General features: G+C 46.3%; 2 protein-coding genes across 3 annotated transcripts; both read left to right on the top strand.

Annotated features, from left to right (window-relative positions):
* The first annotated feature begins 25,217 nt into the window (after nucleotides 1-25,217).
* LOC149444990 (uncharacterized) lies at nucleotides 25,218-31,292 on the top strand. Of its 2 annotated transcripts, none has more exons than XR_016306496.1 (2): nucleotides 25,218-31,112; nucleotides 31,205-31,292. XR_016306496.1 is itself a non-coding variant. In XM_089654329.1 (2 exons), exon 2 carries the CDS (start codon nucleotides 25,838-25,840, stop codon nucleotides 30,884-30,886), a length of 5,049 nt encoding a protein of 1,682 aa, XP_089510455.1. In that variant the 5' UTR covers nucleotides 25,218-25,405; nucleotides 25,498-25,837; the 3' UTR covers nucleotides 30,887-31,292. The 2 variants fall into 2 exon arrangements, 1 of the variants encoding a protein (XP_089510455.1); XM_089654329.1 differs by having other exon boundaries at nucleotides 25,218-25,405; nucleotides 25,498-31,292.
* A 24,553-nt stretch (nucleotides 31,293-55,845) lies between these two features.
* On the top strand, nucleotides 55,846-185,813 carry PHF24 (PHD finger protein 24). Its single transcript, XM_089654328.1, has 7 exons — nucleotides 55,846-56,241; nucleotides 82,036-82,221; nucleotides 147,715-147,793; nucleotides 167,036-167,238; nucleotides 170,672-170,838; nucleotides 177,652-177,753; nucleotides 184,316-185,813. The coding sequence occupies exons 1-7, from the start codon at nucleotides 55,846-55,848 to the stop codon at nucleotides 184,410-184,412; spliced, it is 1,230 nt and encodes a 409-aa protein (XP_089510454.1). The 3' UTR covers nucleotides 184,413-185,813.
* Nucleotides 185,814-288,358: the final 102,545 nt, after the last annotated feature.

Below are 288,358 nucleotides of genomic sequence, written 5' to 3'. Positions count from 1 at the left end.
TCTTCTCATCCTTCTCCTTCTTCTCATCCTTCTCCTTCTCCTTCTTCTCATCCTTCTCCTTCTTCTCATCCTTCTCCTTCTCCTTCTTCTCATCCTTCTCCTTCTCCTTCTTCTCATCCTTCTCCTTCTTCTCATCCTTCTCCTTCTTCTCATCCTTCTCCTTCTTCTCATCCTTCTCCTTCTCCTTCTTCTCATCCTTCTCCTTCTTCTCATCCTTCTCCTTCTTCTCATCCTTCTCCTTCTCCTTCTTCTCATCCTTCTCCTTCTCCTTCTTCTCATCCTTCTCCTTCTCCTTCTTCTCATCCTTCTCCTTCTCCTTCCTCATCTCCAAGGGCATTTAAATTAAAGGTACAGTGTTCTGCACTAATTTAAAGGCTCTCTGAAGCCTAGAAAGCCTTTTTATAAGTTGAATTCGTAGCGAATAAATTCACATCGAATCGAATTTCTTCCTCAAATTCGGCGAATCAGCCGAATCGAATTTTTGAATAATTCGCTCATCTCTAGTGAGGATGTTATACAGTTGCAAGAAAAAGTATGTGAACCCCTTGGGATTACGTGGAGTTTTGCATGAATTGGGCATAAAATGTGCTCTGAACGTCATCTAAGTCACAACAATAGAAGAACACAGTCTGCTGAACATAATACTACACAAGCATTAGATGTTGCCATGATTTAATTGCACATAACATGTAAACATTCACAGTGCAGGGAGGAAAAAGTATGTGAGGCCCTAGCTTAATGACGTCTCCCAGAGCTAATTGGAGCCAGGAGTGAGCCAACCTTGACTCCAATCAGTGTGATGATATTGGATGTGTTGCTGACAGCTGTCCTGCCCTTAAAAACACACACCTGTTTTGGGTTTACTGGTTTCAAGAAGCACTGTCTGATGTGAACCATACCTCGCAGAAAAGAGCTTTCAGAAGACCTACGATCAAGAATTGTTGACTTGCATGAAGCTGGAAAGGGTTACAAAATTATCTCCAAAAGCCTTGATGTTCATGTGTCCACGGTAAGACAGACTGTCTACAAATGGAGAAAGTTTAGCACTGTTGCTACTCTCCCTAGGCGTTGTCGTCCTGTAAAAATGACTGCAAGAGCACAGCGCAGAATGCTGCATGAGGTAAAGAAGAATCCCAGAGTGTCAGCTAAAGACCTACAGAAATCTCTGGCACATGCTAACATTTTTGTTGACACATCTACAATAAGGAAAACATTAAACAAGAATGGAGTACATGGGAGGACACCACGGAGGAAGCCATTGCTGGCCAAAAAGAATATTGCAGCACGTTTGAAGTTTGCAAAAGAGCACCTGGATGTTCCACAGCACTACTGGCAAAATATACTGTGGACAGATGAAACCAAGATTGAGTTGTTTGGGAAGAACACACAACACTATGTGTGGAGAAAAAAAGGCACAGCACACCAACATCAAAACCTCATCCCCACTGTGAAACATGGCGGAGGGAGCATCATGGTTTGGGGCTGCTTTGCTGCCTCAGGGCCTGGACGGATTGTTGTCATTGATGGGAAAATGAATTCCAGAGTTTATCAAGACATTTTGCAGGAAAACGTACGACCATCTGTCCGCCAACTGAAGCTCTGCAGAGGACGGGTGATGCAAGAGGACAATGACCCAAAGCATACAAGTAATTCAATAAAACAATGGCTGCAACAGCACAGAATACGCCTTCTGGAGTGGCCCAGTCAGAGTCCTGACCTCAACCCCATTGAAATGCTGTGGCATGACCTTAAGAGAGCCATTCACACCAGACATCCCAAGAATATTGCTACACTGAAACAGTTTTGTGTAGAGGAGTGGTCCAAAATGACTCCAGATCGTTGTGCAGGTCTGATCTGCAACTACAGGAAACGTTTGGTTGAGGTTATTGCTGCCAAAGGAGGGTCAACCAGTTATTAAGTCCAAAGGTTCACATACTTTTTCCTCCCTGAACTGTGAATGTTTACATGTTATGTGCAATTAAACCATGGCAACATCTAATGCTTGTGTAGTATTATGTTCAGCAGACTGTGTTCTTCTATTGTTGTGACCTAGATGACGTTCAGAGCACATATTATGCCCAATTCATGCAAAACTCCACGTAATCCCAAGGGGTTCACATACATTTTCTTGCAACTGTATTTTCATGTACACTATATTGTTAGAAGTATTGGGCCCGCCCTCCAAATCATGTGATTCAGGTGTTCCAATCACTTCCATGGACACAGGTGTATACAATCAAGCCCCTAGGCATGCAGACTGCTTCTACAAACATTGGTGAAAGAATGGGTCGCTCTCAGGAGCTCAGTGACTCCAGGCGTGGTACTCTGATACAGAGCCTTGAAAAAGCATTCTTACCTTTTTTAAATTTTCCACATTTTGTCATGTTACAACCAAAAACGTCAATGTATTTTATTGGAATTTTATGTGATAGACCAACACAAAGTGGCACATAATTGTGAAGTGGAATGATAAATGGTTTTCAACATTTTTTACAGTTAAATCTGTGAAATGTGTGGTGTGCATTCATCCCCCATTACTCTGAAACCCCTAATTAGAATCTAGTAGAACCAATCACCTTCAGAAGTCACCTAATTAGTAAAGAGAGCCCACCCCTGTGTAATTTAATCTCATTGTAAATACAGCTGTTCTGTGAAGCCCTCAGAGGTTTGTTAGAGGACATAAGTGAACAAATAGAATCATGAAGGCCAAGGAACACATCAGACAGGTCAGGGATAAAGTTGTGGAGAAGTTTGAAGCAAGTTTAGGTTATAAAAAAAATATCCCAAGCTTTCACATCTCACAGAGCACTGTTCAACCCATCATCCGAAAATGGAAAGCGTATGGCACAACTGCCAACCTACCAAGACATGCCCGTCCACCTAAATTAGCAGGCCGGGCAAGGAGAGCATTCATCAGAGAAGCAGACAGAGACCCATGGGAACTCTGGAGGAGCTGCAGAGATCCACAGCTCAGGTGGGAGAATCTGTCCACAGGATAACTATTAGTCATGCACTCCACAAATCTGGCCTTTATGGAAGTGTAGCAAGAAGAAAGAGAGCCATAAGAAGTCCAGTTTGCAGTTTGCAAGAAGCCATGAGGGGGAAACTGCAAACATGTGGAAGAAGGGGCTCTGGTCAGAGGAGACTAAAATTGAACTTTTTGGCCTAAAAGCAAAACGCTATGTGTGGCAGAAAACTAACACTGCACATCACCCTGAACACACCATCCCCACCGTGAAACATGGTGGTGGCAGCATCATGTGGTGGGAATGCTTTTCTTCAGCAGGGACAGGGAAGCTGGTCAGAGTTGATGGGAAGATGGATGGAACCAAATACAGGGCAATCTTAGAAGAAAACCTATTAAAGTCTGCAAAAGACTTGAGACCGGGGCGGAGGTTCACCTTCCAGCAGGACAACGACCTGAAACTTCCAGCCAGAGCTACAATGGAAGGGTTCAGATCAAAGCATATTCATGTGTTAGAATGAAAGTCACAACCTAAATCCAATGGAAAATCAGTGGCAAGACTTGAAAATTGCTGTTCCCAGACGCTCTCCATCCAATCTGACAGAGCTTGAGCGATTCTGCAAAGAAGAATGGGCAGAAATGTCCCTCTCTAGATGTGCAAAGAGACATCCCCAAAAAGACTTGCAGTTGGAATTGCAACCTACAAAGTATTGACTCTGGGGGGGATGAATACAAATGCCGCTGCACTTTTCAGATATTTATTGGTTAAAAAATATTGAAAACCATTTCTCATTTTCCTTCCACTTCACTATTATGTGCCACTTTGTGTCGGTCTATCACATCCAATCCCAATAAAATACATTGATGTTTTTGGTTGTAACATGACAACATGGAGAACATTTCAAGGGGAGGAAGACTTTTTCAAGGCACTGTGATAGGTTGTCACCTGTGCAATAAGTCCATCTGTGACATTTCCTGGCTACTAAATATTCCACGCTCAACTGTTAGTGGGATGATAACAAAGTGGAAGCCACTGGGAACAACAGCAACTCAGCCACCAAGTGGTAGGCCACGTCCCATGACAGGGCGGGGTCAGCGCATGCTGAAGCACTCAGTGCACAGAAGTCACCAACTGTCTGCAGAGTCAACTGTCGCTGGGTGTGCACCACTGGACGCATTCTGGGAGGACGTCATATGACACCCTCCCAAAACTGGGTAACCACGGTATAACCACGTCATTCGGCTATAGCATGGTTACCAAGCGGTTACGTTGTTTTTAGGTACATTAATACAGGATTTTCTCTATAGGTTCATTTAATAGAAAGGTTTTGCTTCTTTGAGTTGATTCGGTTTTTTATATCTTTTGTAAACAATTTAAGAAAGTTTCATTGTAATTTTTCTTTCAAGATCAAATCAATACTATTTTTTATCTGTTCTCACGGGGCCTTTAACCCCTCGCCTACAGGGCACTTATACCCCCTTCCTGCCCAGGCCAATTTTCAGCTTTCAGCGCTGTCGCACTTTGAATGACAATTGCACAGTCATGCAACACTGTAACCATGTGACATTTTTATCATTTTTTTGAGACAGATAGAGCTTTCTTTTGGTGGTATTTAACCTCTTCACGCCGGCTGCCAACAAATGTGTGGCCTCCTGGCATCTGGGCCTAGACGCCGAGCGGCCGCACATTTGCATTCAATTATAAAAAAACATATGTGCTGAGAGCGCGCGCCCTGCGCACTCCCCGCACACATGTCCGGTAATCACAGAAAGGTCCCGGTCTTCTCTTTGATCGGAACCTTTCCCGATCATGTGATTGCTGTGATGACGCGTCACGGCAGTCACATGATCCCTAAATCCCGCCCCCCGGCTTCTGAAACACTTAAAGGGCCAGGAGGAGCCGCCATGAAGGGGTTAATCACCTCGGGATTTTTTATTTTTTGCTAAACAAACCAAAAACAAGTGAAAATTTTGAAAAAAAATGTTTTTTTCTTAGTTTCTGTTATAAAATTTTGTAAATAAGTGATTTTTCTCCTTCACTGATGTGCGCTAATGAGGTTGCAGTGATGGGCACAGATGGGCTGCACTGATAGGCAGCACTGATGAGGAGGCACTGGTAGGTGGCACTGATAGGCACGGAAAGGCAGTACTCATATATGGCACTGATAGGCGGCAATGATAAGCAACACTGACTGGCACTGTTAGGTGGCACTGACGGGCACTGATAGGCAGCACTGACTGGCACTGATAGGAGGCACTGACTGGCACTTTTAGGTGGCAATGACGGGCACTGTTAGGCGGCACTGATAGGCAGCACTGACTGGCACTGATAGGAGGCACTGACTGTCAGCACTGATAGGCAGCACTGACTGGCATTGATAGGTGGAATTGGCAGGTGGCATTGATGTGGCACTGATGGACATTGGCAGGTGGCATTGATGTGGCACTGATGGACATTGGCAGGTGGCATTGATGTGGCACTGATGGACATTGGCAGGTGGCATTGATGTGGCACTGATGGGCATTGGTAGGTAGCATTGATGGACACTGACAAGTGGCACTGATGGGGCTACACTGATCATCAGGGCACACTGATCATCAGTGTCCTGATGATCAGTGTAGATGTCCCCTCTGAGGAATGCCGATTACCAGCTCTCCTCTCCTCTGTCAGCGTGACAGCTTATGAGAAGAGAAATGCCGATAACGGCATCTCCTTATTTACAGTGGGGATCGAAAGTTTGGGCACCCCAGCTAAAAAGTTGTATTAATGTGCATAAAGAAGCCAAGGAAAGATGGAAAAATCTCCAAAAGGCATCAAATTACAGATTAGACATTCTTATAATATGTCAACAAAAGTTAGATTTTATTTCCATCATTTTACACTTTCAAAATAACAGAAAACAAAAAAATGGCGTCTGCAAACGTTTGGGCACCCTGCAGAATTTATAGCATGCACTGCCCCCTTTGCCAAGCTGAGACCTGCCAGTGTCATGGATTGTTCTCAATCATCATCTGGGAAGACCAGGTGATGTCAATCTCAAAGGTTTTAAATGCCCAGACTCATCTGACCTTGCCCCAACAATCAGCACCATGGGTTCTTCTAAGCAGTTGTCTAGAAAACTGAAACTGAAAAAAGTTGACGCTCACAAAGCTGGAGAAGGCTATAAGAAGATAGCAAAGCGTTTTCAGATGTCAATATCCTCTGTTCGGAATGTAATTAAGAAATGGCAGTCATCAGGAACAGTGGAAGTTAAAGCAACATCTGGAAGACCAAGAAAAATATCAGACAGAACAGCTCGCAGGATTGTGAGAAAAACCATTCAAAACCCACGTTTGACTGCACGATCCCTATAGAAAGATCTGGCAGACACTGGAGTTGTGGTACACTATTCCACTATAAAGAGATACTTGTACAAATATGGTCTTCATGGAAGAGTCATCAGAAGAAAACCTCTTCTACGTCCTCACCACAAAAATCGTTTGAACTTTGCAAATGAACATATAGACAAGCCTGATGCATTTTGGAAACAAGTTCTGTGGACCGATGAGGTTAAAATTGAACTTTTTGGCCGGAATGAGCAAAGGTACATTTGGAGAAGAAGGGGCACAGAATTTAATGAAAAGAACCTCTGTCCAATTGTTAAGCATGGGGTTGGATCAATCATGCTTTGGGGTTGTGTTGCAGCCAGTGGCACAGGGAACATCTCACAAGTAGAAGGAAAAATGGATTCAATAAAATTTCAGCAAATTTTGGATGGTAACTTGATGCCATCTGTGAAAAAGCTGAAGTTAAAGAGAGGATGGCTTCTACAAATGGATAATGATCCTAAACACACCTCGAAATCCACGGGGGATTACATCAAGAGGCGTAAACTGAAGGTTTTGCCATGGCCTTCACAATCTCCTGACCTCAACATCATTGAAAATCTATGGATAGACCTTAAAAGAGCCGTGCGTGACAGACAGCCCAGAAATCTCAAAGAACTGGAAGACTTTTGTAAGGAAGAATGGGCAAAGATACCTCAAACAAGAATTGAAAGACTCTTGGCTGGCTACAAAAAGCGTTTACAAGCTGTGATACTTGCCAAAGGGGGCAGTACAAGATATTAACTCTGCAGGGTGCCCAAACTTTTGCAGACGCCATTTTTTTGTTTTCTGTTATTTTGAAAGTGTAAATGATAGAAATAAAATCTAACTTTTGTTGACATATTATAAGAATGTCTGATCTGTAATTTGATGCCTTTTGGAGATTTCTCCATTTTTCCATCTTTCCTTGGCTTCTTTATGCACATTAATACAACTTTTTAGCTGGGGTGCCCAAACTTTCGATCCTCACTGTACATGTGATCAGCTGTGATTGGACACAGTTGATCACATGACAGAGCCAACGTCTTTCCGTTGATCGATGATCCGCACCACTGATTGCCGCACTGAGCGCCCCCGCAGTTAGAGTAGGAGGACATCATATGACATCCTCCCAGAACCGCCTTGCGCCCATCATTACCTTGTATGGCCTATGCCTAATCTGCCTATTCAGAAATACTGCACTGTGACTGAGCCACACAGACCTTACATAGTTAGTCTGGCTGAAAAAAAAAACAAATGTCCATCCAGTTCAACCATTTAAAAAAAAGCAAAAGTTATAATCCTACACCCACAGTTGATCCAGAAGAAGGCAAAAAAAAACAGCACAGCATGATCCAATTTGCACCTGCAGGGGAAAAAATTCCTTCCTGATCCCCGATTGATGTGAGGAGTCCATGTTTGTACAGATTTCATTACTCTGTAGTGTTTGTATGTTTTTTTTGCCTTCCTGAACCCGTTTTGCATTATTGATTCTAATGTTGTGCTTGTTTATTAGACTGCAAGTTCCAGTTACTCCCTGTCTGATCATTCGGCCAATCACCCATTCTGGTGCACACTGTTCTTGCATTTCGGTTTTTCTTTTTTTTCTCTTTAAACAATGCAGTGGCTGTGATCAAAAAGCTTTCTAGAGAACAGATGGACAGCAACAAATGAATGCTCCACTTTGAGCGTTTTGAAGTGGTTCTAAAGCTTGAAGGTTTTCTACCTTAATGCATTCAGTGCATTAAGATAACAAAAACCTTCTGTGCCCCCTCACCCCCCCCCCTTATATTTAGCTGAGCCCCATCACGATCCAGCAGTGTGCATGAGGGCTGCGGTTCTCCTGGCTTCCTATGGGGGTGCCAGTAAGAGAGGAGAAGCCAGGAGCGATGGCGGGGGGAGAATCGGGGGTCATTCTGTGCAATTCTATTTCTCCATGCAGGTAAGTATAGACATGTTTGTTAGAGGTTTTTTTTACATTTAAAACCACTTTAAACTTAAAAAAGGACCTATCACCATAAAATAAAAATTAAAGAATTGCACAAAAGGAATGAAATCCCAAAAGAGCTAACAATCAGAATAAAAGCACAATGTTCTGACTGGCCTTAAAGTGTTAGTAAACCCAGGACCCTGCATTCACTATATCCGCTCTCCCTGGACCCTGCATTCACTATATCCGCTCTCCCCGGACCCTGCATTCACTATATTCGCTCTCCCTGGACCCTGCATTCACTATATCCGCTCTCCCCGGACCTTGCATTCACTATATCCGCTCTCCCTGGACCCTGCATTCACTATATCTGGTCTCCCCGGACCCTGAATTCACTATATCCGGTCTCCCCGGACCCTGCATTCACTATATCCGGTCTCCCCGGACCCTGCATTCACTATATCCTCTCTCCCCGGACTCTGCATTCACTATATCCGGTCTCCCCGGACCCTGCATTCACTATATCCGGTCTCCCCGGACCCTGCATTCACTATATCGGGTCTCCCCGGACCCTGCATTCACTATATCTGGTCTCCCCGGACCCTGCATTCACTATATCTGGTCTCCCCGGACCCTGCATTCACTATATCTGGTCTCCCCGGACCCTGCATTCACTATATCCGGTCTCTTTGGATCCTGCATTCACTATATCCACTCTCCCCGGACCCCGCATTCACTATATCTGGTCTCCCCGGACCCTGCATTCACTATATCTGGTCTCCCCGGACCCTGCATTCACTATATCTGGTCTCCCCAGACTCTCCGTTCACTATATCCGGTCTCCCCGGACCCTGCATTCACTATATCCGCTCTCCCTGGACCCTGCATTCACTATATCTGGTCTCCCCGGACCCTGCATTCACTATATCCGGTCTCCCCGGACCCTGCATTCACTATATCCGGTCTCCCCGGACCCTGCATTCACTATATCTGGTCTCCTTGGACCCTGCATTCACTATATCTGGTCTCCCCGGACTCAGCATTCACTATATCTGGTCTCCCCGGACCCTGCATTCACTATATCTGGTCTCCCCGGACTCAGCATTCACTATATCTGGTCTCCTTGGACCCTGCATTCACTATATCTGGTCTCCCCGGACCCTGCATTCACTATATCCGCTCTCCCCGGACCCTGCATTCACTATATCCTCTCTCCCCGGACTCTGCATTCACTATATCCGGTCTCCCCGGACCCTGCATTCACTATATCCGGTCTCCCCCGGACCCTGCATTCACTATATCCGGTCTCCCCGGACCCTGCATTCACTATATCCGGTCTCCCCGGACCCTGCATTCACTATATCTGGTCTCCCCGGACCCTGCATTCACTATATCCGGTCTCCCCGGACCCTGCATTCACTATATCTGGTCTCCCCCGGACTCAGCATTCACTATATCTGGTCTCCCCAGACCCTGCACTCACTCTATCCCGCTCTCCCCGGACCCTGCATTCACTCTATCCGCTCTCCCCAGACCCTGCATTCACTATATCCTCTCTCCCCGGACCCTGTATTCACTATATCCGCTCTTCCCGGACCCCTGCATTCACTATATCTGGTCTCCCCGGACCCTGCATTCACTATATCCGCTCTCCCCAGACCCTGCATTCACTATATCTGGTCTCCCCGGACCCTGCATTTACTATATCTGGTCTCCCCGGACCCTGCATTCACTATATCCGGTCTCCCCAGACCCTGCACTCACTATATCTGGTCTCCCCGGACCCTGCATTCACTCTATCCGCTCTCCCCAGACCCTGCATTCACTATATCCGCTCTCCCCGGACCCTGTATTCACTATATCCGCTCTTCCCGGACTCTGCATTCACTATATCTGGTCTCCCCGGACCCTGCATTCACTATATCCGCTCTCCCCAGACCCTGCACTCACTATATCTGGTCTCCCCGGACCCTGCATTTACTATATCTGGTCTCCCTGGACCCTGCATTCACTATATCTGGTCTCCCCAGACCCCGCATTCACTATATCTGCTCTCCCCGGACCCTGCATTCACTCTACCCGCTCTCCCCGGACCCTGCATTCACTATATCCGCTCTTCCCGGACCCTGCATTCACTATATCCGCTCTTCCCGGACCCTGCATTCACTATATCTGGTCTCCCCGGATCCTGCATTTACTATATCCCGCTCTCCCAGACCCTGCACTCACTATATCTGGTCTCCCCGGACCCCGCATTCACTATATCTGGTCTCCCTGGACCCTGCATTCACTATATCTGGTCTCCCTGGACCCTGCATTCACTATATCTGGTCTCCTCGAACCCTGCATTCACTATATCCGCTCTCCCCTGACCCTGCATTCACTATATCTGCTCTCCCGGACCCTGCATTCACTATATCCGCTCTCCCCGGATCCTGTATTCACTATATCTGCTCTCCCCGGACCCTGCATTCACTATATCCGGTCTCTTTGGATCCTGCATTCACTATATCCACTCTCCCCGGACCCCGCATTCACTATATCTGGTCTCCCCGGACCCTGCATTCACTATATCTGGTCTCCCCAGACTCTCCGTTCACTATATCCGGTCTCCCCGGACCCTGCATTTACTATATCCGCTCTCCCCGGACCCTGCATTCACTATATCTGGTCTCCCCGGACCCTGCATTCACTATATCCGCTCTCCCCGGACCCTGCATTCACTATATATGGTCTTCCCGGATGCTGCATTCACTATATCTGGTCTCCTTGGATCCTGCATTTGCTATATCTGGTCTCTCTGGATCCTGCATTCACTATATTCACTTTCCCCGGACCCTGCATTCACTATATCCGCTCTCCCCGGACCCTGCATTCACTATATCCGCTCTCCCGGACTCTGCATTCACTATATCCGCTCTCCCTGGACCCTGCATTCACTATATCTGGTCTCCCCGGACCCTGCATTCACTATATCTGGTCTCCCCAGACTCTCCGTTCACTATATCCGGTCTCCCGGACCCTGCATTCACTATTTCCGCTCTCCCCGGACCCTGCATTCACTATATCTGGTCTCCCCGGACCCTGCATTCATTATATCCGCTCTCCCCGGACCCTGCATTCACTATATATGGTCTTCCCGGATGCTGCATTCACTATATCTAGTCTCCTTGGACCCTGCATTCACTATATCTGGTCTCTCTGGATCCTGCATTCACTATATTCACTTTCCCTGGACCCTGCATTCACTATATCCGCTCTCCCCGGACCCCGCATTCACTATATCTGGTCTCCCCGGACCCTGCATTCACTATATCTGGTCTCCCCAGACTCTCCGTTCACTATATCTGGTCTCCCCGGACCCTGCATTCACTATATCCGGTCTCCCTGGACCCTGCATTCACTATATCTGGTCTCCCCGGACCCTGCATTCACTATATCCGCTCTCCCCAGACCCTGCATTTACTATATCTGCTCTCCCCGGACCCTGCATTCACTATATCTGGTCTTCATGGATGCTGCATTCACTATATCTGCTCTCCCCGGACCCTGCATTCACTATATCCGCTCTCCCCGGACCCCGCATTCACTATATCCGCTCTCCCCGGACCCCGCATTCACTATATCCGCTCTCCCCGGACCCTGCATTCACTATATCCGCTCTCCCCGGACCCTGCATTCACTATATCCGCTCTCCCCGGACCCTGCATTCACTATATCTGGTCTCCCCGGACCCTGCATTCATTATATCTGCTCTCCCTGGACCCTGTATTCACCATATCCGGTCTCCCACAGTACACACAACATGGAAGTGCAATTATTTTAGCAAATATAAACTGCTAAATCCCTTTTCTCGTCAGAAGTTAGAGCAGACTTGTGACTTCTATCAGTGTCCAGCAGAGCACTGGTTAAAGTTTGTAGGAGGAGTTTTCATTCTCCCCTGGTTGTCATATGAGGCTGCAGGACCCCTGACCCTCTGTCTGGACAGTGCTGATTGGCCTGTGCTGATCACATGCACTCTCCCAAGAAAAAAAAACCTCTAGCAATACACACCAAACTGAGCATGTGCAGCTTGCCCCCAAGGCATTGTTCAATCAGCAGATGGATTGGGGACAGTAGAAGAAGGGGCGGATCAGAGAAGACAGGATCAAACAACCTTTTAAAAAAAAATGCAGGGGATTAACCACTTAGGTTCCACAGTGAGTATAGCAAGCATGCTTTACTGCATATACAGACTGGTTTTACTGTTGTGGGTTTAGTAGCACTTTAATCTCCCCATTTTGCAATTTTTCAGCTTTCCCTATAACAGTTTCCAATATGGCTGTTTTGTGCCCACTTTTATAGTGAGGTGGCTAGAGTATCCAAAACCCTTTTATTGACCCTTCTAAGCCTGCTGGCCATAGTTCAAAGGCCATGCAGTGCAATTATAGCTAAAAAAAATGATTCTGGACGAATCTGAACAAAAATTTGCTGGAACCATGACTCTTAAACTCAATGCAATGGTAGCGAGAACCCCGAACCCCAACCTTAATGGCCAGCATAATTAAAGGGTAGGTTCACCTTTTCATGAAAAATGAATAAGTGCTCCAGATATCATGGACAATCCTCCAGAACCTGCTGCACATAGCAGCCATGATGTCCTGAGGAGCTGGCGTAGCGGCCCGTACACAGTGCAGCACAATGCATAGCTTTCAGGTTGGGTATTCCTCATAATGCTCACTTATTGGTCAGCATGGCCACATAACCATGCCTACCAATGAGCATTTCTGAAGCTTCTTCAGCCATCGAGGTGTTCCAGAAGAAAGAAGTACCTTGTGATCATGCTGACCAGTGAGAATCCCATCTGGAGCTTCTTCTTCAGGTAATGTATCTCAGAAATAAGAAGTATCTTGTGGCCATGCTGACCAATGAGAATCCCATCTGGAGCTTCTTCTTCAGGTAACGTGTCTCAGAAATTAGAAGTATCTTGTGGCCATGCTGACCAATGAGAATCCCATCTGGAGCTTCTTCTTCAGGTAATGTATCTCAGAAATAAGAAGTATCTTGTGGCCATGCTGACCAATGAGAATCCCATCTGGAGCTTCTTCTTCAGGTAACGTGTCTCAGAAATTAGAAGTATCTTGTGGCCATGCTGACCAATGAGAATCCCATCTGGAGCTTCTTCTTCAGGTAACGTGTCTCAGAAATTAGAAGTATCTTGTGGCCATGCTGACCAATGAGAATCCCATCTGGAGCTTCTTCTTCAGGTAACGTGTCTCAGAAATTAGAAGTATCTTGTGGCCATGCTGACCAACGAGAAGCCTTAGACTTCTTTTTCCATTAAGGTGTCCCAGATGAAAGATGTACTTTGTGACCATGCTGACCAACGAGACGCTCATCTGAAGCTTCTTATTCTGGTAAAGTGTCCCAGAAGAAAGAAGTACCTTATTATTATAATACAGGATTTATATATCGCGCCAACAGCTTGCAAAGCACTTTACAAAATGAAGGTAGACATGACAGTTACAATACAATTTGGTACAAGAGGAAACAGAGGACCCGACCTCGTTAGAGCTTACAATCTAGGAGGAAGGGTTGGGTGATACAAAAGGTAATAGCTGTGGGGGGATGAGCTGATGGAGGAAATAAATGGCGGTTTACTAGGTAGAAGCAGGATAGACTTCTTTAAAGAGAGAGGTTTTCAGGGATCGTCTAAAAGGTGGATAGATTAGGAGACAGCCGGACAGATTGGGGTAGAGAGTTCGATAGGATGGTGTCAGGGCAGGAGCTGTCGAACGGACAGGCAGGCCTAATGGCAGGATCACAAACCGACTGACAACAACCACCACCCACAGACCGGAGTCCCTCAGAGCGCAGAGTCTAAGTCCCAGGCTGCCCTTCACCAGGGCCCCTAATGGTGGGGATGGACTTGACACAGCCAGGGACCAGGTCGCGGCCCCCGAGACACCCCAGCTGCGGTAATGGCCGCTGCCAATGGCATATAGCTGGTAGGAACCAGATAAGACAATAGCGTAGTCGGGAAGGCCGGGTCGATAACAACGGGACAGACAGTACAGAATGGTAGACAAGAATAACAGGTCACAAGCCGGGTTCAGCAACGGGAGGTCAGATAAAGGAATATCACAGAGAATAGTCTAGTCAAAAGCCGAGTCAGTTTCCAGGAGAGCCACAAGAGTAGAAACAGAGCTTGTTGCAATACGGACATACAAGACACGAATGCAAAGAGCACGTGTGGACAACAGGCTTATATGTGATCAACCACACCCCTCTGGGGGATGGACCGCAGAGGCCTGAAGGCATAAAAGACTCCCACCATGCTCTGCAGAAATCCAAGATGGATGCCAGCACATGGAGCAGCATAACCTCTGGGAAAAGGTAGGACCTTGACAGATGGGAGAAGCTCGGGAGAAGTCCTGGAGGCGAGCATGGGAGGAGGTGGCACAGGAACTAGAGAGCAGAAGGTCTTGGGAGGATCGAAGAGAGCGGTTTTGTTGATATTTTGAGACCAGGTTGGTGATGTAGCAATGGACAGAGTTGTGGATGGCTTTGTAAGTTGTTGTTAGTATTTTGAATTTTATTTGTTGAGCGAGTGGAAGCTAGTGGAGGGATTGGCAGAGAGGAGTGGAGGACACTGAATGGAGGCCAGTGGAGGGATTTGCAGACGGGTGGAGGACACTGATGGAAGGCAGTAGAGGGATTGGCAGAGATGGGTGGCAGACACTGAATGGTTGGTAAGGTGGATGAGCCTGGCAGCAGTATTTATGATGGACTGGAGGGGGGGTGGCCTATGTAAAGGTAAGCCAATGAGAAGGGAGTTGCAGTAGTCGAGGCAAGGGATAACCAGAGAGTAACCAGGGAGTGAATTAGGAGCTTTGTGTTATCATTGGTTAAAAAGGGGCATATTATGGAGATGTTGCGGAGGTTGAGGCGCCATGATTTGGCCATGCTCACCAACGAGAAGCACATCTAAAGCTTTTTCTTCTGGTAACGTGTCCCAGAAGAAAGAGGTACCTTGTGACCACGCTAACCAATTAAAAGCCCATTTGAGGCTTCTTCTTCCAGTAAGGTGTCCCAGGAGGAAAGAAGTACCTTGTGATCATGCCCAATGAGAAGCACATCTGGAGCTTCTTCTTGGGGTAAGGTGTCCTAAAAAGATGCTCTTTGTGACCATGCTTAACACCAAGAAGCCCATCTAAAGCTTCCTCCGCTGGCAAGATGTCCCAGAAGAAAAGGGTACCTTGTGACCAATCTGACCAATAAGAAACTCATCTGAAGCATACACTTTCAGTATGAAATCCCAGATGAACGAATGACCTTGTGACCACGCTGGCCAATGAGTGATTGCCCTTGCAAGCGTTATAATAGATTCACTCTTGGGCATGGGTCATCAAAGTTGCAGCGGGGTCTGGAGGGGTGGCCAAGATATTTGAAATTAGTTCACCTTTTCACGAAAAAAGTGAACGTACCCTTTCTATCTATCCATTCAGTCGGATCCAACCCTTGGCGATTGCATGGATTGTCACTTGTAAGTGACTTTTTCCATGAATTCTCTTAGCAATTATTTTACAGGGTAGGTTGCCGGGTCTTTCCCCAGCCCCCACCATGCAGGAGATCCTGCATGGCCAGGGATGAAACTAGGACAATTTAGACAGGAGCCAATTAACCTACCAGCATGTCTTTGGAGTGTGGGAGGAAACTGGAGTACCTGAAGGAAACCCACACGAACACAGGGAGAACATGCAAACTCCATGCAGGAGGTGCCATGGCTGGGAATCAAACCCATGACCCAATTACTGCAAGGCAGAAGAGCTAACCACTAAGCCACTGTGCCGCCCAAAACATACCCTTTAACCACTTACCGACCGGCAGTTGCATATAAACGGCCGGACGGTGGCAGTGCAGGGTCGGGTGGCCGTTTATAAACACAGTGAAACACCGATCGTCGGACGGGACCTCTTGTGACATCATTGCTTACTACATGTGAAATCTGTGAATGATCACAGAGGTCACATGGTACAGGGCTATTCACAACAGCCTTGTACCATGTGACAAGCTGTGACCAATCACAGCTCACTCAGTACTTCTCAATGAGTACAAGAATGCAGACAGAGAGAAAGAGAAATGATTGCTTTTACATCCTATATGGGTGTAAAAGCAATCAGTGTAAAAAAAAAAAAAAATCTTCATCACCCCCCACAAGTAGTACAGTGTCACCATGGTGACACTGTACTGCTAGGGTGACAGTATGTAAAAAAAAAATAAAAATAAAAAATAATATAAAAAAAAAATTAAAATTAAAAGTTTAAAAATTATAATTTTTGGTTGTAAACTAATTTGGATTTTTTTTTTTACTAAAAAGATAACGGAATAAATTTTGGCAAAGATTTATGATGAAATATTATTTATTTGCAAAATTTTATTAAAAAAAACTTCTTTTCAAAATTTTTGGACTTCATCATTTACATAGCAAAAAAAATAAAAATCCCAGCGGTGAATAAATACCACCAAAATAAAGCTTTATCTGTGTCAAAAAAATGGTAAAAAATTAATTTGGGTACAGTGTTGCATGACCGCGCAATTGTCATTCAAAGTATGATAGCGCTGAAAATTGCCCTGGTCAGGAAGGGGGTAAAAGTGTCCGGACTGGAAGGGGGTAAAAGTGTCCGGACTGGAAGGGGGTGAAAGTGTCCGGACTGGAAGGGGGGGAAAGTGTCCGGACTGGAAGGGGGTAAAAGTGTCCGGACTGGAAGGGGGGGAAAGTGTCCGGACTGCAAGGGGGGGAAAGTGTCCGGACTGGAAGGGGGGGAAAGTGTCCGGACTGGAAGGGGGTGAAAGTGTCCGGACTGGAAGGGGGTGAAAGTGTCCGGACTGGAAGGGGGTGAAAGTGTCCGGACTGGAAGGGGGGGAAAGTGTCCGGACTGGAAGGGGGGGAAAGTGTCCAGACTGGAACTGTTTAAGAACTTTCAAATGAAATTAGTTGACTCAAAGATTGCAAGAAGGAATGTTTTTTTCTAAGAAAGCTCTTTCATGAGAACGTTCATACAGAATTCTAATAGTGTATGTCCAGCCCAACTGGCTGGATCGCCAGATAAAAATAAAGGGGGAAAAAAGCCTTAAAAAAAAGAAAACTAATGCAGCCACCGCATCTCAGAATTAGTAAGCTGCAATATTTTACATTTTTGTTTTTTGGGTTTAATACCACTTTAAGCTCTAAAATTCACCCTCTGCCTTGTTGTCTCATTTTTTTCCTCTATTTTCTTTGAACTGTGAAATTAAAATACAGATTACGGCCGTTCCTGCAGAGTCAGCGTCGCGCCCCTTTGTGCCACAGAGAGCTTATAAAATGTTTTATTATATCAATGACGGTTTATTGCCCTTATGTAGCTTTCCAATGACTTCAGCACATTGTACACAACCTCTGGAGCCATTTCAAGAAATTTGATTTTGCGGAAACCTTTTATATTATTCATGCCGGCAATAATAAGACTCTCCCGTTCTACGATGGAGCTGGAGGTTTGTAAATCACGTATTCGTTATGGGTGTCATGCAGCGCAAGTGCTTTACTACCTTTTGAAGTAGAACTCGCATTTTGCCGATTGAAAAACAATATCGTCAGCCACACGCCTAGTAATTGTCATTGCAAATCTTCGCCTAGTTCTGTTCTGTAGGCAATGGTTTCGGAAAAATTACTATTTGATTTTTTTCCAGTAATTTAGGCACCATTTTTCTTCACTGCTCCCGCTCCCTTTTTTTTTCTTTTCTTTTTTTCTTTTATTAATGTATAGTAGGAGATACTGTATCTGTATTGCAGCTTAGGTTAAAGTTTACATTTTTCTTGTGTGTTTTTTCTTTTTTTTTTTTTTACAATTTGATCAGAATTTTTAGCCATATGGGGTTAGTAATTTAGTGATCGTTTTACCATTCCCCGCTCTCTCTCCCTTTTTCTTCTCTTTCTTTTTTAGGTGTTTTTTTTATGTATAGAATATACTGTATATGTGTTGCAGCTTAGGTTAAGGTTAGTATTTTTCTTGTAGAGGGTTTTCTTTTAGGTATCTTTTGTATGGGTTTTTTCATATTTTTTTGTTTGTTTTATTATAATGTGTATTTCTTTCTTTTTCTGTGACTGCATAAATATTAAGTAAAATAAAGCTTGTACTGTGTGTGTGTATAAATATATAAATACATAAATATATATAAAAATATATAAATACAATTTGCTCCAAAATGGAAACTCTCCAATTTTACCCTTTCAGCTGCTTAGGCGAAATATGCTAGAAAAAAAAATATATATATATATATATATGTGTATATATACAGGTGAAGCTCGAAAAATTAGAATATGGTGCAAAAGTTCATTTATTTCAGTGCAGCAACTTAAAAGGTGAAACTAATATATGAGACTCATTACATGCAAAGCAAGATAGTTCAAGCCGTGATTTGTCATCATTGTGATGATTATGGCTTCCAGCTCATGAAAACCCCAAATCCACAATCTCAGAAAATGAGAATATTCCATGCAATCAATAAAACAAGGATTGTACATAGAACAATATCGCACCTCTGAAAAGTAGAATCTGCATATGTACTCAGTACTTGGTTTGGGCCCCTTTTGCAGCAATTACTGCCTCAATGCGGCGTGGCATGGAAGCTATCAGCCTGTGGCACTGCTGAGGTGTTATGGAAGACCAGGATGCTTCAATAGCGGCCTTCAGCTCTTCTGCATTGTTCGGTCTCATGTCTCTCATCTTCCTCTTGGCAATGCCCCGTAGATTTTCTATGGGGTTCAGGTCAGGCGAGTTTGCTGGCCAATCAAGCACAGTAATCCCACGGTCATTGAACCAGGTTTTGGTGCTTTTGGCAGTGTGGGCGGTGCCAAGTCCTGCTGGAAAATGAAGTCAGCATCCCCATAAAGCTCGTCTGCGGAAGGAAGCATGAAGTGCTCCAAAATCTCCTGGTAGATGGCTGCGGTGACCCTGGACTTAATGAAGCACAGTGGACCAACACCAGCAGATGACATGGCTCCCCAAATCAACACAGACTGTGGAAACTTCACACTGGACTTCAAGCATCTTGCAGTGTGTGCCTCTCCATTCTTCCTCCATACTCCGGGTCCTTGGGCCTCTCCATTCTTCCTCCATACTCTGGGTCCTTGTGCCTCTCCATTCTTCCTCCATACTCGGGGTCCTTGGGCCTCTCCATTCTTCCTCCATACTCGGGGTCCTTGGGCCTCTCCATTCTTCCTTCATACCCGGGGTCCTTGGGCCTCTCCATTCTTCCTTCATACTCGGGGTCCTTGTGCCTCTCCATTCTTCCTCCATACTCGGGATCCTTGTGCCTCTCCATTCTTCCTCCATACTCGGGGTCCTTGGTCCTCTCCATTCTTCCTCCATACTCGGGGTCCTTGGTCCTCTCCATTCTTCCTCCATACTCGGGGTCCTTGGGCCTCTCCATTCTTCCTCCATACTCGGCGTCCTTGGTTTCCAAATGAGATGCAAAAGTTGCTCTCATCAGAAAAGAGGTTTTTAGACCACTGAGCAACAGACCAGGTCTGTTTTTCTTTAGCCCAGGTAAGACGCTTCTGACCAGGGGCGGACTGACAACTCATGGGGCCCCCGGGCAATAGGGGATCATGGGGCCCCTGTGTCCTTGCCCAAACTCAAAAAAGCCTATGAAAAAGGTACCAGGGTCATCTCATGGGGCCCCCCACTGACCCCGGGCCCTCGGGCAGTGCCCGAGTTTCCAAATGGTCAGTCTGCCCCTGCTTCTGATGTTGTTTGCTTGCTTGACAAGAGGAATACAACATTTGAAGCCCACGTCTAGGATCCGTCTGTGTGTGGTGGCTCTTGATGCACTGCCTCCAGCCTCAGTCCACTCCTTGTGAAAGTCCCCAACACTTTTGAATGGCCTTTTCCTGACAATCCTCTCCAGGCTGCGGTCATCCCTGCTGCTTGTGCACCTTTTTCTTCCACATTTTTCCCTTTCACATAACTTTCTATTAATGTGCTTTGATACAGCACTTTGGGAACATCCAACTTCTTCTGCAATTATCTTTTGAGGCTTTCCCTCCTTATGGAGGGTGTCAATGATGGTGTCAGGTCAGCAATCTTTCCCATGATTGTGATTCCTACTGAACCAGACTGAGAGACCATTTAAAGGCTCAGGAACCCTTTGCAGGTATTATGGCTTAATTAGCTGATTAGAGTAGGACTCAAAAATTATAATAATGTGAAAAAGTTCATTTATTTCAGTGCAGCAACTTAAAAGGTGAAACTAATATATGAGATAGACTTATTACATGCAAAGAAAGATAGTTCAAGCCGTGATTTGTCATCATTGCGATGATTATGGCTTCCAGCTCATGAAAACCCCAAATCCACAATCTCAGAAAATGAGAATATTGTGAAAAGGTGCAATACTCTAGGCCTAGCTATTGACTCTGCAGACAGTTGGTGACTTCTGCGCACTGTGTGCTTCAGCATGCGCTGACCCCGCCCTGTCATGTGACGTGGCCTACCACTTGGTGGCTGAGTTGCTGTTGTTCCCGGTTGCTTCCACTTTGTTATAATCCCACTAACAGTTGAGCGTGGAATATTTAGTAGCCAGGAAATGTCACGGATGGACTTATTGCACAGGTGACCACCTATCACGGGACCACGCTTGGAGTCACTGAGCTCCTGAGAGCGACCCATTCTTTCACCAATGTTTGTAGAAGCAGTCTGCATGCCTAGGGGCTTGATTGTATACACCTGTGTCCATGGAGGGGATTGGAACACCTGAATCACATGATTTTGAGGGATGTCCTAATACTTTTGGCAATATAGTGTACATTATCATAACCAAGATTTAGGTTTCGTTTAGAATTGCGGTTGGGGGCTGGAAAAATGCTTGGTTGAGCTACTATCTAAACGCGGATCCGGCTACAGAGGCGTGTCTAAATCTACCCTTACTGTAGCCCCTCACTCTATTGCCATATGTACCAGTGACACCTGCTGGCAGCAGGTAGGAACTGCACCAAATGAGTACAGATTAATAATTAGTTTGAGCTGTCTACAACCCAACCAACATACCGTATTTTCCGGCGTATAGGATGACTTTTTACCCCTTGAAAATCTTCTCAAAAGTCGGGGGTCGTCTTATACGCCGGTATACGGCATACTAACACTTGGTGTCAGGGTGGCACTTTTTAGGGGGGCGGTGCCGCCGCCGCCTCCCCCCTTCCAACGGAAGGGACGCTAAGTAGAGGGGTGGGCAGGGGGCTGCTGTTTCTTACCTGGCTCCGGTCCCAGTCCCACGCGATCCAGTCCAGGAAGCGCGGCTGCTCCTTCTTTCAGTTCGGCCACTGGATGTGTACGCGGCTGCTCGGCTCCGCCTCCTCACCGGTGATTGGCCGCCAGAACTGTAGCTCAGGAAAGGCACACAGGCGGCCAATCACCGACGAGGAGGCGGAGCCGAGCAGCCCCACGAAAATCAAGTGAGGGAGAGGTCGGTAAGTGTGCCGTGCAGAGGTGCGGCTGCAACCACATATGCTGGCTGCAGCAGCACCATACTGGAACAAGGGTCAGCAAGTGTAATTGGTGTCAGTGGGAGGAATAGTGCCCCATCATTGGTGTCACTGATATTAATGATAGGGCATTATTCCTCCCACTGACACCAACGATGGGGCACTATTCCACCCCCCAGTGACACCAATGATGGAACACTATTCCTTCCCCCACTGACACCAATGATGGGGCACTATTCCTCCCACTGACACCAATGTTGGGACACTATTCCTCCCACTGATACCAATGATGGGGTACTATTCCTCCCACTGACACCAATGTTGGGACACTATTCCTCCCACTGATACCAATGTTGGGACACTATTCCTCCGACTGACACCAATGACGGGGCACAATTCCTCCCACTGACACCAAAGACGGGGCACTATTCCCCCAAGTGATACCAATGATGGGGCACTATTCCTCCCACTTATACCAAGGATGGGCCACTATTCCTCCCACTGATACCAATGATGGGGCACTATTCCTCCCACTGACACCAATGATGGGGCGCTATTCCTCCCACTGACACCAGTGATGGGGCGCTATTCCTCCCACTGACACCAGTGATGGGGCGCTATTCCTCCCACTGACACCAATGATGGGGCGCTGTTCCTCCCACTGACACCAATGATGGGGCGCTATTTCTCCCACTGACACCAATGATGGTGTGCTATTCCTCCCACTGACACCAATGATGGGGCATGATTCGTCGCTCTGACACCAATGATGGGGCACGATTCCTCGCTCTGACACCAATGATGGGGCACGATTCCTCGCTCTGACACCAATGATGGGGCACTATTCCTCCCACTGACACCAATGATGGGGCACTATTCCTCCCACTGACACCAATGATGGGGCACTATTCCTCCCACTGACACCAATGATGGGACACTATTTCTCCCACTGACAACAATGATGGGACGCTATTCCTCACACACTGACATTAATGATGGGGCCCCCGGGTAATAGCAAATCATGGGGCCCCTATGTCCTCGCCAACACTCAAACCACACCCAAAAAAGCCTGTGAAAGGTATCAAAAGGCATCTCATGGGGCCCTATACTGACCCCGGGCCCTCAGGCAGTACCCGAGTGCTCGAATGGTCATTCCACCCCTGGGTATGGGTATAACAGGAAAATGAGAAAACTGAAAAACAAATATTGAAAAATTGTAGAGGATAATGAGATATTAGCAACAGGAGATACAAACCAAAAACGTCAGAATACAAAGAGCTGCGTGTCAATCTGTATTGGGCTGGGGGTCATAGTATGGGTCAGGTATCTCGTGATCAGCTGTGGGTAGTAGGTAGCTACCGCCTGAGGCAGCATGTAGAAAGGCAAGCAGGTGTGCTAAGTATGACCAGGTTATCCATAGGCTTGAAGAAAATTAAGAAAAAGAAAGAGGAGAGAAAAAGTAACAAGGGGGGGGGGGGAAGCGAGGAACAGGGACAAGGGGGTTTGGGACAGAAAAGAGGGAGGGGGAAGGGGAAACAAGGAGTGGTAGCATGTGAAGACATGAACAGGTAAGGGCAAAGGGAAGAAAGAGAGTAGTCAGAGAAAAGGGAAGGTCAGAGGAAGAGAGGGAACGGGGGGGGGGGGGGGGGTTGAACAATTCACCCCTGTGGAGGGTTTAACATGACCGATTTTCAGCCCAAGGTTCAACTTTAGTAATTCTACTGTAGCCACCCTGCCCTAAATTTTGTTGGCTGGGAGGCAGACAGCCCAAGATGATTTGTATTCCGTACTTATCTCCCTCATGAACATGCAGATCAGTCATCATTTGTTAGCAGGGGCGGACTGACCATTTGGAAACTCGGGCACTGCTTGAGGGCCCGGGGTCAGTAGGGGGACCTATGAGATGCCCCTGGTACCTTTTTCATAGGCTTTTTTGAGTTTGGGCAAGGACACAGGGGCCCCATGATCCCTTATTGCCTGGGGGCCCCATGAGTTGTCAGTCCACCCCTGTTTGTTAGACATGCATTTCTGCTGAATTTGTTGTTGTATTCTGTCTCTCAGTGTTACAATACACCAAACATTCCATTGTTAGACCGATCATTTCTTTGTGAGGGGCAAACATTCAACATCAGCCGGGGAGCAAATACGCATTTCCTTCACTGTAGGTGAGTGCAGCGTGGTGTGGCCTCAGTAAATACACAGAGTCCTGAATAACAGCAAATGATGTATTGTAGAACTAGCAAAACAGTACAACAACCCGGCAGGGAGCACACATGACCTGGGAACTCACAAGGAGAGTCAGCGGTGAATAGGCCTGAGCTGGAGACTGCGCCTGTCATGGGAAGCCAAGTATGGCCTGGCCTGTCCAACCCCAAGAGAACTTGCTCCGATGTAGACATAGGCCCTAAGCTTTCCCTCTTCCTCTGGAACCTCTCCCTGCCAATAGTGCTGTCCCTGACAGACGGGTATGCTATCCTTACACTAGCCAACTCACAATTGTGCACCAAAACCCACAGGCAGGGTCTTAAAAAGACTCTGTGGGACCCAAGATGGCCACCAGGGTCACCTGGATGCAATGTAGCCAACCAGAATGCTGCCCCAGGGACCAAGGGAATCATAGAGAAACCCAGTTGCTCTTGACTTCCTCCTCAAGCTGCTTTGCCATTCTGGACGAGCGCCACCCTCAGGGGAGAATGTAAACTGCACCTGAATACATGTACATAGAACACAAATGTGGGAGGGGCACAGCAGCCCTCCACACTACAGGCTGCCTTCAGAAAACTACAGGGGGGGGGGGCGAAGACTAGACCGCCTTCATAAGGAGAGAGAACATCAGTGACCGTTCTTTATTACAGGAAGCCAAGTTTTACATGGGATTACTGCACAGATCTGGAAAAAATACCCAAAACACACCAAGATTTAGCCAACAGGGGCGGACTGACACCGGACCCGCTCCACGAAAAGGTAAGTTGTAAAGCAAGCCGACGATCCCCGACTTTTTTTAAAACTTACCTTTTCTTGGAGCTGGTCCGGTGTCCCCCCGTATAGGTTGCATGCTGACGATCCTGCGGGGAAACGGGGTGACACCAGCAGGGGCGGACTGACCTTTTGGAAACTCGGGCACTGCCCGAGGGCCCGGGGTCAGTAGGGGGCCCCATGAGATGCCCCTGGTACTTTTTTCATAGGAGCTTTTGAGTTTGGGCAAGGACACAGGGGCCCCATGATCCCCTATTTCCCGGGGGCCCGTGAGTTGTCAGCCCACCTCTGGCCAACAACACACATGGTGCTTCTATTTAGATGAAATGTTCTTATCCCTGAGTTCAGCTTTAACTCTCCAACATTCACCGAAAAAAATAAATAGCCGGTTGTAAGCGGAAGGATTCCTTATAAATCGTTTTCTTGAAATGAATATTTACAGATTGTGACAAGCAGAAAAGGATTTGACAGATTCGTAAGAAAGGCGAGGCTGGGTGTGCTGCCTTGTATTACACAAGGCATTCTTTAGCATTCAGCAGTGTCTGTCCCCTTAAGGCCTGAGACTTCCTGTTTGCTAACTTGGGAGGAAGTGACCTCATCTCTTCAGACTGAAGAAATTCTACAATGCAAGTACATGTGGGATGCTGTTCCCTCTTCATATATGGGCTTGATTAGACCCCCAAAGTCTGTAAGTACCCCTCCTATATACTGAGGAATGTTATGTATATAGCTAGGAAGTTAGATATGTACTTATGTTTGTTTATTCTGTTTGTATTTCAGTTTTACCGCATTTGTTCACATTCGCGCATTTATTCACGCGCATTCTCATTATGTCACATGTTATCAGTAAAAGATCATCGGTTATCAATCATCGACTCTTTACTGTGTGGACATCAAAGGTTATACTGCCTGTAATCCTCTGTAACCCTTTCATAACTGCAGAGAAGGCAGGACAGTAAAAAGACTTACACGGTTACTTCAGAGCACATTGTGTGAAAAATCTACAGCAGGCCCCACAACACAGAGGAGACTCTTAACTGTTGGTGCAGCAGCACGTGTGTGTGAAATCCCCACAGCACAGCCAGTCTAAGGCATAGCAAAGTGAAACTAACTCAGCTTTATGAAAGATATGAAAGATATCACTAAATTAACCCTTCCTAAAATCTCGTGCAAACAGGAAGAAAATATGCACAGTACACTGGAAACTAGGTCACAATGCAGCACGCCGAGAACTTATAACAAATCGGATCTGTCGTCATCCAAAGCAGAAACCGCCAGATCTAAGCGTTCAAGTTCCAGGCATTCAAACGTCACAGACCTATCGTCAGTCAGTGCTGGGGCAGCCAGGAGTAAGCATACCAGTTCCAGACATTCTAGCGTCACAAACTTGTCTTCAGTCAGCGCTATCGCAGCCAGGGCACAAGCCAAGGCCGAGGCCGCATGCGCCATGGCCTCTTATGCCATACAGGAAGCAAAGCTTATGAAAGAGCAAGGCTACCTAGATGAAGAGCAGAAAAAGAGACAAGCTGAAGGGGAAGCAGAAATGCTTAGGAGAAAGGCAGAAGTACAAGCCTCTTTACACATACTTAAGCAACAGAAAATAGCTGCAGCAGCCATAGCTGAAGCCGAAGTTCTTGCGAGAGCTGCAGATATTCAGTTTGTAGAGAGCGATGTACTGGAAACCCTGATAACACCTCTCAGTACATTCCAACGCACCCGTGAGTACGTGCAATCACAAGCAACCCTGTACCCTGATAAACAGCCTAGTGATGCACCGAAACCATCAAGGACCCAGTTGGGAGCAGACAGCTTTGATGTTACGCATCACTACAAGACTGAACCTGAACCGCCACGTGATAAGTTAACCAATCACGGGCTCAGATACCAAACCGCCAACACGCTAAGAAACCAAGTAGATGGCGATATAACCTCTCCTCGTGCAAAACCAGATCTAGACTACAATAGAGGAGAGCAACCATCTGACCAAAATAGACTTAGTCAAATACCTCAACGAACCCATCAGTCACTATCAGCCAGTAGTCCCGCGTTTGTACCCAGAACAAACGCACCTGACACAGCAAGGGTTACAGACGTGTCGAAATACCTGATGCGCCGTGAGATGGTGAGCACTGGTCTCTTGAAGTTCGACGATCGTCCTGAAAACTACTGGGCCTGGAGGTCATCCTTCCTAAGCAGCACCCAAAACTTAGAGCTGACAGACAGAGAGAAGCTCGACCTACTTGCCAAATACCTAGGACCAGAGTCCTCAGAGCAGGCCAAAAGAATCAGGTCAGTGCATGTCCATGATGCAACAGCAGGACTTGCGATGGTCTGGCAGAGAATGGAAGACTGCTATGGGTCACCTGAAGTAATAGAAGAAGCACTTTTAAAGAAAATTGAAACTTGCCCAAAAATAACAAACAAAGACAATCAGAAGCTGAGAGAGCTCGGAGACCTACTCCTAGAGATAGAAGCAGCAAAGACTAGTGGAACTCTACCAGGTCTCTTATACTTAGACACAGCACGTGGAGTAGAGCCCATAATCGAGAAGCTCCCTTTCAACCTGCAAGAAAGGTGGGTCTCTCAAGCATCCAGATACAAGAAAGACTATCGAGTTGCATTTCCACCATTTGTCTTCCTCGCTGAATTCGTTGTAGACCAAGCTAAGACACGCAATGACCCAAGCTTCGCCTTCCTGAACAAGAGAGTTGCAAGCTCCCCAAGGACAGAGAAGCAGCTGCCAGTACACTACAAAGAACGCAGAGCAACAGTGTCTGTGCGGAAGACAGAAGTCCCGCCTGAGGCTGCAGCCAATCAGGAAGACAACACAAGCAAGGAAGTTGAGGATCCAGACAAACAGTGCCCAATACACAACAAGCCTCATCCACTAAGAAAATGTCGCAGTTTCAGAAGTAAGACATTAGAGGAGCGAAAGGCTTACCTTAAAGACAATCACATTTGTTTCAGATGCTGCGCCTCAATGCAACATCTTGCAAAAGACTGTAAGAGAGAAATACGGTGCACAGAATGCAACAATGACCGACATCTGTCAGCACTGCACCCAGGACCACCACCATGGAGATCAGAAGTTCCAGCAACTCAAGAAGATCATGGTGGGGAGCAAAAAGAAAGTGCAACACCAGCGATAACTTCAAAGTGCACTGAGATCTGTACAGAACCAGGACTCTCTAGATCATGCTCCAAGATATGCTTAGTCAAAGTGTATCCCAACGGTCTCAGAGAAAAGGCAGTGAAGATGTATACAGTCCTAGACGAACAAAGCAACAGGTCTCTAGCAAAGACAGAGTTCTTCGACCTCTTCGGTGACAAAGGAAGTCCAACTCCATACACCTTGAAGACATGTTCTGGAGTTATAGAGACTGCAGGGAGAAGAGCAAACAACTACACCATTGAGTCATTAGATGGAAAGACACAGCTGACTCTTCCTACCCTCATAGAATGTGACATGATACCAGATGACAGGTCAGAGATTCCCACACCTGAAGTGGCACGTCACTACCCTCATCTCATGCGAATAGCAGACAAGATCCCAACACTCAACCCAGATGCTGCAATCGTCCTTCTACTAGGAAGAGACATACTGAGAGTGCACAAGGTCAGAGAACAATACAATGGGCCGCACAATGCACCATTTGCTCAACGTCTTGATCTTGGATGGGTTATCGTTGGAAATGTATGTCTGGACGGACTTCACAAACCCGCAAAGGTGAATGTCTACAGAACAAATCTGCTGCAGAACGGTCGCACATCATGTCTTTGCCCATGTAACAACAGCATGCAGATTAAAGAGAAACTATCTAACCCAACACATCCCCAGAACATCCAGAGGTTCATGGAAGATACAGCCTCAGCTGAAGATTCAGATCAGCTAGGCCACAAAGTGTTTGAGAGAACTCAAGATGATGACAAACTAGCACCATCTGTTGAAGATAACCTCTTCCTTGAGATCATGGACAGAGAAGTCTTCAAAGACAAAGCAGGCAGTTGGGTAGCCCCACTACCATTCCGTACACCACGGCATCGTCTTCCCAACAACAGAGTGCAAGCAGAGAAACGCCTTGCGCTATTGCAACGCACTCTTGAAAGAAAGCCAGACATGAAAGAACACTTCCAAGAATTCATGCGGAAAATCTTTGACAAAGATCAAGCTGAAAAAGCACCAGCACTGCATGAAAAACAAGAACGCTGGTACTTGCCAATATTCGGAGTGTACCATCCTCAAAAACCAGGTCAGATACGTGTAATATTTGATTCCAGTGCAAAGCATGAAGGTATTTCCCTTAATGATGTACTTCTCAGCGGACCAGACCTGAACAACACACTTCTTGGAGTCCTTATCAGATTCCGAAGAGAACTTGTTGCAGTAACAGCAGATGTACAGCAGATGTTCTACTGCTTCCTTGTCCGTGAAGACCACAGAGACTACCTGAGGTTCCTATGGTATGAAGACAACGACCTCAACAAAGGTATCATAGAGTATAGGATGAAAGTACATGTGTTTGGGAACAGTCCCTCACCAGCTGTCGCTATCTATAACTTGAGACGAGCAGCGCAGCAAGGTGACAGACACAACCCTGAAGCCAAACAATTTGTTATGAAAAACTTTTATGTAGATGATGGACTTGCTTCCTTCTCCAGTAGTGGAGAAGCCATTGACATTTTGAAAAGCACTAGAGACTTGCTAGCAGACTCTAACATAAGACTGCACAAAGTGGCTTCCAACAACAGCAAAGTAATGGAAGCATTCCCAGCAGAAGACCGTGCAAAAGACCTTAAAGACCTAGATCTAGGTACAGATTCACCACCCCTTCAAAGAAGCTTAGGGCTTAGTTGGGACTTGAAAACTGACAGCTTCACCTTCCGAGTATCCAGGGAAGAGAAGCCTTTCACAAAGCGAGGTGTCTTGTCTACGGTCAACAGTCTTTACGATCCCTTGGGGTTTGTAGCACCCATCACCATGCAAGGCAAAGCTCTTTTGAGAGAGATTACAACTGAGCTAGAACAAAGTGATTGGGACACACCTCTACCTGAAAAGAAAGAAATGCAGTGGAAGTTGTGGAAAGACTCTTTGCTGGAGCTTGAGCGATTTAGCATCCAAAGACCATACGTCTCTGTTTCTTTGTCTGTTACAAAACGAAGAGAGATACACGTGTTTTCAGATGCATCCACTGTGGCTATAGCAGCTGTAGCCTACCTTAGAGTCATAGACACTCAGGGACAAAGCCATGCAGGATTCATCTTGGGAAAGTCCAAACTGGCTCCAAGACCTGCTCACACGGTCCCACGCTTAGAACTTTGTGCTGCTGTCCTAGCTGTGGAGATAGCAGACTTACTCATTGCAGAACTGGACATCGAGATCCATGCAGTGAACTTCTACACAGACAGCAAGATTGTTTTAGGTTATATCCACAACGCTTCAAGAAGATTCTACACATACGTGTCAAACAGAGTAACACGTATCAGAAAGTGTACAAGTCCAGAACAGTGGCATCACATCAGTACAGACAAGAACCCTGCTGACCATGGGACTAGACTGGTACCAGCTGCTGTCCTCAAACAGACTAACTGGTTCACAGGTCCATCCTTCTTGACTGGACCAGAAACTGAAGAGACTGATCAGAAAGGAACTTTTCAGCTTGTAGAACCAGACCAAGACAAAGAGGTAAGACCTCTAGTTGCAGTTTACAAGACTCTAACCAACAGAGAAGGTCTTGGCTCATGTAGGTTCGAGAGGTTTTCCAGCTGGAAGTCACTCATCCGTGCCATAGGGAAACTCATCTGCTTGGCCAGATCCTTCAGCAAAACAGCCAGTGTTGACCAGGGTAACAATGACTATCTTGAGCAAGCCAATGTCACCATTATCAGATGTGATATCTTCTGGAAGAGATGGAGACAGGAGTACCTGATGACCCTGCAACCACGCAACAAATGGCAAGCTGACAAGCCCAACTTACAAGTTGGAGATGTTGTTCTACTAAAAGACTCTCAGGCCCACAGGAACGAGTGGCCAATTGGACTCATTGTGGGGACTGATGCTAGTAGTGATAGCAGAGTCAGGAAAGTAGAGGTCAGAGTAGTAAAACAGGGCACCCCTAAGGTGTACCTTAGACCCATCACGGAAGTCATTTTACTCCTTCCAGGAGTTTAATAGTGGCATATCATTATTATGCCAGGTGGGGAGTGTGCTGCCTTGTATTACACAAGGCATTCTTTAGCATTCAGCAGTGTCTGTCCCCTTAAGGCCTGAGACTTCCTGTTTGCTAACTTGGGAGGAAGTGACCTCATCTCTTCAGACTGAAGAAATTCTACAATGCAAGTACATGTGGGATGCTGTTCCCTCTTCATATATGGGCTTGATTAGACCCCCAAAGTCTGTAAGTACCCCTCCTATATACTGAGGAATGTTATGTATATAGCTAGGAAGTTAGATATGTACTTATGTTTGTTTATTCTGTTTGTATTTCAGTTTTACCGCATTTGTTCACATTCGCGCATTTATTCACGCGCATTCTCATTATGTCACATGTTATCAGTAAAAGATCATCGGTTATCAATCATCGACTCTTTACTGTGTGGACATCAAAGGTTATACTGCCTGTAATCCTCTGTAACCCTTTCATAACTGCAGAGAAGGCAGGACACTGGGATTGCTGAGAATTCCCATTTAAATGAGGTTCTCATGAATAATCCTGAACGGCTAGATGAATGCCTCGTTACTGCTAAACACCAAAACATCGCGGCAATATTGATGAAAAACAAGGACCCAAATTACATAAATCTCTTCTCGTTTGCATTGATTACTTAAAAATGCAAAAAAATAAAAAATAAATCTGTATGACAAGCAGAGAACATATATAGCGTGGAGGGGGATAGGTGGGTGCCAAAAAGAAAAAGGAAGGTGGCTGAAAGCTTGTGAATCCCTCAGGCTAAATTCCCATTTCCCTGTTGCATTAACACACATTGCCTACTTACCAACATTTTAGTTGGGATCCCTGGGACACAACCTCACTCACAGCCAGGCTTTCTGTCTAGACCAGGGGTGGGCAAACTTTTTGACTTGAGGGCCGCAATGGGTTCATATATTGGACCCGGGGGCTGGACCAAGAGTAGATGAATGATGTGTATGTGTCATCCATAGTAAGTATAGTAATATTCCCCCATAGTAAGCATAGTAATTAATCCCCCATATAGTAATTCATCCCCCATAGTAATTCATCCCCCATATAGTAATTCATCCCCCATAGTAATTCATCCCCCATATAGTAATTCATCCCCCATATAGTAATTCACCCCCAATAGTAATTCATCCCCCCTATAGTAATTCATCCCCCATATAGTAATTCATCCCCCATATAGTAATTCATCCCCCATAGTAAGCATAGTAATTCATCCCCCATAGTAATTCATCCCCCATATAGTAATTCATCCCCCATATAGTAATTCATCCCCCATAGTAATTCATCCCCCATATAGTAATTCATCCCCCATATAGTAATTCATCCCCCCTATAGTAATTCATCCCCCATATAGTAATTCATCCCCCATATAGTAATTCATCCCCCATAGTAATTCATCCCCCCTATAGTAATTCATCCCCCATATAGTAATTCATCCCCCCTATAGTAATTCATCCCCCATAGTAATTCATCCCCCATATAGTAATTCATCCCCCCTATAGTAATTCATCCCCCCTATAGTAATTCATCCCCCATAGTAATTCATCCCCCCTATAGTAATTCATCCCCCCTATAGTAATTCATCCCCCCTATAGTAATTCATCCCCCCTATAGTAATTCATCCCCCCTATAGCAATTCATTCCCCATATTAATTCATCCCCCATATTAAGTCCCCAAGTCCCCCTGTGTCAATTCACTTACCTTTGCTCCGCGCGTTCCTCTCGCCGTGTTCCCGCGCCTTTCCGATGTAGCATGAAAATGTGTCTCCTATGAGGATCTGTCCCCCTCGACGTATCTGCGCATGTGCCAGTTTCAGGCATTAGCAGCCGATCAGCGATCTCCGGCACATGCGCAGATACGTCGAGGGGGACAGATCCTCATAGGAGACAGATTTTCATGCTACACCGGTCCTCAGGGCGGAATGTGAGAGGAGCGTTCTCCGCGGGCCAGATTAAAAGGTCCGCCAGGCCGTATACGGCCCGCGGGCCGTAGTTTGCCCATTGCTGGTCTAGACCCTGCCGACTTAACCAGAGTTACCCACCCAATTTCCACCTCAAATCATGTAGGGACCATCCACTTGCATGTAAGAAAGAGCTACCATGTTTCCTTTAGTCCTGGTACCTCCACCAGTGATGTCGCTACTTGCCCCTATCTGGAAGGACACCATCTAATAGTGTGTGAAGCTTTGTTAGGGTGGTTGAGTATAGAGCAAGCAGCATCATAAAGTAATAGGACTGTGTCCTTGGTTTTCCCTTTGTGGGCTACCCCTAGAGAGGGTTTCCTCTAGAGAGGGTTTTTCCCTTGAGTGGGTTTCTCCTGGAGGGTGTTTTCCCTGAACAAGGATTCCTCTTAAGGAGGTGTCTCCTGCAGATAGTTTCTTCTGGAGGGGGGTTCTCCTGGAAAGGATTTCCTCTGCAGATGGATTCACCTATAGAGAGCTTCACCTAGAGAAGATTTCCTCTAGACAGGGATTCCTTTAGGCAGGGTTTTCAGCTGGAGAGGGTTTCCTCTGGAGGGTGTTTTTTTTTTTGCTGGACAAGGTTTCCTTTGAAAAAAGATTCCCCTGGAGAGGGTTTACCTTGTAGAGGGTTTCCTTTAGAAAGGGTTTTCCCTAGAGGGGGTTTTGTCTGGAGGGGGTTTCCTCTGGAGAGGGATTTCCCTGGAATGGGTTCCCCTGGAGAGGTTTTCCTCTTGATATGGTTTTCTCCTGGAGAGCATGCCTCTGGTTAGGGTTTAGAGGGATTCCCCTGGAGAGGGTTTGCCTAGGAGAGGTTTTCTTCTGAAAAGAGTTTCAGTGGAGAGGGTTTCACCTCGACAGGGTTTTCCCTTGTCTGTGAAGGTTTCCTCTGCAGGGTGTTTTTTACTGGACAGGGTTTCCTCTGGAGAGGGTTTACCTTGCAGAGGGTTTCCTTTAGAAAGGGTTTTCCATGGAGGGGGTTTCCTCTGGAGAGAGTTTCTCCTGGAATGGGTTCCCCTGAAGAGGATCTCCTCTGGGCAGGGTTTCCTCTGGATAAGGTTTACCTTGGAGATTCCTCTGATGAGGGTTTCCCCTAGAGAGGGTTTCCTCTGCAGAATGATTCCTCTGGTGAGGGTTTCCCCTAGAGAGGGTTTCCTCTGTAGAAGGATTCCTCTGGTGAGGGTTTGCCATGGAGAGAGTTTCCTCTGCAGAGGGATTTCTCTGTTGAGTGTTTGCCCCGGAGAGGGTTTCTTCTGCAGAGGGATTCCCCTGGAGAGGGTTTCTTCTAGAAAGGGGTTCCACTGCAGAGGGATTCTCCTGGTGACGGTTTTCCCTGTATAAGGTCTCATCTGGACAGGGCTTCCCCTGAAGTTAGGCTCATCCTCTGACCGTAGGACTTAGGACCACTGAAGATGGATAAAGACTGTTGCAATTATTATCACAATGTTTTCCTGTTGAACTTGATGCTGTATCACGGAAATGTATTCTGCAAGTGCTCACTAAAAGATATGGACTTCTAGCTGGAGTGACATTATTGAAAGGGGATGACTGAATACCTGAGTGGGTCAGTGCACAGTTTGGAAGCAGGCAGCTGAATCGGCCCATAATAGACTGCTCTGGTGGGGTGTACATGATCTTGAATACAAGTGACAAGTGTAAACCTGGTCGGGCCAGGAGCTGGTGGTGACTATTGGAAAGAGTTCTTCCTTCTTGTCATTGAGTGAGGACCCTTCCACTGGAACATATGGCAGGTGACCTGACCACCTTGTGACACATCGGCCCCAGGTACTCGGTGAGGTAATCAGAACCATAGTCTTGAACCAAGGAACCAGAACACAAGGACTTGTAGAAGTGTAACCCTAGACCACCAGGGATGGAGCAGGAAGATGGTCTAATGGGGGTTTAGACCCAATACCTGTACACACACAGTGAGAGGATAAAGTAGGCCTGCATGGGTTTGAGCAGATGAAGTCTTGGAAAGCAGCTCCAGACAATCCTGCACTTCTACAAGCCCCCAAGTGGAATAATGATGGTGTGGGACTGCTAGGGACCAGTTTATAGGACACAGTATTACAGGGGCTGAGGTCCAAGATGCTGGATTGTCCCGTCAAATCAGGGACAGCTTGCACCCATGATGACGTGTCATGCATTAGCATGTGTTGCGTTAAGGTAGCCTGTTTATTTTTAAAGGGCTACCAAGGCACAGTATGCGGCACACCAGAATGTATGGCAGTGGTGTGGCAGTGTGTGGTGGAGAACTGCAACCCATGTGTGTCGGCATTGGTTGCCTTAGTGCATCGGGGTGTCATATAAAATGAACGGCACTACAGCAGGCTAACACACATAACGCACCCTATCACAGAGGTGGGTTTCAGCTCTAAAATATATTTAGACCCAATCCCTAAAATCTAATTTAACATTCGCCAATTTAATGGTCATTCTCAATCCCTATAAATCCGCAGCTTTCTTAGAAGTAACCCCTGGTGATCCGGCCATCTTTGTTTAAATAATTCCTGTTATAAGGCGACCACGCTCTGTCCCTGTCTCCCAATTGGGCCCTAGTGTTGTCACCCTGTCACACAGACTTCTAACAGGGACTACAAGAATCCACTGTTGTCACCATCAGGTAACCCAGGAAATGCTACGCTGCCATCACGGGAGGGTATGTAGACAGGAAGTGGCTGCAAAGAGGTTGCAGAAGATCAACAGCATTGAAATAAAACAAAAAGATGAAAAAAGTGAAAACACTATTAAAAAAAGACATTTGTTTATGATGCTCAAGGTACAGAGCATTACCTTTAAAGGTAATGTATGGCCAATTTTTCTATTAAACAGGTTAATCACTATAGGTATACAAAATGCCTATAAAAAATATAAATATAAAAAATATATATATATAAATATTAATTAAATATTTAATAAAATGTAAATCATTATATATATATATATATATATATATGGTCATCACAGAGGACAAGGGGGCGCTCTTTACGTCTGGAGGAAAATAAATGTAATCTCCAAACATGGAAAGGTTTCTTCACAGTGAGAGCTGTGAGAATGTGGAATAGACTCCCTCCAGAGTTGGTTGTGGCCAGCTCAGTGGATTGCTGTAGGAAAGTCCTGGATTCTTTCTTGGATACACAGAATATAACTGGATATAACATTTATAGGGAAAGTTGATCCAGGGAATATCCGATTGCCTCTCGGGGGATCAGGAAGGAATTTTTCCCCTGCAGGAGCAAATTGGATCGTGCTTTGCCTTCCTCTGGATCAACTGTGGGTGTAGGATTACAACTTTTTTTTTCTATGGTTGAACTGGATGGACTTTTGTCTTTTTTCAGCCAGACTAACTATGTAACTATATATATATATATATATATATATATATATATATAATTTTTTTGAGGGTGGGAGTAAGAAATATATATGATAAATACATTTTAAAAAATCCACAAATCACGTGTATATATATATATATATATATATATATATATATATATATATACTCTAAACATATTCAAAAATATAAATAATACATATATAAAAAAATCTATAAATAATAAATATTTAAAATAATAATGATATAGATAGTAATTAAATATATATTTAAAAAATGGATATACTGATAATTAAATGGGCACACAGGGCTGAGTGTTCTTCACAGGAATACTGAGACAGGGTTCTGAGATTTTTTCAGGAAGCTATGTACAGGACTCTGCCTGCCCCTCCCACCACCAACTGTCTACCTTGCATAGAGAAGCACAGCGACCCCATGATTACATCACTAGGTATGTCATGAAAACAGGTTAATTTTCATTGCCTTAAAAAAGTATTCACACCCCTTGAAATTTTCTGCATTTTGTCATGTTACAACCAAAAATGTAAATGTATTTTATTGGGATTTTATGTGATAGACCAACACAAAGTGGCAAATAATTGTGAAGTGGAAGGAAAGTGATAAATGGTTTTCAACATTTTTTACAAACAAATATCTGAAACGTCTGGTGTGCATTTGTATTCAGCCTCCTTGACTCTAATACCCCTAACTAAAATCTAGTGGAACCAGTTGCCTTCAGAAGTCACCTAATTAGTAAATAGAGTCCACCTGTGTGTCGTGTAATCTCAGTATAAATACAGCTGTTCTGTGAAGCCCTCAGAGGTTTGTTAGAGAACATTGGTGATCAAACAGCATCATGAAGGCCAAGGAACACACCAGACAGGTCAGGGATAAAGTCGTGGAGAAGTTTGAAGCAGAGTTAAGTTATGAAAAAAAATATCCCAAGCTTTGACCATCTCACAGAGCACTGTTCAATCCATCATCCAAGAATGGAAAGAGTACACAACTGCAAACCTACCAAGACATGGCCGTCCACCTAAACTGACAGGCCAGGCAAGGAGAGCATTCATCAGAGAAGCAGCCAAGAGGCCCATGGGAACTCTGGAGGAGCTGCAGAGATCACAGCTCAGGTGGGAGAATCTGTCCACAGGACAACTATTAGTCGTGCACTCCACAAACCTGGCCTTTATGGAAGAGTGACAAGAAGAAAGCCATTGTTGAAAGAAAGTCTTAAGAGGTCCCATTTGCAGTTTGTGAGAAGCCATGTGGGGGTCACAGCAAACGTGTGGAAGAAGGGCCTCTGGTCAGATGACACCAAAATGGAACTTATTGGCCTAAAAGCAATATGCTATGTGTGGCGGAAAACTTACACTGCACATCACCCTGAACACACCATCCCCACCGTGAAACATGGTGGTGGCAGCATCATGATGTGGGGGTGCTTTTTTTTCAGTAGGGACAGGGAAGCTGGTCAGAGTTGATGGGAAGATGGATGGAGCCAAATACAGGGCAATCTTAGAAGAAAACCTGATAGAGTCTGCAAAAGACTTGAGACAGGGGCGGAGGTTCACCTTCCAGCAGGACCAGGGGCGGACTGACCATTTGGAAACTCGGGCACTGCCTGAGGGCCCGGGGTCAATAGGGGGCCCCATGAGATGTCCCTGGTACCTTTTTCATAGGCTTTTTTGAGTTTGGGCAAGGACACAAGGGCCCCATAAGTTGTCAGTCCGCCCCTGAGTAGGACAACGACCCGAAACATCCAGCCTGAGCTACAATGGAATGGTTCAGATCAAAGCATCTTCATGTGTTAGAATGGCCCAGTCACAGTCCACACCCAAATCCAATGAAGAATCTGTGGCCAGACCTGAAAATTGCTGTTCCCAGACGCTCTCCATCCAATCTGACAGAGTTTGAGCGATTCTGCAAAGAAGAATGGGCAGAAATGTCCTCTCTAGATGTGCAAAGAGACATCCCCAAAAAGACTTGTAGCTGGAATTGCAGCCAAAGGGGGTCCTACAAAGTATTGACTCCGGGGGGCTGAATACAAATGCTGCCACACTTTTCACAGATTTATTGGTCACAAATGTTGAAAATCATTTCTCATTTTCCTTCCTCTTCACAATTGTGTGCCACTTTGTGTCGGTCTATCACATCCAATCCCAATAAATACATTGTAACATGACAACATGGGGGGGATACATTGTAACATGACAACATGGGGGACATTTCAAGGGGTAAGAATACTTTTTCAAGGCACTGTAAAATGTCATTAGCGTGATGATGACAGGGTAGGGAGAAACCAAGGAAGACAAAATATAGGGAGATTAAACTTCAGCTATATCTGACCATGTTTAGGCAATGCGTGCTGCTCCAGCTGCGTCAGGGCATGCTGGAATATATAGCTCCTCGACATTGGAATCCAGGCAGGTTTGCTGACCCGCTTCCTTGATGCTATTCCTAATCAGCTTGAGATGTATAGGCAATTAATTATTATCCATTTTCTGCAAAGCTCTGTTATTGTATTCCTGCCAAACATCCGCTCCCGCGTCCGCGGCTAATCTGCTCAATTTGATGTCAATGTTTACTGCAGTGTTCACATCACAGGCTTGTTAATTTGCTGCAAGCTGCGTGGGAAGGACTGCAGTTCGCTGAACCCTCTCCTGTGGAGGGCGCTCAATCTGCTGCATGGCGCACTAAGGTCACTCATTTTTCAAGAGTGTCAAGCGACTTCTCTACTCTAATAAGAATCAATTGCTTGGAACATGGGGGGGGGGGGGGGGGGCAGCAAACAGCTCCATTCTGAACAATAGGGGGCCTATAGACATTCACTTTACGGATGGGGGGGGGCAGGACAGAGGGGCTGCATACTCAGATACACGGAAGTACAGGGGCGGACTGACCATTCGAGGACTCAGGCACTGCCCGAGGGCCTGGGGTCAGTAGGGGGCCCCATGAGATGCCCCTGGTACTTTTTTCATAGGCTTTTTTGAGTTTGGGCAAGGACACAAGGGCCCCATGATCCCCTATTGCCCAGGGGCCCCATGAGTTGTCAGGAAGTATTAACCACTTGATTCCCTGGGCCTTTTTCTCACTGAACTCCCCTTGTGGTATTCCCGAGTGTAGCTCGGGGTAAAGTTTCAGCACCACAAGCGGTAACCCCCCCCGACCTACACTCAGGAATACACTGCAGCGTTGCTCCGGGATCTCCTCTGCACTTACCTTGTCCTGCGCTCCCGCGATGTCCCCCCTGCAGTGTCCCCTGTAATGTCCTCTGGCCGATGCCGGCATCCGTCTTCCAGGTTCCGTCCCCTGCAACGTCGGGACGTACGGGGGACTGAACTGGCGGGAAATTTGCTGTTCACTAAATTCACTAAAATCACATAGTATAACATTCCTGTATCAAACCATTTCACATACATTTTGTCCCGAGTGCTTTGTCCGGCGCCCTGCTTGCATTTTTACTGTTCTTTCTGCCTGGAAACTGAGAAACGTCCATGGCGTCCAAAAAGCGTCCCTTTAGGTCAGACGCGGTTTTAGACCGGCTAGAGAACAGCGATAGTAAATCAGAACCACTTGCAGAATTGAGTGATAATGATTGGTGGGGGAAATTCCTCATCAGACACTGAAAACGATTCTGCGACTGAGCTCAGCGATGTGCGAACTTGGCGCTATATTTCACATTTCAGTGTTTTTGGTTTGATTACATTATTAAATTAAATTCATTATTATTATTATTGTTATGATTATTTACTAAATTATAATTTATGATTTCGTGTTTCAAATGTTATCATACCCGGGATGTTTTCTAGACTCTTGTTCGGACAGATTTCAGTGAGTTATTCCTAAAAATTACAGGCCTACAATAAAAAAACTACATATTTCCATGCAAAAAAATGTACCGCTTTGAGCACAGAAATATGGACATAATCAGACCGCTAGGGAGGCTACACCCCCTTTGGTCTCGGAAGGTGATGACAATGTTTCGCACATTCTATCTTTTAGCATTTGCAATCTAACCTAATATATCAGTGGTTCTCAACCTTTCTAATGCCGCGACCCTTTAATACAGTTCCTCATGTTGTGGTGACCCCCAACCATAAAATTATTTACCCAGTAATTATAATTCATGAAGTGTCGTTTTGCCTCCAATACTGCTGCTTTCAACACAGTAGCTGCTTTCAACACAGTAGCTGCTTTCACCAGAGTAGCTGCTTTCTACACAGCAGCTGCTCTTTACACATCGGAAATATGTGTTTTCTGATGGTCTTAGGGGACCCCTGTGAAAGGGTCGTTCGACCCCCAAAGGGATCGCGACCCACGGGTTGAGAACCACTGTAATATATCATAATTTTTGTCAGGGCAGATCTGGTAGCAAATTAGGATACATATATTTTTATTTTCCTGTTTTTTTGTTGGGGAATATAGTGAAATAAAATGCACTTACCTGTAATTGTTTCCAAGGCAGCATTTGTGTACCCTGTGCATCCCAGTATGCTTCATCCCAAATTGTAATCAGGTCTGCTGATTAAAATGATATAACTTGACTGCGCCAATGCCAAAAAAAAAAAACCTGGTTACAATGTGCCCGACAACACCTTGACATGCCTTACTGGCTTTTTTGTGGCATTGGCGCAGTAAAGGCTTCTTTCTGGCAACTCGGCCATGCAGCTCATTTTTGTTCAGTTTTCGATATATAGTGCTCCTTGAAACAACCACGCAGTCTTTGTCCAGAGCAGCCTGCATTTCTCTTGAGGTTGCCTGTGGGGTTTTTCTTTCTATCCTGAACAATTCTTCTGGCAGTTGTGGCTGCAATCTTTCTTGGTCTACCTGACCTTGGCTTGGTATCAAGAGATCCCCGAACTTTCCACTTCTTAATAAGTGATTGAACAGTACTTCCTGGCATATTCAATGCTTTGGATACCTTTGTATACCCTTTTCCATCTTCATAAAGTTCCATAACCTTTTTACGCAGGTCTTTTGACGTTTATTTTCTGCTCCCCATGGTTCAGTGCATCCACGTGAGAGCTAAAAAACTAATTAACTATTTATATACAGACACTAATTGAAATTTAAAAAGCCGCAGATGTGGGAAGTTAACCTTTAATAGCCATTGTACCCTGTGTGTGTCACCTTGTGTGTCTGTACCAAGGCCAAACATTCCAGGGGGTGGGGGAGACTTTTGATCTGGGCCATTTGGGGGATTTCTGTTATCAGTAGGATTTAAAAAACGAGCCAAACAACTGTGTGATAATAAATGGCTTGGGGTCATAGGCAGCATTCCTCCTCCTCCAAACACGACGAGTTGAGTTGATGCCAAAGAGCTGGATTTTGGTCTCCTCTGACCACAACACTTTCCACCAGTCCTCCTCTGCATCATTCAGATGTTCAGTGGCAGACTTCAGACGGGCCTGGACATGTGCTTTCTTGAGCAGAGGGACCTTGCGGGCACTGCAGGATTTCAGTCCTTGTCGGCGTAGTGTGTTACCAATTGTTTTCTTGGTGACTGCGGTCCCAGCTGCCTGGAGATCATTGACAAGATCCTCACGTGTAGTTCTGGGATGATTCCTCACTGTTCTCATGATCATTGACACTCCACGAGGTGAGATCTTGCATGGTGCACCAGACCTAGGGAGACTGACAGTTTTTTTGTGTTTCTTCCATTTGCGAATGATTGCACCAACTGTTGTCACCTTCTCACCAAGCTGCTTGGCCATAGTTTTGTAGCCCAGTCCAGCCTTGTGTAGGTCTACCATCTTGTCCCTGACATCCTTGGACAGCTCTTTGGTCTTTGCCATGGTGGAGAGTTTGGAATCTGATGGTTTGATTGCTCCTGTGGACAGGTGTCTTTTATACAGGTAACACAATGAGATTAGCAGCACTCCCTTTAAGAGACTGCTTCTAATCTCAGCTTGTTACCTGTATGAAAGACACCTGGTAGCCAGAAATCCTGCTGAATGATGGGGGATCAAATCCTTCTTTCCCTCATGAACATGCAGATCAGTCATCATTTGTTAGACACATTTCTGCTGAATTTGTTGTTGTATTCTGTCTCTCAGTGTTACAATACACCGAACATTCGAATTTTAGACCGATCATTTCTTTGTGAGTGGGCAAACATTCAACATCAGCCGGCGAGCAAATACACATTTCCTTCATTGTATATATATATATATCCTGAAATAAAAGATGGCGGCACAGTGGCTTAATGGTTAGCACATCTGCCTTGCAGTAAATGGGTCATGGGTTCGTTTCCTGACCATGGCGTCTCCTGCATTGAGTTTGCATGTTCTCCCTGTGCTTGCGTGTGTTTCCTCTGGGTGCTCCGGTTTCCTCCAACACTCCAAAGACATGCTGGTAGGTTAATTGGATCCTGTCTAAATTGGCCCTAATATGTGTATGTATGAATGTGAGTTAGGGACCTTAGATTGTACGCCCCTTGAGGGTTAGGGACTGATGTGAATGTTCAATATATATGTAAGGCGCTACGTAAATTGACAGCACTATAAAAGTACCTGAAATAAATAAAAGACAGTTTTTGGCATGATCAGTCAGATTTTCAATATCAATGTCACAATTTCAATATTTCTGCCAGGGGATGAAAACCTTTGAGCACAACTATAATGCATTTATGTATTTATTTATTTTAATTTCTATACTTTTTTTCATTCAGTGGAGACCAGATCTAGACCCCCCTTTATTTGTGTGGCAACTGATCATTTCTAAGGCTCCATGTACACTGCAGCTGATAAACTCACATTTAGGAGCTTTTCTGCGTTTTTTTTTTCAGCAGCCCCTGAACTCTCCCTAATGTTCTCCTATGTCTCCATGTACACATCGTCCTTTACAGGCAGTTGAGTTTACAGTCGTTTTTTTTAATGTACCAAACTTGCGTTCAGGAGTAGATTTTATCAGTGCTTCAAATGCCAAATGCTTGTAAATGCGGCTAACCGCGTTTATAAGCGTTTGCTAAATTTTTTTAACTCTTCCATCTCCAGATGCTGTCCAGAGCCTTTTTTCACCTTGAAAAATGCATGCAAAGTGTTTTCCCGGTACTCAAATGGACCCGGTACACCATACTTTGAGGTTTCGCATGAAATAAAATGTTAGATGCTGCTGCAATAATTTCTGCACGGAAATGAGCCGGAACACATCCAAACACCACAAAAAAAAAGACAGCTAATTTCAACAAATACTCCTCTCTCTGCTTCTGCTCTCTCTATTTTTCTCACAATGTCTGAAATAGTTAATTTTTTACTGTTTATTACAGTGCATTCTGAGCATTTGGGAAGGTCTCCTGAGGTTATCTTTAAAAAATGCTTCTAAACGCAAACGCGCATAAACGCGGTATGCAAACGCGGCTAAACAGATTTTTTTTAACCTACGTTTTCCAGCAGTCAGTTTCCATCATTCAGAAGTGTTTTACAAACGTCTTGTGTACATGGAGCCTAAGAGTGATCAATTGCTGGATGCCAGCAATAGATTTCTATAGCAGTGATCTATTGTTGCAGGGAGATGATGGATACAGTTAGAACATCTCTGTCCTGGCCTCAGTACTAAGAAGATGTGAAATCACATCTTTCCTGGTTAAAACACAATGCCAACGCACTGTGTTCACTGTGTTCAATGGTCTGCTACAAACACTTTTATGGAGCACAGTGCTTAACACTGGGTCCCATCCAGGGACGGACTGACAACGCATGGGGCCCCCAGGCAATAGGGGATCATGGGGCCCCTATGTCCTTGCCCAAACGCAAAAAAGCCTATGAAAAAGGTACCAGGGGCATCTCATGGGGCCCCCTACTGACCCCGGGCCCTCCCGAGTTTCCAAATGGTCAGTTTGCCCCCAGTCCCATCTGCCCCAGACAGCTGGCGGTTACAGTGCAAAAGCTACTAGGACCAGCAGACACCACTGACACCAGACACCTTTTTAAAACAGCACTTGGTGTCTCTAGGATAAATAGTTGCTATTCCTGCGCCATTTTAAAACAGCACTGGAGATTCAAGCAGTTATGGAAAGGTCAACGGTTTAGAGCATGTTTAATGCTGTACTCATATTTAGGGTGAAACATAAAGCATGGTCATATACTGTACATCATCCCTAGAACCCAAACACCACCACCTTACCTGAGTTGTGGGGTGTATTCTTCCAGTGAATCCTGTGACTATTTGAAATTGCCATGGCCATGCTTGGCAGGCAAGGAATTCCTACACGTCCAATCTGCCACTGAAAGAATTATGTAGAGAGCGCTGGCCATCCATCCTCCCTCTCCACTCGATAGTCCATTCACACTTCTTCCAGCCCCGAAACAGCAGGTTGGTACCTCCATAATCATCTGAGGATATATAGGTAGAGGAAATGTCTCATGGCATGAAGGTAGATGACAGTTCTGAGGGTGTGAAGGTAGAGGACAGTTCTGAGGGTGTGAAGGTAGAGGACAGTTCTGAGGGTGTGAAGGTAGAGGACATGTCTGAGGGTGTGAAGAAAGAGGACAGGTCTGAGTGTGTGAAGGTCGAGGACAGGTTTGAGGATGTGAAGGTAGAGGACAGTTCTGAGGGTGTGAAGGTAGAGGACAGTTCTGAGGGTGTGAAGAAAGAGGACAGTTCTGAGGGTGTGAAGGTAGAGGACAGTTCTGAGGGTGTGAAGGTAGAGGACAATTCTGAGAGTGTGAAAGTAAGGGACAGGTTTGAGGGTGTGAAGGTAGGGGAAAAGTCTGAGGCTGTAAAGGGGAAGGACAGGTCTGAGGTCATGAAGAGGGAGGACAGGTTTGATGTTGTGAAGGGGAAGGACAGGTCTGAGAGTTGTGAAGGGGAAGGACAGGTCTGAGGTTGTGAAGGGGAAGGACAGGTCTGAGGTTATCAGTAGGGGGCCCCATGAGATGCCCCTGGTACCTTTCATAGGCTTTTTTGGGTGTGGTTTGAGTGTGGGTGAGGATACAGGGGCCCCATTATTTCCTATTGCCCAGGGGCCCCATGAGTTGTCAGTCCGCCCCTGGCACCCCCCATGTAATTTTTTTTACCAGGGAATTGGATCAGCAGTAATTGGATAGAGATTGGATCTGTGATGGTGATGGGGCTGGACCATTTATACCCACCTTTTAAAGGCATGAATATGTTCCGAAAATGGCAATGCTCTTTTTCTATACTGTGCCGGCGTTTTCTGCGCAGTGTGGATGGAAATATTCCTTAGCAGAGATCAGAGTTCCTCTTTAACAGGACTGTACTTTTTTGTGAAGTTGCCATAGCAATGCTAGGAGACTAGGATTTAGGGGTGCATTTGGTTTTGGTGTTCTGACTGTCTTTTGAGTACAAGGTGAGCTGTGGAAATGAAATATATTTTATAATAAATATATATTATTGAAATGAAATATAGCAGAGACACATTTTCAAATCACTAGATCCAGAGTAGAAAATAGAGTACTTTTTTTTTAGATCAAAGTGGAAAAAATAACTTTAAAAGCTAGCTAAAGAGAAAATTGTTGCACTCTTTCAAAGCTCAAAAGGTTCCTTCATCTGCCAGATTAAGAAGAAGTAGCCTCTGAAAGCTTTGAAAGCTTGCAATGGTTTTCACTGTGGCTTCTCAAGTTCTCAACTAATGGCAGGCCAAGCAAGATAAAGCGATATTTTAACTGTAAAGCCCACAGTGCCCACATCACTTTTACAAGTATTAAAAATATATAAAGTCATGCAAAAAGTTTCAATTGTGTCCATCCTGTGCTTCTAGCTCAGTTTAGCATATAGAGAATGCCAAAATGTTAATACTGGGAATGTGTACAGGCATGCAACAGCACTAGAAATTCTGTGAAAGTATGGTAATGTCTGGCCAGAAAAAGAGAAAAAGAGAGAGCAAAGGGTTGGGTCCCTCGGTTGGGTCATTCACCAGTCTACTCAAGAGAGAAGCAGTGTGTCCCTCCTATGCATCATTTACCATTTATTCAGAAAGATGGAGGGGTGTATCTCTTTTATAAATCATTCACCCATCTGCTAAAACAGATTGAGGGGGGGGTGTTTCCCTCCTCTGAGTCATTCACTATTCTGATAAGATAGTTGAAGGGGTATATCCCTCCTCTGAACCTTTTACCAGTCTAATAGAATAGTGGAAGGACTATGTCCATCCTCTGAGTCATTCACCAGTATGTTAGGATAGTGGAAGGACTATGTCCCTCCTTTGAATCATAACCAGTCTGATAAGATAGTGAAAAGGCTGTGTCCCTCCTCTGATTCATTCACTAGTCTACTAAAACAGATTGAGGGGGTTTGTCCCTCCTCTGAGTCATTTACCGGTTTGATAAGGTAGTGGAAAGGGCGTGTACCTCCTCTGAGGTATTCACTGGTCTGAAAGGATAGTGGAACGGGTATGTTCCTCCTCTGAGCTATTCACCAGTCTGATAAGATAATGGAAGGGGAATATACCTCCTCTGAATTATTTGCCAATCTGATGAGATATTGGGAGAGATTTGTGCCACCTCCCAATTGTTTGCTGGTTTGATAAGATAGTGGAAGGGGTATATCCCTCCTATGAGTTGTTCACTGGTCTGATAGGATAGCAGAAATGGTATGTCCCTCCTCCTGAGTTGTTCCCCAGTGTGATAGTATAATGGAAGTGGTTTGTCCCTCTTTGAAACCATTTACCAGTTTGATAAGATAGTGGAAGGGTTGTGTCCCTCCTTTGAGTCATTCACTAGTCTAAAAGGTTGTGGAAAGGGTATGTACTGCCTCTGAGGAATTCATCAGTCTGATAAGATAGTGGAAGGGGAATGTACCTCCTCTGAGCAATTCATCAGTCTGATAAGATAGTGGAAAGGGTATGTACCTCCTCTGAGCAATTCATCAGTCTGATAAGATAGTGGAAGGGGTATGTACCTCCTCTGAGGAATTCATCAGTCTGATAAGATAGTGGAAGGGGAATGTACCTCCTCTGAGCAATTCATCAGTCTGATAAGATAGTGGAAGGGGAATGTACCTCCTCTGAGGAATTCATCAGTCTGATAAGATAGTGGAAGGGGAATGTACCTCCTCTGAATTATTTGCCAATTTGATAAGATATTGGGAGAGATGTGTGCCACCTCTGAATTGTTTGCTGGTTTGATAAGATAGTGGAAGGGGTATACCCCTCCTCTGAGCTGTTCACTGTCTGATAGGATAGTAGAAGGGGTATGTCCCTCCTCCTGAGTCATTCACCGGTGTGATAGCATAATGGAAGTGGTTTGTCCCTCTTCGGAACCATTTACCATTGTGCTACCTCCTAATTGTTTGCTGGTTTGATAAGATAGTGGAAGGGTTGTGTCCCTCCTTTGAGGCATTCAGTAGTCTAATAAGGTAGTGGAAAGGTTATGTACCTCCCCTGAGGAATTCATCAGTCTGATAAGATAGTGGAAGGGGTATGCACCTCCTCTGAATTATTCACTATTCTGATAAGATAGTGGTAGGGATATGTACTGCCTTTAAATAATTCACATGTCTGATAAATGGAGGAAGGGTTGTGTCCCTCTTCTGAGCCATTCACTGGTCTGATAAGATAGTGGAAGGGGTATGTCCCTCCTCTGAGTGCTCCTTCCCCTTAATGGCCCAGGGGGTGTAGGTCTACTAGCTTAGTCCTCCTATTTGCTTCTGGGTTGGTGGTTGCTCTCAGGCCTTCTGCTGGGCCACACCTTCCCTGCTGCATAGGTGATCCTCACTCTGGGGGCTGCTGAGGTCCTGATATTTCCTCCTTTCCAGCTCCTCTGTGTTAGGGACCAGAAATGTGTGGACTGACACAGGGAAGTAGCAGGCTTCAGGAACACAGGCGTAGTCAGGCTGGAGAGGTGGAATGGTCAGGCAGGCCGTAAGGTACTGTCAGGCACCGCCCGGCGGGATCTCTAGTGACCCACACAACAGGATTCCCCAGGGCGCGGAGTCTAAGCCCCAGTCTGCCTTTTCACCAGAGCCCCTGATGGTGGGATGGACTTGGCGCAGGACTGAGACCAGGTCGCGGCCCCTGAGTGTACCCAACTGTGGTAGAGGGGTCCGCCGAGGGTATGTACCGGGAGAAAGCCTGATGTGAAGGGGCTGGCAGGTTTGGACAGTAGTGACTGGATCCGTGCGGGATGGATGGATCGTCTGGGTAGCATCATGTGTACTCAGGCAGGCCAGGTCAGAAAAGTGCGGGCAGTGAGGTACCGGAGGAGCAGGCAGAGAATAATCAGGGTCACAAGCTGGCTTCAGTAACTCACGGGCAGTACGGTACAGAGGATCAGGCAAAAGGATGGTCAGGCAAGCCAGGGGTTCAACAGGAGATGGTCAGCTGAGGTCAGGATCAAAGCAGGGTCAGCAACTAGGCAGGAACACAGGATACCAGGTACAGGGGCTCATGGGAAACATACACCAAGGCCCTGATCACAGGCCTGGTCATTCCTTAAATACACCTCCTGCAATCAGCCCCAGGTGTTGGCTGACTGCAGGAGTGAGCTTCTGGCTGCTGAGAGCACCCGCTGGTCAGCCCTGGTACTGCAGCCCACACGGCAGGTGAGTCCCACTACCAGTGCTGAGTCCATTCCTGACACTCTGCGTGTAGGTGGCCCTCCTTCCCATCTGGGCCCCCTCCCAGGCTCCTGCTCTCCAGCCTCTCATTTTTCAACTTCTCTCCTGCTGCTGAGCAGGCTCTCTCACTCTTAAGGGTTGTCCTGGCCCCATACCCAAGCCTCCTGTTGGGGATTTGCCAAGATCTCTGGAGAGTGCAGACAAGCCATTTATCACTCCCCCAACTGCTTCCAGCATCTTCTCCAAAATTCTAGAGTAAGTTCCAGAGAGCTGGTCTGCAGAGACTTTCAGCTCTGACCTGAATTTGACTTCCTTCTGACTATCTCCACAGGCTACTGATCAGCCTCTAACTAACAATTTGACTCTAGCTCCCCCTTGCAATCCAATAAGATAGCGGAAGGGGTAAGTTGCTCCTCTGAGCCATTCACCAGTCTGATAATCGGAAGGGGTGAGTCGCTCCACCAGTCTGGGTAGCCTGATCCCTATGCCATGCAGCTGGTTAAGCCAGGATTAGGCTTTTAGATAGTTGTTTTTCTGCTTGGAGTGTTAGCAGCTGCCAGATGCAAGTGCTAAACATTAAATATTAATATGCAGCATTTCACATGTGCAGGATTAAAAAAAATGAATGATATAATAAACAGATTTAAAAAGTTTATGAAGACTGGGAGAAATAATATAGCCTAGATGAAGAACAGTCTTCCTAACTGTGAAGGCCAAAAAAGCCAAAAACTATTAAAGAAGAAAAAAAAAAGAAGACCATAACTTTAAATGTTTAATCTTTGTGGCTACGGAGTTTTTGGTCGGATTTTCTTGTAGCAGGTGGCAAGTGTATATACATTTTGCTTATGGTTTTTGAATTTTTTTGAATTTTGGGGTGATATTTGGAGGACACTCAAAGCGTAACGAGAACGAGATTGCTTAATAAGAATTTTTTTTTTTTTTCTTTGAATAATAGACCCAGTTCTAGTATTATTTTTTAGAACCTGAAGTGATACATTGTAACAGAGAGAGCTGTCTATCCATCGCTGACCACTGACCCCTCTCCTTAATCCCCGTCCTTCATCTTGGCATTGTCGCACCTCCATTAATGTCAAGTTCAAATGTCAAGCTCTTGTAAGGTTCTCCACTTGTCACCCTGACTTAATAGATTACTAAATGGCAACACCCTTTTGAATATGTATTTTGATACGTCAAGGAGGAGCCTTTGCACGCCATGACGTCACGCCGCCGGATCACGGAGGTCCGGTGGCCATCTTTCATCACCAGCTGGTCAGTGTATTCAGCAGCTTGGATGCTGCTTCATCATTTATACTCACAGATACCCTTTGTATGTTTATTATATGCTCTATCTTAATGCTTACCCAATAAATACTGATACATGCTACACTATGGGCATCTATATTTCTTGCTCTGCACCGAGCAATTGAACCCACCCCAGGACCCCGGGTGATCTATTCGGACCAGAGGAGGGTAGCCTATAACCAGACCCTATTGCAGATAACTTAATAAAGGGGCCCTCTGACATCTTTAACACCCAGATCCAAAGAGGAGGTGATCTTGCACCAGGCTGCACCTTAAAGGAGACCTCCGGTTTCTTTTACTTGATCAGTGCGCATTAAGATTGCGCTTCCAGTGAGTGTGCAATCTTACCATTTGTCGCTTATCACCGGATGACTACTGGTTCACACTGGGATATATAAGTTTTCCATCTGAGATTGTCCATTGGGAACTATCACCGGCACCTGATATATTATTTCTTGAGTTTTATAACCATTTCGGCACCTTATTTTGGATATATATTTGTTTGCACTTTACCTGAACGGTTATACGATATATTTTAGAGTCACTCCAAGATTTATCACCTGTCATTAAGTTGTCACCTGATATTGACGTACCTATAGAGGTATCTTATGATATGATGTTTTAATATTTTTTATTACATTTATTATCAGTATATTCATTGATTTTAGCGCTGCACTTTTTTATTCTTCTTGATATTTGGAGGACACTCAAAGCGTAACGAGAACGAGATTGCTTATCAAGAATTTTTTTTTTTTGCGTTGAATAATAGACACAGTTCTAGTATTATTTTTTTAGAACCTGAAGTGATACATTGTAACAGAGAGAGCTGTCTATCCATCGCTGACCACTGACCCCTCTCCTTATTCCCCGTCCTTCATCTTGGCATTGTCGCACCTCCATTAATGTCAAGTGTTCGAGAGGATCTTGCAAGGATCCCCACTTGTCACCCTGACTTAATAGATTACTCCAGGCTGTCTGCTAATGCAATCCATTCCAAGCTGACACGGCGTCTGCTACGCCACATGGTAACACCGAAGCCCGAAGTGACTCCGCCACCGATCTATTCCCACTGCGCGGCTGCTCGGGGGCTGCTTATGGGCTCTTAGTGTATAACGGTCTGCAAAACCATTAATTCCTTCAAGCATTCTGTCAGGGTGTATATCAGCAGCATCCATCTTCTCGTCTCCCACGCTGCACAAATTGATAAAAATGGTGCTTCGCCAAAAATGCACCTCTTCCTTATCCCGGTAAATGGCTAGTCTCTCAGCTGTCTCTCTCTGTAATCATCTCTCATGGTGAGGAACACGCATCAGAAGACAGGGAAGCTTTTTGGGGGCTAAAAATAGCATGTGTAGACCTGGCGGAATTCTGTGTCACTGCGAGATTCGCTCCGCTACTCTCAGCACCAGGGGGTTTGGTCTCGCCTGAAATTTAAATGCAGAACTCCAGGCGAACAGCTAAATATATCGTTGAATTACGTATGTGAGCACCAGTACTGGGAGGAGGTCATTCAGAACCCAGGGTGAGGATGTAGAACTGCACCACCCCCTCCCCGCTGCTAGCGCTTGGCACCCCCTGTGCTTTAGCTGCCCATGGTTGGCATGGAGTGGGCACTGAGCATGCATAGCCAATTGCTTGACTTCTAACAGCTGGGTGGTGGTTTGTGCACAGGGGTGGACTGACCATTTGGAAACTCATGGGGCCTGGGGTCAATAGGGGGCCCCATGATATGCTCCTGGTACCTTTTTCATAGGCTTTTTTGAGTTTGGGCAAGGACACAGGGGCCCTATGATCCCCTATGAGTTGTCAGTCCGCCCCTGTTTGTGCATGTTGACCTATGCTGTTCTCCATTCTCTGAGCTCCGGCTGCCCAAGGTTGGCATGAAGTGGGATGTGCATGCATGTTCAATTGCTTACTTTTTAACAGCTGGCTGAAGTTTGTTCATGTAGGTCTGCCCTTGTTCTCAAACCCTGTGCTCCAGCTTCCTATGGTTGGCATGGAGTGATCACTATGCATGGCCAATTGCTTGCTTTCTAACAGCTGGGTGGTGGTTGTACATGTTGTCCTATATGGTTCTCCACTTCCTGTGCTCTGGCTGTCCATGGTTGTCATGGAGTGGTATGTGCATGCATGTCCAATTGCTTGCTTTCTAACAGCTGGGTGGTGGTTGTACATGTCGTCCTATATGGTTCTATATGGTTTTCCACTTCCTGTGCTCTGGCTGCCCATGGTTGTCATGGAGTGGTATGTGCTTGCTTTCTAACAGCTGGGTGGTGGCTGTTCATGTGATCCTATGACTTTTTTCATGCCCTGTGGTCCAGCTGCCCATGGTTGGCATGGAGTGGGATGTGCATGCATGTCAAATTGCTTGCTTTCTGGCTGATATTTGTGCATGTAGACCTGCACCTGTTCTCCCCCCGTGTTCCAGCTGCCCATGGTTGGCGAACAGCTAAATATATAGTTGAATTACGTATGTGAGCACCAGTACTGGGAGGAGGTCATTCAGCACCCAGGGTGAGGATGTAGAACTGCACCACCCCCTCCCCGCTGCTAGCGCTTGGCATGGAATGGGTATACTGTCCTGCGCCCAGTCTCCACCCCCTGTGCTCTAGCTGCCCTTGGTTGGCATGGAGTGGGCACTGTGCATGCATAGCCAATTGCTTGATTTCTAACAGCTGGGTGGTGGTTTGTGCATGTTGAACTATGCTGTTCTCCATTCCCTGAGCTCCGGCTGACCATGGTTGGCATGAAGTGGGATGTGCATGCATGTTCAATTGCTTGCTTTTTAACAGCTGGCTGAAGTTTGTTCATGTAGGCCTGCCCTTGTTCTCCAACCCTGTGCTCCAGCTTCCTATGGTTGGCATGGAGTGATCACTATGCATGCATGGCCAATTGCTTGCTTTCTAACAGCTGTGTGGTGGTTGTACATGTCGTCCTATATGGTTCTGCACTCCCTGTGCTCTGGCTGCCCATGGTTGGCATGGAGTGACATGTTCATGAATGCCGAATTGCTTGTTTTCTAACAGCTGGGTGCTGCCTGTGCATGTCATCCTATTACTTTTTTCATGCCCTGTGGTCCAGCTGCCCATGATTAGCATGGAGTTGGATGTGCATGCATGTCCAATTGCTTGCTTTCTGGCTGATAGTTGTGCATGTAGACCTGCTCCTGTTCTCCACCCGTGTTCCAGCTGCCCATGGTTGGCAGGGAGTGGGCACTATGCATGCATGGCCAATTTCTTGCTTTCTAACATCTGGGTGGTGGCTGTGCCTGTTGCCCTGCGCCTGTTTTCCACCCCTGTCCTCTGGCTGCCCATGGTTGGCATTGAGTGAGCACTGCACATGCATGACCATTCGCTTGCTTTCTACCTTATGTAGGAAGGTTTTGTATTGAGTGTGCTACTCCTAGCTTGGTCTTTTATTATTATTATTATTATACAGTATTTATAAAGCGCCAATAGTTCGCTCAGCGCTGTATATTACAAAGGGGGACAGAACATGTGACAGACCAATAACAATACAATGCAAAACATGAGGGGATTGAGGGCCCTGCTCCTTGGAGCTTACAATCCAGGAGGGAGGAGATGGTGGCACAGGAGGAGATAGCTGTGGGGGATGGAGTGGTAGGAAGAGTGGAGGAGGTCGGCAAGTTAGCAGGGGGTGGGGTAGGCTTCCCTGAAGAGATGGGTTTTCAGGGTGCGCCTAAAGGAAAGGAGAGTAGGTGATAATCTGATGGGTTGGGGCAGGGAGTTCCAGAGGATGGGTGACACCCTGGAGAAGTCCTGGAGGCGGGCATGGGAGGAGGAGACCAGGGAACTAGAGAAAAGGAGGTCTTGTGAGGAGCGGAGTGTGCGTGTTGGGTGGTACTTGGATATTAGGTTGGTGATGTAGTTCGGGGCAGTATGGTGGACGGCTTTGTACGTCAGCGTTAGGATTTTGAATTTGATCCGTTACGCAATCGGAAGCCAGTGGAGGGATTGGCAGAGGGGGGTGGCGGAGATGGAGCGGTTGGTAAGGTGAATGAGTCTGGCAGCCGTATTCAGGATGGACTGAAGCGGGGATAGCCAGCGGCAAGGCAGGCCAGTGAGGAGGGAGTTGCAGTAGTCGAGTCGTGATATGATGAGGGAGTGGATGAGCTGTTTAGTGGTTTCTGGGGTTAGGAACGTGCGGATTTTGGGGATGTTGCGGAGGTGGAGTCTACATGAGTTTGTTAAAGATTGGACTTGGGGCTGGAAGGATAGGTTGTAGTCCAGAATGACACCAAGTACTCTGGCCTGCAGAGCGGGTTTGATGGTGGCGTTGTTCGATGTGATAGAGAAGTCAATGGGGGGTGGTGTCCGGGCTGGGGGGAAGACAAGAAACTCGGTTTTGGAGAGGTTCAGTTTATGGAAGTGGAGCGACATCCAGTCTGATATGTCGCTCAGCAGGTGTGTGATTCGGGCGGAGACCGAGGGGGTGAGGGGTGAGGTGTGAGGGACTGTGTTCTGGAAAGTCATGCCAGTAACTCTCTGTGCATATGTATATACAAGAGAACTGCAAGAAACAACCTATGGACTGAGGAGTGAGCTCAGCTCCAGGGTTGGTACTTGTGTTGGCTTTAGGTGGTCTTCGAGGAGATCCCTATGCCCAGAGCAGTAAGATGATCATCCCAGCCATTTGCCTCCGGGCCTCCCAGCTACTATATTAACAATTTATAGCCTACATCAGTTGCTCTATGTATACTGAAGTCAGGTTTTCTGGGACCGCTGATATGGTCAGAAGTATTCATACACTGTTTATTGCCATATACTACTTAATATTAACCCTGTGTATTGAGTCATATATTTCATTTAGGGTTTGAAGACTTTTTCATATTATGATTACGTGCTCCAACATGGGGGACTCCACGCTTTTCAGTATGAGGGGCACTGTGATATGAAGGAGCACTGTAATATGAAGGGGACTGCAATGTAAAGAGGCACTGCAATATTAAGGGGGGCTGTGATGTAAATGGGAACTGATGAATTACTTTAAAGGGGGGCTATGCTGTGAAGGGGTTTGTGATGTAAAGGGGGACTGTGGACACTGATGCAAAGGGAAAGGGGGGGCTATGATGCTAAGGAGGGCTGAGGACACTGTCCTAAAGAGGGGACTGTGATGTAAAGGGGGCTATGATGTGAAGGGTAGGCTGAAGCAGGGGCGGACTGACCATTTGGAAACTCGGGCACTGCCCGAGGGCCCACGGTCAGAAGGGGGCCCCATGAGATGCCCTTGGTACCTTTTTCATAGGCTTTTTTGAGTTTGGGCAAGGACACAGGGGCCTCATGATCCCCTATTGCCCGGGGGCCCCATGAGTTGTCAGTCCGCCCCTGGGCTGAAGACACTGATATACAAGGGAGACTGTGATGTAAAGGGGGGATGTCATGTGTTATAGTGCAAACATGAGATTCAGATGCCTGATCTGTGGTATTCCCCTTCACACCTCCCCTGGCAGGTACATCAAAGGATTATGTAAGGGCATAAGGAGAGGGGTGGAGGAGCTGGGCCAGCAGAGACAGCAGTTATACACTCCCAGAACAGCAGAGGGCTATGATGTGCAAGAAGGGAGAGGGATGTGCTAGGGATTTAAATTTTTAAGTAGTCAAATTTTCTAGCAAATTCAAAGGCACATTGCAAATAAATAAAACAAAATAATTGAAAAGAAAAATACTGCAAGTAAGCTTTTAAAAGACTTGACTTTTTTCTGTGCCTTCACTTGCAATTTTTTTTAAGTTGGTGGCAAGGTGTCTCCAAGTTTTTTCCTTTCTACTCACTATGCTTATCTTCTCTGGCCTGCAGGAGGATGGGTGTGTTGATGTCCAAGAGGCAGACGGTGGAGCAGGTGCAGAAGGTCAGCATCGCCGTGTCTGCGTTCAAAGACGGGCTGAAGGACCGTCCACCCAGCAAGAGGAAGTCTGAGGGCTGCATCCGGAAAGGGAGCAAAGGGGATGTTCTAGACCAGGTTCTGGAAGAGGACAAGGATGAAGTTAGCTCGAATAATGGGTCCCCATGCCAGTCCCAGCCTCGGCAGGATAACCCCATCAACCGAGCAGCCTGGGAGAGACTACGAGATGGCAAAGGTGTAGAACCTGAGGAATTTGATAAAACCAAACGTTTCACCCCGCCAGCCTTCATCAGACCCACTCGGGCTTTGAATGACGATGATGCTCCGGAAATCAGCCTAGAGCAGCGTGAAGAGGTGAGGAGAGCTGTGAACTTTTTATGTCTAGATCTGTTACCCTAAAGTGCACATGACCATTTGTATTTCAATATTTTTATTAATTTATAAACAATTTAGGACAGGAGCAACAAAACACGCCCATGAAGGGGCTATCAATTGCACATAAAAAAATTAGAAAAAACAGTCCTCTAACCCCAACAGAGCAAAAGGTGTGCCCACACATGGGCTATCAATGGCACATGACCATTTGGAGCCAAACAGGAGTCTGCTGTTGGGCATGCTGGGAATTTTGTACATGATTAAGTAAAGAATCCAGAACTAAAGTGAGCATGTTCAGTGACCACAAATGGCATGTGCTTGCAGAGACACTAAAATGTACCTGTTTGCAAAAGAGCCTACGCTCTACTATCCCTGACACAAGCAGCTGCCATATACACAAGCTCTACAACCCATTAGATTAGAAGCAAATGCACCAGCTGGTGAGGACATTGGATTTCCTAGACACAAATCACCACAGGCATACAAAATCCATACAGATATGCTACCTGGTGAAACTTGAACCCAGAACCACAGTGCTGCTGGAAAAAAGTAGCCACCTAAACCCCTTCCCACTAGTGCAGACCCTTTAAGAGACTGTAAAAAGGCACCCGATAATGTGATCACTGTGATTGGCTGTCACAGTGATCATGTGATCAGCAGCCTGACCTGGTGACACTTAAACCCGGAACCACAGTGCTGCTGGGAAAAAAGCAGTTCCCTACCCCCCTTCCCACTGTCAAGAGCCATCCCTTTAAGAGATTGTAACACTGGAGACATTACATGGTCTTCCTGATAATGTGATCACTGTGATTGGCTTTCACAGTGATCATGTAATCAGGATCCTGACTTAGAGGCACTTTAACCCAGAACAACCGTGCTGCTGGAAAAATGTAGTCACCTAACCCCCTTCCAACTGGCAAGAACCATCCCTTTAAGAGATTTAACTCCAGAGGCATTACATGGGCTTCTGATCATGTGATCACCTTGATTGCCTGCCACAGTGATCATGTGATCAGGAGCCTGCCCTTCCATCTCCAGTGATGGTGGGGATGGTGACAATTCAGTCACCAGGGGCGGACTGACCATTTGGAAACACGGGCACTGCCCGAGGGCCTGGGGTCAGTAGGGGCCCCATGAGATACCCCTGGTACCTTTTTCATAGGCTTTTTTGAGTTTGGGCAAGGACACAGGGGCCCCATAATCCCCTATTGCCCGGGGGGCCCCATGAGTTGTCAGTCCGCTCCTGGCAGTCACAGTGCTGGGGGGTGTGTTTGAGCATATGCTTCCAACACAAGACAGCGACAGCAACCAAACGCATAGAAATGGCAGCCTGGCATAATGCCCACCACTGTGCTGCCAGAAATATGTGTATGGGCTGCATTAAAGAGTTAACCACCTTTTAGTTCTTTCTTTTTTTTTTTAATAAATATTTGTTATATACTATTTTTTTAGATAAATATTCACATAGGATGTGAATTTTATGTATTCTTAGATCCAGGCAGCAGGGGAAGGAGGAGGTTTCTTTCATGTGCTTTTGAGCATCTCCTTACACTTGTTGTTTGAAGAGCTCAGTAGCTCAAGTTTCAAATTACACAAACAGCAGAATGAGTCCGAGCAGTGACATAGTTACATAGTTAGTCTGGCTGAAAAAAAGACAAAAGTCCATCCAGTATAACCATAGAAAAAAAAAAGTTATAATCCTACACCCACAGTTGATCCAGAGGAAGGCAAATAGGCTCCTCCTCCATCCTCGCTTCCCCGTACAGCTCCGTCTGAGTTTTCAGTGAGAGACAGCGTGCCTGAAAGTAGATATCTACTGCAGTGGCTTATCTTTAGCTAACCCATAATGCTAATAAAATACAATTATAGCATATCCCCATAGAAGCCACTGGCACACAGCATTTTCTTCACTTTTCCACTGGCTCAGGAAACAGGCTCGGGTTTCTTTATAGGGTTTTAACACTGGACTTGTATAAGGAAAGGGAGCATGGGATACCCCAGAACTGTAAACCTGGATAACTTTAGGACTCCTCAATTTCTGGCTGCAGGCCACAGAACTTCTGGCTGCACTGCCCAAACACCTGATTGTCCCACATGTCTCATATGCTGTAGGTGAGTTGTACTCTGGGGCGGACTGACCATTCGGGCACTCGGGCAATACCCGAGAGCACTGGGTCAGTAGGGGCCCCATGAGATGCCCCTGGTACCTTTCATAGGCTTTTCTGGGTGTGGTTTGAGTGTGGGCAAGGACACAGAGGCCCCATGATGCCCTATTGCCCGGAGGCCCCATGAGTTGTCAGTCCACCCCTGGCTGTACTCCTTCCACAGTTAAACAAAGCTACATACCATCACTTCTCCAGAACTGAGGGTCAGCTACTCACTTAGCCACAGAATCATTGGTTGCCTCCTGCCAATATGCATCAGACTCTTCCTAGTGAGGGAGATGAAGACTCACACAGCCACAGAACAGCTGGACTCTTCCGCATCAATTTCCTCCTGGCTCTTTGCTGTGATCTTCTCCTGACCATGGACTGGAACTTGCAAATAAGTCCCATCTAAGCCTAGCTGGGACCTCAATGTTTTCACACAGGCTTCACCTTGACCAGGTACTTGAACTTGCAAACAGGCCCCCCAGCTAAGCCTAGCTGGAACCTCAGTGTCTTCACATACAGTGGGGATCAAAAGTTTGGGCACCCCAGCTAAAAATTTGTATTAATGTGCATAAAGAAGCCATGGAAAGATGGAAAAATCTCCAAAAGGCATCAAATTACAGATCAGACATTCTTATAATATGTCAACAAAAGTTAGATTTTATTTCCATCATTTACACTTTCAAAATAACAGAAAACAAAAAAATGGCGTCTGCAAACGTTTGGGCACCCTGCAGAGTTAATATCTTGTACTGCCCCCTTTGGCAAGTATCACAGCTTGTAAACGCTTTTTGTAGCCAGCCAAGAGTCTTTCAATTCTTGTTTGAGGTATCTTTGCCCATTCTTCCTTACAAAAGTCTTCCAGTTCTTTGAGATTTCTGGGCTGTCTGTCACGCACTGCTCTTTTAAGGTCTATCCATAGATTTTCAATTATGTTGAGGTCAGGAGATTGTGAAGGCCATGGCAAAACCTTCAGTTTACGCCTCTTGATGTAATCCCCCGTGGATTTCAAGGTGTGTTTAGGATCATTATCCATTTGTAGAAGCCATCCTCTCTTTAACTTCAGCTTTTTCACAGATGGCATCAAGTTACCATCCAAAATTTGCTGAAATTTTATTGAATCCATTTTTCCTTCTACTCGTGAGATGTTCCCTGTGCCACTGGCTGCAACACAACCCCAAAGCATGATTGATCCAACTCCATGCTTAACAGTTGGACAGAGGTTCTTTTCATTAAATTCTGTGCCCCTTCTTCTCCAAACATACCTTTGCTCATTCCGGCCAAAAAGTTCAATTTTAACCTCATCGGTCCACAGAACTTGTTTCCAAAATGCATCAGGCTTGTCTATATGTTCATTTGCAAAGTTCAAACGATGATTTTTGTGGTGAGGATGTAGAAGAAGTTTTCTTCTGATGACTCTTCCATGAAGACCATATTTATACAAGTATCTCTTTATGGTGGAATAGTGTACCACAACTCCAGTGTCTGCCAGATCTTTGTGGAGGGATCGTGCAGTCAAACGTGGGTTTTGAATTGTTTTTCTCACAATCCTGCGAGCTGTTCTGTCTGATATTTTTCTTGGTCTTCCAGATCTTGCTTTAACTTCCACTGTTCCTGATGACTGCCATTTCTTAATTACATTCCGAACAGAGGATATTGACATCTGAAAACGCTTTGCTATCTTCTTATAGCCTTCTCCAGCTTTGTGAGCATCAACTATTTTCAGTTTCAGTTTTCTAGACAACTGCTTAGAAGAACCCATGGTGCTGATTGTTGGGGCAAGGTCAGATGAGTCTGGGCATTTAAAACCTTTGAGATTGACATCGCCTGGTCTTCCCAGACGATGATTGAGAACAATCCATGACACTGGCAGGTCTCAGCTTGGCAAAGGGGGCAGTGCATGCTATAAATTCTGCAGGGTGCCCAAACTTTTGCAGACGCCATTTTTTTGTTTTCTGTTATTTTGAAAGTGTAAATGATGGAAATAAAATCTAACTTTTGTTGACATATTATAAGAATGTCTAATCTGTAATGTGATGCCTTTTGGAGATTTTTCCATCTTTCCTTGGCTTCTTTATGCACATTAATACAAATTTTTAGCTGGGGTGCCCAAACTTTCGATCCCCACTGTAGGTTTGAGCTTGACCCCAAGACTTGAACTTGTGAATAGACCCCCCCCCAACTAATCCTAGCTGGGACTTCAATATCTTCTCTAGCACTCCTGCCATGGGGACAGAGCCCCAGTATGGGAGTCTTCAACTGCACAAATGGACCCAGGAACACTGCACCCTGCTGTCCAGATCTCAGATGATTTATGGGCTCTTTCCTCACCTTCTGGAAACACCTCCCCAGGGATTGGCAAGAGTGCCATAAATATTTAGGCTGCTAGTTCTGTTCTTCCTTCCACTTTACTTCTAGAATCCTCTAGAAGATAGGGGGAAGTAACAGGGCAACAGCCTGGGAGACACTGGGCAGCCAAGCTAGCTAAATTCACTACATGAGGTGGGGGTGGGCTACACAATAATATTAGGTTTTACAGTTAATAAAACGGTTTTAAAATGTTGACGATCAAACAGTACATTACAATAAAATAAAATGGCATTTACATGGTTAAATCAAGCAATGAATGTGGTTGGGGGGTACTTGAGGGGTTAAAGCAGGCGGTGGGGAGACGATACAACAATATGTCGCCTCCTCACCACCTGTTTTTCCCCTCGAGCCCAGAAACCATGTGCAATGCGACAATTACAGAGCAGCCACATTCAGTTGAGTAGGTCGCGCTCGACGGGGGATGTTCCTGCTGTGGCCACAAAGCAGATTATTGGGGCCACGACCTGTATACTTCCCAGTCACTTTTACCACCCCCCAACTGCTAGTGTGAACGAACCCTTATTATTCCTAATATGTATATTCTGTCCTCACATATCACTCCCTATGACGGTCAAACATTGATTCATGTAAATTTTTTTTGTTTGTTTGCACTCACAATGTTCTACTCTGGCTGTAGAAAGTCGTTCACGTTGCTCATTCTCGGCTGCGAAAACACACCGGAAAAAGCGCGGCGATCGGTACATAAATTATGGCGGCGCAGGAGACTTCCAGAGACCTCATCCATAACTCAGCACTTAGCGGCTGGAGACGGCCCGATCAATGCAATAACAATTTGTATCAGAACCTGAAAGCTCAATACTGCATCTCCACTGTTCACAGCGCCGAACAAATGACATTCGATTATTCCAAAATTCCAGGTAGCCGGCCGTTAACCCCTTTCTGGATGGGGCTTCTTCTCACATCAATTCTCAAGAGCACAATATCACTGTTCCTTAGTTCTGATCTCAACATCTGTAGGTGATAATTACAGCTTTATATAGTGCAATAGTAATCAATACACACTGTGGGTTTTTAAGGCGCTGACAGATGAACGAAATTCTGTTTTATGAAGTTTATCCACATATAGACTTCTCAATTAAATCATATCAAGACAACATTAAAATCAGATGTAGATCCCTGATTTCTGCATAGGACCTCCCTCAAGTTACCAATATAACATCTGATATGATTGTCACAATTTATAAAGATGGGGTCCTTGTAGGCATCCTATTTGGTCTTATGTCTCTACGCGTTTCACAGGATATACCTGCTTCTCCAGGAGTCTTCCTAAGGGAATCCCATATACTAGGTAGATCCCATACATGGAATATGATAAAAAAAAGAATAGTAGTTATATCTGCCTTAATGGTATGGCAGATTATTGGTACATCAAATACTCAATATCAGCCCAAGCTGGGTCCTTTTTGGTGTACATATACACGTCTCCTCCAGGGTTCTCCCCTGGAAGATTCCTCCAGGTTTTCCACTTTTATTATTACTATTATTATACAGTATTTATAAAGCGCCAACAGTTTGCTCAGCGCTGTACATTACAATGGGAGACAGTACACGAGACAGTACAGTAACAATACAGTGCAATACACGAGGGGTTCGAGGACCCTGCTCCTTGGAGCTTACAATCTAGGAGGGAGGGGATAGTGGTACAGGAGGAAATAGCTGTGGGGGATGTAGTGGTAGGAAGAGTGGAGGAGATTGGCAATTAGGTGAGGGCGGGGTAGGCTTCTCTGAAGAGATGGGTTTTCAGGGTGCACTTAAAGGTGAGGAGGGTAGGTGACAGTTTGATGGATTGGGGTATTGAGTTCAAGAGGATGGGGGAAGCTCTGGAGAAGTCCTGGAGATGGGCATGGGAGGAGGAAACCAGGGAACGAGAGAGTAGGAGGTCTTGTGAGGAGCGGAGAGTACATTTTGGGTGGTATATGGATATCAGGTCAGTGATGTAGTTTGGGGTAGTGTTCTTACCATATGTGGTATGTGAGGATCTTCCTGGTATACTGGATTCCCTTAGAAGAAGTAATCCAATTACTTTAGCTCTGTGCATGTTTGCTCCTAATTAAACCAGTGTGAAGAATCCAGTGAGTGTTGTTACACCTCCCTCTGGTCCCTGGGTAGAACCTGTTAATTTATTAACTCCTGTGTGGGATGTCCATGTCCTCGCCCCCTTGGTGTTCCAGTGATAGAGGATACCCCTGGATGGGACTTCTTCTGTAAAGAAGGGTCTGACTCCAAGTATACCATCCCTGTAGATCTCTTAAAGAAGCGGGTATATCCCATGAAATGCATAGAAACATAAGAACATAATAAGATACCTGCAAGGACCCGATAAGTATAAATTATAACTGTGGCAGATTATTGGTACATCAAATACTCATCAGCCCAAGCTGGGTCCTTTTTGGTGTACATATACACATCTCCTCCAGGGTTCTCCTCCAGGGTTTCCACGCTGAAAGATTCCTGCAGGGTTTCCACTTCTTAGCATATGTGGTATGTGAGGATCTTCCTAATATACTGGACTCAAACCTTTCCTTTCAACCTCATGTCAAATCACTAACAAACACATGCAGGCTCCACCTCCGCAACATCGCCAAGATACGCTCCTTCCTTACCCCAGACACCACTAAACTACTCATACACTCCCTGATTATCTCACGCCTTGACTACAGCAACTCCCTCCTCACCGGCCTACCCCAGTGCAAACTCTCCCTGCTTCAGACCATCCTGAACTCAGCGGCCAGACTCATCCACCTCACCAGCCGCTCCACATCCGCCACCCCCCTCTGCCTCTCCCTCCACTGGCTCCCCATTGCCCAACGCATTAAATTCAAACTGCTCACTCTGACCTAAAAGGCCATTTACAACACTGCCCCTAACTACCTCACCGACCTGATTCCCAGGTACCAACCTACCCGTACCCTTCGCTCTTCCCAGGACCTCCTTCTATCTTGCTCCCTGGTCTCCTCCTCCCACGCACGACTGCAAGACTTCTCCAGGTCCTCCCCCATCCTCTGGAACTCACTACCCCAATCCATCAGACTGTCACCTTCCCTCCTCACCTTCAGGCGCTCCCTGAAAACCCACCTCTTCAGGGAAGCCTACCCCTCCATCACCTAACAGCCGCTGCCCTTCCCTCCTCCTACCACTCCATCCCCCACAGCCACTTCCTCCTGTACCACTACCCCCTCCCTCCTAGATTGTAAGCTCGAAAGAGCAGGGCCCTCTTACCCCTTGTGTGCTGTTTGTTGTTACTGTACTGTTTCATGTATTGTCCCCCCCTCTATTGTACAGCGCTGAGCAAACCCTTTGGCGCTATATAAACTCGATATAATAATAATAATAATCTTCCTGGTATACTGGATTCCCTTAGGAGAAGTAATCCAATTTCTTTAGCTCTGTGCATGTTTGCTCCTAATTAAACCAGTGTGAAGAATCCAGTGAGTGGTGTTACACCTCCCTCTGGTCCCTGGGTAGAACCTGCTAATACCTGCAAGGACCCGATAAGTATAAATTTTAACTGTGGCAGATTATTGGTACGGCAGATTATTGGTACATCAAATACTCAATATCAGCCCAAGCTGGGTCCTTTTTGGCCACCTCCATAGGAGCCACTGGATGATGCTTATCTTCTGGTGCTACCTTGCCTTGCAAACTCCTCAACACTTCTGGCACTCTAGGTTCAAACATGGTTAGGCCAACAATGATCACCAAACCGATTACCAATAATTCTCAGCACAGAGTAAAAAGGGCAATGGACACACTATTTCAATAACCACAGGTGTATTAAGTACCTCAAGAATGGCCCACGGTAACACTTAAGGGGTTACAAACTATATATAGTAATGTACTCCATTTGAATGACTAAGCAATGGTAACACAAGGTGAAAATCATGCTTAAATTTGGTCACCAGACTAAATAACAACTGTGCATCAATGGTGCCTGTTGAGAAACACTGGTTGTTGGGGAGAGGCTTAAGAAAACCGCCATCTCCCTTGGGACCACTGATGCAACGCAGTGGGACCACGTAAATGCCTTTTTAAGGATATTTGTATAAAGAAGGGGCACCCCTTTAAGTAAGCAATGAGTAGCTATGGATATGGGATAGAGTCAATCCAATGGTTGGGGATAGTATCTTCTGCTAGCAAGTTGGGCCCTTTAAAGGTGAAAAGTAATAAAGAAAGACGGAGTTGGGTCTGCTGAGATGTAGCAAAGCAAGGATTCCTTGACTGATTTGGATAAACTGGTGTCTACTAGCAGCGTCTTTATATATGTGTGTCACTACTGCCGGCTGGTCCGCTGAGTCCTGATCAGGGGTGGACTGACCATTCGAGAACTCGAGCACTGCCCGAGGGCCTGGGGTCAGTAGGGGCCCCATGAAATGCCCCTGGTACCTTTTATAGGCTTTTTTTGAGTGGTTCTCTCGTTCTGGGAGGACGTCATGTGATGTCCTCCCACTCTAACTGCATGTGCGAGCCCCTGGGGGCGTGCAGTGCGGTAATCGGTGGTGCGCTGTGTCCATGGGACTTAGAGGATCACCGACCAATGGAAAGAGCAATGTCATGTTATCAGCTGTGTCCAATCACGGTTATGCCAGTTATTGGCATTCCTCTCCTCACAAGCTGTCACAAGGGGCGGACTGACCATTTGGAAACTCAGGCACTGCCCGAGGACCCGGGGTCAGTAGGGGGCCCCATGAGATGCCCCTGGTACCTTTTTCATAGGCTTTTCTGAGTTTGGGCAAGGACACAGGGGCCCCATGATCCCCCATTGCCTGTGGGCCCCATGAGTTGTCAGTCCGCCCCTGGTCCGGATGCAGACTGGCATCCTCTAACCGTCTTCTCTGATGTCCCCGGGCCTAGAGGACAAGCTCACCAGGTGCGGTCAAATATATAGCCTCTCCTGTAATCCTTTCTTGAATCAGCTTTCTGGAATTTGTAGTTCCGAAGAAGCTATAAAATTCTGTGAGAGTTGCCTGTAGGACTACAGATCCCAAGATCCTCTGCTCTATCACAAGAACAGCTCTTCTCCTCTAAAGGCAGGAAGTGCCGCAACGGCCTGGGTACCGAACATTAGGAGGGAACTATGTAGTCTATAGTTCTGTTTGATAATGTCCTCTTGATTCCATTTTGCAGTAGCTGGGCTTCTGACTACATAACAGTCGTATCAGGTGTTATATTGTGTCCTATGCACAAATCAGGACTCTAATTCGAATGTTGTCTCGATATGTTATTATGGTTGATCACCTTAGAAATCCACAATGTTTATTGATTACTATTGTGCTAAATGCCTTAGGACATGGTGCTTGATATACTGACCCTCTTGCTCATTCATTACTTACAGCTCTGTATAAATCAATGACTTTATTTATGACTGTAGCACTACCCTTGTATGGACTGCTGTGTTGTGGGTACCCCTAAGCCAGGCAACAGGTATTTCTCACACAGACTTGCATCCAAAAGACACAGTGACCAGTCTGTAAGCTTGGTTTTGTTGTTTTATTAGCGAAAATCAACTTGTATAGGGAAATGTGGATCACGGGATGCCCAGTTAGCTTGGATCAATGAAAGGGGGACACTTCCTTCCTATGTACAAAGGCAGATTCTGGACTGTTCTTTTCTTGAAAGCCATCAGTCATTGTGGATCAGTAGCACCAGCCCTCTATGGGAGAAGAACTAGCAGCCCCTCAAAAATCAGCTTAACTTTTCCTAACTACATGCAGGGATATCTTCTCTCCTCCTGTAGAGCTGCTCCCAGGTCCACAGCCTGTACACCAGCAATGGGCAAACTACGGCCCGGCGGACCTTTTAATCCGGCCCGCGGAGCGTGATACAAAAAAAAAAACAGCCAGGGCAGCGCGCTCAAATGCAATGATTGGCCAGTCTCGCTGCCACTCGCATCCTGATAGCCAGTGATTGGCTGTCAGGATGTGTGTAGGCGGGGCAGCGTGACGAACGTGAGGGGAGCTAGGCTCCTCTCACAGTCCGTCCTGAAGACCGGAACGGCGCGGGAACACGGCGAGAAGAACGCGCGGAGCAAAGGTAAGTAAATTGACACAGGGGGGACTTGGCTTACTACTTGCTACTTACTTACTACTACTATATGGGGGATGAATTAATATGGGGGATGAATATGGGGAATGAATTACTATAGGGGGGATGAATTACTATATGGGGGATGAATTACTATAGGGGGGATGAATTACTATATGGGGGATGAATTACTATGGGGGATGAATTACTATATGGGGGATGAATTACTATATGGGGGATTAATTACTATGGGGGATGAATTACTATATGGGGGATTAATTACTATGCTTACTATGGGGGATGAATTACTATATGGGGGATGAATTACTATGGGGGATGAATTACTATGGGGGATGAATTACTATATGGGGGATTAATTACTATGGGGGATGAATTAGTATATGGGGGATTAATTACTATGCTTACTATGGGGGATGAATTACTATATGGGGGATGAATTACTATATGGGGGATTAATTACTATGCTTACTATGGGGGAATATTACTATACTTACTATGGATGGCATGGTAGTGGCTGGGCCGGCCAGCAGCTAGTCCGGCCCCCGCGTCCAATATATGAACCCATTGCGGCCCTCAAGTCAAAAAGTTTGCCCACCCCTGCTGTAGACACTACCAGCCCTTCTGGCTTTTCAGAAGATCTCCCAGGACAAGGATAAAGGATTGATCCCAGCATTATCCTTAGAGAGCTATGTGTGGAACTCGGTGTAGAGTTATTCACCCTGAGGTCATTAGAGGACAAGGGGACACTGTTTACGTCTTGGTTTTGTTGTTTTAATAGAGGAAATCAACTTGTGTAGGGAAATGTGGATTACGGGATACCCAGTTGGCTTGGATCAATGAAAGGGGGACACTTCCTTCCGATGTACAAAGGCAGATCCTGGACTGTTCTTTTCGTGAAAGCCATCAGTCATTGTGGATCAGTAGCAACAGCCCTCTATGTGAGAGGAACTAGCAGACCCTCAAAAATCAGCTTGACTTTTCCTAACTACATGGAGGGATATCTTCTCTCCTCCTGTAGAGCTGCTCCCAGGTCCACAGCCTGCAGACACTACCAGCCCTTCTGGCTTTTCAGAAGATCTCCCAGGACAAGTATAAAGGATTGAGCCCAGCAATATCCTTAGAGAGCTTGCTAGGTGTGGAACTCGGTGTAGAGATATTCACCCTGAGGTCATCACAGAGGACAAGGGGGCGCTCTTTATGTCTGGAGGAAAAGAAATGTAATCTCCAAACACGGAAAGGTTTCTTCACAGTGAGAGCTGTGAGAATGTGGAATAGACTCCCTCCAGAGTTGGTTGTGGCCAACTCAGTGGATTGCTGTAGGAAAGTCCTGGATCCTTTCTTGGATACACAGAATATAACTGGATATAACATTTATAAGTAAAGTTGATCCAGGGAATATCCGATTGCCTCTCGGGTTATCAGGAAGGATTTTTTTTTCCCTGCAGGAGCAAATTGGATCGTACTTTGCTGTTTTTTTTTTTGCCTTCCTCTGGATCAACTGTGGGTGTAGGATTATAAATTTTTTTTTTATGGTTGAACTGGATGGACTTTTGTCTTTTTTTCAGCCAGACTATGTAACTATGTGTGCATAGTTGCCAAAATGTCATTTCATTTTTAGGGACACTTTTTTTTATTGTATGTCTAGAAAGCCAGTGTAGGCGGAGTGATATGTAAATTAGGAGCGGGAGCATCAATTGTGGGTGTGGCTTGAAGATTAAACTACTTTGGTCTGTGCCATGCCAAAAAAGTGGGTGTGGCTTAAATTACTCTACATGTTGGGCGTAGCTTAAAGGAGGTGTGGTTAAATAGAGTCTAAGATTTTCTTGGGCTCCCCCATACAGTTTTGCTCTTTACCCTAACAGCCCAAAAGACAAATAAACACACACATTGACTTATCTAAAAAAAAATTTTAATAACATAAACATAAAGAACTGGTCCACACTTTTGGTTGCTAGAGGTTACAGCACAGTACCTCTCACTGATTGGTTGCTAGAGGTTACTGCCATTAGTACAGGGGAGGGTCAGAGACTGCAGGTGTGGTACATGAGAGGGTCACAGGCTGCAGGCGTGGTACAGGAGAGGGTGACAGGCTGCAGGCGTGGTACAGGAAGGAGAGGGTCACAGACTGCAGACATGGTACAGGAGAGGGTCACAGACTGCAGGCATGGTACAGGAGATGGTCACAGACTGCAGGCGTGGTACAGGAGATGGTCACAGACTGCAGGTGTGGTACAGGATAGGGTCACAGACTGAAGGCGTGGTACAGGAGAGGGTCACAGGCTGCAGGTATGGTACAGGAAGGAGAGGGTAACAGGCTGCAGGCGTGGTACAGGAGAGGGTCACAGACTGCAGGCGTGGTACAGGAGATGGTCACAGACTGCAGGTGTGGTACAGGATAGGGTCACAGACTGAAGGCGTGGTACAGGAGAGGGTCACAGGCTGCAGGTATGGTACAGGAAGGAGAGGGTAACAGGCTGCAGGCGTGGTACAGGAGAGGGTTACAGACTGCAGACACGGTACAGGAGAGGGTCACAGACTGCAGGCGTGGTACAGGAAGGAGAGGGTCACAGACTGCAGGCGTGGTACAGGATAGGGTCACAGACTGCAGGCGTGGTACAGGAGAGGGTCACAGGCTGCAGGCGTGGTACAGGAGAGGGTCACAGACTGCAAGCGTGGTACAGGAGAGGGTCACAGACTGAAGGCATGGTACAGGAGAGGGTCACAGACTGCAGGCGTGGTACAGGATACGGTCATAGACTGCAGGCTGGGTACAGGAGAGGGTCACAGACTGCAGGCGTGGTACAGGAGAAAGTCACAGACTGCAGGCGTGGTACAGGAGAGGGTCACAGACTGCAGGCGTGGTACAGGAGAGGGTCACAGGCTGCAGGCGTAGTACAGTAGAGGGTCACAGACTCCAGGCATGGTAGAGGAGAGGGTCACAGACTGCAAACGTAGTACAGGCATCCCCATACAGTCCACCTACTGCCACTTTCCCCCCCCCCTCCATAAAAGTGGAGACTGCGAGCCAGGCCTCCTCCCCCGACATCAGTGCCTGACCTGACAAATGTGCTTCTGGAAGAATGGTCCAACCTTCCCATAGACACCCTCCTAAACCTTGTGGACGGCCTTCCCAGAAGAGTTGAAGCTGTTATAGCTGCAAAGGGCGGGGCCAACGCAATATTGAACCCTACGGACTAAGACTATAGTGTATTTCTGAGTTGGACAAGCCGTGACACTCCTACAGAGATGAAAAACACTTAAATAAAGTTGCAGCTGTCAGCTTTCATAGTCAAAGTAACTTTGTTGCTTCCCAAGCATGAAAGGAATTGAGAGTGGTCTGTGCTGGATTCTCATAGAAGGATAGCACGGCATCCAACACTTTGCATTGCACTTGGTGATGTAAGGCTTGGATGCAGCTGCTCGGCCATGGAAACCCATTCCATGAAGCTCTCTATGCACTGTTGTTGTGCTCATCTGAAGGCCACAGGAAGTTTGTAGGTTTTTAGTTATTGACTCTGCAGATAGTTGGCGACTTCTGCAGACTTGGCTCTGCCATTTTACGTGGCCTAGCACTCCGTGGCTGAGTTGCTGTTGTTCCCAGTTGCTTCCACTTTGTTATAATCCCACTAATAGTTGAGCGTGGAATATTTAGTAGCCAATAAATGTCACGGATGGACTTGTTCACAGGTGGCAACCTATCACGGGACCACGCTTGGAGTCACTAATCCATTCTTTCACAAATGTTTGTAGAACCAGTCTGTATGCCTAGGTGCTTGATTTTATACACCTGTGGCTGATTGGAACACCTAAATCCAATGATTTGAGGAGGTGTCCCAATACTTTTGGCAATATAGTGTATTTTGGTATTTACAGCTTAAGCATTTTTACTCCCCCTCAGGGGTGGACTGACCATTTGGAAACTCGGGCACTGCCCGAGGGTCTGGAGTCAGTAGGGGGCCCCATGAGATGCCCCTGGTACCTTTTTCATAGGCTTTTTTGAGTTTGGGCAAGGACACAGGGGCCCCATGATCCCCTATGGCCCGGGGGCCCCATGAGTTGTCAGTCCGCCCCTGCTCCCCCTATGTTAGCTCTGAGACAGACCTAGACCAAATGACTGAATTTAAACATATCTGTAAACGTGATCCACATGCTTTTGACCTTATTTCCCAAGTTTATTCACAGCTCTTGGTCAGACCTGACTCAAATCCACTGCATATACCAAATGCTGGGAGGCAGATATTAAGGTTTCCGTGGGAGCAGAGATGTGGGCTGACATATGGAGTACCACTAAAGCTTTAAACCGGAATATAGTTGCTCTTGAGCAAATTATAAAATTTTGACTTGGTGGTACTTGGTCCCTGCCTGAATACGTTCCTAATTGTTATTGTGGCTGTGGAGCTATGGGAGCACCAGGGGCTGACAACACATGGGGCCCCCGGGCAATAGGGGATCATGGGGCCCCTGTGTCCTTGCCCAAACTCAAAAAAGCCTATGAAAAAGGTACCAGGGGCATCTCATGGAGCCCCCTATTGACTCCAGGCCCTCAATAGTGGATCATGGGGCCCCTGTGTCCTTGCCCAGCTCAAAAAAGCCTATGAAAAAGGTACCAGGAGTATCTCATGGGGCCCCCTACTGACCCCGGGCCCTCAGGCAGTGCCCGAGTTTCCAAATGGGGGAGCATACTTACATACAGTATATGTTGGCAATGCCCTGTGGCTAAACAGTACTGGGCAGAAGTCCTTCAGATCCTTTCCACACAACTTCGACTTTGAACTCACCGGATCCGATCATTCTGTTTTTAAAAATATATTTTTTTAAATATATTCTTCAGATTTTTTTTTAACATATAAAAAAGTCATTTAAACATATATTTTTACATATATTTGTAAATGCATTCTAAAAATGTTGATTTGTATTTTTAAAGACATACAGTATATTTGAAATTTATTTTTTGAAATACCGTATTTGCCGGCGTATAAGACGACTTTTTGACCCTTGAAAATCTTCTCAAAAGTCGGGGGTCGTCTTATACGCCGGTACACATGTTTAGGGGGGCTGCGGCATTAAGTAGAGGGGTTTGCAGGGGCTGATGTCTCTTACCTGGATCCAGTCCCACGACGATCCGGTCCAGGAAGCGCGGCGTCTCCTTCAGTTCGGCCACTGGATGTTCGTGCGGCTGCTCGGCTCCGCCTCCTCACCGGTGATTGGCCGCCAGAACTGTAGCTCAGGAAAGGCACACAGGCGGCCAATCACCGGCGAGGGGGCGGAGCCGGGCGGCCCTGCGAAAATTGAGTGCCGGAGCAGCAGGTAAGTGTTCTGTGTAGAGGTGCTGCTGCAACCACATATGCTGGCTGCAGCAGCACCATACGAGAACAGGGTCAGCAAGTCTCAGTGGGAGGAATAGTGCCCCATCATTGGTGTCACTGATACCAATGATGGGGCACTATTCCTCCCACTGACACCAATGATGGGGCACTATTCCTCCCACTGACACCAACGATGGGGCACTATTCCTCCCACTGACACCAATGATGGGGCACTATTCCCCCCCCCACTGACACCAACGATGGGGCACTATTCCACCCCCCACTGACACCAATGATGGGGCACTATTCCACCCCTCACTGACACCAATGATGGGACACCATTCCTCCCACTGACATCAATGATGGGGCACTATTCCCCCCACTGACACCAATGATGGGGCACTATTCCTCCCACTGACACCAATGATGGGGCACTATTCCTCCCACTGACACCAATGATGGGGCACTATTCCTGCCACTGATACCAATGATGGGGCACCATTCCTGCCACTGATACCAATGATGGGGCACCTATTCCCCCCACTGATACCAATGATGGGGCACTATTCCTCCCACTGATACCAATGATGGGGCACTATTCCTGCCACTGATACCAATGATGGGGCACTATTCCTCCCACTGACACCAATGATGGGGCACTGTTCCTCCCACTGACACCAATGATGGAGCACTATTCCTCCACTGATACTAATGATAGGGCACTATTCCTGCCACTAGTGCCAATGATGGGGCACTATTCCTGCCACTAATACCAATGATGGGGCACTATTCCTCCCACTGACATCAATGATGGGGCACTATTCCTCCCACTGACACCAATGATGGGGCACTATTCCTTCCACTGATACCAATGATAGGGCACTATTCCTCCCACTAATACCAATGATAGGGCACTATTCCTCCCACTGATACCAATGATAGGGCACTATTCCTCCCACTAATACCAACGATGGGGCACTATTCCTCCCACTGATACCAATGATGGGGCACTATTCCTCCCACTGACACCAATGATGGGGCACTATTCCTCCCACTGATACCAATGATGGGGCACTATTCCTCCCACTGACACCAATGATGGGGCACTATTCCTCCCACTGATACCAATGATGGGGCACTATTCCTCCCACTGATACCAATGATGGGGCACTATTCCTCCCACTGATACCAATGATGGGGCACTATTCCTCCCACTGGTGTGCATTGGAAGAGCGGTAGTCTTATACGGCGAGTATAGCCCAAACACTACATTTTAGCAGGAAAAGTAGGGGGGTCGTCTTATACGCCCAGTCGTCTTATACGCCGGCAAATACGGCATTTGTTGTAATAAAAATGTATTTCAATATACAGTATATACAGTGGGAAAAATAATTATTTGATCCCCTGCAGATCTTGTAAGTTTGCCCACTTATAAAGAAATGAAGGGTCTATAATTTTTTATCATTGGTGTATTTTAAATGATAAAGACAGAATATCAACCCAAATCCAGAGAAAACCCATGATGCAAATGTTATAAATTGAGTTGCAGTTCAGTGAGTCAAATAAGTATTTGATCCCCTACCAAACTAAGCCGTGTACCGGGGTGGGCTCCCCAGGAAACAGTGAAGTCACGAACGAGGAAAGCAACCCCAACACCAGCTTTTGCCACAACAGAATTTTACTTAGATGTGGCAAATAAACACAACCACAAATGCTGGGAACATACAATAAATTTACATACACCCAGCCCAAAGGCTGAGACTCTTGTGCTGCACAGCACGGCGCCTCCTGATGGATGAAGGTAGAAAGTGAAGTAATTTACCTACTGGCGGGCACAACTAAGCTGCCACACCTTACCTGTTATTACCCTACAGAGCAGGAATCAGTGTATGGGGGTACGGTATGGGCTAGCCTGCGGTGCAGCACAACAGCTTACAATCTTACACAAATCTACAGTATTCCCCCTCCCATAACTGATCCTATAGCACGTGCCTGAGTATTCCTTCTGAGCAAAATGCCAGTCTGGCTTGAGTTTGTGGGATGTTATCAGCTCTCCAATGTGAAATGTCACTTTAAGTCCAATGATCAGTAATAACACTTGTGGCCTGACACAAACAGAGACCTTAACTAACTAACTATAGGCCTGGACTCAGTCTCTAGGCGCAAACACTGAAATGAGGTGCGTGCACAATCTTACCGACCTGGGTCTGCTTTTCATCCGCTGGTGACTCTGAACAGAACAAATGTCTCTCCAACAAGCATGCGGTATCACAGTGTATGTTGCTTTGTTCCTCTGCTCTCATCAGAAGTAATATTCCTTTCTCCAAACAGGATCAGGGTCTTGGACATGATCAGCTTCACTTAGCTGCAGCTCTGGTTACTGAGGGATGTTCTCACACCTGGATGCCATCAGATTCTCTGCTCACACGGCTCCTGCATTCACCACCCTCCAAAACATGGCTGCTGTCTCTCCCCTTCCTGTTCTCTAAACTCCATGTGTAAAACCCTACCTCTTCATGAGTATAGAAATATCTATGTAGTCTGAGACTGTGTTAGGAAAACAGTGGCATCTTGTGGCTAAACCGCAGAATGTCACTCCAGAACATGTAATTTACTCCACACAATAATTTACTGCACGCAAACAGTGTTCAAACAATGAGAGCTGTTTCCCCATCTCACAAAACAACAATAATTCTGGCTCCCACAGACTGGCTATGTGCTCATGTGGTACACAGATTAGTCCTGTCAATTTAAGAAGGTGCTCCTAAAGACAACTCGTTACGTGTATAACAGACACCTCTCCACAGAATCTCTTTCTTTTCACAAGCTTCTGCATTGCTCTGTGACCCAGCCACATGGGACATGTGATGTGGGGAGGCTGCTGGAGGGAAGGGGGCAGAGCAAGAGGCATCATTCTTGCCTAAGTGAGGATTGCAGTAGTGGAAGCTGGTACGGATAAAATTCATGTGTAAACATCTGGATGTGACCTGGTACCAGGGGCGGACTGACCATTTGGAAACTCGGGCACTGCCGAGGGCCCAGGGTCAGTAGTGGGCCCCATGAGATGCCCCTGGTACCTTTTTCATAGCCTTTTTTGAGTTTGGGCAAGGACACAGGGGCCCCATAATCCCCTATTGCCTAGGGGCCCCATGAGTTGTCAGTCCGCCCCTGCCTGGTACACATTAATATCAGGTCCTGTGTAGGAGAGCGGTAATGTAAGAGGAAGAAGCAGAATTCCATTTATATGTGGACAAGAAGCTTGCTGACAGGAGGAAAAAGCGTGTCAGAGCTCACCACTGTTCAGTCAGTCTGGAAGCAACTCCAGGTAGAAAAAGAAGAGGAAATCTGTCTAATATTCTGGTGGTCATAATGGCCACAAGGACATATAGAGGCAGTGAATCTTCCCAGTTGGGACACAAATAGTAATAAAAACCTGAAAGCGTAGCATGGCAAGAAGAGCTCAAACAACAAACTAGTCCAAGAAAACTTTAAATGTTTATCAAAAAAAAAAAAAAAAAATCCCAGCATGTTTCAAGGGTCTGAACTCTTCTCCTTCATCGGGGCTGGTTAATTGTATAAATTTGTGTATAGACTCAAATAACAAAATTAGCAACACAAACTTATATGAAGTTTTTATGAGTGATGCAATATCAACAATGGATCCATCAGCAAATGCTTTTAGATAAACATCATATAACCTCAGTACGGTAAATGTGCTCTTTGGGACCCTCCTTTGTAGTTCTAACAGCCTCCACTCTTTTGGAAGGCTTTGGGGTGTATATGTGAGAAGTTGTGCCCAGTCAGCCCAAAGAGCATTTGTTTGAGGTGTACTGATGTTGGATGAAATGACCAGACTTGAAAATTGTGTTTTAATGCATCCCATAATTGTTTGGTAGAGTCAGCTCAGTGCATGCTTCTGCTCTTCAGGAAGGCTTTCCACAAGATTCCGGGGTGTGTCTGTGGCAATGTGTGCCCATTCAGCTCACAGAATGTCTTTGAGGTCAGGTACTGATGTTGGATGAGACTGAACTTGCAATCTGCATTCCAATTCAACCTAAAGGTCGCTAGTAGGGTTAATATCAGGGATTTATCTAGGTTTCCACTCTATGGGAGGGCTTTTTCCAGGATTTTGGGGTGCATTTCTTGGAATTTGTGCCCATTCAGGCCAAAGAACATTTTTGAGGCCAGGAACTGAGTTTGGACGAGAAGACAGGGCTTTCAATCTGAGTTTCAATTCATCTCAAAGTGTAGGGTAGGCTAAGGATGGGGCTCCACTCTTCAGGAAGGCTTCCCACAAGATTTTGTGGTATATATCTGAGAACTTTTGCCCAATCAGCCCAAAGAACATTTTTGAGGTCAGGAACTGATGTTGGATGAGAATACTGAGTTTGCAATCTGTGTTCCAATTCATCCTAAAGGTGGTTAGTAGGGTTAAGATAAGGGTTTTATGAAGGATTCCACTCTTCAGGAAGGCTTTCTGCAAGATTGTGGGGTGTATTTCTGGGAATTTATGCCCATTCAGACCAAAGAGCAGGAACTTCTTTTGGATGACAAGACTAGGTTTGCAATCTGCATTCCAATTAAAGTCAAGGCTCTTCGAAGGTCTCCACTCTTCAGGAAGGCTTTCCACAGGATTTTGGGGTGTCTGCAGGAATTTGTGTCCAGTCAGCTCAAAGAACATTTTTGAAGTCAGGTACTGATGTTGGATGAGAAGACCGGTCTTGCAATCTGCATTTTAATTCATCCCAAAGATATTTGGTAGGGTTGAGGTCAGGGCTGTGAAGGCCACTCAAGTTTTTTCACACCAAACCACTCCAACCATGTCTATATGGAGTTGGTTTCGTGCAAAGCCACAGAGTCATGCTGACATAGAAAAGTAATGAAGGGTATCATTCAGTTTTTTATCGTTCAACCCACTGGTTGAACAAAAACAAAAATGTCTGTGTATACCCTGCTTTAGAGGTTAGTTTGACATTCTGCAATACTGCATTACTGATTATCAGTATTCCAAGTGCCTTTTCTGCTACCTACTCAGGATTGGCAGAGTTCCTATCCCTTTCTTCCAGAGAAACTGAAGTCACACTCCTGGCTATGCTGTCTAGCAAAGGTGTTTGAATCACAGAAGTAGCTGAGGAGAACTTCAAATTCTATGGTAGATAAGACAGTTTACATTGATGTATTTCATCCACAGAGTCAGCTGCTTGCCTGGAGTTCAGCTTCAGTGGTTCAAACTTTGCTTTGTCTGGATGGGGGTCCTCGGTTCCCCAAGGTTCTCTCTACAGAGGTTCGGATGTTCTCCCGTGTTTGTGAAAAGAGATATAATGCCTCACTACTTCTGAATTCAAAAAGTCTATCATTTATTCAGACAATTAGTACATCTCCTGCCAACCTCTGCCCCGTGGGAGATGTATTCGTTGTTTGAATAAACAATCGATTTTTTAAATTCCGCAGTAGTGTGGCTCTACCTCGCCTTAATTTTGGTGTATGCATAAGGGATGGATTCATGAGGAGCCTCAAGCACCTGCGACCAGTAGTTGAATGTTACTAGGGCCAAGAGCACTACCTGCTATGTGTTTGTGTTCCACAAGCTGTGAAATTTGCCTCTCTGCCTAATAGCGTGGTTGTAGAATATATGGCTCTCAACCAAATTGGCTCTGAATAGTAAGCTTCTTTGACGTCAGTGGTGAGAATGATCAATGTGTATTTGTAGCACATAATTAGTTAGTGTTATGTAAATAAATAAATGACACTCATGTTTAACTTTCCTTTGCTTCCCATTCAGCCGTTGGGAGCAAAGAGAGGACCAGGTGCTTAAGGGTCCAAGTGCCAATGCTGTCATAGAGGAGGAAGGATACCGAGTCACATGCAGCTCAATATATACTATATTGCCAAAAGTAATGGGACACTTCTCTGAATTATTGCATTCAGGTGTTTCAATCACCTCCATGGCAACAGGTGTATAAAAGCAAGCACCAAGGCATGTTTCTGCAAACATTTGTGAAAGAATGGGTCGCTTTCAGGAGCAATAAGTCCATCCGTGAAATTTCCTTGCTATAAGGGCTCGTTCACACTTGGCTGTTTTACCATCGCTTGCCAAATGCCCCTATAGCGTTTGGCAAGCTTTGGTCCGGCGTTTGCGGAGTGTTTTTTAAAAGCTCGGAAAACGCTCCACAAACGCCGCATGCGCGGTTTAGCGGCGGTTGCTAGGCATTTGCCGAGTGTTAAAAACGCCCCACAAACGCCTATAATACAGTTTGAATGGTGTTACCGCTCCGCAAACGCCCCGCAACCGCGTCGCAACCGCATCGCAAACGCCGGCCGGGCGTTTGCGGAGCGGCACCATAGACTAGAATAGGAGGCTTCTGACTCGACCAGAGGGGTCTGTTTTGCCGCGACGCAAACGCTCCCGTTAGAACAGCACCATGTGCTGTAATGTACAGAATTGGCAGAGGCATTTGGGAAGCGGTAAAAACACTTCCCACACGGCTCTCTGCTGCCTGCACACAACGCTAGTGTGAATGTAGCCTTAGTGGGATTATAACAACGTGGAAGCAAATGGGAATAACAGCCACTCAGACACCAAGTGGTAGGCCACGTCACATGACAGAGCGGGGTCAGTGCATGCTGAAACTCACAGTGTGCAGAAGTCGCCAACTGTCTGCAGAGTCAATAGCTAAAGACCTCCAAACTTGGTGTGGCCTTCAGATGAGCCCAACAACAGTGTGTAGAGAGCTTCATGGAATGGGTTTCCATAACCGAGCAGCTGCATCCAAGCCTTCCATCACCAAGTGCAATGCAAAGCGTGCAGTGGCGTAAAGCACGCCACCACTGGACTCTAGAGCAGTGGAGACGTGTTCTCTGGAGTGACCAATCATGCTTCTCTGTCCAGCAATCTGATGGACGTGTCTGGCTTTGGCGGTTGCCAAGAGAACGGTACTTGCCTGACTGCATTGTGCCAAGTGTAAAGATTGGTGGAGGGGGGATTATGGTGTGGGGTTGTTTTTCAGGGGTTGGGCTTGGCCCCCTAGTTCCAATGAAGGGAATTCTTAAGGCATCAGAATACCAAGACATTTTGGACAATTTCATGCTCTTAACTTTGTGGGAAGAGTTTGGGGATGGCCCCTTTCTGTTCCAACATGACTGCCCACCACAAAGCAAGGTCCATAAAGACATGGATGAGCGAGTTTGGGGTGGAGGAACTTGACTGGCCTGCACAAATACTGACCTAAACTGAACACCTTTGGGGTGAATTAGAGCGGATACTGCAAGCCAGGCCTTCTCGTCCGACATCAGTGCCTCACCTCACAAATTTGTTTCTGGAAGAATGGTCAAACATTCCCATAGACACCCTCCTAAACCTTGTGGACAGCCTTTCCAGAAAAAATGTAAGCTGTTATAGCTGCAAATGGCGGGCCAACCCAATGTTGAACCCTAAGGACTAATACTGAGATGCCATTAAAGTTCATGTGTGTGTAAAGGCAGGCGTCCTAATACCTTTGGCAATATAGTGTATTATGGCAAAATGTTAGTGGACACCTGACCATCACACCAATATAAGCCTGAGTAGCCTGCAAAGGGCCCTGACCTCAACCCTACTGAAAATCTTTGGGATGAATTGGGATATAGGTCTTCTCATCCAACAGCAGTACCTGACTCACAAATGTTCTTTTGGTTTAACTAGCGCATTCGAAAACTATGGACATTGACATGAAGTTGATCCTCTCCTTTGTAGCTCTAACAGTATCCACGAGATATCCACAGGATTTTATAGTGTGTGGGAATTTTGACCAAAAGAACACTTGTGAGGTCAGGTACTACTGTTGGATGAGAAGACTTGGCTCTCAGTCTGTGTTTCTAATCATCTTAAAGGTGTTCAGTAGAGTTGAGGCCAGGATTCTGCAGGCTAGTCAGTTCCTCCACACCAAACTGGTCAAACCATGTCTTTATGGAGCTGGCTTTGTTAGGAAGAGCACTGTCATCCTTGAACTGTTATCACAAGCTTGGCAAAGCACAAATGTCTGAAGTGTCTTTGTATTCTGTGGGATTAACAGTCCCTTTCATTGGAAACACCTTAACTCAATCATTTGGAGGGCTGCCGCCATACTGTTATCTAAATAGTGTAGGTATGATGGCTACATATTGTTGGTCATATAGTATAGGTGTGATGGTCAGATGTCCACATACTGTTGGCCACCTAGTATAGGAGGGATGGGATACCATTGACCATATTGTGTAGGTGTGAAGTTAAGATGTTCACTAACTGTTGGCCATATGGTGTACAGTAGGTTTGATGGTCAGATGCCCACATACTTTTTGCCATAAAATATAGGTGTGATGTCCAGATGTCCACATACTGTTGGCCATATAGTATAGGTGGGATGGAATAACTTTACCCATATTGTGTAGGCGTGAAGTTAAGATGTCCACATACTGTTGGCCATTTACTGTAGATATATTGGTCAGGCATCCACATGTTGTTGGCCATATAGGTAAGGTGTGACGGTCAGGTGTCCACATACTGTTGGCCATACAGATAAGGTGTGACGGTCAGGTGTCCACATACTCAAAACAATATAAGTGCAGCGCTACAAACAATGTCCAAGTGACAATAAAATATAAAATATAGACGATCGTCAAATATAAGATTGTTGAAGATGATAAACAGTTCAGTGCTGGGGGACTCGCAGGGAGTATAAGTGTAATCCAATCCCAGGAATAGATAAATTGCCTGCTTACCAGAAGCGCAATTACAATGCGCATGTACAGATTTCAAGTAGCCGGGGTCCCATGTAGGCGCTGCTTTATAGTACCCAGATGGTCCGTCGGTGGTAAGACGATGCTGACCTGGTCGGATCACACTGCTCCTTGGATCCACACAGAGAACCTAAAAATGCTGGGGCTGAGGTATGGGAACTCAGTACCAGGTGTAAAGAGTAAAAATACTCATAGTGTAGTATGTTTAAAATTATTTATTAAATCCAATACGTAAAACCATAGAAGTAACAAAAATGCATGCCTGCAGCCTGTAGCCAGTATAAGCAGCTTGAAAAAAAGAATCTATACACTGACCAATGAAAACCATGGGTGGGCCGCCGGACTTCCTGACCCGGCGGCGTAACGTCAAGGCGTACAAAGGCTCCTCCTAGACGCGTTTCGTGTCAATACACGTCTACTGTAGGGGTGATGCCATGCATGCCTGACGTCTGTTTGCCTCTATATATGTCCACATACTGTTGGCCATATAGGTAAGGTGTGACGGTCAGGTGTTCACATACTGTTGGCCATATAGGTAAGGTGTGATGGTCAGGTGTCCACATACGGTTGGCCATATAGGTAAGGTTTGATGGTCAGGTGTCCACATACCAATGACCTTATAGTGTAAGTGTGACATTCAGATGTCCACTTACTGTTGGCCATATTGTATAGGTGTGATGGTCAGATGTCCACATACTGTTGGCCATACAGGTAAGGTGTGACGGTCAGGTGTTCACATACTGTTGGCCATATAGGTAAGGTGTGATGGTCAGGTGTCCACATACTGTTGGCCATATAGGTAAGGTGTGATGGTCAGGTGTCCACATACCAATGACCATATAGTGTAAGTGTGACATTCAGATGTCCACTTACTGTTGGCCATATTGTATAGGTGTGATGGTCAGATGTCCACATACTGTTTGCCATATAGAGTAGTTTAAAAAGCCAGTTGCGACTACATGACACTTCCATTATGGTTTCCTAGGAGGAAAAAATACACAAACAGACGAACACTGAAATCTTTCCCAAATAAATTTAGATGCCTAAAACATAAATATCAGCTTTAGGAAGACATCTGTTCTTGATATTTTCCTGTATGTTGAATATTATATTTTATATCCTTTTCATAGATCACCAATGATGAGATGTGTGAGATTTGCGAAGTGTGGACCGCTGAGAGCCTCTACCCATGCCGGATCTGTTCTCGGGTCTTCCATGATGGATGTCTGCACCGGATGGGCTACCTACGCAATGATAATGCACTTGAGGTTACAGAAATGGCGCATACAGAGACAGGGTGGAGCTGTTATTATTGTGTAAGTAGGCCTTCGTTTAACTTAGTACATCATCAGGACTTCAGTCTGACATAGTTTGGTTTGCTTTAAAAGGCTATTAGTTTTATAGGCTGTCCATATAAAATGATACAAAAATTAATTGGTAGGTTTTTCCTGAAAATTTGCTTAAGCATAGCACAAAAGACATCATTGATCTGTTGAGTATAAATGATTTCTATTTGGGGAAACTGTCTAGAAATGAGTCATTTTAGACCGGAATAGAGACTAGAGGGGTCATTTGTGGCCCAGACATTACCATTGGGCTGCACATAATATACAGTACAGTTGTGACCAAAATTATTCAACCCCCAATGCTGTAAAGGGGTTTAGGGACTATAGTGTACATTTGGAATTGTATTCAGAATCAAATCCTACAAGGACGTTGTAACTACCCAAATGCAACTAAAATGACATCAATTGTTTATGTAATACAGTAGTAAATGGTTCTTATGTGGTTTCTTCATTGCCACAATTATTCAACCCCTTAAAGACTACCACTCTGAAGAACAGAGGTTCATACAGGTGCTTTCCATCAGGTATTGAAAACACCTGTGGATGTCACCGAGCAGCAATCAAGCATAATAAGCACCAATTAGGCAGCTTTAAAATGACTGTGATACTCAGCTCCTTCTAGACATTTACTGGTGTGGTTACAAACATGGTGAAGGCAAGAGAATGGTCCAGGAAGACAAGAGAAGAGGTGATTTCTCTTCACAGGAAGGGCAATGGCTATAAGAAGATTGCAAAGATGTTAAACATACCAAGAGACACCTTAGGAAGCATCATTCGCAAATTCAAGGCAAAGGGCACTGTTGAAACGCTACCTGGTCGTGGCAGAAAGAAGATGCTGACTTCGACTGCTGTGCGCTACCTGAAGCGTAGAGTGGAGAGAAGTCCCCGTGTGACTGCTGAGGAACTGAGAAAAGATTTGTCAGATGTGGGTACAGAAGTTTCAGCCCAGACAATAAGACGCACACTGCGTAATGAAGGCCTCCGTGCCAGAACTCCCAGGCGTACCCCCTTGCTGTCTCCAAAGAATAAGAAGAGTCGACTGCAGTATGCCAAAAGCCATGTGGACAAACCACAAAAGTTGTGGGATAGTGTTCTGTGGACTGATGAAACAAAATTAGAACTGTTTGGGCCCATGGATCAACGCTATGTTTGGAGGAGGAAGAACAAGGCCTATGATGAAAAGAACACCTTGCCTACTGTGAAGCATGGTGGAGGGTCAATCATGCTTTGGGGCTGTTTTGCTTCTGCAGGTACAGGGAAGCTTCAGCGTGTGCAAGGTACCATGAATTCTCTTCAGTACCAGGAGATATTGGATGGAAACGTGATGCAGTCCGTCACACACCTGAGGCTTGGGAGACGTTGGACCTTTCAACAGGACAATGATCCCAAGCATACCTCCAAGTCCACTAGAGCATGGTTGCAGAGGAAAGGCTGGAACATTTTGGAGTGGCCATCGCAGTCACCAGACTTAAATCCGATTGAGAACCTCTGGTGGGACTTAAAGAAAGCAGTTGCAGTGCGCAAGCCTAAGAATGTGACTGAACTGGAGGCCTTTGCCCATGAAGAATGGGCGAAGATACCCGTAGATCGCTGCAAGACACTTGTGTCAAGCTATGCTTCACGTTTAAAAGCTGTTATAACTGTAAAAGGATGCTGTACTAAGTACTAAGATTGAATGTCACTTGGGGGTTGAATAAAACTGATAATGCTGTGAGCACAGAAAAGACATTTGTGGTTATTTCATTATAACTGTTATGTTATATTTGTCTGACCTACAAGTGCCTCTTTAATGTAAATGTAAGCAAGATGACTGAATGATCAAAAGCAATGTCAAACTGGCCAAAACACTCAATTTCAGTGGGGGTTGAATAATTTTGGTCACAACTGTATATGCAAAGCATATGGCCTATTGAATGAGGCTGTGGATTGGGGAATGTGCAGCATGATATATAGAAATAATGGGGTGGTGTGAAATAGGGAACATACAGCATGGCATATTGAAGGAGGCAATGTGGAATATGGAGCATACAGCATGGCATATGCAATAATGTGGTGTAGAATACATCATCTATAGCAGGGCATATGGAATGAGACAAATGGAATAGGGAATGGACAGCAGGTATATGGAATAGTGATCGGTTTGTGGTTGAACATTTCAACCTACCGAAAGTTCGACCGTGAACTTCAAACAGGGAGAGTTTACTGAGCGGTATCTTACCATATCTGAGTATGTTGTAAGATAGCGCACAGTTACTAAAATACCGCAGGAGTTATATTACTAAGTCAGTCATGCTGTATTTTAGTAGCGAAACATTCATTCATGTTTCAGCTGTCAGCGGGGTTCTCCACTGACAGCTGAATGATAAAAAAATATCATGGGCAGGGGCGGACTGACCATTTGAGCACTTGGGCACTGCCCGAGGGCCGGGGGTTGGCATTGCCCATCAATTAAAAAAAAATATCATGGGCAGGGGCGGACTGACCATTTGAGCACTTCGGCACTGCCCGAGGGCCGGGGGTCAGTAGGGGGACCCATGAGATGCCCCTGGTACCTTTCATTGGCTTTTTCATAGGCTTTTTTGGGTGTGGTCGAGGACACAGGGGCCACATAATCCCCTATTGCCCGGGGGCCCCATGACTTGTCAGTCCACCCCTGGTCATGGGGTCCCCCATGTAGCTGGCCAGCTAAGACCAGTCCTAGGTTGTTAATATGGTTCACATATATGTGTATACCAAACCTGCTAATAACCTCAGTACAGTATATATGTGTATATGTTAAAGCCAAAAGCAGAATCATTGCTGTGATTTATGTCTTTGATTGTTATATGACATTTATATATTCATTGTGTTAGCAGAAGCAGAAAAGGAAAATATGCCTTTAAGAGTTAGTTAAAGGTGAGCCAATCACAGACAGCCTCACACTGTACAGAGCCTTAACCAATCCCAGCCAGTTTCACATTTGTGCCTGTGTAAAACTCCCTGCTAGGATTTTCTAGAGACACATGCTCACCAGACAGAAGAGGAAACAGACAAAGTTCCAATCAGAAGAGCTTTATGGAAGCAGAGAAGGCCAAATAGGTATTTAATGCACTTGTGTGTTCCTCTGTTGTTTAGTAATGCAGGTAGATCTGTATGTAAAAACTGTTGTATGTGTTTACTTGTAGTTCCACCGAACTTACGAATCAAGTCACTGTAGAGTAATCTAACGAACTTACGAATCAAGTCACTGTAGAGTAATCATAATCGAACGAATTTACCGAATCTAACGAATTTATCAATCTATCGAATCAACCCAATGTAATACGAATTAAACCATTGTAATATGAAACAAAATAAGCCATTGTAAGCAGTGTTATATGAAGAAGATTGAAGTTATTAAAAAAGTTAACTAAAGTATTCGGTGTGCTCTTTAAACCTACTGCATCCATAGAGCGGCATTGGAGGAATTACAGAGTAAAGTCAGTCTAATCAAACAAAGAAACAGCAATTGCATAATTTTTCTAATGCCACAGCACACAAGGCACCAAAGGGTGCTGCGTCTGCCACACCCCATCCCATCCATACCAAGGCCTTCTGGTCTGGTATGGCTTTTGAGGGGAACCCCCCACACCAACATTTTGGAAAAAATGGCATGGGGGTCCCCCCCCAAAAATCCATACCAGACCCTTATCCAAGCATGCAGCCGCGCAGGTCAGGAAAGGGGGGGGGGGGGACAAGCAAGCGCTTTCCCCCTCCTGTACCACACCAGGACACATGCCACAACATGGGGGGGTGCTTTGAGGCAGGGAGGCTCCTCCCCAAAGCACCTTGTCCCTATGTTGATGGGAACAAGGGCCTCTTCCCCACTAACCCTGGCTGGTTGTTTTGGGGGTCAGCTGGCGAGGGGCTTATCGAAATATGGAAGCCCCCTTTAACAAGGGGGCTCCCAGATCCCGCCCCCCATGTGAATGAGTGTGTGGTACATGGTATCGTTACCCATTCACAAAAAAAAGTGTAGTGTAAAAAGACAGGAGACAGTCTTTGACAAGTTCTTTATTAAAAATAATAAGAAAAAAAATTAGGCGGTGTGGATTAGGGAACGTACAGCATGGTATGTGGATTAGGGAACGTACAGCATGGTAGGTGGAATGAGGAGGGGTGGAAAAGGGAATGCACAGCATAGTGTGTAATAGAGAACGCTGTACGATTTCTAATCAGTCTGGAATGGGGTGGTGTGGAATGTTCAATACGGTGGCAACAGGCCTGTATAACACAGCCAAAGACAGCACAGGAGTGATTTTAAGAAGGTCTTCCAAAACACAGCCTCCGTATTATAGAAGATACTCTGGAAGGCTTACGGTGCCCATCAACATCTGACGAAGGAGGTGGCTGGAAGGTGGTCTGGTAGCAGTGCATCTGAATGTAGAATGAATTCCTTGCTGAAGGCTAGATTTGAAATCCCTACTCTTTTCCTCCAACTCTTGAACCTTTCCCTATGCTAGACACACTGTCCAGCACCAGCGGGTTCCTGTCTCTGATCTAGCCACTTTGAAAATATGCACCAACTGCAGTGGGACATTGCTATTTATTAGCACAGCCCACACATTTGGACAGCTTCTCCCCACGGTGACATAGAGAGGCCTCAGAAGAACAAGAGTTCCCTTTTATTCTCCGCCCTCTTTCCTTGATGACTGCCATAACAGTGCCACCTGTGCAGGGAGGCCAAACTATACCAGCCTATACCCCGGCATGATAGGTGGCACTTATTGTTGTGTTATATAAACAGAGATCCTCCTGCGCAAAAGGTGAATAACCCTACTGTAAGCTGCCAACACTTAATCTGTTACCCAAACAGTGAAAATACCAAAATTACATAAATAGTGCAGCGCTCAAAAACTAACCTATATATACAAATAACTGTGCTCACATGCAATAGTGACACACATATGGTGAAATAACCTAAATATCAAGTGCCACTTAATGATGATCTAAGGTGTTCATAAAGATATGAAAAACGCTTATATACAACGTGGTAAAGAATGCATAAAAACGCATAAATATCAAACGCATAAATACATATAAAAAATAATTATAAATAATTTATAAAGTGCTCCAAATGTGGTAATGTGACCACATTCAATCAAATATATCTTCCAAAAAATCAAGCAAAAAAATAGTCCATAAAAAATAGTGGCAAACACATGCAAAGTGAAAAAGGTGCAAAAATATGCTAAAAAATTGTGCAAAGAGAAAGTGTCCTTGTTCCACAGCAGTGCAAATCTTCCCCTCCTACGGCTAAATTGCCTCCTCACCTCCTTACATCGACCCCTAAGGGCCACACAGCATTCAGGATCTCTCTGGATCCTTATCTCCTGGAGATCAGCACTTCTCCTGCCGTCCTGGATCACTCTGAAGGTATTCCCATTACCCCCACTCAGAAGCTTCTATAGGATAATTACTCACCATCCAGTGAGCAAGAAAGAAAGAGATCCTCTAAGTGCAGTATTTATCAGAGCCAAACGACACTTTAATAACAATGGTTTTACACAAGCATATAGCCACTCACATGTTTTTCCATTCCTCTCGACATGTGGGTGTACTGCATGTAATTAGAAGGACTTCCTGGGTATACCAAGATGGCGGTTGGCACCGGAAGTGCGTCACCGCGTACCGGAAGTTCGGCGTACTGGCGTGCCTACGCGTTACGTCACTCTTACTCGTGACTTCCTCTGGGCTTTGCCCTATGCACGCCTATCCTCCCTTAAGTAGCGGACCTCCTCTGATGACTAATTGTCGGTCCACCCCCTTCTACATTTACACGGAGCGGCCATTTTCTTGGAGCTCATCTCCACTCCAGGAGTGAGGACACCTCTTTCAACCCTAGGGATAGATATGAACGCCAAGCATTCCATCCATCCCTACGATCATCCACCCGACCCTGATTTTTAAAAATTGCTTTATTGAAAACAATTAAAAGAACAACATTTAATATGGGGATTTTAAAATCATTACATAATAGGCTTATACTGTTTTCCAGGATAACTATAGGACCCCAATTGGATACTCCTAAATATTACATACTATCAGTACTAAAAATATACTATTCTTTATTACTAAAATCCATAGAATTATAAATAGCAGAGAAAATTTGGGATTAATTTAAAATAAATTTTGGAGTCATTTTAATATTTGTTCATTCATTATTTATAGATAGATAAATGGGATACCACAGCAATGGAATCCCTATTTATTCCATTACCTACAATTCACCCACACATTTACAAAATTGACTTAAATATCTACACATAAATAAATTATTTGTCATAGCCATGATTCTTCATAAGATAGTTAAAAATCATTTAAAAATCACTAATAAAACATTACTAATAAAACAGTACAAATTGAACTGATTAAAAATCACTGATAAAACAGTTCAAATCGAACTCGACATTTAACCCCTTAGGGACCTGTGTTTGCATATAATAGATCCACTTAGACTCAGTCTGACTCAGAGATAACACTTTATTGCTACCCCTCCAGTGTTTCTTAAACTTTTCCACACCCCAGAATTTCATTTTTCTGGGGTCTTTATTGTGGTACATAGCAAAATGTCTAGAGACATTGTGTTTTGGGAACCCTTTTCTAATGTTTTGGACATGTTCCCTCAGTCTCTTCCATAATGGCCTTTTAGTTCGGCCTATGTACTGGAGTCCACACTCACACTCTATACAGTACACTACCCCTTCGGACCTACAAGTGATAAAATCTTTAATATCATATTTCTGACCGGTGGAGGTGGCAATAAAATCCTTACGTCTTCTGTTTAATCGTTCAGTAGCTACACAAGCGAAACAGTTCTTACACGGAAAAAAACCTTTTTCATTCAGGAAAGTGATATGATTCTTTATTGGGGGATCTAAAACATTCTTAACCACCTTCGATCTTATTGTGGGAGCTTTTCTATAGATGAATCTCGGAGTATCCGGTAATGACCCCCCTAGTACAGGGTCCAACTTCAAAATACCCCAATGTTTTCTGTAAATATTCTCTACCTTTTTAAAATGTGTATTAAAATCCAATACCACCGCAATTTGGAAATCTGCTTTTTCATCTTTACTTTTATCCCTTAAGAACTGCTCTCTATTAATATTGCCCACTTGGTCTATTTCTGATAATATCCTCTCTTCAGGGTACCCTTTTTGTATAAATCTTGACCCCAGCATTTCTGCTTGATTCAAATAATCACTCTTAGAGGTGCAGTTCCGTCTCAGTCTTACAAACTGCCCCTTAGGGATATTATACAGCCAGGATGGGTAATGGCAGCTCCCCATAGGGATATATCCATTGCGATCGACCATTTTGAAATGCGTTTTGGTTTCTAATTTACCATTTAAAATCCTAATATTAAGGTCTAAAAAATTTAACTCTTCCTTGCTCCACTCCCATGTAAATTTAATATTTTTATCATTTGTATTAAGGTTCGTTAGAAAAACTTGTAAGGTGGTCAATTCTCCTTCCCATACGATGATTACATCATCGATGTACCTTTTATATATATTTAACTCTTTGGGGTACTCTTGATATACCATTTTGCTCTCCCAATGTGCCATAAATAGGTTTGCTACACTTGGCGCAAACCTGGCCCCCATCGCAACACCTCTTATTTGTTTAAAATAATTTTTGTCATGCCAGAAATAGTTATGATGTAAACAAAACTCCAAACACTCTAATATATATTTGCTTTGTGTCCAGGGTAGATTGCTATATGTCCTGAGGCCCCAACTCACTGCTTCCATTGCATCATTATGTCCGATGATTGTATATAGTGAGGAGACATCTGCACTCGCCATATACAACTCACATCCTCCTCTTACTTCTTCTAATGTTTGGATAAGTTGTTTCGTGTCTCTCAAAAAAGACTGAGTACGTTTAACCACCGGTTGCAGGAATTCGTCTATGTATTGTCCCATTCTTGCTAAAACTGACTGTATGCCATTTACTATGGGCCTTCCAGGTGGATTTACAGCATCTTTATGGATTTTCGGAACTGTATATATGACTGGTATTCTGCATGTATCTGGCGTGAGAAACCTTGCTTCTTTTTTATTCAAAATATTTTTCTCCACGCCTTTTTTCACCAATCTCTCCAGCTCTTTTTTATATTGTACCGTGGGGTCTTTTTTCAGGACTTCATAAGTATGAATATCACTTAATTGTTTGGCTAACTCACCTGAATAGTAATCTTTGGACAAAACTACGATGCCTCCCCCTTTGTCCGCTGGTCTGATTACTATGTCATCTCTCTTACTGAGTTTTTTGATACCTATTTCCATACCTATATTCTTATTGATTTTAGGGATAGTTAGTCGTTCTAAGTCAAGATTAACCATTTTTTTAAAAACATCTATTTGGCTATTGTTCGATATTTGAGGGTTAAAAAGTGATTTGTTTCTAAAATCAGTATGGGTGAACCTGGTACTAGGGGCACTGTTACTAATACTCCTTGCCCCCGGTAATCCTAAAAAATACTTCTTAATGTTCAGTTTCCTGATGAATTTCTGAGTATCTATATAGATTTTGAACTTATTGGCAGGTGTGGGGGGGGCGTATTTGAGGCCCTTGTCCAAAACCATAATTTCCTCTTTGGACAATTCCGAGCCACTGATATTGAACACCCCTTCCCCTATTATTCTCTTTTTCTTTTGTTTTTTGAGTCCTGCCCTGCATCCCCTCTTCCTCCTGGGCTTCTCCATCCTTCTCTTGGGGGACTCCTCTCTCCTGGGTCCCTCCCTAAAAAATCCTCCCGTGGATAATCTGACCTCAAAGGTTCAAACCTATTGTGTGTAGGGATAGGACTCCTCTCTTCATATCTGTGATATTCCCACCTCCCTTCTGGTGGTGGTCTATCATAATAATGTCCATTGGGTCCCTTATCGTAGTATTGTCCATTGGGTCCCTTATCATAATATTGTCCATTAGGTCCTTTGGGATAATACGGTCTAGGCGGGGGGTACTGATTAGGTGCCGGGTAATAATTGGGCCTAAAATTCTGGAAATTGGGTCTTTGGTTATACGGTTGACCTTTCCCCTGTGGTTTCTTGTAACCCCCATTTCCATTTTTTGGTTTCCACCCATTTCCAGGAGTGCGATAGGCCTGGTTATAGTAGTTATTAGCCATTTTATTAGGTCCTCTATAATAATCAACATATGCAGGTACATTTTTCCCAGCTCCTTCCTTCCTTTCTTTTGTCGGTGTTGTATTGGCTGAGGCTATTTCTACTTCATTCAAAGAGGATTGCCACTTAAATACTTGATCTTTACTCATGTCATTCAAATCTCTCTGGTATTTTTTGAGCTTCCTATTTTTAACTTCCTGGTCCACTTTATCTAAATCCTTGTTTAATCTTTTTGTTAGATTTTGCATTTCCACCGTATCTTTGAGTGGCTCAATTTTTTCTTTAATTTCCCCAATCTGGCTATCCAGATTCCTTATTTTCCTTTGTTTCCTCTTAAGGAGGAACATGACTAATTCTAGCCCTTTTTCATGGAAAAAGTTGAACCACTCCTCTGTCCCTTCAGGGTCTGTTAACCCATCACAGATGGGCACATCCCACCTTAGTCTCCTGGGCACTAGTTTGTCTTTTAAATACTTCTCATGTGTGACTATGTCCCACCACGCCACAACTTTCTTCTCCATGAGGTGGCCCAACTTCCTATATAATGACTCTAAGTCACTGGTGGGACCCCCTTGTGGCTGTTTAAAAATCTCTTCAACATTAATAGACCTATTCTCAAGATATCCAAATACTTCCATAATGCTTGCTGGAGGTAGTAGTAAGGTACTAAACAATTGGAATATAAACAGAGATCCTCCTGCGCAAAAGGTGAATAACCCTACTGTAAGCTGCCAACACTTAATCTGTTACCCAAACAGTGAAAATACCAAAATTACATAAATAGTGCAGCGCTCAAAAACTAACCTATATATACAAATAACTGTGCTCACATGCAATAGTGACACACATATGGTGAAATAACCTAAATATCAAGTGCCACTTAATGATGATCTAAGGTGTTCATAAAGATATGAAAAACGCTTATATACAACGTGGTAAAGAATGCATAAAAACGCATAAATATCAAACGCATAAATACATATAAAAAATAATTATAAATAATTTATAAAGTGCTCCAAATGTGGTAATGTGACCACATTCAATCAAATATATCTTCCAAAAAATCAAGCAAAAAAATAGTCCATAAAAAATAGTGGCAAACACATGCAAAGTGAAAAAGGTGCAAAAATATGCTAAAAAATTGTGCAAAGAGAAAGTGTCCTTGTTCCACAGCAGTGCAAATCTTCCCCTCCTACGGCTAAATTGCCTCCTCACCTCCTTACATCGACCCCTAAGGGCCACACAGCATTCAGGATCTCTCTGGATCCTTATCTCCTGGAGATCAGCACTTCTCCTGCCGTCCTGGATCACTCTGAAGGTATTCCCATTACCCCCACTCAGAAGCTTCTATAGGATAATTACTCACCATCCAGTGAGCAAGAAAGAAAGAGATCCTCTAAGTGCAGTATTTATCAGAGCCAAACGACACTTTAATAACAATGGTTTTACACAAGCATATAGCCACTCACATGTTTTTCCATTCCTCTCGACATGTGGGTGTACTGCATGTAATTAGAAGGACTTCCTGGGTATACCAAGATGGCGGTTGGCACCGGAAGTGCGTCACCGCGTACCGGAAGTTCGGCGTACTGGCGTGCCTACGCGTTACGTCACTCTTACTCGTGACTTCCTCTGGGCTTTGCCCTATGCACGCCTATCCTCCCTTAAGTAGCGGACCTCCTCTGATGACTAATTGTCGGTCCACCCCCTTCTACATTTACACGGAGCGGCCATTTTCTTGGAGCTCATCTCCACTCCAGGAGTGAGGACACCTCTTTCAACCCTAGGGATAGATATGAACGCCAAGCATTCCATCCATCCCTACGATCATCCACCCGACCCTGATTTTTAAAAATTGCTTTATTGAAAACAATTAAAAGAACAACATTTAATATGGGGATTTTAAAATCATTACATAATAGGCTTATACTGTTTTCCAGGATAACTATAGGACCCCAATTGGATACTCCTAAATATTACATACTATCAGTACTAAAAATATACTATTCTTTATTACTAAAATCCATAGAATTATAAATAGCAGAGAAAATTTGGGATTAATTTAAAATAAATTTTGGAGTCATTTTAATATTTGTTCATTCATTATTTATAGATAGATAAATGGGATACCACAGCAATGGAATCCCTATTTATTCCATTACCTACAATTCACCCACACATTTACAAAATTGACTTAAATATCTACACATAAATAAATTATTTGTCATAGCCATGATTCTTCATAAGATAGTTAAAAATCATTTAAAAATCACTAATAAAACATTACTAATAAAACAGTACAAATTGAACTGATTAAAAATCACTGATAAAACAGTTCAAATCGAACTCGACATTTAACCCCTTAGGGACCTGTGTTTGCATATAATAGATCCACTTAGACTCAGTCTGACTCAGAGATAACACTTTATTGCTACCCCTCCAGTGTTTCTTAAACTTTTCCACACCCCAGAATTTCATTTTTCTGGGGTCTTTATTGTGGTACATAGCAAAATGTCTAGAGACATTGTGTTTTGGGAACCCTTTTCTAATGTTTTGGACATGTTCCCTCAGTCTCTTCCATAATGGCCTTTTAGTTCGGCCTATGTACTGGAGTCCACACTCACACTCTATACAGTACACTACCCCTTCGGACCTACAAGTGATAAAATCTTTAATATCATATTTCTGACCGGTGGAGGTGGCAATAAAATCCTTACGTCTTCTGTTTAATCGTTCAGTAGCTACACAAGCGAAACAGTTCTTACACGGAAAAAAACCTTTTTCATTCAGGAAAGTGATATGATTCTTTATTGGGGGATCTAAAACATTCTTAACCACCTTCGATCTTATTGTGGGAGCTTTTCTATAGATGAATCTCGGAGTATCCGGTAATGACCCCCCTAGTACAGGGTCCAACTTCAAAATACCCCAATGTTTTCTGTAAATATTCTCTACCTTTTTAAAATGTGTATTAAAATCCAATACCACCGCAATTTGGAAATCTGCTTTTTCATCTTTACTTTTATCCCTTAAGAACTGCTCTCTATTAATATTGCCCACTTGGTCTATTTCTGATAATATCCTCTCTTCAGGGTACCCTTTTTGTATAAATCTTGACCCCAGCATTTCTGCTTGATTCAAATAATCACTCTTAGAGGTGCAGCACTTGTAGGTCCGAAGGGGTAGTGTACTGTATAGAGTGTGAGTGTGGACTCCAGTACATAGGCCGAACTAAAAGGCCATTATGGAAGAGACTGAGGGAACATGTCCAAAACATTAGAAAAGGGTTCCCAAAACACAATGTCTCTAGACATTTTGCTATGTACCACAATAAAGACCCCAGAAAAATGAAATTCTGGGGTGTGGAAAAGTTTAAGAAACACTGGAGGGGTAGCAATAAAGTGTTATCTCTGAGTCAGACTGAGTCTAAGTGGATCTATTATATGCAAACACAGGTCCCTAAGGGGTTAAATGTCGAGTTCGATTTGAACTGTTTTATCAGTGATTTTTAATCAGTTCAATTTGTACTGTTTTATTAGTAATGTTTTATTAGTGATTTTTAAATGATTTTTAACTATCTTATGAAGAATCATGGCTATGACAAATAATTTATTTATGTGTAGATATTTAAGTCAATTTTGTAAATGTGTGGGTGAATTGTAGGTAATGGAATAAATAGGGATTCCATTGCTGTGGTATCCCATTTATCTATCTATAAATAATGAATGAACAAATATTAAAATGACTCCAAAATTTATTTTAAATTAATCCCAAATTTTCTCTGCTATTTATAATTCTATGGATTTTAGTAATAAAGAATAGTATATTTTTAGTACTGATAGTATGTAATATTTAGGAGTATCCAATTGGGGTCCTATAGTTATCCTGGAAAACAGTATAAGCCTATTATGTAATGATTTTAAAATCCCCATATTAAATGTTGTTCTTTTAATTGTTTTCAATAAAGCAATTTTTAAAAATCAGGGTCGGGTGGATGATCGTAGGGATGGATGGAATGCTTGGCGTTCATATCTATCCCTAGGGTTGAAAGAGGTGTCCTCACTCCTGGAGTGGAGATGAGCTCCAAGAAAATGGCCGCTCCGTGTAAATGTAGAAGGGGGTGGACCGACAATTAGTCATCAGAGGAGGTCCGCTACTTAAGGGAGGATAGGCGTGCATAGGGCAAAGCCCAGAGGAAGTCACGAGTAAGAGTGACGTAACGCGTAGGCACGCCAGTACGCCGAACTTCCGGTACGCGGTGACGCACTTCCGGTGCCAACCGCCATCTTGGTATACCCAGGAAGTCCTTCTAATTACATGCAGTACACCCACATGTCGAGAGGAATGGAAAAACATGTGAGTGGCTATATGCTTGTGTAAAACCATTGTTATTAAAGTGTCGTTTGGCTCTGATAAATACTGCACTTAGAGGATCTCTTTCTTTCTTGCTCACTGGATGGTGAGTAATTATCCTATAGAAGCTTCTGAGTGGGGGTAATGGGAATACCTTCAGAGTGATCCAGGACGGCAGGAGAAGTGCTGATCTCCAGGAGATAAGGATCCAGAGAGATCCTGAATGCTGTGTGGCCCTTAGGGGTCGATGTAAGGAGGTGAGGAGGCAATTTAGCCGTAGGAGGGGAAGATTTGCACTGCTGTGGAACAAGGACACTTTCTCTTTGCACAATTTTTTAGCATATTTTTGCACCTTTTTCACTTTGCATGTGTTTGCCACTATTTTTTATGGACTATTTTTTTGCTTGATTTTTTGGAAGATATATTTGATTGAATGTGGTCACATTACCACATTTGGAGCACTTTATAAATTATTTATAATTATTTTTTATATGTATTTATGCGTTTGATATTTATGCGTTTTTATGCATTCTTTACCACGTTGTATATAAGCGTTTTTCATATCTTTATGAACACCTTAGATCATCATTAAGTGGCACTTGATATTTAGGTTATTTCACCATATGTGTGTCACTATTGCATGTGAGCACAGTTATTTGTATATATAGGTTAGTTTTTGAGCGCTGCACTATTTATGTAATTTTACTTATTGTTGTGTGATTGATCTCAATGGAAGAGTCAGCAGAGGGGGCATGTTGGAGTGGAAATAGGAACTCAGTTTTGGGTTGACTTAAAAGAAATCTCAGTTTCCTCAGAAATTTGGAGAAATTAAAACAATTTTACTCAAGCCTAATTAGAAACAAAATAAAAAAAACCGCTTGTGAGTTAATAGAAGGGGTATGAGATGTTAGAGGAGTGTAAATCTTACTGGATTGGAGACTGAAAGTCACATGGGCAGGGTGAAGCCACAAGGATTGTTTGTGTAAAGGATGTTGGGTATTCAGAAACTTCTGGCTAAGAGAAAGTTTCTGCAGAACTGAATTGAGAATAAAATAGAGAATATAATTGGGGTACATTGTGAGTCAAGGTATGTGGGGAGGTATTAATTTAAAAAAAAACTGTCACAGCAGCTTGGCAGATCAGAGGGTCTTTGGCCGGGGAGGAGTCAGTAAATTGTTACAAAACTTAGGGGCCCATCTTGGGTATGGCGCTTCCACCTGGTTGGTGATTGGCGGTCCTGGGGGAAAGTAAGAATGTGTGATTTTGTAATGTCTTTGAGCTGGTTGGAGTGTGACTGAGGACATGGGCTATTCTAGTTATAGAGAGGGCCTTTAAGACCCCCTCTTGGTTGCATTGTCAAAATTGTTTATTTTTTGTTGTTATGTTATTGTTTTTATTTTGCAAATAAATTGGCTGCCTAAATCCATGTTGCGGAGTTAGTGTTGGTATTTTAAGGTTTGGTTAGTAGAAGAACTGAAATTGATTAATCCTTTAGTCAAGAATAATGTTACTCCATAGAAGGACTTTTCCCTAAACTGAAGGTCTAGCCCACTCTCTAGACTTGGTAAACCTCCGTTCAGCCAGCGGTGGAGTGATTCGGCTCACTATCCTAGCTGTTTAAACCCATGTCATGCAGTCATTGTTTTCATTTTAAGGGTTAGTAGAAGGACCAAAGTTGCTGAATCCTTTAGTCAAGAATGTTATTCCATAGATGGACTTCTCCATTAACCAAAGGTCTAAGCTGCTCTCTAGACTTGGTAAACCCCAGTTCAGCCAGCGATAGAGCGATTCAACTCACTTTCCTAGCTGTTTAAACCCATGTCATGCAGTAATTGATTCATTTTAAGGGTTAGTAGAAGGACCAAAGTTGCTGAATCCTTTAGTCAAGAATAATGTTACTCCATAGATGGACTTCTTCCTTAACCAAAGGTCTAAGCTTCTTTCCAGACTTGGTAAACCCCAGTTCAGCTTGCGATGGAGCGATTCGACTCACTTCCCTAGCTGTTTAAACCCATGTCATGCAGTCATTGATTCATTTTAAGGGTTAGTAGAAGGACCAAAGTTGCTGAATCCTTTAGTCAAGAATAATGTTACTCCATAGATGGACTTCTTCCTTAACCAAAGGTCTAAGCTGCTTTCTGGACTTGGTAAACCCCAGTTCAGCCTGCAATGGAGCGATTCAACCCACTTTTGTAGCTGTATCGATGCATCAAACAGGTGATTCAACTCACTTTCCTAGCTGTATCGATGCATCAAACAGAGGCCTTCTGCTGTGTTTCCATTTTGGAGTCTTGAGGTGCTTCTGATGTTTCAAACTGTTCATTTTGCAAAACCGCCCTGCTGCAAAGCATTCTTTATATATATTCTCTTTGCCCCGACTCCCCTCCCGGCTGCCAGTAAGTTATTAATTATGCACAATGATATAGAACTTGAAGGTGGCAAACACAGCACTTTTAGGTCAAACTTAGAGCAAAAACCACAAAGCTACAAGAAAGCTGAACACCTCCAGAGACCCGATAGGATGAATTTCACCATCAAACACCCAATAAAAGAAAACAAGCAGAAAGAGACACATTGATCGTCTGCACAACCGCCAGCAAGATCCGCACTCGGCTTTTCTAGTCTTCTAATAAAGATACAGCACTCTCGCCGTCTAATTTTATAACCGCAAGGTTTCGGATGATATGTGAGAGAGCAGACCTACAGAAATCCTGCTGGATTCATCCCTGAATTTAGGTTCAGCGAACGCTAGAGCGGGGTAATCTGTGCATAGACGCAGGAATAAAATTCCACTGCTCTTCCGAAGAAGAGAGCGTGTCCGCACAGAGAGGTCTCAGCAGGGCATTATTCCATGATGGCTGTGAGGTGTCAAGTGTTACAAGGGAAAAAAAAGTATAATCTTCTTTCTACTGGAAAATCTTAGGGGAAACATCTTGGGGCAGGGCAGAAGGGGAAGAAAAGAGGAAGGAGGAAAGGAGAGGAAGAGAAATAAGGAAGGAAATGAGCGAAAAGGAGACGAAGAGAAAAAAAAGGTAAGGAGAGGAGACAAAAGGAAAGAAAAAAAAAAAAAAGGAAGGCGAGAAAAAAAAAAGGAAGGTAGAGAAGAAAGGTAAGGAGTGGAAAAGACAAAAAGGATGGAGAGGAGAGAAAGAGGAAGAAAAACGGAAAGGAAAAGAATAGAAAGGAGAGGAAAAAAAAAGGAGGGAGAGGAAAAGAAAAGGAAGGAGAGGGAAAGAAAAAAGAGAGAAAGAGAGTAGAGGAAGGGAGCAGAAGAAAGAGAGCAGAGGAAGAGAAGAGAGGAAGGGAGCAGAGGAAAGAGAAGAGAGGAAGGGAGCAGAGGAAAGAGAGTAGAGGAAAGGAGCAGAGGAAAGAGAGGAGAGGAAGGGAGCAGAGGAAAGAGAGTAGAGGAAGAGAACAGAGGAAGGGAGCAGAGGAAAGAGAGTAGAGGAAGGGAGCAGAGGAAAGAGAGGAGAGGAAGGGAGCAGAGAAAAGCGAGTAGAGGAAAGGAGCAGAGGAAAGGGAGGAGAGGAAGGGAGCAGAGGAGAGGAAAGGAGCAGAGGAAAGAGAGGAGAGGAAGGGAGCAGAGAAAAGCAAGTAGAGGAAGGGAGCAGAGGAAATAGAGGAGAGGAAGGGAGCAGAGGAAATAGAGGAGAGGAAGGGAGCAGAGGAAATAGAGGAGAGGAAGGGAGCAGAGGAAAGCAAGTAGAGGAAGGGAGCAGAGGAAATAGAGGAGAGGAAGGGAGCAGAGGAGAGGAAGGGAGCAGAGGAAAGAGAGGAAAGGAAGGGAGCAGAGAAAAGCAAGTAGAGGAAGGGAGCAGAGGAAATAGAGGAGAGGAAGGGAGCAGAGGAAATAGAGGAGAGGAAGGGAGCAGAGGAAATAGAGGAGAGGAAGGGAGCAGAGGAAAGAGAGTAGAGGAAGGGAGCAGAGGAAAGAGAGGAGAGGAAGGGAGCAGAGGAAAGAGAGGAGAGGAAGGGAGCAGAGGAAATAGAGGAGAGGAAGGGAGCAGAGGAAATAGAGGAGAGGAAGGGAGCAGAGGAAAGAGAGTAGAGGAAGGGAGCAGAGGAAAGAGAGGAGAGGAAGGGAGCAGAGGAAAGAGAGGAGAGGAAGGGAGCAGAGGAAAGAGAGGAGAGGAAGAAAAAAAAGGAAGGAAGAAAAAAAGGTAAGGAGAGGACAGAAAAGGAGAGAGAGAGAAAAAAAGAAAGGACTGGAGAGGAGAGGAAAGGAGAGGAAGAAAAAGGGAAGGAAAAGGAAAGGGGAATGAAATGAAAAGGGAAAGGAAAAGGGAGGGGAGGGAAAAGGAAAAAAGGAGGGGAAGGAAATGAAAAGGGAAAGGAAAAAGGAATGGGAAGAAAAAGGAAAGGGAAGAGGGAGGAAAGGGAAAGGAAAAAGAAAAGAGGAGGGTAAGGAAAAGGAAAGGGAAGGAAAGGAAAGGGGAAGAGAAAGGACCTAGTACAACAAATATATATTCTGTATACCACGGTAGTGAGCCGCGTAAAAAAGAAGGAAACCCCCACCCCTGGCAAGGTAAAGGCATAATGTACTAGCATTCATTGCATACTCAGCACATTATGAACGACTTACCTTGAAGCTAAGCCCTCTAGTGAAGCGCTGACACGGCTCCCCAGGGCTTCCATCTTCACCCGGTCTTCCTTCCAGGTTCACGAGCTCTGGCGGAGGCGTGATGATGTCACTCCCGTACATGCGCGGGAGTCCCGGGTCACGGCACAGTCCTCTGAAGGAACGGCACAGGTATGCCATTCCTTCAGAGCGCATGCGCTGGCTATCAGAAAGGGATAATATCTCCTAAGTGGTTAACGTTTCGGAGATATTGATTTTACTGAAATTATTGAAGAGTTTACTACCACTTTAAGAAGAAACTTCTAAGAGTAAAGCTGTATATATGTCATACACTGCAATCTGTACCCCTGCTGAACATTGTATGCAAAAGAAGAAAGAAGAGAGAAAAGATGGGAATGCAGGAAGGAAAGCCAAGGAAAGAGGAGGAAAGGAAGGTGAAACGAAGGGAAAAAAAATCAAGAATGGAAGGCAGGGTGGGAAGCAAAAAAAAAAAGTAGATGGGGAGAGGAAAGAGAGAAAGAGGGGAGGACATGAAAAGAGGGTAAAGGGGAAAAACAAAATCAACAAGGTCTGATAATAGTATGTGCAACAAAAGAACGCAAACTATTACTCTGAAATCTTACAGAACATGTTTAATGAGAAGCATTGAGGAGTATTCATGTGTATATTTGTATGCCAGACACTACAGCCTTGAGCAACTGCTGGAAGGAAGGAAGGAAGGAAGGAAGGAAGGAAGGAAGGGGGTCTCTGATGTAGAAAAGGAGGGATCATGTTGTCAACCAATATTGTGTTTCATAAATTTATTTTTCCCTAAAGCAGCAGTTATGTATCTGTCCTGGCCATGAAGGGGCCACAGTTTTACCCACATGGAAGAAAAATATATTTTAAATATATTTTTAAAATATTCTTTGCAACTATATTGACATATATATGAAATGCTACAATTTGGCCATATTCAAATAGTTTTTAAAATATATATTTTTTAAATATATTCTTCAGATTTTTTTTTAACATATAAAAAGGTTTTTTTAACATACATTTTTACATATATTTGTAAATGCGTTCCAAAAATGTAGATTAAATGTATTTTTAAAGACATACAGTATATTTGAAAATGTATTTTTAAAAATATTTTTCATCTATTTTGTAATAAAAAAATGCATTTCAACATACTATATATATATATGTGTGTGTGTGTGTGTATATATATATTCTTATTAAAATATATGTAAAAATATATGTTAAAATGACTTTTTTGTATGTTAAAAAAAATCTGAAGAATATATTTAAAAAATATATATTTTTAGAAAACTATTTGAATATGGCCAAATATTTGTCATATATTTTGTAATATATAAAAAACGCATTTCAACAAGCAGTATGTCTATCTATCTATCTATCTATCTATCTATCTATCTATCTATCTAGATAGATAGATAGATAGATAGAGTATGTGTGTGTATACATATACATATATTGAAATATATTGAGTACGGCCAAAATTGTAGTATTTAAAATATATTTTTCTTCCATGCGGGTAAATACAGAAATTTTGAGAGCACAGCTGTAAAACCTCAGCAAAGACACGGTCGGTCGGTCCCCCTTCCAGGTGTCACAGCTGTGTTCAGGCCCCCCGCAGAGAGTAACAACATAAGTAAAGGGAAGTCTTCTTTTAATTCTCAGCCTGGATCTCAGTAAATTGGAGTGACGCTGGCTCCTTTCCAGCAGAATGTTCCGCTGCAGCTCAGATTCATTATTAATGGCCCATTATCATGGGTAGATCGTCGTCTCTCCGCTTTAAGAGCTATAGTTGACAAGCAATGGAATAATCAATGCGGAGTGTTGGCGGGCAGACACACAAGCCAGGCACTGGTCCAGATTTAATCTGTGCATCCCACGCTCATCTAGATGTTCTATAAGAGCTCGGTGGGGGTTGGGTGTTTCTGTCAGAGGAATGTTAGGGGCCCCCGGAGCGTAGATGAGAATCTGTTGCATTTTTGCAATTCCATGCTTTTCCATTGGTGGCGCTGCGCTTAAAGACGAGTCAGAGGTGTATGGCTTCCAGCCAGCAGGTGTCTCCCTTCATCATCATCATCATCATCATCACTCCTATATAGTTCTCATCTGCACCTGGCTTCTTGTAGGCCTCAGTGGTCTGAGCATTTGAACATGATCCCGGGCTCCCCTTCTGTGGATCGTCAATGTTTTGCATTTGTCAGGTTGTAGAGGCAGATACAGACAGCAAATGTCCACCATGTGCAACCCTACCACCCACTATGGGACATTGTTCAGTTGTGGAATGCCCAAAGCTAGGGTTGACTCCTCATCCCTTTAAACCCGAACACATAGTAATGAGGTGGCAACCCTACCATGGGGGTTCTTCTGAACCAGATGGTCTACAAAATGTGGCCCATGGGTCATATCTGGCCCAAAAGAAGATTTTTCCTGACCTTCGGCAACTTGCCACATTTGAGTAAGGGAAGCGTTGATGTGAAAGGGGGGACTGTGATGTAAAGGGAGGGTTCTGATGCAGTGGTGTATCTAGGTTTTGTGCTGCCGTAGGCAACACCAACCTTTCACGCGGAGAGAGCCTGACAACGACCAACACGCCTCCCCCCCCCCAACTGTGGAGAGAGCATAACACCGACCAACAACCCCCCAAAGGAGAGAGCTTGGCAATGACCAACACCCCCCCCCAACCACAGGGAGGGCATAACACCAACCAGCAACCCACCCCCCCAAAGGGGAGAGCCTGACACCAACCAACACCACTTGAATCACCCCCTTCCCGGCCGAGAAAGCCTTTCATTACCACCACCTTCCCCATACACCCGCCGCTACCCCCTTCCATCCTGTAATGTAGATGTAGATGTATCCCAACGATGGTGGCTGCAAAAACTAGGCCACAAACTGAGGCAACTATATGTAATGTTCACAACTATGTGTAGGCAGATAGCTGAGGTGGCAAACTGTTATTGTTCACTAGATTAGTGGGTGTACGGGTCTCTCTCACCCAATCAAAGTAGTCTAGGCAGATCGCAGCAGTCCATCTTTCTCTGCAAACGGGGTTAGTCCATGAACTCTCTGGCTCAGACTCAGTTTCCCTTCTGAACTTCTGCTATTAGATTGGCCTGCTGGGCAGTGTGGCAGACTGGGTGGTCAGTAGGCTTTTTGCTCTTTTCTTCTCTCCCCAACCCTGGTTCAGCATTTCAGCCATCAGCACATTTCCTTCTCATTCAGTCTCTCTCCACACTCTCCTGGTCAACCTCCCAGGCTTTAAAATTTAAATGCCCCCACTCACACGTTACCCTTCTTACGAACTATAGTCCCTGACTGCCCTGTTCACCAGCTGAGTCCTGCTATTCAGCATACAAGTTCCAGAGGGCTTTTCTGTCCTTGTGAGTGACCCTGAATGGTGGACCATCACCATCTAATGTCCATTATAATGTATTGTAAGTAATAACATTTCAATGGGTTACAGCTACATAGTTGCATAGTTAGTCTGGCTGAAAAAAAGACCAACGTCCATCCAGTTTAACTATTAAAAAAAAAAAAAGTTATGTTCTGGAAATCTCCAATGAGTTCCAGAAGACAGGGAGGCAACAGAGCCACAGACTGTAAGGAGCTAAACTAAATGTTCCTACACTCTAGCATCCTAGGGGGAGGTACATTCAGTTCTGTATGTAGGTTTTGCGCTGCCCTAGGCAACACAAAAATCGGCCAACCCCACACCCCCCTATGGAGAGAGCCAGACACCGACCAATGCCACCCCCCACCCCCATGGGGGAGAGAGCCTGAGACATTGACCAACAACACCTCTCCCCCTCCAACCCAAGAGAGCCTTCCACTACCATTGCCCCCCATACACCGCCTTTCCCACAGACATTCTTCTTCACAGCTCCGGATATCCTCGAGATACACCATCAAGCAGCCTGCAGTCTCTCTCGGATCCCACCTGATCCCCATGCGTGTCCCTTCTTCAGTCCCTTTTTCCAGGGGTCAGTGCTGCCCCCCTGAAAAATGCCGACCTAGGCAAATGTCTTGTTTGCCTTGTGGTAGATGTAAGAGCTCCACATTGCTTACATCTCATTTTACATAGTTACATAGTTAGTCTGGCTGAAAAAAAGACAAAATTCCTTCCAGTTCAACCATTAAAAAAAAAAAAAAAGTTATAATCCTACACCCACAGTTGATCCAGAGGAAGGCAAAAAACCCAGCAAAGCACAATCCAATTTGCTCCTGCAGGGGAAAAAATTCCTTCCTGATCCTCCGAGAGGCAATCGGATATTCCCTGGATCAACTTTCATTATAAATGTTATATCCAGTTATATTCTGTGTATCCAAGAAAGAATCCAGGACTTTTTTAAAGCAATCCACTGAGCTGGCCACAACCAACTCTTGAGGGAGTCTATTCCACATTCTCACAGCTCTCACTGTGAAGAAACCTTTCCGTGTTTGGAGATTGAATTTCTTTTGCTTCAGACGTAAAGAGTGCCCCCTTGTCCTCTGTGATGACCTCAGGGGGAATAACTCTACACCGAGTTCCACACATAGCAAGCTTTCTAAGGATATTGCTGGGTTCAATCCTTTATCCTTGTCCTGGGAGATCTTCTGAAAAGCCAGAAGGGCTGGTAGTGTCTGCAGGCTGTGGACCTGGGAGCAGCTCTACAGGAGGAGAGAAGATATCCCTGCATGTAGTTAGGAAATGTTAAGCTGATTTTTGAGGGGCTGCTAGTTCCTCTCCCATAGAGGGCTGGTGCTACTGATCCACAATGACTGATGGCTTTCACGAAAAGAACAGTCCGGATCTGCCTTTGTACATCGGAAGGAAGTGTCCCCCTTTCATTGATTCAAGCCAACTGGGCATCCCGTAATCCACATTTCCCTATACAAGTTGATTTCCGCTACTAAAACAACAAAACCAAGACGTAAACAGTGCCTCCTTGTTCCGGCAATTTCCCAGGTATGTAACCAGCCCAGGGACGGACTGACAACTCATGGGGCCCACGGGCAATAGGGGATCATGGGGCCCCTGTGTTCTTGCCCAAACTCAAAAAAACCTATGAAAAAGGTACCAGGGGCATCTCATGGGGCCCCCTACTGACCCTGGGCCCTCGGGCAGTGCCCGAGTTTCCAAATGGTTAGTCTGCCCCTGAACCAGCCCTAACCCTATACCTCAGAACCAAAAAAGCCATACGAATAAATATAAAATGGCGCACGATTAAAATCCTCAATATTCCTCTTCCTAGTCCCACTTTCTGCACAGTTTTAGTACATCACATCTGCTTTGTAAAAATGTAAAAAAACAGATCGGCTGTTGATATTTTTGCAGCCTAGTTGCCTTTCCGGAGCCAGTTTATGTAGCGATTAAGGCAATGGCGCTCAGTATTAATATTCGCTTCATGCCGTCCTCGCTCTCCCAGTTATTACATGGCGTTTACTGTGGCATAGATTCCCGGGCATTGGCCCTGCGTGGCTCCATCTGGTCCTTTTCTCCTTGGCAGGACCGGAGCATTACACAGATATTAGAGATGATTAGTCTGTCTGTTCACATAATATGTCCTCTGTGCAATTAGTATGCTTAAGGTTGTTAAGTGCTTATAAGTTCTGTTAAAAGACTGGAATAGCCTGTCCTAGCTGTCACAAAGCAGGTGAAGCACTACCCCCTTGAGGGCCACTGGATTTGATTGGGTCCCCCCTAAGCTCTGCATGGCCAGGCAACACGCATTTTGCACATCGTCATACACAGAGTCAGTAAAACAGTTCTTGAGCTGTTTTCTTGTTTTTATTGATGGGTAACAACCAGGGGCGGACTGACCATTTGGAAACTCGGGCACTGCCCAAGGGCCTGGGGTCAGTAGGGGGCCCCATGAGATGCCCCTGGTACCTTTTTCATAGGCTTTTTTGAGTGTGGGCAAGGACACAGGGGCCCCATGATCCCCTATTGCCTCGGGGGCCCCATGAGTTGTCAGTTCGCCCCTGGTAACAACTTGGATGATGGGGTCTAGGGGCATATAGGATGTCCAAGGAACTGCAACTTGAGGACCAACTTCTTAGCAAACTGTACAAAGATGTAGATCAGCAAAACAGCTCTGTCTCTTTAACCACCTCCCGCCCGCCATATCAGGAAATGATGGGCGCAAGGCGGTTCTCTCGTTCTGGGAGGACGTCATATTATTATTATTATACAGGATTTATGGCGCCAACAGTTTGCTCTGCGCTTTACAATATAACGGGAGACAATACAGCAACAATACAGTTCAATACAAGAGGGAAAGGAGGGCCTGATCCTGGGAGCTTACAATCTAGGAATGACGTCCTCCCACTCTAACCATGTGTGCGAGCCCCCGGGGGCGTGCAGCGCGGCGATCGGTGGTGCGCTGTGTCCATCGGACACAGCGGATCACTGATCAACGGAAAGATCAACTGCTCTGTCATGTGATCAGCTGTGTCCGATCACAGCTGATCGCATGTAAATAAGGAGATGCCGGTTATCGGCATTTCTCTCCTCACGAGCTGTCACGCTGACAGAGGAGAGGAGAGGAGAGTCGGTAATCGGCATTCCTCGGAGGGGACATCTACACTGATCATCTGGGCACTGATGATCAGTGTAGCCCCATCAGTGCCACCTGCCAGTGCCCATCAATGCCACCTGGCAGTGCCCATCAGTGCCACCTGCCAGTGCCCATTAGTGCCACATCAATTCCACATATCAGTGCCTACCAGTGCACATCAATGCCACATATCAGTGCCCATCTAAGATGCCTTTCAGTGCCACCTATCAGTGACAGTCAGTGCCGCCTATCAGTGTCAGTCAGTGCAGCCTATCAGTGCCAGTCAGCGCTGCCTATCCGTGCCATATATGAGTGCTGCCTTTCAGTGCCCATCAATGATACCAGTCAATGCCCATCAGTGCCACCTACCAGTGCCTCCTCATCAGTGCAACCTATCAGTGCCCATCACTGCAGCCCCGTTACCGCACATCAGTGAAGGAGAAAAATCACTTATTTACAAAATTTTATTACAGAAACTAAGAAAAAAAATTTTTTTTTCAAAATGTTCTGTTGTTTTTGGTTTGTTTAGCAAAAAAAAAACCCAGAGGTGATTAAATACCACCAAAAAAAAGCTCTATCTGTCTCAAAAAAATCATAAAAACGTCATGAGTACAATGTTACATGACCGCGCAATTGTCATTCAAAGAGCGACAGCACTAAAAGCTGAAAATTGGCCTGGGCAGGAAGGAGGTATAAGTGCCCGGTAGGCAAGGGGTTAAGGAGCACTGAAGTCCCCTTGATGAATCTCCTCTCAGACCCCAGATGAATCCTTCCTCTTCACACAGCTGCACTGAGGGTATCACTGGGCAAGGGATTCCACTTAAGTAGTCCCGGATGAGAACTGGTCTTGCACCTGACCACACTCTCCCTATATCTGGCCCAGGGGGTGTAGGAGTACTCGCACTGTCCTGTCCTGTTCACTTGGTGGGTTGCAGCTAGGGTTGCCACCTCCTCCCTTTAAAACCGAACACATATTAACCACTTGCCTACCAGGCACTTATACCCCCTTCCTTACCAAGCCAATTTTCAGCTTTCAGCGCTGCCGCACTTTGATTGACAATTGCGCGGTCATGCAACATTGTACCCATATGAAATTTTGATCATTTTTTTCTCACAAATAGAGCTTTCTTTTGGTGGTATTTAATCGCCACTGGGCACTTTACTTTTTGCGCTATAAATTAAAAAAGTGCAAAAAATTTGAAAAAAAAACAAAAAGTTTATTTGTTTCTTTTATAAAATTTTTCAAACAGGTATTTTTTCTCCTTCACTGATTTGCGTTGATGAGGCGGCACTGATGGGCACTGATAGGCGGCACTGATGGGCACTGATAGGCAGCACTAAAGGGCACTGATAGGCAGTACTAATGAGGTGGCACGGATAGGCGGCACTGATAGACAGCATTAATTAGGGGTCACGGATAGGCGGCACTGATATGCAGCACTGATAGGCGGCACTGATAGGTGACACTGATGATGGGTACTGATAGACGGCACTGACTGGCATCACTTCTGGGCACTGACTGGCGGCACTGACTGGCACAACCCCTGGGCACTGACTGGTGGCACTGACTGGCAGCACTGCTGGGCTGCACTGGTGGGTGGCACTGGTGGGCAGCACTGGTGGGTGGGCACAGGTGGGTGGCACTGGTGGGCACAGGTGGGTGGGCACTGGTGGGCACAGGTGGGTGGGCACAGGTGGGTGGCACTGCTGGGCACATGTAGGTGGCACTTCTGGGCACAGGTAGGTGGCACTGCAGAGTGGCACAGGTGGGGGCACTGCTGGGCACAGGTGGGGGCACTGCTGGGCACAGGTGGGGGCACTGCTGGGAACGGGTGGGCGGGGCTAGTGGGCGCAACTTGCGGGTGTCACTGCTGGGCACCGATCATCAGGGCACTGATCATCAGTGCCCTGATGATCGGTGCCGATCCCCGCTCTGACAACTGCCGGTTCTCGGCAGTACTTTCCTCACGATCTGACAGCGTGAGGAAAGTGCAGCCGAGAACCGGCACTTGCCTTTCCCTGTGATCAGCGTGTCATTGGACACCGCTGATCACGTGGTAAAAGGCCGGTGGGATCGGCCTTTCACCACATCCCGTGATCAGCTGTGTCCGTAGGACACAGCGATCACGGAGATCGCCGGGTGCGCGCCCCCTGGGGCGCGCAGGAGAGCGCGTTCTGGGAGGACGTCATATGACGTCCACTCAGAACTGGCCGGCTGCGGTGAAGCCGTCATTCGGCTATGCGCGGTCGGCAAGAGGTTAATGAAACAGGTTATGAGGCTAATTTGATGCAGATAAGGCACTAAGTGAGTTTAATGACCACCTTAATCAGCCACAGAAGCTCTGTAATTAATGTGTTCAGTTTTAAAGGGATGAGGTGGCAACCCTAGTTGCAGCTGCTGTCAGGCCTTACGCTGGGCTGGCTCCTTCCATGTTGACAGGATTGTCATCCCTAGGAGACTTGGCTCAGTGGAGATCCTTCTGTCCAGCAACCTGCCTGTAGGTATGCGCCCCTTCCTAGGGCCCCTCCTAGGCTCCATTCTCCAGCACCTTCCTTCAGTCCATCTTCCACCCGACTCCTCTGCTGCACAGGCTCTGTCATATTTAAGGGTTGCCTTTAGCCACCATGCCAGGCCTTCTGCCTGGGGATTGACCAAGTTCCCCTCCTTCGCCCCTATTCCAGAAAGTGCCAGAAGTTTCTGGATGGGTGGGAGGGCTCCAGAAACCCTGACCCGTAGAGCCTTCCAGCCTGTTCTGAGGTGAGCCCACTACCTCACTCCTAGGCTAATTCGTCCCCAGGCTTCTAACAAGCCTCTAGCTCACAAAAAATCCTATCTAACACTAGCGGGTGCTACACAAGTTTGCATTATTTTGCAAAAAACAAAGTCTAAATAAATGAAAAAATTTAAAATTAATATATTACAGTTTACCAATCCCTAGACATGGTTGTAGGATCCTGTTGTAGTCCATTGTGGGCACAAGGTCAGCTATTACTTAGTTTACCACTAGAGGTCCCCACTAGTTCTATGGTGCAGAGGTAAGTAGCAAAGAGGGGTGGAGCTAGTGTGTAGTGTGTGGAGCAGGGAAGAAGTAGTTGAGACTGCTGTTTGGACCTTTGCCACTTTAGGGTCCTTGAGGCCTGTACTTGCTAGAAATGCTAAGCACCTGTCATGGGCTTTCCCTTCGGGGTAAATTATACCTATATTCCCCTATAGTGGGCAGCGGGAAACCTGCAACACTATAAGAGAGAACGTTGGAATGGCTATATTGATATATATGAGCCATGTCTGATGGAACCATGAAGGAATGGACTTGGTATATTGCCTTGAACCGTTGAATCCCATGTTGAATGGACTTATATGATGCTTGCTGTATAAGTAAAGAAATGTTTTAGCAAGAAGCATGTAAGAGGGGCTTCATGGCTGGCTGATTTTGGCACAAGTCCCACCCAACCCCCCCACCCCACTGCTCCAATTCTTTTAGAACACTGTCCCTCCTGCTGAGGCCAAACCCTCCGCCATCTTGTGCCCTGCTCCTTGCTAAAGGCTACCTCAAGACATCCCTAGTCATAGACGTTTATATCCAAAGGAAGGAAGGTCCACACAATAAATAACTTTGTTGCACTTTACTAGTGTTATTCAGGGAATGGCAATACAGTCACATCACAAGAACATACAATCTGGAGTCACTTGACATTCACAGTCAATCACATAAGGTGGACGATCCACAGTAGCCTCAGGTGAAAGCACATGCAGCACCTCCCAACCATCTTACTGCAGTCTGTTCTCTGCCCAAGGTTATAAGTACTCACAGGACCATGTTCTCTGTAGATGCCTTATAGCCAGGTACACCACTCATGAGAACCTTCCAGTGAAGCAGTCTCATACAGGGATCTGTAGCCGGGCCTGAAAGGCCTTTTCAAATCCTACCTAGCCCCCACCTCCTTAAAAGACAGAATGTCTATGTCCGGTTCCTCCTGTATACAGGTCCACGCCACCTAGACTCCTGCCCTGACCAGGGCCCGCATGTGTTTGCTACATGCTCACAAGTGTGGGGTGTTCGGTTTCCACACCCCAAGACTGACTGTGTCCCCTCTCCACCTAGCTGACTTACCTCTGACATTACTGAGGAAGGGTTCTACCTAAAAGGGGCCTAACACCTACCTGCTGTACCAGACACTATTCTGGTACTGAACCACCTAGTGACAAAGTGGCTAACTGCATCTGCCTACAAGCAGATTGCGCCTCATCAGTCATTCCAGTGGTCCATACCTGCGGAAGTGTGGGTGGACACTGGCTTAGGAAGGGGACTAGTGCTGGGAGAAAGAATGTTGGATCACCTGGTGGTAGTGGTGGGTCCCCTGACAGGACCATGTGCTGGGAAGACCTGTGACTCTGTGCATTTGATCCAGGTGGATGGCATGACCTCTGACTGGCCTAGCCTTGAACCACTTTACTGGGGATCTGGCAACTCTGTTGTAAAGTATTTATGGAGTCCCTTTGCCAAAGACCTTCCTGGAGCTCAGAGAAAGTTTCCACCTTCCCCTGGCTGAAAGGTACGCTAGCACAAGAACTGGCTTATCAATCCCCGCTAGAAGGCACTACATGGTGACTACATGAGTTTTTTCTTTTTTTAAGGCTTCTTTTGATCCAACTAGTAGCAAACTTCCTTTCTTATGGTGGTTATGGTAACTCCTGAAAGAAAGCAGCATGCCATCCTGTTGAGAGCGTAGTTTTGGATGGACAGTAGTAGATGTCTATGGAATGTGACTAGTGGATTAAAACTGAACTCCAGCTAGAATTTTTTAAGCAGTTAGATACATTCTTTTCTTTTTGAGATAAAGGTTTTTACTGTATGAATAAACCATTGCAGGCACCTTTGACGGTATTGAATGGCTTTCCTCAACTAGGCCTTTTTTAGTGCCGGAGCATTCCGGCAAATTGTAACCAGGTGGGAACCCTCTGGATCACCCCAACAAAAGGGATAGCAGGAACAGAATGGCTATGGTGTGGAGACTGTACACTAAGCAGCAGACTGGAGAATAGTCAAGTCCAGGCAGGGGTCGAGGTAGGAGGCAAGAAAGAGAGTAGTTCGGTCCTCTAAAGGTAACCTCTATTCAGGGTTTTTTAGTGGCAGAACATGCTGGTACACCGTATCGCCACAACCCTATGTGCCCTGAAAGCTGCTTTATCTGGCTGTCTACTTACATACAGTGCTGCTCCAACCCAAGAGTGGAGTTCATAGGAGCAACAAGCAAACTTGGGTAAGTAGGAAGAGATTTACAACTAAGGATGAGCTGTCCAGCTGTCATGGAGGACCTGGCAGTCTTGGGATTATCTGGCTGTGCTGGGGCATGTATTTGATGTGTACAAAGGAAGCCAGCACAATGGCTCTGGGGGTTCCTACAGCTTCATTGAGGGTAGCAGATTGAATTACTGTACAAATAGATAGGGTTCATTCAGTTTTATAGCTGATTTAATTTAATGAAAATTAGAAGCTAATTAAGGCAGGGCATGGGGAATTATTCTTTTCAAAGAAATTGTCGCCCGGTCGCAACCCTCAGGATCACCCCACCAAGGGGATAGCAGAAATATAATCAACACAATGTGGAGACTGTACATTAGGGTGACAGGCAGGAGAATAGTCAAATCCTGGCAGATTTCAAGACAGGTAGCAAGAAAGAAAATAGTCAGATCCTCTAAAGGTAACCCCTACTCAAGGCTTTTTTAGGGCCACGGCATGCACCATGCTGGCACCTTCCTGCACAGCCCTGTTCCCTGAGTCCTATTAATCTTGATGTAAACTCCAAATTACTATATTATTATTATTATACAGTATTTATGTAGCGCCAAAAGGTTTGCTCAGCGCTGTACAATAACAAGGGGGACAGAACATGAGACAAGACAGAAACAATAAAATACACGAGGGGTTCGAATGCCCTGCTCTTTCGAGCTTACAATCTAGGAGGGAGGGGAAAGTGGTACAGGAGGAAATGGCTGTAGGGGATGGAGTGGTGGGAGGAGTGGAGGAGCTCAGTTGTTAGGTGAGGGTGAGGTAGGCTTCCCTGAAGAGGTGGGTTTTCAGGGTGCGCCTGAAGGTGAGGCGGGTAGGTGACAGTCTGATGGATTGGGGTAGGGAGTTCCAGAGGATGGGGGACGTCCTGGAGAAGTCCTGCAATCGGGCATGGGAGGAGGAGACCAGGGAGCTAGAGAGTAGGAGGTCCTATTAGGAGCGAAAGGCACAGGTAGGGTGGTATTTGGGTATCAGGTCGGTTAGGTAATTTGGGGCGGCGTTGTGAATGGCTTTGTAGGTCAGAGTTAGCAGTTTGAATTTGATGCGCTGGGCAATCGGGAGCCAGTGAAGGGATTGGCAAAGGGGGGAGGCAGATGTGGAGCGGTTGGTGAGGTGGATGAGTCTCGCCGCTGAGTTCAGGATCGACTGGAGTGGGGATAGAGTTTGTTTGGGTAGGCCAGTAACATGGAGTTGCAGTAGTCCAGGCGTGAGATGATGAGGGAGTGTACGAGTTGTTTAGTAGTGTCTGGGGTGAGGAATGTACGTATCTTGGAGATGTTGCGGAGGTGGAGCCTGCATGACCTTGATAGTAATTGGACGTGAGGTTGGAAGGAAAGGTTTGAGTCCAGGGTGACACCCAGGACTTTGGCATGTAGGGTGGGAGTGATGGCGGCGTTGTTAGTAGTGATGGAGAGGATGGGGGGGCTGGGGGGAAGACCAGGAGCTCTGTTTTGGAAAGGTTTAATTTGAGGAAATGGAGCGACATTTAGTCTGATATGTCGTTCAGGAGGTGGGCGATGCGGGCGGAGAGTGAGGGGGTGAGGTGGGGGGTGGAGATGTAAATTTATGTGTCGTTGGCATAGAGGTGGTAATTGGAGCTGTGGGAGTGTATTAGTTTGCCAAGGGAGGATGCCAAGTGTAGATGGAGAAGAGGAGGGGTCCGAGGACAGAGCCTTGGGGGACTCCGACAGAGAGGGAGAGAGAGGGGGAGGTGGCAGTGTTATAGGTGATGCTGAAGGACCGTTGGGATAGGTAGGAGGAGAACCAGGAGAGAGCAGCGTCATTGATGCCAAGGGAGTGCAGTTTAGTAAGGAGGAGAGGGTGGTCGACTGTGTCGAAGGCCGCGGAGAGGTCAAGGAGCAGGAAGACAGAGTAATGGCCATTAGCTTTGGCGGTTAGCAGGTTGTTGGTGATTTTAAGTAGGGCAGTTTCGGTGGAGTGTAGGGGACGGAAGCCAGACTGTAGTGGATCAAGGAGGTTGTTATCAGTGAGGTGGGCGCTTAGGCAATTGTAGGCCAGGCACTCAAGGAGCTTGGAAGTGAATGGTAGCAGGGAGATGGGTCTAAGGTTGTTTAGGTCAGTGGGGTCAAGGGAGGGTTTTTTGAGTATGGGGGTGATGTGCGCGTGCTTTAGAGGGGAGGGGAAAGTGCCAGTGGAGAGGGAGAGATTGAAGATGTGGGTGAGGGAGCGAATGATGGAGGGGGGGGGGGGGTGACTGGAGGAGCTGTGAGGGGATAGGGTCCAGGGGGCAGGTGGTGAGGCGGGCTTCAGTGAAGACCTTAGAGACCTCCTCAGTGGTAGCTGGGCTGAAGGAGTGGAGCGTTGGGGAGAAAGCGAGGTCCAGGGTGTTTCCATTGGTGTGGGTGGTGTGTAGAGTATTCACTCTATCGAAAATGGCTCTAGATGTGTTTGTAGTAAAGTCTTGATATCCCAAACTGTTTAGCTGCAGTCATTGGGGTTGATTTACTGAAGGCAAAACGACTGTACACTTTGCAAAGTGCAGCTGCTCCAGAGCTTACTAAATGAAGTAAAGCATCCCTTTGCCAAGAATACCCAATCACATTCAAGGAAAATAAAAAAAGGGCATTTTGGCTTGCACATGATTGGATGATGGAAGTCAGCAGAGCTTCTGCTCATTTACTAAGGTCTGGAGCAACTTCACTTGCAGAGTGCGATTTCACTTTGCAAAGTTCACATTTTAATTTCCGTTAGTAAATCAACTCCATTGCTGGGCGATTCAACTGCAGAGGTGTATACAATGACTACACAAAAATGATATCCCCTTATTCAAGCCAAGGGTGACTTTTGCCCCAAAAGATTTGTGTCATGATACCTCCTGGCAGGGGATTCAGGCTCACCATAAGTGACAACTCACCTACACTAGAGCTCCCGAAAGCAGAGATGGGCCAGAGACCCTAGTGGTCCTGGTTTACTTTACTGCAAACAGTCACCCAATTGCAACCTTAGGGATCATCCCACTAAAGGGATAGAAGGAATATAACAACTAGGGTGTGAATATTGTACAGTAGTGGCAGGTAGCAGAATAGTCAAGTCCAGGCAAGCAGAAAGCAAGTGAATAGTCAGGTCCTCTGAAGGTAATCTCCTCTGGGGGCTTTTTTAGGGCCAGGATATGCTGGTACACCATGCTGGCACAGCCCTGTGCCCTGAGAGCTGCTGTATCAGGCTGTCTACTGTCGGCCACATACATTGCTGCTCTGACCCGAAGGAGATATGCTTTAGTGGTCCAGGTTTACTCCATTGCAAACTGTCACTCAGTTGCAACCTTCAGGATCACCCCACCAAGGGCATAACAAGTCTGGTGTGGAGACTGTACACTAGGGCAGCTGGCAGGAAAATGGTCATGTCCGGGCAGGGGTCAAAGCAGGCAGCAATCCTCAGGGCCTTTTGAGAGCAGGGACATGCCGGAACACCATTCCAACCCCTCTTGGCACAGCCCTGTGTTCCGAGAGCTGTTATATCGGTACGACAGCCACATACAACACAGCTCTTCTTCTGCCAGCAATGCAGTGACAACTCACTCATTACTCTGATGTCTCTAGAAATCCAACCTGGAAGTGATATACAGTATTTTTACTTCCGGCTCATGGGTTCAGAGAAGCCAGAGTGACAAGGGAGTGAGATATCTCTGTATCAGAGGCAGAAGAGGAGCATCGCTGTTTGTGGCTGTTACTGGACATCCCGATACAACTGCATGGACACTGTGCTGCCAGAGTGAACGTGTGCCCAACGTGGTTAAGAAAGAAGTCCAAGACCAGTTGATATTTATTTTCTATATATATTTTTCTCCACTAGACTACCAGGGATTATTAATGGAAAATGTCCCTAATTAAATGTTTGTGTGGTTGCTGCTAGGCTGTAACCAGCCTGAGCTCTCTTTACATTTTTCTAGGTCCTGCAGGTCTTCCCTAAGCTCAGTGAGTTGACTTCTCCTGCCTGTTATTGTGAAGGAGGTTTCAGTCATTAGAGTGGGAAAGACAATCACAGAGTTTCGAATATGTTTCTGACCAAGCCACTCCTTGAGGTCTTTATTCAGAGTTGTAGTTTGGAGGTAAATATTTGGGTCATCTTTCCAGAGTATTCTTATGGTCCTGGGCCATTGTCTGGAGAGGACATGTGTCTAGAAGGATCTCTACTTGGGCATTATCTCACCCTGGGGCATATGCCAAAGGCCCAAGAACTCTGGTATTTAATCCAGGCTAACAACTACAATTTTTCTTCTCTAGGGTTTCTGCTTTCATAAAATATATAAAGTCTGGAAGTTTTAACTAATCTTCAGACCAAAAACACAAAAATAGTTTTGGCAGAAATAGGATTAAAGGGCTATTTTCTGAATACCTGTCCCATTTTTGTACAATTTTTCAGAAACCTGCACCCTGTCCCCTAAACCTACTCTTCTAGATTTGGGTTTAGTAATAAGAGGCAAAAAGACTAAAGTGACTGGGATCCAAATTATTTTTCACCCCCGTAATACACCAAGGACCAGACTGTGGGATAGCCTTCCACACTTCTTAGGTGGTCATTCCACCCCATCCCAAGAGGAGGAGGAGTGCTACACAGAGAGGATGAGCTCCACTGGTTCCATTCCACTGTCTCCATGGAGTGGAGATCAATCCACCTCTGCTCATTGCTCAAGGAATCCCTAGCAAGTTTCTGAGGAACACTAGGGTTCCATAGAACCTTGGTTGAACTAGTGTGGAATACTGTCTTTGTAAACAAGGTCATCAAAACATGTGCATAGTATTCCATTTTTGGGTTCCACTAACAGGCCTAATGCCCCAATTTCAAGCTAGTGTGAGTCCCCACTCCAAGTAGTTGTGTCCACCACTTCATCTGCATTCTTCCCAGCAGAACCAGGAACCATTTGCTAGGATAGGCCATTAGTAGTAAAAAGATGTAATTCCAATACATTTTCAAAGCTTTACTAGCACAACTTCAGGGTAACCAAGTTCAAGAAATAAAACTTCAGAACATACAGCTTCTAACCATTATGATAGCGGTCACCTGCACTTTCCCATGTTGGGCCATCTATGTCTTGTCCCCAGCTTCCTCTTATAAAGTCGAGGAATACCAATCACTGGGAGCAATACATCTGGGCAGAAAAGGCCCCACCAAGTTCCATAGGGGCCAGCTGCCATCCGTGCAGATTCTCCACCCAATCTTCTCCCTATCTACAGTATCTCTTCTACTAATGGCCAAACTACTAATTGCACTAACACCTCATTACATGTTGGGCTTGGAATGAGGTACATTGCACAACTTCAAGGCATAAAAACGTCAGAACATTTGACCTCTAGCTTCTCATCCTTATGGTAGGAGTCATTTGCACTTTCCCAGGTTGGACCAACTGCCTCCTAACCAAGGCACCAGGACATGTCCGGGTATTCCCCAACCAGGGAATGCCAATCACTGAGAGCACTACATCTCTGAAGGAAGGGCTCCATAAGTTCCATGGGGGCCAGCTCTGGAGTCCCACTTCTCTCCTCTTGACTCTCTGCCTGAACTCCTCCCACTCTGTAAAGTAACTCACTATTTATATAGGGGGAAGGTGAAGTCTAATGGCCAAACTGGAAATGGTACCGGCACAGCCTTACAACTGTTATCATGTCACTCTCTGTGGAGTCGACACTGAGGGGCAAGAGATAAATCCGTCACTCACTGCACACTGCTCAAGGAACTCCTAGCAGCTTCTGCAGGAACCATAGGGTTTCAAAAAATAATTGTGGAAAAAGGCTTCAATACTGTGTTTGCCTGGAAATGATACCAACACCCCCTTACAACCGGTGCTATTCCACTGTCTTTGCAGAGTGGACAATGGTAGGCAAGTAATCAATCCATCACTGCTAATGGAACCTCTTGCAACTTGAAGGAATGAGAAGGTTCCACAGAACCTTGGTTGAAAAAGGCTTCAATGCTATCTTGGGCTGGGGATAGTACCATCTCCCCCTTACAACTGGTACCATGCCACTGTCTCCGTAGAGTCAACACTGTTAGTTTCTGCTCACTGCTCAAGGAACTCTAGTAACTTCTGGAGGAAGCCTAGTGTTCTGCAGAACCCTGGTTGAAAAAGGTTTCAATACTGTGTTAGCCTGGGAATGAAGTGCCTTTTTTTGTATTGAGGTAGGTGGTCGCATTGCTTTATTAGTAGAGTAGGCTGTGTCTATGTAGAGCAGTCTTTCTCAAAATGTTTACCACAGAGGGACCTTTGAAATAATTTTCAGGTCTCAAGGAATCCCTGAAGTTTAGTCCATCAGGGGTCAGTGAGAAAATGCCCCATATATAGGTGGTAGTCAGTGGAAAGAATGCCCCACTTGCAAGGGTGGCTAGAATGTCATCCTCACTGGCTATGCCAAGTGGATGTTGGCAACTATAGAATTATGAGGGCACCATCAGATGGGAGATTAGTTAGCCACAGCTCAAGGAACCCCTAGCCACCTCTATAGGAACCTAGCGTTCTGAATGGCTGATGCAGAGACTACATTTTCTGGCTAAAACTGCACACGGGGACCCTAAAAGGATATAAACATAGGGTGCTGCCATTGAATCTCCCATATGTCTATCCTCACAGGTTGACCTTCATTGGAAAACTAATGAGGAATGAAGAATACATACCCCATAAGGGGGTTATGGAGGAGCTTACGGAGATGTTTCTCCTGCAGTAATATATGATAGTATGTTTAAATATCCTTTTAAGCAACTATAGGTTTGCATTATCTTCCATATCACACACCTGGCCTATATTCCCCACCATGCCTGTGCAATTATGACCCCTAAAAACAAAATGGACAGCACTAGCAGCCACGGGAACCGTTTTCCAGGCCACACAGCTCATTGAAATGCGTCTTTGCTAAGCTGGATTTTTTTCCCTCTTTGATGTCTCCTTGTGGTGGGCGAGCGGCTTGTTTGCTTCTCTGTCAGTTATCTGCTGCCTGCTCCCCGCCTATAATTTATTCCTCGCCTGCAGAGAGATGCCACATCTGCTTTAATCTCCTCTGACGCCCGTGGAGATGTGTCGGACGTGGCTTGTTCTGTCATCCTTGTCATTCAGTCAGGAAAGACACATAATCATCCTGTCTCCTTCGTTTCGTAGAGTCCCCTGTGTGTTGGGGGGAGACAGGAGAAGCGAGGGTTAAATCCCAGACCTGCTACAAAGGCTTCCTTTCGTAAGATCATACAGATCGGCAATGGAAGGCCCTTCTTCTTAAAGGGAACACGTTGGTTGGTACCTGGCACGGCCAAAGCTCCCATGTGTCCATGGATGCTACTGACTCTAGGTAATGGTGACAGCTCCAGGGCACATGTAGGTCTTTGCAGAGATGTGCCCCGGAGCCAGTGAAATGCGTCAGTCAACGGCCAACTCTGAAACAACATGGCTCTGATTTCACTGCACACTGTGAACTCCTCAAAATGTGCATCAGAAGCTCCAACAAGTCAGATAGACCCTGCTTAATTTCCTGGTTGGAGGACACCCAGCATAATCTAGCTCTTTCCTTCCAAGCCTGACTGTCCTTGGCCCACCCCTTTAATTCACTGGATTTCAGTTCTACCAATCATGGAGGCTCAGCATCACATGTGGGTGTTACCAAGTGCTGCCTGCCTAGGAACACCCACTCCTTCAGACTGGCATCAAGACATTTTGATATTTGCATAACTCCTCCCAAGAGACCTCCCGCTGCTTGCACCAGGGCTTAGAGCAGGGGTGTCAAACTGGTGGCGCTCCAGCTGTTGCAAAAGTCCCATCCAGGGGCGGACTGACCATTTGGAAACTTGGGCACTGCCCAAGGGCCCAGGGTCAGTAGGGGGCCCCATGAGATGCCCCTGGTACCTTTTTCATAGGCTTTTTTGAGTTTGGGCAAGGACACAGGGGCCCCATGATCCCCTATTGCCCGAGGGCCCCATGAGTTGTCAGTTCGCCCTTGGTAACAACTTGGATGATGGGGTCCAGGGGCATATAGGATGACCAAGGAACTGCAACTTGAGGACCAACTTCGTAGCAAACTGTACAAAGATGTAGATCAGCAAAACAGCTCTGTCTCTTTAACCCCCTCCCACCCGCCATATAAGGAAATGCCTCGTGGGACTTGTAGTTTGGCAACAGCTGGAGGGCCACCAGTTTGACACCAATAGCTTAGAGCACGGGTGTCAAACTGGCAGCCCTCCAGCTGTTGCAAAATTGCAAGTCCCATCATGCCTCTGCCTTTGGGAGTCATGCTTGTAACTGTCAATCTTGCAATACCTTGTGGGACTTGTAGTTTGGCAACAGCTGGAGGGCCACCAGTTTGACACCAATGGCTTAGAGCAGGGGTGTCAAACTGGTGGCCCTCCAGCTGTTGCAAAAGTCCCATCATGCCCCTGCCTTTGTGAGTCATGCTTGTAACTCTTAATCTTGCATTGCCTCATGGGACTTGTAGTTTGGCAACAGCTGGAGGGCCACCAGTTTGGCACCAATGGCTAAGAGCAGGGGTGTCAAACTGGTGGCCCTCCAGCTGTTGCAAAAGTCCCATCATGCCTCTGCCTTTGGAAATCATGCTTATAACTGTCAATCTTGCATTGCCTCGTGGGACTTGTAGTTTGGCAACAGCTGGAGTGCTGCCAGTCTGACACCCATGGCTTATTTATTTATTTATTACAGGTACTAATATAGCGCCCTCAATTTTGCACATCACTTTACATATATTGTACATTCACATCAGTCCCTAACCTTCAAGGGGTGTACAATCTAAGGTCCCTAACTCACATTCATACATACACACACTAAGGCCAATTTAGACAGGAGCCAATTCACCTACCAGCAAGTCTTTGGAGTGTGGGAGGAAACCGGAGTACCCAGAGGAAACCCACGCAGGCACATGGAGAACATGCAAACTCCAGGCAGGTGGTGCCGTGGTTGGAATTCGAACCAACGACCCTAGTACTGCCCGGCGGAAGTGCTATCCACTTAGCCACTGTGCTACCCGGCTTAGAGGAATAGTGGGGCAGGGTGCTGTGATGTTTTCATGAAGCTATATACAGCACTCTGCCAGCCCCTCCCACCAGCCATGATCTGCTTGCGTTGCATCTAGAATCTAAGAGCGCTGAACTTTATGGAGATGCATTATACCGTGATGGGAGGTTCGCGGTCCTAGAGGCTGCTCACCAGCAACTGCGGTGTCCTGATGGACTCCCCTGGAGAAGTTTCCAAAAGCACCACACTAGCTTTTACAAGACCTTCGAAATATTTTATTTTCCAACAGCCAGCATGGTGTTGAGCCCCCGAAACGCGTTGGATGTTGCTAAAATAAAATCTTTCAAAGGACTGTACAAGCTAGTGTGGTGTTTCAGTTGAGGAGAGGAGCCTGTGCAACTGAAGGCAAGGCTGGAGGTCAGATTTAACCTCACCCTAACACCCTCCTCTAATTGTCCTCCTAAGTGCTGAACGTGTAAAGCATGGATAGATGCGTCACCAACATCCAGAGGGGGAGGGTAAACCATACTGGGCTGTCTGTTCCATGTATCCTGGGAACTGTGGCCCGGAGGCCCTACCTGCGTCATCGACTTCTCAGGGCTGTGCGATGGATGGGCTGTGATGATGCAGTGAAGAGTTGGGAGGCGTCTGGATGGAGGATTGCGGGGAACGGTCTGGGGATTTAAAGACGAAAACGGCTAACAATTATATTAAGAACAATGTCGGAAGGAAACAAGAATTGTCATATAATATATAATGGAAACCTCCTGCGCTCGAAGGATAACTATAGATCCTACCGGATGAGGCTGCTAACACCTATAACTTATTACCTATAAGTGAAAAAAAATGTAATTATACAAAAATGGTGTAGCGCTCTAATCGACATATAAATATAATAATAATATATAGTGATCACGTCCCTAATAGGATCTCCAAGTGAAAAAAAAATATATAAACTCAGTGAATATATACAGTTGCAAGAAAAAATATGTGAACCCCTTGGGATTACGTGGAGTTTTGCATGAATTGGGCATAAAATGTGCTCTGAACGTCATCTAGGTCACAACAATAGAAGAACACAGTCTGCTGAACATAATACTACACGAACATTAGATGTTGCCATGGTTTAATTGCACATAACATGTAAACATTCACAGTGCAGGGAGGAAAAAGTATGTGAACCTTTGGACTTAATAACTGGTTGACCCTCCTTTGGCAGCAATAACCTCAACCAAACGTTTCCTGTAGTTGCAGATCAGACCTGCACAACGATCTGGAGTCATTTTGGACCACTCCTCTTCACAAAACTGTTTCAGTGTAGCAATATTCTTGGGATGTCTGGTGTGAATCGCTCTCTTAAGGTCATGCCACAGCATTTCAATGGGGTTGAGGTCAGGACTCTGACTGGGCCACTCCAGAAGGCGTATTCTGTGCTGTTGCAGCCATTGTTTTGTTGAATTACTTGTATGCTTTGGGTCATTGTCCTGTTGCATCACCCATCCTCTGCGGAGCTTCAGTTGGCGGGCAGATGGTCGTACGTTTTCCTGCAAAATGTCTTGATAAACTCTGGAATTCATTTTCCCATCAATGACAACAATCCGTCCAGGCCCTGAGGCAGCAAAGCAGCCCCAAACCATGATGCTCCCTCCGCCATGTTTCACAGTGGGGATGAGGTTTTGATGTTGGTGTGCTGTGCCTTTTTTTCTCCACACATAGTGTTGTGTGTTCTTCCCAAACAACTCAATCTTGGTTTCATCTGTCCACAGTATATTTTACCAGTAGTGCTGTGGAACATCCAGGTGCTCTTTTGCAAACTTCAAACGTGCTGCAATGTTCTTTTTGGACAGCAATGGCTTCCTCCGTGGTGTCCTCCCATGTACTCCATTCTTGTTTAATGTTTTCCTTATTGTAGATGTGTCAACAAAAATGTTAGCATGTGCCAGAGATTTCTGTAGGTCTTTAGCTGACACTCTGGGATTCTTCTTTACCTCATGCAGCATTCTGCGCTGTGCTCTTGCAGTCATTTTTACAGGACGACCACGCCTAGGGAGAGTAGCAACAGTGCTAAACTTTCTCCATTTGTAGACAGTCTGTCTTACCGTGGACACATGAACATCAAGGCTTTTGGAGATACTTTTGTAACCCTTTCCAGCTTCATGCAAGTCAACAATTCTTGATCGTAGGTCTTCTGAGAGCTCTTTTCTGCGAGGCATGGTTCACATCAGACAGTGCTTCTTGAAACCAGTAAACCCAAAACAGGTGTGTGTTTTTTAAGGGCAGGACAGCTGTCAGCAACACATCCAATATCATCACACTGATTGGAGTCAAGGTTGGCTCACTCCTGGCTCCAATTAGCTCTGGGAGAAGTCATTAAGCTAGGGCCTCACATGCTTTTTCCTCCCTGCACTGTGAATGTTTACATGTTATGTGCAATTAAACCATGGCAACATCTAATGTTTGTGTAGTATTATGTTCAGCAGACTGTGTTCTTCTATTGTTGTGACTTAGATGACGTTCAGAGCACATTTTATGCCCAATTCATGCAAAACTCCACGTAATCCCAAGGGGTTCACATACTTTTTCTTGCAACTGTATTTATATGTTGATTAGAGCGCTACACCATTTTTGTATAATTTAAGAAATGTCATATACATTAAATAGCTTTAAAACAGGGGGGCGTCAAACTATTCAGTATGAGAGCCACATTGTATATTTTTTGCACATCTGTGGGCTGACAAAAAATCAGTTTAATAAATAAATGAATACCCCCTATATCAGGGATGCCAGCAGAGTTCCTCCTTACATCAGGGTCCCCATCACAGCCCCCCCTTACATCAGGGTCCCTATCACAGCCCCCCCTTACATCAGGGTCCCTATCACAGCCCCCCCTTACATCAGGGTCCCTATAATAGTCCCCATTACATCAGAGTCCCATCCTCACATCAGGGTCCCCATCAGAGTTCCCATTACATAAGAGTCCCCCCTTTACTTTAGGGTCCCTATTAGAGTCCCCTTTACGTTAGAGGAGAAGAATGTCACCAGCACACCAAGGATCTCCAGTATGGGCAGAGGCATCCCTAGGGCTGGTGGCACCCGGTGCGGTAACACTTGGTGACATCCCCTCCGACGATCCCCGCAGAATGGATCGGATCTGCGGATTGAGCATAATGGATCGGACTCCGATCCATTATGCTGAATCCACAGATCCGATCCATCCTGCGGGGATCGTCGACTTTCTTTACAACTTACCTTTCTTGGAGCGGGTCCGGTGTAGCGGCAAGATGTGTCTCCCATGTAGATATGTCCCTCCTGAAGCAACTGTTCATGTCACGGTTGAAACCAGTTGCTTCAGGGGAACATCTACATGGGAGACACAGCTTGCCGCTACACTGGTGTCCAAGGGTGGACTGACAACTCATGGGGCCCCCGGGCAATAGGGGATCATGGGGCCCCTGTGTCCTTGCCCAAACTCAAAAAAGCCTATGAAAAAGGTACCAGGGGCATCTCATGGGGGCCCCTACTGACCCCGGGCCCTCGGGCAGTGCCCAAGTTTCCAAAAGGTCAGTCCGCCCCTGCTGGTGTCACCCCGTATCACTGGTGTCACCCCGCAGGATCGTCGGCATGCAACCTATACGGGGTGACACCGCACCCGCTCCAAGAAAAGGTAAGTTGTAAAGAAAGCCGGGGATCGTCAGCTTGCATTACAACTTACCTTTTCGTGCAGAGGGTCCGTTGTCACTGCGGTTGGTGTCACCTGGTGCGGACCGCACCCCCCGCACCTGCCTAGGGACGCCACTAAGTATGGGTCCAAAGCTTTAATAAGCGATCACATAGTCACATGACTGATGAAAGGGTCCTGCGAAACTCCAAAACATTGTTCTAACTCTAATTATGTGACTGCTTATTAAAGCTTTGAACCCAAACTGGAGGTTCTCGGTGTGCTGGGGACATTCTTCTCCTTTGATTCTCCTCGGTTCCAACCGATGGTCACCTGCTTATACATACAGACATTTTTTAATGCAGGAACGTGTGTTGGGATTGTGCATTTTCGCCCTTTACGTTAGAGTTACCACTTACATCAGGGACCCTTGTCATCAAGCACCCGTCTCCTTGCTAGCTGTGTTGTTGCATGGCTACAGGAAGAGAGGATGGGGCACCTTGTTCGACCTTGTAGATAGGCTTCCAAAGCACATAGGAACATAGGAAAATGTACTACATGTACAGAACATTGTAGATATGAAGGTTGGACAAGGCCCCCCCCCCCTCTCTCCAATAATTGTCCAACAACACAGCTAGCAAGGAGATGGCTGCTTGTTAACCAGCTCTTGTCTTCACTCCAACAAGCCCTGACATGAGACAAGTGGTGGCAAGAGAGATGCAGGGGAGGGCATGTCAGCCATCTGATCCTCTGCATTCCTCTTGCTGCAGCGTGTCTTGGGAATGTTATCAGGCAACTGTCTCCTTGCTAGCTGTGTTGTTGGATGTCATGGGAAGTGGAGGGATGCTCTGTTCAACCTTGTAGCTAGGCTTACAAAGCACCTAGGGACATGGGACAAGGTACTACATGAACTTTGTTGCATGTTCCTATGTGCTTATTGTAGCTGTACTGTATTTGTGAACACTGAATCTACGAGGTCAGAGGGGGCTCCACCCTCCTCCTGTAACCATCCAACAACGCAGCTAGCAAGGAGGTGGCTGCTTGATAACTAGCTCTTCCCTTTGCTCCAAGCACCTGCTTGAGGCAAGAAGTGACATGAGAGATGCACAGGAAGGCATGTCAGCCTTCTGTTCCTCTGCATTCCTCTTGCTGCCACTTGTCCCGGGCAAGTTATCAAGAAGCTGCCTCCTAGATAGCTGTGTTATTGGATGCCATGAGAGGAGGAGGAGGGGAGCCCTGTTTGACCTTGTAGCTAGGCTTACAAAGCATATAGGAACATGGGTCAAAAAACTACACGTACTTTGTCCCCAGGGGACAGAACACTGTAGCTACGAGGTCAGGCAGGGCTCCCCACTCCTGTAAGCATCCGACAACACAGCTAGGAAGGAGATGGCTGCTTGATAACCAGCTCTTGTCTTGGCTCCAAGAACCTGCATGAGAGAAGCTGTGGAATGAAAGATGCAGGAGAGGGCATGTCAGCCTTCTGTTCCTCAGCATTCCTCTTGCTGCTGCTTGTCTCGGGCATTTTATCAAGCAGCGGTCTCCTTGCTAGCTGTGTTTTCAGATGTCATGGAAGGAGGTGGGGCGCCTTGTTCAACCCTGTAGCTAAGCTTACACAGCACATAGGAACATGGGACAATGTACTAACTGTCCTTTTTCCTCAGAGGTCAGAACATTGTAACTACGAGGTCAGATGGCGCTCCCCTCACTCCTCCCATAAATATCCGACAACGCAGGCTGGAAGGAGATGACTGCTTGATATCTAACTCTTGTCTCACTTCAAGTACCTGCACAAGACAAAAGGCAGCATGAGAGATGCAAAGGACATCAGCCTTCTGTCCCTCCTACATTCCTTTTGCCGCCGCTTGTCTTGTGCAAGTTATCAAGCAGCCTTCTCCTTGCTATTTGTGTTGTTGGGTGTAAGAGTTCCTCTTTAATTGATCATCAATAACTTTTTTTTTTTTTGCATTGAGTCTCGTTGAATTTTTAAACCAAGACCATTTTAAAAAGAAGAAAGATCGCCTTGACTGAACAATCTGCGCCCGCCTACCTGCGGTCTGTGACACCAGTGGGAGGAGCGATCAGACAGTAGAATTTCTGTCCTCTTCTTTTTTTTTTAAATTTTATGTCACCCTGAATAATTCATGACCGTGTCTCTGGAAAGCACATTTTCTCCTCTCCTCCCATAAATATCCGACAACGCAGGCTGGAAGGAGATGGCTGCTTGATAACCAACTCTTGTCTCGCTCCAAGTACCTGCACAAAACAAATGGCAGCATGAGAGACGCAAGGAACATCAGCCTACTGTCTCTCTGCATTCCTCTTGCCGCCGCTTGTCCAAGTTATCAAGCAGCCGTCTCCTTGCTATTTATGTTGTCGGGTGTAAGAGTTCCTCTTTAATTGATCATCAATAACTTTTTTTTTTCGCATTGAGTCTCGTTGAATTTTTAAACCAAGACCGTTTTAAAAAGAAGAAAGATTGCCTTGACTGAACAATCTGCGCTCGCCTACCTGCGGTCTTCTGCGACACCAGTGGGAGGAGCGATCAGACAGTAGAATTTCTGTCCTCTTCTTTTTTTTTTTTAAACTTTATGTCACCCTGAATAATTCATGACCGTGTCTCTGGAAAGCAAATTTTCTCCTCTCCTCCCATAAATATCCGACAACGCAGGCTGGAAGGAGATGGCTGCTTGATAACCAACTCTTGTCTCGCTCCAAGTACCTGCACAAGACAAATGGCGGCATGAGAGACGCAAGGAGTCAGCCTTCTTTCCCTCTGCATTCCTCTTGCCCCTTGACTTGTGCAGCCGTCTCCTTGCTATCTGTGTTGTCGGGTGTAAGAGTTCCTCTTTAATTGATCATCAATAACTTTTTTTTTTCGCATCGAGTCTCGTTGAATTTTTAAACCAAGACCATTTTAAAAAGAAGAAAGATTGCCTTGACTGAACAATCTGCGCTCGCCTACCTGCGGTCTTCTGCGACACCAGTGGGAGGAGCGATCAGACAGTAGAATTTGTGTCCTCTTCTTTTTTTTTTTTTAATTTTATGTCACCCTGAATAATTCATGACCGTGTCTCTGGAAAGCAAATTTTCTCCTCTCCTCCCATGAATATCCGACAACGCAGGCTGGAAGGAGATGGCTGCTTGATAACCAACTCTTGTCTCGCTCCAAGTACCTGCACAAGACAAATGGCGGCATGAGAGACGCAAGGAGTCAGCCTTCTTTCCCTCTGCATTCCTCTTGCCGCTTGACTTGTGCAGCCGTCTCCTTGCTATCTGTGTTGTCGGGTATAAGAGTTCCTCTTTATTTGATCATCAATAACTTTTTTTTTTTTTTTCATTGAGTCTCGTTGAATTTTTAAACCAAGACCATTTTAAAAAGAAGACAGATCGCCTTGATTGAACAATCTGCGCTCGCCTACCTGCGGTCTTCTGTGACACCAGTGGAAGGAGCGATCAGACAGTAGAATTTCTGTCCTCTTCTTTTTGTTTTCTAATTTTATGTCACCCTGAATAATTCATGACCGTGTCTCTGGAAAGCACATTTTCTCCTCTCCTCCCATAAATATCCGACAACGCAGTCTGGAAGGAGATGGCTGCTTGATAACCAACTCTTGTCTCACTCCAAGTACCTGCACAAAACAAATGGCAGCATGAGAGACGCAAGGAACATCAGCCTACTGTCTCTCTGCATTCCTCTTGCCGCCACTTGTCCAAGCTATCAAGCAGCCGTCTCCTTGCTATTTATGTTGTCGGGTGTAAGAGTTCCTCTTTAATTGATCATCAATAACTTTTTTTTTTCGCATTGAGTCTCGTTGAATTTTTAAACCAAGACCATTTTAAAAAGAAGAAAGATTGCCTTGACTGAACAATCTGCGCTCGCCTACCTGCGGTCTTCTGCGACACCAGTGGGAGGAGCGATCAGACAGTAGAATTTGTGTCGTCTTCTTTTTTTTTTTTTAATTTTATGTCACCCTGAATAATTCATGACCGTGTCTCTGGAAAGCAAATTTTCTCCTCTCCTCCCATAAATATCCTACAATGCAGGCTGGAAGGAGACGCAAGGAGTCAGCCTTCTATCCCTCTGCACTCCTCTTGCCGCCGCTTCTCTTGTGCAAGTTATCAAGCAGCCGTCTCCTTGCTATCTGTGTTGTTGGGTGTAAGAGTTCCTCTTTAATTGATCATCAATAACTTTTTTTTTTTTCGTATTGAGTCTCGTTGAATTTTTAAACCAAGACCATTTTAAAAAGAAGACAGATCGCCTTGATTGAACAATCTGCGCTCGCCTACCTGCGGTCTTCTGCGACACCAGTGGGAGGAGCGATCAGACAGTAGAATTTCTGTCCTCCTTTTTTTTTTTTTAATTTTATGTCGCCCTAAATAATTCATGACCGTGTCTCTGGAAAGCGAATTTTCTCCTCTGCTTTTCGTTAAAAATCCATGAAGTGTACAGCGCGGCCTCGACTCTGCCGTGTAAATCCTTCGCGTTACACAAGGAGCCAGGGCTGCGGCAGCTGGTCATAAATTATTACATTTATTGTAGGAGCCGGGAGGACTTACCTGTAATAGATTGTAAATGAGGACAATCACGTTTTTTGTTTTTTTTTTCCTGGAAGTATCAGCAGGCAATTTGTTTTAGGAAAAATAAAGAGTCAGGTCGGTAATAATGAACGAGGCAATCCGCGGGAACCGCCAGGAGGTTGAGAGAGGCGGCGTGCGGATGGTGAAGCGGCGGCTGGGAAATTGGGGTCTTTCTCCCTTGGCACTTTGACTTCCCGGTAACAGGAACTCAATTTCTCTTCATCAGCTCACACCACCGTGTACACACCACTCAAAGAGAACCAGTCATGCAACAGTATAGATGCGGCTGAACTCCAAAGAAAAGGGATTCGTTTTACCTGCCACAGCGTTTGTATTCCTGTCCATCCAGTCTTGAGATTTACACAGCTCTCTGCTGTCACTCTACAGCTCTTATCCCCAGGGCCGGGACAAGGGGTGGGCAGGGATGGGGGGTGGGGGGAGAGTGCCTTAGTAGTGGGGATTTTGGGGGGTTGTGCTAGTATGGGTGATTTGGGGGGGGGGGGGATTTGTACAAGGCGAGTATATTTCTGTTAAAAAGGGGGATTTTTGGGAGGTAGAAATTTGTTCTAGCAGGAATGTTTGGGGGATTTTTTTTGGGGGGAGGAGACTAGTGCTTGGAGATAGTACTTGGGGGGCATTTTTGATGGGAAAGGGGGTTTTTGAAGGGGGGGACTTATGATCAGAGGGGATATTTGAGGGTTAGGGGGGTTGTGCTAGTATGGGTGATTTGGAGGGGGGGGGATTTGTACAAGGGGAGTATATTTCTGTTAAAAAGGGTGATTTTTGGGAGGTGGAAATTTGTTCTAGTAGGAATGTTTGGGGGGAATTTTTTTTTGGGGGGGACTAGTGCTGGGAGATGGTACTTTGGGGGGGGGCATTTTTGATGGGAAAGGGGGTTTTGGAAGGGGGGGATTTATGATCATAGGGAATATTTGAGGGTTAGGGGGGTTGTGCTAGTATGGGTGATTTTGGGGGGGGGGGGGGTTACAAGGGAAGTGTATTTCTGTTAAAAAGGGGGATTTTTGGGAGGTGGAAATTTGTTCTAGTAGGAATGTTTGGGGGAACTTTTTTGGGGGGAGGGGACTAGTGCTTGGAGATGGTACTTGGGGGGGGGGGCATTTTTTATGAGAAAGGGGTTTTGGAAGGGGGGATTTATCATCAGAGGGGATATTTGAGGGTTGGGGGGTTGTCCTAGTATGGGTGATTTGGAAGGTGGGGAATTGTACAAGGGGAGTATATTTCTGTTAAAAAGGGGGATTTTTGGGAGGTGGAAATTTGTTCTAGTAGGAATGTTTGGGGGAATTTTTTTTGGAGGGAGGACTAGTGCTAGGAGATGGTACTTGGGGACAGGGACGGACTGACAACTCATGGGGCCCCCGGGCAATAGGGGATCATGGGGCCCCTGTGTCCTTGCCCAAACTCAAAAAAAGCCTATGAAAAAGGTACCAGGGGCATCTCATAGGGCCCCCTACTGACCCCGGGCCCTCGGGCAGTGCCCAAGTTTCCAAATGGTCAGTCCGCCCCTGCTTGGGGGGGTATTTTTGATGGGAAAGGGGGTTTTGGAAGGGGGGGATTTATGATCAGAGGGGATAATTGAGGGTTAGGGGGGTTGTGCTAGTATGGGTGATTTGGGGGGCTGGGGGGATTTGTACAAAGGGAGTGTATTTCTGTTAAAAAGGGGGATTTTTGGGAGGTGGAAATTTGTTCTAGTAGGATTGTTTGGGGGAATTTTTTTCTGGGGGGGAGGGGACTAGTGCTAGGAGATGGTACTTGGGGGGCATTTTTGATGGGAAAGGGGGTTTTGGAAGGGGGGGGGCATTTTTGATCAGAGGGGATATTTGAGGGTTAGGGTGTTTGTCGTAGGAGGGGGGATTTAGGGTGGGAGGGAGAGGATTTGAGCTGGAAGGGGGGGATTTGTACTGGAAGAGGGAGAATTTCTGTTAGGGGAGAATGTTAGCTTGCAAAGGGAATGTATGCTTAGGGGGTAAGTTTGAAGATTAGTGATTTTTTTTGGGGGGGTTTGCTGACACATAATTCTCATAAATTTTGGGGGTGCAGCTTGGTACCTTCACCCTGGGTGCTAGCTGACCTCGTCCCGGCGCTGCTTGTTCCTTCCCTATATTGACAGTGAAAAGAGAAGCAGAAGACTGATGAGCTCATCTCTCTGTCACTCTGCTCTCTCCTTCCTTCAGCCTGTACAAGGATGGCAAGAGGCGGATACTAAAGGGCCATACACCGGTCGAATTCCTAAAGAATTTTCTTTCGGAAATATTTTCTAAGATTTTTTGTTCGAATTAGTGGGCCACAGAAAAGGACGATCTTCGCGCGACCATCAAATTTGAGTGCTCTTGGATATTTTTTGAAAAGCAAACTAATTTATAATCAACGATGGGAGAATCGTGCAAGAAATATAATCGAAAAAAGAAACAAGCATGAGCTGTGACTGGAAAGAAAATAAAGTTTTTGGCCAGGAAAATTCTTTTCTGTAGCAACATGTGAAATGGAAGACTCGGTTGGTCGAATTTCGACATCAATGGTGGCGCCATCGGATTACAAAATGTACAAAATTTATGATTTTATAAAGAAAATTTGTTCAGAATTCGACCCGCATAAGGCTTGGTTCACACTTATACAGGTGCAACCAGTCATGCTTGTTTTCAGCACATTCCTGTGTGTCACGCATAGGGCAGTCCATGCATTTCAATGGGTTGCACTACGCACGCGAAACGTCCCGGACTCAAAAACGCGCTGCACCATAGCACGTGGTGCCGTGGCGTCATGTGGTTGTCACACATATAAAAAATGCTCACAGATGTGTGGGCTTGTCCCTAACAATTATTGCCATCTAGTGGACAAAATGTAGTAGACATGCTGATTAAAGTATTTCAGAAAACCATACCCCATTTTGGCCATTAGATGGCACTGACGATCATAGGAATCCATCTATTACAAAAATTACTGGCCAAAAACGCGCTGCGCCATGCCATCATGTGGTTTGGCACGTGTATAAAAAATGCTGGTGTCTGCAGATGTGTGGGCGTGCCCTTAACGATTATTGCCAAAGGACAATGCATTCCCAAATCCTGCACCTGTTCCCAAAAAGCACAGGTCTGCACCTGGTGTAAAGGGGTCTATCTATGAAACATTCATTGACCGATTGTCGCACACTTTCACGCAGGCTGCACACATTTTGCCCATAATTTCTTTTGATGATGAATTCCAATGATCGTCACCTCCATCTAGTGGACAAAATGTAGTATACATGCTGATTGAAGTATTTCAGAAAACCATACCCCATTTTGGCCATTAGATGGCGCTGACGATTATTGGAATCCATCTATTACAAAAATTACTTGCCAAAAATGTCATATGGTGCCGCGACATCATGTGGTTTGGCATGTGTATAAAAAATGTTCACATTTGCAGATGTGTGGGCGTGCCCTTAACAATTATTGCCATCTAGTGGACAAAATGTAGTATACATGCTGATTGAAGTATTTCAGTAAACCATACCCGATTCTGGCCATTAGATGGAGCTGCTGATCATAGGAATCCATCTATTACAAAAATGACTGGCCAAAAACGCGCTGCGCCATGCCATCATGTGGTTTGGCACGTGTATAAAAAATGATCACGTCTGCAGATGTGTGGGCGTGCCCTTAACAATTATTGCCAAAGGACAATGCATTCCCAAATCCTGCACGTGTTCCCAAAAAGCAAAGGTCTGCACCTGGTGTAAAGGGGTCTGTCTATGAAACATTCATTGACCGAATGTCACACATTTTCATGCAGGCTGCACACATTTTGCCCATAATTTCTGTTATAGATGAATTCCGATGATCGTCGCCTCCATCTAGTGGACAAAATGTAGTATACATGCTAATTGAAGTATTTCAGAAAACCATACCCCATTTTGGGCATTAGATGGCGCTGACGATCATTGGAATCCATCTATTACAAAAATTACTTGCCAAAAATATCATATGGTGCCGCGACATCATGTGGTTTGTCACACATATAAAAAATGCTCACAGATGTGTGGGCCTGCCCTTAACAATTATTGCCATCTAGTGGACAAAATGTAGTATACATGCTGATTGAAGTATTTCAGAAAACCATACCCCATTCTGGCCATTAGATGGAGCTGCTGATCATAGGAATCCATCTATTACAAAAATTACTGGCCAAAAACGCGCTGCGCCATGCCATCATGTGGTTTGGCACGTGTATAAAAAATGCTCACATCTGCAGATGTGCCCTTAACGATTATTGCCAAAGGACAATGCATTCCCAAATCCTGCAGGTGTTCCCAAAAAGCAAAGGTCTGCACCTAGTGTAAAGGGGTCTGTCTATGAAACATTCATTGTCCGACTGTCACACACTTTCACGCAGGCTGCACACATTTTGCCCATAATTTCTGTTATAGATGAATTCCGATGATCGTCGCCTCCATCTAGTGGACAAAATGTAGTATACAGTACATGCTGATTGCAGTATTTCAGAAAACCATACCCCATTTTGGCCATTAGATGGTGCTGACGATCAGGGAAGGCAAAATATAAGCAGACTGAACCATCAGCTTATGATGGCGCTGACGATCATAGGAATCCATCTATTACAAAAATTACTGGCCAAAAACGCGCCACACCATGCCACGTGATCATCGCCTCCATCTAGTGGACAAAATGTAGTATACATGCTGATTGAAGTATTTCAGAAAACCGTACCCCATTTTGGCCATTAGATGGCGCTGATGATCATAGGAATCCCTCTATTACAAAAATGACTGTCAAAATTTGAGCACCATGCACGAATGTATGTGACGATCGGCCAACAAACATTTTATAAATAGACCCCACGCCAAATTCAGGTGCTTGCAGTTTATAACCGCATTTAATGATAAAATAAAAGAAATACAGAGCTTCTTTAATTTATGTCTTTTATATCTGCTTGGAGCTCAACTTTAAAAATGTCAAAAAACATGCAAGCTGATGGCTCAGTCTGCTTATATCTTGCCCAGGGGCGGACTGACAACTCATGGGGCCCCTGTGTCCTTGCCCAAACTCAAAAAAGCCTATGAAAAAGGTACCAGGGGCATCTCATGGGGCCCCCTACTGACCCTGGGCCCTCGGGCAGTGCCTGAGTTTCCAAATGGTCAGTCCGCCCCTGATCTTGCCTTCCCTGGTCCCTCCCCTCCCCCCGCCTCTTTTTGTTTTCATTACATACTTCCTTTTATTCCCAGCGATGTCTTCACTGGGTCTATGTGCTTCTCTATGCAATGCAGGTAGATCATGGCTGGTTTATTCCTATGTGTTGCCATGATTATCTCTTTGGGTCCCATTTGTTGCCATGACTATTCACTTGTTGTCCATATATTGCCCATTTACTGCCTACGTAATGTCAGGATTGCCTTTTGATTGCTCATTTGGTTTCCATTTATTGTGAGAATTGCCTGTTTGTTGCCCGTGTATTGCAAGTTTGCCCATTTTTTGCACTTGTATTTTCAGAATTTCCTGTTGGTTGACTTTGTATTGTGAGGACTGCCCATTTGTTACCCATATTGCTTTCAGAATTTCCTGTCAGTTGCCCATGTACTGACGGGAACGTCTTTTTGTTGCCCATGTGCTGTCAAGATAAACCATTTGTTGCCTATGTATTGTCATATCCTGTTGGTTGCCCATGTACTGTTGGGATAAACCACTTGTTGCCCATGTACTGTTGGGATAAACCACTTGTTGCCCATGTACTGTCGGGATAAACCACTTGTTGCCCATGTATAGTCGGGATAAACCACTTGTTGCCCATGTACTGTCGGGATAAACCACTTGTTGTTCATGTACTGTCAGGATAAACCACTTGTTGCCCATGTACTGTCAGGATAAACCACTTGTTGTTCATGTACTGTCAGGATAAACCACTTGTTGCCCATGTACTGTCAGGATAAACCACTTGTTGCCCATGTACTGTCAGGATAAACCACTTGTTGTCCATGTACTGTAGGAATTGTCCTTTTGTTGTCAATGTGCTTTCAGGTTAAACCACTTTTTATCCATGTACTGTTGGGATAAACCACTGGTTGCCCATGTACTATAGAAATTGTCCTTTTGTTGCCCACGTGCTTTTAGCATTTCCTGTTGGTTGTCCATGTGCTATCAGGAATGTCCTTTTGTTGCCAATGTGCCATCAGGATAAACCAATTTTTGTCAATGTACTGTCAGCATAAACCATTTGTTGCCCATGTATCGTCATATTATATTGGTTGCCCATGTACTGTCAGGATAAATCACTTATTGCCCATGTGCTGTAGAATTGTTCTTTTGTTGCCCATGTGCCATCAGGATAAACCACATTTTGTCAATGTACTGTCAGGATAAAGCATTTGTTGCCTTTGTATCATCATATCCTGTTGGTTGCCCTTGTACTGTCGGGATAAACCACTTGTTGCCCATGTACTATAGGAATTGTCCTTTTGTTGCCCATGTGTTTTTAGCATTTTCTGTTGATTGCCCATGTACTGTCAGAAATGTACTTTTGTTGCCCATGTACTTTTGGGATTTCCTGTTTGTTGTCCATGTGCTGTCAGGATAAACCACTTTTTGCCCATGTGCTTTTAGGATAGACCATTTGTTGCCTATGTATTGTCATATCCTGTTGGCTGCCCATGTGCTGAAGGAATTGTCCTTTTGTTGCCCACGTGCTTTTAGCATTTCCTGTTGGTTGTCCACGTACTGTTGGGATAAACCACTTGTTGCCCATGTACTGTAGGAATTGTCCTTTTGTTGCCTGCGTGCTTTTAGCTTTTCCTGTTGGTTGTCCATGTACTATCAGGAATGTCCTTTTGTTGCCCATGTGCCATCAAGATAAACCCCTTTTTGGCAATGTACTGTCAGGATAAACCATTTGTTGCTTATGTATCATCATATCCTGTTGGTTGCCCTTGTATTGTCGGGATAAACCACTTGTTGCTTATGTACTGTAGAAATTGTCCTTTTGTTACCCATGTGCTTTAGCATTTTGTGTTGGTTGCCCGTGTACTGTCAGGAATGACCTTTTGTTGCCCATGTGCTTTCAGAATTTATTTCAGTTTGTTGTCCATGTGCTGTCAGGATAAACCATTTGTTGCCTATGCATTTTCATATCCTGTTGGTTGCCCATGTATTGTAGGAATTATCCTTTTGTGGCCCATGTGCTTTTAGCATTTCCTGTTGGTTGCCCATGTACTGTCAGGAATGTCCTTTTGTTGCCCATGTGCCATCAGGATAAACCATTTGTTGCCTATGTATTGTCCTATCCTGTTGGTTGCCCACGTACTGTCAGGATAAACCACTTGTTGCCCATGTACTGCAGGAATTGTCTTTTTGTTTCCCATGTACTGTCAGGATAAACCACTTGTTGCCCATGTACTGCAGGAATTGTCTTTTTATTTCCCATGTGCTCTCAGGATAAACCACTTTTTATCCATGTACTCTCGGGATAAACTACTTGTTTCCCATGTACTGTAGGAATTGTCCTTTTGTTGCCCACGTGCTTTTAGCATTTCCTGTTGGTTGCCCATGTACTATCAGGAATGTCCTTTTGTTGCCCATGCACTTTCAGGGTTTCCTGTTGGTTGCTCATGTGCTGTCAGGATAAACCATTTGTTGCCTATGTATTGTCATATCCTGTTGGCTGCCCATGTACTTTAGAAATTGTCCTTTTGTTACCCATGTGCTTTCAGCATTTCCTTTTGGTTGCCTATGTACTGTCAGGAATGTCCTTTTGTTGCCCATGTGCCATCAGGATAAACCACTTTTTGTCAATGTACTGTCATATTGGTCGGTATATTACCCATGTTTTTCCCACATGTATTGTCACAATTACCATTACTCACATATTGCCATGATTGCCCCTATCGGCCTAAATAAGCTGACAAGTTATTGTCTCAGCATTTATTTGCTTATTTACCGTTGTTATACAGTACCTATCCCAGCATATTGTAACACACGGCTCCATGTGTTGCCACGATTGCCCATTTGCTTCGCATATACTGTCACCATTTACTATTTGTTGCCTTTGTATTGCAACAATTGCACATTTGTTGCCCGTTTACACCGAGTATTACCTATTGCTTTCCCATAAGCTCTAACGATCATCCATTTGTTGCTTATGTATGGTGAGGATTGCCCATTTGTTGCTCATGAACTGTTAAGATTTCCTGTTGGCTGCCTGTGTACTAAACCGAGCATCAGAATGGGGAAGAAAGGGGATTTAAGTGACTTTGAGCGTGGCATGGTTGTTGGTGCCAGACGGGCTGGTCTGAGTATTTCAAAAACTACTGATCTACTGGGATTTCACGCACAACCATCTCTAGGATTTACAGAGAATGATCCAAAAAAAGAGAAAATACCCAGTGAGCGGCAGTTGTGTGGAGGAAAATGCCTTGTTGATGTCAGAGGTCAGAGGAGAATGGGTGGACTGGTTGCTGCGACATTCAGATGGTAGGGTCAAAATTTGGCGTAAGCAACATGAAAGCATGGATCCATCCTGCCTTGTATCAATGGTTCAGGCTGGTGGTGGTGGTGTCATGGTGTGGTGGATCCATCCTGCCTTGTATCAATGGTTCAGGCTGGTGGTGGTGGTGGTGTCATGGTGTGGTGGATCCACCCTGCCTTGTATCAATGGTTCAGGCTGGTGGTGGTGGTGGTGTCATGGTGTGGTGGATCCATCCTGCCTTGTATCAACAGTTCAGACTGGTGGTGGTGTCTTGGTGTGGTGGATCCATCCTGCCTTGTATCAATGGTTCAGGCTGGTGGTGGTGGTGTCATGGTGTGGTGGATCCATCCTGCCTTGTATCAATGGTTCAGGCTGGTGGTGGTGGTGTCATGGTGTGGTGGATCCATCCTGCCTTGTATCAATGGTTCAGGCTGGTGGTGGTGGTGTCATGGTGTGGGGGAGATTTTCTTGGCACGAACAAGGTGTACCTAAAGTGGCCAGTGAGTGTATATGCTCAAAAGAGGCTATATTTGTCCATTAAAATTAAGACACTGCTTGTTCAGTAGTGACTGTGCTTTATTGTTCCTGTCATAAGCCAGCCATAGACAGGGTGATTTTCTTTCCTGCAACCCATGGAAAATCACTCGATTCCCCCATCAACATAGTCAGGGAGGCTGGATGCAGTTCTTTGCTTGCTTTTTTTGTCTCTCAAGGCACTATTCCCCCGCTGACAGCAATGATGGGCCACCATTCCGCCCACTGATACCATCCATCAATGGGGCGCTATTCCTTCAATTGACACCAATAATAGGGTACTGATCCTCTCACTAACACCAATGATGGGGCACTATTCCTCCCACTGACACCAATGATGGGGCACTATTCCTCCCACTGATACCAATGATGGGGCACTATTCCTCCCACTGATACCAATGATGGGGCACTATTCCTCCCACTGACACCAATGATGGGGCACTATTCCTCCCACTGATACCAATGATGGGGCACTATTCCTCCCACTGATACCAATAAGGGGGCATTATTCCTCCCACTGATACCAACGATGGGGCACTATTCCTCCCACTGACACCAACGATGGGGCACTATTCCTCCCACTGATACCAATGATGGGTCCCTTATTCTTCCACTGATACCAATGATGGGGTACTATTCCTCCCACTGACACCAATGATGGGGCACTATTCCTCCCACTGATACCAACGATGGGGCACTATTCCTCCTACTGATACCAACGATGGGGCACTATTCCTCCCACTGACACCAATGATGGGGCACTATTCCTCCCACTGATACCAATGATGGGGCACTATTCCTCCCACTGATACCAATGATGGGGCACTATTCCTCCCACTGATACCAATGATGGGGCACTATTCCTCCCACTGACACCAATGATGGGGCACTATTCCTTCCACTGACACCAATGATGGGACTCTATTCCTCCCACTGACACCAATAATGGTCAACTATTCTCCCCACTGACACCATCAACATGGCAACATTCCTCCAACTGACAATAATGATGGTGCACCATACCTTCCACTGACACCATCAATGGAGAACTATTCCTCCCACTGACGCCAATGATGGGGTACTGATCCTCTCACTAACACCAATGATGGGGCACTATTCCTCCCACTGACACCAATGATGGGGCACTATTCCTCCCACTGATACCAATGATGGGGCACTATTCCTCCCACTGATACCAATGATGGGGCACTATTCCTCCCACTGACACCAATGATGGGGCACTATTCCTCCCACTGATACCAATGATGGGGCACTATTCCTCCCACTGATACCAATAAGGGGGCACTATTCCTCCCACTGATACCAACGATGGGGCACTATTCCTCCCACTGACACCAACGATGGGGCACTATTCCACCCACTGATACCAATGATGGGTCCCTTATTCTTCCACTGATACCAATGATGGGGTACTATTCCTCCCACTGACACCAATGATGGGGCACTATTCCTCCCACTGATACCAACGATGGGGCACTATTCCTCCTACTGATACCAACGATGGGGCACTATTCCTCCCACTGACACCAATGATGGGGCACTATTCCTCCCACTGATACCAATGATGGGGCACTATTCCTCCCACTGATACCAATGATGGGGCACTATTCCTCCCACTGATACCAATGATGGGGCACTATTCCTCCCACTGACACCAATGATGGGGCACTATTCCTTCCACTGACACCAATGATGGGACTCTATTCCTCCCACTGACACCAATGATGGGGCACTATTCCTCCAACTGATACCAATGATGGGGAACTATTCCTTCCACTGACACCAATGATGGGACTCTATTCCTCCCACTGACACCAATGATGGGGCACTATTCCTTCCACTGACACCAATGATGGGACTCTATTCCTCCCACTGACACCAATAATGGTCAACTATTCTCCCCACTGACACCATCAACATGGCAACATTCCTCCAACTGACAATAATGATGGTGCACCATACCTTCCACTGACACCATCAATGGAGAACTATTCCTCCCACTGATACCAATGATAAGGCATTATTTACTTCCACTAATGTTGGGTCATTTTCAACTCCCACTAGGCACAGTCCGGCCCCCCTAAAGTCTGAATGACAGTAAACTGGCCCTTTGTTTGGAAAGTTTGGAGAGCCCCGATATAGAGTATAAATTAAACACCACATGTAGATTACCATGCCACAACACTTCACCCCGCCCCACTGAGCCAGGTCCCAGATCAGAATAGGCCAAGAGTAAGGAAGAGACGAGTCCAATCGATTTTTAATGTTTGATTTGAGAAACAATATGGCAGGTGGGTTCTTCCAATTCTGGAAGCCGTTGGAAGTAACTGGGTGAGCATACTTCGTCCTGTCCTGTCCCTATTAATGTTCCCAACTAGGGTACCTGTCAGGGTTCTGTCCACAGCAAAGGTTTTAGAAGACCTGGCACTCCTGCCAGTACCCTGCATGGCCACAGAAGTGCACGTTGGCCAAGATCCATGCGCATTGGTGCATGGACGTGAGCCGGAACACGCATGCGCATTAGGCTCAGTTTGGCGCCAGACGGCCTTTATAAGGAGGCTCATCACTCCCTCAAGTTGCTGGATGATCTCTGGCTCCCCAGTACCATTGTCTGTGTTCCTTGCTTAGTGATTTCCTGTTACCAACTCGGCTTGCTCTTGGACCTGTCTTCTCTGCCTGACTCCAGACCTGACCCTGGCTTGTTTAATGGATATTCTCTCCCGCTCCTCTGTGTATGACCCCGGCTATCCTATTGACTACATCTGCTCTAATCTCCACCTGGCACTTGACCTTGGCTTCAAACTCACTACTCAGTGGTCCTCTGTTTCCCTGAAGGCTTGCATACCTCCCACAGGCGCCACCTATCTGCAGACTCCATTCAGTGCATCAGCTGTGCTCCTGGGTGTCCCTCCGGCCAGCACTCCTACAGGCGACCTGTGCTACTTTGGGCCTGACTCCTGCTGTTCCAAATCAAGGGCAGTCTGGAACTTAGCCGCAAGGGAATCCCTCTCTCTATTGGCCTCCATCACCAGGACCTCTTAGGACAACCGGGGAATAGCTCACAGTTCCAGGACTACATGGCTTCGAATAGGGCCCCAACCAGTCCCATAGGGGTCAATTCCAGTTTCTTGACCCGAACTCATCCTCTTTCACTCTACACACAATTTATAACTTAAGAGGGCACCACCTAGTAGCCAAACTGAGAATTTTGCTCACACCCCACTACAATCAGGGCCCCCTAACCCTCCTGTGTTAAATTCTATTGTAACTATACAGCCTCTCTTTATATTGTAAAGTTCTGCACAAAATGTTAGTGCGAAATAAATCCTGTATAAGAAAACAAAATAATAAAAATAGTAGATCAGGTTCTCCCTCCTGTAGTTTCTTACTGGTGTTCTATGATTTCCTGACACCTCTACACCTTCATAGGTCTCAGTATAATGTAGGAATAATTACATTTCCATCCCAGGGCACTGAGCCATGACCGCCCCACCCCACTTGTTTCTGGAGTCTGCGTGATTAAACGTATCCTAATATACAGGAAGCAAGCGCATGAAGTCGTTTATCACTGCGAGCCACGCTTGCCGCGACCCTTCATGGTTTAATATAGAGACACTACAGTGGATGGCTTGCTGTGATGAATATCCGTAATTACATACAGCCTCTTGTGCATTAATATTGTTCCCGGGCTTCTTGGAAAGCCCAATGCATTGATTTAATATCAGTATTAAATATATTCCCCTCGGAGAGCCGAACGCCATACGGGAGTCCGCTAATGAGAGCGTCACTGTCACCGAGTGATAATTACCAGACCACAGGACGAACCTTTTACGGACTGACCCCCCATGTTAATGATCCGACGATGTTATTGATGTTAATGACCCAGAAAAGGTGTTAGTGATCCACAATGTCATTTATGGTGATAATTCTATAGAATGGAATTCTGAAATAAAAATGTGTGATAAAAAATATCCTGGCCAGACGTGTCCATACTCATTGTTACGTTGTCCACGCATAGAGCTGTGTGACAGACCCAACCGGGACAGGGTCTTTTGTAGGAGTCTGCAGGCTAGGCTCTTGCCTACTGTGTGACAGACCCAACCGGAACAGGGTCTTTTGGAGGAGACTGCAGGCTAGCCTCTTGCCTACTGTGTGACAGACCCAACCAGGACAGGGTCTTTTGGAGAAGACTAGAGGCTAGCCTCTTGCCTAATGTGTGACAGACCCAAGCGGAACAGGGTCTTTTGGAGGAGACTGCAGGCTAGCCTCTTGCCTACTGTGTGACAGACCCAACCAGGACAGGGTCTTTTGGAGAAGACTAGAGGCTAGCCTCTTGCCTAATGTGTGACAGACCCAAGCGGAACAGGGTCTTTTGGAGGAGACTGCAGGCTAGCCTCTTGCCTGCTGTGTGACAGACCCAACCGGGACAGGGCCTTTTGGAGGAGACTGCAGGCTAGGCTCTTGCCTACTGTGTGACAGACCCAACTGGGACAGGGTCTTTTGGAGGAGACTAGAGGCTAGCCTCTTGCCTAATGTGTGACAGACCCAAGCGGAACAGGGTCTTTTGGAGGAGACTGCAGGCTAGCCTCTTGCCTGCTGTGTGACAGACCCAACCGGGACAGGGCCTTTTGGAGGAGACTGCAGGCTAGCCTCTTTCCTACTCTGTGACAGACCCAACCGGAACAGGGTCTTTTGGAGGAGACTGCAGGCTAGCCTCTTGCCTACCGTGTGACAGACCCAACCGTAACATGGTCTTTCGGAGGAGACTGCAGACTAGCCTCTTGCCTACCGTGTGACAGACCCAACCGGAACAGGGTCTTTTGGAGGAGACTGCAGGCTAGCCTCTTGCCTACCGTGTGACAGACCCAACCGGAACAGGGTCTTTTGGAGGAGACTGCAGGCTAGCCTCTTTCCTATCGTGTGACAGACCCAACCGGAACAGGGTCTTTTGGAGGAGACTGCAGGCTAGCCTCTTGCCTACCGTGTGACAGACCCAACCGGAACAGGGTCTTTTGGAGGAGACTGCAGGCTAGCCTCTTGCCTACTGACTATGGGTCCTGGCATTTGATGGGGCTCTATTCTGTATAAGGTGTGTGCTTGGGGGGCCTTTTGGAGTAGTTTTACTTCAGAATAAAGTCCTTGTCTCCCCAAAACACACAGACTCTGAGAACTGGAGGACCAGGATACAGATTTGGGGTCTTTGTGCCCAAACCAGCATCGACTGCTTCAACCCCCTGTGACGGGAGTCACTTTGGGTGGGGGGCCCATGAAACACAGCTCACTTTGGAGAGGTGTGGAGACCCCTGTCTCAGCTCCCCATATCCATATTATGTGTAAGTCACCCTGTGCCTGTTAGGGGTGCAGGGTGATCTGCCCTAATATTGTGTAGACATGTCTAGGAGATAGGAGGGGTTTGTTGATTGTTTAATGCCACGTGGTTGCATCCCATTGTTCTGTTGTGTGTCTTGCTTGGGAGCAAACTATTATAGGATGTATGTGTTTGTGTATTGGTTTGGTGGGGGGTGTTTCCGGCAGCCCTCCCTCCTGTTGGGACTGTCTGCTGGTGTGTCTCTTGTTACTAAAGGTAGATTGCCCCGCCCTGTGTCATTATGCAGGGGGGGGGGATTGTTCCCTTGAATGTATATATCTTGTATCTCTGTTAAAATAAAGTAGTCTATTTCCTGGTTTTACTTCCAAGACTGGTGTTGTCTAGTCTTGTTTGGTCGGCTGTGGTGTCTGTGGTTGGTGTTTGGACGGGGAAGCGGTAGTCTAACGGAAGTACCCAAGTGCAGTCGGGGGTCTGGTTCCGTTACACCCCCCTACTAGACTCAGAGACTCTAAGCAGATGTTAATATAATCAGCTCAAAACAACCTGATGCTGAGGTCTCTAGCTGTAATCTGTGTATTAAGGTGTGATGTGTTTACTGTTGTGTCTTTGTTAATTGTGTTAACTGAGTCACCTATTGATTCTGTCTGTTGGCTAGTCCTCCTGGAGGTTCCTACATGATGGGATTAGTCTGGTGTCAACAGTGTTACCTAATCAGTGTGGAATGTTTATCCCAATGTGTAATATTTGTTTTTCTTGTTCATGGGGAGACTGCCCCTATTTCTGAAATGTATAAAAACCGGCACCTAAGCTCGAATGCTTCCGTCAGAAAACTGTTTCCTCGCCGTTGGGACACATGACCAAGTTATTATGCATGGTGCCAGGCGGTCTGTCACAAGCTTTATGTTGTCTACGCAGTATGTACACAAAGCCCTAAGCGTTCAACATATAAAACTCTAAGTGGTCCATATACACCAATCAGCCATAACAATATGACTACCAAACATAAGCTGTTGAGGCATGGACTCCACTAGACAACTGAAGGTACGCTGTGGTATCTGGCACCACGCTGTCAGTAGCAGATCCTTTAAGTTGCAAGGTGGGGTCCCCAGATTGGACTTGTTTTTCCAGCATATCCTAGAGATGCTAGATTGGGTTGAGATCTAATGAATTGGGAGGCCAAGTCAACACTTTGACCTTGTTATTTTGTTCCTCACACCATTCCTGAATTCATCAGACCAGGCCACCTTCTTCCATTTCTCTGTGTACCAGTTCTGATGCTCATGTGCTCATTGTAGGCACTTTTGGCTGTGGACACAGCTCAGCATGGGCACCAGGGGCATTTGCCTAGGACGGCATTTTTCAGGGGGCAACACTGCCCCTCAGAATAATGGACACATGCACCACGGCAGGGGCGGACTGACCATTTGGAAACTCAGGCACTGCCCGAGGGCCCAGGGTCAGTAGGGGGCCCCATGAGATGCCCCTGGTACCTTTTTCATAGGCTTTTTTGAGTTTGGGCAAGGACACATGAGCCCCATGATCCCCTATTGCCCGGGGGCCCCATGAGTTGTCAGTCCGCTCCTGCACCATGGGGACCAGGTGGGATCTCAGAGAGGCTGCTTGATGGTGTATGCAGACCCCAACTCTTGTTCTCAGGGATATCCAGAGCTGTGAAGGTGAAAGGGGGAAGGGGGGTGTTATATGTTAGTGAAAGGCTCTCTCGGATGAGGGGGGCAGGGGTGTTGGTCAATGTCAGGCTCTCTTCATGGGGGGAGAGGGGGGGTGGCGGTGGTGGTGTTGGTCGGTGTCAGGTTCTCAACCGGGGGGGCTCCTATTGTTGCCTAGGGCAGCAAAAAAACAAAATACATCACTGATGGGCACCCTAGCCAGTCTGCAGCTACATAGCCCCATACACAACAAACTGCGATGCTCTGTGTGTTTAAAAAGGATTAACTTTTTTCAGAAATCTGAGCTTCAGTAGTTGTTCTATTGGATCGGACTACACAGGCCAGCCTTTGCTCCCCACATGCATCAATGAGCCTAAGCTACCCATGGCCCCGTTGCCGGTTGGCTGGTTTTCCTTCCTTTGACCACTTTTTGGTCAGTTCTGACCACTGTGGACCAGAAACATCCTACAAGAACTGCAGTTTTGGAGTTGCGCTGACCAAGTCATCTACCCATTACAATTTGTTCCTTGTCAAAGTCAATCAACTACTTACACTTGCCCATTTTTTCTGCTTTCGACATATGAACTTAAAGGACAACATGTTCACTTGGTGCTTAGTATATCCCACCCACTTTCAACTTCCATTGTAACAAGATGATCAATCTTGCTCACTTTACCTGTCAGTGGTCATAATGGTATGGCTGATTGGTGTATACATCTCTAAGTAGTCAATATATATTATTGGTATGTATGCACAGTGTGTGTTTGTGCATATATATATATACACAGATTTAAACAAATTAAACAGTCTATGCATTGTGGTGCTGTTCATCTTAAATGGCAACACCAAAGCACTAAGGCAATGCAGCTCTGAAAAATATAAATATAAATAAACAGCGCAAATTTAGATAATTAATCAATATAATAAATCATATAAAATAGGTGCATAAATTATTCGTGTTTGCCCTTAATCTTAAACAAAAACACCCAAAAGTCCATGTGCTGAAAACATAATTAAATTATAGAAATAAAAGTGCCAACTTCTTTTCTTCAGAAAATACTTTCACCTTCCACCAGTGCACAAACCAACATCGAATACACTCACCAGAACTTGGTGAGTAAAGGACCTTTAAGGAATTTTTAGGGATCCTAAACCCTCTTTGGTGCCACGCTAGGGAAAATCTTCACCCTCCGAATAGACTCCACCATCCAACCAAAAGAAAAAAACTCACATAGCATAATATTGTCACACAATAGTAACTTTTTCCAAATGGAGATTAAGGCCACTCACATGTTAAACACTTGCTAAAGACATGTTTATTATGTATAAAAGGCTTCAGTTCCAGCAGATATACAGACTTTTCCTTCCAGGACTCTCACATCCACAGTGGAACAAAGACAGGACTCCTCTTAGACCAAACAGTGAACCAAGATGGCCGCTGGAACGCACCGCTCAGCGTGCGCTCCACTCACCGGAAATGACGTCAGGCGCATGGAGTGTGGACCGGAAATGCGTCACTTGCTGAAGACAAAACTGAAGGGAAAATGCCCCAAGAACAAGCAGAAACTGAAGACAGTTGCAGTAGAGGCCTGGCAGAGCATCACCAGGGATGAAACCCAGCGTCTGGTGATGTCTATGCGTTCCACACTTCAGGCTGTAATTGACTGCAAAGGATTTGCAACCAAGTATTAAAAAGTGAAAGTTTGATTTATTATTATTATTCTGTCCCATTACTTTTGGTTCCTTAACAATTGGGAGGCACATATGCAAACTGTTGTAATTCCTACGCCGTTCACCTGATTTGGATGTAAATGCCCTCAAATTAAAGCTGACAGTCTGCAGTTAAAGCACATCTTGTTCGTTTCATTTCAAATCCATTGTGGTGGTGTATAGAGCCAAAAATGTTAAAATTGTGTCTATGTCCCAATATTTATGGACCTGACTGTAAATGCATTGCATGCACTACAACGAATATGAAAGCACCACCATGAGCTGCATCAGAAAAAATGAAATATGTCCTTTTTTTGGTCTGTTCCTGCGCATTGGAAGCCCGTTCGAAATCAAAGGGCTGCCTAAATGCAACATATATTAATGCGTGAAGCAACATGCACTGACGCAACCCTCAGGAAGGGACAAGTGTGAACTGACTCCAACAGTCCAAGCAAATAACTATTTGTAATATAAAATAGACTTTGTGAACCTAGAGAATGAAGAAACAAAACAAACTGTGAAAGGATGTTGAATCTGAATTTGGAGACGTGTGGGACATGTATTGGTGTGAAATGATCCCTGTGTTTCTCATTGCAGGACAATCTGAACTTACTGCTGACGGAGGAGGAGATGTACAGCCTGAACGAGACCTTCAGCCAGTGTAAAGTCATCCCAGGTGAGCCGAGATTCCAGTAAAGGTGAAGAGGAAGGAACGGGATGCAGACCTGCGTCTGTCTGCCAAGCTGCACCATCTTCGATGGTCATCCCTATCCTCTGCCACCTACAAGCACGCTCTGCCTTTTTCTGTCTGGTTTCTCAAATCTCTCTGTAGGCTTCCTAACTGCCCTTTGTGTGCAATGGGAAATTTTAAAATACGTAGACTGAATTTAAAATATTTTCCATCATTAGTAGGTCTTGTCATGGTCAGGGCTCAGGCTCAGTAGCTGTAGCAGTAGAGAGACCGGCAGGAAAAGTACACGGGCAGGTCAACCTGCAATAGCTGGTATTCTCCAGAGCTCCTGATGGTGGAGATGGGTTTTGCTGCATGTTAGTACCAGGTTGTGGTCCTCAGGATTGCCATGCCAGGAGATGAGGATAATCTAGGGCAGACCCTTTAGGTCTGATAGGAAAGTTAGGAGTGACCCCACAGTAAAAAATGTTTGTAAAAAGTGCATGGGGTTCCCCCTAAAAGCCATACCAGGCCCTTTAGGTCTGGTAGGACTTTTAAGGGGAACTCCATCACCACAAAATGGGGGAAAAAATCATGGGGTCCCCCCTAATTCCTATCAAACCCTTGACCCAAGCAGGGCAGGAAAGGGTGGTGGTGGTGGTGGGGGGGAGTCTTACCAGGCATTGGGACAGTGTTTTCATGCCAATGGGGACTGGGGGCCTCTTCCCCACAACTCTGCCTCGGTGGTTGTGGGGGTCTGCGGGCAGGGGAGCTCATTAGCATCAGGTTACCCATTTAAATAGGGAAGCACCCTGATGCTGCACCCCCCCTTGTGAATGAGTAAGGGTTACTTGTACCCCTACCCATTCACTAAAGGGCTACATTTTGTAACAAAATAGAGACCAGGCTTTTGAAAATCCTTTACTGAAAGAAAAAAATTCCTTTATTAAAATAGAAAAAAAAATGGTTCCATCATTGTAATCCATCATCAATCACGGCATCCAGTGTTGTCACGACGCCACTGACTTGCCGTAATAAAAAAAAAACCTGATGCCCGCCGACTCGTTCGCACCCGCCAAGCACTCGCCGCAATCTGACATTTGCTGATCAGATGTAAACAATTGACATCACTGCTAGGTCCGCCCAATTGTGCTGTGATTGGCCAAAGCATCTCACCTGACCTGTAGTCAGGTGCATTGCTTTGGCCAATCACAATGCACTGTGGGGCGCAGCCCACCGAACGCCCTTACCGAACAAATGGCCGATGTTCGAGTCGAACTTATGCTCAACTCGAACATCCAGCCCATCACTAGTCAGTACATGGCGTGCCATACATGTGGCAAAGTCTATGGTGTCAGAGCAAGCTGGCCGAAGAAAGTATGGATTTGCAAAGACAGGTAAGTGTAGTATAGATGTAAATATACTACATAGTATATATGTAGTATATTTTTCAAGTCTTCTGAAGTGGAAAAAGATAATTATTGTTGTAAGTCTTATCTCCGTTAAAGCGGTAGCGAAAAAAAAAAAAGAGATTTCCCCTGCCAGGTAATAATATAATCATCATAAAGTGCTGGTATGCCTGGTATCCATCTCATACTAGCACATTATGAAAGACTTACCTGGGAACGAAGCCCTCCTTTGGCGCGCTGTCCCCACTGCAGAGGCTTCCATCTTCACTCGGGTCTTCCTCCCTTTGGCCACTTGAACGGCCGAAGCCACGATGACGTTACTCCCGCGCATGCGCATGGGAGCTACGGCTGCGGCAAACATCTCTGAAGGAATGGCACAAGCATGCGCATGGGAGCTGCGGCTGCGGCTGCGGCAAACATCTCTGAAGGAATGGCACAAGCATGCGCATGGGAGCTGCGGCAAACATCTCTGAAGGAATGGCACAAGCATGCGCATGGGAAAAAAAAAAAGAGACAAAAAAAAAAGAGATTTCCCCCTGCCAGGTAATAATATAATCATCATAAAGTGCTGGTATGCCTGGTATCCATCTCATACTAGCACATTATGAAAGACTTACCTGGGAACGAAGCCCTCCTTTGGCGCGCTGTCCCCACTGCAGAGGCTTCCATCTTCACTCGGGTCTTCCTCCCTTTGGCCACTTGAACGGCCGAAGCCACGATGACGTTACTCCCGCGCATGCGCATGGGAGCTACGGCTGCGGCAAACATCTCTGAAGGAATGGCACAAGCATGCGCATGGGAGCTGCGGCTGCGGCAAACATCTCTGAAGGAATGGCACAAGCATGCGCATGGGAGCTGCGGCAAACATCTCTGAAGGAATGGCACAAGCATGCGCATGGGAGCTGCGGCTGCGGCTGCGGCAAACATCTCTGAAGGAATGGCACAAGCATGCGCATGGGAGCTGCGGCAAACATCTCTGAAGGAATGGCACAAGCATGCGCATGGGAGCTGCGGCTGCGGCAAACATCTCTGAAGGAATGGCACAAGCATGCGCATGGGAGCTGCGGCTGCGGCAAACATCTCTGAGGGAATGGCACAAGCATGCGCATGGGAGCTGCGGCAAACATCTCTGAAGGAATGGCACAAGCATGCACATGGGAGCTGCGGCTGCGGCAAACATCTCTGAAGGAATGGCACAAGCATGCGCATGGGAGCTGCGGCTGCGGCAAACATCTCTGAAGGAATGGCGCAAGCATGCGCATGGGAGCTACGGCTGCAGCAAACATCTCTGAAGGAATGGCGCAAGCATGCGCATGGGAGCTGCGGCTGCGGCAAACATCTCTGAAGGAATGGCACAAGCATGCGCATGGGAGATACGGCTGCAGCAAACATCTCTGAAGGAATGGCGCAAGCATGCGCATGCGCTCGTGATGTCACTGGCTGCCGCTCGCTAGAACATCTCCTACAGTGCACATTTAGGAGATATTCATTTTTCCTACAGGCGGGGCTTTTTATCAGTGAGAATGCGGGGGAATGCAGTTCCGGCACCTCCAGCACTGAATGTATGTAATGGCAAAGGGTGCCGGGGTGTGCTGGAGGGTCTAATGATGCTGACTGCTGGGGGGATCTCCTGCTGAGGGAGGAGTCTTTTGTTGCTGGGGGAGTCTTAGGTTGCTCGGGGGTCAGTTGTTGCTGGGAGGGATCTCCTGTTGAGGGAGGAGTCTATTGTTGCTGGGGGAGTCTTAGGTTGCTCAGGGTCAGTTGTTGCTGGGAGGGATCTCCAGTTGAGGGAGGAGTCTATTGTTGCTGGGGGGTCTTATGTTGCTGGGGGGGGGGTCAGTTGCTGGGAGGGATCTCCTGTTGAGGGAGGAGTCTATTGTTGCTGGGGGGAGAGCTTTTGTTGCTGGGGGGGTCGGTTGTTGCCAGGAGGGATATCCTGTTGAGGAAGAAGTCTATTGTTGCTGGCTGCTGGGGGGCCTATTGATGCTGGCTGTTGAGAAATCTGTTGTTGTGGCGGGGGTCTATAATTACTGGGGTGGTATTTTGTTGTGGGGGGTCCATTGTTGCTGGGGGGTCAGTTGTTGCTGGGAGAGATCTCCTGTTGAGGGCAGGGGTGTATTTACCACAAGGCAAACAAGGCATTTGCCTAGGGCAGCATTTTTCAGGGGGGCAGCACTGCCCCTTGGAAGAAGGGACTGAAGAAGAGACACACGCGGCATGGGGACCTGGTGGGTTCCGAGAGAGGTTGCTGGTTTCATGACGGTGTATGCACAGCCTGACTCTCGTTCTTGGGGATGTCCAGAGCTGTGAAGGTGAGTGTCTTTCTCTCTCTCTTGCCATTGGGGATGGTGGCTGGTGTATGGGGGGCAGTGGTAGTGGAAGGCTCAGGTGGAGGGCAGGGGTGTTCTTGGTCAATGTCAGACTCTGTCTGCAGGGGGGGAGGGGCACCAATTTTCTGTGTTGCCTAGGGCAGCACAAAACCCAAATACACCACTGGTTGAGGGAGGAGTCTATTGCTGTGGGGGGGGGGGGTCTTATGTTACTGGGGGTTCAATTGTTGCTGGAAGGGACATCCTGTTGAAGCGGGAGTCTATTTTTGCTGGGGGAGTCTTAGATTGCTCGTGGGTCAGTTGTTGCTGGGAGGGATCTCCTGTTGAAGGAGGAGTCTATTGTTGCTGAGGGAGTCTTAGGTTGCTTGATGGTCAGTTGTTGCCGGGAGGGATCTCCTGTTGAGGGAGGAGTCTATTGTTGCTGAGGGAGTCTTAGGTTGCTTGATGGTCAGTTGTTGCCGGGAGGGATCTCCTGTTGAGGGAGGGGTCTATTGTTGCTGAGGGAGTCTTAGGTTGCTTGATGGTCAGTTGTTGCTGGGAGGGATCTACTGTTGAGGGAGAAGTCTATTGTTGCTGAGGGAGTCTTAGGTTGCTTGATGGTCAGTTGTTGCCGGGAGGGATCTCCTGTTGAGGGAGGGGTCTATTGTTGCTGAGGGAGTCTTAGGTTGCTTGGGGGTCAGTTGTTGCTGGGCAGGATCTCCTGTTGAGGGAAGGGTCTATTGTTGCTGGGGGGTCTTATGTTGCTACGAGGGATCTCCTGTTGAGGGAGGAATCTTATATTGCTGGGGGTTGCTGAGGGGGGGGGGTCAGTTGTTGCCGGGAGGGATCTCATGTTGAGGAAGGAGTCTATTGTTGCTGAGGGGGGGATCAGTTGTTGCCGGGAGGGATCTCATGTTGAGGAAGGAGTCTATTGATGCTGGCTGTTGGAGAGCCTATTGATGCTGGCTGCTGGTAGATCTGTTGTTGCTGTTGGGGGTCTATAATTTCTGGGCTGGTATTTTGTTGTGGGGGTCTATTTTGTGGTGGATCCATTGTTGCTGGCTGTAGGGGATCTACTGTATTTTACTGCTTTTCTTGTTATTATTAACACATTACTTACAAATTACTCAGCACCACAAAATACTTGTTTCTGAATTCCCTAAAAGGGGCGGTCCTGGGAGGTAGGCGGGGGGTGGAACCATGGGATGGTACTCGGAGGTGGGCAAGGGGGGCAGCATACAAAATGACCACTTTAAAAGTAAAACTATACAAACAGGTTGGGAAGCAGCTGGTCTTTCTGGCCAAAGGGAATTGATAAAGAGGTCTTTTCTTTTCTTTCTTACCCCAGAGACAAAAGAGGAAGTGAGAGGAATATCTCCAAAGTAAGGCCCTTAGAATATCTTTATGGCTTCCCCTCAACTCTTGTTCTGCTGACAGCTGGAAAATGTTATCACTTTTTGTTGGATAATGGCCATCAAGACAAATATTGAAGATGAATGTTCCCAGTGGAGGCCACAGACCGCATTATAGACACAGAAGAAGGTCTAAACCTTCACTATTTTATTCACAACAATAAAACATTTAGGGGGATCCATTCTTCTGGTCTCACATACAGTATACAGGTGTGGTGGTGATCAGGAATCCTGTTGCTGGCTTGCACTGGTCTGGTGACAATGGGACTGGTGTGGTGGTGATCAAGAACACTGTTGCTGGCTTCCACTGCTCTGGTGGCACTGGGACTGGTGTGGTAGTGATCAGGAGCACTGTTTCTGGCTTGCACTGGTCTGGGGAAACTGGGACCAGTGTGGCGATGATCAAGACCACAGTTGCTGACATACAGTGATCTGGTGACACTGGGACTGGTGTGGTGTGAACCAGGAACACTGTTGCTGGCTTACACTGGTCTGGTGGCACTGGGACTGGTGTGGTAGTGATCAGAAACAGTGTTTTATGGCTTGCACTGGTCTGGTGGGACTGGGACTGGTGCGATGGTGATCAGGAATCCTGTTGCTGTTTTGCACTGGTCTGGTGGCACTAGGACTGGTGTGGTGGTGATCAGGAACACTGCTGCTGGCTTTCACTGGTTTGGTGACACTGGGACTAGTGTGGTGGGAACCAGAAACACTGTTACTGGTTTCCACTGGTCTGGTGGCACTGGGACTGGTGTGGTAGCAATCAGGAACACTGTTTCTGGCTTCCACTGGTCTGGTGACATTGGGACTGGTGCTGTGGTGATCAGGAACACAGTTGCTGGCTTTCAACTGGTCTGGTGACACTGGGACTGGTGTTGTGGTGATCAGGAACACTGTTTCTGGCTTACATTGGTCTGGTGACACTGGGACTGGTGTGGTAGCAATCAGGAACACTGTTTCTGGCTTACATTGGTCTGGTGACACTGGGACTGGTGCTGTGGTGATCAGGAACACTGTTGCTGGCTTCCACTGGTCTGGTGACACTAAGACTAGTGTGGTGGGAGCCAGGAACACTGTTTCTGGCTTACACTGCTCTGGTGACACTGAGACTGGTGTGATGGTTCTCAGGAACACTTTTGCTGACTTCCACTGGTCTGGTGACACTGGGACTAGTGTGGTGGGAACCAGGAACACTGTTTCTGGCTTCCAATGGTCTGGTGACACTGGGACCAGTGTGGCGACGATCAAGACCACAGTTGCTGGCTTACAGTGATCTGGTGACACTGGGACTAGTGTGGTGGGAACCAGGAACAATGGTGCTAGTTTCCACTGGTCTGGTGGCACTGGGACTGGTGTGGTGGCGATAAGAAACACTGTTGCTAGCTTGCACTGGTCTGGTGACAGTGGGACTGGTGTGGTAGCAATCAGGAACACTGTTTCTGGCTTACATTGGTCTGGTGACACTGGGACTGATGTGGTAGTGATCGGGAACACAGTTGCTGGCTTTCAACTGGTCTGGTGACACTGGGACTGGTGTTGTGGTGATCAGGAACACAGTTGCTGGCTTGCACTGGTCTGGTGACACTGGGACTGATGTGGTAGTGATCAGGAACACTGTTGCTGGCTTTAAACTGGTCTGGTGACACTGGGACTAGTATGGTGGGAACCAGAAACACTGTTGCAGGCTTATATTGTACTGGTGTGGTGGTGATCAGGAACTCTGTTGCTGGCTTCCACTGGTCTGGTGACACTGGGACTAGTGTGGTGGGAACCAGGAACACTGTTGCTGGCTTACACTGGTGGCACTGGTGGCACTGGGACTGGTGCGGTAGTGATCAGGAACACTGTTTCTGGCTTCCACTGTTGTGGTGACACTGGGACCAGTGCGGCGACGATCAAGACCACAGTTGCTGGCTTACAGTGATCTGGTGACACTGGGACTAGTGTGGAGGGAATCAAGAACACTATTGCTGGCTTCCACTGGTCTGGTGACACTGGGACTGGTGTGGTGGCGATCAGGAACACTGCTTCTGGTTTCCGCTGGTCTGGTGGCACTGGTGGGACTGGTGTGGTGGCTGCATTTGCTGGTGTGGGTAGTGATCAAGGACACTGGCTGGCTGCACTGGCATACAACGTCTTCAGAACTGTCCCTGACCACTAACCCTCCCAGTACACTATCACCAGAGCTGACTGTGAATGGTTCTCCAAACTACCTTCTACCCGTTCCCCATTACACTGGGCCTATTGTAGTTTCTGGTAGACCAAGCTATGGACTCCATTCCACCAAATCACCACCAGAAGGACTTTTCCATTCCTAGCTGACCTTTGCCGCAATGATAATGGCATATACTGCACTTAGCACACAAGGAGTGAGGGTCATACAGTCGGGGACCCTTCAAAATATCATAGGGCCCCATGACACCTGATTATAGACAGGTCCCTCTGCGGAAGCTGAAAACCGTAATGTGCTCTCCTTGGAATTTTTACCGGTTCCACTCATCGCTGTTTTCGTAATTGAAAGTTCCAGCTGAAACCTGACATCAGCTCGACGCAACTTTCAACACTAATTGCTTTGCTTCGTCAACACGTCCGAAAAGTACTGCATGCAGCATTTTCTGAGATGCATCGCTGTTCTCTGTGCTGGGGGGGGGGGGGGGGGGGGTGAGCCAACCGGAGTGAAAGGGATGCTGAGCTGGTATTCAGTCTCAGCTCAGGGAATAGCATTATGTAAAGGACCGTGTAAAAAAAAAAAATGAATGAAATAAAAATCTTAAGGAAGATCAGAAGACTTACACGGGATATGGATTGAGAACCTGACAGAGACCTGAGCGATCGACCTGAGAAATTCCGCAGCCTATGACGAAAAATGCCGATGATGCTCAAACCCCATCGTGGTCTACTGGGTCCTCGTTGGGGAGCAACGATGAGAAATTTGACAAAATCGATTCTGCCAATGTTTAGCTTGGTGTTTATTGAACCCCTTGCCTACCGGGCGCTTTTACCCCCCTTCCTGCCCAGACCATATTTTGAATGGTAATTGCGCGGTCATGCAACACGGCACCCAAACTACATTTGTATCATTTTTTTTAGACAAATAGAGATTTCTTCTGGTGGTATTTGATCACTGCTGGGGTTTTATCTTTTGCTAAACGTAAAAACCCCCCCGAAATTTTTGGTTAAAAAAAGGAAGTTTTTCTTAGTTTCTGACATAAAGCTTTTGTAAATAAGTGATTTTTCTCCTTCGCTGATGGGCACTGATAGGCTACATCGATGGGCACTGAGGAGGCTGCACTGATAGATGGCACTGATGGGCACTGTTAGGTGGTACTGATGGGCACTGATGAGGAGTCACTGGTGGGCACTCATAGGCTGCATCGATGGGCACTGATGAGGTTGCACTGATAGATGGCACTGATGGGCACTGTTAGGTGGTACTGATGGGCACTGATGAGGAGTCACTGATGGGCACTGATAGGCTGCACTGATAGGTGGCATTGTTAGGCGGCACTGATGGGCACTGTTAGGCGGCACTGATGGGCACTGTTAGGCGGCACTGATGGGCACTGATAGGCGGCACTGATGGGAACTGTTAGGCGACACTGATGGGCAGCACTGATGGGTAGTGTTAGGTGGTACTGATGGGCACTGACGAGGAGTCACTGATGGGCACTGATGGGCTGCACTGATGAGGCTGCACTGATAGGCGGCACTGATGGGCAGCACTGATGGGCACTGTTAGGTGGCACTGATGGGCACTGTTAGAGGTTACTGATGGGCACTGTTAGACGGCACTGATGGACACTGATTCAGTCATGCACAGGTGTACCGGCTCCTTTCCTGGACTGAAATGGCTTCCTGTGAGTCACTGCACACTGGGAGCTTCTCACAATGTGCATTAGAAGCTGCAGCGAGTCAGATAGAGCTCCGCCTCATTTCTTGGCTGGAGGATGCCCAGCATCATCTATCACTTTCCTCCCCAACCTGACTGTCTCTGGCCCGCCCCTTTCATTCATTGGATTTCAGTTCTTTCAGTCATGGAAGCTCAGCATCACCTGAGGTCATATTTACCTGTACAGCTTAGTTCATATGGCTGCATGCTGAAAGCGGTCTGCGGTGGTTCACTCTTTATACTGCAGTTGATAGACATTCAGAAAGTGATACCGTCACCTCCTGAATGCCTGTTTTGTTTTTCTATCAACCAGGATGATATTATTTTGTATCCCTTCTATCCTATTCAATCTATTTAATGAATATTTTACAACAAGCTTCCACACCAGAACTGCCATAGCTGCATGTGATGCATTGGTGCAGTGTGGACCCATTGGTCCAACGTGCAAGTTCGATAGGCGGTGCCATGCTGAGGTAAAGTTGCCACCGCAATGGGAATTCACCCTTCCTGCCGCCATATAAATTTGGAGATAGGCGGTAAAATTAATATGTTTTTACCACTCCTCCATCGCCCATGTATAATTAAAAAAAAAATGCATAGGTCTTCATCCCTTGAAACTGCATGTAAATTCGTCCTGTGCCAAAAGGGCAAAATTGAATGTTCTCCGACTATATTCTCTGCAATTCGAATGTGTGAAAGTGGTATATATCCCATTATGGCCATTAGATGGCGCTGACTATTTTAGAATATATACCCCATTATGGCCATTAGATGGCGCTGACTATTTTAGAATATATACCCCATTATGGCCTCTAGATCAGCGGTTCTCAACCTGGGGGTCGCGACCCCTTTGGGGGTCGAACGACCATTTCCCAGGGGTCGCCTAAGACCATCGGAAAACACATATTTCCGATGGTCTTAGGAACCAATACACCGCTGCTCTGTCTCGCGATCTGTGGGCGGGATGATATGCTGCCCCTGTAACCTGGCCACACCTGCGGGATCACTCAACAGCTCCGCCTCCTCGCCGCTGATTGGCCACCGGAACTGTAGCTCAGGAGAGGCACACAGGCGGCCAATCACCGGCGAGGAGGTGGAGCTTGGAGAGGAGGAGCCGAGCGGCAGAGCGCGCAGATCGAAGAAGATCGAGGGACCTGCAGGACCGAGTGAAGAGGAGAGAGGCCAGAGAAGGAAGACAGCTGACAGGTAAGTGCAAATTTTGCTTCTGCAGGCTGTAGATGGGAGAGGGAGAGAGCGAGCCCAGGCTGGAGCAGGAGTCAGCAAGGTAAGTATCATTGGTGTCAGTGGGAGGAATAGTGCCCCATCATTTGTGTCACTAATACCAACGATGGGGCACTATTCCTCCCCCCACTGACACCAACGATGGGGCACTATTCCTCCCCCCACTGACACCAACGATGGGGCACTATTCCTCCCCCCACTGACACCAAGGATGGGGCACTATTCCTCCCCCCACTGACACCAATGATAGGCACTATTCCTCCCCCCACTGACACCAACGATGGGGCACTATTCCTCCCACTGACACCAACGATGGGGCACTATTCCTCCCACTGACACCAACGATGGGGCACTATTCCTCCCACTGACACCAACGATGGGGCACTATTCCTCCCACTGACACCAACGATGGGGCACTATTCCTCCCCCCACTGACACCAACGATGGGGCACTATTCCTCCCCCCACTGACACCAATGATGGGGCACTATTCCTCCCCCCACTGACACCAACGATGGGGCACTATTCCTCCCCCCACTGACACCAACGATGGGGCACTATTCCTCCCCCCACTGACACCAACGATGGGGCACTATTCCTCCCCCCACTGACACCAACGATGGGGCACTATTCCTCCCCCCACTGACACCAACGATGGGGCACTATTCCTCCCCCCACTGACACCAACGATGGGGCACTATTCCTCCCCCCACTGACACCAATGATAGGCACTATTCCTCCCCCCACTGACACCAATGATAGGCACTATTCCTCCCACTGATACCAATGATGGGGCACTATTCCTCCCACTGATACCAATGATGGGGCACTATTCCTCCCACTGACACCAATGATGGGGCACTATTCCTCCCACTGATACCAATGATGGGGCACTATTCCTCCCACTGACACCAATGATGGGGCACTATTCCTCCCACTGACACCAATGATGGGGCACTATTCCTCCCACTGACACCAATGATGGGGCACTATTCCTCCCACTGACACCAACGATGGGGCACTATTCCTCCCACTGATACCAACGATGGGACACTATTCCTCCCACTGACACCAACGATGGGACACTATTCCTCCCACTGATACCAATGATGGGGCACTATTCCCCCCACTGACACCAATGATTGGGGACTATTCCTCCCACTGACATCAGTGATGGGGCGCTAGTCCTCCCACTGATACCAATGATGGGGCACTATTCCTCCCACTGATACCAATGATGGGGCACTATTCCTCCCACTGACACCAATGATGGGGCACTATTCCCCCCACTGACACCAATGATGGGGCACTATTCCTCCCACTGACACCAATGATGGGGCACTATTCCTCCCACTGACACCAATGATGGGGCACTATTCCTCCCACTGACACCAACGATGGGGCACTATTCCTCCCACTGATACCAACGATGGGACACTATTCCTCCCACTGACACCAACGATGGGACACTATTCCTCCCACTGATACCAATGATGGGACACTATTCCTCCCACTGATACCAATGATGGGGCACTATTCCCCCCACTGACACCAATGATTGGGGACTATTCCTCCCACTGACATCAGTGATGGGGCGCTAGTCCTCCCACTGATACCAATGATGGGGCACTATTCCTCCCACTGATACCACTGATGGGGCACTATTCCTCCCACTGACACCAATGATGGGGCACTATTCCCCCCACTGACACCAATGATGGGGCACTATTCCTCCCACTGACACCAATGATGGGACACTATTCCTCCCACTGACACCAATGATGGGACACTTTTCCTCCCACTGATACCAATGATGGGGCACTATTCCTCCCACTGATACCAATGATGGGGCACTATTCCTCCCACTGATACCAATGATGGGGCACTATTCCTCCCACTGACACCAATGATGGGGCACTATTCCTCCCACTGACACCAATGATGGGGCACTATTCCCCCCCACTGACACCAATGATGGGGCACTATTCTTCCCACTGACACCAATGATGGGACACTATTCCTCCCACTGATACCAATGATGGGGCACTATTCCTCCCACTGACACCAATGATGGGGCACTATTCCTCCCACTGACACCAATGATGGGGCACTATTCCCCCCACTGACACCTATGATGGGACACTATTCCTCCCACTGATACCAATGATGGGGCACTATTCCTCCCACTGATACCAATGATGGGGCGCTAGTCCTCCCACTGATACCAATGATGGGGCACTATTCCTCCCACTGATACCAATGATGGGGCACTATTCCTCCCACTGATACCAATGATGGGGCACTATTCCTTCCACTGCAAAATTACAGTTCTGAAGTAGCAACGAAAATAATTTTATGGTTGGGGGTCACCACAACATGAGGAACTGTATTAAGGGGTCGCGGCGTTAGAAAGGTTGAGAACCACTGCTCTAGATGGTGCTGACTATTTTAGAATATATACCCCATTATGGCCACTATATGGCGATGACTATTTTAGAATATATATCCCTTTACGGCCACTAGATGGCGCTGACTATTTTAGCATATATACCCCACTGTGGCCACTAGATGGCGCTGACTATTTTGTGAATATATACCCCTTTATGGCCACTAGATGGCGCTGACTATTTTAGAATATATACCCCATTACGGCCACTAGATGGCGCTGACTATTTTAGAATATATACCCCATTACGGCCACTAGATGGCGCTGACTATTTTAGAATATATACCCCATTACGGCCACTAGATGGCGCTGACTATTTTAGAATATATACCCCATTACGGCCACTAGATGTTGCTATTTTAGAATATATAGCCCATTACGGCCACTAGATGGCGCTGACTATTTTAGAATATATACCCCACTGTGGCCACTAGATGGCGCTGACTATTTTGTGAATATATACCCCTTTATGGCCAATAGATGGCGCTGACTATTTTAGAATATATATCCCATTACGGCCACTAGATGGCGCTGACTATTTTAGAATATATACCCCACTGTGGCCACTAGATGGCGCTGACTATTTTGTGAATATATACCCCTTTATGGCCACTAGATGGCGCTGACTATTTTAGAATATATACCCCATTACGGCCACTAGATGGCGCTGACTATTTTAGAATATATACCCCATTATGGCCACTAGAAGTTGCTGACTATTTTAGAATATATACCCCATTACGGCCACTAGATGGCGCTGACTATTTTAGAATATATACCCCATTAGGGCCACTAGATGGTGCTGACTATTTTAGAATATATACCCCATTACGGCCACTAGATGGCGCTGACTATTTCAGAATATATACCCCATGATGGCCACTAGATGGCGTTGACTATATCAGAATATATACCCCATTACGGCCACTAGATGGCACTGACTATTTTAGAATACAAGTATGCTCCTCAGCTCCATCAAGTGGCCATAATGAGGTATTTTCTTCATCCACACATTCAAATTTCCTGAAAATATGGCCAGACAACATTCGATTTTGCCCCCATTTGCACAGAATTTACATGAAGTTTGGATGAACTAACAACTATGGATTTTTTTAGGTTGTTTGCACAAATATATCTGATGTTGGGTCTATTTTCATATAATGGCTACCCTGGCCAACTAAAATACAAGTCGTTGCGCTTTTCCATTTCGTTTTTGGTGGGAAGCCAAATGTTCATCCAGTGTCCTCTAGTCAAGAAGTATTCCATGAAATAACCAATTTGTAGGCAGGTGCTAAAAAAAAACCGGGGATCAACTGCTTGTTTTTACCTCCCCTCCACCACCTATGTGAACTAAGCTTAAGGGGCGTTTTTATACAGTCATGGCCGAAATTGTTGGCACCCTTGATATTTTTCCTGAAAATCAAGTATTTCACACAAAAAAGGTATTGCATTAACACATGTTTTGCTATACACATGTTTATTCCCTTTGTATGTATTGGAACAAATATAAAACAGAGGCAGAAAAGCAAATATGACATAATGTCACACAAAACCCCAAAAATGGGCTGGACAAAAGTATTGGCACCCTTAACTTAATATTTGGTTGCACACCCTTTGGAAAACATAACTGAAATCAGTCGCTTCCTATAACCATCAATAAGCTTCTGACACCTCTCACCCGGAATTTTGGACCACTCTTCCTTTGCAAACAGCTCCAGGTCTCTCTTATTGGAAGGACACCTTTTCCCAACAGCAATTTTAAGATCTCTCCACAGGTGTTCAATGGGATTTAGATCTGGGCTCATTGCTGGCCACTTCAGAACTCTCCAGCGCTTCTTTGCCATCCATTTCTGAGTGCTTTTTGACGTATGTTTGGGGTCATTGTCCTGCTGGAAGACCCAGGATCTTGGACGCAAACCCAGCTTTCTGACACTGGGCCCTACAGTGCGACCCAAAATCCTTTGGTAATCCTCAGATTTCATGATGCCTTGCACACAGTCAAGGCACCCAGTGCCAGAGGCAGCAAAACAACCCCAAAACATCATTGAACCTCCACCATATTTTACCGTAGGTACTGTGTTTTGTTCTTTGTAGGCCTCATTCCGTTTTCGGTAAACAGTAGAATGATGTGCTTTACCGAAAAGCTCTATCTTGGTCTCATCTGTCCACAAGACGTTTTCCCAGAAGGCTTTTGGCTTACTCAAGTACATTTTGGCAAACTGTAGTCTTGCTTTTTTATGTCTCTGTGTCAGCAGTGGGGTCCTCCTGGGTCTCCTGCCATAGCGTTTCATTTCATTTAAATGTCGACGGATAGTTCGCGCTGACACTGATGCTCCCTGAGCCTGCAGGACAGCTTGAATGTCTTTGGAACATGTTTGGGGCTGCTTATCCACCATCCGGACTATTCTGCGTTGCAATCTTTCATCAATTTTCCTCATCCGTCCACGACCAGGGAGATTAGCTACAGTGCCATGGGTTGCAAACTTCTTGATAATGTTGCGCACTGTGGACAAAGGCAAATCTAGTTCTCTGGAGATGGACTTGTAACCTTGAGATTGTTGATATTTTGCCACAATTTTGGTTCTCAGGTCCTCAGACAGTTCTCGTCTCCTCTTTCTGTTGTCCATGCTTAGTGTGGCACAGACAGACACACAATGCAAAGGTTAAGTGAACGTCTCTCCTTTTTATCTGCTTTCAGGTGTGATTTCTATATTGCCCACACCTGTTACTTGCCCCAGGTGAGTTTACAGGAGCATCACATGCTTGTAACATTCTTATTTATCCGCAGTTGTGAAAGGGTGCCAATACTTTTGTCCAGCCCATTTTTGGAGGTTTGTGTGACATTATGTCGAATTTGCTTTCTTTCCTCCCTTTTTTTGTTTTGTCCCAATACACACAAAGGGAATAAACATGTGTATAGCAAAACATGTGTTAATGCAATACGTTTCGTGAGAAATACATGATTTCCTGGAGAAATATCAAGGGTGCCAACAATTTCGGCCATGACTGTAAATAATTTGCATAGCTGTGAATGGCACAAAATCCAATGTTTTGCTCTATTGTCTAGTCTAGTCTAGTCGTCGAGTCAATCCATTTTGTTCATATAGGGGTTACTTTGGCCAACCAAGCCATTGCACCTTCCGTGTTGTTCCAAAAGTGGTTACCTTGACCAACTAAATCATTGCACCTTTCCGTTTTGTTCATATAGCGGTTACGTTGTCCAACGAAGTCGTTGCGCCTTTCCGTTTTTTCATATAGTGGTCACCTTGACCAACTAAGCCTTTGGGTCTTTCCGGCTTGTTCATATAGTGGTTACCTTAGCCAAGTAAGTCATTGTGGTGTTCCATTTTGGTCATATAGTGGTTACCTTGGCCAACTAAATCGTTGTGCCTTTCCATTTTCTTCATACAGTGGTTACCTTGGCCAACAAAATCGTTGTGCCTTTCCATTTTCTTCATATAGTGGTTACCTTGGCCAACAAAATCGTTGCATCTTTCTGTTTTGTTCATATAGTGGTCACTTTGGCCAACTAAGTTGTTGCGCATCTCCATTTTGTTCATATAGTGGTTACCCTGGCAACTAAATCATTGTACCTTTCTGTTTTGTTCATATAGTGGTTACCTTGGCCAACAAAGTCATTGTGTTCCATTTTGTTCATATAGTGGTCGCCTTGACTAACTAAGCCTTTGCGTCTTTCCGTTTTGTTCATATAGTGGTTACCTTGGCCAAGTAAGTCGTTGTTCCTTTTCATTTTGTTCATATAGTGGATACTTTGTCCAACAAAGTCATTGTGTTGTTCCATTTTGTTCATGTAGCGGTTACCTTGGCCAGCAAAATCGTTGTGCCTTTTCATTTTTGCACATAGTGGTTACCTTGACCAACTAAGCCTTTGCGTCTTTCTGTTTTGTTCAAATAGTGCTTAACTTTGCCAACTAAGTCATTGTGGTGTTCCATTTTGGTCATATAGTGGTTACCTTTGCCAACTAAGTCATTGCGCCTTTCCGTTTTGTTCATATAGCGGTTACGTTTTCCAACGAAGTCGTTGCGCCTTTCCGTTTTTTCATATAGTGGTCACCTTGACCAACTAAGCCTTTGAGTCTTTCCGGCTTGTTCATATAGTGGTTACCTTAGCCAAGTAAGTTCCATTTTGGTCATATAGTGTTTACCTTGGCCAACTAAAGCGTTGTGCCTTTCCGTTTTCTTCATATAGTGGTTACCTTGGCCAATAGAATCGTTGCATCTTTCTGTTTTGTTCATATAGTGGTCACTTTGGCCAACTAAGTTGTTGCGCATCTCCATTTTGTTCATATAGTGGTTACCCTGGCAACTAAATCATTGTACCTTTCCGTTTTGTTCATATAGTGGTTACCTTGTCCAACGAAGTCGTTGCGCCTTTCCGTTTTTTCATATAGTGGTCACCTTGACCAACTAAGCCTTTGGATCTTTCCGGCTTGTTCATATAGTGGTTACCTTGGCCAAGTAAGTCATTGTGTTGTTCCATTTTGTTCATATAGCGGTTACCTTGGCCAGAAAAATCGTTGTGCCTTTTCGTTTTTGCACATAGTGGTTACCTTGACCAACTAAGCCTTTGCGTCTTTCTGTTTTGTTCAAATAGTGCTTAACTTTGCCAACTAAGTCATTGTGGTGTTCCGTTTTCTTCATATAGTGGTTACCTTGGCCAACAAAATTGTTGCGTCTTTCCGTTTTGTTCATATAGTGGTTACCTTGGCCAAGTAAGTCATTGCGCCTTTCTGTTTTGTTCATACAGTGGTCACCTTGGCCAACTAAGTTGTTGCGCATCTCCATTTTGTTCATATAGTGGTTGCCCTGGCAACTAAATCATTGTACCTTTCCGTTTTGTTCATATAGTGGTTACTTTGGCCAACAAAGTCATTGTGTTATTCCATTTTGTTCATATAGTGGTCACCTTGGCCAACACAATCGTTGCGTCTTTCCGTTTTGTTCATATAGTGGTCACCTTGGCCAACAAAGTCGTTGTGCCTTTTCCGTTTTGTTCATACAGTGGTTACCTTGGCCAAGTAAGTCGTTGCGCCTTTTCCGTTTTTGCTTTTTGGCGAGAAGCCGAATTTTCAGTCAATGTCTTCCAGCCAAGAAGAATTCCATAATGTAGCAATAATGTAGCGATGAATTTCTATTTCATGATGTAACCAAACACCAGAAGCAGGCGCCCCCGCGTGCCGGGATAGACGTAACGCTACCAGCGATCTCCACAGTCACGGCGTTTCCTGTTTGTGTGCCGCGGCTGAGCATACAATTTTTCACTTTCTAATTGGCTAATTAGAGCTGGCTCTGCGCGCTGTGCTCGGGCTTCTTACAAGCAGCAATCATTTCATTAGCAATCAATAGCATGGAACATCTGGTACAGGGAGGGCACGGGGGGACAGAGGATCCTGCAAGGAACGGGAGGGGGTGCAATGTGTTTCTTGGGTGGGCAGACAGCCAAAAATTCGATATCAGGGAAGAAAGAACGACTGGGATTTGGGAGACGCGGAGTATATCCTCCAGTCTGCTCACTGCGATTTATAGGAACGTCCTGATTTCCAGACCGCCTTCGTGACAGAATCAGAATAAAAGAAGCTGTCAAAGAGAGACTGCGAGGATTCCCTCGGCTCGGCTATACACAGGAAAAAGGAATCATGTCGGCGCTTTGAACCCGTGCAAAACATGGAGAACTTCGATCCGGCAAATCTTATTAAAGGAAAAGCGTAATACCAGCTTAAAGAACAAAAACAAGTCCCAGAAATAAATGTGAAGTCAGATAGACAATGCACTAATATCCTCCATTGTCATGGAGCTACCTAGGAGCCATTGTGCAGGATGTTGTCTAAACAGGAATGTGTGGTCCTAGGGACCTAGTGCACCCTGTAATCAGCACCCAGTAACAGATCTGGTCTGACCCCCCCCCCCATCTTCTCTGTGATCTAGGGTGCAAGTGGCTAAGTGTTCTCCGTAATAATAGTGTATGACTGTGGAGGGAGCATTAGAGTGTAAGCTCCTCTGTACAGAGACTGATGTGACTGTGGAGGAGGGGACATTAGAGTGTAAGCTCCTCTGTACAGAGACTGATGTGACTGTGGGGGGAGGGGACATTAAAGTGTAAGTTCCTCTGTACAGAGACTGATGTGACTGTGGGGGAGGGGACATTCGAGTGTAAGCTCCTCTGGTACAGAGACCGATGTGACTGTGGGGGAGGGGACATTCGAGTGTAAGCTCCTCTGGTACAGAGACTGATGTGACTGTGGGGGAGGGGACATTCGAGTGTAAGCTCCTCTGGTACAGAGATGGATGTGACTGTGGGGGGAGGGGACATTAGAGTGTAAGCTCCTCTGTACAGAGACTGATGTGACTGTGGGGGAGGGGACATTAGAGTGTAAGCTCCTCTGTACAGAGACTGATGTGACTGGCTCAGTGATCTCTGTACAGCGCTGCGGTATATGTCAGAGCTATAGAAATGTATAATAATCATGTGTTCAGTGTGTGGAATGCTGTACTCACTCCTGCCCTCTGCTGTCTGTGCACAGAATGTCCGCTGACCCTGGATGACTTCCTCCACTACAAACATCTGGTGAACCGACGTCTGCAGGAGAAGCAGCTGAGTGACGAGCTGGAGGAACAAGCCACTCTGCAGTTCTCCTCCATGGATCCGGAGAAGAAGGGACAGATAGAATGGGCCGATTTCCTTTCCCATGAGTCCATCTGCCTGCTGCAAAAACTGCGCACCCAGGTGAGCGCCCCCTACAGATCAGTGTGTGCATATCACCGCAACATCGGAGTAGAGGAGTCAGGGAGTCTCTTAGAACACCACTCTCCAGGACTTTTTTTAGTGACCTATCTTCAGCCTGCATCTCGGTCTGCGTCCTTAACCTTTCTCCTGCCAGGCCTCGAGCTCCACCGTTCACTTCATTTTTGCAATTTTTTTTTTTTCAATACAGCTTTGAGAATTTAGGAAAGTCCATGCGTTCCAAAATGGAATATTAATGGAAAAAGAGATTTTGAACGACTTTCAAACGTCATTTATCAAGTCACCATATATGCTGAGAATATTCTCATGAACGTTCTTTAACCTCTTGGCGCCGGCACCTCCCGGCCCTTTAAGAGTTTCAGAAGCTGGGAGGCGGGGCGGGGTTTTAGGGTCATGTGACCACCGTGATTTGCCATCACGGCAGTCACATGATCGTAAAAGGTCCCGATCGATCAGGACCTTTCCAGGAGTCGCAGACATATGTGCTGGGAGCGCGCAGGGCGTACGCTCTCAGCACATATGTCATTTCTAACTGCACGCAAACATGTGGCCGATTTTCGCTCTGTTAGTGGGGTCAATGGCACTGGCCGATTTTTGTGGCCCCTCCCCTTTTCGGTGATCGAGCATGTTGGAAAACTCACGAAAAACTACCTATTTTCGACTCAATGATGGTCTAATCGTACGATCGTTTTTCTGAAAAGAATATGCGCCATGAGCCGTGACCTGGAAGGAACAGAAGTCTCGCCTGTTATATGGGGGGAACTTTAGGACTCGTTCGGCCGATTTTCAAAATTATTGATGGCGCCATCGGGTTACTGACCGACGTTTCCGATTTTTGGATGAAAAATCGTTCAGAATTTGACCCGTGTATGGCCTGCATTAGTCCTCACGCACACGGGACGTTTTTACAGCGGCTGTTTTTGGCTTTTGGCATTTTTTTCTACAGCCAGTAAACCCCCCCAGCATGTTCTCCTATGTGTCCATACACACACAGACTGGAATCAACGTTTTTTGGCTAGAGAAAAACCCAGAAATGGCAGGCTTCTGCAGGAGTTTTTTCAGCTGTGAAAACTTTCTAATGTTGAATAATGTGGTAAAACGCAGCAAACCGTCATTTTTGGACTTTGTTTGACCAAAAAAATGTTCTTTTTTTTGTTAGATAGACGTTGAGTACAGGCCTGGAATGAGACAGCCTGGGAGTGAGGCAGGAGTTCACCTCAGGACATGCTTGAAGGTTCTACAGGTCAGGGTTCTGGAGTCCTCCCACCCTTCCAGAAATTGGAGAACATTCTGGAACAAGGGAGGAGGAGTTTGAGAGACCTTGGCCAGTCTCCTAGCAGGAGGTTGGGCATGGTGACCAGGGCAACACTCAATGCCTGGGGAGCAGGGGGAGTCACGTGGAAGATGTATTGCGAAAAGGCTGGCGTGTGGAGCCTGGGATGGGGCAGCCTGGAATGAGACAGCCTAGGAGTGAGGCAGGAGTTCACCTCATGACAGACTTGAAGGTTCTACAGGTCAGGGTTCTGGAGCAATCCCACCCTTCTAGAAACTGGAGAACATTCTGGAACTGGGGAGGAGGAGTTTGAGAGACCCTAACAAGAGTCTGGGCATAGTGACCAGGGCAACCCTCAAATATGACAGAGCCTGGGGAGCAGGAGGAGTCACGTGGAAGATGTATTGAGAACAGGCTGGAGTGTGGAGCCTGGGAGGGGGCAGCCTGGAATGAGACAGGCTGGGAGTGAGGCAGGAGTTCACCTCAGGACAGGCTTGAAGGTTCTACAGGTCAGGGTTCTAGAGCCCTCCCACCCTTCCAGAAACTGGAGAACGTTCTGGAACAGGGAAGGAGGAGTTTGAAAGACCCTAGCAGGAGTCTGGGCATGGTGACCAGGACAACCCTCAAATATGACAGAGCCTGGGGAGCAGGAGGAGTCGCGTGGAAGATGTATTGAGAAAAGGCTGGAGTGTGGAGCCTGGGAGGGGGCCTCAGGGAGGGGAGCCTACCTACAGGCTGCTTGCTGGATGGGAGGATCTCTACTGCCTGAACATCTCCTTGGGAGGACAACCTGTTATTTGGGAAGGAGCCAGCCTAGCATAAGGCCTTAAAGCAGCCATGAATTCACCACGCTAGCAGGCGAGGACAGTGTGAGTACTGCTAAATCCCCTGGGCCGGATGAGGGGAGAGGGTGGTCAGGTGCAAAACCCAAATAGTCTTTATTCAGGACTGCTTAACTGCAAGCGTTTGGGACCCCCTTGCTCAGGGATACCCTCAGTACAGCTGGTTTGAGAGGAGGAATCATCCGGAGTCTGAGGAGGTACAACAAAAAAAAAAGGACAGTGCTATATTTTGAAGGTTCTACAGGTCAGGGTTTTGTAGCTCTCCCACCCTTCCCGAAATTGGAGAACATTCTGGAACAGGGAAGGAGGAGTTTGAGAGACCTTGGCCAATCCCCTATTAGGAGTCTGGGCATGGTGACCAGGACAACCCTCAAAGCCTGGGGAGCACGGGGAGTCGCGTGGAAGATGGATTGACAGAAGGCTGGAATGTGGAGCCTGGGAGGGGGCCTCAGGGATGAGAGCCTACCTACTGGCAGCTTGCTGGATGGGAGGAGCTGTACTGCCTCAACATCTCCTTGGGAGGACAACCTTTTAGTTGGGAAGGAGCCAGCCTAGCGTAAGGCCTTAAAGCAGCCACAAATTCACCACGCTAGCAGGTGAGGACAGTGTGAGTACTCCTAAATCCCCTGGGCCGGATGAGGGGAGAGGGCGGTCAGGTGCAATACCCAAATAGTCTTTATCTGGGACTGCTTAACTGCAAGCTCTTGGGACCCCCTTGCTCAGGGATACCCTCAGTAGAGCTGGTTTGAGAGGAGGAATCATCCAGAGTCTGAGGAGGTACAACAAAAAAAAAAGGACAGTGCTATATTTTTATGCTAGTCCACATTTTTGTACATAGTTGCTAAGTTAATCCTCAAGTTCTACAATTCCTTGGGCATCCCATACACCCCTAGACCTTATCCAAGTTTTTAAATCCTTAAAAAAAAAAACCAGCTCAAGGACTGTCTACTGACTATGAGGGTACAAGTGCAGAATGTGCGTTGCCTGGCTGTGCAGAGCTTCAGAGGACCAAAACAAAACCCAGCGGCCCTCAAGGGGGTAGTGCTACAGAAGCCATGGTTGTTTCCACACTCTGTGTTGATGATGGCCAAAAAGTCAACCGTATTCCGATGCCCTTTAATATTAGGCTGTAATTGCATTAAATGCCAGCAGTCCTGGATGTGGACCGACTGTTGGGGCATGAGGAATGCTTGCCATGGCTCTGTCCTTTATTTCTAATGTATGTGATGGACATGCATTCCTTATGTTATAAGAAGGCTCTAAAGTTTTTATAAAAGCCAACTGTGTCTTTCCCGAACAGAATTCTCTGCTGCGGCTATTATCCACTAAGGAGCGAGAGCGAGCCCGCGGAACCTTCCTGTCCCTGGATCAGGACAATGACCAGCTGATCACCGGCAGCGAATGCCGAAGGGCGCAGCACGGCTGGTTCTGCAAGCCGGCTAAAGAGGCAGCTTCATGTAACGTAAGGTAAGAAACAATGGTGGTGCCGTGCATTCATAACAATCCAAACTCCAATCAAATGTGCAGATCAGGGATTGCACACTAACAATAACATTGGCCAATCACCAGCGAGAGGGCCCAGCATCGCTGGTTCCACTATCCACCTTACTTTACAATCAGATTGTCCAATCTACTACTTGCCGGTAAATTCTTATAGCAACACCATTGTGAGTCTAATGCCTATTGCAAGCACTGCCCCCTTCAAAATCCATACCACAACCCTTTTCCTTAATGAAGGTCCTGTTATGGATTTTAAAGTGGAACCCCATGCAGAAAAAAAGTGTGTGGTCTTCACAAAATCCATACTAGACCCTGTGGTCTGGTATGGATTTTAAGGCAGAACCCCATGCTGAAAAAAAGTGTGTGGTCTTCACAAAATCCATACTAGACCCCTATGGTCTGGTATGGATTTTAAGGAGGAACCCCATGCAGGAAAAAAATGCGTGGTCTTAACAAAATCCATACTAGACCCTGTGGTCTGGTATGGATTTTAAGGTGGAACTCCATGCAGAAAAAAAGTGCGTGGTCTTCACAAAATCCATACTAAACCCCTGTGGCCAAGTATGGATTTTAAGGCGGAACCCCATGCAGAAAAAAAGTGTGTGGTCTTCACAAAATCCATACTAGACCCCTGTGGTCTGGTATGGATTTTAAGGCAGAACCCCATGCTGAAAAAAGTGTGTGGTCTTCACAAAATCCATACTACACCCCTGTGATCTGGTATGGATTTTCAGGCGGAACCCCATGCAGAAAAAAAGTGTGTGGTCTTCACAAAATCCATACTAGACCCCTGTGGTCTGGTATGGATTTTAAGGCGGAACCCCATGCAGGAAAAGAATGTGTGGTCTTAACAAAATCCATACTAGACCCCTGTGGCCTAGTATGGATTTTAAGTTAGAACCCCATGCAGAAAAAATGAGTGTGGTCTTCACAAAATCCATACTAGACCCCTGTGGCCTAGTATGGATTTTAAGTTAGAACCCCATGCAGAAAAAATGAGTGTGGTCTTCACAAAATCCATACTAGACCCCTGTGGTCTGGTATAGATTTTAAGGTGGAACCCCATGCAGAAAAAAGTGTGTGGTCTTCTCAAAATCCATACTAGACCCCTGTGGTCTGGTATGGATTTTAAGATGGAATCCAGTTAAATAAAAAAAAAGTTACCCCCTGACAAAGCATCTTGTTCCATTGCTGATGAATACACTGGCCACTGTGGGGTTCTGTTGAAGGAGGCTTATCAAAATCTGGAAGCCCCCTTTAAAATAATGGGATCTCCAGATATCCATCCCCAAGGAAAATGAATTTTAAGGTGGAACCCCATGCAGAAAAGGTGTGTGGTCTTCACAAAATCCATACTAGACCCCTGTGGTCTGGTATGGATTTTAAGATGGAACCCAGTTGAAAAAAAAAAGTTACCTCCTAAGAAAGCATCTTGTTCCATTGCTGATGAAGACACTGTCCACTGTGGGGTTCTGTTGGAAGAGGCTTATTGAAATCTGGAAGCCCCCTTTAAAATAAGGGGATCTCCAGATATCCATCCCCAAGGAAAATGGATTTTAAGGTGGAACCCCATGCAGAAAAAAGTTTGTGGTCTTCACAAAAACCATACTAGACCCCTGTGGTCTGGTATGTATTTTAAGGTGGAATCCCATGCTTAAACAAAGTTTGTGGTCTTCACAAAAACCATACTAGACCCTTGTGGTCTGGTATGGATTTTAAGGTGGAACCCCATGCAGAAAAAGTGTGTGGTCTTCACAAAAACAATACTAGACCCCTGTGGTCTGGTATGGATTTTAAGGTGGAACCCCATGCAGAAAAAGTATGTGGTCTTCACAAAAACCATTCTAGACCCCCTGTGGTCTGGTATGGATTTTAAGGTGGAACCCCATGCAGAAAAAAAAGTGTGGTATTCACAAAATCCATACTAGACCCGTGGGGTCTGGTATGGATTTTAAGGTGGAACCCCATGCAGAAAAGGTGTGTGGTCTTCACAAAATCCATACTAGACCCCTGTGGTCTGGTATGGATTTTAAGGCGGAACCCCATGCAGAAACAAGTGTGTGGTCTTCACAAAAACCATTCTAGACCCCTGTGTTCTGGTATGCATTTTAAGATGGAACCCAGTTGAAAAAAAAAAGTTACCCCCTAACAAAGCATCTTGTTCCATTGCTGAAGAAGACACTGGCCACTGTGGGGTTCTGTTGGAGGGAGGAGGCTTATCAGAATCTGGAAGCCCCCTTTAAAATAAGGGGATCTTCAGATATCCATCCCCAAGGAAAACGGGGAGATTTTTGCCAAATAATGTACAGTAAATAGTCAATAAAAACACACAAGGCCTTGTCAAAAAAAAGGAAATAAAAAGAAGAAATGTCCCACAATGTAAATCCATCATCAGTTATATAGTATTGCAATGCAGATCCACATCAATCACACTCCCAGAATAAAAAAAACACTCTGAGACCCGAACGTTCCTTCCCAATGCTGCATCTCCTGCCAGAATAAAAAAAACACACTGAGACCCGCACGTTCCTTCCCAATGCTGCATCTCCTGCCAGAATAAAAAAAACACACTGAGACCCGCACGTTCCTTCCCAATGCTGCATCTCCTGCCAGAATAAAAAAAACACACTGAGACCCGCACGTTCCTTCCCAATGCTGCATCTCCTGCCAGAATAAAAAAAACACACTGAGACCCGCACGTTCCTTCCCAATGCTACACCTTGGTGAAGGACAGTTCCTTGTTCACAGCTGAAATGTAAACAGATGGGTGGAGGATGGTGTCCAATGTCACTGACCAAACATGGACATGTCCATGCTCTCCCCATGTTGGTGAAAAAGGAAGTCTGAGATGAAACAAATTAAAACCCAACACCAGTTAATGTTTTAAGCAGTTGCAGTAACTTTTTTCGTTTCTTGTTTCTTTTTGAAAAAAAAAAAAAGGCTTAAACCATGTAGCAGTGGCCCCTTTGGGGAGCTACTGGATCTTTTTCATGTTCCCCTGCCTTTCCAACTGTGATTTGCCCTGAAACTCATTCCAGATACTCACCACCCCACCAATGGTGACAAGCAGATCCTTTTAATCCTTTTCTTGCAGTTTTATGGGCTCAGTTGTCTTGGGGGAGAGGATGAGTGGTACAGGATACCCAAAAACAGAAACATCTCTCCCCTCACTGAACTTGCCCAAGAATTCTTTAGGCTTGGATGCACTACTATCTTGCCGTATCCATAGCTCCCTGATTTAGAGGGACTGTCCCTGATTTGGAACAAAGTCCCCCTATCCCTCTTTCCTCCTCATTTGTCCCTCATTTTGGTCTGATCTATATACTTGTATATAAAAGGCACTATTTATCTTTCAAAAAGGGTTTCACAGTGCTAAACCCTTCATCCAGTTTCTACATTTCTGCTTTGGTAAATTTCAAAAACCAGTATAAAGGAATAGTAGTGGTTGTAAAAAGCACGTGTGGGTTTAACCCCTCGCCTACCGGGCACTCATACCCCCTTCCTGCCCAGGCCAATTTTTATCTTACAGAGCTGTCGCACTTTGACAATTGCGCGGTCATGCAACATTGTACCCATATGAAATTTGTATAATTTTTTTCACACATACAGAACTTTCTTTTAGTTGGTAATAAATCACCACTGGGTGTTTTATTTTTTGTGCTATAAACGAAAAAAAGCAAAACATTTGAAAAAAATAGTTTTTCTTTGTATCTATTATAAATTTTGCTAACAGGTAATTTTGCTCCTTCACTGATGAGGCTGCACTGATAGGCAGCACTGATGGGAGCTGATTGGCAGCACTGATGGGCACAGATAGGCAGCACTGATGGGCATTGATGAGGTGGCACGGATAGGCAGCACTGATGGGCACGGATAGGCAGCACTGATGGGCACTGATGAGGTGGCACAGATAGGCAGCACTGACGGACATTGATAGGAGGCACTGATAGGCGGCACTGATGAGCTGACACTGATGATGCTGCAGTGATGGGCAGCACTGATGGGCAGCACTGATGGGTGGCACTGCTGGACACAGGTGGGTGGCACTGAAGGGCACAGGTGGGTGGCACTGCTGAGTAGCACAGGTGGCTGGCACTGCAGGGCACAGGTGGGTGGCATTGATGGGTACAGGTTGGTGGCACAGGTAGGCGGCACTGCTGGGGACTGATGATCAGGGCACTGACCATCCCTGTGCTGATCCCTTCTCTGACAATTGCCGATTATCGGCAGTACTTTCCTCATGCTGTGACAGCGTGAGGAAACTGCAGCTGATAACCGGCAACTGTATTTACCTGGTGATCGCTGTGTCTTTGGACACAGGTGATCACGTGGTAAAAGGCCGCCATGATTGGCCGAATACTGTACCTGTGATCAGCTGTGTCCATAGGGCACAGCGGTCACCGGTGGGGCTAGGTGCACGCCGCTGGGGGCGCGCGAGGGGGCGTGTCCTGGAATGACGTCCATGGACGTCATCCCAGGATTACACAACCACGGTATAGGCTATAGTACAGTTGGGAACCGGTTAACTAATCCTTTTTTTTTTAAATAATTCTCCTTTAAGGGGGCATGGCAGGGGTATGTTCTATGCCTACATACTTTTGCTAATAGGTGACCCTCGTTCTTATAGCAAGTTGGGAGGTATGCCATATATTTGACCTCTGCCGCAGGTCACCATTAGAACTCTTCAGATTCCTGCCGTAGCTATACAAGTTTTGTAGGCCCAGATGGATGGCTACCCTTGCGTATGTACTCTCACACTTCCCACCAGCACATCCAGAGTTCCTTGTAGCAATGCTGGACTTTTCCTCTAATCAGGAAGGGTATTTAAGCCCCAGCCTTTGAAGTGATTGGTGCTGTGTTTTATCTCCAGCTACCCTTGTGCAAACAGCTATCATACTCATCTGTGAGACTGCCTGACCGTTGCTGACCTAGACTGATCCTACTACTCTCTTGATTACTGCCTGCCTTGGACCCCTGCCTGGACCTGACTACTCACCTGTTGGATGCCTGCTAAGACCCTTACCTGGGACTAACTACTCTCTTGTTTGCTGCCTGCCTTGACCCCCAACTAGACCTGACTATTTTCCTGCCTGCTGCCTAGTGTACAGCCTCTACGGCCTTTCTGTTCTGTTCCTGCACTCTCCTTGGAGGGGCGATCCTGAAGGTTGTGACCTGGTGACAGTTTGAAGCAGGACCACTAGAGTCTCCAGCTCATTTCCACCTTCAGGAGCTCTGGTGGGCAAACTGTTGTTTAAACCCTACGCCTTGGGTGAGCTTGCGTCACCTGCCAGGGGGTGATAGTACCATCCAAGTGAGCATCTAAGAGACATTGTCTTCTGGTTTCCTCCCCCAAGAAAAAAAACCTGGAAGACTGTGGACTTTTCAGACGTCCTTCTCAGACAATAGTCTGGGGGGCATGCACTTGACCACAATACTCACATCCTCACCAGACAAAGACTTGGAGGTAAGGGCTGAAACCTTCACACAGGCATCTTTTTTAGTCAAAGCCTGAGAGGGAATGACCCTTCTTGAAGGTCTATCCAAATTTTTAGCCTGGCATAAACCCCTCAGTGATTGGCCAGCGTAGAATAAATCTTCTTAACTCAATACCTTGTATCTTTTCACTCTACTGGAGAACACTTAACAGAGGCAGGCAGAAGCAATCAATGCCCTTGGGCTTGGGTTAAACCCAGTGATCCCATTTAACATAAGCATAGCTCAGGCTGGCTACAGCTTAGCTGCAAACATTATATTTAGACTAGGCACACAACAAAGTAGTGGAAGTGGAAAAATAACGCATATACTGGCAGGATCAACAGCTAATATAACTTAAATGTTACAGGGGCTCAGAAAACAAACATTGCTGCTAAGAATAAGGTCTAATGCACGAAACACCTTAGATTGGGTGGTCTCCAGACCAGATGCTTTGTTCAGTAAATGTAATTGGTGACATCATTAAGGTGCATCTGCTTGTCTCTTTCATGGTATGCTTGAAGCGTGGACTGCCCTTTTTTGGCCAGGCACCCAGTTTTTGGGACAGAGGATGGTTCCTGATTACTAAAAACTGCTGCTTTAATGCTACTGACAGATTGTTATTTTTTTAGTTTACACTTGTAGCATCCTCCTAGTGTAGGATGCTAGGAAAATTTAGTTTTTTGGCTCCTTCTGTAGTCAAGGGAGCTGTGATTGTTTGCTTTGGTCTGTTCAGGGTTACACAGACTGCGAGTTTGATTGCTTCCCCCTGCCTCTGGAAGAAGCTTCCAGATCATAGAGAGGGAGATTCAAATGACCAGCCTAAACATTTAATATGGCCTGGCAAAACCCTGGATGGGGGTGTCCAGAAGGTGGCTGGGGAGGCAATAAATAGTTTGAAGCTCTGTGGATGGTTCCAAAGCCTCAGGAGCTGCTGTCCTGCAGCACCCTGTGGATTGGGTAGCTTTTCTTGAGGCCTCAGTGGTGTCAGGGCTGAGGGCCTGGAGTGAACTTCTGAGGAGCTGGCAGTGGAATCAGGTCTGCAGAAGGATCATCTCCCTCGATGGTCCAGAGGAAGCTAGCAGCCAGGCAACTGGAATTTTTGGAAGGAGAGGCCCAACCACTTCAGCCTCCATAGTTTTCTCATAACAGGTTTCCTCTGAGGCAATTAGGTTCAATGTACCTTCAGACTCCTTGTATCTGTAGCTAAAAAGCATTTTAGTCATTTTGAGTGGAGTAGGGAGGTATAAGTGTTCAGTTGGCTGTGAAAACTTTGTAACTCTTTCCGTCTTTCTTGTTTACCATCAGTATTAGCCATGTTGGGCCGATGTCAGAGAGCAGTCCAGCCAGCAGCACTAGCGGAAAAAGCCAAGAGAAGATCCCTCTTACCACAGAGTCCGATGACAGCAGGTGAGAGAACATGTCACATCATATATTGCCAGAGGTATTTCAGAGGAGCGCCAGCTAGGACTCTATTTATCTTATTTTGGATGGAGCAGGGAGGGGTTAGAACTTTGTGAGTTTATTCCTCAAACTATAGGCAAACATAAAAGGGTGCCAGACCAGAAGATCAAAGCATCCAAGATGCAACCAACACGTTTCAGGGGCTACATGACTCCTCCTTCTTTAGGGCTTAAATCAAGGGTAGGTAACCTCGTTACTCCAGCAGCTGTAGAACTACAAGTTCCACGAGGCATTGTGAGATTCTGAAAGTCACAGACATGACTCCTGGGGCAGAGGCATAATGGAATTTGTAGTTTCAGCACAGCTGTAATGCTGAGATCGCCTACCCCTGGCTTAGATAGTGAAATTAGGACTTGAATGGGTTAAAAGGTTACCACAGCCAAATGGATCTATTAGATCACTTTACACTCTCCTATATGGACTGCAGAAATGTTGTTAATGGCAGTTGGAACCCTAACCACAATGTTATCTTCCTTCTGTAAACTAATGATGTAGGTCAGTTGAGTACCTCCAAACCAAACTGGTCCAACCCTATAGAGCAAAATTGCTCTGTAGGGTTGGCATCAGGGCACATGTACGCCAGTTGAGTTTCTCCACACCAATGTGGTGTTCAGTAGGGTTGAGGTCAGGGCTCTGTGCAGGCCATTCAGGTTCCTTAGGGGTAGGGTTGAATGGGTTCAAATAATATAGTAGTAAAATGGATCTATATTAGATCACTCTACACTCTCTTATATGGACTGCAGAAATTTGTTTAGTGGAGCTCTACCAAAAATGTTATTTTCCTTCTGTAAACTAATATTACCCAACCTCCCTATCCTTCATGTAATGGAGATAAAATGAGGAAGACATGCTCAGCCTTGGTGGCAACCATGTCTCCCTACAAAGATATGAAGGAATAAGTGAACTTTGCCACCCTTGAACAGGAAGCGTGAAAAAAAGCCCTGAAAAATGAATACTAATGCAACTGCCACATCTAAGGATTGATAAACTGCTTAATATTTTTTTTTAGCTTTTTGGTTCAGATATGCTTCAATAGGCAGTCAGAAAGTGGGAATTCGGAAGAGGAATCACTGCTTTGACTTTGTTAGGGCTTGTTTACACTTAAGGAGAGGTAAAAATAGGCATTTTTTACCACCCTCTTTGAGTCGCAAAGGCAGGGTTGTACACATGCCATTGCAAAAATTATGCCCCTTGTCGAGTGCATGGGGCCTTACTTCAAATGCCTTACAGCCATGAGCAATGCACACAGTTTTGGCTTGGTGGTGTGGGCTTTATAGGATTAAAACAGGTGGTGAGGAGGTGGCAAGGTCTACCGCAAGCGTAAACATGGCTTTAGTTATAGCCAGGGGTGGACTAACAACTCATGGGGCCCCTGGGGAATAGGGGATCATGGGGCCCCTGTTTCCTTGCCCACACTCAAAGCACACCCAAAAAAGCCTATAAAAGGTACCAGGGGGATTTCATGGGGCCCCCTACTGATCCTGGGCCCTCGGGCAGTGCCCGAGTGCTCAAAATGGTCAGTCCGCCCCTGGTTATAGCTTAAGCTAGAGCTACAGAGCTCTGAAAATAGTAGGTTTTTTCTCTTCAGAGGAGAACAGAGCCCGAAAAACTGATAAAAAAGAAGATCCACCTGCTGGCTAGATTTGAGAATACAAGCCACTTTTATGTTCTTTAGAAAGCAGAAAAGTCTGTTCTCTGCCAGCCTGCTGCAGAGCAGAGCCCTTGCTGTCCATGTGGAAGCAGTGGTCTCTCTACAGAGGTCTTACACACCCCCTCTTTGTTCAACTAGGGCCACCATTAAAAATCATTGGACAGCCAATTCCCCCCCCCCTTTCCCGATGTGGTGTCATCTCATACACTGAGATGGTTGAGAGATACCCCAGCTGCCTTGGTGTTCAGAGCCCTTGTTTGGGGCCTGCACCTTGACCCTTCCTCCTCCACTCCTGGTAAGAGACATAAAAAAGCTGATTTGCCTTTTCAGTGCATTGCAAATACTGAAGAATGTGCTGCCTTCTGCTGTTCCAAGACAAATGTCCCATAATGCACCAGTGATTGCTCTATTATTATTATTATACAGTATTCATATAGCGCCAACGGTTTGCTCAGCGCTGTACATTATAATGAGAGACAGTACACGAGACAGCACAGTAACAATACAATACACGAGGGGTTTGAGGGCCCTGCTCCTTGGAGCTTACAATCTAGAAGGGAGGGGAGAGTGGTACAGGAGGAAATAGCTGTGGGGGATGTAGTGGTTGGAAGAGTGGAGGAGATCGGCAGTTAGGTGAGGGCGGGGTAGGCTTCTCTGAAGAGGTGGGTTTTCAGGGTGCGCCTAAAGGTGAGGAGGGAAGGTGACAGTCTGATGGATTGGGGTAGTGAGTTCCAGAGGATAGGGGAAGCCCTGGAGAAGTCCTGGAGATGGGCATGGGAGGAGGACACCAGGGAACTAGAGAGAAGGAGGTCTTGTGAGGAGTGGAGAGTGCGTTATGGGTGGTATTTGGGTATCAGGTCAGTGATGTAGTTTGGGGCAGCGTTATGAACAGCTTTGTACGTCAATGTTAATATTTTGAATTTTATGCGTTGGGCAATTGGAAGCCAGTGGAGGGATTGGCAGAGGGGGGAGGCGGATACGGAGCGGCTGGTAAGGTGGATGAGTCTGGCCGCAGAATGCAGGATAGACTGAAGCGGGGATAGCCTGTGTTGGGTAGGCCGGCGAGGAGGGAGTTACAGCAGTCAAGTCGGGAGATGATAAGGGAGTGAATGAGTTGCTTTGTAGTTTCGGGAGTTAGGAACGTGCGTATTTTGGAGATGTTGCAAAGGGGTGGAGTCTGCATGAATTTGTCAGCGATTGGATCTGGGGCTGGAAAGACAGATTGGAGTCTAGAATGACACCTAGTACGCTGGCTTGCGGGGTGGGGCTGATGGTGGCGTTGTTGGTCATGATGGTGAGGTCGGGGGGGGGGGGCAAACTAGGAGCTCAGTTTTGGCAAGGTTTAATTTGAGGAAGTGGAGTGACATCCAATCTGTTCAGAAGGCTAGTGATTCGGGCAGAGACTGAAGGGGTGAGGTGAGGGGTAGAGAGATAAATTTGAGTGTCATCAGCATAGAGATGGTAGTTGAAGCCGTGGGAGCTTCCAGTTGGGTGCTTCATAGCAAATATCTCCCTCTCATCCACTGCCAATTGATTTCAGGGGGAGGGGAGGGTAAGCAGAGATGAGATTACACTGCCTTCTGCTGAAATGATGCTGCAGTGTGACCACCCACAGGCAGTCCTTGCCAGACCCGGGCCCATCTGTACTCCTTATCAGATGACATGAGTTCAACTAGATATTATGTAATAAAAAAGTAAAACAAAAAATAAAAGGGGTAAACCTTCCCGGCCTCCTTTACATTTTGATAGCGAGAACTACCTCCACCTCTATTTCATCAGTTACACTTATCGTGACTATAATTACTAGATGTAGCGGCTGCATATGACTGAGCTTTAATTTATGACTGCGCGTTGAAATGTTGTAAAGACCTCGCTACAGCTAAATTATACAGCTCGTAAAAATGTGACTGTTGGAAATGCGAACTTAATCGGAGATCGGTGCCAGACGTGACAGCGGGGAAGAAACTATAAAACAAGGCGATGATAACTGACAATACGAGGGAGGAAAGACAGCTGGCACATTGCAGTGTGCCCCAGGAGCTTAGATGTTTGTGTCCTGAGTTCCGGAGGACGGGTGTGCAAGTTGGGGGTCTTGGTGACTTCATCATTCGGTAACTGGTGGCTTTCTTAATGTGGATCTTTACATGCCATGGCTGTGTGTGACTTGGCTTTCAATTATATGTGCCATTTAGCAGAGGACATTGGAAATCCCACCATGCAAAGCATCAATTTGCCCCCTGGTTTCAACTTACTCTTAGAGCATGGAGGTTTATAACTGGAGATTTATCCAACACTGAAAGCCTGAAAATTGCTGACAAAGGAAGACTTAACAACTTTCCTTCAGTCTTGTACAGTTGTACCTGTATTGAAATTTCTTACTCTGATTTCACTGCACACTGTGAGCTTCTCAAGATGTGCATTTGAAGCTTCAGCTCCTGGCTGGAGGACATCCAGCATCATCGTACCTTACCTTCCCCTTTCATTAATTGGATTTTAATTTCTTCAATAATGAAGGCTCAGCATCACGTGTTGTCATTACCTAGGGCCAACAACATGCAAATGCAGCCTGCTTAGGTCTAAAGCAAGGTTCATAATGAAAACAGGTTTTATATAAAAATGTCATTAGCATGATGATGAGGGGTGAGGGAAGAGCAAGGGAAGGCAAGATTATACTTCAGTTTTACCAGTAAATGCTCAATTTTTTTGTTAAAGCATTGGGCCAGGTACTGATGTTGCTTGGGAAAAGCAGTGTTCATCCAAAAAGTGCTCAGTAGGGTTGAGGTCAAGATTCTGTACAGACTACTCCAGTTCCTCCACAACAAACTGGTCCAACCATGTCTTTTTAGAGCAAAGGTGTTCAGTAGGGTTGAGGTTATGGCTCTGTGAAGGCCATTCAGGTTTCTCCACACCAAACTGGTACAAAGATGTCTGTATTGAGCAAAAGGTGCTCAGTAGGGTTGAGGTCAGGGCTCTGTGAAGACTTCTCTGGTTCCTAAACACCAAACTGGTCCAACCGTATCTTTATTGAGCAAAGGTGTTCTGTAGGGTTGACTTTAGTGCCACTTGTAGGCCAACTGAGTTTCTCTACACCAAATTAGTCCAACCATGTTTTTATGGATGGCGCAATTGTTCAGCAGGGTTGAGGTCAGGGCTCTGTGCAGGCCTCTCAGGTTGCTCCACATCAAACGTTTTTTATAGAGCTGGCTTTATGTACTGGGGCACATTTTTTTTGTATTTATCAAATGATCAAAGGGTCAAACATCTTAGATCATAATAGTGCAAAGAAGTCCCCAATACAGCTAAAGTCAACGGGAGTATTAAGGCCAATGTTATACATAATACATGCACCCTACTTAGCTTTCCATTGTTCAAAGACCTGGGTCTTGCTAACATGCAGAGAGAAAAACTCGCATCAGGGGAAATGCTATCCTTTTCTCCTCCAACCAAAGCATCTAGCCACCTAGACCACGTCAAAGCAAAGTTCTTAGACACCCCTCATTTCTTATATTTATGTTTTTGATTAGGAGATTAATTCATTCAGCTCTTAGATCCAGCCTCTAACAGAGGGAGGTGTGCTTGATACTCATCTCAGTACATTGAACTTACATGCTGCAAGTAGAGATCTGGTAACTGTATGGACAGTATGTGTATCTAAATTGGATTGTAGGCAGGTGCAATCTATTTTCTCCACTGCAGGTAGCGCACAACTACAATGGCATTGCAGAATGAGAGAAAATCAAAGGGAACATGATCTTCCATGGTTTCCTGGGTCACTGGAAAAGCGATCTGGTTGGATGCTGCTGCCCCATGTGACTCTGGCTGCCATTGAGGGTCTATTTAAGACCCTGGCTCCCAGGCTCGACATACATTTTGTGAGTGGGTAGTTTAAGGACAGGTCACCTGTCTGTCAGGGAACGTGAATAGCAGAAGGGATAGGTTCTGGAAGCCTCCCATTTTTGTACAGACTGACCAGGCCACATTACTCTCTCTAATACAGATGCCGATGGCACATCTGAGACTTGCTCCATTCCACATGGCTGTTACAACCTGTGAGTGTCCAAGGATGGGTGCCTTCCCATCAGGCTGTTTATAAAGTTGAACTTTGGCTTTAATACAAGTTCTGCTTCCTGCAAATGGACTCTGTGTATTTACTGCAGAAGGTATGCAGGATCAAAACTACAGTAGACAGATGGGCATGTGGGTGGGTGCAGTGTGGGGCGGTGGCAGTGGACACACTAAGTCTGATTGCAATTAACAAAACTTGTATTGGAGAAATGGTTTAAAGATACAAACAGCCCAGTGGGGGAACACCTAGCTGAGAGCACTCACATTTCTGTGCAATAATGTAAAGTGGAGCAGGTTCTGATGCACCGACAGCATCTGTCTCCAAGGGCGGAGTTCAACCTGGCCAGTCTGAGCCCAACGGGGAGGATTCCTAAGAAGGATAGCATGTCCCTATCCTTTTCCCTACTCATCTGGAACCTTTTCCTACCGGTATTCACTTTTCCTGCCAGACAGGTAACCTGTCCCTGCACTGTCCACTCGCAAAATGTATGCCAAGCCCGGGAGCCCAGGCCTTAAACAGACTCTATGTGACCCAAGATGGCCACCAGAGTCACACAGGACAGCGATATCCAACCAGATAGCTTCCCAGTGACCCAGAAAATCATAGAGGAACACATTCTTCCTCTCCCTGCTTCTGTGGCTTGGATGCCACCTGTGGAGAAGAAAAGAGACTACACTTGCCAGCAAGAATCCTTGTGTAAAAACCCTAAATTATACTATAGATTCAACCACTTTAGCTACAAATGTAATTACACTTGATTTTGACGCCTTTCAACATCTTTATCTTTACAGACAAGTCAGCTGGGACACCTTCCTGAAGAAGAATGTCATTTTCATTCTTGCTGCTCGGCCAAACAGTTCTGCCATCCATCTAAAGCCATCAATATAAATAACAAGAGGCATAGTCATGGCCAACAAGAAGACCCTGAACATGGTCAGTTGAATGACATAATGCAAGGAATGTGTGTTTTAGCAGAATGAGACACTGTCAGGCTGACCTGAAGATTACAGAAGATTGATTTGCCCCAAAATTGTCTTCCCGTATGAGCCCTTCACCCTATAACTGTATTTTTATGATCACCAAGATCCAAATGATAGATCTAGACATTGGATTGACCTTCTGAAGACTCTCATCCAGCAACATCCCCTCTGTTAAGGTTTAGAGTTCACGGACCGTGTCACTCATTATTTATTTCCCAAGGATGTGAAAGGGATAGGGGGCTCGAAATGATGACTTGACTTGTGCTGAAATTTATGATTCAGGCTTTTCCCTTTCCTTTTGGGTCTAACTATTTTGTCCTTGGTTATAGAATTGCTAATTTTGGGGGGGGTTGGGTTATATCATACAAAATATATTTAATGCCTAGAGTATAGTAGTTTGTTTTGCAATTTTTGCTTTCAGCTGTAAAAACTGTTTAATGAAATGTTTATATATGTAACAAAAAGGGATTTACATTTTTTAAATCATAGGCAGGCCTCCATTACTGCAAAAACGACTGCATTTTATAAGTAGTTTCCAAGTGCATACATATACAAAGACCTTATATTGACTGTTATCATCATTACCATTCGCAGGGTAACTAGACTTGTTGAGATTTTGCCACTTCTCTTCCTTTAGGTATTCCAAGGTATTTCCTGGCATACTGCGAAGGTATAATCCCAAAATTTTGGATTAGCCTATGGCCTTTTATTAAGTTGACATACTTGGAACCACTTTATTGGGAGCCTTCAGAAGACATTAATATAGCATGTCCAAGCCATGTCACCTGTCATCTTAGAAGTTCTACCTTGAGAAGCATCTAGACCACAAAGACTCTTTCCCTTCTCTTAGATGGGCAGAAGGTTTCATCGTTGCTGCTTGTACTTGTTCTTTAATTCATTACCCATTGCTCTTGATCATAGGTGAAGACAGGGAAGTAGTATGGCCATTAAAATGGAAGCCTTGTCCTAAAAGGCAAATCTCGCTTCCCTGCCAAAGACTAGCACAACCAAACTATAGCCTTTGAACTAAACCACTTGTCAATCTTATATTCTCACTTTCTAACATGCATGAACTTGATCCCGAGATTCAGGACTTCTCCAACAGAAGCCAGTGATGGAACTCCGTGGTTTCAGATTTAGAATGCTCACCTACCATCTTCTCTAAGTTGAAGTTTACAGTCAGGTGGATCCAAGAGGACAAGAGGTGTAATTCTTTTTATGTCATAGAAACACACAACAGATTGTACTTCTGTGAATATTCATGTTAAAACTGGTGCGCTGTGATTTGAGTTCACTAGCCAGAAAACTACTTTGTCTACTGTTCCTTTTCGCATTTTGGATTGTCTTAGATACACAGGGATTTTTTGAATATATGATTATATCTGAAGCATCGGATTGTTGTACCAAGTTAGCCCATAAGCTAATCGACAATCTCTACTCACGGTGAAAGGTTTTGAAAGATTTTTTTAGAAAAGTTATAGAGTAAAAGTAAAGATTAGAAAGTAGAGAGATCGATAAAAAATGTTCCTCGCAGACAAGGCAAGTGTAAAGCTAAGAACCTGATCTCTTGACCAAAGTGAGTGTAAGGCTTTTACTCTCCAGTCCTGGACAGTTGCCATGGAGGACCTCCCAAAAGTAGACATTTAACTTTTACCTAAATCAGAGTTCCACCTGAAAAAAAAATAAAAGTCAGCAGCTACAAAAACTGTAGCTGCTGTCTTTTAAAATGCCGGCACTTACCTGTCCCTTGGTCCAGCGGTGTCCTCACCACTGCTGGTTTCACCAGCCTTCTTCTCTCCCCGGTGCCCGCATCTTCAGTGTGGGCACCTGGCTGTGACAGCTTGCGGCTTCATAGCCAGGTGACCACTGGGCAGGCACTAGAAGCGCAGTGCTTTGTGAATGGCCCCGTAGTCTTCTGGGATCTGTCACATGTCCCAGAAGTCTATGGGGGGGGGTATTCCAATCTCCTAGGTGACCGCAGCGGAAGTGGGAGCGGGTACCCAAAGGTTTAGGGTTCATAAGTTGGTGCATTCGCAGCTGGTTATAATTAACAATTTTTATCATTATTTATTGATTTTCTCGCTACATCTCTGACAATTTTTGAAATACATTTTGCATTGATGCAAATCACACCGCAAAGTATCGGTTTCAGGTATCGGGAACATTTTCATGGGTACGAGTCCTCGTGAAAATACTCTATATCAGCACCAATATCGATACCAGTATCAGTATTGGTGCATCCCTACCCTTTACACTCCTCTCCTCCACAATAATGCCCGTCATCATACCCTTTACACTCCTCTCCTCCACAATAATGCCCGTCATCATACCCTTTACACTCCTCTCCTCCACAATAATGCCCGTCATCATACCCTTTACACTCCTCTCCTCCACAATAATGCCCGTCATCATACCCTTTACACTCCTCTCCTCCACAATAATGCCCGTCATCATACCCTTTACACTCCTCTCCTCCACAATAATACTCGTCATCATACCCTTTACTCTCTTCTCCTCCACAATAATAGCCATCATCATACCCTTTACACTCATCTCCTCCACAATAATGCCCATCATCATACCCTTTACACTCATCTCCTCCACAATAATGCCCATCATCATACCCTTTACATGCCTCTCCTCCACAATAATGCCCATCATCATACCCTTTACACTCCTCTCCTCCACAATAATGCCCATCATCATACCCTTTACACGCCTCTCCTCCACAATAATGCCCATCATCATACCCTTTACACTCCTCTACTCCACAATAATACTCGTCATCATACCCTTTACTCTCTTCTCCTCCACAATAATAGCCATCATCATACCCTTTACACTCCTCTCCTCCACAATAATGCCCATCATCATACCCTTTACACTCCTCTCCTCCACAATAATGCCCGTCATCATACCCTTTACACTCCTCTCCTCCACAATAATAGCCATCATCATACCCTTTACACTCCTCTCCTCCACAATAATGCCCATCATCATACCCTTTACTCTCTTCTCCTCCACAATAATAGCCGTCATCATACCCTTTACACTCCTCACCTCCACAATCATAGCCGTCATCATTCCCTTTACACTCCTCTCCTCCACAATAATAGCCATCCTCATACCCTTTACACTCCTCTCCTCCACAATAATAGCCATCCTCATACCCTTTACACTCCTCTCCTCCACAATAATACCCGCCATCATACCCTTTACAATCCTCTCCTCCACATAATACCCGCCATCACATACCCTTTACAATCCTCTCCTGTACGTACCACCTGCCATCATACCCTTTACACTCCTCCTTTACACATAATGCCCCATATCATAACTTTGGACTCCTCTCTTGCATATACTACCTATCATCATTCCCTCCAAGTTCCTCTCCTGCAAATACTGCCCACCATCATACCCTTTACTCTCCTCTCCTCCCCATACTGCCCACCATCATACCCTTTACACTCCTCTCCTCCCCATACTGCCCACCATCATGCCCTTTACACCCCTCTCCTCCCCATACTGCCCATCATCATACCCTTTACACTCCTTTCCTCCCCATACTGCCCACCATCATACCCTTTACACTCCTCTCCTCCCCATACTGCCCACCATCATGCCCTTTACACCCCTCTCCTCCCCATACTGCCCATCATCATACCCTTTACACTCCTCTCCTCCCCATACTGCCCACCATCATACCCTTTACACGCCTCTCCTCCACATAATACCCGCCATCATACCCTTTACACTCCTTTTCTGCATTAAAAACCAAAAAAGCACACAGGGACTTTAGTGGTACCAGGGAAGACACACTCATAAAAACTTAATTCAGTTTATTACATAATTAAAAATGAACAGAATTTCAAATCAAATGGGAAATCAATCCCAGACATGTACTTACATCTCTAATAGTAGCATATTCAGAATATGGAATTCAGATAACCTCCTTGCCTGAAACCATCTAACAGGCCAACGCGTTTCACATACAGTAATGCTTCTTCAGGACCTTTTATTCTTGGAGACAATAATGCACATTTTATTATCTAAAAATTTGGGTAAATATCAGAAGATTTCAGCAAGATTTCTCACTGAATGCAATGGGAACATGAAGGTTTTGAAGATTTTCATGGGTGTAATGGACTTTATTATTATTATTATTATTATTATTATTACATCGAGTTTATATAGCGCCAAAGGGTTTGCTCAGCGCTGTACAATAGGGGGGGACAATACATGGCACAGTACAACAATAACAAACAACGTACAAGGGGTAAGAGGGCCCTACTCTTTCGAGCTTACAATCTAGGAGGGAGGGGGTAAAGGTACAGTAGGAAGTGGCTGAGGGGAATGAGGGGTGGGAGGAAAGAGGGAGAATGGCCGTTAGGTGAGGGTGGGGTAGGCTTCCCTGAAGAGATGGGTTTTGAGGGAGCGCCTGAATGTGAAGAGGGAAGGCGACAGTCTGATGGATTGGGGCAGTGAGTTCCAGAGGATGGGGGAGGACCTGGAGAAGTCCTGCAGTCGTGCATGGGAGGAGGAGACCAGGGAGCAGGATAGAAGGAGGTCCAGTGAGGAGCAAAGGGTACGGGTAGGGCGGTACTTGGGGATCAGGTTGGTGAGGTAGTCAGGGGCAGTGTTGTGAACGGCTTTGTAGGTCAGGGTTAGGAGTTTAAATTTGATGCGTCGGGCAATCGGGAGCCAGTGGAGGGAGAGGCAGAGGGGGGTGGCAGAGGTGGAGCGGGTGGTGAGGTGGATGAGTCTAACTTTAAATGGCTCCTAAGGGGTAGTAAAGCTTCTGTCACCCATACTAGACTTGTTCTTGTGCCACTGTATTAGCCTCTGTATTTTAGGTGTTTTTGCAAATTTTTCCTAAGCAACTGGAGTTCTCATTGAAGGCAAAATTAACAATTTTGCTGCCAAGTCAGTTACTCAGAAATCACATCCCTAGTGACGGAGGCTAACTGTGGTGATAAGTTCATGTTTTTACCAAATATATCCCCCACAAATTAAGTAAGTGAGAGAACTGGATTGAAATGTTTCCTTATTATTCCCACTACACTGGACGTTTAGCCCTTGTGCATGGGGGTCCAATGTTTAGCTGTTGGCAGAGGGCAAAAGGTGTAATGCCTGGAATGCAAGAAGTCTAAGTTCCGGAAATTCATCCTTGGACATAATCTGCCAGGGCTTTTTTCTCAGAGAGTAGATGCAGAAACTCCCTACAACTAGCTGCGCTGTCCAGCCCCATCTAGCCACAGCAGACTCTCATAGAGTTTTGACAGGTTGCCAGCAGGGGGGCTGGACAGTACACCTGTGCCCTCCTACAGCTGCTAAATGCCAGAGGCCCATGTACCAGGGAGCAATGTCCAGTGTGCATGGAGCCTTAAAAGTATGCTACAGTCAAAATTGAAAATGTAAACTTGAGATGCACACAACAAGCTGACTTTGATGTAGTGCAACCATCCGCCCCACTCCCTGTAAACTGATGATCCTGGAACTCGTCTGCTGAAAAAGTTGGAACACCTTCCTTATGGCCATGGACGAATGCTTGGAACACAAGAAGTCTGGGTTCTGGCCATTTGCCCCTGGGCGCATGCTTACCTTAATGTTTATACAGCTAGGTGCACTGCCAAACCCCATCATGCAGTAACAGCAGCTGTCAAACTCTAATAGAATTTGACAGCCTTTCAGCAGCAGAGCTGGACAAGACATCTGTACAATCCTTCCGTGGCTGAATGCTGGAGCCCCATGCACCACTGGGGCTCAATGTCCAGTGTGCAAGGGACCTTAAAGGTACACTACAGTCAAAATTTAAAATTTAAACTTGAGATGCACACAGCAAGTTGGCTTTGTAGTGCAACCATCCACCCCACTCCCTGTAAACTGATGATCCTGGAACTCGCCTGCTGAAAAAGTTGGAACACCTTCCTTATGGCCATGGATGAATGCCTGGAACACAAGAAGTCTGGGTTCTGGCCATTTGTCCCTGGGCGCATGCTTACCTTAATGTTTATACAGCTAGGTGCACTGTCAAAACCCCATCATGCAGCAGCAGCTGTCAATTGCTAATAGAATTTGACAGCCTTTCAGCAGCAGAGCTGGAAAAGACACCTGTGCAATCCTTCCGTGGCTAAACGCCGGAGCCCCATGCACCACTGGGGCTCAATGCCCAGTGTGCAAGGGACCTTAAAGGTACACTACAGTCAAAATTTAAAATTTAAACTTGAGATGCACACAGCGAGCTGACTTTTTAGTGCAACCATCCACCCCACTCCCTGTGAACTGATGATCCTGGAACTCGCCTGCTGAAAAAGTTGGAACACCTTCCTTATGTCCTTATGGCCATGGACGAATGCCTGGAACACAAGAAGACTGGGTTCTGGGCATTTGTCCCTGGGCGCATGCTTACCTTAATGTTTATACAGCTAGGTGCACTGTCAAACCCAGGGGCAGATTGACAACTCATGGGGCCCCCGGGCAATAGGGGATCATAGGGCCCCTGTGTCCTTGCCCAAACTCAAAAAAGCCTATGAAAATGGTACCAGGGGCATCTCATGGGGCCCCCTACTGACCCCGGGCCCTCGGGCAGTGCCCGAGTTTCCAAATGGTCAGTCCGCTCCTGGTCAAACCCCATTATGCAGCCGCAGCTGTCAAACTCTAATAGAGTTTGACAACCTTTCAGCAGCAGAGCTGGACAAGACACCTTCCGTGGCTAAATGCTGGAGCCCCATGCACCACTGGGGCTCAATGCCCAGTGTGCATGGGACCTTAAAGGTATGCTACAGTTAAAATGTAAAACTTAAAATTGAGATGCATACAGCCAGCAGACTTTGCTGTAGTGCACCGATCTACCCCACTTCCTGTAAACTGATGATCCTGGAACACACCTGCTGGGGAAGTTGGAACAGCTTCCATGCTGCCTCTCACACACCAGTCCTTGGAAGCTTTTCAGAGCTATAGATTCCTCACCTACTCTGGAACTGTTGGTCTATTATGTGGGGGGGTACAGACAGAACTCAAATTACAGTGTAACTGTCAACTTTTTCTTTTAATTTTGGATACAGTAGAAAAGAGTTAGAAGTTCTGTCACTAGGACAGGCAGTTTGAAGGACTCTTCTATGGGGATGCAGATAGCAATACCAGGCTGATGGAGGTTCTAACCTTCCCCATGCTATCAAAAGGGCGTGCCTCCACTGGTGAAATTTAATCTGACTTTCTGTGCTGGTTACAAAACACAGAGACGGGAATTGAGGAGATGTCACTTCAGTAGGACCATGGATGGCAACGTAACCTTGACAGAAGGTATAACCCTTCGCCACTCAAAAAAGCTTTGGCTAGAATTCCATTGTAGGATACATGGTCGGAGGGGGGGGGGGGCAATTTTTCACTTTAGTAAAGCTTCTGAAGAAGCTATCAAGAAGCCAAAATGCCCAATAAGGTGCTAATTATTGCTATCTAGTAAGCATTAATTAGCACCTCACTGGGCATTTTGGTTTCTTGATTATGGTAACATCAAGGTTTTGGCGACCAGAAGTTTGCCAACAGCAGCATGTGACCAATGCATAGATGTCCGCTTGTCCCAGATTTGCCAGGACAGTTTGGCACCTTATATCTCAGTCTCAAGGATGCTGTGCTCTGGGAGATGTCCCGGGACCACAACATCAACATTATTTTAGTTACTGTAGGTAAGTGCAGTAAGGCATTCATTATGATGACTGGGGGCCACAAGTCAGTGTTTCCCACAGGGGCAGACTGACCATTTGGGAGCTTGGGCACTGCCCGAGGGCCCGGGGTTGGTAGGGGACCCCATGAGATGCCCTTGGTACCTTTCATAGGCTTTTTTTTAGTGTGGGTGAGGACACAGGGGCCCCATGATCCCCTATTGCCTGGGGGCCCCATGAGTTGTCAGTCCACCACTGGTTTCCCACATAATTTAAGGCCACTCTGATAGGTCTGGGTGAAAAACCCATTCCTTGGGCATGCCTGAGGTGCACTGTGGATGGGGCCTACTGTGTCCAGGACTAAAACGGTGGTAAGTATGCCAGTGCCAAGGCTTTGGTCACTGAATCTGAACCAGAGGACTCTGGGAAAACGAACGTCATAAGACGGTAGACTCTTTGGCTGTTCATTCATAAGAGTAAAGAATGAATTTCTGGATTTGGCTCCTGATGTAAGAGACAACTGATGTAGCTTTTTCCTAAAATATCCTTTCTGTAGCCAAAATTTGATTGCCTTCACTCTTATCTCCTCTTTAGTTTCTGCTGGTGATTCTCGGATTGCTTTATGTATGAACCGTGTAGCAGTCATGATATATCTGGATGTAACAGAGTCAGCACTGGACTTTCTGTGGAATCTACTGTTTATTTTACAATAAAATGCCGCCTTATGTGAAGCACACAACCTGCAATTGTCTGTGTTCTGTCTTTAAACCAATCGCCTTCTACACCCCGAAACACATGGGCAAACGCACCCAGCCAATGGGCTATATAGACACTTCTGGAAACAGAAACAAAACCTCCTGCGCTCAGAGACCCAGATCAGAAATCAGCGGGTTGAACCATATATGAAAGTTCATCCGGTGGCCAATCAAAGGTTGTGCGGCTCTAACTCAAGGCTGGGGAAGCCCAATAACAGCTGTAACAAAGAACAAAAACAAAAGTGCACCAACCTTGCGCATCACCTCAGTGAGTAAAGGGAGAATTTATTAAATTGAGATGTAAACTCAGAAAAGTAGCAAAATTAAAAACATGTAAAATCCAACATCAGCGCACTGGGATGTAAACGGATGAAAAACGGATGTAAATGGATGAAAACAGATGATAACAGATGTAAATGGACAAAAAACTGATGAACAATGGATGTAAATCGATGAAAAACTGATATAAACTGATGTAAACTTATCTGTTTTTTTAAAAAAAAATCATGATTGAACTGATGAAAAAAATGGAACGCCCGAGTGAAAGGGGCCTACATCAGTTTACATCTGTTTTCATCTGTTTATATTCGTCCGTTCCTTCTTTTTTAGCGGGAAGAAAAATAGAGTTTTCTGGGTTCTTTCACACGGACCCGATCGGAACCTCCATTCTCCTCTATGGAGTGGCTGGTGTAAACGGGCATAGCTGACGTGTTTCGAAGGGTGATCCCTTCTTCCTCAGAGTTGTTCCTTCTTTTTTAACGGGAAGAAAAATAGAGTTTTCTGGGTTCTTTCACACGGACCCGATCGGAACCTCCATTCTCCTCTATGGAGTGGTGGGTATAAACGGGCATAGCTGACGTGTTTTGAAGGGTGATCCCTTCTTCCTCAGAGTTGTTTCTTCTTTTTTAACAGGACGAAAAATAGAGTTTTCTGGGTTCTTTCACACGGACCCAATCAGAACCTCCATTCTCCTCTATGGAGTGGCGGGTATAAACGGGCATTGCTGACATGTTTCAAAGGGTGATCCCTTCTTCCTCAGAGCTGAGGAAGAAGGGATCACCCTTCAAAACGTGTCAGCTCCATCCTGAGTCTCCCCTCTAGATGGGACCCGCACGTGTCTCCTATCCCAGTGCGCTGATTTTGGATTATGGAGTGGTGGGTATAAATGGGCATAGCTGACGTGTTTCGAAGGGTGATCCCTTCTTCCTCAGAGTTGTTCCTTCTTTTTTTAACGGGAAGAAAAACAGAGTTTTCTGGGTTCCTTCACACGGACCCGATCGGAACCTCCATTTTCCTCTTTGGAGTGCTGGGTATAAACGGGCATAGCTGACGTGTTTCGAAGGGTGATCCCTTCTTCCTCAGAGTTGTTCCTTCTTTTTTAACGGGAAGAAAAATAGAGTTTTCTGGGTTCTTTCACACGAACCCGATCGGAACCTCCATTCTCCTTTATGGAGTGACGGGTATAAACGGGCATAGCTGCCGTGTTTCGAAGGGTGATCCCTTCTTCCTCAGAGTTGTTCCTTCTTTTTTAACGGGAAGAAAAATCGAGTTTTCTGCGTTCTTTCACACGGACCCGATCGGAACCTCCATTCTCCTCTATGGAGTAGCGGGTATAAATGGGAATAGCTGACGTGTTTCGAAGGGTGATCCCTTTTTCCTCAGAGTTGTTCCTTCTTTTTTAACGGGAAGAAAAATCGAGTTTTCTGCGTTCTTTCACACGGACCCGATCGGAACCTCCATTCTCCTCTATGGAGTGGCGAATATAAACGGGCATAGCTGACGTGTTTCGAAGGGTGATCCCTTCTTCCTCAGAGTTGTTCTTTCTTTTTTAACGGGAAGAAAAATAGAGTTTTCTGGGTTCTTTCACACGGACCCGATCGGAACCTCCATTCTCCTCTATGGAGTGGCGGTTATAAATGGGCATAGCTGACGTGTTTCGAAGGGTGATTCCTTCTTCCTCAGAGCTGAGGAAGAAGGGATCACCCTTCAAAACGCGTCAGCTCCATCCTGAGTCTCCCCTCTAGATGGGACCCGCACGTGTCTCCTATCCCAGTGCGCTGATTTTGGATTATATATGCTTTTAATATTGCTACTTTTGTGAGTATACATCTCATTTTAATAAATTCACCCTTTACTCACAGAGGTAATGCACAAGGTTGGCACGCTTTTGTATATAGACACTTCTGTTGGGTGTCTGATAGCTCCACTGTGGCCAATGTATAAGTACAAAGCTGGCTATACATGTTCCAATCTCATTGTACAATAGTTACAAGCGGATGAAATCTCTGTGTCCGCTCCGCTTCTGCAGAGCAGACACAGAGCTGCTCGCTCTCCTCAGTGGGCGGTCAGGTGAAAACGGACCACCTGTCTGTTTTCATCTGACCCGATCTGACAGACGGAAGGGGAATAGGATCCCCATTAGCCCCTTTTTGGCAAATCGGATGTCGGCGGTTGTAAACGGATACATGCCCGTTTATACCCGCTGCTCCATAGAGGAGAATGGAGGTTTCGATCGGGTCCACCTGAAAAACGGGCAGGCAGACCTGATCGGAAAGCCCATGTGAAAAAGCCCAGAAAACCCTATTTTTCTTCAGTTAAAAAAATGAAACGGACGAAAAATGGATGTAAATGGATGAAAACAGATGTAAACTGATGTAGGACCCCTTCACATGGGCATTCCATTTTTTTCATCATAACAATCATGTTTTTTTCCAAGAAAAACAGATGTTTACATCAGTTTATATCAGTTTTTTATCGATTTACATCCGTTGTTCATCAGTTTTTTGTCCATTTACATACATTTTTCATCCGTTTACATCTGTTTTCATCTGTTTTCGTCCTTTTACATCCACTTTTCATCTATTTAAATCTGCTTTTCATCCGTTTACATCAGTTTTCATCCTTTTTTTGTCCATTGTTTTTTTTAATGGAAGAAAAATAGGATTTTCTTCCGTTCAAAAATAAAAAAGGATTTTCTCTCCTTCCTGAACAGGCTATTTTTTGACGTTACGGCGCTGCGTTACAATTGCTTGGTCATGCAACGCTGCACCCAAATGAAATTTATGTTCTTTTTTTTCCCATAAATGGAGCTTTCTTTTGGAGGTAATATGATAACCTCTGCATTTTTTACTTTTTTGCGCTGTAAAGAAAAAAAGAACGACAATTTTGAGAAAAAAAAAAACAATCATTTTTGACTTTTTGCTATTAAACATGTCCAGTAAAAAAAATTAAAAAAAATAAAATTTCGGCATAAATTTAGGCTTAAATGTATTCTGCTCCGTGGCTAAAAAAGAAATCCCAATACGTGTAAATGAATTGGTTTACTTGAAAGTTATAGCGTTTACAAATGGCGGTATAGATACTGGGATTTATTTTTTTTTATGCTAGTAATGGCGACAATCAGCGACTTATAGTGGGACTGCGGCGGGTATTCTGACACTGGCAGGGAACTGACTAACTGCCACTGACATCCCCAGTGACACCAATACAGTGATCAGTGATATGTGATTTTGCATAGCCCTGCCACCCTGTAGCAGTATTTCTGCTATAGGGTGACAGGAAAGCGGTTAACGGATGCGGACATTAACAGATGTAAACAGATAATCATCCGTTTACATCCGCTAGCCCATAAGACTACATGGGTGTCTGTTTTTCATCCGTAAACAGACAGATGAAAAACGGACATATGGAACGCCTGTGTGAAAGGGGCCATAAACTGAGGATAAACTGATCTGTTTTTTCTTGGAAAAAAATGTGGCTGAACTGATGAAAAAGACTGAACACCCGTGTGAAAGGGGCCTTACACTTGGCCATGCTTGACAAACCAACAAGACCATACTTGACAAGACAGCTTTCCAGGTGGTCGCATTCATGCCACACCTATACTCACCGGCCACTTTATTAGGTCCACCTTGCTAGTGGCAATGAAATCTCCCCCACACCATGACACCACCAGCCTGAACCATTGATACAAGGCAGGATGGATCCCCCACACCATGACACCACCACCACCAGCCCGAACCGTTGATACAAGGCAGGACGGATCCCCCACACCATGACACCACCACCAGCCTGACCCGTTGATACAAGGCAGGATGGATCTCCCACACCATGACACCACCACCATCAGCCTGAACCGTTGATACAAGGCAGGACGGATCCCCCACACCATGACACCACCAGCCTGAACCATTGATACAAGGCAGGATGGATCCCCCACACCATGACACCACCACCACCAGCCTGAACCATTGATACAAGGCAGGATGGATCCCCCACACCATGACACCACCAGCCTGAACCATTGATACAAGGCAGGATGGATCCCCCACACCATGACACCACCACCAGCCTGACCCGTTGATACAAGGCAGGATGGATCCCCCACACCATGACACCACCACCACCAGCCTGAACCGTTGATAGAAGGCAGGATGGATCCAACACACCATGACACCACCACCAGCCTGAACCATTGATACAAGGCAGGATGGATCCCCCACACCATGACACCACCACCACCAGCCTGAACTGTTGATAGAAGGCAGGATGGATCCATGCTTTCATGTTGCTTACGCCAAATTCTGACCCTACCAAATTAATGTCGCAGCAACCCGTCTGCCCTTTCTCCTCTGACCTCTGACATCAACAAGGCATTTTCCTCCACACAACTGCCAATCATTGGATATTGTCTCTTTATCGGACCATTCTCTGTAAACCCTAGAGATGGTTGTGTGAGAAAATCCCAGTAGATCAGCAGTTTTTTTAAATATTCAGACCAGCCCATCTGGCACCAAAAACCATGCCACATTCAAAGTCATTTAAATCCCCTTTCTTCCCCATTCTGATGCTCGGTTTGAACTTCAGCCAGTCGTCTTCACCACATCTAGATGCCTAAATGCATTGAGTTGCTGCCATGTGATTGGCTGATTAGCTTTTTGTGTTACCAAGCAATTGAACAGGTGTGCCTAATAAAGTGGCCGGTGAGTGTACTTTGTGACATGATTCTGCTCAAAAATATGTAGAACCACCCATTCTCTACCAAAATATCCTCAGATAATACTGTTTTTTGCTCAATATGGGTGATGATGTGGTCCCAGGACATAGTGCTGGACACAGTTTGTTGACAAGTGAAGTCTGTATTCTCCATTACAGATGGTGCTGGACTGCAGCGGCAATGCAGAGGAGAGAGGAAATGGAGGGAAACTGGATTTCTCTATGCTCTTATCCCGTGAGATCCTGGCAGCCATCTAGGGTCAGGGAGAGTCTAATTAAGACTCTTACTCCAGGTTTTGGCATGTTTAATGCGAGTATCTAGTGTAGGGACCAGTTCCCCATCTGTTAGGGACAGTACTAGTGATAGGTAAAGGTTCCAGAGTGGAGTAGGGATAGAGTAGGTTCTACGAAGGGGCGGACTGACCATTTGGAAACTCGGGAACTGCCCGAGGGCCCGGGGTCAGTAGGGAGCCCCATGAGATGCCCCTGGTACCTTTTTCATAGGCTTTTCTGAGTTTGGGCAAGGACACATCGGCCCCATGATCCCCTATTGCCCGGGGGCCACATGAGTTGTCAGTCCTCCCCTGGCTCTATGTTTACCTTCTTAGAAAGCTTGCCCTTTGGGATGGACCAGCCAGGCTACACTCCACTCCTCATGGCAGATGCTGTCGGCAACTCTCAGTCTTCATACGGCTGTTTCTACGCTGCACTGTTGTAAGTGATCCCGGTTGGGTAAGCCTCAGCTCTGGGCCTGCTTGTACTGCTGAAATACTTTTACAATACACAATTTTGTCAAAATTGGGACTTTCCACACCATGCTACACCTACGCAACAAGTTTCTTTGGGACAAAAGTCCGAGATGAGGGAACAATATGGAACCGTTGGCATCTAGCAGAGTACCAATTCTTAGATGTAGTTGCTGCATTAGTTTCATTTTTCAAGCTAAGAACAGTTGAAGCAAATGTTGAACTGTTCCTGCCAAAAATGTGGTGCCCTTGTCACTTCCTGTGAGTTGAACTGGAAGAAAAAACAATGTTATCTTTCCTATGTAAACTATTGATTCCCCCACTCTCATGTAACGAAGATGAAAAGTTGTACAAATCAAGAAAGCAGTCTGCGGTAACCACCAGGACTCCCTCCATAGATACAGTGGAGTGAGTGCTCTCAAAGAAAAAAGAAAACGAATGCAACCAACACATCTAAGAACTAAAAGGCTATAATGTATTTCACTCTGTCTTAGCACACAAGCTACAATATAACTGTACAATGTCATGTGGATCTATCACAAACTATGCAGAAAGAGGGCCTGCCTGATTGAATACAAATTAAATGGATTTCTTAGATAGGTCCACATATTATATAGGGGTCTATTTATTACAAGGGCCTTACCGAAAGCATTGCAAAAGCAGGCAAACCTTTTTATTGGTTACATAGGTCGCTCAAATTTCACCAGTTGGTAGAGTAACTCTTTCTCTATACAAAGGTACTACTCAACATGGTTTCCATCACAAGTTATTATTATTATACAGGATTTATGGCGCCAACAGTTTGCTCAGCGCTTTACAATATAACGGGAGACAATACAGTAACAATACAGTTCAATACAAGAGGGTTAGGAGGGCCCTGCTCCTTGGAGCTTACAATCTAGGAGGGAGGGGCTAGTGGTACAAAAGGTAGTAACTGTGGGGGATGGACTGGTAGGAAGAGTAGAAGATTCCAGTATTAGCTGAGGGCAGGATAGGCTTCCCTGAAGAGAGAGGTTTTCAGAGATCGCCTATAAGTGAGCAGAGTAGGCGATAGTCTGATAAATTGGGGTAGAGAGTTCCAGAGGATGGGGGAAGCTCCGGAGAAGTCCTGGAGATGAGCATGGGAGGAGACAAGGGAGCTAGAGAGCAGGAGGTTGTGGGAGGAGCGGAGAGGACGGTTTGGGTGATATTTGGAGACAAGATCGGTGATGTAATTTGGGGCAGAGTTATAAATGGGTTTATTCGTTATTGTTAGTGTTTTGAATTTTATCCATTGGGCAATGGGAAGCCAGTGGAGGGATTGGCAGAGAGGGATGGAGGATACTGAGTGGAGTTCAGTGGAGGGATTGGCAGAGAGGGATGGAGGACACTGATTGGGGGCCAGTGGAGGGATTGGCAGAGAGGGATGGAGGACACTGAGTGGGGGCCAGTGGAGGGATTGGCAGAGAGGGATGGAGGGCACTGAGTGGAGACCAGTGGAGGGAGTGGTAGAGAGGGATGGAGGACACTGAGTGGGGGCCAGTGGAGGGATTGGCAGAGAGGGATGGAGGACACTGAGTGGAGACCAGTGGAGGGATTGGCAGAGAGAGATGGAGGACACTGAGTGGAAGCCAGTGGAGGGATTGGCAGAGAGGGGTGGAGGACACTGAGTGGAGGCCAGTGGAGGGATTGGCAGAGAGGGGTGGAGGACACTGAGTGGAGGCCAGTGGATGGATTGGCAGAGAGGGGTGGAGGACACTGAGTGGAGGCCAGTGGAGGGATTGGCAGAGAGGGGTGGAGGACACTGAGTGGAGGCCAGTGGAGGGATTGGCAGAGAGGGGTGGAGGACACTGAGTGGAGGCCAGTGGAGGGATTGGCAGAGAGGGGTGGAGGACACTGAGTGAAGGCCAGTGGAGGGATTGGCAGAGAGGGGTGGAGGACACTGAGTGGAGACCAGTGGAGGGATTGGCAGAGAGGGGTGGCGGATACAGAACAGTTAGTAAGGTGGATGAGTCTGGCAGCAGCATTCATGATAGACTGAAGAGGGGATAGCCTGCAATGAGGTCGGCCAATGAGGAGGGAGTTACAATAGTCAAGGTGAGATATAACCAGGGAGAGAATAAGTTGCTTAGTGGTTTCCGAGGTTAGGAACGGTCATATCTTGGAGTGATGCATTTGTGACATTGTTGAACCAAACTTTCTAATTTGTGCACTACTGTACCCACTTTCACCTCATTCTGCATCAGCAAATCGTTTTCCCCAAAGACTGTCCTTCATTGGACTGGACAACTGGAAGTTGGAGGGCACTAAATCTGGGCTGTGTGGTGGATTTGCTGTTCGCCTGATTTGTTTCCAAAGATGTGCTTGGCTGCACACTGTCATGATGAAGGTGGATTGTTTTCAGATTCTTGTCTGTTCTTTTTCCCTAATGGCTTCGTGTCTCAATCTACTGCTCATTGGTCACATTACGGCCACGTTCCAGAATATCAAGGAGAATGATGACCTTGTCATCCAAAAAAAAAAAACAGCACCACAACTTTCTGCGCTGATCACTGGCTCTTGAACTTCTTAGGCCTTAGAGAAGAGGTAACACCATTCCATGGACTTATTCTTCATTTCCAGATCATAAAGATATGTTGATATTTCATCCCCTTTCGCAGAATCAGCAAGAAATGTACCTTCATTGGCTTCAATACTTCCAGCAGATCAGAGCAGACTTTCGCCGTTTTCTCTTTCAAATCTGGTGTCAACTGCCAAGGTATGTAGTTTGCACACACTTTCCGATACCCTAGGTTTTCCACCATCTTCTGTACAGCACGCAGTCCAGTTGTGTAGCAAGCTCATGGACTGTGGCCCTTCTGTCTATGGGAATCAATTTGTTCACTCACTGATGATTCATGTCAGTGGTCTCAGTTGATGATCTCCCACTAGTGATGGGCCAAACATCCCTGCGTTCGGTTCACGGTTGAACATTTCAAGCTAATGGATGTTCAGACGTGAACTTCAAGCTCATTGCAAGTGTGTGGGACTCAAACTTTCAAATTCAAAAGTGGCCAGTTTGAAGGTTTATATGTAAGTTATTGGCCATAAAAGGGGTATGGGGACTCGGGTACTGCCCTGAGGGACATGAATCGGTGAAAACAAAAATATCAAAAAGTACAGTTTTTAAAGGGGCAGTCATTTTGCATTGCTTAAAATTTTTTTTAAAAAGAAAAAATTCCTTTAAATATCATGCCTTGGGGGGTTACCTCAAACTACCTGAAAAGTTGCACATCTGTACAATGTATAGAACCTGCTGACATCTTTTTTAAAAATTTAATTTTTATAAAAAGAAAAACGAACCAGTTTGGGTCCCCCCCCCCAATCCCCCCACAATCCCTTTAAATCTGGTAGGAAGGTTAGGAGGGACCCCACATTCAAAAACTTCCCCCATAAAAGTGCATGGATTTCCCCCTTAAAGCCCTACCAGACCCTTTAGGCCTGGAAGGACTTTTGAGGGGAACTCCACCTCCCAAAAATGGGGGGAAAAGTGCGTGGGGTTCCCCCTAAGAAGCCATACCAGGCCCTTTAGGCCTGGTAGGACTTTAAAGAGGAACCCTACCCCCACAAAATGGGTGTGGAAGCTTGGGATCCCCCCTAAATTCCTATCAGACCCTTCATCCAAGTGCAGGCCTGGCAGGCCTGGAAAGGGGGGGCGGTCGGCATGGAGACGGTGTCTCCATGCCGATGGGACAAGGGCTTTTTCCCCACAACCCTGGCCCGGTGGCTGTGAGGGGCTCTAGGCAGGAGAGCTCAATATCATCAGGGTACCCCTTTAAATAAGGGGGCACCATGATGCAAAAAATAAAGACGCCAGACTTTTGAAAAATTCCTTTATTGAACAAAAAATAAAACAGTTTTTGACAAGTCCTTTATTTAAAAAAAAGGCAAAAAAAAATGGTTCCATTGTTGTAATCCATCATCAATCATTTATTTATTATTTATTTCAGGTACTTATATAGCGCTGTCAATTTACGCAGCGCTTTACATATATATTGTACATTCACATCAGTCCCCACCCCTCAAGGGGCGTACAATCTAAGCTCCCTAACTCACATTCATATACTAGGGCCAATTTAGACAGGATCCAATTAACCTACCAGCATGTCTTTGGAGTGTGGGAGAAAACCAGAGTACCCGGAGGAAACCCACGCAAGCACAGGGAGAACATGGAAACTCCAGGCAGGAGGTGCCCTGGCTGGGATTCGAACCAACGACCCGAGTACTGCCAGGCGGAAGCGCTAACCATTTAGCCTCTGTGCTGCCCAGCGTTGCAACGACGATGCCGACTTGCCAAAAAAAACCCCTCAATGCCCAGCGATCCATCTGCACCCGCCGAGCACTCACCGCAATCTGACATTTGCTGGGCAGATGTAAACAATTGGGTGGAGCTAGCGATGATGTCACCGCTAGCTTCACCCAATTGGGCTGTAATTGACCAAAGCATTGCACCTGACCTGTGGTCGGATGTATTGCTTTGGCCAATCACAATGCACTGTGAGAGTGCAGTGCATTGTGGGGCGTGTCGGGTGAACAGCCCACCGGATTCCCTTACCATTCATGTGTTTAGCGAACACACAAACGACCGATGTTTGAGTCGAACTTACGTTCAACTCCAACATCAAGCCCACCACTATCTCCCACTGCTTGGTTTGTCTTCAGTGCTATGCACATTGCTCTTGTCAATGGTGTCATCACCATAAACATTTTGTAACTTTCTAGGGATGTCAGACAGCCATCACCCTTCCTTCATCAACAACTCAATGATGGCAGTTTGCTTCTGCTTGCAATCCATTATTTACCGGCAATATTCAATAAGACTTAGTATAGAGAGATGCCCATAGCGAAAGGAAGGAAAAGGAAATAGCGCAGGGCAGACATGACTAGGTTAAGAGGGAGTTAGTAAAGACAGGAAAGGGTTAAAAAGGAAATGGTGGGAGTTAGGATATGGGCAAGTTACCTGATTTGTAGCTGGGGGGTGTAGGGTGGGGTCTTCAACACCTTTGGGTGTGGATGGGGAGGGTCGTCAGTTCAGCGCAGGAGGAGACAGCGGAGAGCGAGCTTCCCTCCCGCCCTCCCTTGGGGTTGTGTGGGTGTTTTGTCACTCCCCGGGGTTTTTGTTCGGGTTCCGGTGCCAGTTGTTGGTCTTTGGAGGCGGCATTTATTTTGAAGCTAAAGATAATGGTTTGGGACCCATCGTTGGTATGGTGTGCCCGGGGGCATTCCAGTTAACCGAGGTTTAACTGGAAGGTGGTGGTTCTGCACTGCGGATGGTATAGTTTGTCTCCGAGCCGGTGCGTTGCGGATGGAGGCCTAGTTATGGTATTGGTTCCGCAGGAGGATATCGGTTTTGGTTTGGTGCCTTCTAAGACCAACAACTTCTCCTATATGTTTCTGTTTTAAGGAATTTTTTGTGTATTGAAGTTGAAGTGTTAATAAAAGCCTGTGTTGGCCATTTTACTCAAATCATTTTACTCAAATCAGTGTTATGGTTTTCTTTAATGATATGTTAAAGGAGTATGTGAGAGAATGAGATGGTGGTGTAGGGGGTCTTGACTAGCCTATCTCTTGTGCACTAGTCAAGGAACCTTTACCTATCAAGTTAATAAAAAATGTATCCCCACCAGGGGCGGACTGACAACTCATGGGGCCCCCAGGCAATAGGGGATCATGGGGCCCCTGTGTCCTTGCCCAAACTCAAAAAAGCCTATGAAAAAGGTACCAGGGGCATCTCATGGGGCCCCCTACTGATCCCGGGCCCTCGGGCAATGCCTGAGTTTCCAAATGGTCAGTCCGCCCCTGATCCCCACTTTTTGCATTACTTTCGGTTTATTCCTCACAGTAACATTTTTCTTTGAGCACATGAGTATGCGTACCCCTTACTCAATCATGTAGGAGGGGGGATGGCATCTGGGTCCTATAGTTTTTAAAGGGCCTCAAAAATCAGAACTCCCCACAACCACCAGTTCAGGGTTGTAGAGAAGAGGACCCTGTCCTCACCAGATATGGAGATATGGTGCTTTGCCCAGAAGGTTCCCCCATGGCAAGGTATCCTCCCTGTGTTGACCTGGTATAGCTCAGAAGGGGGAGTGCACTCAGTCCCCCTTTCCTGACCAACCAGGCTGCATGTTTGGATGAAGGCCTGATATGGAATTTAGGGGAACCTTATGTTGTTTTTTTTTTTCATGGAATGCCCCTTAAACTCTATACCAGACCCTATTAAAAAAAGTCAGGTATGTATTCTTAGGGAAAACCTCTATTCTGTTTTATCTTTCTTTTACATGGGGTCACCCTTTATCATCTACACTATATTGCCAATAGTATTGGGCCACCCTCCAAATCATTGCATTCAGGTGTTCCAATCACCTCCATGGCGAAATGCGTATAAAATCAAGCTCCTAGGCATGCAGACTGCTTCTACAAACAATTGTGAAAGAATGGGTCACTCTCAGGAGCTCTGTAAATTCAAGTGTGGTTGTCACCTGTGCAATAAGCATTAGATGCCGTGGTGTAAAGCACATCATCACTGGACTCCAGAGCAATAGAGACATGTTGTCTGGAGTGACTAATCATGCTTCTCTGTCTAGCAATCCAATGGACGTGTCTGGGTTTGGCGGTTGCCAGGAGAACGGTACTTGCCTGACTGCATTGTGCCAAGTGTAAAGTTTGGTGGAAGGGGATTATGGTGTGGGGTTGTTTTTCAGGGGTTGGGCTTGGCCCCCTAGTTCCAGTGAAGGGAACTCTTAGGGGGCCGGAAAATTTTGGACAATTTCATGCTCCCAACTTTGTGGGAAGAGTTTGGGGATGGCCCCTGCCTGTTCCAACATGACTGTGTGCCAGTACACAAAGCAAGGTCCATAAAGACATGGAGGAGCCAGTTTGGGGTGGAGGAACTTGACTGTCCTGCACAGAGTCCTGACCTCAACCCCATAGAACACCTTTGGGATGAATTAGAGCGGAGACTGCGAGCCAGGCCTCCTCCCCCGACATCAGTGCCTGACCTGACAAATGTGCTTCTGGAAGAATGGTCCAACCTTCCCATAGACACCCTCTTAAACCTTGTGGACGGCCTTCCCAGAAGAGGTGAAGCTGCTATAGTTGCAAAAGGCGGGGCCAACTCAATATTGAACCCTACGGACTAAGACTGGGGGGCCATTACAGTTCATGTGTGTGGAAAGGCAGGCGACCCAATACTTTTGGCAATATAGTGTATACCAGATCCTCATCCAGGATAATGGCCTAGCATACAGTTGTGCTCAAAAGTTTGCATCCCCTGGCAGAAATTCTGAAATGTTGGCATTGATATTGAAAATATGACGGATCTGCCAAAAAATGCTCAATTATTGAAGGATGATGATCATATGAAGCCATGTATTAGCAAATAATTATTTGGCTCCTTTTTAAATCATAATAACAGAAATCACCCAAATGCCCCTGGATCAGAAGTCTCCACCCCCTGGATCAGAAGTCTCCACCCCCTGGATCAGAAGTCTCCGCCCCCTGGAATGTTTGGCCTTGGTACAGACACACAAGGTGACACACAGGAGTTAAAATGCCAATTAGAGGTTAATGTTCCACATCTGTGGCTTTTTAAATTGCAATTAGTGTCAGTGTATAAATAGTTTATGAGTTTGTTAGCTCTTATGTGGAAGCACTGACTAGGCTAGATACTGAGCCATGGGGATCAGAAAAGAACTGTCAAAAGTCCTGCGTAACAAGGTAATGGAACTTTATACAGATGGAAAAGGACATAAAAAGATGTCCAAAGCCTTGAATATGCCAATCATCACTTCCACTAAGAAGCAGAAAATTCAGGGACCTCTTGATACCAAGCCAAGGTTAGGTAGACCAAGAAAGATTGCAGCCATAACTGCCATAAGAATTGTTAGGGATACAAAAAAAACCCCATAGGTAACCACAAGAAAAATCCAGGCTGCTCTGGAAAAAGAAAGTGTGGTTGTTTTGAAGGAGCACAATATGATGGGACTTCAAAAAAATGAGCTGCATGGTGGAGGTGCCAGAAAGAAAGACTCTCTCCTGTCTATCCTGCCACAGTGCCCTGCAGTGTGCTGGACAGGCTAGTTTCGGACCAGCAGCACACGGTCACGGTGCGCATCCCAAACTGGTCCCTGTAAATGTTGCGGTTGGTGCTGGTGTGCCAGTCCGTGCACTGTCATGGTTTGGGGTGACACCATTGCGGTTGAATATCACTTCCTATTTGATGGTGTCAGGGCAGCCATCAGAAATTTTGGGGCCCCTTACACAACTTTAGGCCTGGGCTCCCCCAGGATCTAATACAGAAGATGGTCGGAGACTGCGGATATACTACAGGAGATGATCAGAGACTGCAGACATACTACAGGAGATGGTCAGAGACTGCGGATATACTACAGGAGATGATCAGAGACTGCAGACATACTACAGGAGAAGGTCAGAGACTGCAGATATAGAGAAGATGATCAGAGACTGGGGACATAGTACAGGAGACAGTCAGAGACTGCAGACATAGTACAGGAGATGGTCAGGAGATGGTCAGAGACTGTGGACATACTACAGGAGATGATCAGAGACTGCAGATAAGATACAGGAGATGGGACAGAGATTGCGGATATACTACAGGAGATGATCAGAGACTGCAGACATACTACAGGAGATGGTCAGAGACTGCGGATATACTACAGGAGATGATCAGAGACTGCAGACATACTACAGGAGAAGGTCAGAGACTGCAGATATAGAGAAGATGATCAGAGACTGGGGACATAGTACAGGAGACAGTCAGAGACTGCAGACATAGTACAGGAGATGGTCAGGAGACGGTCAGAGACTGTAGACATACTACAGGAGACAGTCAGAGACTGTGGACATACTACAGGAGATGATCAGAGACTGCAGATAAGATACAGGAGATGGGACAGAGATTGCGGACATACTACTGAAGACAATCAGAGACTGCGGACATAAAAAAAGATGGTCAGAGACTGAGGACATAATACAAGAGACAGACAGTCAGAGATTGCAAACATACTACAGGAGATGGTCAGAGACTGCAGACAAACTGCAGGAGACAGTCAAAGACTGCAGACATACTACAGAGGATGGTCAGAGACTGCAGACATACTACAGAGGATGGTCAGAGACTGCAGACATACTACAGGAGACGGTCAGAGACTGCAGACATATTACAGAAGATGGTCAGAGACTTCAGACATACTACAGGAGACAGTCACAAACTGCAGACATACTACAGGACATAGAGACTGGAGACATACTACAGGAGACGGTCAGAGACTGCAGGCATACTACAGGGGATGGTCAGAGACTGCTGACATACTACAGGAGACGGTCAGAGACTGCAGATATACAGTTCTATAGGAGATGGTCAGAGACTTGAGATCACTCTTCAGTGCACTCTTTCTGCCACCTCCAGCTCTCTTCAGCACTGAGCCCACCTTGCTGTTCCTTATGGCCGGAATGTAGACTGTGGCCCTGCTCCTCCACTGAAGTCCCCATGGAAGAAGGTGCCCGGAGCAGCTGCCGCTGCCCGCGTCCCTGTGGATCCACTATCCCTCATCCCGGCCATCATCTGAGTCCTCTCAAAGCGCTGCATCAACCACCGGCAGGGATGTTATGGTCACTGCCTCCTCTGGGCTTAACCCCTCCAGCTGGTGGCCCTGGATGGTGTCACCTCCCTAACTGGTGTCACCCAGGTTTGGTCCGCACCCCCATAGCGATGCCTCTGTGTGCCAATTAAACTTTCAAGAACTTACACTGAATCCAGGAACCCTGGACATTCGGGTCATCACTAATTTGCGGAAATGGGATTAAAGAAAGAATGGGAAAAGATGGAAACAAGGATTTTAATGCAATGTGTATCATAAACAAAGCCATTATTAATGATGTGCACCCAGAGCAAACTAAATGTCTATTAGTTAGGATTTCAATACATTACAACAAACACACAAGAAGGCGCACACGCCTCGAGCATTACCGTGATAAACAATTTATTGATATAAAATAGTAACAAATGGATACAAACAGGGGCGGACTGACAACTCATGGGGCCCCCGGGCAATAGGGGAGACATGGGGCCCCTGTGTCCTTGCCCAAACTCAAAAAAGCCTATGAAAAAGGTACCAGGGGCTTCTCATGGGGCCCCCTACTGACCCCGGGCCCTCGGGAGGTGCCCGAGTTTCCAAATGGTCAGTCCGCCCCTGGATCCCCCACACCATGACACCACCACCAGCCTGACCCGTTGATACAAGGTAGGAGGGATCCACCACACCATGACACCACCACCAGCCTGACCCGTTGATACAAGGCAGGATGGATCCCCCCACCATGACACCACCACCAGCCTGAACCGTTGATACAAGGCAGGATGGATCCACCACACCATGACACCACCACCAGCCTGACCCGTTGATACAAGGCAGGATGGATCCCCCACACCATGACACCACCACCAGCCTGACCCGTTGATAGAAGGCAGGATGGATCCCCCCACCATGACACCACTACCGGCCTGAACCATTGATACAAGGCAGGATGGATCCCCCACACCATGACACCACCACCAGCCTGAACCGTTGATACAAGGCAGGATATTGATATAAAATAGTAACAAATGGATACTCACAAACAGGGGCGGACTGACAACTCATGGGGACCCCGGGCAATAGGGGAGACATGGGGCCCCTGTGTCCTTGCCCAAACTAAAAAAAGAGTACGAAAAAGGTACCAGGGGCATCTCATGGGGCCCCCTATTGACCCCGGGCCCTCGGGCAGTGCCCGAGTTTCCAAATGGTTAGTCCGCCTCTGCTCACAAACAGAACTAAAGGGTAGACATATATTGTAATGGAACCGGACCCCGAGTGCACTAGGGTATTTCCGTTAAACTCCCACTTCCCCATCCGAACACAGATCCACGGACACCACTCGAAGTAAAACCAGGAAATAGACTGCTTTATTTTAACACAGACACAAGGTATACATTCAAGGGAACAACCCACCTCCCTGCATATGGATACAGGGCGGGGCAAACCAAATCTAGTAACCAGAGACACCCCCCACCAAGCCAATACACAAACAACTACATCCCATAATAGTTTACTCCCAAGCAAGACACACAATAGAACAGGGGTGGGCAAACTTTTTGACTTGAGGGCCGCAATGGGTTCATATATTGGACCCGGGGGCCGGACTAGCTGCTGGCCGGCCCAGCCACTACCATGCCATCCATTGTAAGTATAGTAATATTCCCCCATAGTAAGCATAGTAATTAATTCCCCATATAGTAATTCATCCCCCATAGTAATTCATCCCCCATAGTAATTCATCCCCCATATAGTAATTCATCCCCCATAGTAATTCATCCCCCATAGTAATTCATCCCCCATATAGTAATTCATCCCCCATATAGTAATTCATCCCCCATATAGTAATTCATCCCCCATAGTAATTCATCCCCCATATAGTAATTCATCCCCCCTATAGTAATTAATCCCCCGTAGTAATTCATCCCCCATATAGTAATTCATCCCCCATAGTAATTCATCCCCCATATAGTAATTCATCCCCCATAGTAATTCATCCCCCATAGTAATTCATCCCCCATATAGTAATTCATCCCCCATAGTAATTCATCCCCCATATAGTAATTCATCCCCCATATAGTAATTCATCCCCCATAGTAATTCATCCCCCCTATAGTAATTCATCCCCCATATAGTAATTCATCCCCCATAGTAATTCATCCCCCATATAGTAATTCATCCCCCATATAGTAATTCATCCCCCATAGTAATTCATCCCCCATATAGTAATTCATCCCCCATAGTAATTCATCCCCCCTATAGTAATTCATCCCCCCTACAGTAATTCATCCCCCATAGTAATTCATCCCCCATATAGTAATTCATCCCCCATAGTAATTCATCCCCCATAGTAATTCATCCCCCATATAGTAATTCATCCCCCATAGTAATTCATCCCCCATATAGTAATTCATCCCCCCTATAGTAATTCATCCCCCATAGTAATTCATCCCCCATATAGTAATTCATCCCCCATAGTAATTCATCCCCCATATAGTAATTCATCCCCCCTATAGTAATTCATCCCCCATAGTAATCCATCCCCCATATAGTAATTCATCCCCCCTATAGTAATTCATCCCCCCTATAGTAATTCATTCCCCATATTGTGTCAATTCACTTACCTTTGCTCCGCGTGTTCCTCTCGCCGTGTTCCCGCGCCGTTCCAGTCTTCAGGGCGGACTGTGAGAGAAGAGGAGTTCGTCACGCTGCCCCGCCTACATCCTGACAGCCAATGTTTGCCACGCTCCGTGGGCCGGATTAAAAGGTGCGCCGGGCCGTATACGGCCCGCGGGCCGTTGTTTGCCCATTGCTGCAATAGAACAATGGGATGCACCACATGGCAGTAAACAATGAACGACCCCCACACCCCACCTATACATGTCTACACAATATCAGAACATTCCACCCTGTACCCCTAACAGGCACAGGGTGACTTACACATAGGAGGGATATCAGGAGCTGAGACAGGGGTCTCCCCACCCCTCCAAAGTGAGCTGTGTTCCATGGGCCCCCCACCTAAAGTCACTCCCATCACATATATCAAGATGCATCGGTATGGGATATCGATGGTCTCTTCCTAAAACCATCTGGTTGAAAAGCTGACATGTTTCGGGAGCTGCACTCCCTTCCTCAGGGCTAAGTGAACAATATGTACCAACCAGCTATATGTAGCCACAGATCGGAAGCAGACAACCCAACCCCACCATGTGGACGCCCACAAGACAGGGGGCCTAACCAGGGTAGCACCTTCTCCTAATGCCTAAAGCAAAGTGACAGCCAAAATCAATGACTAAATAATTTGGCGCTGGAGGGGTATAATGGATCCTACTAGAACGTCCACCAATCTAAGAAGTTCATCAATAAAGTCCAACTGGTAAGTGAAGGAGGGAGGGGAGCGGAGGGGTGGAACAGGCTGTAAGTGTTCCCAAAGGGTAGTGGACAACAGACAGCAGCATCAGTGGCAGCACCCTCAGAGTAAATCTGGACTCTGTAAGCAAGGAGAGAGAGGAGAGGGGCGTCAGACTTAGTGCAGCATTAATCTTCACAATTTATTGCAAGATTACAATTGGCAACTCACTAGAATTATGGACATAAAGAACATGTTATCAATGACGTGGTCCAGAGCAATCCCAGGAGCCTGAGGAGGACAAGAAGAGTCCTGGCGTCTTGCTGGTAGCTGGAAATGGATCTCTTGGAGCGGCCAGCCACCGTGGGGAACCAGCTCGGAACGCAAATGGCGCCGGGGCGGATAACGGACAGCAACATCAGTGGCAGCACCCTCAGAGTAAATCTGGACTCTGTAAGCAAGGAGAGAGAGGAGAGGGCCACCAGACTAAGTGCAGCATTAATCCTGGCAATTTATTGCAACATTACAATTGGCAACTCACTAGAATTATGAACATAAAGAGCATGTCACCAATCATGCGGTCCAAAGGAATCCCGGGAGCCGGAGGAGGACAAGAGGAGTCCTGGCAAGACGCTGGTAGCTGGAAACGGATCTCCTGGAGTGGCCAGCCACCATGGGGAACCAGCTTGGAACGCAAATGGTGCCGGGGGGGACAACAGACAACAACATCAGTGGCAGCACCCTCAGAGTAAAGCTGGACTCAGTAAGCAAGGAGAGAGAAGAGAGGGGCGCCAGACTAAGTGCAGCATTTATTTTGACAATTTATTGCAAGATTACAATTGGCAACTCACTAGAATTATGAACATAAAGAGCATGTCACCAATGATGTGGTCCAAAGGAATCCCGGGAGCCAAAGGAGGAAAAGAGGAGTCCTGACGTCTTGCTGGTAGCTGGAAACAGATCTCCTGGAGCAGCCAGCCGCCGTGGGGAACCAGCTTGGAACGCAAATGGCCCCGGGGCGGACGTGACGTCAGGCGTTGGAGCGTGGTGACGTAAAATGGGCAGTAATGCATTTCGAAGCAGAGCTTCCTTCCTCCCCAGCCAAAATCAAAGAACCAATGTAAAAAAAAAACATATGCCAATACTCAGGCACATCTGATATAAAAACGAAACTAATTCAATCTAAAGAAAAGAAATCATAGTAATTACTGGCAAGATCGTATTGCTATATTTTGCAAATGTAATCAGTACAATTAAATTAAAAATATATCCATGCTACTCGCTACAATCCGGAGTCACCATATGCCAGTAGCAGGCTCAGGAACCAAGCCAAACTCAAAAAGAAACTAAAAAAAACAAACACAAAAAACGCCATCTAGTGCTAATCCCTGGAACACATGGACCAGGAAGAAGCAAATGCTGAGCCTCAGTTCCAGATGGCGCACCAGAAAATTATTCATGTCAATGTGAGAAAGAGTTCCGAACCGCAGTACTGGAAGTGCGTCAAAGGGAAAGGGCTGGAACAGGACCGAAAGTGTGGATGTAGAATGGTAAGGGTGGGGCAAGCCAAGCATGAGGCAATAAAAGGCAGTTCACATCTAGAATGAGGAAACCAAAACAGATTGGCCTCCTGGGCATATCCATGAAAACTAAGAACTAGTGCAAACCGCCAACCGCGTAACCGCAGCGTGTATAGAGGGAGGGGAGGAGTCGCTTCCGATCTGGCTACATAAAGGAGCACCCTAGTGGTACATAAATATGCTACATGCAAATGCCCAAATACTAAAATCCAACACATATATTTTGGCTGTCACTTTGAATTTTGTAGGCATTAGGAGAAGGTGCTACCCTAGTGAGGTCCCATCGCCTTGTGATGTTCACATGGTGGGGGTGGATTGTCTGCTGTGGCTATATATAGGTGGTTGGCACATTTTGTTCACTTAGTCCTGAGGAAGGGAGTGCAGCTCCCGAAACATACATTAGGAGAAGGTGCTACCCTGGTGAGGCCCCCTCGCCTTGTTGGCGTCCACGTGGTGGGGTTAGATTGTCTGCTGTGGCTTAATATAGGTGGTTGGCACATTTTGTTCACTTAGTCCTGAGGAAGGGAGTGCAGCTCCCGAAACGTTCATTAGGAGAAGATGCTACCCTGGTGAGGCCCTCTCGCCGTTTGGGCGTCCACATGGTGGGGGTGGATTGTCTGCTGTGGCTATATATAGGTGGTTGGCACATTTTGTTCACTTAGCCCTGAGGAAGGGAGTACAGCTCCCGAAACGTGTCAACTTTTTCAACCATATGGTTTTAGGAAGGGACCATCCTTATTATGGATTTATGGAAAGTCTCAGCTGAAAGCGTTGGTCAGACCGATAAAGCAAATGTCCCATCACTGCAAAGATGAAAGGTTATTCTTCTACTGGTGTTATCCAGAATCGACATGATGAATACTCACGAAGGGGAAGCTGGAACTAGTGCAAACCGCCAACCGCGTAACCGCAACGTGTATAGAGGGAGGGGAGGAGTCGCTTTCAATACGGCTACATAAAGGAGTACCCAAGTGGTACATAAATATACTAAATGCAAATGCCCAAATAATAAAATCCAACATATATAATTTGGCTGTCACTTTGCTTTTTTTAGGCATTAGGAGAAGGTGCTACCATGGTGAGGCCCCCTCGCCTTGTGGACGTCCACATGATGGGGGTGGATTGTCTGCTGTGGCTATATATAGGTGGTTGGTACATTTTGTTCACTTAGCCCTGAGGAAGGGAGGGCAGCTCCCGAAACGTACATTAGGAAAAGTTGCTACCCTGGTGAGGCCCCCTTGCCTTGTGGGCGTCCACATGGTGGGAGTGGATTGTCTGCTGTGACTATATATAGGCGGTTGGCACTTTTTGTTCACTTAGCCCTGAGGAAGGGAATGCAGCTCTCGAAACGTGTCAACTTTTTCAACCAGATGGTTTTAGGAAGGGACCATCGATATCCCATACTGATGCATCTTGATATATGCGCTTGAGGCATCGGCACACACCATGGAATATGAGGAGCATCCTGATTTGAGCGCTGATGCGATTTTCATTTTTATTGAATTACATAGTTACATAGTTAGTATGGCTGAAAAAAGACAAAAGTCCATCCAGTTCAACCATAGAAAAAAAAAAGTTATAATCCTGCACCCACAGTTGATCCGGAGGAAGGCAAAAAACCCAGCAAAGCATGATCCAATGTGCTCCTGCACAGGAAAAAAAATTCTTCCTGATCTCCCGAGAGGCAATCAGATATTCGCTGGATCAACTTTCCCTATAAATGTTATATCCAGTTATATTCTGTGTATCCAAGAAAGAATCCAGGACTTTCCTACAGCAATCCACTGAGCTGGCCACAACCAACTCTTGAGCTGGTCTTCAGCTTGAGCTCTTGAGTCTTGACTTAGGATTTCCATGTTAAAGCCTAAATGAGGGATTGGAATTAAATATATTATGTTACATTTTTTGACAACTTACCTAACAACCTAAACAGGATTTCCTTTTTATGGATTTACGGGAAGTCTCAGCCGGAAGCGTTAGTCTGACTGAAGAAGCAAATGTCCCATCACCGCAAAGGTGAAAGGTTATCCTTCCGCCAGAATCAACGTGATGAATTCTTACGAAGGGGAAGCCGGAGCCAGCAGCTCTCCATGGATCTCATAGATTTTTCACTTTAATTAGATGGAAAAGGAAAGGCAACACTGGAGAGATCCCACCTCACACATCAACTGTACAATCTCCAACAACTGCAAATCCAGCTTCAGCTGTCAAAACTCCCTTTTTTTTTATTTTGAACAGTTTTACTACTACAGTGATTACAATTTATAGAATATTTTAAATCTGACCCTCAGCCTCCAGTCTTGTACAGTTTTACCGGCTCCTCTCCTGGACCGAAAAGGCTTCCTTTGTTTTCACCGCACACTGTGAGCTTCTAGGTGGAAGAACATGGTACCATCATCTGTGTATTTGTGTCAGAGGGAGGGATAGTGCCTCAATATTGGTGTCAATGGCAAGAATACTTCCCCATCATTGGTGTCAGTGGAAGGAATAGTGCTCCATCATTGGTGTCATTGAGAGGAATAGTGCTCCATCATTGGTATCATTGAGAGAAATAGTGCTCCATAAATTGGTATCATTGAGAGGAATAGTGCCCTATTGTTGGTGTCATTTGGAAGAATAGTGCCCCATCGCTGGTGTCACTGGGTGTAATAGTTCCCTATTGGTGTCATTGAAAGGAATTGTGCCCCACTTTTTGGTGTCAGTGAGAAGACTAGTGCTCCTTCATTGGTGTTATTAGGAGGAATAGTGCTGCATCATTGTTTTTTTGAGAGAAATAGTGCCCCATTGTTGGTGTTATTGGGAGAAATAATTTCCCATCATTGGTGTCATTAAGAGGAATAGTGCCCCATCATTGGTGTCATTAAGAGGAATAGTGCCCCATCATTGGTGTCATTAAGAGGAATAGTGTCCCATCATTGATGTCAGTGGGAGGAATAGTGCCCCATCATTGGTGTCAGTGGGAGGAATAGTGCCCCATCATTGGTATCAGTGGGAGGAATAGTGCTCCATCATTGGTATCAGTGGGAGGAATAGTGCCCCATCATTGGTATCAGTGGGAGGAATAGTGCCCCATCATTGGTGTCAGTGGGAGGAATAGTTCCCCATCATTGGTGTCAGTGGGAGGAATAGTTCCCCATCATTGGTGTCAGTGGGAGGAATAGTGCCACATCATTGGTGTCAGTGACAGGAATAGTGCCCCATCATTGGTGTCAGTGGGAGGAATAGTGCCCCATCACTGGTATCAGTGGGAGGAATAGTGGCCCATCGTTAGTGATAGTGAGAAGAATAGTGCTCCATCATTGATGTCATTGGGAGGAATAGTGCCCCTTCATTGATATTACTGGGATGAAGAGTGCCCCATCATTGGTGTTATTCAGAGGAATGGTGCCCCATCATTTGTGTCATTGGGAGGAAAAGTGATCCATTACTGGTATTAGTGAGAGGAATAGTACCCCATCATTGGTGTCATTGGGAGGAATAGTGCTCCATCGTTGGTGTCTTTGAGAGGAATAGTGCCCTATTGTTGGTGTCATGTGGAAGAATAGTGCCCCATCACTGGTGTCACTGGGAGTAATAGATCCCTATTATTGGTGTCATTGAAAGGAATTGTGCCCCATTTTCTGATGTCAGTGAGAAGAATAGTGCTCCTTCATTGGTGTCATTAGGAGGAATAGTGCTGCATCCAGGGGCGGACTGACCATTTGGAGAGTGCAGCTCCCGAAACATGTCAGCTTTTCAACCAGATGGTTTTAGGAAGAAACCATCGATATCCCATACTGATGCATCTTGATATATGTGACGGGAGTGACTTTGGGTGGGGGGCCCATGGAACACAGCTTACTTTGGAGGGGTGGGGAGACCCCTGTCTCAGCTCCTCATATCCCTCCTATGTGTAAGTCACCCTGTGCCTGTTAGGGGTACAGGGTGGAATGTTCTGATATTGTGTAGACATGTATAGGTGGGGTGTGGGGGTTGTTCATTGTTTACTGCCTTGTGGTGTATCCCATTGTTCTATTGTGTGTCTTGCTTGGGAGTAAACTATTATGGGATGTAGGTGTTTGTGTATTGGCTTGGTGGGGGGTGTCTCTGGTTACTAGATGTGGTTTGCCCCGCCCTGTGTCCATATGCAGGGAGGTGGGTTGTTCCCTTGAATGTATATCTTGTGTCTGTGTTAAAATAAAGCCGTCTATTTCCTGGTTTTACTTCGAGTGGTGTCTGTGGATCTGTGTTTGGATGGGGAAGCGGGAGTTTAAAGGAAATACCCTAGTGCAGTCGGGGTCCGGTTCCGTTACAATATATGTCTACCCTTTAGTTCTGTTTGTGAGCAGAGGCGGACTGACCATTTGGAAACTCGAGGGCCTGGGGTCAATAGGGGGCCCCATGAGATGCCCCTGGTACCTTTTTCATAGGCTTTTTTGAGTTTGGGCAAGGACACAGGGGCCCCATGATCCCCTATTGCCCGGGGGCCCCATGAGTTGTCAGTCTGCCCCTGGCTGCATCATTGGTGTTTTTGAGAGAAATAGTGCCCAATTGTTGGGGTCCTTGAAAGGAATATTGCTCCATTATTGGTGTCATTAAGAGGAATAGTGCCCCATCATTAATGTTAGTGAGAAGAATAGTGCCCCATCATTGGTGTTATTCAGAGGAATAGTGCCCCATCAGTGATATCATTGAGAGGAATAGTGCCCCATCATTGGTGTCAGTGGGAGGAATAGTGTCCCATCACTGGTATCAGTGGGAGGAATAGTGCCCCATCATTGGTGTCAGTGGGAGGAATAGTGCCCCATCATTGGTGTCATTCAGAAGAATGGTGACCCATCATTGGTGTCATTCAGAGGAATGGTGCCCTATCAATTGTGTAATTGAGAGGAAAAGTGCTCCATTTCTGGTATTAGTGAGAGAAATAGTGCTTCATCATTGTGTCATTTGGAGAAATAGTGCCCCATCATTGGTATCAGTGGAAGGAATAGTTACCCATCAATGGTGTCAGTGGAAGGGATAGTGACCCATCATTGGTATCAGTGGAAGGAATAGTGCCCCATCATTGGTGTCATTGAGCGGAATAGTGCTGCAGTGTTGGTATTCGCGGGAGGAATACTGCCCCATCATTGGTGTCATTCAGATGAATGGTGACCCATCATTGGTGTCAGTGGGAGAAATAGTGCCCCATCATTGGTATAAGGGGGAGGAATAGTGCCCCACCATTGCTTCATCTTTCATGCCAGTCGGTGGAATATCACCCCCCATCATTGATGCAGAGCCACCTCACTGCCATGTCTCCAAATTCATGACTATTTCGTAGATGTCACACATAAAAGGAGTTTAGGACACATCCCCAAAGGACATACAGTACACAATAAATACATTTTAAATCCCAACTCCCTCCCAAAATGTGTTTTGCAGTGCGTGTGCCCTCATCACATTGATTTCCCCAGTGACAGGTATAAGAACAGATAGAGAAGTCACCTATAGTGGGACACACACAGCAGTTGCACAGAAGTTCTAACTCTTCTCCACTCAATTCATAGCTTAACCCCCCTGGCGGTATTCCTGAGTGTAGCTCGGGGGGGTTACCGCTTGTGGTGCTGAAACTTTACCCCGAGCTACACTCGGGAATACACTGCAGCGTTGCTCCGGGATCTCTTCTGCACTTACATTGTCCTGCGCTCCCGCAATGTCCCCCCTGCAGTGTCCCCCGCATTGTCCTCTGGCCAATGCCGCCATCCGTCTTCCAGGTTCCGTTCCCTGCGACGTCGGGACGTAAGGCGGATGGAACTGGCGGGAAATTTAAAAATGTCAAAAAGTGACATTCACTAAATATACTAAAATCACATAGTATAACATTCCTGTATCAAACCATTTCACATACATTTTGTCCCGAGTGCTTTGTCCGGCGCCCTGTCTGCATTTTTACTGTTCTTTCTGCCTGGAAACTGAGAAACGTCCATGGCGTCCAAAAAGCGTCCCTTTAGGTCAAAAGTGGTTTTAGACCGGCTAGAGAACAGCGATAGTAAATCAGAACCACTTGCAGAATTGAGTGATAATGATTCGTGGGGGAAATTCCTCATCAGACACTGAAAACGATTCTGCGACTTTGCTCAGCGATGTGCGAACTTGGCGCTATATTTCACATTTCAGTGTTTTTGGTTTGATTATATTATTGAATTAAATTTATTATTATTATATTTTTTTTTTTAATGATTATTTATTAAATTATAATTTATGATTTTGTGTTTCAAATTTTAACATACCCGGGATGTTTACTAGACTCTTGTCCGGACAGATTTCAGTGAGTTATTCCTAAAAATTACAGGCCTACAATAAAAAAAACAACATATTTCCATGCAAAAAAAATGTACCGCTTTGAGCACAGAAATATTGACATAATCAGACCACTAGGGAGGTTACAAAAAAAAGTTTTGGCTGGATATCATCTTTCAGATGTATACTACATAGACATCTAATGCAATATGTCTGTTCACAATGATACCTATGAGTCCCCAGCAGGGGCGGACTGACAACTCATGGGGCCCCCGGGCAATAGGGGATCATGGGGCCCCTGTGTCCTTGCCCAAACTCAAAAAAAGCCTATGAAAAAGGTACCAGGGGCATCTCATGGGGCCCCCTACTGACCCTGGGCCCTCGGGCAGTGCCCGAGTTTCCAAATGGTCAGTCTGCCCCTGGTCCCCAGCATCTGATGACCAATTTGTTCTCCTTTGCTCCTCTGTTCTCTTTAATGAGTGAAAAGATACAAGGTTTGTATACACCTGACCATCACACCCATTCTAGACCCATGCCAGATGATGTAGCTGGCCCTCCTTTGTGTCTATTATAGCCTCTACACTTCGGGAAAAACTTCTCAAAAGATTTTTAAGTCTATCCAAAACCTTTGGGCCCAGTTGAGGGATCAAGTACTGATGTTGGATTTGAAGACCTGGTCTAAAATTGGCATTCCCTTTCATCCCAAAGGCATTCAGTATGGTTGAGGTCAGGGCTCTGTCTTGAGTTCCTCCACACTAAACTGGTCAAGTCATGTCTATATGGAGCTGGGTTTGGGCACAGTCCTGCTGGAAGAGAAGATGGACTTCTGCAAAAAGTTGCCAAAGGTTGGAGTCACAAAATGTCTACATCTGCTGCAACATTGATAATACCCTTCAATGTTAAAGCGGTGATCCCCCTGCGCTTTATATGGGCCTATAAATAATATGAAGCTGCTAACACCCCAATCCATTTTTAGCCATTGAAGGATATAGATATCGGCTTGTTTGCACATGCACCGTACCACCTGCATGTCCTGAAGTACTGAAGCACTTTTTTTTGCAAAGTATTGCACTTTATTGGACGTTTCTTTATTTTATATAATTGATTTTTTCACCATTTTGTATTTTTTCTAAAGTTTTTTTATCACATGTTTATTGCTGTGAATTGTACAGTTTTTATGTGCCTATTGGTTTTTGGGGTTCAAGCACTTGTTACTTTGTTATATGATACTCCCGCATTTGGGATTCACTGTGTATGACACTCGGTGAATGTTTACAATCCCGTTTTCTGGGATTGGGGTGTTTTACTTTTTTATCCACCATACATTGGGTCCAATTTAGGACCAAGTTGACGGATTCACAATATTCACCATTTATGTGTCACATATCATTATGCTTCAGATCCCTGTAGGATTTTATCACAATTTTATTATATGAGTATATACAGTTGTGTTCAAAATAATAGCAGTCAGACATCACTAACCGGATCAATCACTGTTTTTGGTAGAAATGATATTTTTACATGGCAAATAATTTCCTAGCAGGTGTAGTAGAGTAATAGAAATCCAACAGACCCAACAGTCATGACATTCATGCTGCTGATTCTGTGTCATTGAATCACTCATTGAAAGGGGCGTGTTCAAAATAATAGCAGTGTGGAGTTCTATTAGTGAGGTCATTCATTCTTTGATAAACAGGTGGCAATTATTGCCCTTATTTAAGGAAGGAAGGCAGCAAATGTTGGACATGCTGGTTACAGTGCATTTCTCTCTGAAATTCTGAGGAAAATGGGTCGTTCCAGACATTGTTCAGAAGAACAGCGTACCTTGATTAAAAAGTTGATTGGAGAGAGGAAAACATAAAGAAGTGCAGAAAATGATTGGCTGCTCAGCTAAAATGATGGCAAATGCTTTAAAATGGCAACCAAAACCTGAAAGACGTGGAAGAAAGCGAAAAACTACCATTCGCATGGATAGAAGAATAGCCAAAATGGCGCGGACTCAGCCAACAATCAGCTCCAGGAAGATGAAAGAAGGTGTGACGTTCCCTGTGAGGACTGTTACAATTAGAAGACGCCGATGTGAAGCCAAGCTATCTGCAAGAAGTCCCCGCAAAGTCCCACTGTTGGAGAAAAGACGTGCTGAAGAGGTTACAATTTGCCAAAGAGCACATTGACTGCCCTAAAGAGAAATGACACAACATTTTGTGGACTGATGAAAGTAAGATTGTTCTTTTTGGGTCTAGTGGGCGGAGACAGTTTGTCAGACGACCCCCAAACACTGAATTCAAGCCACAGTACACTGTGAAGACAGTGAAGCATGGTGGTGCAAGCATCATGATATGGGGATGTTTCTCATACTACGGTGTTGGGCCTATTTATCGCATACCAGGGATCATGGATCAGTTTGAATACATCAGAATACTTGAAGAGGTCATGCTGCCTTATGCTGAAGAGGAAATGCCCTTGAAATGGGTGTTCCAACAAGACAACGACCCCAAACACACCAGTAAACGTGCAACATCTTGGTTCCAGACCAACAAGATGGACGTTATGGAGTGGCCAGCCCAATCCCCGGATCTTCATCCAATAGAAAACTTGTGGGGTGACATCAAAAATGCAGTTTCTGAGGCAAAACCAAGAAATAGAGAAGAACTGTGGAATGTGGTCCAATCATCCTGGGCTGGAATACCTGATCACAGGGGCCAGAAGTTGGGTGACTCCATGCAACACAGATGTACAGCAGTTCTCAGAAACAGTGCGACTACAACCAACTATTCATGAAGTCATTCAAAGGAAAGCAAAATCTTCAAACATTTCTCAGTTTATATAGTGAATGTTTGAGTTTGTGAAGAAGAATACAAACACTGCGATTTTTTTGAACCGTCTAATATTCACTTTTCTTCCATTTTTTTAGAGGAACAACACAAATTTGATGTATTTTTCTTCCTGTTTTTATTTGGAATAGAATGTGTCGTGTTCCCAATGCATTTGTGTGGATGGAAATAAAAGCTATTAGAAGGATTTTCAGCTTTAGTCACTTTTTTCAACACACTGCTATTATTTTGAACACAACTGTATATGTTTATGTTATTTATTTTAGCGCTGCACCAATTTATTTGAATACCCTTCCATGGAAACACCCTGACCTAAAGCCTAAGTATAGTCAAAATAATAAAAAAAAAAATCAGCACAAGGAACATGACTATCAATCCAAAATGTCCCTTGTGCTGCTGGATGCTGCTTGAAACCTTATCATCTGAGCCTCCTACCTACGTAATCTTCCAATGCAGCTGGGGTTAATATAACTGAGGGAGCTGTGACAGGCATTGTTCTGTCTCTCCAATCTAAGCACTGAAAGTGTGATCTTACAGTTGTGATGAGATAGCTATAACTCCAATCTCATTTGAATAACACAGGCAGTGACTCAATCCAGAAGACATCTTGTAGATCTTGTGAAGTTTATTCCATAAACTGAGAAAATCTTACAACAATGAACATTGGATAGGTCAAAAGATCATAATGTGTCCTGCTTCATGACGTGAGGCTTGAAGCTGAAAAGGGTGGAGCTTTCTATACAGCATGAACTAAACCAGAGGAAAGGGAGGAGCAGAGACAAAATACAAAGAACACTTAAAGGCATACGACAGTCATGTGAAACATGACAGGTATCCATCAAAAGTACGAAACTAGGTCCTCCCTTTTCACCCCATTCTCCATTGATAGAAGCCGTAACTACAGCTTCTGTGAATTAAATCTGATCTGTGAATGGAGGATTTACAGATGATTGATAGGTCCACCTCCTCCATTCATAGAACATGTTTCATTCATAAAAGCTGTAGTTACAGTTTCTTTGAATGGGGGAGTTGGGTGGAAACGATGAGCATAATCTGGCACCTTTGATGAATGCCTGTCACAGCTCTCTTAGATTTATCAAGAGAGGATTATGGTGGTGTGGGTAGGGGGATAGAGGATGATGGTTTCAAGGAATGCAGATGCCAGCAGCACAAGGGACACATCGGATCAATAGTAAGCCATGTCCCATGTGCCCATTTTTTTATTTTTTTACTAAACCTAGGCTTTTCATTTAGTGGGCTGTCCACTTACTTGTGGCCTTATACAATGGTGTATTTAAGTTTTGTGCTGCCCTAGGCAGCACAAAAATTGGGCACCCCCACTCCCCCCCAATGAGAAAGCAACAGAGTTCAATGAATGTGTGTGTGTATATATGATTCTCTCTCTCCCTTGCTCTCTCTCCCTCTCTTTCTTTCTTTCTTTCTTTCTTTCTTTCTTTCTTTCTTTCTTTCTTTCTTTCTTTCTTTCTTTCCTTCCCTTCCTTCCTTCCTTCCTTCCTTCCTTCCTTCCTTCCTTCCTTCCTTCCTTCCTTCCTTCCTTCCTTCCTTCCTTCCTTCCTTCCTTCCTTCCCTTCCTTCCCTTCCTTCCTTCCCTTCCTTTCTTTCTTTCTTTTCCTGTCTCATGTGCTGTATGTATGACAGGAGGGAGTGCCCAGAGAACACAACACAGCTCACCTCCTCCTAGCTCTTTCCTCTCTGCCACCACTCCTCTCCCTGTTCCAGGCTTTCCCCTGGTCTCAGCTCTGAGTGTGGGCAGGGGAAGGGGCTCAGAAACACCAGGGCAAACCCTCGATCATGCTATGTCTGTGTATCTATCCAGCAGCAGAAAGCTGGTGGGAGGGAGAGGGGGAGAAACCGACTTTCAGCAGCTGGAGGGAGAGATATACATGGAATTGTTCTGCAACTGTTCTCCCCCCACCACACTGATCCTCCTGCTTTCTGGGACACCTACAGGAGTATCAGTGGTAGCTCTCTGATGGCGGCCCTCCATGGGTCAGTCCGCCCCTGCTCACCAGGCCCCTTCTTCTGGGCGGGGCAGTGCTGCCCCCTAAAAATTGCCGCCCTAGGCAAACGCCTTGTTTGCCTTGTAGTAAATACACCACTGGCCTTATAGTATAAGTAAGTGTATAGTAAAAATTTGTTGCTGCAGTTCAGTGACTAAGGGAGGATTGTCCGATGTGTTTTAGACACGTCAGGTGAACAAAAAAAAAATGTGTTGGGATTAATTATTCCTAAATGAGAAGTATGAAATTTCTCGCTTTTTACAATCCCATTTAAAAGGATACCATTTACTCCTCTATCGTTGATCTATATGAGACACTAGGGGTTACTTTATGCACTTATTACTTTATTCATTAATTCAGCTGTTCGTGTGAAGTGTTCGAGATAATTAACTTTGTATCAAACTGTGGTAATTGACCATTAACTGGTGCTCTTCAAATCCCTTGACTGCTTGTAAAGTCCATGTCATCCTGGAAGATCTCTTACTCTTTCATCATTAGAGTTTATAGCTTAAAAATTAATTCTAGGTATGGAAATTTTTACATAGTTGCATTGGTCCAGTGTCAACCGATGTAAGTATGTACAGTTGTGCTCAAAAGTTTGCATACCCTGGCAGAAATTGTGAAATGGAACTTTATAAAGATGGAAAAGGACATAAAAAGATGTCCAACGCCTTGAATATGCCAATCAGTACTGTTAGATCACCTATTAAGAAGTGGAAAGTTCGGGGATCTCTTGATAACAAGCCAAGGTCAGGTAGACCAAGAAAGATTGCAGCCATAACTGACAGAAGTATTGTCCGGGATTCAAAGAAAAACCCCCCACAGATAACCTCAAAAGAAATCCAGGCTGCTCTGGAAAAAGATGGTGTGGTTGTTTTTAAGGAGTACAATACGGTGATACTTGAACAAAAATGAGCTGCATGGTGGAGGTGCCAGAAAGAAGCTTTTACTGCACCAATGACACAAAAAAGCCCAGTTACAGTATGCCTGACAACACCTTGACATGCCTAACTGGGCCTTCTTGTGTCATTGATGCAGTAAAGGCTTCTTTCTGGCAACTCCACCATGCAGACCAAACACAATTTCTTCTTCGCTCTAGGACCCAGGCGGGTGGCAGATGGAACCAGAACTGGAAAAAAATGACCACCAGTGCATCAAAGGTTGTGCAGCTCCAAACAAGGCTGGGGAAGCCCGACCAACACTACAAAGTGAAACAAAAATGAGAAGCGCACAAACCTTGCGCATTACCGAAGGCCAGCTCTGATGAAGAAGGTTTGGCCTTCGAAACGCGTCAGTGGAACTGAGTGTCTACCCCCACGATGGGACTCGCGCTGGCTCCTTATCTTTGAAGTCCCTGTGAGGACTTACATGCCTGATTTTATTCGCTGTTTATGAGTACCTTTCTTATTAATAAATTTTTGTTTACTGAGGTAATGCGCAAGGTTTTTGCGTAACTCCACCATGCAGCTCATTCTTGTTCAAGTGTCATCATATTGTGGTCCTTCAAAACAACCACACTGTCTTTTTCCAGAGCAGCCTGTATTTTTCTTGTGGTTACCTATGGGTTTCCCTTTGTATCCCGAACAATTCTTCTGGCAGTTGTGGCTGCATTCTTTCTTGGTCTACCCAGGGGCGGACTGACCATTTGGGAACTCGGGCACTGCCCGAGGGCCCTGGGTCAGTAGGGGGCCCCATGAGATGCCCCTGATACCTTTTCATAGGCTTTTTTGGGTGTGGTTTGATTGTGGGCGAGGACACAGGGGCCCCATGATCCCCTATTGCCCGGGAGCCCCATGAGTTATCAGTCCGCCTCTGGGTCTACCTGACCTTGGCTTGGTATCAAGAGGTCCCTGAATGTTCGACTTCTTAGTGGAAGTCATGACTGGCATATTCAAGGCTTTGGACATCTTTGTATGTTCTTTTCCATCTTTATAAAGTTCCATTACCTTGTTACGCAGGACTTTTGACAGTTCTTTTCTGATCCCCATGGCTCAGTATCTAACCTAGTCAGTGCTTCCATGTAAGAGCTAACAAACTCATTGACTATTTATACACTGACACTGATTGCTATTTAAAAAGCCACAGATGTGGGACATTAACCTCTAATTGGCATTTTAACCCGTGTGTGTCACCTTGTGTTTCTGTACCAAGGCCGAACATTCTAGGGGGTGGAGACTTCTGATCTGGGGGCGGAGACTTCTGATCATGGCCATTTGGGTGATTTCTGTTATCTTTATGATTTAAAAAGGAGCTGAACAACTATTTGATAATAAATGACTTCATATGATCATCATCCTTCAATAAAAGAGCATTTTTTGGCATGATCGGTCATATTTTCAATATCAAAGCCAAAATTTCACAATTTCTACCAGGGGATGCAAATTTTGAGCACAACTGTATATGCTATACCTGTGGGATCTCCATGGAAGCTGAAAATCAATGTAGTATTCACCGTTCCTCCAGTGACCTTAACTAGGTTCCATGTCCTATGCCAAGTGGATGCCCTGCTGTATTCTGAGCACAGGAGGTCAGCTGCTGGGCACGGCTGCCATTCAGATAACCCTTTGCGTTTTTATCAATGAATGTAAAGTGTTCTCCAATTGGGCGAGGCGTAGAATGTGACACCTCTATCTTGTCCAATCAGAGAATGTTTTGCATTCATTGAGACAATGCAAACTGTTCTCTGAATTGACCCCTGCTGAGTGAGCAACCACCACTCAGCATAGGACCTATGAGCCAGTGGCAACCATTGCAGTAACAATGGCTACTACAGTGATTCCAGCTTCCATGGGGATCGTCCAAACATGGAATATACATACTTACGTAGGTCCAAGCTTGACCAATGCAACTATGTAAAAACTGCAATACCTTCAGCTTTAACTTCATCAACGCTTTGTATAGAGTGGAGGAAGAATTCAATGCTTTATCAATGTCTTATTTCTATCTATTACCCTATTAGGGAGACTTTTCCTCACATTCTGACCCTGTGACACTGTAATCCCCCCCCCCCCCCCCAAAAAAAAAAAAAAACCAAGAGTTGTGGTTGTCTCCAGGACTGGAGAGCAATTCATATATTGTCAGAAGGTCTAACTCTTCACTGCTGTACTAAAATTGTCTTTCTGTTTTTTTTTTATCCTGTCCCTGTTGGAGAGATTTCTCATCACATCCTTTCCTCACAAAAATTAAAGTGAATTTTAACACAACAGGGAACAATGATAAAATCATCTGTAATCGGTGGAGCCGGGGTCGATTATTTAGGGCTGCTCAGTGTCTCACAGGCTGCTGCTCTGATTACTCCCCTCTGTCTTCTAGTGGATTCTAGAATTATAGTGGGAAGAAGCACAGAGTGGGCATCCTGACTGTTTATAGGATTTCAGCCAATACCTGGAGAGGCATGTCCAGTAGGTGGTCGGGGAGCCCATAAATAGTTTGCAGTCTGAGGTAGCAGCAGCAGAGCTCCTAGATCCAGTCCTGCTGGAGGAGACCCCTGTGCAGGGGCTGTACCTCTGGGGCAGGATTACTAGAAGGAGCCATTAGGGGCCTATTTGCAAGCTTAAGTCTGGGATTCAAGTTGGGTCTGGAGAAGCTTACTGAAGAGAGCCAGGAGAACGTTGGGGAGGAAAGAGCCCAGCTGACCTATGATGGTGTGAGTCTATATCTCCCTGACTGAGAAGAGCCTGGAGGATATCAGAAGGTGGCAAACAATGTTTGAGTAAATGACCCCAGTCCTAGAAAGTCAGTGACTGTGTGTAGCTTTTGGTTTCTGAAAGGAATCATAGTCACCGTCAGCATAGAGATTCTGTGGGACATTCAATTTGGTGCCTTTCAACTAGATAGCTAAGGAATCCTCAAGATGTCCAGTTCATCAGTCTTTGGGGTATTCTATGCTCCCTTCATTCCCATCCAAGTTCTGTGTTCCAATAAAACCAAAAAATACACCACTAGACCAGGGGCGGACTGACAACTCATGGGGCCCCCGGGCAATAGGGGATCATGGGGCCCCTGTGTCCTCACCCACACTCAAAGCACACCCAAAAAAGCCTATGAAAGGTACCATGGACATATCATGGGGCCTCCTACTGACCCCGGGCCCTAGGGCAGTGCTCGAGTTCCCCAATGGTCAGTCCGCCCCTGCACTAGACTGTTCCTTTAAGTCATTTGGGCTAGTTTCATATGTATGTATATTAGGAATGTACTCAAAATTGCATGCTTTCCTGACATGTACAGAAAAATCCTGCCCTTTAGCAGAAATGGTGTCATTAACTGTTAATGGAACCATCACATCTTCAAACACGTGGTTCATTGTGGTGTGTTTTTGGTAAAAAGTCAAGGACTTCTTTTCCGCATTTCTTGCAAAAAACTGTATGGATGAACCGAATAGTGTGTAGTACTAAGGGTATGAATTGTTACATATTGGAGTCAACTGGTAGCTCTGTTTGTCCAAGGACTTCCTTGGATTGTCCATAAGAAAACCTGAATACAAAATAAAGGACAGGAGTACCATAGGATAGCCAAGAGTTATATGTATTTAAAATTTGTCATAGAAAAAGTCACTGTGTTTTTGGGGTTCTAAAAATAAAGTCTGATATAAGACTCCTGATGGGAGAGACAACAATTGATCTCCTGTTCTAATATTATCCACTTTAGATCTCTTTCTTGAAACCATCTGGCCCCAATGAAGGGGTCATTTTTACCCCCCCGCAATTCATTGGTGATTTTGAATGAATATCACTCTGGAATTTGATATGTGGAATGGCATGTCTATCCTTTATTCTATAAAAACCGGACAGAGATTCTAACCCAGTGGTCTCCAAACTGTGGCCTGTGGGCAAGATGCAGCCTTTCTCTTGCTTTTATCTGGCCCTTGGGGCACTATTTCAACCACTGATACCAATTGGGTATAATTCCCCCCACTTACAGTGAAGGAAATGCGTATTTGACCCCCTGCTGATGTTGAATGTTCGCCCCTCACAAAGAAATTATTGGTCTAAAAATTGAATGTTCTGTGTATTGTAACACTGAGAGACAGAATAGCAACAACAAATTCAGCAGAAATGTGTCTAACAAATGATGACTGATCTGCATGTTCATGAGGGAAAGAAGGATTTGATCCCCTATCATTCAGCAGGATTTCTGGCTACCAGGTGTCTTTCATACAGGTAACAAGCTGAGATTAGAAGCAGTCTCTTAAAGGGAGTGCTGCTAATCTCATTGAGTTACCTGTATAAAAGACACCTGTCCACAGGAGCAATCAAACCATCAGATTCCAAACTCTCCACCCTACACAAGGCTGGACTAGGCTACCAAACGATCGCCAAGCAGCTTGGTGAGAAGGTGACAACAGTTGGTGCAATCATTCACAAATAGGAAGAAACACAAAACAAGTATCAGTCTCCCTAGGTCTGGTGCACCATGCAAGATCTCACCTCGTGGAGTGTCAATGATCATGAGAACATTTGTTGTTGCTATTCTGTCTCTCAGTGTTACAATACACCAAACATTCGATTTTTTTAGACCGATCATTTCTTTGTGAGGGGCAAACATTCAACATCAGCATGGGAGCAAATACTTATTTCCTTCACTGTACACCAATGAAGGGGGAACAACTCCTTCCAATAACTCCAATGATGAGGCACAATTACTCCCAGTGACACAAATGATAGGGTCCAATGAAATCAAGATTAGGGGGCAGAATGCCTCCCACTGACACCAAACAAAGAGACATCATTTGTTTCCCACTTACGTCGGGACCTTTTCTACTCCCACTGTCTGCAGTCCGGCCCTTGTAAAGTCTGAAGGACAGTAAACTGGCCCTTTGTTTAGAAAGTTTGGATACCCCTGCTAAAATGGAATAAACCTACCAGCTGATTTCCAAAAAAGAAATGCTTTAGAAAACCTTATTCTGTGAGATATGATGCTAAATGTACTGAAAATAAATAATTAAAGGGTAAGTTGACCTTTCAATGAGATAAAAAAAAGTGAATTACTTCCAATATCCTGACCACTCAGCCGTGATGCCCTGTGCTGTCGGTGTAGCTATACCATACATTGCAATACACAGCATCATAATGCTCGCAATGGCAATTGCTCAGCCACGTGACCATCCTGACAAATGAGAAGAAAATAAATGAGTGGGGGTAACCCCATAATTCATACCAGGCCCTTCAGGTCTGGTATGAAATTTAAGGGGGACACTATGCAAAAATAAAAAAATACTGCCAGTATATCCTCCTTAAAAACTCTGAACCAGACCCTTATCCAAGCTTATAGCCTGGCAGGCCGGGAAAGGGGACTAGGCCACACACCCTCAACATAGGAGGTACATTTCTTGGGGGGACCCCCTTGGCAAACCACCTTGTCCACGTGTTGCTCTGGACAAGGACCTCTTACACACAACCCTAGCCTGGTGGTTGTGGGGGTTTGCAGGCAGGGGGTTATCACAACCTGGATACTTTTGCAACCCTTTCCAGCTTCATGCAAGTCAACAATTCTTGATCGTAGGTCTTCTGAGAGCTCTTTTCTGCGAGGCATGGTTCACATCAGACAGTGCTTCTTGAAACCAAGAAGCAACACCTCCAATATCATCACACTGATTGGAGTCAAGGTTGGCTCACTCCTGGCTCCAATTAGCTCTGGGAGAAGTCATTAAGCTAGGGCCTCACATACTTTTTCCTCCCTGCACTGTGAATGTTTACATGTTATGTGCAATTAAACCATGGCAACATCTAATGTTTGTGTAGTATTATGTTCAGCAGACTGTGTTCTTCTATTGTTGTGACTTAGATGACGTTCAGAGCACATTTTATGCCCAATTCATGCAAAACTCCACTTAATCCCATGGGGTTCACATACTTTTTCTTGCAACTGTAGTTACCAATCCTTTGGTAGATGATACAGCTCCCTTATATCTGTTTCATTGGTGTGTTTAGCTGTTTACCTGGATTTTAGCCACATAAAATGAGTGAACTGACTCATTTTAGCAAGTTTCTGTGATTAGTGCACAGCATTAGCAGCTCCTTGAATATATTCAAATGTTGCCTGAAATTGATCTTTAACCTTCCAGTCTGCATAGCTGACGTTAACGGATTATCCTTCACTTAACAACACTGGAGTGTCACTTTAATTGTCAGTCATGGCATGCCATCTGACCTCAACTTCATACTTGACTTACTGCGCATTAACAAATCGCAAAAAAGTATAACACAGTAAAAAAAAAAAGAAAAGAAGAAGGAGAAATGCAATTAATTCACAGAACCGGCTAAAATAATCCTATTCAGCTAATTTCACAAAGAGAAGTTCAGTAATTGTGTACAGGTTCATCCGCGGGAGGGTTTTAATTTAGGAAGGAGCTCTCTTCTGCTTTGTCACTTTTCCGACAAATTAGCCTCTGGACACTCTGGCATTTAAGCCCTCATTTAAGATAAAGTTCTGGAGGAGGAAGTTCTCTCCTTCCTCTGCCGCGGTTTATTAGCAATTATATTGGACTGTCTGGCTGGGATTAGGTAATATCTGAAGCCTAATTAGCGGATGGTCGAATTGACTGTCAATGCACGAAGAAAGTTTAACTGCATCCTTCCTGCGGGCCGGTGCTTAGAAGAGGACCTCTGTCATGACAAAAATCCCTGAAGATCTTTTGTAACACCAACTGTGTTCTCATCATCTGCTTTTATATCTGACCTCCAGCTTCAAGGCCTCTATGGATCTTCATTTTGGTCTTCATTTTCTTCCTGAAATCATAGAAGTCTGGCAGGTGTGACTTTGAGGGTGAACCAGTAGTCATCAGGGGATGATCAACAGTGACTTAGCAGTCAGTCTTTTACTCATAATAGTTAGTCACAGTCAGCTGGACCTGTTCTGTAATGTTAAAGAAAGGCCCGGAGTAAGAAGACAGAAGACCTGAATGAAGGGCCAGCATGACAGGGGTTAAAGGGGGTTGGGAGAGGCAGAGTGCCATTAGCATAAGGGGGAGTCTAAATGGTTTAAGGAAGGAGTGGGGGAGCTACAAGGGGTGGTCTGACAGGGTATTGCAGGGGTCTTCAGTCTGAAGAGAGTTTTCACAAGGCAAACTTCCCTTCCACCCGCCCATTTTATGGTTTGTCTTGGTGGTGGTTGTGCCATATTGGTGCTGGGGCATGTCTGGCGGGGTGCAAGATCCTCGTTGGTTAATGTGGGGACAAGAAACAGCACTTTGTAGGAACCCGTTTGAGGTACGGCTTCCAGTTGTTCTGGTGGGGGTATCTGTGGTGGTGTTTTTGAGTTGGTGATGTTGTGGCTGGAGGCCTAGTTAGGCAGGATGCAGGTATTCATTTTCTTGATGCCTAGTTGGACCTTGAAAAAACTTATGTTTATACTGTGTTTTCTGTTATTTAAAATGTTATTTATTGATGGTTGTAATAAAAGGCCCTTTTTTGGGCCATTAACTCCATTTTTTTGTCAATGCGGTTACTTAGGTTAAGGATGGGGGTTAGGTATTGGTTTAGTCTCCTGATCAAGATCTCCAACAACATTTCATAACACCAACTAGGTTCTCAACATCGCTTTGTGTATCTGAGCTCCAGCCGCAAGACCTGTATGGATCTTCATATTTGTCCTCAGTGCCTCCTGAAGTCAAAGAGATTTGGCAGGTGTGACTTTGAAGGTGAGCGAGTAGTCATCAGGGGATGATCAGCAGTGACTTAGCAGTCAGTCTATTGCTAGTTGTAGTAACTGACAGTCAACTGGATTTGTTCTGTAATGTTAAAGAACCCCAAAGATGTTTTTATAACACCAACTTTGTTCTCAGCATCTGTTTTTATATCCAACCTCCAGCCACAAGGTCTGTGGAACTTCAAATTGGTCCTCATTGTCTTCCTGAAGCCAAAGAGATTTGGCAGGTGTGGCTCTGAAGATGAGCTAGTAGTCATTAAGTGATGATCAACAGTGATTAAGCTGTGAATCTATTGCTAGTAGTAGTTAGTCAAAGTCAACGGGACATGTTCTGTAATATTAAAGATCCCCAACAACATTTCAAAACACCAACTAGGTTTTTAGCATCTCTTTGTGTATCTGATCTCCAGCTGCAAGGCCTGTATGGCTCTTCATATCGGTCCCCAATGCCTTCTGAAGTAAAAGAGATTTGGCAGGTGTGACTTTGAGGGTGAGCGAGTAGTCATCGGGGGATGATCAGCAGTGACTTAGCAGTCATTCTATTGCTAGTAGTAGTTACTCGCAGTCAACGGAACTTGTTCTGTAATGTTAAAGAACCCCAACAACATTTCATAACGTCAACTAGATAATCATCATCTCCTTTTGTATGTGACCTCCAGCCACAAGGCCTGTATGCACTGTAGGTGGCGCTAACCTGCAGTGATACTGCACTTGAGGAGGGGAATCAGGAGAAACACGGTTTCTCTATGGTTTCCTCGGTCCCCTGGAACAGAGTTCCAGTTGGCTACGCTGCATCTAGGTGGGCCTGGCAGCCATCTTGGGTCAAACAGAGCATTTTTAAGTCCCTGCCCCTAGGTTTTGGTGTGCATTTATGAAGTGACTAGTGTAGCAAGAGTTCACCTGCCTGTCAGAGACAGCACTAACAGTAGGGAAAAGTTCCAGAAGAGTAGAGAAAGCATAGGGCCTATGTCTACACTTCTGAAAGCTCCCTCTTGGGTTGGGTCAGCCAAACCACACTCCACCTCCCTCAGCAGGTGCTGCCTTGGGGTCTACTACTGCTGACTCTTCACTGCATTGATTGGGAGTTCCTGGGCAGTCATTCTCCTTGCCAGGTTGTTGTAACTGTTCTGTAAGTACTTCAATAAACTTGTTCCTGTATACTGGGCCTCAGTGTCATTACGGCTTCTGCACCACGCTGCACCTAACGCTCACATTTCATAACACCAGCTATGTTCTCAGCATCTCTTTTTGTACCCGATCTCCAGTCACAGTGCCTGTATAAATCTTCAGACTGGTCCTCATTGTCTTCCTGAAATCAAAGAGATTTGGCAGGTGTGACTCTGTGACGATGTCATCAGGTGATGATCAACAATGACTTAGCAGTCAGTCTATTGCTAGTAGTAGTTAGTTACAGTCAACTGGGCATGCTCTGTAATGGTAAAGACTTATTTTGTTAGTCTCATCCAAGTACATTTCTTACATGAAAGTGTTAGGAACAGCTAACAGCAATTATAGCCACAATTTAGACCCAGTAAGGCCTTATGCACACTGGGCATTTAGGCCTGGTGCATAGGATCCCAGCATTTTTGCACGGGTGGAAGGAACAGATGCACTGGCCAGCCCTGCCACCAGCAACCTTCAAAAGTCTATGAGAGGCTGAAGCTGCTGCTGGATGGTGCACCTATTGGTACTAACGCTTAAGGCACTATGTGCCCAGGGATGAATGCCAAGAATGCAAGCTGTCTGCATTTTGGGCTTACTGCCCTTTTGGACCATTGGATATATGTTGACTTTCCTTCTACTTGAATCCAGTAAACATGGAATGAGTCAAGGCAGATGTGGACTGTCCAAAAAATGTGAATTGTGTGAAAGATAGTGAAACTACCCTGTTCTGTTGCCATAATGCCCTAATGAACATGGTGCCATGAAGTCCAGGACATGTGGTATTTGTTTAACCGCCTCCTGCCCACCATATAAGGCAATGATGGGAAGATGGGCAGCGGCTCTCTTGTTCTGGGAGGGCGTCATATGAAGCCCTCCCACTCTAACTGCGCATGCGTGCCCCTGGGGATGCGTGACACAGCGATCAGTGGTGCTCTGTGTCCCTGGGCACAGCAAATCACCGATCACAGTAAAGAGCCAATGACACAGGCTCTGTCATGTGTTCAGTTGTGTCCAATCACAGCTGATGGCATATAAACAGGTAATGCCGGGTATCTGCACTCCTCTCCTCATGATGACAGCTCGTGAGGAAAGAGAGCTGGTAAGTGGCATTCCTCAGAGGGGATATGTACATTAGTCATCAGGGCACTGATGATCAGTATAGCCCCCTCAGTGCCACCTGTCAGTGCACATCAATACCACATACTAATGCCAACCAGTGCACATCAATGACCATTATCAATGCCTACCAGTGCACATCAATGCCACTTATCAGTGCCCATTAGAGATGCCTTTCAGTACCAACTATCCGTGCCAGTCAGTACTGACAATCAGTGCTGCCTATCAGTGCTGCCAATCAGTGCCATATATCAGTGCACCTATCCATGCCCATCAGCGCTACCTAACAATTCCAATCAGTGCTGCCTAAGAGTGTCAGTCAGTTCCACCTAACAGTGCCATCTCTCAGTGCCCATCATTGCTGCCTATCAGTGCCATATATGAGTGCTGCCTTTCAGTGCCCATCAGTGATGCCTGTCAATGCCCACCAGTGATGCCTGTCAATGCCCATCAGTGCCTCCTCATCAGTGCTGCCTATCAGTGCCCATCATTGCCACCTATCAGTGCCATATATGAGTGCTGCTTTTCAGTTCCCATCAGTGATGCCTGTCAATGCCCACCAGTGATGCCTGTCAATGCCCATCAGTGCCTCCTCATCAGTGCTACCTATCAGTGCCCATCATTGCCGCCTATCAGTGCCATATATGAGTGCTGCCTTTCAGTGCCCATCAGTGATGCCTGTTAATGCCCACCAGTGATGTCTGTCAATGTCCATCAGTGCCTCCTCATCAGTGCTACCTATCAGTGCCCATCATTGCCGCCTATCAGTGCCATATATGAGTGCTGCCTTTCAGTGCCCATCAGTGATGCCTGTTAATGACCACCAGTGATGTCTGTCAATGTCCATCAGTGCCTCCTATCAGTGCCCCTCACTGCAGCCTTATTAGTGCACATCAGTGAAGGAAAAAAATTACTTATTTACAAAATTTTAGAACAGAATTAAAAATGTTCAGTCTTTTTTGGTCTATTTAGCAAAAAATAAAAAAAAACAGTGGAGATTAAATACCATCAAAAGAAGGCTCTATCTGTCTAAAAAAATTCAGCAGCAATCACTGATATTGAAAAACATATATCACACTCCACACTCACTGTATTGCTGGGCTTTATAGACACAGGGATGCAGTTTTCCCAACACTCTAGCTCAGTGTTTCCCAACCAGGGTGCCGCCTGGGTTTCCCCCAGGTGTCGCCAGCTCAGGACCCAGTTTCCCCTGGATCAGCATCCTGAGTTTCCATGATGAGGACTGGCATCATAACAACCAATGATGCTCTAGGGCCACTGTGTCAAACATTGCCATGGTAATGATGGGAAGACATTACTTTGGTGGGCGCCAAGGGAAAGCATTACCCTGATCAAAGACAGGTGGCATACTTGGCCACCTAGCATTTAGGAGAAGATGGAAGTCCAATTCCTCCAGGCCTCCTCCAACCCTCTGCCACACCACTGAAGCCCAAATGTAGGGCTGTGATGTGAAAAGAGGATGCGTGATTGGGAGGATATTTGATTGGGGGGACTGTGTGACTGGGGGGCCCTGTGACTAGGAGGCTCTGTGAGTGGGGGTCTCTGATAAGATAGGGAGGCTCTAATGTGATGGGAGGACTCATGTATAGGGGGATTTTGATGTATAGAGGCAACTCTATATATTGAAGGTCTCCCTTGTAAAAGTGGTTCTGATGTAATGAGGGGCCTCTGATGTGAAGGGGTGACTTGGACTTTGATGTAATGGGGGGACCCCTGACATGACAGGAGACCTCTGATTTGATGTTTGGCCCTGATGTGAAGGGGAGACTTTGATGTGATGGGGGGATCCCTGATGTGATAGGGCAGGGGTGTCAAACTCCATTTCAGTGTGGGTCGTATCAGCATTATGGTTGCCCTCAAAGGGCCAGTTGTATCTGTAAGACTAGAGCAGCCCACCTCCTATACATCAGATGTCAAGATTCCCCACCCTCCATAACATCACCATGCACCCCCTTTGGGGGCAGAGCTGTGAAGCAGAAAATGCAGGATCTGTAGGAGACTAGAGCAGCCCACCCCCTATACATCAGATGTCAAGAAACCCCACCCTCCCTAACATCACCCCCTTTGGGGGCAAAACTGTGAAGCAGAAAGTGCAGGGTCTGGAGGAGGACCAGAGGAGGAGTGGAGTCAGTTTCCAGAGTCTGCTGAATGCTGAGACCAGGGGAGGCAGAGATGAGGGGTGCTGCAGCTGCACTGAGAGGTGCAGGATCTGGCGGAGTAGTCCTGTCCTCCTCACTGATGCCGACTGCTGAGACAAGGTGGAGGCACAGACGAGGGAGGTACCGTAGCTGCAGAAGTGCAAGGGCCACATGAAATGGCCTGGAGGGCCTGATTCGGCCTGCAGTCCTTGTGTTTGACACTTGTGTGATAGGGGAACCTCTGATGTAAATGGAGGATTTGATGTGATATAGGGATCTCTGATGTGAAGGAGAACCTTGGAGTGAAGGTAATTTTATGAAGGTGGCTATGTGCATTGTCCCAGGCTCAGATTTACTATTGATACTACTGAAACATTTACTTTTTTTTTACATTTCACACTAGAGGGTTTTAAAGCGATACTATAGTTTCATTTTTTCTATAAAATAACATACTTACCTGCTCTGTGCAGTAGTTTTGCACACAGCTGCCCCGATCCTCCACTTTTTGGGTCCCCTGTTCAAGCAGTGCCTCCAGGGAAAGCTGCTTACCCTGAGGGCACTGCTACGTGCTCACTCCCGAGCCGTCCATAAGACACATAGAGCCACAGCTTGGACCCACCCCCGTTCTCCTTCCATTGACTCACTGGCTGTGATTGACAGCAGAGGGAGCCAATGGGCTCCCACTACTGTCTCAGCCAATGAGAAGGAAGAGTCCCCATACAGCTGAGGCTATTGTGAACATCGCTGGATCGAAGGGGCTTAGGATTGGATTGGTAGGGGCTGGGGGGGGGGCACTGCAGACAGAAGGTTTTTTTACCTTCATGCATAGAATATACATAGGTACAAAAACCTTGAGCCTTAAGAGTTTTCATTCTTTAAAGGGTGACTCAACTGAAAAAAAGTTGAGAAATGCTGCTCCAGCAACATATGCAATGACTTTATTACTCCGTGTTTTCCTCTTCCTCGCTCTCTTTGATGGTCCTGTCTTTTTTCTTGACTTTGTGGATGTTTTAACGAAAGCCCAGTCTGGGTATACACAAATTTCCAAGCACTTATTAGACGTCCATGTTGACCTTGACTTTAGGTTTTGGTACATCTAAGCCTGATGCTGCAAAGTTCTAACTAATTTATTAATAATTCAATAGAGCTTTTCTCCCTGAGGACTCAGAGCACTTTTTTGTTTTTTTTTGGGTCAGATAATGAGCCAGCCGTCTTTGGCACACTCAGTAAAATATAAAACTAGGGCCGATAGACATACCAGCATGTCTTTGGAGTGTGGGAAGGTCTGAAGTACTCAGAGGAAACCCATGCTGGCACAGGGGGGGCACGCAAGCTCCATACAGATAGTGTCCATGCCAGAACTTGTGCCAAGGACTCCAGCGCTGCAAGGCGGATGTGTTAACTAATAAGTCACCGTGCTACCCTAACTATCCCCAGTTTGTGGTTCAGTGGGCAGTGGCTTGCAAAAAGCAGATGTTGATCTGTGTAGACAGGTTTCCTCTAAACTTCTGTTCAGAGAGTTCACAGCTCTCCCCATGACAATGCCTTCATCTGCTTTTCTTTCCAGAAGGAAGACACCATTCAGGGCCACCATGCTTCCTGGAATGAGAAGCCAGCTCACAGATCCAAGAGCCTGTGCAGTTTTGGGCATTATTCACAGATGTCTAACTCAGATCAGTCACTGTTACCAAGGCTGCCAATAATGGGGTACGCGTCCGTGAGGACATCGATGACGAAACGCGTAGGGCGGAGTCTGTGGATGCGATGTCAGGACGTTCCCAAGCTGTCAGTACGGCGCATGCACGGCTCGGCTGGGTTCGTGGTATTGAATTTCATCACGCTGTTTGTGCTGGCGTCGGCTGGGACACCGTTTTTAGTAAGTGCTATGTGTTTTAACCACTTGCCCTCCTGAGGATTTACCCCTTAATGACCAGGCCTCTTTTTGCTACTCGGCCCTGCACTAATTCAAATGATAATGCTGCACCCAAACGAAATTTACGTCCTTTTTTTCACACAAATAGAGCTTTCGTAGGTGGTATTTGATCACCTGTGCGCTTTTTATTTTTCACGCTATAAACAAAAAAAGGCCAAAAATTTTGAAGAAAAACAATATTTTTTACTTTCAGCTATAAAAAATATATAGTAAACTCAAAGTTGGTTATAAATTTAGGCCAAAATGTATTCTGCTCCATGTTTTTGGTAAAAAAAATCCCAATAAGTGTATATTGATTGCTTTGTGTGAAGTTATAGCGTCTACAAACTATGGTATAGATACTGCAATTTACGCCATTTTTTTTGCTATACAGCGCTGCGCTAGTTTAACGGACAATTGCGCGGTCATGCAACACGGTACATAAATGAAATTTACATCCTTTTTTTCCCACAAATTGAGCTTTCTTTTGGTGGTATTTGATTGCCTGTGTGGTTTTTATTTTTTGCGCTATAAAAAAAAAAGGCTGACAATTTTGAGGACAAAAAACAATATTTTGGACTTTTTGCAATAAAACATGTCCAGTAAAAAAAATGTAAAAATTAAATTTAGTCATAAATTTCTGCCAAAATGTATTCTGCGACATGTCTTTGCTAAAAAAATACCCAATACGTGTAAATTAATTGGTTTACGTGAAAGTTATAGCGTTTACAAATGGCAGGAAAGATACTGGGATTTTTAGGTTTTTTTTATACTAATAATGGCGGCGATCAGCGACTTATGGCGGGACTGCAGCGGACATTCTGACATTAAGGGGTACTGACTTGGGGTCACTGACATCCCCAGTGACACCAATACAGTGATCAGTGCAAAAAAAAACACTGACACTGTACTAATGGCACTGGGGAGGAAGGGGTTAACTTTATTTTTCAGGGAAGGGTTATCTGTGTGAGGGGGAGTGTTTTACTAGGGGGCGGGGGTGTGTACTGGATAGGGATAGGCTGATCAGGAGAGAGAAACTCTTCTGTCCCGATCAGCGTGTCCTCGAGCTGTCAGGGAAGTGACAGAAAGCACAGCTACTGCAGCTGTGCTCTCTGTCACTGATTGCCGCCGATCGGTAAGGACTGGCTGTGACCCGGCGACTGACATCCGCAGCTGTGATCGGCGGGACAGGTAGGGCGGCGGCGTGCCTCACGTGCGTCCCCTACCTGTTTACAAAACACACATTTTAAAACGTGGTATTTATACAGTGGCTGGGCGGCATGTGGTTAATAAATCAGAAGTTTTAAGAAGTACTGCACCATGAGTTTCTGTTCTCTTATATCTCGAGTGGAGGTCTGAATATCCAGAGGATTTGGTGGTTTCTTAATGAAGTGGATCCATATTCCCTGCAGAGTATTACCCCCTGGAGACCAGATATCAAGTTCCAAGTGTTGTCTCTTCATCTTGCAGATTATTGCTCCCAGAGCAGAAAGCGTTTATGCTGATTTATAACCTGATCAGCATATTGTTCTGGTGAGTTCATTCAATTTATTTGGTGGTGGATTGACACAGGGTGAAATTTGTTGGACACTTTAATATATTTTTCTGGACTTTATAATTTTTCTGGACTTTATATGATTTTCATATGATTTTTCACATTTTATATTTTATGTTTTTGGGGGTATTTTTAAATTAGCTCAACCTGTTTTTTTTAATATTTCATGCACCCTATTTTTATAGGTCAGGTTTTGCAGCTGGTTTATTTGTTCACTTTATTGGTTTATATTTTCTGTGGCGATATTTATGCAATTTTTATAATGGGGTACAGGCAGCTTTCCTGTACCAGGCTTCCCTGCTAACCTAAGGAGGCCTGGGCTGCCTCTGGGGGGCCTCAGTGCAGCATCATTCGGAGTCCTGGCCCATCATTCCTACTGGAAACACCGGGCCCCACCCACCAGAGGCTGATTAGAATTAGTAGGTAACTTGGGGGGGGGGGCAGGAACCACCTGTGCAGGGGCAGACTGACAACTCATGGGGCCCCCGGGCAATGGGGGATCATGGGGCCCCTGTGTCCTTGCCCAAACTCAAAAAAGCCTATGAAAAAGGTACCAGGGGCATCTCATGGGGCCCCCTACTGACCCCGGGCTCTTGGGCAGTGCCCGATTTTCCAAATGGTCAGTCCGCCCCTGCACCTGTGCTAGTCTCCAGAAAAAGGACCCCTGTGTTTTAGCCCAGCTACCAATGCTTCTCTTCTCCTAAGGAGCAGGGGGCCCTGTATCTGGATTACTTCCTCTACCTTGACCCATGGATCCTGCTGCTTCCCAGCTGTTGGGGCCCTGTCAGGTAAGTCATACAGGGCACTAATGATGGGCCAAACACCCCCCTGTTCGGTTCGTGGTCGAACATTCAAACCTACTGAAAGTTCGACTGCAAACTTCGAACAGAGACAATTTACTAAGCGGTATCTTACTGCATTGGAGTATGTGATAAGATCCCGCTCAGCTACTAAAGTACCGCATGAATTATATTATTAAGTCATGCGGTAATTTAGTAGTGAAACATTCTTTACTGTTTCAGCTGTCAGCGGGGTTCCCCACTAATAGCTGAATGCCAAAAGAATTGTCGGCATTGCCCGACAAGTAAACATCTTTTTAAAAACAGCGTGGGGCCCCAATTCCCACCCATACCAAGCCCTTCAGATTTGGTATGGATTTTGAGGGAAATTCCCACACCACATTTTTTAAAAATGGCGTGGAACCCCCCCCCCCCCAATCCATACCAGACCCTTATCCGAGCATGCGGTCTGAAAGGACGGGAAAGGGGGGGGGGACCGAGTTGCCCCCTCCATCCTGAGCCATACCAGGCCACATGCCCTCAACATGGGGGGGTGTTTTGGGGCAGGGAAGCTCCTCCCTCAAAGCACCTTGTCCCTATGTTGATGGGAACAAGGGCCTCTTTAAACCTGGCTGGTGGTTGTGGGGGTCTGCGGGTGGGGGGCTTTTGAAATCTGGAAGCCCCATTTAACAAGGGGGACCCTGCATCCCGCCCCCCCCCATGTGAATGAGTATGCGGTACATGATACCACTACCCATTCACAAAAAAAAAGTGTAGTGCAAAAATGACAGGAGACAGTTTTTGACAAGTCCTTTAATAAAAAACAAAAATTAAGAAAATGTCCCTCAAAGTAGATCTGACGTCAATCATGATGCCCGCCGCCTTGTGATGTCATCATGCGTGGTGATTGGCCAAAGCGTTGCACCTGTGGTCAGATGCATTGCTTTGGCCAATCACAATGCACTGTCAGGGCACAGTGCATTGTGGGGCATGGCAGGCGAATAGCCTGCCGAACGCACTTACCGTTCACGTGTTCAGGGAACACACAAACAGCCAATGTTCGAGCTGAACGTAAAGCCAATCACTACAGGGCACCATGATTTCTAATGGTGGCCCAGCCTGATATAGCTTCTCTGTGCGTGACTTACTACATTGTACAGTCTAAACCAGAGTTTTTCAACCAGAGTTCCACGGAACCCTAAGGTTCCTCCAAAGGTTGCTAGAGTTTCCTTGAGCAATGAGCAATTTATGCCTCTCAGATAAGTTTCCATTGATTTTTTAGCTCTCTGCTAGGGGGGTAATTCTTCCCAATGACCAAAAGTGTGAGGAGCATTCTTCTCACTGACCATCACACTAATGTATCATGAGTTGTACATATAGTTAAGATTAGCATGTGTTCCCTCAGACCGGGTAGTTATTTCAGTGGTTCATCTGTATTGAAAAGGTTGAGAAAGGCTGTTCTAAACACTGGGAGAAAGGAGACTGAGGAAACATTGGCACCTGCCTGCAGCCGACTGATGACAGCCTAGGCCAGGGGTCTGCAACCTTTAAGACCTAAAGAGCCACTTGGACCCGTTTCCGAGAGGGAAAAAAATACTGGGAGCCGCAAAACCATTGCAACATTTAAAACAAATCCGACACTGCATATATTGCAAAAAGCGCTCTGGTCATGAAGGGGGTTTAAGGGCCCAGGAAGCAAAGGGTTAATCAGGGCCACAGTGTATCGTTATAATCACAATCATAGCCTTAGGTCAGTGGTGGGCAACCTTTTTTTTCAACTGAGCCAAATCTCGCCAAAACCACAATTGAAATTTATTTTGAGAGCCACATTTTTAAAACTGAAAATACATCCCCCATATAGTAATTCATCCCCCATAGTAATTCATCCCCCATAGTAATTCATCCCCCATATAGTAATTCATCCCCCATATAGTAATTCATCCCCCATAGTAATTCATCCCCCATATAGTAATTCATCCCCCCTATAGTAATTCATCCCCCATAGTAATTCATCCCCCATATAGTAATTCATCCCCCATATAGTAATTCGTCCCCCATATATTAATTCATCCCCCATAGTAATTCATCCCCCATATAGTAATTCATCCCCCATAGTAATTCATCCCCTATATAGTAATTCATCCCCCCTATAGTAATTCATCCCCCATATAGTAATTCATCCCCCATAGTAATTCATCCCCCCTATAGTAATTCATCCCCCATAGTAATTCATCCCCCCTATAGTAATTCATCCCCCATATAGTAATTCATCCCCCATAGTAATTCATCCCCCATAGTAATTCATCCCCCCTATAGTAATTCATCCCCCATAGTAATTCATCCCCCCTATAGTAATTCATCCCCCATATAGTAATTCATCCCCCATATAGTAATTCATCCCCCATAGTAATTCATCCCCCATAGTAATTCATCCCCCCTATAGTAATTCATCCCCCATAGTAATTCATCCCCCATAGTAATACATCCCCCACATAGTAATTCATCCCCCATAGTAATTAATCCCCCATATAGTAATTCATCCCCCATAGTAATTAATCCCCCATATAGTAATTCACCCCCCATAGTAATTCATCCCCCATATAGTAATTCATCCCCCATAGTAATTAATCCCCCATATAGTAATTCATCCCCCATAGTAATTCATCCTCCATATAGTAATTCATCCCCCATAGTAATTCATCCCCCATATAATAATTCATCCCCCATATAGTAATTCATCCCCCATATAGTAATTCATCCCCCATAGTAATTCATCCCCCATATAGTAATTCATCCCCCATATAGTAATTCATCCCCCATAGTAATTCATCCCTCATAGTAATTCATCCCCCCTATAGTAATTCATTCCCCCTATAGTAATTCATCCCCCATATAGTAATTCATCCCCCCTATAGTAATTCATTCCCCATATTGTGTCAATTCACTTACCTTTGCTCCGCGCGTTCCTCTCGCCGTGTTCCCGCGCCGTTCCGGTCTTCAGGGCGGACTGTGAGAGGAGAGGAGTTTGTCACGCTGCCCCGCCTACATCCTGACAGCCAATGACAGCCGCGGCTTGCCGACCACTGAGCTACGGCAACCCTATTGCCTGTCACCTGGTGGGCAGTGTGCTCCGGAGCCGCAGCAAAGGTGAAAAAGAGCCGCATGTGGCTCTGGAGCCGCGGGTTGCCGACACCCGGCCAAGGCAAAGTCATTCACTTTCGGATCAAGGATGGGATTTGTTAATCTTCTCCCCTGATGGCAGCCTCCCATGATTTCTAGTTTCCAACTTGTAAAAATGGAATTCAGGGTTGCCCACGCGTTTCGCTTTGTATCTTTATGGTTAATTTGCAGTGAAGCAAGGAAGCATAATAATCTGTTTATTATGTTATCTGCTTTACCAAACAAGAAGGCTGTTCATACAAACTACTTACAATTTTAGGAAAACAATACACCTCATACAGAGAACTACAAAATATGCAATATAAACATGCACCAGTTATCTATCCTTCCTAGTAAATGAGCAATGACAAAGTACGTGATAGAGATATACTAAAAGTTACTTTACTTGGGTTAGAGTGTAGACTAAAGTCCCGTACATTTGATCGGAAAATCAAGCGAAAAATGACACTTTCAAAGCGATCGTGCGATAATCTAATCGTTAGTAAACAGCAATCGTCTGAAATTACTTAAAGGGACAAGCACAGAAATGTTTGTCTGATGATACCAGATCGTACAACTTTCGTTCTACCAGTACAGTTTTTGGATGAAAATACGACACAAATACATCACATCACTTCCAAATTTTTATTCTGTCTTATGACAACTGTCATAACTTTAGTATCCTCTTCACTTTTGATATGAGACTAGCATGCAAAAAAACCCCCAAAAAACAGACAATCATTTGCCTAATATTCTCAATGTGTATACGGGGCTTTGGTGTAGGGGCGGACTGACAACTCATGGGGCCCCCGGGCAATAGGAAATTATGGGGCCCCTGTGTCCTCTCCAACACTCAAAAAAGCCTATGAAAAGGTACCAGGAGCATCTTATGGGGCCCCCTATGGATCCCGGGCCCTCGTGCAGTGCCCGAGAGCCTAAATTGTCAGTCCGCCCCTGCTTTGGTGTCATCCCTAGGTGAAGTTCCTTCTTGTACAGGCTTTCTTTGATCTCATGGAGCCCCTTTCCTTCCTTGTTCTTTCTGGTGATATAGAGTCGTCTTTCTTCTGGCCAGGATCTCTTCCAAAACTCATCCTTGCTTTATGGAGTCCTCCAAACTACTTCTTCCTTTGTGTTCTGCACATGGTTGTGTTCAGGTCCTTTTTTCCCATCCCCCTTTTCCTGCCAACATCACCTCCTGTTCCCCTTGTAAGCAGGTTGAACCATGCTTAACCACTTGCCGCCCTGCCACTGTAGATATACGGCGGCAGGGTGGCACTGGCAGGCAAAACCACGTTTTAAAACGTGTGTTTTGTAAACAGATAGGGGGCGCACGCGAGGCGCGCCGCCGCCCTATCTGTCCTGCCGATCACCGCCGCGGATGTCAGTCACCGGGTCACAGCCGGTCCTTAGCGGCTGTTTCCCGGCGATCGGCGGTAAACAGTGACAGAGAGCACAGCTGCAGTAGCTGTGCTGTCTGTCACTTCCTTGTCAGCTCGAGGACGAGCTGATCGAGATAGAAGAGTTTCTCTCTCCCAATCAGCGGTGTCCTGTGCAGTACACACCCCGCCCCCTAGTAAAACACTCCCCTCACACAGATAACCCTTCCCTGCAAAATAAAGTTAACCCCTTCCTCCCCAGTGCCATTAGTACAGTGTCAGTGTTTTTCTTTTTGCACTGATCACTGTATTAGTGTTTTTGGGGATGTCAGTGACCCCAAGTCAGTACCCCGCAATGTCAGAATGTACAGTCCCGCAGTCCCACCATAAGTCGCTGTTTGCTGCCATAAGTCCCTGTTCGCCGCCATAATTCGCTGATCGCCGCCATTATTAGTATAAAAAAAACCCTAAAAATCCCAGTATCTTTCCCGCCATTTGTAAACGCTATAACTTTCACGTAAACCAATTAATTTACACGTATTGTTTTTTTTTTTTAGCAAAGACATGTCACAGAATGCATTTTGGCAGAAATTTATGACTAAATTTGATTTTTGCTTTTTTTTTTACTGGACATGTTTTATAGCAAAAAGTCCAAAATATTGTTTTTTTTTCCTCAAAATTGTCAGCCTTTTTTTTATAGCTCAAAAAATAAAAACCGCACAGGCGATCAAATACCACCGAAAGAAAGCTCAATTTGTGGGAAAAAAAAGGATGTAAATTTCATTTATGTACCGTATTGCATGACCGCGCAATTGTCCATTAAACTAGCGCAGCGCTGTATAGCAAAAAAATGGCGTAAGTTGCAGTATTTATCCCATAGTTTGTAGACGCTATAACTTCCACACAAAGCAATCAATATACACTCATTGGGATTTTTTTTACCAAAAACATGGAGCAGAATACATTTTGGCCTAAATTTATAACCAACTTTGAGTTTACTATATATTTTTTATAGCTGAAAGTAAAAATATTGTTTTTCTTCAACATTTTTGGCCTTTTTTTGTTTATAGCGTGAAAAATAAAAAGCGCACAGATGATCAAATACCACCGAAAGAAAGCTCTATTTGTGTGAAAAAAGGGCATAAATTTAATTTGGGTGCAGCATTGCATGACCGCGCAATTATCAGTTTAATTAATGCAGCGCCGAGTAGCAAAAAGAGGCGTGGTCATTAAGGGAGGTAAATCCTCTGGAGGTCAAGTGGTTAAGTAAGCTAGGTACTGGCCCAGGCTACCCAGGGTAAGGGTTAATGCTTTGCTACCAATTTGTAGGCTGCTTGGATGAATTGGGAGAAGGCTGAGACCAGAGAGCCATGGTGGACCAGTCAGCCGGAGTTGAGGATTTGCCTCGTGGATGTGAGCTGCTGTTGACCTCAACGACCAAAGGAACTAATTCATACCAAGTGTTTTGCGATGTCATCACCAGTCATCGACCATGTTAATGATAATGGAATTACCACCTTGGACTATAACATAACTGCAAGGTATGCCTGGGCCAATTTATACTGTAGGTAGTTAGGGAGGTTAAGCAACTGACCATAATTTATTCTGTAACATGTAGCACTAAGAAGAGAATAGAAGAGTGTTCACCTTTTCCTGATCTTGGTCTGAAATTATTCCTAAAGGGTTGCATAATTGGGATAGCGCACTAAGGGGTATGAAGTACTACAGTACAAGCAAGCTGCATTTTAATGAAGAACAAGGTTGTTGCTAGGGGGAACCAAGTTCATCTTGCACAGTCACAAGCAACCAGTTGAAGTGTGGTACCTGAGGAAGGTGAGGTATCCTCTGGTAGGAAGGGGGCATCAGCCAGGCTCCCTTCCCCACATTTTATCTCCCATAGCAACTGGGAGCAGATGGTTTTGATCCTGGCCAGTAGGTATGGAAAGAGTTAATACAGGACATGTATGAAACCTGTGTCCCATGGGGTTTCATTTCGTAAGTGGGAGCAAGGTAGCAGAGGTACTGTCAGAGCCTGGGTTTGAACCTGGGCCTTCTGCAGTGAGAGGCAATGTTTCATCTTGCCGAGCCACCTGGAATGCTGGAGAGCTTCCTTGACAATTATTTGGATGATCCTACCTTGACCTTGTTTATCTTGAACCTTGAACCCCTTGCTCCTCCCATGAAGTTCCTGAGAAAAGCCATGTCTTTGCATTTCCTATTTGCCAGATTATTGTGCCTTCTCCAGGCAATATCCCGCTTGGCTCTCCTGCTGCCATCTATACCATCATTACCGACCTTTGGCTTGTTCCTGGACTACGATTCTGCCTCATCCACATCTACTACCCTTTGTGACCAACCCTTGGCTTGTTGACTGACTCCGCTTCTGCTAGATTCCTACTTGCTCTGTTATTGGATTCCGGGTTGCTCATTCTCTGGTGGGGTGATCCTGAGAACTGCGACCTGGTACTAACACACAGCCAAATCCATCTCCACCATTAGGAGCTCTGGTGAATACTGGTTAGTGCTTAGACCCCGCACCTCAGGTGAGCCTGCGTCATTTCCCAGGGTGATCTGCTGGTGTACCTATCCTGCTGGTTTCAGGTAAGCCTTAACATTGCTATAGCAACTGGTCTCTGAACCTGACCCAGACCGTGACAGGTACACTGACTGGTGGAGTGATGTGATTTGGCCCGCCAACCTGAATGCAACACATGAAACACACTGGGTGTAGAGCAATGGGACAACTCTTGGAAGAGAGAAATGGATTTCTACTACTTTCAGTGTCAGCTCATCTCTGAGTCGGGAGACTGCCCCAGTGTTAGACTTTCACATGATCGCAGTTCACACTTGGTCCCGGGCAATGGTGAGCATGCCTCTGGCAAAGGTACCCCTAGTGCATGGGCATGCTGGGCCCTATCCACAAAATGGCTCAATCGGAGTATTCTAGTCACCCTTTCATCAGATACCACCCTCCCTCGTTTACACACTAACCTCAATGAACCTGTCAAATGAGTTAATTAGCATATGAATAGTGGAAGCTCAGCTTCTAAAAACAATACTTGATAACTAAAAATGTATTATTCCATATACACTCACCAGCCACTTTATTGGTACACTTTGCTAGTGCCAAAAAAATCTCCCCCATAACATTACACCACCAGCCTGAGCCATTGATACAAGGCAAGATGGATCCAGGGGTGGACTGACAACTTATGGGGTCCCCGGGCAATAGGGGATCATGGGGCCCCTGTGTCCTCACCCACACTCAAACTACACCCAAAAAAGCCTATGAAAAGGTACCAGGGGCCCCCTACGGACCCTGGGCTGTTTCAATGCATTTCACATACATTTTGTCCCTACTGCTTTGTCCTGCGCCCTGCCTGCATTTTGACTGTTCTTTGTGCCTGGAAACTGAGAAACGTCCATGGCGTCCAGAAAGCGTCCCTTTACGTCAAAAGCGGTTTTTGACCGGCTAGAGAACAGCGATAGTAAATCAGAACCACTTGCAGAATTGAGTGATAATGATTGGTGGGGGAAACTCGTCATCAGACACTGAAAACGATTCTGCGACTGACCTCAACGATGTGCGAACTTGGCGCTCTATTTCACATTTCAGTGTTTTTGGTTTGATTATATTATTGAATTAAATTTATTATTATATTATTATTTTTTATGATTATTTATTAAATTATAATTTATGTTTCAAGGTTTATCATACCCGGAATGTTTACTAGACTTGTTCGGACAGATTTCAGTGAGTTATTCCTAAAAATTACAGGCCTACAATAAAAAACTACATATTTCCATGCAAAAAAATGTACCACTTTCAGCACAAAAAATCGGAAAGAATCATACCGCCGAGGAGGTTAAATAGGTAATTTTTAATAAAAATGAAATATTTAAATAAGGCTCATGTAGCCACCCTGAGATATTAAATACATAAATAGGTCATGAAAATGGTGTTCCCCTGTAATAAAGACAGGAAGCAGGGGAACAGATCTCTGTGTCCTTGTTCCCGATCATTCTTTTCCTTCACGGTAATGAACTGTATGGATATTATGAAGCTCATTAAGCTGATATAATTTGATCACGACCCCTTCTGGGAAACAATTCTCTTGATGAACAGCTTTGTGTCCAGTATATCAGATGGACATTGGTAATGTTATGCGGAAGATTGACAATCAATATTTAATAACGTTCACAGAGAAAGCCAAGGAGGAGACCGATGAAGGCAGCATTGGGGGGGGGGGGGGACCATATCACTGGTCATATCAAGAACCCCCAGATTCTTATCTTATTGGTTTTTATTCCAAATGCTTCAAGACATAAACCATGATCTTCTGCAGGGGTGATGCTAGGACTCCAATGGACCAGAACAACTATGCACAAAGGGTCTAACACTATTAGAGATGAGTTTTGGGTTTGGATGTTTATTAACCCCTTCCAGTCCGGACACTTTCACCCCCTTCCAGTCCGGACACTTTCCCCCCCTTCCAGTCCAGACACTTTCACCCCCTTCCAGTCCGGACACTTTCCCCCCCTTCCAGTCCAGACACTTTCCCCCCCTTCCAGTCCGGACACTTTCCCCCCTTCCAGTCCGGACACTTTCCCCCCCTTGCAGTCCGGACACTTTCCCCCCTTCCAGTCCGGACACTTCCCCCCCCTTCCAGTCCGGACACTTTCCCCCCCTTCCAGTCCGGACACTTTCACCCCCTTCCAGTCCGGACACTTTCCCCCCTTCCAGTCCGGACACTTTCCCCCCCTTGCAGTCCGGACACTTTCCCCCCCTTCCAGTCCGGACACTTTCCCCCCCTTCCAGTCCGGACACTTTCACCCCCTTCCAGTCCGGACACTTTCACCCCCTTCCAGTCCGGACACTTTCCCCCCTTCCAGTCCGGACACTTTCCCCCCCTTGCAGTCTGGACACTTTCCCCCCCTTCCAGTCCGGACACTTTCCCCCCTTCCAGTCCGGACACTTTCCCCCCCTTGCAGTCTGGACACTTTCCCCCCCTTGCAGTCCGGACACTTTCACCCCCTTCCAGTCCGGACACTTTCACCCCCTTCCAGTCCGGACACTTTCCCCCCTTCCAGTCCGGACACTTTCCCCCCCTTGCAGTCTGGACACTTTCCCCCCCTTCCAGTCCGGACACTTTCCCCCCTTCCAGTCCGGACACTTTCCCCCCCTTGCAGTCTGGACACTTTCCCCCCCTTTCAGTCCGGACACTTTCACCCCCTTCCAGTCCGGACACTTTCCCCCCCTTGCAGTCTGGACACTTTCCCCCCCTTGCAGTCCGGACACTTTCACCCCCTTCCAGTCCGGACACTTTCACCCCCTTCCAGTCCGGACACTTTGCCCCCCTTCCTGTCCGGACACTTTGCCCCCCTTCCAGTCCGGACACTTTGCCCCCCTTCCAGTCCGGACACTTTCCCCCCCTTCCAGTCCGGACACTTTCACCCCCTTCCAGTCTGGACACTTTCCCCCCCTTCCAGTCCGGACACTTTAACCCCCTTCCAGTCCGGACACTTTCACCCCCTTCCTGACCAGGGCAATTTTCAGCTTTCAGCGCTATCACACTTTGGATGACAATTGCGCCATCATGCAACACTGTACCCATATGAATTTTTTACCATTTTTTTGAGACAGATAAAGCTTTATTTTGGTGGTATTTATTCACCGCTGGGATTTTTATTTTTTTTTGCTATGTAAATGAAAAAGTCCAAAAATCTTTAAAAAAAGTGTTTTTCTTATAAAATTTTGCAAATAAATAATATTTTATCATAAATCTTGGCCAAAATGTATTCCGTTATCTTTTTAGTAAAAAAAACACAAACAAATTAGTTTATAACCAAAAATTATAATTTTTAAACTTTTTTTTTACATTTTTATTTTTTTTTTTAGATTATTATTATTTATATATATATATATATATATATATATATATATATATATATATGTATATATATATATAATTTTTTTTTTTTTAACATACTGTCACCCTAAAAAAAAAAAAAAATCTTCATCACCCCCCACAAGTAGTACAGTGTCACCATGGTGACACTGTACTACTTGTGGGGGGTGATGAAGATTTTTTTTTTTTTACTGTGATTGTTTTTACACCCATATAGAATGTAAAAGCAATCATTTCTCCTTCTTTCTGTCTGCATTCTTGCAGCCATTGAGAACTACTGAGTGAGCTGTGATTGGTCACAGCTTGTCACATGGTACAAGGCTGTTGTGAATAGCCTTGTACCATGTGACCTCTGTGATCATTCACAGATTTCACACGCAGTAAGCAATGATGTCACAAGTGACATCTTGCTTACTACTTTGCATGTGATCACTGATTGGCCAATCAGTGATCACATGATCGGGACCTCGTACAGAGGTCCCATCCGACGATCGGTGTCTCACTGTCCGGAGGACACAGCGGGCACTGGATCGCGGTGTTGATCACTCCCAGGGAGCACGCACACCTAGAAATGGCGGGTGCTGTTTATGAACGGCAACCCGCCCCTGGAGTGCCACCGTCCTGCCGTTTATAAACAGCAGGTGGACAGCAAGTGGTTAAATGCTAAGTGGGGTGTTCACCTGCTCTCCAACACTCTTGGTATGTGCAGTGTTAGTAACACATTACAAAACTGGATTCAGGTCTGTTTTACTTTCCATCACGAAGGAGTTAAATTTCTCCTAAATGACATTTCCCAGCAGCCTCGTTCCCTATGAGTTATTCCTGAAAATTACAGGCCTACAATAAAGAAACGACATATTTCCATGCAAAAAAATGTACCGCTTTGAGCTCAGAAATACTGACATAATCAGACGGCCAGGGGGGTTAAACATGTCCAAAGCCAAATATAAATTTAGGCCAAAATTCTGCTATATGTCCTTGGTTACAAAAAAAAAAAAATGTAAATAAGTGTAAGCCTACATTCATATCTGTGCGGTGCCGTATATCGCCTGTGATTCACGCAGGAACCGCACCGCATTCCTGTGCCAATCACATGCGATTTGTGCGCGGTGCGATCGGAGTTGTACATTTTGTATGGCTCTAATCGCACCAAAAGCACGCAGGATCCTTTTTTTTTTTTTTGTCCGCACTAGAATCGGATCACACGGGTATTCACATCCATGTGATTCGATTCTGTACATTGCATCGCATTTTGCAGACCGCTTTCGGGGTTGTTAACTTAACATACACACCCACAACGGTTCGCATGAACGGGGAGCGATTCTGATGCGGTGCGGAATTCACACTGAAAATGCTGCGAATTCTGCACCGCATCAGTGTGAACCCGGGCTACGGGGTTAATGATTGGTTTGTGCAAAAGTTATATCGTCTACAAACCATGGTGTGTATATATATATATATATACTGGAATTTATGCAGCTATGACAGTATACTGGTAATAGCGGTCATTAGCAATTTATAGTGGACCTGTGATAGTGCGGCGAACAATCTGGCACTAGCTGACGCTGGCTGGGAGGTATGCTAACTGACCGACCGACACTGACATCATTAGCAACACTAATGCAGTGATCAGTGATAATACTATACACTGGCTGGGAAGGGGTTAAAGTGTTACTAAACCTTCTAGGTCTATGCAGTAAAGCGTGCTTGTTATACTCACTGTGGAGCCCGATGGGTTAATCCTCTGCATTGTGTAAAATCTCTGTTTGATCCTGTCTTCTCTCATACCCCCCCCTTTTTTCAGGGCCCCCCCCTCTTATCTCCTGATAAGACATATCGTGTGGAGACACTCTGCACATTCTCAGTTTGGTGTGTATAGAGGTTTTCTATTTTCTTGGGAGAGAGCATTTGATCAGCACATGACACACAAAGGTGAGGGGTTCTGCATCCTCCTAGAGCAAATTGAAAACTCCTCCTACAAGCTTTAACCAGTGCTCTGCAAGACACTGACAGAAGTCACAAAACTGCTACATACTGCTGATGAGAAAAGGGATTTAGCAGTTTATATTTACTAAAATATTTGCATTTCCATGTTCTGTGTACTGTGGGAGACCGGATACAGTGAATGCGGGGTCCGGGGAGAGCGGATATAGTGAATGCGGGGTCCGGGGAGACCAGATATAGTGAATGCAGGGTCCGGGGAGAGCGGATATAGTGAATGCAGGGTCCGGGGAGACCGGATATGGTGAATGCGGGGTCCTGGGAGACCAGATATAGTGAATTCAGGGTCCGGGGAAAACAGATATAGTGAATGCCGGGTCCGGGGAAAACAGATATAGTGAATGCCGGGTCCGGGGAGATTGGATATAGTGAATGCGGGGTCCGGGAGAGCGGATATAGTGAATGCAGGGTCCGGGGAGACCAGATATAGTGAATGCAGGGTCCGGGGAGACCGGATATAGTGGATGCGGGGTCCGGGGAGACCAGATATAGTGAATGCGGGGTCCAGGGAGACCAGATATAGTGAATGCGGGGTCCAGGGAGACCAGATATAGTGAATGCAGGGTCCTGGGAGACCGGATATAGTGAATGCAGGGTCCGGGGAGAGCGGATATAGTGAATGCAGGATCCAGGGAGAGCGGATATAGTGAATGCGGGGTGCGGGAGACCGGATATAGTGAATGCAGGGTCCGAGGAGACTGGATACAGTGAATGCGGGGTCCGGGGAGAGCGGATATAGTGAATGCATGGTCCTGGGAGACCAGATATAGTGAATGCGGGATCCGGGGAGAGCGAATATAGTGAATGCAGGGCCCGGGGAGAGCAAATATAGTGAATGCAGGGTCCGCGGAGAGCGGATATAGTGAATGCAGGGTCCGGGGAGAGCGGATATAGTGAATGCAGGGTCCTGGGAGACCGGATATAGTGAATGCAGGGTCCGGGGAGAGCAGATATAGTGAATGCGGGGTCCGGGGAGAGCGGATATAGTGAATGCGGGGTCCGGAGAGACCGGATATAGTGAATGCGGGGTCCGGGGAGAGCGGATATAGTGAATGCGGGGTTCGGGGAGACCTGATATAGTGAATGCGGGGTCCGGGGAGAGTGGATACAGTGAATGCGGGGTCCGGGGAGAGCGAATATATTGAATGCAGGGCCCGGGGAGAGCGAATATAGTGAATGCAGGGTCCGGGGAGAGCGGATATAGTGAATGCAGGGTCCGGGGAGAGCGGATATATTGAATGCGGGGTCCGGGGAGAGTGGATATAGTGAATGCAGGGTCTGGGGAGAGCCGATATATTGAATGCGGAGTCCGGGGAGAGCGGATATAGTGAATGCGGGGTCCGGGGAGAGCGGATATAGTGAATGCAGGGTCCGGGGAGAGCGGATATAGTGAATGCAGGGTCTGGGGAGAGTGGATATATTGAATGCAGGGTCCGGGGAGAGCGGATATAGTGAATGCAGGGTCCGGGGAGAGCGGATATAGTGAATGCGGGGTTCGGGGAGACCTGATATAGTGAATGCAGGGTCCAGGGAGAGCGAATATAGTGAATGCGGGATCCGGGGAGAGCGAATATATTGAATGCAGGGCCCGGGGAGAGCGAATATAGTGAATGCAGGGTCCGGGGAGAGCGGATATAGTGAATGCGGGGTCCGGGGAGACCGGATATAGTGAATGCAGGGTCCGGGAAGACCAGATATAGTGAATGCAGGGTCCGGGGAGACCAGATATAGTGAATGCGGGATCCGGGGAGAGCGAATATAGTGAATGCAGGGTCCAGGGAGACCAGATATAGTGAATGCAGGGTCCGGAGAGACCGGATATAGTGGATGCGGGGTCCGGGAAAACCAGATATAGTGAATGCGGGGTCCAGGGAGACCAGATATAGTGAATGCAGGGTCCTGGGAGACCGGATATAGTGAATGCAGGGTCCGGGGAGAGCGGATATAGTGAATGCAGGATCCAGGGAGAGCGGATATAGTGAATGCGGGGTCCGAGGAGACTGGATACAGTGAATGCGGGATCCGGGGAGAGCGAATATAGTGAATGCAGGGCCCGGGGAGAGCGAATATAGTGAATGCAGGGTCCGGGGAGAGCGGATATAGTGAATGCAGGATCCAGGGAGAGCGGATATAGTGAATGCGGGGTCCGGGGAGAGCGGATATAGTGAATGCGGGGTCCGGGGAGAGCGGATATAGTGAATGCGGGGTCCGGGGAGAGCGGATATAGTGAATGCGGGGTCCGGGGAGAGCGGATATAGTGAATGCAGGGTTCGGGGAGACCTGATATAGTGAATGCGGGGTCCGGGGAGAGCGAATATAGTGAATGCGGGGTCCGGGGAGACCGGATATAGTGAATGCGGGGTCCGGGGAGAGAGGATACAGTGAATGCGGGGTCCGGGGAGAGCGAATATATTGAATGCAGGGCCCGGGGAGAGCGAATATAGTGAATGCAGGGTCCGGGGAGAGCGGATATAGTGAATGCAGGGTCCGGGGAGAGCGGATATAGTGAATGCGGGGTTCGGGGAGACCTGATATAGTGAATGCGGGGTCCGGGGAGAGCGAATATAGTGAATGCGGGGTCCGGGGAGACCGGATATAGTGAATGCGGGGTCCGGGGAGAGCGGATACAGTGAATGCAGGGTCCGGGGAGACCAGATATAGTGAATGCAGGGTCCGCGGAGACCGGATATAGTGAATGCGGGGTCCGGGGAGAGCGAATATATTGAATGCAGGGCCCGGGGAGAGCGAATATAGTAAATGCAGGGTCCGGGGAGAGCGGATATAGTGAATGCAGTGTCCGGGGAGAGCGGATATAGTGAATGCGGGGTCCGGGGAGACCAGATATAGTGAATGCAGGGTCCGGAAAGACCAGATATAGTGAATGCAGGGTCCGGGGAGACCAGATATAGTGAATGCGGGATCCGGGGAGAGCGAATATAGTGAATGCAGGGTCCAGGGAGACCAGATATAGTGAATGCAGGGTCCGGGGAGACCGGATATAGTGAATGCGGGGTCCAGGGAGACCAGATATAGTGAATGCAGGGTCCAGGGAGACCAGATATAGTGAATGCGGGGTCCAGGGAGACCAGATATAGTGAATGCAGGGTCCTGGGAGACCGGATATAGTGAATGCAGGGTCCGGGGAGAGCAAATATATTGAATGCAGGGCCGGGGGAGAGCGAATATAGTGAATGCAGGGTCCGGGGAGAGCGGATATAGTGAATGCAGGGTCCGGGGAGAGCGGATATAGTGAATGCGGGGTTCGGGGAGATCTGATATAGTGAATGCAGGGTCCGGGGAGAGCGAATATAGTGAATGCGGGGTCCGGGGAGACCGGATATAGTGAATGCGGGGTCCTGGGAGACCAGATATAGTGAATGCGGGATACGGGGAGAGCGAATATATTGAATGCAGGGCCCGGGGAGAGCGAATATAGTGAATGCAGGGTCCGGGGAGACCAGATATAGTGAATGCAGGGTCCGGGGAGACCAGATATAGTGAATGCGGGATCCGGGGAGAGCGAATATAGTGAATGCAGGGTCCAGGGAGACCAGATATAGTGAATGCAGGGTCCGGGGAGAGCGAATATAGTGAATGCGGGGTCCGGGGAAACCGGATAAAGTGAATGCGGGGTCCAGGGAGACCAGATATAGTGAATGCGGGGTCCAGGGAGACCAGATATAGTGAATGCGGGGTCCAGGGAGACCGGATATAGTGAATGCAGGGTCCGGGGAGAGCGAATATAGTGAATGCGGGGTCCGGGGAAACCGGATAAAGTGAATGCGGGGTCCTGGGAGACCAGATATAGTGAATGCGGGATCCGGGGAGAGCGAATATATTGAATGCAGGGCCCGGGGAGAGCGAATATAGTGAATGCAGGGTCCGGGGAGAGCGGATATAGTGAATGCGGGGTCCGGGGAGACTGGATATTGTGAATGCAGGGTCCGGGAAGACCAGATATAGTGAATGCAGGGTCCGGGGAGACCAGATATAGTGAATGCAGGGTCCGGGGAGACCAGATATAGTGAATGCAGGGTCCGGGGAGACCGGATATAGTGGATGCGGGGTCCGGGGAGACCAGATATAGTGAATGCGGGTTCCAGGGAGACCAGATATAGTGAATGCAGGGTCCAGGGAGACCAGATATAGTGAATGCAGGGTCCTGGGAGACCGGATATAGTGAATGCAGGGTCCGGGGAGAGCGGATATAGTGAATGCAGGATCCAGGGAGAGCGGATATAGTGAATGCGGGGTGCGGGAGACCGGATATAGTGAATGCGGGGTCCGAGGAGACTGGATACAGTGAATGCGGGGTCCGGGGAGAGCGGATATAGTGAATGCGGGGTCCGGGGAGAGCGGATATAGTGAATGCGGGGTCCGGAGAGACCGGATATAGTGAATGCGGGGTCCGGGGAGAGCGGATATAGTGAATGCGGGGTTCGGGGAGAACTGATATAGTGAATGCGGGGTCCGGGGAGAGCGGATACAGTGAATGCGGGGTCCGGGGAGAGCGAATATATTGAATGCAGGGCCCGGGGAGAGCGAATATAGTGAATGCAGGGTCCGGGGAGAGCGGATATAGTGAATGCAGGGTCCGGGGAGAGCGGATATATTGAATGCGGGGTCCGGGGAGAGTGGATATAGTGAATGCAGGGTCTGGGGAGAGCGGATATATTGAATGCGGGGTCCGGGGAGAGCGGATATAGTGAATGCGGGGTCCGGGGAGAGCGGATATAGTGAATGCAGGGTCCGGGGAGAGCGGATATAGTGAATGCAGGGTCCGGGGAGAGCGGATATAGTGAATGCGGGGTTCGGGGAGACCTGATATAGTGAATGCAGGTTCCAGGGAGAGCGAATATAGTGAATGCGGGGTCCGGGGAGAGCGGACATAGTGAATGCGGGATCCGGGGAGAGCGAATATATTGAATGCAGGGCCCGGGGAGAGCGAATATAGTGAATGCAGGGTCCGGGGAGAGCGGATATAGTGAATGCAGGGTCCGGGGAGAGCGGATATAGTGAATGCGGGGTCCGGGGAGACCGGATATAGTGAATGCAGGGTCCGGGAAGACCAGATATAGTGAATGCAGGGTCCGGGGAGACCAGATATAGTGAATGCAGGGTCCGGGGAGACCAGATATAGTGAATGCGGGATCCGGGGAGAGCGAATATAGTGAATGCAGGGTCCAGGGAGACCAGATATAGTGAATGCAGGGTCCGGAGAGACCGGATATAGTGGATGTGGGGTCCGGGGAGACCAGATATAGTGAATGCGGGGTCCAGGGAGAGCGGATATAGTGGATGTGGGGTCCTGGGAGACCGGATATAGTGAATGCAGGGTCCGGGGAGAGCGGATATAGTGAATGCAGGATCCAGGGAGAGCGGATATAGTGAATGCGGGGTCCGAGGAGACTGGATACAGTGAATGCGGGATCCGGGGAGAGCGAATATAGTGAATGCAGGGCCCGGGGAGAGCGAATATAGTGAATGCAGGGTCCGGGGAGAGCGGATATAGTGAATGCAGGATCCAGGGAGAGCGGATATAGTGAATGCAGGGTCCGGGGAGAGCGGATATAGTGAATGCGGGGTCCAGGGAGAGCGGATATAGTGAATGCGGGGTCCGGGGAGAGCGGATATAGTGAATGCTGGGTCCAGGGAGAGCGGATATAGTGAATGCAGGGTTCGGGGAGACCTGATATAGTGAATGCGGGGTCCGGGGAGAGCGAATATAGTGAATGCGGGGTCCGGGGAGACCGGATATAGTGAATGCGGGGTCCGGGGAGAGAGGATACAGTGAATGCGGGGTCCGGGGAGAGCGAATATATTGAATGCAGGGCCTTGGGAGAGCGAATATAGTGAATGCAGGGTCCGGGGAGAGCGGATATAGTGAATGCAGGGTCCGGGGAGAGCGGATATAGTGAATGCGGGGTTCGGGGAGACCTGATATAGTGAATGCGGGGTCCGGGGAGACCGGATATAGTGAATGCGGGGTCCGGGGAGACCAGATATAGTGAATGCAGGGTCCGGGGAGAGCGGATATAGTGAATGCGGGGTTCGGGGAGACCTGATATAGTGAATGCGGGGTTCGGGGAGACCTGATATAGTGAATGCGGGGTCCGGGGAGAGCGAATATAGTGAATGCGGGGTCCAGGGAGACCGGATATAGTGAATGCGGGGTCCGGGGAGAGCGGATACAGTGAATGCAGAGTCCGGGGAGAGCAGATATAGTGAATGCAGGGTCCGGGGAGAGCGAATATAGTGAATGCGGGGTCCGCGGAGACCGGATATAGTGAATGCGGGGTCCGGGGAGAGCGAATATATTGAATGCAGGGCCCGGGGAGAGCGAATATAGTAAATGCAGGGTCCGGGGAGAGCGGATATAGTGAATGCAGGGTCCGGGGAGAGCGGATATAGTGAATGCGGGGTCCGGGGAGACCAGATATAGTGAATGCAGGGTCCGGAAAGACCAGATATAGTGAATGCAGGGTCCGGGGAGACCAGATATAGTGAATGCGGGATCCGGGGAGAGCGAATATAGTGAATGCAGGGTCCAGGGAGACCAGATATAGTGAATGCAGGGTCCGGGGAGACCGGATATAGTGAATGCGGGGTCCAGGGAGACCAGATATAGTGAATGCGGGGTCCAGGGAGACCAGATATAGTGAATGCGGGGTCCAGGGAGACCAGATATAGTGAATGCAGGGTCCTGGGAGACCGGATATAGTGAATGCAGGGTCCGGGGAGAGCAAATATATTGAATGCAGGGCCAGGGGAGAGCGAATATAGTGAATGCAGGGTCCGGGGAGAGCGGATATAGTGAATGCAGGGTCCGGGGAGAGCGGATATAGTGAATGCGGGGTTCGGGGAGATCTGATATAGTGAATGCAGGGTCCGGGGAGAGCGAATATAGTGAATGCGGGGTCCTGGGAGACCAGATATAGTGAATGCGGGATACGGGGAGAGCGAATATATTGAATGCAGGGCCCGGGGAGAGCGAATATAGTGAATGCAGGGTCCGGGGAGAGCGGATATAGTGAATGCGGGGTCCGGGGAGACCAGATATAGTGAATGCAGGGTCCGGAAAGACCAGATATAGTGAATGCAGGGTCCGGGGAGACCAGATATAGTGAATGCGGGATCCGGGGAGAGCGAATATAGTGAATGCAGGGTCCAGGGAGACCAGATATAATGAATGCAGGGTCCGGGGAGACCGGATATAGTGAATGCGGGGTCCAGGGAGACCAGATATAGTGAATGCGGGGTCCAGGGAGACCAGATATAGTGAATGCGGGGTCCAGGGAGACCAGATATAGTGAATGCAGGGTCCTGGGAGACCGGATATAGTGAATGCAGGGTCCGGGGAGAGCGAATATAGTGAATGCGGGGTCCGGGGAGACCGGATATAGTGAATGCGGGGTCCTGGGAGACCAGATATAGTGAATGCGGGATCCGGGGAGAGCGAATATATTGAATGCAGGGCCCGGGGAGAGCGAATATAGTGAATGCAGAGTCCGGGGAGAGCGGATATAGTGAATGCGGGGTCCGGGGAGACCGGATATAGTGAATGCAGGGTCCGGGAAGACCAGATATAGTGAATGCAGGGTCCGGGGAGACCAGATATAGTGAATGCGGGATCTGGGGAGAGCGAATATAGTGAATGCAGGGTCCAGGGAGACCAGATATAGTGAATGCAGGGTCCGGGGAGACCGGATATAGTGGATGCGGGGTCCGGGGAGACCAGATATAGTGAATGCGGGTTCCTGGGAGACCAGATATAGTGAATGCAGGGTCCAGGGAGACCAGATATAGTGAATGCAGGGTCCTGGGAGACCGGATATAGTGAATGCAGGGTCCGGGGAGAGCGGATATAGTGAATGCAGGATCCAGGGAGAGCGGATATAGTGAATGCGGGGTGCGGGAGACCGGATATAGTGAATGCGGGGTCCGAGGAGACTGGATACAGTGAATGCGGGGTCCGGGGAGAGCGGATATAGTGAATGCATGGTCCTGGGAGACCAGATATAGTGAATGCGGGATCCGGGGAGAGCGAATATAGTGAATGCAGGGCCCGGGGAGAGCGAATATAGTGAATGCAGGGTCCGGGGAGAGCGGATATAGTGAATGCGGGGTCCGGGGAGAGCAGATATAGTGAATGCGGGGTCCGGGGAGACCTGATATAGTGAATGCGGGGTCCGGGGAGAGCGAATATAGTGAATGCAGGGTTCGGGGAGAGCGGATATAGTGAATGCAGGGTCCGGGGAGACCGGATATAGTGGATGCGGGGTCCGGGGAGACCAGATATAGTGAATGCGGGTTCCAGGGAGACCAGATATAGTGAATGCGGGGTCCAGGGAGACCAGATATAGTGAATGCAGGGTCCTGGGAGACCGGATATAGTGAATGCAGGGTCCGGGGAGAGCGGATATAGTGAATGCAGGATCCAGGGAGAGCGGATATAGTGAATGCGGGGTGCGGGAGACCGGATATAGTGAATGCGGGGTCCGAGGAGACTGGATACAGTGAATGCGGGGTCCGGGGAGAGCGGATATAGTGAATGCATGGTCCTGGGAGACCAGATATAGTGAATGCGGGATCCGGGGAGAGCGAATATAGTGAATGCAGGGCCCGGGGAGAGCGAATATAGTGAATGCAGGGTCCGGGGAGAGCGGATATAGTGAATGCGGGGTCCGGGGAGAGCAGATATAGTGAATGCGGGGTCCGGGGAGACCTGATATAGTGAATGTGGGGTCCGGGGAGAGCGAATATAGTGAATGCAGGGTTCGGGGAGAGCGGATATAGTGAATGCAGGGTCCGGGGAGACCGGATATAGTGAATGCGGGTTCCGGGGAGAGCGGATACAGTGAATGCGGGGTCCGGGGAGAGCAAATATATTGAATGCAGGGCCAGGGGAGAGCGAATATAGTGAATGCAGGGTCCGGGGAGAGCGGATATAGTGAATGCAGGGTCCGGGGAGAGCGGATATAGTGAATGCGGGGTTCGGGGAGACCGGATATAGTGAATGCGGGTTCCGGGGAGAGCGGATACAGTGAATGCGGGGTCCGGGGAGAGCAAATATATTGAATGCAGGGCCAGGGGAGAGCGAATATAGTGAATGCAGGGTCCGGGGAGAGCGGATATAGTGAATGCAGGGTCCGGGGAGAGCGGATACAGTGAATGCGGGGTCCGGGGAGAGCGGATATAGTGAATGCATGGTCCTGGGAGACCAGATATAGTGAATGCGGGATCCGGGGAGAGCGAATATATTGAATGCAGGGCCCGGGGAGAGCGAATATAGTGAATGCAGGGTCCGGGGAGAGCAGATATAGTGAATGCGGGGTCCGGGGAGACCAGATATAGTGAATGCAGGGTCCGGGAAGACCAGATATAGTGAATGCAGGGTCCGGGGAGACCAGATATAGTGAATGCGGGATCCGGGGAGAGCGGATATAGTGAATGCAGGGTCCGGGGAGAGCAGATATAGTGAATGCAGGGTCCGGGAAGACCAGATATAGTGAATGCAGGGTCCGGGGAGACCAGATATAGTGAATGCGGGATCCGGGGAGAGCGAATATAGTGAATGCAGGGTCCGGGGAGAGCGAATATAGTGAATGCAGGGTCCGGGGAGACCAGATATAGTGAATGCAGGGTCCCGGGAGACCAGATATAGTGAATGCAGGATTCGGGGAGAGCGGATATAGTGAATGCAGGGTCCGGGGAGACCGGATATAGTGGATGCGGGGTCCGGGGAGACCAGATATAGTGGATGCGGGGTCCGGGGAGACCAGATATAGTGAATGCGGGTTCCAGGGAGACCAGATATAGTGAATGCGGGGTCCTGGGAGACCGGATATAGTGAATGCAGGGTCCGGGGAGAGCGGATATAGTGAATGCAGGATCCAGGGAGAGCGGATATAGTGAATGCGGGGTGCGGGAGACCGGATATAGTGAATGCGGGGTCCGAGGAGACTGGATACAGTGAATGCGGGGTCCGGGGAGAGCGGATATAGTGAATGCATGGTCCTGGGAGACCAGATATAGTGAATGCGGGATCCGGGGAGAGCGAATATAGTGAATTCCGGTGCCCGGGGAGAGCGAATATAGTGAATGCAGGGTTCGGGGAGAGCGGATATAGTGAATGCGGGGTCCGGGGAGAGCAGATATAGTGAATGCGGGGTCCGGGGAGACCTGATATAGTGAATGTGGGGTCCGGGGAGAGCGAATATAGTGAATGCAGGGTTCGGGGAGAGCGGATATAGTGAATGCAGGGTCCGGGGAGACCGGATATAGTGAATGCGGGTTCCGGGGAGAGCGGATACAGTGAATGCGGGGTCCGGGGAGAGCAAATATATTGAATGCAGGGCCAGGGGAGAGCGAATATAGTGAATGCAGGGTCCGGGGAGAGCGGATATAGTGAATGCAGGGTCCGGGGAGAGCGGATATAGTGAATGCGGGGTTCGGGGAGACCGGATATAGTGAATGCGGGGTCCGGGGAGAGCGGATACAGTGAATGCGGGGTCCGGGGAGAGCGGATATAGTGAATGCATGGTCCTGGGAGACCAGATATAGTGAATGCGGGATCCGGGGAGAGCGAATATATTGAATGCAGGGCCCGGGGAGAGCGAATATAGTGAATGCAGGGTCCGGGGAGAGCAGATATAGTGAATGCAGGGTCCGGGAAGACCAGATATAGTGAATGCAGGGTCCGGGGAGACCAGATATAGTGAATGCGGGATCCGGGGAGAGCGGATATAGTGAATGCAGGGTCCGGGGAGAGCAGATATAGTGAATGCAGGGTCCGGGAAGACCAGATATAGTGAATGCAGGGTCCGGGGAGACCAGATATAGTGAATGCGGGATCCGGGGAGAGCGAATATAGTGAATGCAGGGTCCGGGGAGAGAGGATATAGTGAATGCAGGGTCCGGGGAAAGCAGATATAGTGAATGCCGGGTCCGGGGAGAGCGGATATAGTGAATCCAGGGTCCGGGGAGAGCGGATATAGTGAATGCAGGGTCCGGGGAGAGCGGATATAGTGAATGCAGGGTCCGGGGAGAGCGAATATAGTGAATGCAGGGTCCGGGGAGACCAGATATAGTGAATGCAGGGTCCGGGGAGAGCAGATATAGTGAATGCGGGGTCTGGGGAGAGGGGATATAGTGAATGAGGCTAGGCTGTCTGTTGCCGAGGTCAAAGTGTGGTGTTGGAAGGGGTGGCGGCTCTCTTTAAGGGAAAGGGTCGACTTGATTAAGACTTTCCTGGTTCCCATCTTTTTGTATGTCAGCTTTGTCTGTCTTTTGCCAGAATCGCTCTATACAAGGATCTACAGCTGCTTCTTCCAGATGTTATGGGGGAACAGGCTGAACCTTGTCAAGCGGAATGTAACTTACTCATCCAGGCGGGAGGGTGGCCTAGGTATGGTCAACACGATAGTCTTCTTTTCTCTGATGTTCATGAAACATAACTTTGGTAATATGCTGGCAGAGAGACCGCCTGCATGGGTAGAGCTGTTCCCGATCTGGTTCAGACCCTTTCTGAGCTGTTGGGAGAGTGGCAGGCCAGTGAAAAGCCTGCGGGTCAAGCACGGCGAGCTCCCGGCTTATGTGGCACCGAGCCTGAAGTTACTCCGGCGGTGGCATGTGACGGCGGAGGAGATCAGCTCTCTCCCTAGGAAGCTCCTGGGTGAGAGGATTGTGCGCCGCTGGCCTTGAAAGATTGCCCAGGCCATTTTATGAGGGAGGGTTTGCGCTTAATAAATCTGGAACGGGTCCCCTAAAAATTTAGGGACCAGGCCTGGCTCGCTTTCCATGGTAGGCTCTACGTGAGGGGTAACTTGAAGTACCGTCCTCCGGATGACCGTGGTCGTCCGAGGTCGGAGTGTCTGGGTGAAGTGGAGACTATGGACCACTTCTTGCTTCAGTGCCCCTTTAACGTAGAGGTGTATAAAGAGGTGGGTGGGGCTCTGGGTGTTCCTTTCCTGCACCGCATGTCTTATGAGGAGTGGGTGTATGGAGCATTCAAAAGTCGTCTGGATTTTGATTTAGACACTTTGTTCTCAGTCAGTTTAGTAGTCCGTTACTACACGTGGAATGCACGGTGTCAGGTCTCCATCCGGCAGAAAGTCCTCCCCGTCCAGGTGGTGGTGTGGGACATTCTTGGTGAGGTTGGGAAGATTCGGGGCCTTGAGAAAGACAGGCGGCGGCGAAAGGCTTGGATGGAGGTGTGGAGGAACATCAGGCCTGTAGCTGCTGCCTGTTGATCTCGGGTGGTGGTATCTGTCCCTATTTTCCCCTTATCACCCCCCTAGATTTTGGAAGTTTGTTTCTTTTTGATGGAAGGCTGCAGGTATTGAAAATCTGTGTTCCTTAATCTTCTTTAGGGTATGTATAGAATGTTTGGTTCAAGCTTAGTTATTGTAAAGCCTTGTAGTGTTTGGCCATAAAGGCCATCTGTGGAGGATGGAAATTGTATATAGTTTGTGTCTTGGCCATAAAAGCCTGTTAAAAACAAAAGTTATTTTTTTCCAGGTATGGACTTATCTGTTGCAGGCCATAAAAGCCGGGTGTTCTCTGTTTTTTTTTTTCCCAGGTATGGACTTTTGTGTTGAAGGCCATAAAGGCTTCCCGGACTTTTACGTTTCCTGCATGAAGGATGTGCTTATGTTTACGCTTATTTATTCATATTTATCTTTTGTATTTTTAAAGAAAATTAATGCTGGTTGGTTTGTAAGCACAAATTACAAATAAAATATTACCAGATATAGTGAATGCGGGGTCCGGAGAGAGCGGATATAGTGAATGCGGGGTCTGGGGAGAGCGGATACAGTGAATGCAGGGTCTGGGGAGACCAGATATAGTGAATGCAGGGTTCGGGGAGACCAGATATAGTGAATGCAGGGTCCGGGGAGACCGGATATAGTGAATGCGGGGTCCGGGGAGAGCAGATATAGTGAATGCAGGGTCCGGGGAGAGCAGATATAGTGAATGCGGGGTCCGGGGAGAGCGGATATAGTGAATGCGGGGTCCGGGGAGACCGGATATAGTGAATGCAGGGTCCGGGGAGACCGGATATAGTGAATGCAGGGTCCGGGGAGAGCAGATATAGTGAATGCAGGGTCCGGGGAGAGCAGATATAGTGAATGCGGGGTCCGGGGAGAGCGGATATAGTGAATGCGGGGTCCGGGGAGACCGGATATAGTGAATGCAGGGTCCGGGGAGAGCAGATATAGTGAATGCGGGGTCCGGGGAGAGCGGATATAGTGAATGCGGGGTCAGGGGAGAGCGGATATAGTGAATGCGGGGTCCGGGGAGAGCAGATATAGTGAATGCAGGGTCCGGGGAGAGCAGATATAGTGAATGCGGGGTCCGGGGAGAGCGGATATAGTGAATGCGGGGTCCGGGGAGACCGGATATAGTGAATGCAGGGTCCGGGGACACCGGATATAGTGAATGCAGGGTCCGGGGAGAGCGGATATAGTGAATGCAGGGTCCGGGGAGAGCGGATATCGTGAATGCAGGGTCCGGGGAGACCAGATATAGTGAATGCGGGGTCTGGGGAGAGCGGATATAGTGAATGCAGGGTCCGGGGAGACCGGATATAGTGAATGCGGGGTCTGGGGAGAGCGGATATAGTGAATGCGGGGTCTGGGGAGAGCGGATATAGTGACTGCAGGGTCTGGGGAGACCAGATATAGTGAATGCAGGGTTCGGGGAGACCAGATATAGTGAATGCAGGGTCCGGGGAGACCGGATATAGTGAATGCGGGGTCCGGGGAGAGCAGATATAGTGAATGCAGGGTCCGGGGAGAGCAGATATAGTGAATGCGGGGTCCGGGGAGAGCGGATATAGTGAATGCGGGGTCCGGGGAGACCGGATATAGTGAATGCAGGGTCCGGGGAGACCGGATATAGTGAATGCAGGGTCCGGGGACACCGGATATAGTGAATGCAGGGTCCGGGGACACCGGATATAGTGAATGCAGGGTCCGGGGAGAGCGGATATAGTGAATGCAGGGTCCGGGGAGAGCGGATATCGTGAATGCAGGGTCCGGGGAGACCAGATATAGTGAATGCGGGGTCTGGGGAGAGCGGATATAGTGAATGCAGGGTCCGGGGAGACCGGATATAGTGAATGCGGGGTCTGGGGAGAGCGGATATAGTGAATGCGGGGTCTGGGGAGAGCGGATATAGTGAATGCAGGGTCCGGGGAGACCAGATATAGTGAATGCAGGGTCCGGGGAGACCGGATATAGTGAATGCAGGGTCCGGGGACACCGGATATAGTGAATGCAGGGTCCGGGGACACCGGATATAGTGAATGCAGGGTCCGGGGAGACCAGATATAGTGAATGCAGGGTCCGGGGAGACCGGATATAGTGAATGCAGGGTCCGGGGACACCGGATATAGTGAATGCAGGGTCCGGGGACACCGGATATAGTGAATGCAGGGTCCGGGGACACCGGATATAGTGAATGCAGGGTCCGGGGAGACCGGATATAGTGAATGCAGGGTCCGGGGACACCGGATATAGTGAATGCAGGGTCCGGGGACACCGGATATAGTGAATGCAGGGTCCGGGGAGACCGGATATAGTGAATGCAGGGTCCGGGGACACCGGATATAGTGAATGCAGGGTCCGGGGACACCGGATATAGTGAATGCAGGGTCTGGGGAGACCAGATATAGTGAATGCGGGGTCCGGGGAGAGCGGATATAGTGAATGCGGGGTCCGGGGAGAGCGGATATAGTGAATGCGGGGTCCGGGGAGAGCAGATATAGTGAGTGCGGGGTCCGGGGAGAGCAGATATAGTGAGTGCGGGGTCCGGGGAGAGCAGATATAGTGAGTGCGGGGTCCGGGGAGAGCAGATATAGTGAGTGCAGGGTCCGGGGAGAGCAGATATAGTGAGTGCAGGGTCCGGGGAGAGCGGATATAGTGAATGCGGGGTCCGGGGAGAGCAGATATAGTGAGTGCGGGGTCCGGGGAGAGCAGATATAGTGAGTGCAGGGTCCGGGGAGAGCAGATATAGTGAGTGCGGGGTCCGGGGAGAGCGGATATAGTGAATGCGGGGTCCGGGGAGAGCGGATATAGTGAATGCGGGGTCCGGGGAGAGCAGATATAGTGAGTGCAGGGTCCAGGGTTTAGTAACGCTTTAAACTCTAGGGATAATCAAGAGGTTAATTGTTCATCTAACAATGTGTAATGTGTGCTACTTTCACTATATTATCTTGCTGCTTTTTTCTCCCAGCTTTGCAGGGAAAAGAAACAGCCAGATTGCTGTTCCCTGTACACAGAGCTCTGTGATTTTATCAACACAGAACTCTGTGTGTGATCGGACACAGCTGATTTCAGCTGAAATCATTGGCTGAAATCAGCTGCCAAACTTGTGCTGTGTCCAATCACAATACAGATCAGCTGGGGGGGGGGGGGGGGCTTGCAAAAGAAGGTTGATCACATGCAGACACCTGCAGTATATTTACTGCGAGTGGTTGGCAGGTGGTTAAATACTCATTTTCTACAATCTTCAGCTCCATCTAGTGCTCATAATGAAGTATTTTCCTGATTCACTTTTTTATGTCTGAATAACATTCGACCTGGATGGAGGATAGCCTAAATACATTCACGAATGTCAATGTAGTTTCACAGCAAGAATAATTCTGCATTTTTTTCTTTAATAAATACACCTCATACATAGTAATTAGATTTGGGACCTGTTTAGATTGTCATTTAGGAAGCTTTAGATCAGGGGGTCTCCAAACTTTTTAAACAAAGGGGCCAGTTGACTGTACTTATGGCTTTAGGGGGGCCGAACTGTGACCCGTGTTAGTAGAAAATGTCCCAGCATCAGTGGGAGTAAACACTGCTCCACCATTGGTTTTGCAAGGAGGAAGAGTGTCCCGTTGTTGGCTTTAGCCGGAGGATTAGTGAATCATGGTTGGTATCAGTGGGAGGAATAGTGCCCCATCATTGGTGTCAGTGGGAAGAAGGGTGTCCCATCATTGGTGTCAGTGGGAGGAATAGTGCCCCATCATTGGTGTCAGTGGGAGGAATAGTGCCCCATCATTGGTGTCAGTGGCAGGAATAGTGCCCCATCATTGGTGTCAGTGGGAGGAACAGTACCCCATCATTGGTATCAGTGGGAGGACTAGTGTCCCATCATTGGTGTCAGTGACAGGAATTGTGCCCCATCATTGGTGTCAGTGGGAGGAATAGTGCCCCATCATTGGTGTCAGTGACAGGAATAGTGCCCCATCATTGGTGTCAGTGGGAGGAATAGTGCCCCATCATTGGTATCAGTGGGAGGAATAGTGCCCCACCATTGGTGTCAGTGGGAAGAAGGGTGTCCCAATAATGGTGAAAGCGGGAGGACTAGTGTCCCATCATTGGTGTCAGTGACAGGAATAGTGCCCCATCATTGGTGTCAGTGGGAGGAATAGTGCCCCATCATTGGTGTCAGTGACAGGAATAGTGCCCCATCATTGGTGTCAGTGGGAGGAATAGTGTCCCATCATTGGTGTCAGTGGGAGGAATAGTGCCCCATCATTGGTGTCAGTGGGAGGAATAGTGTCCCATCATTGGTGTCAGTGACAGGAATAGTGCCCCATCATTGGTGTCAGTGGGAGGAATAGTGCCCCATCATTGGTGTCAGTGACAGGAATAGTGCCCCATCATTGGTGTCAGTGGGAGGAATAGTGCCCCATCATTGGTATCAGTGGGAGGAATAGTGCCCCATCATTGGTGTCAGTAGGAGGAATAGTGCCCCATCATTGGTGTCAGTAGGAGGAATAGTGCCCCATCATTGGTATCAGTGGGAGGAATAGTGTTCCATCATTGGTGTCAGTAGGAGGAATAGTGTCCCATCATTGGTGTCAGTGGGAGGAATAGTGCCCCATCATTGGTGTCAGTGGGAGGAATAGTGCCCCATCATTGGTGTCAGTGGGAAGAATAGTGCCCCATCATTGGTATCAGTAGGAGGAATAGTGCCCCATCATTGGTGTCAGTGGGAGGAATAGTGCCCCATCATTGGTATCAGTGGGAGGAATAGTGCCCCATCATTGGTGTCAGTGGGAGGAATAGTGCCCCATCATTGGTGTCAGTGGGAGGAATAGTGCCCCATCATTGGTGTCAGTGGGAGGAATAGTGCCCCATCATTGGTGTCAGTGGGAGGAATAGTGCCCCATCATTGGTGTCAGTGGGAGGAATAGTGCCCCATCATTGGTGTCAGTGGGAGGAATAGTGCCCCATCATTGGTGTCAGTGGGAGGAATAGTGCCCCATCATTGGTGTCAGTGGGAGGAATAGTGCCCCATCATTGGTGTCAGTGGGAGGAACAGTACCCCATCATTGGTATCAGTGGGAGGAATAGTGCCCCATCATTGGTGTCAGTGGGAAGAAGGGTGTCCCAATAATGGTGAAAGCGGGAGGACTAGTGTCCCATCATTGGTGTCAGTGACAGGAATAGTGCCCCATCATTGGTGTCAGTGGGAGGAATAGTGCCCCATCATTGGTGTCAGTGACAGGAATAGTGCCCCATCATTGGTGTCAGTGGGAGGAATAGTGTCCCATCATTGGTGTCAGTGGGAGGAATAGTGCCCCATCATTGGTGTCAGTGGGAGGAATAGTGTCCCATCATTGGTGTCAGTGACAGGAATAGTGCCCCATCATTGGTGTCAGTGGGAGGAATAGTGCCCCATCATTGGTGTCAGTGACAGGAATAGTGCCCCATCATTGGTGTCAGTGGGAGGAATAGTGCCCCATCATTGGTATCAGTGGGAGGAATAGTGCCCCACCATTGGTGTCAGTGGGAAGAAGGGTGTCCCAATAATGGTGAAAGCGGGAGGACTAGTGTCCCATCATTGGTGTCAGTGACAGGAATAGTGCCCCATCATTGGTGTCAGTGGGAGGAATAGTGCCCCATCATTGGTATCAGTGGGAGGAATAGTGTCCCATCATTGGTATCAGTGGGAGGAATAGTGCCCCATCATTGGTGTCAGTGGGAGGAATAGTGCCCCATCATTGGTATCAGTGGGAGGAATAGTGTCCCATCATTGGTATCAGTGGGAGGAATAGTGCCCCATCATTGGTGTCAGTGGGAGGAATAGTTCCCCATCATTGGTGTCAGTTGGAACAACAGCGTCCCAAGGGCCGGATAGAGGCAAACAAAGGGCTGCATCTGGCCCCCGGGCCGTAGTTTGGAGACCACTGCTGTAGATGAACTCTTAACATGCAGTAATGTCAAATTGTTTTTCTCCAGCTTCCGGATCGTCTCCAGCAGACTTGTTGTTTTGTTGCCTTAACGAGTTTTTCGCCTTCAAATCTCAAGTCACATTAAATACGACTGGAGATGACAGTTCAATTAAACTCCTCCATGAATCTTGACAGGTAACTCACCTTCCAAATGACCTCACCAGAAACGCCATAGAAATGAGTTCCATCTGTTTAATCACGTTGTGCAAATCTTCGGACTTGATTATCAGCTCGGGATATGACTTCATATTATGGAATTATTTATTGTGTAAGACTTGCACAGGGAGGGATAAAAGTGACCCTCCAAGCAGACATGTGCGCTTCCTTGTGTTCCAGATCGAAATTTCGACACATTTTTTCATTATTCGGAAATTCGGATGTATTTGAATTTCCGAACCACAATAGTAACAAAAACGAAATTCGAATTAGAAACTAATTTGACTCGATTTTATATTGAATTCGACTCAAATTTTAATGCAAAAAAATAGAATAGAATAAAAAAGAATAGAATAGAATACAAATTTAAATAATAGAATGGTATAGAAAAAAAAATGTAAAAAGAAGTACTGGTCGGGCTTCCCCAGCCGTGTTTAGAGCTGCACAACCGTATATGCATTGGTGGTCGAATTTTTCAAGTTCTGGTTCCATCCATCCACCTTTATTCTGGGTCATACAGCGCAGGAGACGTCGTTTCTGCTTTTATTAAAATGTCTTTTGCTACATTTTTTTGGTGAAAATACCCCGAATGAATGTATATTATTTAGTCTGTAGGAAAGTTATAGAGTCCACAACCCTGGTATACATCTGAAAATCTATCAATCCTGATGTACCGACTGCCTATCTTTTGTTTTCTTTTCAAATTCGATTCGACTGAATTCTGAAAATTCTTAAATACGAACTAAGACTGGGAGTCCATTAAAGTCCATGTGCTTGTAAAGGCCGGCGGCCCAATACGTTTGGCAATATAGTGTATATACAGTATCTCCCAGAAGTGAGTCCCCCCCTCACATCTTGGTAAGTATTTTATTCTATCTTTTCATGTGACAACACTGAAGAAATGACACTTTGCTACAATGTGACGTAGTCAGTGTACAGTTTGTATAACATGGAAATTTGCTGTCCCCTCAAAATAACTCAACGCACCGCCATTAATGTCTAAACCGCTGGCAACAAAAGTGAGTCCACCCCTCCCCCAGACTGTATACAATGTGTGTGTATGTATATATATATATATATATATATATATATATATATATACATAGTATCTCCCAGAAGTGAGTCCCCCCCTCACATTTTTGTAAATCTTTGATTCTATCTTTTCATGTGACAACACTGAAGAAATGACACTTTGCTACAATGTGATGTAGTCAGTGTACAGTTTGTATAACATGGAAATTTGCTGTCCCCTCAAAATAACTCAACGCACCGCCATTAATGTCTAAACCGCTGGCAACAAAAGTGACTCCTCCCCTCCCCCAGACTGTATACAATGTGTGTGTATGTATATATATATATATATATATTTATATATTTATATATATATATATATAGTATCTCCCAGAAGTGAGTCCCCCCCTCACATTTTTGTAAATCTTTGATTCTATCTTTTCATGTGACAACACTGAAGAAATGACACATTGCTACAATGTGATGTAGTCAGTGTACAGCTTGTATAACATGGAAATTTGCTGTCCCCTCAAAATAACTCAACACACCGCCATTAGTGACACCGGGGAGGAAAAATGGCTAATTGGACCCAATTTGGACCTTGTCACTTAGGGGTGGAGTCACTTTTGTTGCCAGCGGTATATATATATACACACACACACATTGTATACAGTCTGGGGGAGGGGTGGAGTCACTTTTGTTGCCAGCGGTTTAGACATTATTGGCAGTGCATTGAGTTATTTTGAGGGGACAGCAAATTTCCATGTTATACAAGCTGTACACTGACTACGTCACATTGTAGCAAAGTGTCATTTCTTCAGTGTTGTCACATGAAAAGAGAGAATCAAATATTTACAAACATGTGAGGGGGGGACTCACTTCTGGGAGATACTGTATATATGTGTGTGTGTATATATATATATATATTGTATACAGTCTGGGGGAGGGGGGGGCTCACTTCTGGAGGATACTGTGTATATAAATCCTGTATAATAATATATATATACACACACACACACTGTATATATCTCAAAGAAGGGTTGCAGCAGCACATTTCTTTTGCTCATTCAATAACATATATTACCAGGGGCGGACTGGCCATTCAAGCACTAGGACACTGCCCAAGGGCCCGGGGTTAGTAGGGGGCCCCATGAGATGCCCCTGGTACCTTTTATAGGCTTTTTTGGGTGTGGGCGAAGACACAGTGGCCCCATGATCCCCTATTGCCCGGGGGCCCCATGAGTTGTCAGTCCACCCCTGTATGTTACAGCAACATTTCAGGCATCCCAGCTCTGTATCATCCGAATCAACAGCAGTATACAACATGATGACGTCGGATGGAGCATACAGAGATACAATGTAATAACTGAATAACAAAGAGATGCCTGATAATCACATATATCAACAAGATCTGATGATTTAAAAGGATCAGCCGGATATGTCTGAAAAAAAAGAGATCTGTGGGTGTTCTTTCAGAGAGGCAGTAAGTTTACCGCCCTATGAAAAGTGATCTGTGGTGGATTGCTTTTTCAGAGGGCAGTATAGCGGTGGCTTCCAGGTTTTAAGGAGATACTACTGCTGAAGCCGAATTTCTCTTTTTTTTTTTTTTTTTTTAATTGCCAACCAGCAATGTTACATTGCCAGAATGCACTTGCAACTGCAATCGGTGAGTTTGACAAGAGGCGTTGCCTGTCAAACTCTGTGGCATAGCTGGATTGGGGGGCCGCTGGGGTGGGCTTCCCTCCTGGGTGGGCTTTCCTCCCTTCCCTCCCGGTTTCCCTCCCCCCAGATTTTCAGCCTATCCCTGGATTTCTCTATAGTCTGCCTCCTACCCTGACCTCTTCTGGTCTCTGGATTGTGATTTTTGCCTGCAGCCTCCCCCAACCCCTGCCTGTCCCTTGATTACATTACTGTCTGCCCCCCCCCCCCCATCCTGACGTCTGCCAGCCCCTAGACTTCCCTACGAGTGATATACCTTCTGGACCAGCCATCCTCCTTGGAGGAGTCATGCAAATATCAAAATGCCTTGATAGCTGGAGGACATTCCTCAATAGTGGGTATTCCTAATGAAACTGCATATTCACACAGACCACCCTAAGTAACACCCACATGTGATGCTGATCCTCCATGATTGAAAGAACTGAAATACAATGAGTGAAAGGGGCGGAACCAGGGACAGTTGGGTTGGGGCAGAAAGTGCTAGATGATGCTGGACGTTACCCCAGCCAGGCAATGAGGCAGAGCTCTGTCTGACTTGCTGCAGCTTCTGATGCAGATTATGAGAAGCTCCCAGTGTGCAGTGAAATCAGTTAGCCGTTTCAGTCCAGGAGAGGAGCCGGTACACCTGTGCAAGAATGAAGGGGAGGAGCTGTACACCTGTGCAAGAATGAAGGGGAGGAGCTAGTACACCTGTGCAAGACTGAAGGGGAGGAGCTGGTACACCTGTGCAAGACTGAAGGGGAGGAGCCGGTAAGCCTGTGCGAGACTGAAGGGGAGGAGCCGGTACGCCTGTGCGAGACTGAAGGGAAGGAGGAGGTACAACTGTGGAAGACTGAAGGGGAGGAGCCGATACACCTGTGTAAGACTGAAGGGGAGGAGCCGGAATACCTGTGCAAGATTGAAGGGGAGGAGCCGGTACACCTGTACAAGACTGAAGGGGAGGAGCCGGTACACCTGTACAAGACTGAAGGAGAAGAAGCGGTACACATGTGCAAGACTGAAGGGGAGGAGCCGGTACACCTGTGAAAGACTGAAGGGGAGGAGCCGGTACACCTGTGCAAGACTGAAGGGGAGGAGCGGTACACATGCGCAAGACTGAAGGGGAGGAGCCGGTACATCTGTGCAAGACTGAAGGGGAGGAGCCGGTACACGTGTGCAAGACTGAAGGGGAGGAGCCGGTAAACCTGTGCAAGACTGAAGGGGAGGAGCGGTACACGTGTGCAAGACTGAAGGGGAGGAGCCGGTACACCTGTGCAAGACTGAAGGGGAGGAGCCGGTACACGTGTGCAAGACTGAAGGGGAGGAGCCGGTAAACCTGTGCAAGACTGAAGGGGAGGAGCCGGTACACCTGTGCAAGACTGAAGGGGAGGAGCCGGTACACCTGTGCAAGACTGAAGGGGAGGAGTCGGTACACCTGTGCAAGACTGAAGGGGAGTCCGGAGGGGGAATTTAATAAATTGGATAGCAGGAGTGACTGGCGACCAATTACTGAACCAACAGCATAAATGAATTCATTAGGTGGAGGTTTCATTAATCCTCATGTGGTCACACAGGCAGATCTTCTAGTCTGGCCCTAGGACAGGGCTGCTGTATCTCTATGGAGTAGTTCTGTCGGGAAATGTCATCTCTGCGATAATGAGAGGACTCCGCTCTTCAGTTGAATCATCTCCTCCTGACAGGAAGATCGTCCGGCATCTTTTAATTACTGGATAATTATGGAGAAAATTAAGATCACGTCCGCCCGGGAGATCACAGACAACACACAGCAATCAGCTGAGGAAAAACACAAAACTCCATCCTATACTGATAGTATAAATAACACATGGGACGCACAATCTGTATCTACTATATACAATATTGTCGTTTCATTCTGAATCAAAATTTGGACAAAATTTTCATTATTTGGAGATTTGGATGGATCCGAATCCCTGAATGACAATAGTTACAAATTTAAATGGATGGGCGGCAAGCTCAGGGGTGGCAGCACTGGATGTCACTGCTACCCCTAACAGCCGGGAGGGCAGACCATCTGGGAGGGGTGGTGAGGGTAGTGCAGGAAGGCTTAGACAGCTGGTGGTAGTAGGGGATTCTATGATCAGAAGGACTGATAGAATAATTTGTCGCCAGGATCGCCTCAACCGAATGGCTTGCTGTCTCCCTGGTGCCAGGGTTCGGCATGTGGTGGACCGGGTTGATAAATTACTGGGAGGGGCTGGGCATGACCCAGCTGTCTTGGTCCATGTTGGAACCAATGACAGAATACATGGAAGGTGGAGGCTCCTTAAGAATCAATTTAAAGAACTCGGCTGCAAGTTGAAGGAAAGGACCTCCAAGGTGATATTCTCTGAAATATTACCTCTGCCATGTGCAACTCAGGAAAGACGGGGAGATTAGAGAACTCAATGCATGGCTGAAGACCTGGTGTAAGAGGGAAGGATTTGGGTTTCTAGAGCACTGGGCTGACTTTTCATTGGGGTGCAACCTATATGCTAGAGATGATCGGCACCTAAATGGAAGGGGGTCTGCTGTGCTGGGGGAGAGGTTTATGGGAAGGCTGGAGGAGTATATAAACTAGGATCAAGGGGGGAGGGAGAATGAGATGATAATGGGGCAGACAGATCAGACAGGGGTCAGTACTTATTGGTGGGTGGAATGGGGAAAGATGGGGGGAAGGCTATGGCAGATGATAAGAAGGTTCCCATATTACAAACAACCAGTGGAATTGGTAACATTTGTACAAAAATTTAAAATATGCAAAATACATGAGAACAAGGTGTCAATGAAAGAAAGTTTTTGTTCACCAATGCCAGGAGTCTGACAAGTAAAATAGGTGAGTTGGAAGCTTTGGTGCATGAAGAGAACTAGGATTTCATTGGTATTGCTGAATCTTGGCTTCATTCTTCGCATGACTGGGCCATTCATATTCCTGGCTATGTTCTCTTTCGGAGAGACGGGGGAAATAGGAAAGGTGGTGGTGTCTGTCTCTGTCTGAGAAGTGATCTCAGAGCGAGTGTGAAAGAGGACCTAGTTGATAGAGAGTGTGATGAAGCTGAAGAATTATTGGTGGAACTGCACATGGGGGGCGTACTACAAAGGTAATCATTGGAGTTTGTTATAAGCCTCCCAGTGTTAATGAGGAGGTGGAGACTCAGCTCCTGACACAGACTGAAAGGGCTGCAAGGGCAGGGACAGTGATAATAATCGGGGAATTTTAACTACCCGGAAATTGACTGGAGTAATGGTACTGCAGGAACAGTTAAAGGGCAGACACTTCTATATCTACTACAGGACAATTTTTTGATACAGTTCAGAAAGGCAACAACTAGGAATGATGCTCTGCTGGAATTGGTAATCTAAAACCATGCAGAGCTTATTACGAATGTCCATATAAAAGAACATCTGGGAAGCAGTGACCATAACATGATTTCATTTATTGTTAGCTGCAAACAGCAAGCACATACAAGAAAAAAAAAATAAACACTAAACTTTAAGAGAGCTAATTTTCCAATCTGAGAGCTGCTCTCCAAGACTTAGACTGGGAGGGAATATTGGCATTGATGAACAGAACATAGAAATGGGAGTTCTTCAAAAAGACTGTATGTGACCACACTGCAAAATATATTCCCATGGGCAACAAGTTTAAAAGGCTAAAAATCAAACCTATGTGGCTTAAAAAGTTATACATAATAAGAAAAGAGCTTTTATTAAATAAAAAAATGAAGGAATTCTACCATTGTTTAAACATTACAAAGAATATAACAGAAAATGTAAAAAGGAAATCAAGGCCGCAAAAATTGAAAACGAACGACAGATTACAAGAAATAGCAGGACCAACCTCAAACATTCCTCGAAGATATGAATAGTAGAAAGGTCCGGTCCGAGCATGTAGGCCCTTTACAAAATAATCTAGAGGGGGTGACTGGGGACAAAGAGAAGGCAAATTTATGGAATCCCTTCTTCAGCTCTGTGTATACAAAGGGGCATGGGGGGCTCTTGTCCATAATGGGTATGGTACTGACACAGCTCCAGATGATCCACATTGGCTCACAATTGATATGATCCAGAAATATTTAGACAGAATAAAGGTGAATAAAGCCCCTGGACCGGATGGCAGACACCCACGGGGCCTTATAGAATTGAGCTCTGTCATTTCACAGCCATTGTTTCTAATTTTTAGGGACTTTTTAATGACTGGCATAGTACCACTGGATTGGTGTAAGGCCAATGTGGGGCCAATATTTAAAAAGGGGTCAAAATCTTTAACAAGTAATTATAGATCTGTTAGTGTAACTTCTATAGTTGGGAAGATACTGGAGAGATTAATAAAAGACCACAGAAATGAGTTCTTGCTGGAAAAATATATTTTAAGCAACAGACAGCATAGATTCATGAAAGACAGAAGTTGTCAAACAAATCTGATTTCTTTTCATGAAGAGGTAAGCAAAACCTTGGACAGAGGGGTGGCGGTGGATATGGTATACTTGGACAGAGGGGTGGCGGTGGACGTGGTATACTTGGACAGAGGGGTGGCGGTGGACGTGGTATACTTGGACAGAGGGGTGGCGGTGGATGGGGTATACTTGAACAGAGGGGTGGCGGTGGATATGATATACTTGGACAGAGGGGTGGCGGTGGACGTGGTATACTTGGACAGAGGGGTGGCTGTGGACATGGTATACTTGGACAGAGGGGTGGCGGTGGACAGGGTATACTTGAACAGAGGGGTGGCGGTGGATATGGTATACTTGGACAGAGGGGTGGCGGTGGATATGGTATACTTGGACAGAGGGGTGGTGGTGGACGTGGTATACTTGGACAGAGGGGTGGCGGTGGACGTGGTATACTTGGACAGAGTGGTGGCGGTGGACGTGGTATACTTGGACAGAGGGGTGGAGGTGGACGTGGTATACTTGGACAGGGGGTGGCGGTGGACGTGGTATACTTGGACAGAGGTGTGGCAGTGGACGTGGTATACTTGGACAGAGGGGTGGCTGTGGACGTGGTATACTTGGACAGAGGAGTGGCTTTGGACGTGGTATACTCCGACAGAGGGGTGGCGGTGGATGTGGAACACTTGGTCAGAGGGGTGGTTGTGGACGTGGTATACTTGGACAGAGAGGTGGCTATGAATGTGATATACTTGGACAGAGGAGTGGCTGTGGACGTGGTATACTTGGACACAGGGGTGGCTGTGGATGTGGTATACTTGGACGGAGGGATGGCAGTGGACGTAATATACCTAGACAGAGGTGTGACTGTGGACGTGGTATATGTGGACAGAGGGGTGGCGGTGGATGTGGTATATTTGGACAGAGGGGTGGCGGTGGATGTAGTATACTTGGACAGAGGGGTGGCGGTGGACGTGGTATACTTGGATTTTGCAAAAGCATTTGACACAGTTCCCCACACACGGGGAATGTGTAAAGTAAAATCTACAGGCTTGGAAAAATCCGAAAGTAAATTGATAGAAAACTGGCTAAAAGATGGTATTCAGAGAGTAGTGGTTAATGATTCATACTCTGAATGGTCTCTGGGTGTCAGTGGTGTACCCCAAGGTTCAGTGTTATTAGTGGGGTACCCCAAGGTTCAGTGTTTGGACCCTTACTTTTTAATATATTTATATACAATATAGGGTCTGAGATTATAAATCCCATTTCAGTCTTTGCAGATGACACCAAGCTGTGCCGGGGAATAACGTCCTTACAGGATGTCTCCAATTTACAAGCCGACCTCAATGCTCTGTGTAATTGGGGGACTATGGGGCCAATGAGGGTTAATGTTGATAAATGTAAGGTTCTGCACTTGGGGGCTAAGAATATGCATCCATCATACATACTAGGGGGGGTACAACTGGGGGGGGTCAATGGTGGAGAAGGATCTGGGGGGGTCAATGGTGGAGAAGGATCTGGGGGGGGTCAATGGCGGAGAAGGATCTGGGGGGGTCAATGGTGGAGAAGGATCTGGGGGTTCTGGTAGACAGCAAGCTTAATAATGTCATGCAATGCCAAGCGAGCAAAATCCTCTCTTGTATTAGGAGAGGTATAGACTCCAGAGAGAGAGATATCATTCCCCCGGTACAAATCATTAGTAAAACCTCATCTGGAATATGCAGTTCATATTCACAAAAAGAACATTGGGGAACTGGAGAAAGTACAGAGAAGGGCAACCAAACTGATAAGAGGCATGGAGGCGATCAGCTATGAGGAAAGATTAGAGGAACTGAATTTATTCTCTTGAGAAGAGGAGATTAAGGGGGGATATGATCACCATGTATAATCCATAAGGGGGGATATGATCACCATGTATAATACATAAGGGGGGATATGATTACCATGTATAATACATAAGGGGGGATATGATCACCATGTATAATACATAAGGGGGATATGATCTCCATGTATAATACATAAGGGGGGATATGATCTCCATGTATAATACATAAGGGGGGATATGGTCTCCATGTATAATCCATAAGGGGGATATGATCACCATGTATAATACATAAGGGGGGATATGATCACCATGTATAATACATAAGGGGGGGATATGATCACCATGTATAATCCATAAGGGGGATATGATCTCCATGTATAATACATAAGGGGGGATATGATCACCATGTATAATACATAAGGGGGGGATATGATCACCATGTATAATACATAAGGGGGGATATGATCACCATGTATAATACATAAGGGGGGGATATGATCTCCATGTATAATACATAAGGGGGGATATGATCTCCATGTATAATACATAAGGGGGGGATATGATCTCCATGTATAATACATAAGGGGGATATGATCTCCATGTATAATACATAAGGGGGGATATGATCTCCATGTATAATACATAAGGGGGATATGATCTCCATGTATAATACATAAGGGGGGATATGATCTCCATGTATAATACATAAGGGGGGGGGGTGATCTCCATGTATAATACATAAGGGGGGGGGGGTGATCTCCATGTATAATACATAAGGGGGATATGATCTCCATGTATAATACATAAGGGGGGATATGATCTCCATGTATAATACATAAGGGGGGATATGATCTCCATGTATAATACATAAGGGGGGGGGGGGTGATCTCCATGTATAATACATAAGGGGGATATGATCTCCATGTATAATACATAAGGGGGGATATGATCACCATGTATAATACATAAGGGGGGATATGATCTCCATGTATAATACATAAGGGGGGATATGATCTCCATGTATAATACATAAGGGGGGGGGTGATCTCCATGTATAATACATAAGGGGATATGATCTCCATGTATAATACATAAGGGGGGATATGATCACCATGTATAATACATAAGGGGGGATATGATCTCCATGTATAATACATAAGGGGGGATATGATCTCCATGTATAATACATAAGGGGGATATGATCTCCATGTATAATACATAAGGGGGGGGGGTGATCTCCATGTATAATACATAAGGGGGATATGATCTCCATGTATAATACATAAGGGGGGGATATGATCTCTATGTATAATACATAAGGGGGATATGATCTCCATGTATAATACATAAGGAGGGATATGATCTCCATGTATAATACATAAGGGGGGATATGATCTCCATGTATAATACATAAGGGGGGGATATGATCTCCATGTATAATACATAAGGGGGGGATATGATCTCCATGTATAAATACATAAGGGGGGATATGATCTCCATGCATAATACATAAGGGGGGGATATGATCTCCATGTATAATACATAAGGGGGGATATGATCTCCATGTATAATACATAAGGGGGGATATGATCTCCATGTATAAATACATAAGGGGGGATATGTTCTCCATGTATAATACATAAGGGGGATATGATCTCCATGTATAATACATAAGGGGGGGGATATGATCTCCATGTATAATACATAAGGGGGATATGATCTCCATGTATAATACATAAGGGAGGGATATGATCTCCATGTATAATACATAAGGGGGGATATGATCTCCATGTATAATACATAAGGGGGGATATGATCTCCATGTATAAATACATAAGGGGGGATATGATCTCCATGTATACTACATAAGGGGGGATATGATCTCCATGTATAATACATAAGGGGTCGGGGGGATATGATCTCCATGTATAATACATAAGGGGGATATGATCTCCATGTATAATACATAAGGGAGGGATATGATCTCCATGTATAATACATAAGGGGGGATATGATCTCCATGTATAATACATAAGGGGGGATATGATCTCCATGTATAATACATAAGGGGGGATATGATCTCCATGTATAATACATTAGGGGGGATATGATCTCCATGTATAATACATAAGGGGGGGATATGATCTCCATGTATAATATATAAGGGAGGGATATGATCTCCATGTATAATACATAAGGGAGGGATATGATCTCCATGTATAATACATAAGGGGGATATGATCTCCATGTATAATACATAAGGGGGATATGATCTCCATGTATAATACATAAGGGGGATATGATCTCCATGTATAATACATAAGGGGTGGATATGATCTCCATGTATAATACATAAGGGGGGATATGATCTCCATGTATAATACATAAGGGGGATATGATCTCCATGTATAATACATAAGGGGGATATGATCACCATGTATAATACATAAGGGGGGGTATGATCTCCATGTATAATACATAAGGGGGGATATGATCTCCATGTATAATACATAAGGGGGGATATGATCTCCATGTATAATACATAAGGGGGGATATGATCTCCATGTATAATACATAAGGGGGATATGATCTCCATGTATAATACATAAGGGGGGAATATGATCTCCATGTATAATACATAAGGGGGGATATGATCTCCATGTATAATACATAAGGGGGGGATATGATCTCCATGTATAATACATAAGGGGGGATATGATCTCCATGTATAATACATACATACACAAATAACATGCCATGTCTGTTGTAATCCACCACTCTTCTGCTGCTGAACGTAGTGTTCTGCTCCACCATCTTCAATTGTTGCATTATTAAGAGCTGGCTATCTCTTCCAGCTTCTTGCAGCCAGCTCCCTGATGAAGCACCATGGCACAACGTGTGGTGTAGAGGGTCCCAAAGCCTATTGGGATGTGTAATGAGGTTATCTCAGGTGGCTTCAGGCAGCTGCAATACGTTATTGTCACCTAGCTGAGAAAGGTGAAAGTGTGGGGCGGGATTACCAAACTGAGTGACTGACTGTGAGAACAGGGGAAGGTGGGGTAGTGTAACAATATCATGCAAAGTATAAGAAGGGAGTGAAGTTCCTCTTTTCTGTGCATATAGGGCAGCCCGATCATTTCAATTAGCTGCCCTTCGCATGAGAAACGAGTAGATATAATCCTTGACACTTTTCCAAAATTGCATCGCACTGGGAAAAAGCTTGCGATTAGGAATTATTGGCACCACCGCTCGTCTGCTAAAGGGCAGCTCCTTTCTACGCATGTTGGGAAAGCACAAGATTTTGCGCACATTCCCGACCCGCATTTGTGTGAACCTAGCCTTAACCCCTTCCCGTCTGGCCCATGTATATAAACGGCCGGACGGTGGCAGTGCAGGGGCGGGTTGCCGTTTATAAACATCCTCCCTGCTTGTGCGTGCTCCCTGGGAGCGTGATGCACCTTGATCCGGTGCCCGCTGTGTCCTCTGGACACAGTGGAACACCGGTCATTGTACGGGACCTCTGTGTGAGGTCCCGATCATGTGATCACTGATTGGCCAATCAGTGACCACATGAATAGTAGTAAGCAAGATGTCGCTTCTGACATCATTGCTTACTATGTGTGAAATCTGTGAATGATCACAGAGATCACATGGTACAGGGCTTTCAAAACTGCCTTGTACCACGTGACAAGCTGTGACCAATCACAGCTCTCACAGTATTTCTTAATGGCTGCAAGAATGCAGCCAGAGAGGAGAAATGATTGCTTTTACACCCATAAAGGCTGTAAAAGCAATCAGTGTAAAAAAACAAACAAAAAAAAAAACCTTCATCACCCCCCACAAGTAGTACAGTGTCACTATGGTGACAGGATGTAAAAGAGAAAACATAAATTATAATATAAAAATGTAAAAATAAATTTAGAAAAATTATAATTTTTGGTTATAAACTAATTTGGGTTATTTATTTTTTTTTTTGCAAAAAAGATAACTGAATACATTCTGGCCAAGATTTATGAAGAAAGTTTATTTATTTGCAAAATGTTATAAGAAAAACACTTTTTTTTTAAATGTTTGGAATTTTTCATTTTATATAGTGAAAAAAAAAAACTCCCAGTGGTGAATAAATACCACCAAAAGAAAGCTGCATCTGTCCAAAAAAAGCGCTAAAAAAGTCATATGAGTACAGTGTTGCATGACCACGCAATTGTCATTCAAAGTGTGACAGCACTGAAAGCTGAAAATTGGCCTGGGCAGGAAGGGGGTGAAAGTATCTGGACTGGAAGGGGGGGAAAGTGTCCAGACTGGAAGGGGGGGAAAGTGTCCGGACTGGAAGGGGGTGAAAATGCCCGGACTGGAAGGGGGGGAAAGTGCCCGGACTGGAAGGGGGGGAAAGCGCCCGGACTGGAAGGGGGTGAAAGTGTCCGGACTGGAAGGGGGGTGAAAGTGTCCGGACTGGAAGGGGGGTGAAAGTGTCCGGACTGGAAGGGGGGTGAAAGTGTCCGGACTGGAAGGTGGGGAAAGTGTCCGAACTGGAAGGGGGGTGAAAGTGTCCGGACTGGAAGGGGGGTGAAAGTGTCCGGACTGGAAGGGGGGTGAAAGTGTCCAGACTGGAAGGTGGGGAAAGTGTCCGGACTGGAAGGTGGGGAAAGTGTCCGGACTGGAAGGAGGTGAAAGTGTCCGGACTGGAAGGAGGTGAAAGTGTCCGGACTGGAAGGGGGGGAAAGTGTCCGGACTGGAAGGGGGGTGAAAGTGTCCGGACTGGAAGGGGGTGAAAGTGTCCGGACTGGAAGGGGGGGAAAGTGTCCGGACTGGAAGGGGGGTGAAAGTGTCCGGACTGGAAGGGGGTGAAAGTGTCCGGACTGGAAGGGGTGAAAGTGTCCGGACTGGAAGGGGGGGAAAGTGTCCGGACTGGAAGGGGGGGAAAGTGTCCGGACTGGAAGGGGGGGAAAGTGTCCGGACTGGAAGGGGGGGAAAGTGTCCGGACTGGAAGGGGGGGAAAGTGTCCGGACTGGAAGGGGGGGAAAGTGTCTGGACTGGAAGTGGTTAAACAGTAACATTAGACCAAAAAAACTATTCAATCACCCATCTTACTGAACATCAAAGATCAGTAGCCCCAGATGAACAAGACTTTTTGCTATGCAAATGTCAAATATCTATGTGAAGAAAACATGGTGCTTTGGTCAGAGAGTTGTCAAGGCCAGCAACATGTGTGGGAATCCTTTAAACATGGGAATAATAAATTGCACGGTACATTTTCATCTCCCGGTTACCTGTTGTCTCTATTCCTTCTCATTATATTCCCAACACGCCCATTTGAAAGCACAGAGCGCAGACATTTAATCTGAATCCTTGAAGGTTACGGGCGAAGGTCACTTTCCTGTCATCTTCACAGCTTAAAAAAAAGTCTCATTGGTTCCTCCCGAGGCTCCGCGCTCAGAGACCCCGAGACCTGAAGGCTTAATTAGCAGCTGTGATTCCGGCTAGATGAGAAGTGACCCGGCCTTTATTGTCATCTGAGACGAAGGCGCAAAAGTTGGAAGAAAAAAAATATATGCAGACTTCTGACGACATTCGAGATGACACAACCATAGAGAAGACAAAAGGTAACTTGGGTTGTATCTGAATATCGGAAATAAAACACCAAAAGAAAGGTCAACTTTGTTCAGAAAAAAAAAAAAAGAACCTAAAGAGTTACCATATTTTTCGCTCCATAAGAAACACCTAGGTTTTAGAGGAGAAAACCAAGAAAAAAAATATTCTGAACCAATGGACTGCAGACATAGTACAGGAGATGGTCAGAGACTGCGGACATACTACAGGAGATGACCAGGGACTGCAGACACAGTACAGAAGATGACCAGAGACTGCGGACACAGTACAGGAGATGACCAGAGACTGCGGACACAGTACAGGAGATGACCAGAGACTGTGGACATAGTACAGGAGATGACCAGAGACTGCGGACACAGTACAGGAGATGACCAGAGACTGCAGACAGTACAAGAGATGACCTAAGACTGCGGACACAGTACAGGAGATGATCAGAGACTGCGGACACAGTACAGGGGATGACCAGAGACTGCGGACACGGTACAGGAGATGACCAGAGACTGCGGACATGGTACGGGAGATGACCAGAGACTGCAGACACAGTACGGGAGATGACCAGAGACTGCGGACAGTACAGGGGATGACCAGAGACTGCGGACATACTACAGGAGATGACCAGAGACTGCGGACAGTACAGGAGATGACCAGAGACTGCGGACACAGTACAGGAGATGACCAGAGACTGCGGACACAGTACAGGAGATGACCAGAGACTGCGGACATACTACAGGAGATGACCAGAGACTGCGGACACAGTACGGGAGATGACCAGAGACTGCGGACACAGTACAGGGGATGACCAGAGACTGCGGACACAGTACAGGGGATGACCAGAGACTGCGGACACAGTACAGGAGATGACCAGAGACTGCGGACACAGTACAGGAGATGACCAGAGACTGCGGACACAGTACAGGAGATGACCAGAGACTGCGGACACAGTACAGGAGATGACCAGAGACTGCGGACACAGTACAGGGGATGACCAGAGACTGCGGACACAGTACAGGAGATGACCAGAGACTGCGGACACAGTACAGGAGATGACCAGAGACTGCAGACACAGTACAGGGGATGACCAGTGACTGCGGACAGTACAGGGGATGACCAGAGACTGCGGACCTTTAGGGAGGAAGGGGGAGCAGGTACCTGAATTTGACACTTCCGCAGAGCTCTCCTTCCTATACTGTGGGCACCCGGCTTTGATAGCCGGGTGCCCACTGCGCATGCGCGAGAAGCGCTGCGCTTTGTGAATGGCCCCGTCGTCTCCTGGGACCTGTCATGTGTCCCAGAAGACGTCAGACCATTCCCAAAGCGC

Source organism: Staurois parvus, unplaced genomic scaffold (assembly GCF_062004578.1).
Source record: "Staurois parvus isolate SC_StPar_1 unplaced genomic scaffold, SC_StPar_1.0 ptg000756l, whole genome shotgun sequence".
NCBI lineage: Eukaryota > Metazoa > Chordata > Amphibia > Anura > Ranidae > Staurois > Staurois parvus.
This window is presented reverse-complemented; position numbering and strand designations above follow the sequence as displayed.

Bases quoted from the DNA above. Each gene is read 5' to 3' on its own strand.
- LOC149444990 (XM_089654329.1), top strand. From the start codon at position 25,838: ATGAAAGATATGAAAGATATCACTAAATTAACCCTTCCTAAAATCTCG.
- PHF24 (XM_089654328.1), top strand. From the start codon at position 55,846: ATGGGTGTGTTGATGTCCAAGAGGCAGACGGTGGAGCAGGTGCAGAAG. The intron at 56,242-82,035 runs GTGAGGAGAGCT...TCCTTTTCATAG, and splicing joins GCCTAGAGCAGCGTGAAGAG to ATCACCAATGATGAGATGTG. The intron at 177,754-184,315 runs GTGAGAGAACAT...TTATCTTTACAG, and splicing joins ACAGAGTCCGATGACAGCAG to ACAAGTCAGCTGGGACACCT.